The sequence below is a fragment of the Macaca nemestrina genome, chromosome 5 (assembly GCF_043159975.1).
Source record: "Macaca nemestrina isolate mMacNem1 chromosome 5, mMacNem.hap1, whole genome shotgun sequence".
Lineage (NCBI taxonomy): Eukaryota > Metazoa > Chordata > Mammalia > Primates > Cercopithecidae > Macaca > Macaca nemestrina.
Genome location: NC_092129.1, coordinates 98,996,461 through 99,225,168, shown reverse-complemented (window position 1 = coordinate 99,225,168; position 228,708 = coordinate 98,996,461). Strand labels below are relative to the sequence as shown.

The 228,708-nt window shown below is 38.5% G+C and overlaps 4 protein-coding genes and 3 pseudogenes across 6 annotated transcripts in view; 3 read left to right on the top strand and 4 right to left on the bottom strand.

Moving 5' to 3' along the window:
• The window catches only part of LOC105496166 (glycoprotein hormones, alpha polypeptide), a 16,446-nt gene extending 1,744 nt beyond the window's left edge, over positions 1-14,702 (bottom strand). Inside the window, exons 1-2 of the mRNA XM_011766311.3 lie at positions 14,544-14,702; positions 947-1,053 (exon numbers count right to left, since the gene is read on the bottom strand). Of these exons, the coding sequence (XP_011764613.1) occupies positions 947-1,046 (100 nt within the window). The 5' untranslated portion in view covers positions 1,047-1,053; positions 14,544-14,702. The remainder of the gene's footprint in view (positions 1-946; positions 1,054-14,543) is intronic.
• Positions 14,703-47,610: 32,908 nt separating this feature from the next.
• Positions 47,611-48,652, bottom strand: LOC105496172 (reticulocalbin-1 pseudogene; annotated as a pseudogene).
• Positions 48,653-74,705: 26,053 nt separating this feature from the next.
• Positions 74,706-83,318, top strand: LOC139363232 (uncharacterized). Its single transcript, XM_071096118.1, has 3 exons — positions 74,706-74,738; positions 79,940-80,773; positions 81,007-83,318. Exons 1-3 carry the CDS (start codon positions 74,706-74,708, stop codon positions 81,040-81,042), a joined length of 903 nt encoding a protein of 300 aa, XP_070952219.1. The 3' UTR covers positions 81,043-83,318.
• Positions 83,319-83,345: 27 nt separating this feature from the next.
• Positions 83,346-188,243, top strand: LOC105496185 (zinc finger protein 292). 3 transcript variants are annotated; one of them, XM_011766347.3, is made up of 9 exons: positions 83,346-83,485; positions 83,686-83,882; positions 142,140-142,294; positions 142,489-142,567; positions 144,761-144,896; positions 159,704-159,906; positions 168,125-168,261; positions 170,124-170,265; positions 179,396-188,243. In XM_011766347.3, the coding sequence occupies exons 2-9, from the start codon at positions 83,715-83,717 to the stop codon at positions 186,548-186,550; spliced, it is 8,175 nt and encodes a 2,724-aa protein (XP_011764649.2). In that variant the 5' UTR covers positions 83,346-83,485; positions 83,686-83,714; the 3' UTR covers positions 186,551-188,243. The 3 variants fall into 3 exon arrangements, with proteins under 3 accessions (XP_011764649.2, XP_070952859.1, XP_070952860.1); XM_071096758.1 differs by lacking the exons at positions 83,346-83,485; positions 83,686-83,882; positions 142,140-142,294; positions 144,761-144,896; XM_071096759.1 differs by lacking the exons at positions 83,346-83,485; positions 83,686-83,882; positions 142,140-142,294; positions 142,489-142,567; positions 144,761-144,896 and adding an exon at positions 149,190-149,305.
• Positions 101,692-102,680, bottom strand: LOC105496180 (DNA-directed RNA polymerase I subunit RPA43 pseudogene; annotated as a pseudogene).
• Positions 188,244-191,922: 3,679 nt separating the features above from the next.
• On the top strand, positions 191,923-226,960 carry LOC105496199 (60 kDa heat shock protein, mitochondrial pseudogene; annotated as a pseudogene).
• LOC105496194 (gap junction protein beta 7) lies at positions 209,302-211,221 on the bottom strand. Its single transcript, XM_011766375.3, has one exon. It carries the CDS (start codon positions 211,164-211,166, stop codon positions 210,417-210,419), a length of 750 nt encoding a protein of 249 aa, XP_011764677.1. The 5' UTR covers positions 211,167-211,221; the 3' UTR covers positions 209,302-210,416.
• Positions 226,961-228,708: the final 1,748 nt, after the last annotated feature.

Sequence of the window (228,708 nt, the reverse complement as noted above, 5' to 3'; positions counted from 1 at the left end):
TTTCCATCAAAAATGAAAGGAAACTAAGTAAGTGCTTTTTGGTTATATGTTAATCTTCATCTATAATATTTAATATTTATACTGATTAATGTTCATGAGAAATAAAATTTAAAAACAAACATTTTCACAGATATGCATAGAAAATCTCAGTTGTAGTCTTTCTTCAAGCATAGATTCTCTATCTCAATGCTAACAGTATGCCTAGAGGAAACACAAAACTTGACAGATGAAAACATCACATTCATCTGAAAAGAGAATTTTGCGCAGAGGAAAAATATTTTTCCCCTTAGAATCTGCTATTGTTTTTCCCACACTAACTCCAAATATTGACAGAGAGAAATATGTCAGAATTAAGAAAGTCTGGTGAGTGCAGAGAGACTGATATTAGATGAGATGCCTGCACTTGGGACCTGGATTAAAATATTACCACTTATCTAGAGAAAAACCATAACCAATAGTAGCTCACAAATTTCAAAGCAGAAGGAATTATATCAGCTACTATATGAGATTTTTCAGACAATACAGCAAAACAAATTTACTGTATAAAATGGTTTTGCTTTTCTCACTTAACTGATGTGAAAATTCATCTACAAAGGCAATGTCAAAATCTCAAATCTTCTGGCAGAAATGTAAAAAATAACTGAGCTAACTGAATAAGGAGGGTTTTCTTCTTGTAAGACTCAAATAAAGAATAAAAAGGAATCTATTTCAGATGAAAATGCATAGGCTGCTACATAAATGGTTGTGTAAGATATCGTTTTCACTGCACATTTTCTGAACCTAATTTAATTTTATGTTCACAATCTACAAGAGCCTAGATATGAATCCAGCAGCAAAGGTTTATTACTTTTGAAAAGGAGGTAGAAATGTAATTAATGGAGTTATTGATGTACATCTAGAAATGTGTGTTGTCCTTATTACTCAAACCACAAGCTTGGTCACACACCCTGCATTGTAAACTCTCCATCAGGAAAGGAATGGAGAATATGCAGAAACACCGACAATGTGACCAGAATGACAGCTGCATATTTTCTGTAGTAATCCATGGCGCTCCTACAAACAGACATGGAAGAAAAAAAAAAAAAAACAGTTAATTTAAAATTGGCTTCCCAGCCACAACAACAACCAGTAGTTTCAACATTACTACTAATAATAATCATCAGTGTCTTGACCTCTCTGCTTTTAGCTCCCAACATATACTAAAACCATGTAAATTTTTTTTAATTTCTCCTTAAGAAAGATATAGATAACTGAATCTTCCCATTTCTCACATTAACTTCTAGAAATTGGTTTAATAATAATTACAATAAATTCTCTTCTTAAATTCTTTAAAATTTAAATTTCAGAATTTAAATTTTAAATTCTCTGTCATCCTGTTACAAAGCCTCAGGGTCCTTATTTGAAAAACATGGAACTTAAACTAGATAATACCTAAGAAAATATTTATAAACTTATATATGAGATATAAAATATACAATCATTTGATGGAGGATAAACACAAAGTATTCAACATTATCAGCCATTAAGGAAATGCGAATTAAAACTACAATGACATATTACACATCTATCAGAATGGCTAAAATAAAAAATAACACCAAATACTGGCGTGGATGCAGAGAACCAAGATAACTCAGGCATTGCTGGTGGGAATATAAAATGGTACAGCCACTCTGGGAAATAGTTTGGCGGTTTCTGATAAAACAAAACATGTACTCACCACATGCCCCAACAGTTGCACTTTTGGGCATTTATCTCAGAGAACAGAAGACTATGTTCACACAAAACTTATATATAAATATTCATAGAAACTTTGTTTAAAGTAGCCAAAAAACTGGAAATATTTCAAATGCCCATCAGCAGGTGAATGGTTATACAAATGATGGTATAGTCATACCATGGAATACTGTCCAGCAACAAAAAAAAATGAACACACTATTGATACACACAGCAACTTGAATGGATCTCGAGAGAATTATGCTGAATGAAGGCTGAATACTATATGATTCCATCTATATAACACTGTGGAAATAAAATTATAGAGATAGAGAATGATTAATGGTTTCAAGGAGTGAGCACTGGGAAGGAAGTGTATAAGGGTGAGTGTGGCTCTAAAGGGATATAGCACAAGGGAGCTGTGGTGATGGGACAGCTGCATGTTGATAGGGATGTTAGTCACAGTAATCTACACATGGGATAAAACTGCATGACAGGGCACTAGTATTGTGTGTGTGTGTGTGTGTGTGTGTGTGTGTGTGTGTGTGTGTGTGTGTGTCTTAAATCTGAATAAGCTGTATAGGTGGCAGCAATGTCAGTTCTCTAGTATTCACATTGCACTATAGTTCTACGAGATAATTATCAATGAGGGAACAAGCTGAAGGGTATACAGGACTTCTCTGTACATTTTTTTGCAACTTCATCTAAATCTGCAATTATTCAAAATAAAAGTTTTTTTAAAAAAAAATTCAGAATGAGGCTTAAAGGTACATATGAGTCAAAACTTTTGGTTATTTTTCATGTAGACTGACATAATAGGGCTGAGTTTCTGCTAGATGTTTATATTAATCCATAACCCTTCTTAGGAATAATTTGTCAGACAGCAGAACTAAGTTTATAATACATGTTGAGTATTTCTATTCTGAACATTTGAAATCCGAAATGGCCCACAATCTGAAACATTTTGAGCACCAACATGATAACACAAGTGGAAAGTTCCACATATAAGTACTTAACAGAAACTTTGTTTATGCACAAAATATTCAAAATAGTGTATGAAATTACCTTCGGGCTATGTATATACAAAACAAATGATTTTTATGTTTAGACATGGGTCTCATCCCCAAGATATCTCACTATGTATATGCAAATATTCCAAAATCCAAAAAAATTTAAAATCTAAAACACCTTTCATCCTCAGCATTTCAGATAAAGGACACTCAACCTGTATAGAAATTCAGACTGTGTAAGTACGAAGGCTAAAACAAATGTATGTCATTATTTCTACCTGAGATATATATAGATAGATAGATAGATATAGGTATATATATGTAAGTAATTTTGACTTCTATTTATCTTCATACATAATTAACACTGAATAAATATTGTTCTAAGTTAGTGGCTCTCAAAGTGTGATCTGGGAACCCCAAAGATTTTCAGTGGATCTGTGAGGTTAAAACGATTTTCATAATAATACTAAAATGTTGTTTGTCTTTTTTTCCTCTTCATCCTCTTGGGTGTTCAGAGAAATTTTCTAGAGGCTACATGACATGTAATTTTACAACAGATTGAATGAAGAAGCACATGAGAATTTAGCTGTGTTCTGTTAGGCTAGACAACGAAGAGCTTTGCAAAAGGGTAAAACAATGCCACTCTTATCACTAATTTTTTTTCTTGAAAATTGTCATTTAAAAAAATAAATACATGTTATTTTTGTTAACATATGATGGATTTTTCTAAATGAATAAATATTTTTAAACTTTAACATAATCACTAAGCTATTAAATATTAATGGATATAACCTCATGAATAGAAGCTCTTTGGGCTCTTCAATAATTTTTTTGTTTTGTTTTGTTTTTTGAGATGGAGTCTCCCTCTATTGCCCAGGATGGAATGCAGTCATGCAATCTCGGCTCACTGCAACCTCCGCCTCCTGGGTTCAAACAATTCTCCTGCCTCAGCATCCCAAGTAGCTGGGACTACAGGCACGCGCCACGACACCCGAATACTTTTTTGTTTTTGTTTTTGTTTTGTATTTTTAGTAGAGATGGGATTTCATCATATTGGCCAGACTGGTCTTGAACTCCTGACTTTGTGATCCACCTGCCTTGGCCTCCCAACGTGCTGGGATTACAGGCTTGAGCCACCACGCTCGGCCTGGGCTCTTCAATAATTTTTAAGAGTGTAAACAGGTTCTGAAGTCACAGAGTTTGAGAATACACAAAGCCATAAGGAAATTTTCAGGATTAAAACTAATTTCCTTTTTAAACTAGTATCATCTTTGTGCCTTAATATTGCAGCTCATATATTATGAAAATTCAGCCATTATGCAGTGAACAATTATATCAGAATTAATTCAGAGGAGAAACATTTACAGTAAGATTGCAGAATGTGAAAGCATGAAGTCAATGCGCATTTTAGAATTGCCTTTAAAATAAAGAGAAGATTGAAAAAGTGAAACAAAAATCACTATTGTTGTAGCAGAAACTGTTATCTTTCTTTGCCCTTATTTTGAAAAGAGATGACAATAACCAAGTAAAAACAGAATAACCTTCAAAGTCTAGGTGATTTTGAAAGCATTTTAATAAATCTTTTTATCATCCTAATCACCCTCAGGTTTTTCTGTCTTAAAATTCGAAAGAAAATATTAAGAATCAGAGGAAAAAATTAAATTCTGCTGGGATTTATGCTATTTTGCAAAAATATGCTCACTCTAAAGTCAGATTTGCTAATCTCAGCCTCTTTTGATATTCCGCATGAGTATTTTCCAAACTTCATAGGCCCTGTAAATGAAACCTCAGACTAATCTGCAATACACATCAGCATACCCTTAACTTATATCCCATCACCCACCACATCAAGATAATATGAGTCCAAGAAAATGTGAGTTTTCTCAACTTGGCCTTCTCTCTCTCCCTTTGCAGTTCATCTACTTCAGAGTCTTTTAAGGAGCTGCTCAACTGCCAGAATCACTGCGAAGTTTTCACCCAACCCCAAAGACAAAATAAATATCTTCCTCCACTGCACTCACCTGTCACTTAGCTTATAATTCTTAGATGATGCCCCACAGTCTAGCCGGTTATGTACACGTCTATCTCTTCATCCACAAAGAAAGCTTCTTTCTTTTTATTTAAATTAGAAATGGAGTCTCGAGAAGCGGAAGCTGCAGTGAGCAGAGATTGTTCCACTGCACTGTACCCTGGGCAACAGAGAGAGACCCCGTCTCAAAAAAAAAAGAAAGAAAGAAAGAAAGAAAGAAAGAAAGAAAGAAAGAAAGAAAGAAAGAAAGAAAGAAAGAAAGAAAGAAAGAAAGAAAGAAAGAAAGAAAGAAAGAAAGAAAGAAAGAAAGAAAGAAAGAAAGAAAGAAAGAAAGAAAGAAAGAAAGAAAGAAAGAAAAGAAATGGGCATCTCACTATGCTGTCTAGGCCAATCTGGAACTCCCGAGCTCAAGCAATCCTCCTGCCTCACCCTCCCAAAGTGCTGAAATTGCAGGTGTGAGCCACCGTGCTTGGCCTGAGAAAGCTTCTTCAAGATAGAAACTATGCCCCTTTAATCAACCATTACCCTAGCACAAGGCCTTGTACAAAGTAAATGATCAATACAGTTATGTGGAATTGGGACTTTAGAACAGTAACAATCGTATTAACCAAAAACTGCTAATATAGAGTTGTCATTCACACTAAAGAACAAGATAATCTTGAATGACAACTTAGAATAGATGTTCAGTAAAATAAAATATTTTCATATAATTTCATGAGAGAGAGTATGTTCAGCTATAAAATTGTAGCTGGCTAATAGGTGAATCTATAAATGTTACATACGTCACAGGGAGCAACCATTTTATGCTAAGACATGAAAGTCATAAAAATTCAAAAGAACCCATTAATAAAAAACACATAATAGCTTCAGGGTTTAAACTGGTGTCTCTTAGTTCATGTTAAACAATTTAGATTCTTGAAATAACATGACTCTGTGAGGAAAAGATAGTGAAGGAGTGAGGGATGCGCTATTCCAAAATACACCGGATTGGTATATTGATTATTTTGAGTGGAAAACATTGCTGAAATGTTAGTTGCAGAAAGAATGAGCTGAACCTGTTGCTTTCTGCATGCAGCAAGCACTGAGAATTCCTCTGGGAGGGGCACCCTCTCCGTGCCAGGGTGAGAAAATAGCCCTTATCACCAGAGACTTGGAAATAGAGGCTACAATGACCCAGAATAAAAATACTCAATGAAGTAACCCTTATCTTCCACGTGTTTTACACCTCCTCCTCACATATCTCTTAGTGACTCCCCTAGGAATTCACTGCCCCAGCCAGATTTTCTTTCTTTCTTTTTTTGAGATGGAATCTCGCTGTCACCCAGGCTGAAGTGCAGTGACACAATCTCGACTCACTGCAACCTCTACCTCCCAGGTTCAAGCAAGTCTCCTGCCTCAGCCTCCAGAGTAGCTGGGATTGCAGGTGCGAGCCACCATGCCCAGCTAATTTTTGTATTTTTAGTACAGAGGGGGTTTCACCATGTTGGCCAGGCTGATCTCAAACTCCTGACCTCAAGTGATCTGCCCATCTTGGCTTCCCACAGTGCTGGGATTACAAGCCTGAATCACCATGTCCAGCTGCCAGATTTTCTTTGTGTTGTCATTTCTCCTCAAATTTGTCACTTGTCTAAAAAGTATAAAAGCATCTTGCTTTGGCCACTTCCTCAGACTTCACTCTCTTGTGAAGATCTCCATGTACAGGTAAAATGAATAAAATTTGTGTATTTCTCTCTTATTAATGTAAGAGACAATTTGGCTCCCAGATCCAGCTGAAGAGCCAACTAAGAGCTAAAAGGGGGTTAGAGGTGATCTCTGGCTCCCCTACAATACCTTTTGTTTTGGTTTTCGTTTTTTTTGTTGTTGTTATTGTTTGAGGGTTTTTTTGGTTTTTGTTTTGTTTTGTTTTGCTTCGTTTTGTTTTTTTCTTTGAGACAGGGTCTCTCTCTGTCTCCCAGGCTGAAGGACATTGATGCAGTCATGGCTCACTGCAACCTTGACCTCCCGGGATCAAGCGATCCTCCCATCTCAGCCTCCCAAGTAGCTGGAACTACAGGCACCCATCACCACATCCTGCTAATTTTTTTGTATTTTTTTATAGAGACAGGGTTTTACCATGTTGCCCAGGCTGGTCTCAAACTCCTGGGCTTCAGTGATCTGCCCACCTCAGCCTTTCAAAGTGCTGGGATTACAGGTGTGAGCCCTCTTACCCGGCCCAATAGCATTCTTAAAAGTATAAAAGGATATTATTACCATAACTTACCATTATTATTTAACATATGTTTGTACAATATTATTCATTGTGATTATATATAATTAATGTATTAAGTGATTTATGAAATAGGTAAACACTCTACCAGTGTGCCATACAAGCCATATACATACATTAAATCCATACATACACCAATATATATCTTGACACACCAAGTATCACACACATACACATACATACACATCCCTATGTATACATTAATAATTGTTGCAAGAAGGTTACAAGTGCTTGAAACAATGTAACACCCTGGCCTTTTGCTTGCAAACATGTTGCCATTGCTCCCCACTCCCAGAGAGTGGTGAGGTTTGTGGTTTTTCTAATGGTGACTAATCTACACTCTCTACACCAGGAAGCTCAAATGACTCATAACACATTCTTGAGATGACTAGGCTAGGATTAGAGGCATAATTTTGTGTTAGTCAAACAGATTAAATCTAACTGACTTCTAGAGGGTTAACCTAAGGTTTCACCTCTTTAGCCCCATCTAATCCTGCTAACTACCAAGCAGAGGCAACATAGCCTGCCTTCAGTGAATGATAACTAATGAAAGGAAGCCCAAAGAAGGTAAAGCTCTGAAGCCCCAGTGCATTGCCTAGCATGAGACAGGGGTTCAGCCATTGTTTATTAAACAGAGGATAAGCCTTTAAGTGTAGCATCTGGCGTGGTCCAGAGAAGATAACAATAGTTTAGCTTTAACGAAAGATTTGAAGGTGGAACGTCTCAAAGGAAAATGGATGTTTAGATTGCATGCCACCGACTTCCACAGAGCAGTCCCTGGAGCTCTGCATGCTCACCTCTACCTTCTGCCAAATGACTACCTCTGTCTCTAAAGAACCTCAGGTCAGTGGTTAGGAAACTCAGCCTGGAGTGAAACTGGCTACCTGGCTACAGATTTTCTTTCCTCATATGCCCTGGCTCCAGGAAGTGGGTTTTTATCTTATTCTTATAACATCTTGTGAGCCCCAAGGCAGCAGTGAGTGTCTTTCATGATACATGCATCACACCCCCAACCTCAATGATCCGCCAGCTTCCCACTTCCTCTCAAAAAATGCCCAAACAGTGCTCCCAGACACTAGCGTGATCTTGAGACCTATTAACATGTTAGCTGATAATTTTCTCCAACGGTGGTGGCAAGGAATGGCTGAAAGATTGAAGGGAAGAGGAGAGACTGGTTAATACCCCTACAGTCTGATTCATACATTCTTTGATACAGATAATTACTGTGTATCTTATTAAAAGATGAGTTTTAGATAATTTGGTAGGAGTTCAAATGTCATAAAGTGCAAAATGTAAGCTCCAAATTGAATGCTTGGAAGATTTTAAAACTTTAAATAAGTACCTGCTGTGTGCCAGGAACTGTGTCAAGAATTGTATCACCAGGAACTGGTGATACAAGTCAGGCATGGTCACTAGCACTTTGGGAAGCCGAGGTGAGTGGATCACTTGAGGTCAGGAGTTCGAGACCAGCCTGACCAACATGGTGAAAACCCATCTCTACTAAAAATACAAAAATTAGCTAGGCAGGGCACATGCCTGTAGTCCCAGCTACTCAGGAGGCTGAGGCAGCAGAATGGTTTGAACCCAGTAGGCAGAGATTGCAGTGAGCCTAGATCATGCCACTGCACTCCAACCTGGGTGACAAAGCAAGACTCTGTCAAAAAAAAAAAAAAAAAAAAAGAATGGGTGGTACAAATATGACTAAATGTCCTGCCATCTGAGGAGCTCAGGGTACAACGAGGGCTCCAGTACAAAAGCAAATGAGCTGAAGTGACACTGCTATAATAAAAGTATTTGTAGACATGGAGCCTTGTGGTAGGCCAGGGACAAGAAAATAGACAGAGGAAAAATTAATGGGAATAAAAACATGTACTTGATGAAAAAAAAATCAGAGTAGTTAAGGTATATTTTATTATTTCGACATTCATGCAGGAGCTTCATGTATTCAGTCCATGTAATTTCCCCAGCAGGTAGCAAAGAGAGGATCCACAAAGTGCCCTAGTATTCAGAGGAAAATAAGGCCAAGTGAAGGCACACAGCATAGTTATATTATTTTACACATTTCTATTTATCAGTCACTCAATAATGTTTGTGCTTCTCAAAAATTTTAAAGGGAGCCAACTTATTTTCCAGATAAAAGGGAGAGAAAAGAAGTGAAAAGGCCAGGTGAGGTGGCTCATGCCTGTAATCCCAGTACTTTGGGAGGCCGAGGCAGGTGGATTACCTGAAGTTGGGAGTTCGAGACCAGCCAGATCAACATGGAGAAACCCTGTCTCTACTAAAATACAAAATTAGCTGGACGTGGTGGTACATGCCTGTAATCCCAGCTGAGGTTTGCAAGGAGGCTGAGGTAGGGGAATCGCTTGAACCCAGGAAGGTGGAGATTGTGGTGAGCCAAGATGGTGCCATTGCACTCCAGCCTGGGCAACAAGAGCGAAACTCCATCTCAAAAAAAAAATAATAATAATAGAAAAAATGATGACCTTTACGATATTTATTTTAAAGGTAAATACAAGGATTGAGCAGTATTTAGAAGAAAGTTGAAGGGCTCATAGAATTGTGAAAACAATATCAATTATTTTATGTCCATTCTTAAAATAATCACATTTTGAGAAGCTTCTTAATTGACTAAATTTAAGGGACTTATAATAGATGTACTTATTCTATTTTAACTGTTATTTAAATATGCTTTACAATGCTAACACAATTATGGAATTAAAATCTCGCTTTTTTCATTACCCTTCTGTTTTTTCTAGCACATCAGCATTTTTTAAATCCTCTGCATGCTAAATCTACATTGCAAAAATCAATGAGAAGTTTTGACAGGATAAACTCCACGCACCATAAATTATTGTTTTAAATGAGAATTACATGTATTTGTCGTTTAAAAGTACCTAATTTTAAAAGTCAACATTATTGTAATAATAAATACTACTAGGAATAAAACGATGGGTAGCGTCAATTTATCATTCAAAAAAGTAAAACACCCAAAGCCCAGAAAAGTTTTATTTGGTGCATCATTATAGAAATATAAGAATGTTTCCAACTTTAAAAATTTGTGGATTACATTTTGTTATGTTTATTTGAGCTATTTTCATGCCATCTTTTTACACACCAAGCAGAATTCTCATTTAAGTGCACTATAGCATAGAACCATATTTAATTTGCCTGAAGTTTTTCAATAATAAGGTCGACAGGACTGGGTTATTGATTTATCAATCTTGACATCTTACTTTAAAAGGATTTTTTTTCTTTGTAATAAAACAGATCAGAGGAGCTGCAAAGCGAAGCCCCTTGTTCATTGCCCCTGTGTTTACTGCTATGGCAGATTGTACTTTCCAAAAATGGCCACAAAAATACCCCTCAGCCTACATTTATCTGCAGTGTGACCTTGTCACTCTCACATCAAACAGTGGTATGTCTATCTTTGTACCCCATTTCACCTAACTAGGCCCTATGACTGCTTAGATCAGGAATATAGCAGTAGTGACACTGGACAAGTAGTAGGTATATCCCTTAACTGACCTGGCAGTTCCTGCTTTCCATCTCTTAGAAACCAGTTGCCATGGAAGAAATGCTCCTACACTGAGACCACCACAGGATGGGAAGGCCAAGCCACATGAAGATAGTAAAAGTGTCACATGGAGAGGGAGAAAGAGGCCAAGAAGTATTGAGGCACCAGACATCTGAGGGAAGAAACTGCCCTGGATGACTAGCCCCGCTGAGCTTTCAGATGACCCCAGCCGCAGCCTCCATCTGACTGCACTGAACCAGAAACTCGAGTTAAGAACTACACAGTTGAACTCAGTCCACCAGCGGAACTTTGAAAGATAATAATTTGTTATTTTACTCACTAAGTTTTCAGGTAACTTGATGCATCACAATAAATAACTGATACAACTGCACTCTCTTATAACAAACATTGCTCCAAAGTCTGAGATACAGAACCACAATCTTGCCTCTACTTTCTCCTCTGTGCATATGGCAGGTTGGGTGGGGAGGGTCTTTATATTAAGGGTCACATATTAAGTTAACTGATTACAGGAAATGTAACAAAGTATACAAAATTGGATTAGCATTCAACACAGTATCTGTAATACTGGATATGGTAACAATAGTATCTTATATTTTAAAAAATAACACCTACCATTAATTGAGCACTTGTGTGCCAGACATTCATTTGGGCACCTTGAACTCACAAATACATTCAGTCATCATGACAATCCTGTGTAGTATCATTCTCATTTTTGTAAAGAAATTATAGAGATGAAGTAATCTATACAAGGTCACATAATTAGTTACTGGCAGAGCCAAGATTTTAAAATGTCTCTTTACAATTCCAAACTCCTAGCTCTGAACCACTTCATTGTACTGCTTTTAAATCTTTACATTTTACAATGAGCTTCCTAAATGATGTTTTCAGATGGCATATCCCTAAATAAGATGCTGACATCTTTTTTTAGAGCAACGTTATTGTGTGCCAGTTTAATATAACTTACTGATGTATTTTTTATTTTACATATTTATTTGACTTCACCTTCTACAGAACTGTCTTTAAAAAGCCATTTCTGCCATACCCGTTGGCTCAGGCCAGTAATCCCAGCGCTTTGGGAGACCAACGCACGTGGATCACTTGAGCCCAGGAGTTCAAGACCAGCCTGGAGAACATTGTGAAACTCCGTATCTGGGCCTGTAGTCCCAGCTACTTGGGAAGCTGAGGTGGGAGGATCGCTGGAGCCTGGGAGGATGAGGCTGCAGTGAGCTGAGATTGAGCCACTGTACTCCAGCCTGGGAGACAGTGAGAAACCCTGTCTCGAAAAGAGAGAGGAGAGGAGAGGAGAGGAGAGGAGAGGAGAGGAGAGGAGAGGAGAGGAGAGGAGAGGAGAGGAGAGGAGAGGAGAGGAGAGGGGAGGGGAGGGGAGGGGAGGGGAGGAGAGGGGAGGAGAGGGGAGGAGAGGGGAGGAGAGGGGAGGAGAGGGGAGGAGAGGGGAGGAGAGGGGAGGGGAGGGGAGGGGAGGGGAGGGGAGGGGAGGGGAAAAGAAAGAAAGAGAGAGAGAGAGAGAGAGAGAAAGGAAAAGAAAAGAAGAAATGAAAAGAAAAGAGAGCAAGTTCAGGTATAACTGATCAAGCTATGAGGACTGTCTGCAGTGGGGAACAGCAGGGGATCAGGGAAAGGGGAAAAAGCATTGGCTTTCTTTCTTTTCTTTCTCTTTTGTTTTTTTTTGTTTGTTTGTTTGTTTTTGTTTTTTGTTTTGTTTTGTTTTGTTTTTTAATGAGACATGGTCTCACTCTGTCGATCAGACTGGAGTGCAGTGCCACAATCACTGCTCATTACAGTCTCAACTTCCCAAGCTCGGGTGATCCTCCCATCTTAGCCTCCCAGGTAATTAGGACAACAGGAGTGTGCCAGCAAGCCCAGCTAATTTGAGCGTGGTTTTTGTTTTTGTGTTTTTGTTTTGTTTTGTTTGTAGGGACAGGGTTTCTCTATGTTGCCCAGGCTGATCTTCAACTCTTGGGCTCAAGCGATATCCCCGGCTTTGCCTCCCAAAGTGCTAGAATTTCAGGCGAGAGCCCCTCTGCCTAGCCAGCATTAGCTTTCACATACATTCACTTGCTTTATTTTCTTCACACCTGTGTCATATATTAGAAAACTACACATTAGAGAATTTAAACGATTTGCCAAAGTTGCTCAGAAAGTAATCTGATCCTAAGATAGTGTCCTTCCACTTGTACTACTACCCCTATAGCCTGAAAGTATACCATTAATCCATGTCCTCCTTTATAACTTGGAGTCACACATGAATCATGCTGTTTCAGTTATGTTGTCTAATTTGATTTCTAATATTGTCATTGATTCTACCCCTAGTTCAGCCTAAGTGCCCCACCTTAAATCACAGAGTATTAAAGATGCTGGATCATTTCTACAATGTTATCTCTAAGCCTGATGAACCGAGAAATTGCTAGACTACTTTGTGCAACATTACAATGGCGCTGCTGTAGCATTATACACCAAATCCAGAATTTGCAGAGATCAAAAGTTGATAGCAAACTAGGAATCACAATCTGGAAAAATGAAATTTAGTGCTATGAACCATGCTGTTCTCAATAGAAATATAAGTTCACTCCTGTAAATTTTCTCTTTGTGAAAGTAGATTACTTTGATCTGTTTTTAAGCAAGATGTACATTACCTTCTAAGTTAGCCATTTCTGTTACCCAGCTCTTACTTTGAGTTTTCATGTAAATCTGGGTCTCACATTAAAAAGAAATGTACACTGAAACTGAAAATCTGCTCTGGAACATAATTAATTGCTTTTCTAACATTTTTCTCACATGCTACCCTTTTCAACAGGAAATGGTAAGAAATATGACTCACTTAAAATTTCAATGACTCTTACTGCAAAAAAAAAATAATAAACTTAAGAAAACCAGAGTTAAAATTAAAATGAAAAACCATGAACCCTTTATAAATGAGGACCACTCTTGTCTTTCTTAAATAATTCAAGAATATAGCAATGTATTACATGCAATTTGGTTGACCAATATTATGAATAATTGAATTGGTATTAAGTCAAGTAATTATTTAAAAGATATTTTCAGAAACTTTAAATGATTCCTTTTCTAAGGCAAAATATCTGACTTTTGACTGGGAAAAAGATTGAAGAGCTTAGGAAACAAAATTCCTGTGGGATGAAAGGCAGCTTCTGCATTGCTAAGGGACCCATAGGGTGTCAGCCCATAGTTCTTTACACGTGCCCATATCCTGTTCTTCGACGCTAATAAGGAGGGACAAAAAACTTTTATTTTCTAGTTTCTGTTTCCCAATCAGCCACCAATTCGTGTTAATGCAAAGATAGCCAAGGTTAGGTGCAAAAAAGTTTCCAGAAACTCATTGGAACTACTCAATGAGACTTGGGCAAGTGACTTATCATCGCAAATTCATGAATAATAGCTAGAGAAATACTACCAACTCTGATTTTTGCAGCATTGTATTAAAGAAGAAAATGAAAACAATGACGTTCAAGAAATTCCCTGCTACTATTCAAGTCTGCATGAGAACATCTATTCAAAAGATAATGAGAAGCTATGGTCATTTAGCCAAACAAGTGAGCCACTTTATCATGGGCCAGGTTGAAGATATAGTTATACATCACTTAAAAATGGATAATAAAACAATATCATAATGTCTGCTTGCCCTCTGTCTGGCTCCTGGAAGCTATTTGAAAGAATATCTTTCCAATGACATCCAATAATTCTTGAGGAAAATTTTTAGATCCTGACAGGCGCTCAAGTATCCCAGCAGGAGACATTGGGTTTCTGGTTTCTGTTAGATAGCATCTTACCCTATGATCACAGCCAAATTTTACAGACTTCCTCCCAATTCAATCATGACTGCTGAAAAGAGAATGAGTAAAAGTGTATCTCTCTTCTTATTAAGGTGTATGCAGAGACTCTGGAATCTCCCTCATATTCTCAAATATTTTACTCCTCAATTAAAATCCCCCAAAATTATTTTCTTCATATTACCTTTCTCTGGGCTTTTTGCAGGATGTGTTCAGCGCAGTTGACTGCAGCTCTGAAGAGGGGTTTTAGCTTCGTCTTGTGAGTTCTCAGTAACTGCAGTTAATGAAGTCCTCACCTGCTTTTTATACCAGCGGAGTGTTTCCACCAGCATCTAAGCCCTGGGATCAACAAGAAATTCCATCCAATGATTGAAGGGTACTTGGTGTAATTACCATGACGTCAATTTGATCTTATCTTGTTTCAACCTTTAGGTCATTTTTGTGTTGAGCCATTTTCAGGTGATGGTGACCACAAGGTCAGCCTATGAAAAGAGAGTACACTGTCATTTTGTACGTAATTTTACTGAGCCTTACACATAACATCCTGAAATTTGACACTTTCACATAAACAAGAGACATTTAATTAGCTAAGTACCTGATATTTACCTAAACAAGAGCTACAGATTTCAGAAAATAGATATAGAGCATTTCCAGGCTTATACCACTATTTCACTAGGAAACAGAAAAATAAAACACACGCCTATTTAGACTTTTCTAAAATTAATGTGCATCTGAATTTAATAAAGATGCATGAGAAAGGTATGAGGCAATTCTAAGAAGGACTGAATGGTTTTCAATATACATGCCTTTTTTTTGTTTGGTTATTTGTTTGTTTTGTTTTGTCATTTCACTTTTAAAGCTCAGTTTCTGCCTGAACAGAAAATGTGTATGTCATGCCTTGCCAGGTGTGGGACACTTAGTTCCAAGGTTCCCAACCCAGTGTCATCCTGAAACTTGCACAGCTCTTCAGACTACTGTGGCTTCTTTTTTGCACACAAAGATTATAACCCTTCAAAAGTTCCCATCTTTATCTACTCTGCTCAGTGCCACTTCTGCAAGGAACTGGCTTACATACAAATTACCAAGGACCTCTTCAGCGAAGAGTTTAGAAGGTCTGTGTGATGCAAAAATTAACTCTTATTTAACATAAAGAAACTTACCAGAGAAAGAAAAGTTGTTTTGTGATTTATTTTCTGTGATAAACAAATTTGTTTAGGTTCTTACACCTTTTCAGATTTTCGTTGTTTCCTTCCAGTATGCCCCCCAACCATTCATGTTTTCTTAGTGATGTTTCTTCTTGGGGGGCAGGTGGGGGAGACGGAATCTTGCTCTGTTGCCCAAGCTGGAGTGCAGTGGCACAATCTCACTGCAGTCTACACCTCTCAGGTTCAAGCGCTTCTCCTGCCTCAGCCTCTGAGTAGTGGGGACTACAGGTGTGCACCACCACGCCTGGCTAATTTTTGTATTTTTAGTAGAGACGGGGGTTTCACTATGTTGACCAGACTGGTTTAACCCCTGACCTCAAGTGATCCACCCACCTCCACTTCCAAAAGTGCTGGGATTACAGGCGTGAGCCACCATGCCAGGCCTTTCTAGTGATGATTGATGTCAGCATTATTCAAGAATTTCTATCATTTAAATATCAACCAACTGGCAGTATATTTTCAATGTAGCAGACTTATTTTGGCAATCTTTCCATTTAGGCATTTCACTCTTCTTTGTTCTATTATTTCTCTTTCATTCGTGCCTTCTTTCCATCCTTTTATTTCTTTTTTATCTGAATGACTATGTAGAAACAATGTTTCTAGGATGCTCTTATTAAATTATTTTGTTTGACTTATGATTTCGTAGTGGATTTTATTTTTATTTCACATTTCTATATAAGAATTGTGAATATTATGGAATTCTTATGAAAATTTTTATAATTTTTGCAGTTTAGTGTTTTTTAATTTTTTAATGATGTGGCTACATAAATAATAGAAAAGTCAGTTCCTTTCACACCTGACTTATCTTCCCCACACCCTCAATTCTTCTACTCAGAAGCAATGTTTCCAGTTTCTTTCTTATGTTTCTACACTCTAAGTATGTATAAACAAATTATATTTAAGTCCCCATCCCTGTTGAAATTCTCCTTAAAATAACAAACAGAACATAAAAATTAGAGGAACCCCTGCCTTTGTGCTTAGAGAATCTCTGTTAGTATGGTATAAATTAGACTTCTCTGTACTTCTACAACAAACATATATTACTTTCATAATTGGGGAAAGTAAAAACAAAAACATGTTTTTAAGTTTCACTATTTCATGTGGCTGCTTCCATTTATTATTGACAGTTTTATCCCATATCTGATAGCTCTATTTTCTTTACTCTGGATAAGAGCAGGTTTGGTGGGTGAAGGATACAAATACCACTCCTGTCATTGACAGTTGCCTCCCAGCAGCTAAAGTTTGAAGTGTCTGTCACCAAAACGATAGACTGGCTGAAAAACTGGGATTACACAGGGCAACTCACCACCTTTACTAGGCAAAGTCCTGAGAGCCCTGTAGAGTATAGAGGTCAGGGACTTCTTGCAAAGCAGTATGACACAGTTAAGTATGTACACGCTACACTAAATACATGAATTTTTTTCCTAATGAAGTTTTGTCATTTACACGCTGAATTTTTTTAAGTAACCATCTCTGTAAATGTTTCATATGCTTACTTGGTTTGTTTTATTCAACATAATTTGAACTTTCTAATAGCAAAATATGATTATCACAGACATTATGCTGTAATCAGAACAGCTCAGGTATGTAAAATCCTTGCATTTCCAAGTGGCTTTTTCTTTGGTAATTTTAATGACACATTACACAATTTTAAATTTTCAAGTAGTAGAAAAGTATATACAATGAAAAATAAGTCATCCTCTTACTCCAAAATCTTTAATTCCATTCCCAAAGGGATTTATTTTTAAAAATTTCTTAATGTTTCCAGAAATTTACTATGTATATACATACCTTTTCTGGAGGTTTGCTGTAAACAAATAGAAGCACAAGATACACAGTGTTTAGTGCCTTGCCTTCTTTCTTTTTTAAAAAATATAACAATGTATCTTGGTGGTTTCTTTCATATCCAAATGTGCGGATCTAACCCACACTTTTGAATATTACAAAATATAAGAGGCCATTAATTATTTAACTAGCACTCTAGTAATGATCATTTGCATCATTTCTAATTTTTAAATATTATAAACAATATTATAATTATCATCTTGCTCTGGTTACATATATAATTATAGTTCTAGAATAAGTTTTTAGAAGTGGAATTGTTGGATCAAAGAATATGAGTATTTTAAACTTAAGTAGAAGTTGCTCAGGTACTCACTCTTCTCCACCCCTCCTCAAAGTTAATGCTATGAAATATGTTAATTTTTGTTGAACTAACAGATGAAAAACAATACCTTATTTTTATTTGCACATAAATAATTTTGAGCAGGACTGAACATCATTTCATAAGTTGTGGTCATTTGTGAATTTTTTTTCTGTGAACTGCCTGTTCAAAAATCTTTCTCAAGTTCTTAATTCTGTCTTTAATTTTAAGTTTGACTTTTGACTCTTTTATGGTAGTTGTACAATAGTTTTTATGTAGTCAAATTTATGTATCTTTTACTCTTAGACTTGCAGAGTTTATGTAATGCCACGATACTAAAAAGAAGTGCCCATACTTTATTCTAGACTGTACACAGTTTTATTTATTTTAGGGTTAGCCCTTTAATTCATCTGTAATTTATTTTGGAAATGAAGTAGAAATCTAGCTTCTTTTTAAACCTAAATGACAAGCCAGTTGTTGTAATAACATATATGGTATAATCAACTCTTTCTCCACTAATTTGGAATGCTACTTACTTCCTAAATATTTTGAGGTCTATTTTTGGATTCTCTATTGTTGTGATCTATATTAATAAAAATGTTCAATCAATGATAATTAAATATTTCAAATTTGCTTAGATTATTATTAGCTGTAATTATCTAGTGTCTCTTTATTAAGTGTATCAACCAAAGTTGAGAAATTAGACATAAATCATATCATTCACTTGCTAACAGTCTGGTTACTATAAATTAGAAGCACTGAAATTTTCCCTCAACATTTTCTTTGACTTGTCCTGAGGCTCATAACACCCTAACTTTCTAATCTTTACTTGACTCTTTAATGGTGTGTAACTGTGTTTCCTGAAGTACATCTCATGTTTCGTCTAAAATCAGAACTACTAGGGTGTGGTTTAAAATACAGATTCCTGGGTCCCATCCTACCCTGGTCCTTCTGGACCAAAACCTCTCTCAGTTGATCCCAGAAATTTGCATTTCATCGGTCATAGCTTGAGAACCGTGACTGCATAACATTGTTTTATTAAATAATACAGGAATTAAGTAAGGAAGAATATGGTTTGTTTTCATCTTCAACTGTCCCCTGTAGCACAACTAAATCGAAAATGGTAAAGTTATTTGTTTAGTTCTGTGAGCCTCCCCTCTGTACAAACAGCTGAAACATCCTGCTCTAAGAATCTATGAGAAACAGCTCAAAGCACCAAAACAACTATCCCCTGGTCACAAACACCAAAACAGGCAACAGAAAATTTCTTGATTGAGATTAGGTTTTTAATCAACAGCAACAGATAAGGTGACTGACAGTCAGAAAGAATCACCTGAGATGTGACGTCTAACACAGTGGCAGCAACAAAAGCTCCCTACAACTGATGGACAAGAAGCAAACTGACTTGACACATGTAAAGCAGCCAAGAATATTCTCTGCTATTTCAGTCAAAACAGTGTGGTCTAATCAATAATGCAAACATCCTGTTTCTCAAGCTAACAACCTCTGTCACTGGAACCCTCAGAGAGATAAAGAAATGCTGGTACAATTATAGTTAATCTTTCTCTAGTCTGAAATGTCAATAGACTAGGCAAATAATACTGCCAAGAAAGGGAGAAAAATCTCACAGGCAAAAAGTAATTTGTTTAACATTTTTTCATTTCTTTTTGCTTTGCACATGTCTCCTCCCACTTCCATTTCAGAAAGCTTTCAGTAATGAACTATGAAAGGATTCATGGGAGAAACAGGTTGTGTACAAGAAGGAAAGAGAAGCAATTGTATTGATAGAATTGTTCAGTTTTATGTATATTGCAGGATGGGAAGGTGAAAGAGTAGATGATGAAATAACTTCCTACCCTAATTTTGCAGGGGAAGTCTCATGAGATCTTTCATGTTGGATGGGTTTACCTAAAGATATTCATCCTTAAAAAGCTGGCCTATTTTGCCATGAGAGGTAAGGGTACTACATTCAGAACCTCTGGGTATTCTTTCTGAGTATCTGTATAAATGGCCATGTGGAGCTTTACAGATAGTGGAAGAACTTGGTGGGAGAGAATCAAAGCCACTTTTATTAAGCGAAGGAGATTTCCTTTGGATGATGCTTTTGGTGTTGTTAAAAGAAAGCTTCAGATAAATCAGATTTGATGGAGTTTAACTGAGCAAAAAGAAGCAATGATTCACAAGTCGGGCAGCCTCCAGAATCACAGCAGATTTGGAGAGACTCCGGGGTGCCTCGTGGTCAGAACAAATTTATGGACAAAAAAAAGTAAAGTGACGTCCAGGAATCAGAAGTGAGGTACAGAAATAGCTGGATTGCTTGCAGGTTGGCGTTTGCCTTATTTGAACACAGTTTGAACACTCAACAGTCTATGAGTGGTTGAAGTGTGGCCACTGGGAATGGCCAAGACTCACTTATTGTTACAGGTGCGTATTCCCAAGTTAGGTTTTCTATCTTGTCTTTTAAGCTAGGTTACGGTTAGTTCACAGACTCAAATACAGAAGTACAGAGTCCTTCTTAGGCCATATTTAGTTCACTCTAACAGTGTGGATAACAGGAGTCCCGTGGTTCCTTCTAGGAGTGGGCAGTAGTGCCACTTGCCCTCATCTAAAATCTTGGCTGCTATTCAATGGAAAATACGTTTAAGGGGAAAGAGTGAAACCTAATCACAAACATTATCTCAACACCCCTTCTCCACTAATATCATCCCTATCCCTGGGCTCTGGCTGAAATGGAGTGTGGGAGAATTTTGTCCATCCTTATCCTCTAAGTACAGCCCAGGCCTCAGTGGGACTGCAGCAAGTCCCAGTCACTGTTCAGACAGTGGGAAGCTCTCTGTCACCAAGGTAACTCCCTATTTCTTCAGCATTTTTAGATGCAGTCTGAATGAGCCATTAGCCAGCAGTCCTTCTGCTATGGTTTGGATATGCTTTGTTTGGCCCTGCCAAATCTTATGTTGAAATTCAATCCCCAGTGCTGGAGATGGGGCCTAATGGGAGGTGTTTGGATCATGGGGGTGGATCCCTCATGACAGGCTTGGTGCCATCCTCATGGGAATGAGTGAGTTCTTGCTCTGTTAGTTCCCATGGGAGTTCTTCCCAGAGCTGGTTGTTAAAAAGAACCTGGTACCTCCTCCCTCCCCTTTCTCTACCTCCTTTTTCTCCAGATGACCTCTGCACAATGTCTCCCCTCTCTTTTGCCATGAATGGAAACAACTTGAAGCTCTCACCAAAAGCAGATGCAGCCACCATGCTTCTTGTACAGTCTGCAGAACTGTGAACCAAATAAACTTCTTTTCTTTATAAATTATCCAGCCTCTGGTATTCCCTTATAACAACACAAATAGACAAATGGACTCAGACACTTTCTCCATACCCGTACATTCCCCACACTCACATCTCCAGGATAAATGTACTTTCTGAGAGTTGGGGGCCAAATGGGAGAAAGGAATAAAGGCTTCCCACTTTTTCTTTATGCCTGATCAGTTTCAAAGGCCACCATGCCGTATCAGTCTGTTTAAATCCATTCTCCCTGGGAGTGGTTTTAACTTGGGTCATTCTTTGAAATGCTAAGGCTGGATTCCAGAAGAAAAAAAAAGAAGAAAGAGAAGAAAGAGTGGGAGGTAAATAATTTGTATATATCTGAAAATTTCCAAAGGAATAGAATACATAAAATACAGAATAAGAGTTGCCAATAAAGAGATGGAGAGAAATCATACAGAGACTGATTCCTAGATTTTAGAGAATTGAGACAACATTATCATTATTTAACTATATGACCCCCTCTCCCTACCCCAGAAATATTGTATTTCTATTGTGAATTTTGTTTTGAGAATTGTTTATATTCTTTGAGAAAATCAGAGACATTCTGGATGCAGAAATTGGGTTGGAAGCTCTGGCCTAAAGCACAAAACATGCAGAACTTATCCTGTCTCATGGCTTCACATGAAATCTCTATTCCAGACCTGACATCTCCCTTGAGCTTCACGCCAGTGTCTTCATTCAGTGCATTAACTATCTGTTGCTATGCAACCAATTACTCCAAACATAGCAACTTAAATCAACAAGCATTTATTGTCTCACATAGATTCTGAGGGTCAGAAATCTGGGAGCCCCTTATCTGGGTGGTTCTGAATCAAGGTCACTCAAAAGGTTGCAGCCAAGCTGTCATATGGGGCTACAGTTATCATAAAGCTCAAGTGGGGCTGGAGAATGCACTTCTAAACTCATTCACATGGTTGCTGACAAGCCTCAGTTCCTCACTGGTTATTGGCCAGAGACTTCAGTTCCTCACCTCATCAGCCTCTCCATAGGGCTGCTAACAACACATTATCTGACTTCCCCTAGAGCAATAAATGAGAGGGAGAGAGTAGACACCCAAAACGGTCACTACTGGCAAGGATACAGCGTAACTGGAACTTTCATACATTATTGGTGGGAATGCAAATTGTACAATCACTTCAGAAAACAGTTTGGCAGTTTTTTGTTTTGTTTTGTTTTGTTTTTTTTGAGACAATATCTCACTCTGTTGCCCAGACCTGGAGTGCAGCCGCACTATCTCGGCTCACCGCAACCTCTGCCTCTCAGGCTCAAGTAATCCTCCCACCTCAGCCTCCCGAGCAGCAGGGACTACAGGCATGCACCACCATGCCTGGCTAGATATTTTTTTGTATTTTTTGTAGAGATGGGGTTTCGCCATGTTGCCCAGGCTGGTCTGGAACTCCTGAGCTCAGGTGATCTGCCCGCCTCGGCCTCCCAAAGTGCTGGAATTACAGGCATGGGCCAGCGAACCTGGCCTGACAGTTTCTTATAAAGTTAAATATACATGTATATAAACATAAGTTCCTGTTATGATCTGGCAATCTCTCTCCTAGGTAATTATCCAAGAGAAATTAAAATATATGTTCACACAAAGACTTGCACATGAAGGTTTACAGTAATTCTATGCATAATAACCAAAAACTGAAAATACATTTGACCCTTGAATAACATAAGGGTTAGGGGTGCTGACCCCTGCACATTTGAAAATATTTTTAATGTGAAAAAAATATTTTTAACTCCCCAAAAACTTAACTACTAATAGCTTACACTTGACTTAAAGCCTTACCTATAACATAAAGAGTTGATGAACAGATATTTTGTATGTTACATGCATTACATACTTTATTCTAACAATAAAGCAAGCTAGAGAGAAGAAGATGTTATTAAGAAAATAATAGGGAAGAGAAAATATATTTACTATTCATTAAATGGCACTGGATCATCATAAAGGTCTTCATCTTTATTATCTTCACATTGAGTAGGTTGGGAAAGATGGGAAAGAGGAGGGGTTGGTCTTGCTATCTCAGGGTGACAGAGGTGGAATAAAACCCATGTATAAGTGGACTCATGTAGTTCAAATCTGTGTTTTTCAAGGGCCAACTATAATTCAATTGTTCTTCAACTAATGAAAGTGGATATAAAGTATAGCACATTCATACAAAGGAATGCTATTCAGCATAAAAAGAAACAGACTACTGATACATTCATCACCATGGATGAATCTCAAAATAATTATGCTGTGAACAAAGCTAAACACAAAAAGCTAACCCTATGATTCCATTTATATGGCATTCTGGAAGAGGCAAAACTATAGAAAGAAACCAATTAATGGTTTGGGAATAGGGTGAGAAGATTGATTACAAAGGTGCACAACGGAAGTTTTCTATACCTTGAGTAAGTGGCAGTTACCTGCTTGTGTATTTTTGTTGATACTCAAAACCTATGTCTGTGTCTAGAAATGATAGATTTTACTGTATGTAGATTATGTGTCAGTAGGCCTGACTTTAAAAAAATAAAAATGAAGATGAGAGGGTATTCTAATTAGTGGTAACAGCAAGATAAAAAGGCATGGAAGTATGAGAGTGTGGTTGGCACAAGAGACTGCAAGCAGTTCAATAATACAAAGGAATAACATTCAAAGAGAGAAGTGGCAAGCCATGGAGTCCTGAACTTTTCACTTGCATCTATAGCCTCCACCTTAAATTCATCACATCCAACACTAAAGCCTGCATCCCTCTCTTCCCCAAGAGTACCATAATGGTTGTTGATGTCATTTTCCTAGTCACCAAAACTCTAAAGCTTGAAGACTTTCTTGACTGCTCCCCTTACCTGTCCCACCAAATCCACGATGCTCTCTTGCGATGTGATGCATGGTTTTTGTGGTTTTGATGGTAGCAGCAGTAGATGATGATGATAATAGTGGTGTTTTACTTCTCTTTCATATCATTCCTTCTTAATTCTTTGTTCTCATATGGTGTAAGCTTTTATTTATTTATTTTTTTTCTCGCCAAGATTGGCATGCCATCCCTCTCACTGGTCTTAGTGCCTCTGGTCACTCTCCTTTCTTGCCAGATGAGTCTTCTGAAAATATCAACCTCATCCCATTGTGTTCTAATCAAAAACAAACTTGAGGTCCCTACCAATAAAAAGACTTCCTCTGCTGATCCTAATCTACTTTCTAAGTTTATTCCTCAATATACTCAGGTTAACAAATTGCTTCAGAGACAACCAGCTTGATTTGTTCATCCCCTCGTGTGCATTTCCTTCAGGACATGTCATATAGCTCTGTCTGAGGCGCCCTCTCTTTTCCTCTCCACATATTTAAATCCCCCTCTTACATCATGAGCCAGGAAAGTTCTGCCGCCACCACTCTGATTTCTCACCCCAGTAAGATTCTTTGAGTCATATTCTCCTCCTTCTCCAAACTTTATAGTATCTATTCTACCTATTTAGGTTATTGGTGGTTATATTGATAATGGTAGCTTATATTTCTAGAGCCTTTGAAAGATTCGAAAGCACTCTACTATTCGTCATCTGGTTTGAGGCCTTCTCAGCAAATCTATGAGACTACTCCTATATCACAGATAAGACTCTACAGTGGACAGGGATTTGCTTAAGATCACACAGACAAGTAGTAAGTTTTCAATACATTTTTAAAATAAGGGCATGAAGACAGAGCCAGAAAACTGATTTAGCAATCAAGAGGAAAAGGAAGGACTCTTTTTAATGCAAAAATAAAACTAAAGTCAGAAAAAGACTAGTTAAAGTCAGAATTTGACCAGGATTACATTCATACAGACCACACTATCTGCTTTGCCTTTGTGATACTAGTAGGATACATGAAAGGGCAGAATTTGTTCTATACAATTCAAAAAAATACATTTTTTTAGAAAGCTTAAAACTAGGAAACTATACCTTCAGCTACCACTTATTTCTGTTTTTGCAACTATTGGAGCTGACTGTGTGGGTGAGTTAACTACTGCATAAAAAGTGGAATTAAAATTAAAAAGCTCTTATGTATATTTTTATAGAACAGAAATAATTAAAATTAACTGTAACTCAAAATCCAGTTAGTAGCGTTGGCATTTAAATTGGCTGTTTAATTAGCAAAATTCTATATGATTAAAGTAGTCACTTGAAAATGTCTTTCAAAAGTAAAGCATTTTAATAAGCTCTAGTTCTTAGATGATCTACATAACTTGATCTTTGTGTTCCCCTCTGGAATTGACTTGTTCTGCAGTTTGAGTTAACGAGTTCCTGGATTAATACTTCAGAAGGAAGCTAATCAGAATAAAAGTGGAAAGAGAATCTCATTTGACAATAAAATGTGCTAGGCCTCGAAAGACTGCTGGGTATCTTCAGTGTATAAAGGAATATAAGGGAGAAATCTTTTTCTTCATGTTAAAGTCTCAGAGCCCTATCTTAAGTTCTATCTGAGTTATTGGTTGGATGACTATTTTTGAGGCTGTTGATGAATCAGAGAATTCTTAAAGTTGTGCTCTTGACCTAATACATTTTTTAAGCAAAGGACACATTTTTCAAAACCCCTTACACACAACCATAGGAAGATCTTTGATAGAGGATATCTAGTTCAATCTCTCTTTTCCATTTAGAACTAGACCAAAACCATAACCAGCAGATAAGAATTCAAGCAGTTTTTCAAATTCCCCATGACAGAGGCTAGCTAGATATTCACCAAATACACTTCCTCTTCTTGTGCATCTAAATAAACTACATTTTACATCTCCCTTACACCTAGAAGTGGGACCATATGATCAGTTCTTGTGAATGGAATGTGAAAAGGGAAGTGCCATTGCCCCATCAAGGCATTTTAAAGGAATATAACCTTCCCCACCTGCTCTCCCTTTTCCCCTGGATGCTACCTGGAGGATGCCAGCATGCCTTTGAGGTGTAATGTCGAAGATGGCAGAGCCACAGGATGGAAGGAGGCCTATCTTTAAAGGGCTATGCACATCAGACCCTCCTACACACTATGATACACAGCCCCACACCTCCCCACCTGTCCTCCAACACTCACTGCATTAATCTTTAAATTGAGTAAGAAATCAGGTGCTATTATCATAAGCCACTTCATTTGGAGGATTGTTTACTTTAGCATTGAATGTTGTTCTACCTGCTAACTCTATGTTCCCCAAAAAGAAATTCCTACATGACTATCTACCATGCAATGTCTAAACAACATTGCCTCTTTGTCCTTTTGTTCTAGTTGTATATGCTAGAGCCCAGTGGATTTTGATCTTTTGGGGGCCAAGAACTCTATTAAACCTAGGCAAAGTTCCAAACCCCTCTCCCCAGGAAAATAAGTAAACATACATGTGCTCAAAATTTTGCCTAGAATTTCAAGATGTTTTCAGAACCTCAAAAAGATCAATATAACCCAGGTTAAGAACCCTGCTACTAGCAGTTAGTTTACTATGAATGCAGAAGAACCCTAAGTAAGTAATAAGTGTGTGTTACTTCCAAGCTTTCCAATTTTTCTCATCTTTTCTTTTATATACAACTGCCCAGTCATATTTATATCTTTGATCTTTGAATTTTAAAAACACAGAAAATTTAGGGCTTCAATATTGACTTTTCCTTCCCAAAGCAAAGATGTCAGTGTTACAGGCAACCATCAATTCCATGACTGTGCCTTTTGATTTCTGTATCGACTGTGAGCGGTCTCTGCCTCAAAACGATCAACGATGCAATGGTCAATATTCTATGACAGGCACTTCACAATCAGTGTTGGAAATGGAATCTTCACTTTCTAGCATAACCCTTTAAGATTTTTTCAATTTTTCCCTTATCATTCTCTCTAACCTCATCTCTCATCTTGCCCCAACATAAACTTTTTGTTTCAATAATATCACGCTGTTCATAGTGCACTGAATCTACCATGTTCTCTCTTGACTCTGTGACCTTGCCTGGAATGTTCTTTCTCTTGTCTGTCCAAGAACTCCTATTAACCTCTAAGATTCACCTTAAGCATCACCTTTCTGATGCATCCCTGGCCTGCCCACTCCTTCTAAGTGAAGTGACTCCATAAATGCTCCTGCTGTATTTCCCACACCCCTGACATAGTCCTCATCACACACTGCTGGAATTTACTGCTGTGCCTCTCATTGGACTGTTAGCTCCTTTGGAGTAAGGAATTTTTTTGTTTCTGGTATTTGTTTTTGTGTTGTTTGTTTGTTTGTTTGTTTGAGACGGAGTCTCACTCTGTCGCCCACACTGGAGTGCAATGGTGCGAACTTGGCTCACTGCAACCTCGCATCCCTGGTTCAAGTGATTCTCCTGCCTTTGGCCTCCTGAGTAGCTGAGATTACAGGTGCATGCTACCATGCCCACCTAATCTTAGTGTTTTTATTAGAGATGGGGTTTCGCCATGTTGGCCAGGATGGTCTCAAACTCCTGACCTCAAGCGATCTGCCCACCTCGGCCTCCCAAAAGGTTGGAATTACCTGGTAAGCCACCGCGCCCAGCCTCATTGCATATTCTTTACCTAGCATAGTACATAACACAGTTTGAAGCATGTCACGTTCTCAAGGAATTCATCTTCAAGGCAGGTAGTTAAGCATACATGAAAAAAAAACAACCAAATAGAACATATCATGTTTTAATGACACTAAGGGAAGAATGCTTAAAGGATTATGGGAACACACAGGAGACAACAATTAAGTTCTGAAAAAGTGGAAGGTGATAGAGAAGAAAGTGGGTAAAGGAGACACTCAGAGAAGACTTCACAGGAGAGGGAACTTCTGAGTTGGACCTGGAGAAATGAGTTGGAGTTTGCTAGAGAGAAGTGAGAAAGGATTTGTACAAGATCTCTCACTGAGACCCACATAAAGGGGAAGATCTCTACCTCAGTATCATATAACCTGACTGGCTGAGGCCTCAGGTCTTTCCTAGGCTTTCCTGGCTGAGAGACTGACTGTCAGTCATCTCTTTCCTTGGTCTACTCCAGTCTCACCAGGGCTTGGTCTTGAGTATCCTCCTGGTTTATCCAAATAATTGGAGACCCTGGTCCAGGAATGTGGCTCAGGAAGCTTGTCTATGAACTTGTCAGACATGTGCAAATGTGATTTCCATGACCTTGGTTTAGAAGAACTGGAGTAAGCAAGAGCTTAACTGAATGCTAAGTATATAAAATATATTTTACTATTATATTAGTTTTATTTTATTACAGATATAATATGTAATATTATATATTGTACTAGTATATTAGTTCGTTCTTTAGTTGTCAGTATTGGAAACTCATCTCAAATTAGTTTAGGTAAAAGAGGGAAATTTTAGGGGAAACTGTGGTGCTTCATATAACCAAAGTATAAGATGCAAAAGTACACCTGGACCTCAGTCTCTCTATTTTTTCATCTTAACCTGTCTCTCCCATGGATATGTCTCTGATGTTTTATTTACAAAATAAGCATATAGGGGACTAGATTCTTTTTCTTTTATATTACCTTTTCCATGCCTCAAGAAATATGACTGCTGTTGGATCCTAAACTCCATATGTCAGAGCTTCCATCATTACAGGAGATTTTTCTCAAGTTCCAGGGCAAAAAATAATAATAATAATTAGGAGAAGGACTCTGACCTCAGTTAGGTCAGATTCTTACCCCTAGACCAATTGTAGTAGGCTGAATAATGCCCCTCCCCCTGTATTAGTCTGTTCTCACATTGCTAATAAAGACAGACCTCAGACTGGGTAATTTATAAAGGAAAGAGGTTTAATTGACTCACAGTTCTCCATGGCTGGGGAGGCCTCACAATCATGGCAGAAGGCAAATGAGGACCAAAGTCACATCTTACATGGTGGCAGGCAAGAGAGAGCTTGTGCAGGGGAACTCCCCTTTATAAAACCATCAGATCTTGTGAAACTTACTATCACAAGAATAGCGTGGGAAAGACCTGTCCCCATGATTCAATTACCTCCCACCAGGTCCCTCCCATGACACGTGGGGATTATTACAATTCAAGTTGAGATTTGGCTGGGGACACAGAGCCAAACCATACCACTCCCCAACAAAGATGACCACATCCTTATTGCCAGAACATAGTAAAAGGGACTGTGAAGGTGTAATTAAGAATTTTCAGGTGGAGAGATTATCCTGGATTATCTGGGTGGGTCCACTGTAATCCTTATAATAGGGAGGCAGAAGGATAAAAGAGAGAGAGAAGATGTAAGGATGGAAACATAAGACAGAAAGGGGAGAATATGCTACATTGGTGGCTTTAAAGATGGAGGAAAGAGTCATCAGCCAAAAATGTGGGTAGACTCTAGAAGCTAGAAAAGACAAGGAAATGCATTTTCCCCTAGAGACTCCCAAAGTAATGCAGGACTATTGGCACCAACTTTATCCCAGTGAAACTGATTTCAGAATTTTGACCTCCTGAACCATAAGATAATAAATTTGTGTTCTTTTAAACCAGTATGTTTGTGGCAATATGTTACAGCAGCAATAGAAAACTAGTACACCAATCAAATACAACCAGGACACATGGCTAAGATTTGTCCAATTTGGATCAGATTCTGCTCCAGATTGAATTTCTATTGCCAACACCACCAGTAAATAGTGTCTGTGTTCTAAGCTATCAACAGCTGTTGAGTATTTTTTAAACTTCTTGAGTACAATTTGCAATATCTTAGATTTTTTTTTTTTTTTTTGAGACGGTGTCTCCCTCTGTCAGCCAAGGTGGAGTGCAATGGCGTGGTCTCAGCTCACTGCAACCTCCACCTCCTGGGTTCAAGCGATTCTTCCTGCCTCAGCCTCACAAGTAGCTGAGACTACAGGCGCGTGCAACCACACCTGGCTAATTTTTGTGTTTTTAGTAGAGACAGGGTTTCACTATGTTGGCAAGCCTGGTCTCGAACTCCTGACCTCGTGATCCACCCGCCTTGACTTCCCAAAGTGCTGAGATTACAGGCATGAGCCACGGTGCCCGGCCAATATCTTAGATGTCTTTGTTGTAACTTGATCAATTGGTAAATTAAAGGAAAGAACTATAATATATTGATTTTTCAGACAATTTTAATATATATGCTATGAAAAGAATTACGTTTTATAACATATATGCTATATGATAATATAACATTATAGCCTATAAATCCGTATTTAATCACTTTTGTTGAATGTCTCCCATGTACCAGACACTGTTCATGCAGACACTAATGACAGAGGAACCAAAATTTATATGTGAACAAAATGTATATGATTCTGCCTTCCCAGTTCTGATGGTTGACTAGGTGAGATGAATGCTAAACAAACACAAAAAAATACATATAATTACAAATCATAATGATGTTCTAAAAGAAAAGAGAAGACAAAATATGAAGCAAAATTTAGAAGGAACAAAAATTACCTGAGAAACAGGTCAGAAAACCTTTAGAATATTTAATCTCTTTGGATTTCAAGGGAAAAAAATCAATCAGATTGTTGCTGTTGTTTTGTTTTGTTTTTTGAGATCGAGTCTCGTTGAGACACCCAGGCTGGAGTGCAAAGCGTGATCTCAGCTCACAGCAACCTCCATCTCCCAGGCTCAAGTGATTCTCCTGCCTCAGCCTCCTGAGTAGCTGGGATTACAGGCATGCACCGTCGTGCCTGGCTAATTTTTGTATTTTTAGTAGAGATGGGGTTTCACCATGTTGGCCAGGCTGGTCTTGAACTCCTGACCTCAGGTGATCCCCCTGCCTCAGCCTCCCAAAGTGCTGGGATTACAGGCATGAGCCACCATGCCTGGCCAATCAAATAGTTCTTTTATCCCTAGGTAAATTAACACTTAATTTCCCTAATAAGTGTCACTCTGATTTTTGAACATATAGCTTCTCTTTTACATCCTTCTATCTTTTATTTATTTATTGTTTAGTATTTATCTCACCTACTCAACTATAAGCAATGTGAAGGCAGAATCATATATATTTTGTTCACATATAAAATTTTGTTTCTCTATCATCAGTGTCTACATTAACAGTGTCTGGTACATTAAAGACATTCAATAAAAGTGATTCAATATAGAGTTATATTATATTGATATATAACATATGTGTTATAAAAGTTAGTTCTTTTTATAACATATATATTAAAATTGCCTGAAAATTCAATATATTATAATCCTTTTCTTTAATTAACCAACTGATCATGTTACAATAAAGAAATCTTAAATATTGAGGACTATACTTAAGAAAGTTTAATAAAAAGTCAACAACTGTTGACTTTCTATCTTTTATTTATTCTAACAGACCATGAAGGATTAGTGGTCACTTCTGGTGGAGCCCTATCTTAAGCATTCTGGTGAGCCAGTCTTTAAGATAGAAACATACTTATCTAAAAGGAAATATTCTCACTAAATGTATTTAACCACAGAACGTGGGTGTGCTGAAAGGCAGCTAAGGTATATAAATCTAGAAAAAAACTTTAGCTACGTTTCTACCTTGGATATAGATATAGATGATATCATGTTTATTTCTTTCTCATTCTCTCAAATTGAATATTTAGACTAGGATAAAGTAATTATTTTTCCCTTTTTTCATTCCTTTGCAAACTTTACCCAGAGCCAATTTATACTTAGATTAGATGGTTAAAAAATTAAAGCCTTGAAAAAGGTAAATATTCCTGGAATATTTGGAATATTACTGGAATATTACTGATTTTGTGGGTAGCTTCTTGCTATACAATGACTTCTAAAATTCAGTATTTCTGTTTCAGAGGCAAAGTTTCTCCACTCACCTCTTATCAATGGACTGCTGACTGCATGCATGTTGCTTTCACTCAGCAAACTGTACCCTCTCCCAGCAAGTAATCTGATAAAGATTGCAGGAATCCAAAATGCTTAATTATTTTTTTCAAGATCTAAAGCAAAATTGGAAGATTATATTGGCTTGTTATTCCCTACTAATAGTTTAGTCTTCATAATTTTATTTTCTAAAAGAGAGAGAGAGAAGAATGACACACATTAAAAAAATCAAAAATCCATTTTAGATTACAAGATCTGATTTAACTATCACATCTCATAATAAGGACAAGTTCTAGGGCCAAATTATTCAAGGTATGAATTTTTGGATGAAGTTCTGGAATCTCAGATCTTGGTTGATGAAACCATTGTCAAAATCATCATAGTTATAAGTGATTTCTGAGGGCCAGGAATCAGACTGTGGAATCATAAGAAATATATTTGGTCTTTGTACTCAGTTTTTATCACACCTAAAACCTTTGGAATTTCCAAAGTGATAGGAACAGCTTTTGTTATTCATAATGAGCACCTTTGATAACACCTGAGTTTATGCTAATGAGGTGAGTGGGGTGGCATACACAGCCTCAGGATGGGACATGTTCACCAGAAAGACCAAGTGATTAGAAGATTAGAGAGTTGGAACTTTTGGCATCATCTACCAAGCTCTGGGAAAGGTGAGGATGAGTGCTGGGAAGGCTGAACATCAAGCTCTATAAAAATTCCTTTTTTTTTTTTTTTTTTTTGAGACAGGGTCTCACTCTATCGTAATTCACTGTAGTCTTGACCTCTTGGACTCGAGTGATCCTCTTGCCTCAGCTTTTCAAGTAGCTAAGACTACACGCCACCATACCTGGCTTAAAAACTTTCAAATAGTAAGATTTGATGAGTTTCCAGGTTGCCGAATATGTAGAGGTGCTAGAAGGGTGGCATGTCCAGAGAGGTCACAGATGCTCCATGCCATCCCCTCCAATACTTTGCTCTATCCATCTCTTCTGGCTGTTCATCTATATCCATTGCAAATATCCTTTATAATTAACTAGTAAACATAAGTAAGCATTTTCCTGAGTTCTGTGAATCATCTGTGAAAGTTATCAGAATCAAAATAGAAATGAAGTCACTAATAATAAATATAGCCCTGGAGCTAGGAGGATCACTTGGGCCCAGAAGTTCAAGTCTGGCCTGGGCAACATAGCAAGATCCCATATGAAAAAAACAAAACCTGAGGGAGGCAGTATAAAAATATAGTAAAATAAAATAAAAAAACAAACCTGACAAATAGAGTCAGAGAAGGCCATGAAGAGAGGATTCTCATGCTTCTATGTCTGGTAACAAAAACTATCATCACAGAAGACTCTACAAAAACCACAACCTTATACAAAAAATACTTCTATAAGGACATCTGCCTAGCAGATACCTGTGCAACCTTTGATAGGAGTAATCCTTATTGATCTTTGTAGCCAAGTGCAATTATTTCAAAATAATTATGTAATCCTTCTCATTTTTTTCCTTTAAAATATGAACATAGTTTACTATGGCACATATATTCCCATCTCAATGCTCTATTCCCCAATGAATATCTTTTTCATTTAGAGAGCATCTCTTTGTTTGTTACTTAGGTTGACATACATGGTGTCAGAAGTGGGATCTGAAAAAGATCACTATTGGAAGGAATCAGCAATTCTTGGAACCAGTGTGCATGCTCGCTTGAGCCCTTTGAGCTCTCTACCTCCATGGTTCATCTTTCCTGCACTGTTGAATCTTTTCTGAAGCTAAACCTCCTTCCCCCTTTTTTTTTTTTTTTTTTTTTTTTTGACAGATTCTAGTCTGTCACCCAGGCTGGAGTGCAGTAGCACAATCACGACTCACTGAAGCTTCAAAGTCCTGGGCTCAAGCAATCTTCCTACCTCTGCCACCCAAACAGCTGGGATTATAGGTATGTGCCACCACGCCAGGCTAATTTTTTTTTTTTAATTTTTGTCGAGACAGGGTCTCGCTATGTTACCCAGGCCGGTCTTCAACTCCTAGCCTCGAGCAATCCTCCCACCTTGGCTTCCCAAAGTGCTGGGATTACAGGCATGACCCACCAAGCCTGGCTCTCCCCATTTTTGGCATAGGTTTTTTAATATTATTTGGAATCTGCTTTGGATAAGGCCACCTTAATAAAGAACCATACCTTCCTCCTGGGATGATAAAAGACTTTTTGACTTTTTTGGTAAGTCCTTTCTGGTATAAAGACATGTATGTCTTTCTGGGTTGAGTGCTCTGGTTTCTAAATGATGCATTGCCTATGAGACATGTCTTTTCTGGTGAATTCACTTCTGGTTTTGTCTGCATGTCTAGCTTAATATTTTGTTTGAACTGCATACCCGGGTTACAATTGTGATCACTCTTCTCTTGATTTCTTTTAATCTGGTTTGACTCTTTTCCTTTGCTTGTTTCTGGAAATCTTATAAGAGCAAAAATAAACATTCTGATGGTGGGCCCAGGATGGCTAATTAAAAGCCACTGAGGTGATCACCACCATCTAAAATACTGGTCTAATTTCTAACCTGTGGTCCTAATTATGAGATTTTTTTTTTGCCTTGACAGATTAATAAGAGATAAAATGAGATTTTCAAACATTGAGACATACCAGTGTTTCTGGGACTCCAGCTGGCTATGTATTATGGCCTGTTCTTATGCACATTTTTAAACTATTAGGAAAAATTACATCAAGAAAAATTCAAAGCTCAAATGGTCATTATTTAAAATACTTGCAACTATAGACTTAACATGTAGAGTCTTCTAAGTTCTCTATTTCTCTATTTTTTTCTGCCTACTTTGAATCTGCTGACTTTTCTACTAGTTTTGAGATAAAACTCACTCTTTATGGCAAGATTTTATACATTTAAAAAAAGTCTTAAAGGGCCTTAAAATTAATGACTTTACAAATCACAACAATTTCATGATAACCAACAGCTTAGATACCTCTTAGAAATATAAGTTTAGGTTGCCTGACTAATAATTGCATATGACGATAGAACACTTAATTGAAAAATTAGTAATATAAAAGAGAAATAACTAGATAAATGTTTATAAAAGTTAGACTCTCAGATCAAGCAAGTCAAAATCTTCAGCTCAGCACAATAATATAAGATATCTCTAACAAAAACATTTGCTTTTTCTGTCACACAGAGGCCAAAATAAAAATCTGGAGGAAACAATGCTAAAATTTCTTCCCACTCACGATTCTAATCAAGCAAACCAGGTCAACAAACAAAAGATAGATTTCTTCATAGTTCAAAGCTACTTGGAGATTTTGTTATTCTTATACAATTAAGCCAGTCCTGCCTAAATTGTAGACATTGAAAATTTAACCCTAAATTCAGGTGAAACTGAAAAAAAAATGGGTGAAATAGGTTTCTTAAAAATCAAACTGCCTTGGAAACTGCTTTACCCAAAATTTTGGTCCACAGTCTTTATTAGATTATCTACTGGGGCAAATAAAGTTTAGTCATGTGACTAGGTCCCAATTTTGTCAGAAATATAATTGAGATCCAACTGTCTTTTATAAACCAGTGAGTCTGTACTGCTATCTCATGACTAGAATTCTACAAAGAAAGTTATAAGATTCTTATGTGTGTATATGTGTTTAAGTGTGTTTACATGTATGTCCATATGTTATGTTATATGTTGTATCTACATGATAAAAATCTGGCATATTCAACCAGAAATCCCTTAAGGACTTCTATTCAGATTGGCTTAGATAAATAAGCACTCATATAAAATATGTAATAATTAACCCTCATGCTTTTTAGTTCACGTGACTTAAGTAAATCTTCAATAAATAAGCCGGTTTTAAAATTATTAGTAAAATAAAGATAGAAATGTCTTCAAAATTGTCAACATATATTTTTGATGGATTTACAGGTCACATTGTTTTACATTTGTCACCAAATAGACGTTTTAAGGTGTTAGGGTTTGACAACAAAGATTATAGAACTATAAACCCAGCTGAAAACAGAATGATCTCTGTTTATGAGATTTTTTTGCTGAGTAAGACTACATTGATTTTGTTGGTCATATGGTTTGGCTCTGTGTCCCACCCAAATGTCATCTTGTAGCTCCCATAATTCCGAGGTGTTGTGGGAGGCACCCGGCAGGAGATAATTGAATCATGAGGGCGAGTCTTTCCCATGCTGTTCTCATGATAGTGAATAAGTCTTATGAGATCCGATGGTTTTAAAAATGGGAGTTTCCCTGCACAAGCTCTCTTCTCTTGTCTGCTGCCATGGGAGACGAGGCTTTCACCTTCTGCTATGATTGTGAGGCCTCCTCCGCCATGTGGAACTGTGAGTCCAGTAAACCTCTTTCTTTTGTAAATTGGATAAATACTAGGATAAAGTAATTATTTTCCCTTTTTTCATTCCTTTGCAAACTTTACCCAGAGCCAATTTATACTCAGATCAGATGGTTAAAAAATTAAAGCCTTGAAAAAGGTAAATATTCCTGGAATATTAGGAATATTCCTGGAATATTACTGATTTTGTGGGTAGCTTCTTGCTATACAATGACTTCTAAAATTCAGTATTTCTGTTTCAGAGGCAAAGTTTCTCCACTCACCTCTTATCAATGGACTGCTGACTGCAGGTATGTCTATCAGCAGTGTGAAATGGACAAACACAGTTGGTTTAATGAAAACAGCTGTAATCTTCTGAGTTATCAGCAAAGCATCCATATATTTTATTTTAAGTTTCTTACTTAGATGAACACTTAATATTCACATACTATAAAAATGGTTAGCGGGTCAGGCATGGTGGTGCACACTTATAATCTCAGCACTGAGAGGCCGAGGCAGGTGGGTTGCTTGAGCCCAGGAGTTTGAGACCAGCCTGGGTAACATGGTGAAACTTCATCTCTACAAAAAATACAAAAATCAGTCAGACATGGTGGCACATGCCTGTAGTCCCAGCTACCCAGGAGGCTGAGGTGGGAAGATCACTTGAGCCCAGAATGCAAAGGTTACAGTGAGCCTTGATCGTACCGCTGCACTCCAGCCTGGGCAACAGAGTGAGACACTGTCAAAAAAAAAAAAATGTTTAACAGGGAAAAAGCTTGAAATGATGACCAGCTTTGTCTAATATCTCAGTTTTCATAAGTAATCTAGGAAAACTGTTAAAAACTAAATTAGATAAATGTAAATGGAATAAACATCAAAAATAATTAGTCAGGCATGATGGCATGTGCCTGTAGTCTCAGCTACTCAGGAGAACTTTTATGTAATTTGAAATCTTAAAGTTGGTAAATTAAGAAATAGATAGTCACTAAATGTCTGAGTCATTTCCAAATAAGATTTTTAAAAACTGAAACAAATTGCTGAACATGAATAAGTTTATTCTTAGCTTCTTAAATTTTATTGAAATATTAAATATATTTGGGTCTATTATACCTAGAAAATTATGTTATGGGGAGAGAGAGATTTCTAAAAATTATAAGATAATTCTTATCTCAAAAATACTGATGTGACAGATAGTTCAAAATTGGTTGCTAAAAACTAAAGTTACTAAGTTAAAATTCTATTTAATGTATACAGTTCTGTATGTAAAGTGTGCCCAAAAAGTAAAATGTATTTTTAATAAGAAAAAGTATTAAAAAGGCATAAAATATGTTCTTTATTGAGGGGAAAAAAGAATAATTTTGTCTAATTCACAGGCTATTTAAATAGTCTCCTATATCCAAACTCTGGATATAGGAAAGAAATAGAAACAAGATAGAGAGGAGTCAATAAGTAGGAGAGAGATGTGAAGAAAGTTGTGGATATGAAGATGTATTTTTGGTAATAAAAGTTAAAAAGAAGAGAGAATCATTTTGTACAAGGAAGATTTTCGTGTAGTAAATGTTTGTCCTAAAATAAAATGACTGGTCATCTATAGAACAAAGCAGAAAATCCAAGCATGTCATCAGTCATCTGAGTAAGTCATAATAAGGTTCATGCAGGGGGAATTAATTAATTTATTTATTTATTTTTGAGCCAGAGTCTTGCTCTGTCACCAGGCTGGAGTGTAGTGGCATGATCTTGGCTCACTGTAATCTCCGACTCCCAGGTTCAAGGGATTCCCCTGCCTCAGCCTTCCGAATAGCTGGGACAACAGGTGCGCACCACCATGCCCAGCTAATTTTTTGTACTTTAGTAGAGACAGGGTGTCACCATGTTGGACAGGATGGTTTCAGTCTCCAGACCTTTTGATCCATCCATCTCAGCCTCCCAAAGTGCTGGGATTACAGGCGTGAGCCACTGCGCCTTATTTTTTAAATCTGTGTGTGATCAAGTTGGCTATAATTAATTAGAAAGGAATTATTTAGAAGTCTTTCTGTAGATTGAGCTTTGATGGTAACCATACACTAATAGAAAACAAAACATTTAGTCCCCCTATGTTAGAACAACAAGGTTTTCTCCAAGTATTGACTTGCTCTTAGTAAAATTAAAAGAGGTTTTGATTAATTCTGAAATCTGTTTCTTTAACAGGCATCTTCTAAACTATAGACAGTTTCTATTTCTGCCAGATTTCTTTCCGAGATGTTTTAATTTCTCTAGCTTCAGTGGAAAATACTGTCTTTGTTATTCGGAATGCTTATTTTATCTATTCAGGTAAAAAAATTTTGGAAGCATCTCAGATTTATATCTCAGAAGTTTAACTTTTCCTGTACCTTGCTGCATGTGATTTGCAGGTCATACATCATTACCTTCAGTTTTTTCCCCTTCAATAGGTATATTGTTTTGCTTGGCTGAGGTGATAACTCTCTCCTTCAACTTTCTTCTTAACTCTCATTAACTTTTTATGTTTTCCCCTCTGGTTATCATTCTGCTGTTAGAGCCCAACACTAAAATGCTTACCCTGAAGTCCTGGAAAAGCAATATTTTCCTCCAGTATAACTTGATTCTGCACTCTTGGCTTTTCTTGATGTGTTTGAATTGTTCCATATAACTAGGAAACTTCCTGTGTTGTTACTCTGTTTGCCTCCTTAAGGTATTAGTTTTTTGTTTACATTACTCCATAATGTAGTGTATACACATAATTCTGGACACATTCTTCCTGTGTCTGATTAAAGTCAAGTACACTTTTCATCAGGTTTGATTTCCAGGTTAGCTAAATGGGCTTCCCATAAGTAGAAGCAATCACACCACAGGAGGTTTTTCTTTACCTTTTTGGTAAGTGACCTAAAAAAAACAAAAAACAAAAAACAAAACAAAACAAAAAAAACAAATATTTTAAGCTTTATGAAGATATTTTCCTGTATTGTCTTTGTCTTTATTCGGTTTTTTGTTTTTTATGTTTCTGAGACAGAATCTCATTCTTTCACCCAGGCTGCCGTGCAGTGGCATGATTATGGCTCACAGCAGCCTTGATCTCCTGGGCTCAAGTGATTCTCCCACCTTAGCCTCCTAAATAGCTGGGACTACAGGCAAACAGCATCACACCTGGCTGTTTTTTTGTTTGTTTGTTTGTCTGTTTTTGCTTTTGTTTTGGTATGTTTTCAGAGATGAAGTCTCACTCTGTTGCCCAGGCTGGTCTCCAACTCCAGAGCTCAAGCAATTCTCCTGCTTTGGCCTTCCAGATTACAGGTATAAGCTACCATGCCTAGCTAAGGTTTGTGAGTTCTTGGGAAAACAGAACTTTAAAAGGGTAAAGTTTTTATATCCATGCAACTTTCTGTATTACTTTTGAATTCTTTTGGTTATTACTCTAGTTAAATGAATAAATATTATTTTACAGTGACCTGTGACTGCTTTGATCAAGTGTTGTGAACATTTTGACATCTCTGGCAAGGTTTCCCAGGATCAGAATCCTAAATTAAGTCTTTTTGGCCTATAATTAACTTTGAGATTTTCCAGTTGGGTCCCTGGAAAGCATCAAAGAATGCATCTGTCATTTGTAGAGATAGTAAATGATTAGGCTTATTTGGTAAATTGAATGGGAGGCATTGTCAAACGATAAGTGATACTAGATCCTCTTTCACTTACATTTATGGTTATGTTTCAAAAATTATGTAAATTCAGGCTGGGCACGGTGACTCATGCCTGTAATCCCAGCACTTCGGGAGGCCAAGGTGGGCATATTTTGAGTTTGAGGTCAGGAGTTTGAGACCAGCCTGGCCAACGTGGTGAAACTCCATCTGTAGTAAAAAACACAAAAGTTAGTCACGCATGGTGGCACACCTGTAATCCCAGCTACTTGGGAGGCTGAGGCAGGAGAATCACTTGAACCCAGGAGGCAGAAGTTACAGTGAGCCAAGATTGCGCCATTGTACTCCAGCCTGGGTGACAGAGCAAGACTCTGCCTCAAAAAAAAAAAAATAAATAAAATAAATTCATAAGAATCTAGTATGTTATCAGTAATAATTTGGTTACGTTAAATCTTTTTAAAGTTTTATTTGTATGGATATGTTATTAATTTGAGTATTCTAAAGATTACATGAAATTTATAAAAGTCTGATGTTCCTGATGTGACTGTCAGTCATGATTCTGGTTATCATCTTAAAATGCTACATGTAATTGGAATGTCTAAATTTCCTCATTATTGGGAATTTTTATGAAATTTTAACTGTGGATATTCTAAATATTTGTCATCCATGGTTATTGTTTTGGATTATTCTCTAAAAGCATTTGCAATCAATGATAGTCCAAACTTGCTTTTTATGGAAAAGACTCTAACAAGCACTCTTGAGCACAGATTTCTGATAACTTTAAAGTTGATGGACTGAAAATATGTTTCCAGAACTCTAATAAAGAGATTGATGGGTTCATAAAACTGCTAATCGAGATCAAGCGAAACAAAAAATTAATTACATAAAGTTAATCAATTAACTGATCAAAATAATGTTTTTATGACTTTTTTTTAAAACATTTTTAGTTCTTCACTTAAATATTTTGTTTTCAAATTTAAGGAAACTTTTTTTCATGAGATATCTATAGTTTACAATAATTTGATGAAGTAGACTTTTGTGAACAAAGATGGAAGCACTTGCTTTCTCTCCCATCTAATTACTCCAAAATTCAGAAACTATTCATAAGTGTTCTTATTTTTTATCATATAATTGTTTCCATAAGTTCAATTAAAAAAAGAACTGTCCTCTCCTTATAAGCAGGATACAATTGGAAACATTGGTTCTACTACCAAGACCTTGGCTAAAATGTCACATTTAGGAAGGTGCATAAAACGTCTGGCTTCCAGAGTTCACAATTTTACGGTAGTTAAGATTATCACTTCATGGAAGGCCAAATAATCTTAAGACTGTGAGTAAAATCTAAAGTCTGCTTTGGTTTGGCTTCCTAGCATCAAGAAGTTTTTAAGTCTAAAACTCCTACATGATCAAAGTAGAGAGAAAAAGGTATGTTTCTAAAGAAAAACTATAATAAACCTGTTATTAGATTGTAGCTCTGTGCATTGTTTTCAGGTTCTTTTCATCTACCTGTAGACTTGACTAGATCCTGAATTCTCCTCATTTCCTTCAATATTAGCCTACAACTTTCCAACTGAAAACAAACACAGAAAACTTTTCTGTTCCTAAATCCCTATAAGCTGAAACTAGATGAATTTTAGAAAACAAGCCTCATGTCTGATCGATGGGCCACACCAAAGTTCAACATATCACCCAAAGTTATGATTAGACACATTCAAACTGCAAAGCCAGAGAAGCTGACATTTTCATACTGTAGACAGATTTCCCCCAAGATGTTGGAATAAGACTTTATATCACAATGAGAGTCTTATCCCGCTTAATGCCTACCTTTTTACTTGGCAGAATAATAGCATAATTGAAATTTTACAATCAATACTTTCTGCTAGTAACTTAACAGAAACTATTCTAAGAAATTTTTTGGTATTCGTTGGTTAAATAAGAAAATGTCTGTGCTATTGCCGATACTACAGGCTGTACCTGGATAAATTCCTCTGGAAAAATTGAGACCCATGTACACAAAATAAGAAAACAGGCCACATGGTTACAACAGATCTCACTTAATTCTCTATGGTAATTTGATGTATTCAATTGGTTATCTTTAAACCTAGGTTCATGGCTCAAAACCATTACACAAACTAAAACTGTCATATTACTATTAATTTTGTTTTGTATGTTCCCTTTTTAAACTTTGTGTATGTTACTTGTTACATTTTTGCAGAAGTACAACTCCTAACAAAAAAAGAAGGCCCAGCACTTTGAGATGACAACAAAATACTACAGAAAAGACAAAATTAAACTTAATAATGGATTCCTGGTAGACTTAACCTGAGAGCCACTCCCTTCAAACCTTCTTTATTGCTAAAACGTGGCTAAAAGGGTTTTGACACTGACTCCTAGTCACCAATCTCTCCCCACAACCAGGATGGGTTTATCCCAGCACCAAGGGACATTAAGACCTACCTACAGGATGATTGATCCGTGATGCTTTTGGACAAAGATCTTAACCGAAAGGAGGAAACATGAAAGTTATCAGAATCAAAATGAAGTCACTAACGTTTAAACAAGCAAAATATCTGACAAATAGAGCCATGAAGAGAGGTTTTCATGCTTTTATATCTGATAACAAAAGCTATCACAAAAGACTCTGCAAAAACTACCTCTTTACATAAAGACCATCACAACCATACACAAAAAAAGGCTTCGCAAGGACATCTGCCCAGCAACTGCTTGTTTAACCTCAGACTAGTGTCACCCTTGTCATTGATCCTTCTAGCTAAGTATAATTATTTCAAAACTACAAGGTAATCCTCCTCATTTTTTTCCTTTAAAAACCTTTGTCTTCCTTTACTTCCTTGAGTATGCACATAATTTACTATGACTTGCATATTCCCATGACAGTTCTCTATCCCCACATAAATATCTTTTTCTCTTAGAGAGCCTCTTTTTGTGTGTTATTTAGGTTGACACATCCAAGCGAATTAATCAAACCCAAGGAGGAGAAGCTTGGGAACCTTAGTTTATACAAAGTTGGTCAGAAGTGTACATGATAACCTATTACTTGTAATTGACATCTGAAGTGTGGGCTGAGTTCTTAGCCTGTGAGATCTCCAGATAGTGTCAGAATTGAATTGAATCATAGGACACCCAGTTGGTGTCTCTTTGATATGTTGCGGGGTAAACCCCTCACACATCTGGTCACATAAATGTTCAGTGTTGAGTGTGAGAGTGAGAGTATAGCAGAAAGAAAAAAAGAAAAAGCTTGTTTTTCCTTCAGATAGACTAAGCAGTTAGAATGTATCATGTTGATATAATTATTTCTCATAAACTACCCTGAAAGATTGAAAATGTTATCCTCATTTTACAAAGGTTTAAACCTAAACTGAGACTTTTCCCTTCCCAGGATGCTCTCTGACTGGATACCAACATTGTTCCCATATGTAGTATATCCACTTTAATAGCACAACCTAAATGAATTAAAGAATAGTGCAATGTTTTCTGACCTAGAATTGGCATGCCTTAAGCATTGCTTTGAATGCATGCTACCTTGTTTACCTTTATTAACTTTACACACATAAACCTGTGAGTTTAGATCCCAGAAATGCTTTATTCCCATTTTTTAAAGGGCAATTTTTTTAACCTACTAGCTTATTATATCTTTCTCCCAATGTGTATTCTAGCTCCATGTTTTTTAAACTAACGCTAGGATTCTCAAACCAAGGTTCACCATGAGGATCAGGCATTCTTTAGATAAAGCTCTTTCCTTATTAATATTATTAACCTCTCCTATTATCTTGTGGAGAAATCTATTACAAAAAATGTATTAGTTGGAATAGACTGGGTTATATTGTAGTAACAAATTAATCCTGAATTCTCAATGACTTAACATAGTAAAGTTTTTTTTTTTGTTTGTTTGTTTTATTTTATTTTGTTTGAGACTAGGTCTTGCTCTGTAGCCCGGGCTGGAGTGCAGTGGCATGATCATATCACTGCAGCCTCAAACTCCCAGGCTCAAGCAATCCTCTCACCTCAGCCTCGTAAGTAGCTAGGACTACAGCATTTGCCACCATGCCAAGCTAACTTTTTAATTTTTTTGTAGAGACAGAATCTCACTGTGTTGGCCAGGCTGGTCTTGAACTCCCAGACTCAAGCAGTCCTTCTACCTCAGTTTCCCAAAGTGCTGGGATTGCAGGCATGAGACACCACACCTGGCCAATAGTGAAAATGTATTTCTTGCTCATTATACCTGTCTATCACAGGTCAGTAAAAGTCTCTGCTCCACATAGTCACTCAGAGACCCAGGTTAGCCAATGCCCACCAACTTATAGATGCCCCATAGGGAATACACAATTTCCTCAATCAGGAGAAAAAAAAAAAACTAGAAAATTATACATAGACTTTTTACTACCTCTGCCCGAAGATCAATTTTGCTTTCATTTTATTGGCCAAAGCTAGTCATACCAGCTCACTAACTACAAGGGGGCTGGAAAACGCAGGAGGATCAAATGAAACAATTGATAAGTGTTACTGGCTCTGTTACAAATCATATAATAATTTTCTAGGCTTTCATTTATCTTCTAGTCCTTTGACTTAGAGGGAAAAATGAATTATTGGTCACAGTGAATAAACTCACTATAAAATTTTGTTTTGTTTTGCTTTTGATGCCCATTTGGAATCTGTATATATTTGCATTTGCTTAAGCATTATTCTGGAGGTGGGGAAGTGGTTTTTTGATGTATCAGCTAACAATTTCCATTGAGGCAAAATAGGAATCTGTAATATTCACTCTTTAAATTTTTATCTTTATGATTTGACACTATGATTTAGATGTATGACCCTCCTCTGAAAATAAGAAAGATACTCTTTTATATGTAGATAACATGCCTCTATTTCAGGTACTCCAAGATTGGCTTTAAGAGAGAATCAACCTTCCTACACCATTACTTCCCAAAATAGAGCTAGAGACCAAGTACTCTAAAATTAAAGTCATTATTTTTGTTCAATATCATCCAACATTAAATGGGTTCATAATTTACAACTGCATAAGTCCATTATCAATATTTTACAGTTTAACTTAATATGTTCACCAGGAAATTATATTTCTTAAAGTTACATACTCTGTGGTTCCTTTTCTGAAATAGTTTTATGGCTAAGGCCAATGTTCAATTATAGTTGCTCAAAAGTTTTTCCAGGATAAAATAATTCTGGACATGATTAGAGTGAAGGAATTTGACCTTCTGAGAGCTCATTTGTCTGTGTTTTAGAACTCACCACATATTACTTTTGGAGAAGAATCTTGCCCTCTGCAAAGGTGTTGCCACAGGCATCTCTGTGCAGAGGTGAGGTGGGTGCTTTATTAGGATCCTGAATTATGCTCCCAGTCATTCCTAACTGATACCTGAGTGGGCCACTAAACGACTAATGATGGGGTAGCATATACAGGTTGTTTATGCTGGACAAAGGGATGATTCACATCCCAGGCAGGACAGAGTGCAATGGCAGGAGATTTCACCATGCTGCTCAGAACAGCCTACAATTTAAAATGTATGAATTATTTCTGGAATTTTCCATTGAGTATTTTCAAATCATGACTGACTATAGTAAATGAAATCATGGAAAATGAAATCGTGGATAAAGAGGGACTACTGTACTCACAGTTATGGCCTGATCTTAACAAGAAAATGAAGGTCTCTCACTATGTTCTGTGCTCCAATCTTGCTCTTAGCTTTACGTTACTTCTTTTTTTTTTCTTTTTTTACTTTAAGTTCTGGGATGCATGTCCAGAACGTGCAGGTTTGTTACATAGGTATACATGTGCCATGGTGGTTTGCTGCACCTATCAACCCGTCATCTAGGTTTTAAGCCCTGCATGCATTAGGTATTTGTCCTAATGCTCTCCCTCCCCTTTCCCCCAACTCCCTGACAGGCCCCAGTGTATGATGATGTTCCCCTCCCCGTGTCCATGTGTTCTCACTGTTCAACTCCCACTTACGAGTGAGAACACGCAGTGTTTGGTTTTCTGCTCCTGTGTTAGTTTGCTGAGAATTATGTCTTCCAGTTTCATCAGTGTCCATGCAAAGGACATGAACTCATTCTTTTTTGCGGCTGCATAATAGTCCATGATAAATATGTGCCACATTTTCTTTATCCAGTCTATCACTGATGGGCATTTGGGCTGGTTCCAAGTCTTTGCTATTGTGAACAGTGCTGCAATAAACACACATGTGCATGTGTCTTTATAGTAGAATGATTTATAATCCTTTGAGAAATGGGATTGCTGGATCAAATGGTATTTCCGGCTCTGGATCCTTGAGGAATCATCACACTGTCTTCCACAATGGTTGAACTCATTTACATTCCCACCAACAGTGTAAAAGCGTTCCTAAACCCTGATGTTCCATTTACTCTGGTTCCCTCATTTTATTTTGCTTTATTATTCGTAGCTTTTTAAGCTGTTGAAACCTTTTTGGAACCACACAAGGTATCAACTGACCTTTCAAAGTTTACTAATAAAAGGCCCGATGTGGTGGCTCATGCCTGTAATGCCAGCACTTTGGGAGGCTGAGGCAGGCAGATCCATTGAGGCCAAGAGTTCAAGACCAGCCTGGCCAATGTGGTAAAACGTCATCTCTACTAAAAATACAAAAATTAGCTGGGCTGGTGGTGCACACCTGTAGTCCCAGCTACTTAGGAGGATGAGATAGGAGAATCGCTTGAACCTGGGAGGCGGAGGTGGCAGCGAGCCAAGATGGCACCACTGCACTCCAGCTTGGGCAAGACTCTATCTTAAAAACAAGCAAACAAACAAACAAAAAGTTCACTAATAAGAAAGCATACATTAGTTATAGAAAACTTGACCTAGTATATTCCCTTCATAATACGGAATCTAAACATTTTTTAGTGATAGTCACTTACCGATGAAAGCTATTAAAATTATCCACTTGCCAAAATGTATTAGGACACAAAAATTTTAGTACAAGTTTAGAGGGCTTGTGCCCCACACTGGAGTGCACCCACAAAATCCCAGGTTGAGAACCCATTCTCTGTAGGGTTTCTCTGATGTTTACTTCAGCGGATTCACCTTCCCCAAACCTTAAATAACTAAAGCACAGTTTTCAAATGGGACCGACATGCCCCTGGAGGTACTCTACGACTTTTCAAGGGATAAAGGGGCATGAATAGTTTTAAGATTATCAATTTCCAAATCCTCAAATTCCATAACTATTCTTTTCCAAACTTGATCTTCTTGACAACACATCATGGTCAAGATATCATGCCTGTTCTTTCTTGCTATCTCTCCTCACCTTTCACAGCTGCATTTCAATTATTACAAAAGAAAGACGTGTCTTTCATGCATTCCAAAACTGTATTGAATCACCCTGAGAGTGAAAATTCTAGAGTGAAAACACAGTGAAAACCCAGGCTGGAGTGCAGTGGCGCGATCTTGGATCACTGCAATCTCTGACTCCCAGGTTCAAGAGATTCTCCTGCCTTAGCTTCCCAAGTAGCTGGGACTACAGGTGCCTGCCACCAAGCCTGGCCTTTTTTTTTTTTTTTTTTTTTTGGTATTTTTTTAGTAGAGACGGGGTTTCACTATGTTGGCCAGGCTGGTCTTGAACTCCTAACCTCGTGATCTGCCCGCCTTGGCCTCCTAAAGTGCTGGGATTACAGGCTTGAGCCAGGGCGCCCAGCTGGGGGGGGAAAAAAAAACTTTTAAAAAGTCGTGTTGTACGAATATATCCCCAGAGAGAACTGTAATTTACCAAGGTTTTCAAGTGTTTTGGGAGAAATCTTACTGAAAGAATAGTGATGTCCATGTTCCAGTAAATACTGAGTGAAAAACAATTTTTATACCCCAATCTGAGGTATAAACTTGCTTTTTGTAGGAACACAACTGCTGTAAATTAGACAATTGAAGCAACCATCCAAGACAATAACAACGCCTATGACAGTCTGCTATATTCTGGTGTCTATCAAAGCTCATGATGATTCTTTGTGAGATCTTCCCCCATAATTGGTAGCTTGGCTTCCAACAAACATGTTCCAGTTCTCCAGTATTTCCTCTTTAGCCTCTCATCCTTGTTTTTGTCTGACTCATATACCAGATGCCTGGCCTCAGCCTGTGCGTGATCATAATCTTGAGGGAGGATCCAGTGACGAATCTCGTCTTTGTGCAACTTCCGATCCTTGTTCGATCTCAGAATTTGTAAAATTGCTCCCGTTCTGATAAAACCCAGTCTGGCTCAGGGTCATTCTCCTCATGGGAAAACATACCCGCAATATATTCATCCTGATCCACAAACCCATCCCTGTTCTTGTCGATGTCCTCCAGGGTTTTCAAAACCACAATTTCCTTCATATGCTCAAACTCTTCAGGATGCAGAAAGGCAGTGAACTCCTCCCGAGTGGCTGTCAGGGCACCATCAAGGTCTGCAGCTTTGAATCTTCTCTTGTCACGTGGCAGCATCTTTTTAAAGGTGTGATGATCTGAAGAATCATGAAACTCCGCGGGGTTTCCTAGGTAGTAACCATAGGTGGCTTGTTTGTATTCTTCCTAGGAAATTTTGTCATCCTTGTCCCTATCATAATCCTGCCAGACTTTGGCGACATTATCGAAGATGTGTCTTTTCTGCATCCGTTTGATCCAGGTTTTCAGCTCCTCAGTAGTGACAAAACCGTCTCCATCATTGTCGATTCGATCAACAATCTTCCCCAGCCTCTCCTTGCTCTTGTCCGGGGTGAGCTGGTCCAAGGTCTTGGAGTCCTCCTTGCCCAGGAAGGCCTCCTGGCCGTACTGGAAGCTCTGGTTGTCCCCTAGAGGCCGCTCGCCCAGCTCCGAGTCGGGCCGCACCACGCGCTCCTTGCGCAAGGTGGGATTGGCCCGCAGCGCCCGCGGGCCAGCAGCAGCGCCAGCAGCAGCCCCAGGACGAGCCCCAGGCGGCGGCCGCCGCGCGCCATCGTCCCGAGGAGAGGGCGTCCGGGAGAGAGGCGCCGAGTGAGCGACGACAGCGGCAGCTCGGGAATGCGGGCTCGGAGCGCGGCGGCAGCCGCGCGGCTGGGGCCGGCGCGGAGGAAGGGACCGGCCAGTCCCTCCGCCACGGCCTGACCCGCCCCGGAGCAGAGGTGCGCGTCCCCCGGTCCTGGGACTGGGAAGCTGCGGGAGGCCAATCTATTTCTATTCATAGTGAACCATAGATGTATGCTTGGGTAGGGCAGCAAAAATCATGGCAGTTTCGGTCAACAACCTCATCTCTTCCAACTTCTACACATGATCACAAAATGCATTATCCCTGACAATAGATTCTTCTCGAAGGAAAACAAAAGAGACTCAGACAAGTGGCAGTCCCTTATTTCATTCTGTAACAAACTCCTGCCAAAGCTTCACGACTTACCTAAATATTTATCTTAGCCTTAGAATTGGGAAGGAAGATTATAATGATTGGGATGTATATTAACCCAAAAATGAAGTCTTTTTTTTTTTTATTCTGATGGAAAGTAAGCGTGAATCTCCACACAGTGACTCATACCTGTAATCCAGCACTTTGGGAGGCTGAGGTGGAAGGATTGCTTCAGTCCAGGAGTTCAAGACCAGTCTAGGCAACATTTCTAAAATGAATGAATGAATGAATGAATGAATAAATAAATAAATGTAGTCCCAGCTACTCAGAAGCCTGAGATGGGAGGATCGCTTGAGCCTGAGAGATAAGGCTACAGTGAATTGTGATCGCACCACTTCATTCCAGCCTGGGCAACACAGCGATACCCATTCTCAAAAAAAAAAAAAAGAAAGAAAAAAGAAAGTATGATTTGGCTTATTAGTTTGACAAAACGAGGGTTTGGCCAATTATTTTACACGTTGGACGTTATCCATACATTGAATGAACTAATCTTGAAGCTCCAAGAATTTTTTTAAAATAAATAAATCACGTATCAGGTGAAATATTATATTTGCAAAGGTGAACTAACAACTTTTAGATTTTCCTAGCATTTTCTGTGTATATTGAGATGCCTCCAAGTGAAAGAGTAAGAGTAACTAATAATCATCTGATAACTCTTAGTGAAGCCTCTTTGGGAGACTTCCCAGAAATGAAATTACTCTTACCGAGCAACAAATATACTTGCAAGTTAGGTAGTTTCTAATTCCACGATTTCAACAGAATTGAAGGAGCACCTAATTGTGTTGTCAATGAGATAATTTAAAATAAAAATGTGGCCTGGTTCAGTGGCTCACGACTATAATCCCAACACTCTGGGAGGCCGAGGTGGACAGATTGCTTGGGCCCAGGAGTCTGAGACAAGCTTGGGCAGCATGGTGAAACCCTGATCTCTAAAAAAAAATAAAATAAAAATTAGCCGGGCATGGTGGCAGGTACCTTGAGTCCCAGCTATTCAGGAAGCTGAGGTGGGAGTATCGCTTGAGCCTGAGAGTTTGAGACTGCAGTGAGCTGTGATTGTGCCACTGCACCACAGCCTGAGTAATAGAGTGAGACCCTGTCTCAAAAAAAAAAAAATTAAAAAATTAAAACTAAACAATAAATAAAATAAAAATACAATTTTTTAGCATGTAACTTGAACGAAGTTTTAAATATTGAGTAATACTGCCACAATAAAACCTTCTATTCCCATTAGTTACTTATGGGAGTAAAGATTTCTCAGATTGTACATCATTAAAATTAAAAAGTAGAATCGATACTAAAAATCCCATTTTCTTCTAGTGATAAGTAATCGTAAGTAATAGTAATCCAGAGACAAACTTAAAATGTGGGTAGTAAGAGTCGCCACATCATAGTGTTGCTGCGAAGAGTAAGTAAACTAAAAGGAAAAGGATTTAGACAATGCCTGGCACATAATAAAATTCAATATATGTTAACTACTACTATTATTATTCCTATTATCATTATTACCACCGCAGGTGGCATAGAGGTGGCAATGATATAACTAACAGCTATTTCCACATGCATTTCCAAAATGGTTTACATTAATAATTAGTTACCAAATCGTAACATATATACCTTGTTTTGGTATGTTGGTACTGAAAATCATTTTAATACCTCAATCTAGAAAAGCATTTTTAGCATACAGCCCTGTAATCACAGAAAATAAAAGTCCCTTAGGTTCAGTTTTTATACATATTTTTTATGGAGAGAAGTATAAAATGATTTATTAAATATTTCTAAGCATTAAAATATATTACTTTAGGGTAAAATACTTTAGGGAAATATAATTGAAATGAGTTCAAGAAAAAAGCTGACAATGTGCATTTCTATGTTAAAGAAGAGTTTGTGCATGTATTTTTTAATGGTTTATGATAAATATTAAATTGGTACAGCTTTTGGAATTCATATGATATATTTAAAAGAGTGACATAACCATTTTACTTTAAAATGTCAGAATATGCAGAAAAGTATACACTTTGCAACCACTTAAGCCTACATTGGAAAATTTTCTTAAAAATTTTATTGACCGGGCACATGTATTTTGAAAATATTAAGAACACCACTTCCCTGGAGCTCCGTCTTTGATTTTCCACTCAACTGTACAACCACCTGAGTTGTAGAGTTAACTCACACTCATTGTTCAATTAGTCTCTTTATAATCAACTCTAACTGCTGAAGGAGTCTCTGAACAGGCATCTCTGCATGTGACCTTTCATTTAGTTTATATTCCCAAGTATCTATGGAACATCTCCAGTTATTGTTTTACTGACAACCTCAAGCATGAGTTGTTGAAACCAACCTTATTTCTCTTCCAAACTCTTACTCTGTATTTGCTAGTACATTTTTTAATGACAAAGAACCCGATACAAATGAGGTTTGTTAAAGAGAATCTATTGCCTCACACAACTAAAACCTTGAGTAAGAGAGAGAGTTTGGACATGGCTGGATTCAAGGCTCAAGTCTTATTTTCAGAGTTTGGCCTCTCTCCACACCCTGACTTTTTCTTCTATTGTGGTGGTAGCAGGCAAAGTGTCCATGTGATAGCAAGTGGCTGCCACAACTCCAGATTTAACAGTCTCTGAGCTCTAAACTCAGCAGGCAAGAATATCAACCTCCATCTTTCATCAAAAGGGACCAGGTGCAGTGGCTTGTGCGTGAAATCCCAGCACTTTGGGAGGCCGAGGCGGGTGGATCACTTGAGACCAGGAGTTCGAGACCAGGCTGGCCAACATGGTGAAACCCCATCTCTACTAAAAATACAAAAATTAGCCAAGCGTGGTGCACGTGCCTGTAATCCCAGCTACCTGGGAGGCTGAGGTGGGAGAATCACTGGAACCTGGGAGGTGGATGTTGCAGTGAGCCAAGATGGTGCCACTGCACTCCAGCCTGGGCAACAGAGCAAGACTCCATCTTAAAAAAAAAAAAATCCACTAGACATTCTCACTTCCGCTCCAATCTAGTTCTACAATGACTTTTTTTTTTTTTTTTTTTTTTTTTTTTTTTGAGACGGAGTCTCGCTCTGTCACCCAGGCTGGAGTGCAGTGGCCGGATCTCAGCTCACTGCAAGCTCCGCCTCCCGGGTTCACGCCATTCTCCTGCCTCAGCCTCCCGAGTAGCTGGGACTACAGGCGCCTGCCACCTCGCCCGGCTAAGTTTTTGTATTTTTAGTAGAGACGGGATTTCACTGTGTTACCCAGGATGGTCTCGATCTCCTGACCTCGTGATCCGCCCCAAAGTGCTGGGATTACAGGCTTGAGCCACCGCGCCCGGCCTACAATGACTCTTTCTCTAGTTGGTCCCCATACTTATTTTGTCACTGGAATATGATGGTTGTTAACAGTGAAGACAGAAGAAGCTATCTGGGCTTAAATTCCACCTCCATGCTTTCCTAGCTCTGCAAAATTTGGGCTGGTTTACTGAACTACTCTGTGCTTTTGTCCCTTCGCCTATAAAATGAGAGTAGTAGTAGTACCCTCTTCATAAGGTTGCTGTAGGAAGTAAATAAGCTAATTTATATAAAATACCCGGATAATATCCGGCACATAAAAACTGCCGTATGTACATTAGCTATTGCTATAAAAAAAATTATTCCCCCTCCATTTATCACAGAGGTGACAAAGATTAGCAATGGGAGCATTTTAGCCCATGCACATCAGTTCATGCCTGGTCTCACACTGCTTTTCCATCTTTATTTTCTGTTATTAGCCAATATTCAGTTACTCTAGGAGGCTGTCATCCATTTTTCCTCACATTCCCTGTATTTACTATTTTCTGTTTCTCTGTTTTGTTCAGTCTATTGATTTTTTCTGAAATGCTTCTGCTTTGTATATCTAGGATGCCGTGGTTTGGTATCAGTGTTTATGTTTCTTTTGATTTGGTTTGTGCTAAAATAATTGCAGGCTGAGTTGCAATTTTCGAACTAATAAAGGGCGAAATAGTCAAAAGCATACCTGTTCCTAGTCTGACGCTTGGTAATAGCCAATGCAACCTTTTTTCTAGCAGCAAAATTGGGAAATCGTTGAGAAAGAGAGAGAGATTGAGAAAGAGATATTGAGAGACATTGAGAGAAAGGGAGCAATACTGAAAGAGAGAGAGAAATTGAGAGAATGCTACTGGTAAACAGATACACACGCTCGCGTGCATGCGCACACACACACACACACACACTTCATTATGAAACCTGAGCAGAACACGCTGTTAACTGTTCAGGAGCAAACTGGAGTTTGATGGAGTGAGTTAGTATCCTGGAATGAATAGGCTAAACATCCCATAATTGAACTACTCTGATCTCCTGACAATCTGTGGGACCAAAAGTGTGTGCTAAATAGGATTACTTACTTCTTCTACTTTGTCAAAAACAAGGACACTTGAAAAAGTTGTGGAAATTTTGAGTGTGTTCCTATGACCAGCTTCACAAGACAAGATTGTCCCAATGGTTCTGTGCCTAGAGTTACTCTGGGGGAATGTCTACATAACTCCTTTCGGAGATACCATAACTGTTCCTTTGTACTCTATACTTTGTGCAAAACAGATTCTATGACCTCAATTATAGTTGAAAAAGTATTACTTGGCACAACTCTATAATTCTTAGCCAAAACTGAGTTTTGGCATTTAAAAAAAAAGTAATATAGGTTTGCAATCCCACGATTCTACATCTGAAGTCTAAAACTCTCCTAAAACTGAAAATGCATTCATAACTCACTTGGCAGCAAAACCTGTCCTGACCTGGACTCATTTAGCAGTAAATCCTGTCTGAAATTGAGATCATTTATAATGTTTATCCCACTTTGTATCAATATGTTTAGGTAAACTTGTCTAACTTTTATATATATATCATATATACATTTTATGTATATATATCTTATATCCATATATAGTGAAACTGAACAGATGTAAAAACGTCTGTCAAATACAGTCTTCCTTTCACTGTGCATTTGATCTATTAGATAGGGGCTGAGGTTAAAGCTGGATTTTAAAACATTTCAAATGGATAATGATGAGCACCATAAATTAATTTACATTTACGTTTCCAGATTATGAGAAACTTTTTAGAATCTGCTGTTCTTGTAGTTTCAAGGAAATGCTGGTAAACTTGTTTAACTTTTCTATAGGTTAATAGACATCCTAAAAGTTATTCTTTTTGTGTGCCTTCTTCTTCATTCAAATATTTAAAGCTTTTCTGCGTTTGTGACCCAATACTGTTTACTATTGGCCCCCAGAATCCCACCATAGGCCTAGAAGCAGCCCCCAGTTCACCTGCCCTTTCAGAGGTGTCTCAGTTCCTTGTTTCTAACAGATGTAGCAGGGTGATTCCCATAGCTGGATTTGTTTTCATCTTTCTTTCTCTAGCTTAATTTCTAAACTTTTGTTCTCCTAATATGCCATCAATATTTTTATCATTTTCCTATTTTCTATTTCTAATTCTCTTTTTATTTTTAATTAAATGTAATTAATTAATTAATTTTTGAGATGGAGTTTCACTCTTGTCCCCCATGCTGGAGTGCAATGGCATGATATCGGCTCACTGCAACCTCTGCCTCCCAAGTTCAAGCCATTCTCCTGCCACAGCCTCCCAAGCAGCAGGAATTACAGGCATACACCACAACTCCCTGCTAATTTTTATACTTTTAGTAGAGACGGGGTTTCACTACGTTGGCCAGGCTGGTCTCAAGCTCCTGACTCCAAGTGATCTGCTTGCCTCGGCCTCCCAAAGTGCTGAGATTACAGGTGTGAGCCCCTGTGCCCAGACTATTTATTTATTTATTTATTTTGAGACTCCATCTCCATCTGTCACTTGGTTTGGAGTGCAGTGGTGCAATTATGGCTCACTGAACCCTCAACCACCCTGGGCTCAAGTGATCCTCCTGCCTCAGTCTCCTGAGTAGCTGGGACTACAGGCATGTGCCAACATGCCCGGCTAAATTTTGTTGTTTTTTTTTTTTTTTTTTTTGAGACGGAGTCTCACGCTGTTGCCCAGGCTGGAGTGCAGTGGCGCGATCTCGGCTCACTGCAAGCTCCGCCTCCTCGGTTCACGCCATTCTCCTGCCTCAGCCTCCTGAGTAGCTAGGACTACAGGCGCCCGCCACCGCGCCCGGCTAATTTTTTGTATTTTTAGTAGAGACGGGGTTTCACCGTGGTCTCGATCTCCTGACCTTGTGATCCGCCCGCCTCGGCCTCCCAAAGTGCTGGGATTACAGGCTTGAGCCACCGCGCCCGGCCAATTTTGTATTTTTTTGTAGAGACAGGATTTTGCCATGTTGCCCAAGCTGGTCTCGAGCTCCTGGGCTCAAGTCATCTGCCTGTCTTGACCTCCCAAAGTGCTGGGATTATAGGCCTGAGCCACCACACCAGCACTCTTTTCTTAATTGCCCCCCAAAATAGTAACCTATTTTAGAAATAAAATTTTCATGCTTACCAAAACACGAATAGAAATGAGGTTAAGTATACCAGAATTTCATATAAAGGGAACTTGCACTTGAGGAAAAATTACTGTTCTTACAAGTCTTCAAAAGTAGCTTCTAGTCATTACTTTCATGCAGACATCCCCTGATTCTGTGTATATAGCACAGTCACCATAATTTATGAGATAATGTGACTCTCCCCAAAAGGTGGGGCTGATAATTTATGTTCCTGGCTTAGGAATGGCTTAGATAACTCAAGCAGTTTCTCTCCTACACATGCCCTCATACCTGATTCAAGCCATTGAACCAACCTGGGATTCATTGAGTCATTCAGTCTGAACATCCTGAAGGTTCTCTACACCACACTTTCAAAGAAGGCATTGCTATAGAGTCTGCTATTGCAGCTCAAATCATAAGCATTAGAGTGCTTTTCGGGTTTATACTTGTTCAACTAGACATACATATCAAGCAAAAACATCTTGAGCTCTGTATAGATGGTAATAAGTAAAGGTTATCATAAACAGAAAGTTTGTGATATATCCAAATTGTAAAAGCATGGCCCTTACACAGGAAGATGTGAGGCTTCCTAATCTCTGAGCTAACATTAAAGGCTTCTTTTTCATTTGTGCCTAGTTCTGCTGTCTAGTAGTATAACTACTCTCTTAAACAGTAACAGTTGGTGTCTCTTTGCCACTGGCATTTTGTAATTAGACTCAGCTCCAGCACTGACATGATGACATATAAGTGGTAAGCGGCAGTAGTTTATGTTCATGATAATGCATTCCAGTAGACTAAAAGTCAATAACCACTTGACATTCAGAAAGCATCCTCATGCTGGCAAATGCAATGCTTCTTAGTCAGTTTGGGTTGCCATGACAAAATACTGTTGTTGTGGCTTAAACAACAGAAATTCATTTTCTTGAAGTTCTGGAGGCTGGAAGTCCAAGATCAGGATGCTGGTATGATCAAGTTCCGGCAAGAACCTTTTTTCCGGCTTGCAGAAGATGCCTTCTTGCTGTATCCTCACATGGCAGGGAGAGAAAGAGGGCAAGTTATCTGGCATCTCTTCTTTAAGGGCACTAATCCCATCATGGGGCCCCCAGCCCTATGACCTCATCTAAACCTAATTACTGTCCAAAGCTCCATTCCAAATACTATCATACTGAGGGTTAGGGCTTCACATAAGAATTTCAAAGGGACACAATTTATTCCACAGCAGCTTCACAATACCCTTTCAGAGTAAGTAATGAAATAGTTATGTCTTCTGGGAAAAGCATCTGCAGGAAGTAATGAAGCAACAGGCTTAGCCAAGAGGTACAGGTGAAAGAGTTTTCTCAAGAAACTCTCTCTCTCTCTCTCACACACACACACACACACACAGACACACACACACAGACACACACACACAGACACACACACACAATGATTTCACAATTTAGCACCCGAGAAATTCCCTCAAACTGCAGCACTTGGTCCTTAACATAAGGACTTGATTCTTTAGGGAAATTTACTTTTCAGAATAATTTTGGTGTTTTTTAACATTGCTGCCTGAAGACTAACCAGGGAACAAAAACAAAAAGCTGTAATTCCCTTTTGCCTGCTGAAGTGAAGTCGTTTAGTATATCTACATCCACAATTAATCCTTAACAAAGAGCATTTCTTTTTTTTTTTTTTTTTTTTTTTTTTGAGACGGAGTCTCACTCTGTCGCCCAGGCTGGAGTGCAGTGGCTGGATCTCAGCTCACTGCAAGCTCCACCTCCCAGGTTTATGCCATTCTCCTGCCTCAGCCTCCCGAGTAGCTGGGACTACAGGCGCCCGCCACCTCGCCCGGCTAGTTTTTTGTATTTTTTAGTAGAGACAGGGTTTCACCGTGTTAGCCAGGATGGTCTCGATCTCCTGACTTCGTGATCCGCCCGTCTCGGCCTCCCAAAGTGCTGGGATTACAGGCTTGAGCCACCGCGCCAGGCCACAAACAGCATTTCTTTACTCATTGCTGGACTGAACAATTTCAGAGGAACAGGAATTATCATTTATTATTGGTTTTCAATTCTTTTGCAGTTTTATATTTTCATGCTTTAGTGATTGAGTTTAGCCTAGAGGGGATTCCAGAAATAAAAGATCATCCTTTTGAAGACCTATTCTTTCCTTGACTGCTTTTTTTTTCTTTTTTCTGGAGGGAGTTGTTTTATTTTTACTAAATAGGTTGCCACCTCCCACCCAAGACCTGCTTTCTCCATGAGTCTTACTTCACTCCACTCTGAATTTTTCCTTTCTATGACTCTTAAAACATTGACTGTATGGGCTGCATATTACTCCCTCTTTAGTTCTCTAAAATGATCACACATAACATTCAATAAATATTTGTTTAAATCATTGATTTTTTTTTTTTTTTTTGAGATAGAGTTTTGCTCTTGTTGTCCAGACTGGCACGATCTCGGCTCACTGCAACCTCCATCTCCCAGGTTCAAGGGGGATTCTCCTGTCTCAGCCTCCCAAGTTGCTGGGATTACAGGTGCCTGCCACTAGGCCTGGGCTAATTTTTATATTTTTAGTAGAGGCAGGGTTTCACCATGTTGACCAGGCTGGTCTCAAACTCCTGACCTCAAGTAATCCACCTGCCTTGGCCTCCTGAAGCACTGGGATTACAGGTGTGAGCCACCATGCCCGGCCTCATTGATATTTTTATAAATAGCTCTAGTTCATTAATTATGTATCTGCTATGTACAGTTTTTAAAAGAGTTAAGGATGAAAGAGAGAACAAGTTGTGTGCAACTGAACTTCTTCCTGGAAGTCTCAGAAGTCTCTTTATTGTTTAGGCTACCCCAAACATCTCATCTGATCCATAGGGCCACCTGGCAAAAAGCAGGACACTAGACACACACACTCTTGGATACCTAAATTTATCTCAATAGTCTATCAGATCATCCCTCTCCCTATCCAGGGATTGGTTTGGACAGGTGCAGGCCTCTTTTCTAGGGGTCTCTTTTGTTTTATTTCCAATGTTCTCTCCCTCTTCCAGCACAGGAAGAGGATTTTTGGTTTTTTAATTTGCTCTCAGGTAGGAATTGACAAAGATTTCTTGCTTTAGCCAGGCTCCTGAACCTTCTCTTAGGCCCATCTGTGTACTTCCTTCCAAAATCCAGTTTTAGCAAAGAACCCTAAGTCAGCTGAGCAAGAACCCTCCACTGTTGACATGTGATCACCCTTGTTATCCTATCAGTTCCTCATCTCCTACCATCCCCCAGGTGATGTTGAGTCACCCTGGCCTATCTTCAGCAAGAATCTTGTTTAGGTCTATTTAGTCAGAATCCCTCTCACCACCCTAATATTTCCTCTTACAGTAATTTTTGATCCACTGACCCCATCCTGCTCTTTGGCTATAAATTCTGACTTGTCCATGCTATCTTTAGAGTTAAGACCAATCTGTCTCCAGTGCAAAATCACAGTGCCATGGTCCCAATACCTATCATCATGATCCTGAATAACATCTTTAACATGCTTTAACAAGTGTCATTGAATAGTTTATTTCTTTAACAAAATGAAGGAAGATGGGGGCAGAGTGGAACTCACTTAGGTATTTTGTCAAATGTTATACCACCTATATTTTCTGTATTATACTTGGACTTGAACATTTGAACTTAAAAAGCAAGCAAGCAAGCAAGCAAACTGTATTAGACAGGGTTCTCTAGAGGGGCAGAACTGATACAATAGATGTATATATAAAGGAGAGTTTATTAAGGAGTATTGACTTGGCTGGGCATGTGGCTCACACCTGTATACCCAGCACTCTGGGAGGCCGAGGCAGGCGGATCACAAGGTCAGGAGATCGAGACCATCCTGGCTAACATGGTGAAACCCCATCTCTACTAAAAATACAAAAAAATTAGCTGGGTGTTGTGGCAGGCACCTGTAGTCCCAGCTACTCGGGAGGTTGAGGCAGGAGAATGGTGTGAACCCAGGAGGCAGAGCTTGCAGTGAGCCGAGATCCAGCCACTGCACCCCAGCCTGGGTGACAGAGCGAGATTCCATCTCAAAAAAAAAGGGAGTATTGACTCACACGATTACAAGGTGAGGTCCCACAGTAGGCCATCTATAAACTGAGGAGCAAAGAAGCCAATCTGAGTCTTAAAGCTGAAGAACTTGGAGTCCAGTGTTCAAGAGCAGGAAGCATCCAGCACATGAGAAAGATGTAGGCTGGGAGGCTAAGCCAGTCTAGTCTTTCACGTTCTTCTGTCTGCTTTTATGCTGACCATGCTGGCAGCTGATTATATTGTGCCCACCCAGATTAAGGGTGGGTCTGCCTTTCCCAGTCCACTTACTCAAATGTTAATCTCCATGGCAACACCTTCACCGACACACCCAGGATCGCTATTTTGCATCCTTCAATCCAATCAAGTAGACACCCAGTATTAATACTCACACAAACAAAAACAGGAAGTCGCTACCTTGGTTCTTTGGTTCTATTGTGATGAACTTTGGGGCAATGGTGGCCTAACTACTGGGAAGGGTTATGGGAACAAAAGAAAATGGAGAAGGACCACATCCATCAATATGGTCATGTCTCAGTATCCATGGGGTATTGGGTTCAGGAAAACCCCCACCTCTGAGGATACCAAAATCCACAGATGCTTGTCCATTATATAAAATGGTGTATGCACATGGACCACTGTTCTAATAAAAATTTTTAAAATATATTTTTAATTAAAAAATAAAATAGTGTTGTATTTCCATATAACCTATGCACATCCTCCAGGATATTTTAAACTATCTCTAGATTAATTGTAATACCTAATACAATGTAAATGCTGTATAAATGGTTGTGTTGTTACAGGAATGATAACAAGAAAAAATGTCTGCACATATTCAGTACAGACACAACCATTCCTTTTTTAAAAAATTTTTTCAATCCATGGTTGGTTGAATCTACAGATGTGGGATTCACAGATGCAGAGGGCTGACTGTATTTGGAAACATCATGCAGTCACAGATTATGGCAATTTGGTTCAACGTTGAAGGTAGTCTAAAAATTATTGAAGGAATTATTCAAATAATACTTCTGAGAAACAAGATTTAGCAATACATTTAAATCCTTATTTTTGAATGAGTCACAAAATTGTTTGTCCTAGATTCCTTCAGTTTTCCCTCATTCATAACTCACAACTTTTTTCTACAAAAATCCATTAACAATTTATATCTGTAAAGTGAAATTTTGATCATTTGATTGCTGTCAGAGCAGTGGTTTGCTTTCAGCAAAAGTGATATTTTGTCCCTGATCAAGTAGGAGGATAGCTGTGTAAGGAGCCTATCTTGTTGTTAAAAAATGGAGACTGCATCTCTGACAAAGAATCCATTTGCAAGTCGTTAATCTCAGGGGAGATTTAGAGAAGTAAGTTAATATTTTCTTGCTAAATTCTCTATCGTCATAATACCATGAATTAGTTGTAAATAATACAAAGGTTCGTGTGAATGAAAAGTATCTATACATGAAGAGCTGGAGGAAAGTAAATTTAGCTGCTGAAGATACATGTTATAAGGCTTTGTATTAGCAGGCAGTTAATGTTACATTCTTCTCCTAATATTTCCTACATTTTTCTTATTGCTAATCAACTATGTTACAAGAGGAATTTATTACATTGATTGTATTCTTATTAATATTTTTTAAAAGAAATATTATATTTGTTTTTCATTTTACCATTTAACACCTATTATTTTTCCACTAAGCAATGATTCTTAACATAAGGCTGAAATCAATAGACATTTAACAAAGAATATATATACGTTTATCATCAATCGAAAACCCCGAGGACCTAATACAGCACGTACTAAAATTGAGTTTCAGTTTATCCTTGATTTTGTATTTTTGGGAAATTCTTTTTAGAGGCTTTGGTTTATTTCACTGAGAAAATAGCACAATTCTCAATATCAATTGACTAAAATATTTAAAATATTTAAGGAAATATAATAGAGAAAAAGTTATTTATTGCATATTGCTAGAATATGAACATTTAGAACACTTTCTCACATGTTCACTCTGCCTCTGGTATTACAGTACAGCAAGCTAATTTGGATTTTGTGTGATTTTTACACAGAAAACCTTCACTTTAAAAAGGAGTTCGAAGTAGAGAGTTTTCTTTCCTGGAAAGCAGTACCAAACTAATATCTTTAGAAAAAGCTGCATGAAGCATGAAGTTGCATTTGGTTATCTGATTACAATTGCCTGCATCCAAGTCAAGAAACCAAAATGAGAAAAGGTAAAAACTTGAATGTCAAGTTATTAAATCAATTATAACACCAGAATTAGATTATGCTACTAATTGATATTAGGAGTGCAAGGGAAAATGTATAGCTAAAATTAAGAAAAATTGAAAATATGGCTATAGATGGGCCCAAGCATTAAAAGAATCTGACTATTAATTACAGATCCTGTTATGAAAATCAGGCAACTCCATGTACAGGGAATATGCAGAGATGTTAGAAATGAGCCATTGCCATACCAGGACCTCAAACTTTTTACAAATCAGCTTCTTTATTTGCAGAGTGCCTGGGAATTCCTGCTTTTTCTATATGGCATAATCCTCTTTAATATGGGTACTTATTCTGTCATCATCCCATCATAGTCCAAACTGCACTACTTCTTTGGGTTCTGGAACCCATCTGACAGGAAGAATTTCATGGTTGAGTTTTAAACAAAGAATTATGCTTGCATATATTGACATGGTACCATATCAACATTGCTAGAAGCACTCTCTCTGACTTTAAAGAAACATGCAGCAATTATTTTTATACATTATCCTTGTTGAATTGAACTCAGTATTATTTGAAATTCTAGCGCTGCATATATATGCATATATGAGGTCATAAAGGAAACATTCCAGGGAATGTTTTAATAATAGGGTAAAGGAAAAGAAAAGAAGGGACTAAACAATTTGCATAGAATGAAATTTTACAGTTTAGAAAGAAATCTCTGCAAGAAATTGAAAATTCTGTAGGACTAACAATAAACTTTATGGGCTCATAAAATCTGTAATTATTTTAACCTTTCCATAAAAGTTCTTGGAGAGCTATCCTCCCCACCCAACCCTGCTTCTCCTGTCCTTTGGTATGTAAATTAGAGTTAGAGGTAACTTGTTGAAAGACCAACAAACCAAAGGGGATAAGGCCCACTTGAAATCTGCAGTTTATAAAAAGTCAGGGCCTCTGTTCATGGCCAAGGATTACTTCTTCTTTCTTCTTCTTCTTCATCTTCATCTTCATCTTCTTTCTTCTCCCCCTTCTTCTTCTTTCTTCTTCCTTCTTCCTTCTTCTTTCTCTTTCTTCTTTCCTGCTCCTACTCCTCCTTCCTCTTCTTCTTCTGCTTCTTCTTCCTCTCCTCCTCCTTTTCCTCCTCCACCTCCTTTTGCTTCTTTCCTCCTCCTCCTCCTCCTCTTCCTCCTCCTTCTCCTTTCCCCTCCTTCCCCCTTCCTCTCCTTCCCCCCTTCCCCTCCTTCCCCCTTCCCTTCCTTCCCCCTCCTCCTCCCCCTCCTCCTCCTCCCCCTCCTCCTCCTCCCCCTCCTCCCCCTCCTCCTCCTCCCCCTCCTCCTCCTCCCCCCTCCTCCTCCTCCCCCCTCCTCCTCCTCCCCCCTCCTCCTCCCCCCTCCTCCTCCCCCCTCCTCCTCCCCCTCCTCCTCCCCCCTCCTCCTCCTCCTCTTCTTCTTCTTCTCCTTCTTCTCCTTCTTCTTCCTCTTCTTCTTCTTCCTCTTCTTCTTCTCCTCCTCCTCCACCTCCTTTTGCTTCTTTCCTCCTCCTCCTCTTTCTCTTCCTCCTTCTTCTTCCCCTTTCCCCTCCTTCCTCCTTCCTCTCCTTCCCCCCTTCCCCCCTTCCCCCCTTCCCCTCCTTCCCCCCTCCTCCTCCTCCCCTCCTCCTCCCTCCTCCTCCTCCCTCCTCCTCCTTCTCCTCCTCCTTCTCCTCCTCCTCCTTCTCCTCCTCCTCCTTCTCCTCCTCCTCCTTCTCCTCCTCCTCCTCCCTCCTCCTCCTCCCTCCTCCTCCTTCTCCTCCTCCTCCCTCCTCCTCCTCCCTCCTCCTCCTTCTCCTCCTCCTCCCTCCTCCTCCTCCCTCATCCTCCTCCTCTTCTTCTTCTTCTCCTTCTTCTCCTTCTTCTTCCTCTTCTTCTTCTTCCTCTTCTTCTCCTCCTCCTCCACCTCCTTTTGCTTCTTTCCTCCTCCTCCTCCTCCTCCTTCTCTTCCTCCTTCTCCTTCCCCTTTCCCCTCCTTCCTCCTTCCCCTCCTTCCCCCCTTCCCCCTTCCCCTCCTTCCCCCCTCCTCCTCCTCCCCTCCTCCTCCCCCTCCTCCTCCTCCTCCTCCTTCTCCTCCTCCTCCTTCTCCTCCTCCTCCCTCCTCCTCCTCCCTCCTCCTCCTCCCTCCTCCTCCTCCCTCCTCCTCCTCCGTCCTCCTCCTCCCTCCTCCTCCTCCTCTTCTTCTTCTTCTTCTTCTTCTTCTTCTTCTTCTTCTTCTTCTTTTCTTCTTCTTCTCCTCCTTCTCCTTCCTCCTCCTCCTCCTCCTCCTCCTCCTCCTCCTCCTCCTCCTCCTTTTTTGAGACAGGATCTCACTCTGTTCCCCAGGCCGGAGTGCTATGGCTTAATCTCAACTCACTGCAGCTGCTACTTCCTGGGATAAAACAATCCACCCACCTCAGCCTCCCAAGTACGTGATGGACCAGAACTTCTTGACCTCTCTGTGGCTAATATGACTTTTGCAGAATATGACACAACTTGAATATATGGCAATCTATAAAAAGTTAGATGCCAAATTAGGTTAAAAATCATCACTCCAAACCTTAGTTAATAGTCCCTTAAAATAGGGTGATTTTTCAGAACCTTACATGCTTACAACTAAAAACAGCTTTCATGAATAAGAATAAGGTAGATTCTTACCAGATCAATACCTTGTTTTCAAGAGGCCAGGTTCTCATTCTATGTAACTATGGCAATCAAATTACATAGGAAGGCAGTATTCCCCAGGGGAAGCCGGTTATACAGGTGAACTTTCTGATACAGCTAGTGATATTCAAATTCTAAATACAGCTATGTTGATTGAATTTCACACACTCTGATGGGCATATACATCATTCCAGTAAGTTTTGTTTTAGTAAGGGAAACAAAGCACAAATAATTTGATACAAAAGCTTATTTGCCTTCCAACTATATGACACTCAACAAATTTGGAAATATTCTCTGAATCAAGGATCTCTTGTGTATTTCATATGGCATCCTTTAATTACCTTCAGCAGTAACATATTAGCAGCTAATTTTGATAAATTATTATATGAATCAAATTATTCTTATTTTTTTCTTTTTTTTTTTTTCTTTTGAGACAGAGTTTTGCTCTTGTTGCCCAGGCTGGAGTGCGATAGCACAATCTCAGCTCACTGCAACTTCTGCCTCCCGCGTTCAAGTGATCCTCTTGCCTCAGCTTCCCAAGTACCTAGGATTACAGGCATGCACCACCATGCCCAGCTAATTTTGCATTTTTAGTAGAGACAGGGTTTCACCATGTTGGCCAGGCTGGTCTCGAACTCCTCACCTCAGGTGATCCACCCGCTTCATGCTCCCAAAAGTGCTGGGATTACAGATGTAAGCCACCATGCCCAGTCCAAATTATTCTTATTTTTCTAACATCTGCCTTGAATATGTCCATTTTAAAGTTTCCTAATTTTACTAAAATTAACCAGTTTAGAGAATATCTTCCTTCCTTTTATGACACTAGCACTTACATTACTTTCCTATGACTGCTGTAACAAATTTCTCCAAACTTAGTGGCTTAAAACAATACAAGTTTATCCTATAGCTTAGGAGATCAGAAGTCCTAAATGGGTCTTACTGTGCTAAAATCAAGGTTTTGGCAGACTTGCATTCCTTCTGGAGGCTCTAGGAGAAAATTTTCTTGCATTTTCCAGTTTCTAGAGGTTGCAGTATTCCTTAACGTATGGCCACACTTTATGTGCAAAGCCAGCAATGATTGGTCTAGTCCTTCTGATATGGAATGATTCTGACCTCCTCTACTACCTACCTCTGCCATATTTAAAGGATACTTGTGATTACATTATACACACACAGATATTCTGGAATAATCACCTTAATTCCACTGCAACACTAATTCTCCCTTGCCATATAAGCTAATCCCTAGGTTCTAGGGATTAGGATATAGACATCTATGGGGACCATTAATCCGACTTCCACATAACTCCAGTATTTAGTGTAATTTATCATATCCTCCCAGACTAATTTTTGGACTAAAATATATTTCAACTTTAAAAGATGTCATAGTAGGAAAAGTCAGAGGATAAAGACAAACATGAAGAAAACTTTCCTTAGGAGAGAGCCAGAGAACCACATGGGGTTGACACTGGGAATGGGGAAGAGAAGTAACACAAAGATTTCATTGGCAAATCTGAACAACTGATGGCATATGAAGAAAAGGAAAAGGAGTCAAAGCTGGACTTAAGACTTGGTACCTAAAACTTGGAAAGATAGCAGTGCCCTGAACAGAAACAGGAAAGTCAGGAGAAAGCTTAACTTGAGTGAGGGCAAGGGTAAGAAGGGACTTTGATAAATTCACTGGCAAAACATCTAGGTGGAGCTGTCCAACAGGTGATTAGATATGTGAAGTTGCAGATCAGGCAAAAGTTCAGATTGGAGATCTGGGATTGAGATGTGATTTGGAGTCACAGTCATAGGAATAAAACCAAAGCCATAAAGATGGATGAAACTGCCAAAGTAGAAAGTAAAATGAGAAGATTGACAGCAGAAACTTAGAAAAACATTAACAGCCTGAAGGAGTTTCTAGTGAAATCAAAGATCCAATATAATATAACCATACTGATTCCATTCCAAGATGGCCAAATAGGAACAGCTCTGGTCTACAGCTCCCAGCATGATGGATGCAGAAGATGGTGATTTCTGCATTTCCAACTGAGGTACCTGGTTTGTCTCATTGGGACTGGTTGGACAGTGGGTGTGGCCCACGGAGGGTGAGCCAAAGCAGGGTGAGGCATCCCCTCACCCTGGAAGTGCAAGGGGTGGGGGGATTTCCCTTTCCTAGCCAAGGGAAGCTGTACCTGGAAAATCAGGACAATTCTGCCCAAATACTGTGCTTTTCCAACGGTCTTAGCAAATGGCACACCAGGAGATTATATCCCGCACCTGGCTTGGTGGGTCCCCCACCCATAGACCCTTACTTACTGCTAGCACAGCAGTCTGAGATCGACCTGCGAGGCAGCAGCTTGGCAAGGGGAGGGGTGTCCACCATTGCTGAGGCTTGAGTAGGTAAACAAAGTGGCCAGGGAAGCTCAAACTGGGTGGAGCCCACTGCAAGTCTGCAAGGCCTGCTGCCTCTGTAGACCCCACCTCTGGGGGCAGGGCATAGCTGAACAAAAGGCGGCAGAAACTTCTGCAGACTTAAACGTCCCTGTCTGACAGCTCTGAAGAGAGCAGTGGTTCTCCCAGCATGGTGTTTGAGCTCTGAGAACGGACAGACTGCCTCCTCAAGTGGGTCCCTGACCCCCATGTAGACTAACTGGGCAACACCTCTCAGTACGGGCCAACTGACACCTCATACAGGTGGGTGCCTCTCTGGGATGAAGATGCCAGAGGAAAGATCAGGCAGCAATATTTCCTGTTCTGCAATATTTGTTATTCTGCAGCCTCCGCTGGTGATACCCAGACAAACAGGGTCTGGAGTGGACCTCCGGCAAACTCCAACAGACCTGCAGCTGAGGGACCTGACTCTTAGAAAGAAAACTAACAAACAGAAAGGAATAGCATCAACATCAACAAAAGGGACATCCACAACAAAACCCCATTTTAGGTCACCAGCACCAAAGACCAAAGGTAGATAAAACCACAAAAAAGGGGAGAAACCAGAGCAGGAAAGCTGAAAATTCTAAAAACCAGAGCATCTCTTCTCCTCCAAAGGATCACAGCTCCTCGCCAGCAATGGAACAAAGCTGGACGGAGAATGAGTTTGACAAGCTGACAGAAGTAGGCTTCAGAAGGTTGGTAATAACAAACTTCTCTGAGTTAAAGGAGGATGTTCGAACCCATCGCAATGAAGCTAAAAACCTTGAAAAAAGATTAGACGAATGGTTAACTAGAATAAACACTGTAGAAAAGACATTAAATTACCTAATGGAGCTGAAAACCATGGCACAAGAACTATGTGACACATGCACCAGCTTCAATAACTGATTTGATCAACTGGAAGAAAGGATATCAGTGATTGAAGATCAAATTAATGAAATAAAGTGAGAGGAGAAGTTTAGAGAAAAAAAAGGAAAAAGAAATGAACAAAGCCTCCAAGAAATATGGGACTACGTGAAAAAGACCAAATCTACATTTGATTAGTGTACCTGAAAGTGACGGGGAGAATGGAACCAAGTTGGAAAACACTCTTCAGGATATTACACAGGAGAACTTCCCCAATCTAGCAAGACAGGCCAACATTCAAATTCAGGAAATACAGAGGACACCACAAAGATACTCCTCGAGAAGAGCAACCCCAAGACACATAGTTGTCAGATTCACTAAGGTTGAAATGAAGGAATAAATGTTAAGGGCAGCCAGAGAGAATGGTTGGGCTACCCACAAAGGGAAGAACATCAGACTAACAGTGGATCTCTTGGCAGAAACTCAACAAGTCAAAAGAGAGTGGGGGCCAATATTCAACATTCTTAAAGAAAAGAATTTTCAACCCAGAATTTCGTATCCAGCCAAACTAAGCTTCATAAGTGAAGGAGAAATAAAATCCTTTACAGACAAGCAAATGCTGAGAGATTTTGTCACCAACAGGCCTGCCTTACAAGAGCTCCTGAAGGAAGCACTAAACATGGAAAGGAACAGCTAGTACCAGCCACTGCAAAAACATGCCAAAGTGTAAAGACCATCAATGCTACAAAGAAACTGCATCAACTAATGGGCAAATAACCAGCTACCATCATAATGACAGGATCAAATTCGCACATAACAATATTAACCTTAAATGTAAATGGGCTAAATGCCCCAATTAAAAGACACAGACTGGCAAATCGGATAGAATCAAGACCCATCAGTGTGCTGTGTTCAGGAGACCCATCTCACATGCAGAGACCCACATAGGCTCAAAATAAAGGGATGGAGGAAGATCTACCTAGCAAATAGAAAATAAAAAAAAATCAGAGGTTGCAATCCTAGTCTCTGATAAAACAGACTTTAAACCAACAAACATCAAAAGAGACAACAAAGGCCATTATATAATGATAAAGGGATCAATTCAACAACAAGAGATAACTATCCTAAATATATATGCACCCAATACAGGATCACCCAGATTCATAAAGCAAATTCTTAGAGACCTAGAAAGAGACTTAAACTCCCACACAATAACAATGGGAGACTTTAACACCCCAATGTCAATATTAGACAAATCAATGAGACAGAAGGTTAACAAGCATATCCAGGACTTGAACTCAGCTCTGCACCAAGTGGCCCTAACAGACATTTACAGAACTCTTCATCCCAAATCAACAGAATATATATTCTTCCCAGCACCACATCGCACTTATTCCAAAACTGACCACATAGTTGGAAGTAAAGCACTCCTCAGCAAATGCAAAAGAAAAGAAATCACAACAAACTTTCTCTCAGACCACAGTGCAATCAAATTAGAACTCAGGATTAAGAAACTCACTCAAAACTGCACAACTACATGGAAACTGAACAACCTGATCCTGAATGACTACTGGGTAAATATGAAATGAAGGCAGAAATAAAGATGTTCTTTGAAACCAAAGAGAACAAAGACAACATACCAGAATCTCTGGGATACATTTAAAGCAGTGTGTAGAGGGAAATTTACAGCACTAAATGTTCACAACAGAAAGCAGGAAAGATCTAAAATCGACACCCTAACATTTCAACTAAGAGAACTAGAGAAGCAAGAGCAAACAAATTCAAAACCTAGCAAAAAGCAAGAAATAACCAAGATCAGAGCAGAACTGAAAGAGATAGAGACACGAAACACCCTTCAGAAAAAAAAAAAAAAAACAGTGAATCCAGGAGCTTTTTGAAAAGATCAACAAAATTGATAGGCTGCTAGCAAGATTAATAAAGAAGAAAAGAGGAAGAATCAAATAGACACAATAAAAAATGATAAAAGGGATATCACCACCAATCCCACAAAAATACAAACTACCATCAGAAAGTACTATAAACACCCCTATGCAAATAAACTAGAACATCCAGAAGAAATGGATAAATTCCTGGACACATACACCCTCCCAAGACTAAACCAGGAAAAAGTTGAATCTCTGAATAGACCAACAACAGGTTCTGAAATTCAGGCAATAATTAATAGCCTACCAACTAAAAAAAGTCCAGGACCAGACAGATTCACAGCCGAATTATATCAGAGGTACAAAGAGGAGTTGGTACCATTCCTTCTGAAACTATTCCAAACAATAGAAAAAGAGGGAATCCTCCCTAACTCATTTTATGAGCCCAGCATCATCCTGATACAAAAGCCTGGCAGACAGACAACAAAAAAAAGATAATTTTAGATGAATATCCCTGATAAACATCGATGCAAAAATCCTCAGTAAAATACCTGCAAACCAAATCCAGCAGCACATCAAAAAGCTTATCCACCATGATCAAGTTGGCTCCATCCCTGGAACGCAGGGCTGGTTCAACATACAAAAATCAATAAAGATAATCTGTCACACAAACAAACAATGACAAAAATCACATGATTATTTCAATAGATGCAGAAAAGGCCTTCGACAAAATTCAACAGTGCTTCATACTAAAAACTCTCGATAAACTAAGTATTCATGGAATGTATCTCAAAGTAGTAAGAGCTATTTATGACAAACCCACAGCCAATATCATACTGAATGGGCAAAAACTGGAAGCATTCCCTTTCAAAACTGGCACAAGACAGGGATGTCCTCTCCCACCACTCTAATTCAACATATTGTTGGAAGTTCTGGCCAGGGCAATCAGGCAAGAGAAAGAAATAAAGGGTATTCAATTAGGAAAAGAGAAAATCAGATTGTCCCTGTTAGCAGATGACATGATTGTATATTTAGAAAACCCCACCGTCTCAGCCCAAAATCTCCTTAAGCTGAGAAGCAACTTCAGCAAAGTCTCAGGATACAAAATCAATGTGCAAAAATCACAGCATTCCTTATACACCAATAAGAGAGCCAAATCATGAGTGAACGCCCATTCATAATTGCTACAAAGAGAATAAAATACCTACGAATCCAACTTACAAGGGATGTGAAGGACCTCTTCAAGGAGAACTACAAACCACTGCTCAATGAAATAAAAGAGGACACAAACAAATGGAAGAATACTCCATGCTCATGCATAGGAAGAATCAATATCATGAAAATGGCTGAACTGCCCAAGGTAACTTATAGATTCAATGCCATCCCCATCAAGCTACCAATGACTTTCTTCACAGAATTGGAAAAAACTACTTTAAAGTTCATATGGAACCAAAAAAGAGCCCACATTGCCAAGACAATCCTAAGCAAAAAGAACAAAGCTGGAGGCATCACGCTACCTGAGTTCAAACTACACTACAAGGCTACAGTAACCAAAACAGCATGGTACTGGTACCAAAACAGATATATAGACCAATGGAACAGAACAGAGCCCTCAGAAATAACACCACACATCTACAACCATCTGATCTTTGACAAACCTGACAAAAACAAGAAATGGAGAAAGGATTCCCTATTTAATAAATGGTACTGGGAAAACCGGCTAGCCATATGTAGAAAGGTGAAACTGGACGCCTTCCTTACAGCTTATACAAAAATTAATTCAAGATGGATTAAAGACTTAAATGTTAGACCTAAAACCATAAAAACCCTAGAAGAAAACCTAGGCAATACCATTCAGGACATAGGCATGGGCAAGGACTTCATGACTAAAACACCAAAAGCCACAGCAACAAAAGTCAAAATAGACAAGTGGAATCTAATTAAACTAAAGCGCTTCTGCACAGCAAAAGAAACTACCATCAGAGTGAACAGGCAACCTACAGAATGGGAGAAAATATTTGCAATCTACCCATCTGACAAAGGGCTAATATCTAGAATCTACAAAGAACTTAAACAAATTTACAAGAAAAAAACAAACAACCCCAACAAAAAGTGGGCAAAGGATATGAATAGACACTTCTCAAAAGAAGACATTTATGCAGCCAACAGACACACGAAAACATGCTCATCATCACTGGCCATCAGACAAATGCAAGTCAAAACCACAATGAGATACCATCTCACACCAGTTAGAATGGCAATCATTAAGAAGTCAGGAAACAACAGGTGCTGGAGAGAATGTGGAGAAATAGGAACGCTTTTACACTGTTGGGGGGACTGTAAACTAGTTCAACCATTGGGGAAGACAGTGTAGTAATTCCTCAAGGATCTAGAACTAGAAATACCATTTGACCCAGTGACTGCATTACTGAGTATATACCCAAAGGATTGTAAATCATGCTGCTATAAAGACACATGCACATGTATGTTTATTGTGGCACTATTCACAGCAGGAAAAACTTGGAACCAATCCAAATGTCCATCAATGATACACTGAATTAAGAAAATGCAGCACCTACACACCATGGAACACTACGCAGCCATAAAAAAGGATGAGTTGATGTCTATTGCAAGAACATGGATGCAGCTGGAAACCATCATTCTGAGCAAAGTATCACAAGGACAGAAAGCCAAACACAGCATGTTCTCACTCTTACGTGGGAATTGAACAATGAGAACACTTGGACACAGGGCACGGAACTTCACACGCAGAGCCTGTGTGGGGTAGGGGGCAGGGAGAGGGATAGCTTTAGGAGAAATTTCAAATGTAAATGACAAGTTAATGGGTGCAGCAAACCAACATGGCACATGTATACCTATGTAACAAACCTGCACGTTGTGCGCACATACACCAGAACTTAAAAGTATAATAAAAAATAGAACCATATTATGCTACTACAGACAAAAACAAGGAAAAAAATCACTCAGTATCTTTAGCTACCAAGACACAAAGTCAGGTCTTACAAGATACATCCCCCAAAGAGAAACTTAACCGTTCTACAACACAACAGTAAATATTTCACCAGGAAGTTATTTTCCAAAGTAATTGTACAGAAAACGGTCTTATGAAATCAGAGGTACAAATGACGAGCCTGGGCTTCAATTCATGAAAGCACTCACTGCAAACTTTCAGCCATCCTGCACGGCACACCCCAAAGCCAAGTATATTAACACACAGACCTCTTTAACACAATGATGTGCTTTGTTTTTATTATGCTTTGCAGGCAGCGTTATTTGGAGTAATTGTGAAAGTTCACAGTGCAAAAAACATACACGGAAGTAACGGTGGTCAGTTACTCTTTTTAAAAAGTCTTTTGCTTTCCATAAAAATAGTTTAAATGAAAGACGCAAAATTCTCCAAAAGGCTGAGTTCATCATAAAACTAATTTTGACAGTCATGTCTCTGGATTAGTGGGTTCTTGGTCGCGCTGACTTCAAGAACGAAGCCGTGGACCCTTGCCGTGAACACTACAGCTCTTAAAGATCATGCGTCTGGAGTTGTTCTTTTTTCCCGGTGGATTCGTGATGTCACCGGCTGTAGAAATGAAGCTGCAGACCTTCACAGTGAGTGTTACAGCTCTTAAAGGTGACATCAACCCACATAGCGACCACCAGCAAAAAAAAACCTGTTGTAAAGAAACAAAAAACAAAACGTCCTCTGCATGGAACTGGACGCGACTGGGTGGTTGCTGTGTAGCTCAGGCAGCCTGCTTTTATTTCCTTATCTGGCCCCACCCACCTCCTGCTGATTGGTCCCTTTTACAGAGAGCTGATTGGTCTATTTTACAGAGCGCTCATTGGTCCATTTTACAGAGAGCTGATTGGTCCGTTTTGACAGAGTGCTGATTGGTGCGTTTACAATCCTTGAGCGACACAGACTGCTAGACAGTAAAGTTCTCCAAGTCCACACTAGGTTAGCTAGATACAAAGTACCAATTGGTGTATTTACAAACGTTGAGCTAGACACAGAGTACTGGTGTATTTTACAAACCCTGAGCTAGACACAGAATGCTGATTGGTGTATTTACAATCCCTTAGCTAGATATAAAGGGTCTCTAAGTGCCCACTAGACTCCCAAGCCCAGCTGGCTTGACCTAGTAGATCCTGCACCAGGGCTGCAGGCAGAGCTGCCCGCCAGTCCCGAGCTGCGCCTGCACTCCACAGCCCTTGGGCGGTGGATGGGACGCTGTCCTCGGGCCACACAGGAGCCCACCATGGAGTGGGGGCTCCAACATGGCGGGCTGCAGGTCTGGAGCCCTGTCCCACGGGGAGGCGGCTGAGGCCTGGTGAGAATTCGAGCGTGGTGCATGCTGGTCGTCAGTGCTGGGGTATCCTGCGCAACCTCCGCAGCTGCTGGCCTAGGTGCTAAGCCCCTCACTGCCCTGGGCTGGCAGCGCCGGCCGGCCGCTCCCTGTGCGGGGCCGCCAAGCCCGCGCCTGCGCCTGCGGGAACTTGCGCTGGCCCTCCAGCGCCAGGCGCAGCCTTGGTTCCCGCCAGGGCCTCTCCCTCCACACCTCCCCTCAAGCAGAGGGAGGCGGCTCCGGCCTCAGCCAGCCCAGAGACGGGCTCACACAGTGCGTGGCGGGCTGAAAGGCTCCTCAAGCGCCACCAAAGTGGATGCCAGGTCGAGGAGGCGCCAAGAGTGAGGGCTGCTATCACGTTGTCTCTTTTGTTATAGCCTTACAACTTCAAATAAATATGTACAGAGCAGTTTCTAATCATTCTGTGCGGAGCAACATATACTGATCTTTGCAAGTTACAAAAAGTTTTGATTTTAATCTTGAAAATTCATTTGAAGCACATGTGGTTCATTTCGAAGTCCTAGTTTTATGCATTTCACAGAAAAGGGAAACATAAATTTCTCATGGCTTCTCCGTTCAGCTTTACACCTCTGCTGTGTGGTGCCAGTCAGTGCTTGGCGAAAAATGATTTTTGCTTTTTAAATGACATACCAGTGCTACAGACAGTTGAGTGCTTTTAAATGTTCTGCTCCTTTCTACGACTTGAAATAGTGCAAAGCACCAAAGAAAGAAATCTTACAGTAGAATGAAAATGACAGCAAGATATGGGCATCCTAAAGCAGAAGTAAAAGAAATTGCCTCCTTGTTTCACTGTTTATTTTCTGTATAAAATAAGTACCCCATTTTACCTTTTGTCACTAATTTATATGGAGAAAAATATACCCAAAGGCTATTTTATTGGTGGAAATATTTAAAAAGGAAAGAAACATTAGCCCTATTTTCATATTCCTCTATTGACTTAGGTAAGTAAGTTATCTAGGCCAGACATAGTGTCTCATGCCTGTAATCCCAGCACTTTGGGAGGCTAAGGCGGGAGAATCACCTGAGGTCAGCAGTTTGAGGCCAGCCTGGCCAACATGGCGAAACCCTGTCTCTACTTTTTAAAAAGGAACACAGAAATTAGCCAGGCATGGTAGTACACGTCTGTAATCCCAGCTACTCAGGAAGCTGAGGCACAAGAATCGCTTGGACCCAGAAGGTGGAGGTTGTGATGAGCTGCGATTCTGCCACTGCACTGCAACCTGGGCAACAGAGTGAAACTGTGTTTCAGAAAGAAGGAGGAGAAGGAGGAGAAGGAAGAGAGGGAGAAAGAAAAAGGAGGAGGAGGAGAGGACGAAGTTAAAGATACATTTTAAAGATACATTTTATCCTTTTAAAGATACATTTTAAAGATACATTTTAACATCAAAGTTAATAATTTCAAGCACAGTATATTCATGTAATTTTATATTAATGTTAACAGTTACTTAAAATAGTATCTGATTTTAATTATGTATACCTTTCAAAAATTGGTAGTAGCAGTGAACAAGTCAAAAGATGCTCAATTTGGTCCAAAATTTGAGAAACATTCATCAAAATGTGATATTTTAAAACTATGAAATTATTTTTAAAGTTGATAAATCACAGTTTTATTAAGGGTTTCTGGAAAAATCAGCTGTCTTAACATAGGTTGGTGCAACATTTTGGAAGGGCAATTTGGCCATCTAACAATTAAAATCACACCTTGCAACTGGGAGAGGTGGCTCACACCTATAAACCCAGCACACTGGGAGACCAAGGAGGGAAGATCCTTGAGCACAGGAGTTCAGACCAGTCTGGGCAACATAGTGAGACCCTGCCTTTACAAAAAAATAAACAAAATTAGCCAGGCATGGTGACACACATGTGTAGACCCAGCTACTCAGGAGGCTGAGATGGAGGATTGCTTGAGCCCGGCAGATCCAGACTGTAGAGAGCTGTGATCATGACATTGCACTCCAGCCTGGGTGACAGAGCAGGATCTTGTCTCAAAAAAAAAAAAAAAAAAAAAAAAAAAAAAAAATTACACACTGCTCTTGATCTAACAACTCCTCTTTAGGGAATTTGTTCCATGGATATAATCACATACGTGCACAAGGAAGGTCACTGCATCTACATCCTTTTTAATAGTTAAAAAAATGAAATTAACCTAATTGCTCACCAATAAAATAATTAAATTATCTTGCGTTATACTGTGGAATTCTACACAGCCATTAGAAAGAATACTGACATGAAAAGATTTCTAAATTAACTATTAAGGGAAAAAGAAAGGTGAAGAACTGCCCAAGGGGAGGTATGAGCTGATTTGTTTCTGAAAGTAAGAAGCTGATATAACCATAAATGTTTATATATGAAGAAAAAAATTATTAAACGACAAGCAAGCAACTGTTAATATTCCTGAGTGTAGTGAATGGGATGGAACTAGAGGTCAGAAATGGAGGAAGAAAATCTTTACTTTTTATTTTATGTCTTCCTTTGCTGCTTGAAATTTTTACCACAAATAGAGATTATGTTTATAATTTAAAAAGTAATAACACCTGATTCTCAATCATAGGGACTATTGAAACCATGGACATTTGAAACTCACAGATGAACATTTTAAATGGCTCTCTTCCCTCTCCATTTACCCTTACATGTATAAAACGAAAAATGCCTTTTGTCATAGCAGATAAATACAGGAAAAGTTTTGAATTGTCTTCCTTCTATCTCTACATACCTCTTCTGATACAGCTGTTAATAAGTAATTATCCTCAGCAAGTAATCATTATCCTCAGCAAGTAATCTTGCTAAAGAATGCACAAGGAAGGGATTGGAAAATGTACATTTATTGAAAACATAACCACTATGTGCCAGGCATTGAACTAGGGTTTAGGGTCCAAATGATTCACAAAACAAATGCTTGGGATAATTAGGATGATCTGAAGAAATTATGAAGAGTTAGCTCTAATTGTTTTAAAGTTGTGTATGCCCATTGCTGGATGGAGCCAGAAGGAAGCTATTCAGGCATTTTTTATGAAGTTGGTGAAAGAGACATAAGTTGAAGAAAAAAAAGAGAAGACAGAATTAGACAACCACAGGTCTAGAACTGTATAATCTGAAAGGCCCTGGAGTGATAGTTAGAAATGCAGGTTTCCAATGCCCAACCTCAGTCTACTGAATAAGACTTTCTAGAGGTGTGTCCTGAGAATCTGCATTGAAGTCAAATTGTCTAAGTACACTTTATAAAACTAAGTTTGAGAAGCTCTGCTCTAAGGTTATTTCCACTCTGAAGAATAAGTCCTATCTGGAGATACTCTCCTTATGTTTATTTTCTCCTTAGATTTCTAGGAAGGTGTTAGGGCCCATATTAGGGAGTGAGCTAGATGTTAGGGAAAAAACTCAATCTGTGCTTTTTAAAATTTTGCCATCTCTCTTACATTTTGTCACAATATAGATTTTTAAAATCATCTCAAAGGATTCTAAATTTCCATCCAATTGTTTCCTTAACATGATTATTTTCTCAGTAGCTTCATCATGAGTTTTTCCCTTAAGTTTGTGAAAGAGAAAGCTAGAGACCATGTATTTGCAGTTCATCTGTTATAATGTAATAACTGAGCATACATCTTGTCTTCTTTTGATTTTACTTGTGTTATAAATTTGATTATAGATAATTTTGTTGATAAATCACAGGTCTCCTAAAATATTTGAAAGACTATTATGAATAAGGTCCTAAAGTTTAGAAGGCATCTGATCTCTCTGTAGAGTCTAGATTATTTTAGATAACAATGAGGATAAGTATAAATCAATATATGACTGCCAAGTATAAACAGAATTGAATCTAGTTTAATGTGCATTTATCAATTACTTATTATACTGCAATTTGCCAAAGGATATTAGAGGAGGTAAGCTGGTTATAAGATACAGTTCTACCCTCGAAGGGCTTACAGGATGTTGAACAAGGCTCATCCATAGACTAACTTTAACAAAAGGCAAAATGACAGATTCCAAATAAAAATGCAGTAAGTAGTAAATCTAAACAATAGGAACTTTGGAGAGTGACTATTTGTGGTAACCTAAGGAAAAGCAGAACAAATAAGTCAAATCTACTCTGTTTAGAGGTGTTGCATCCAGATTATACTCCACCAGAGCACACCAGAGAAGACTTCACAGAGGAGCCTGGTTACAGAGAAATTCACAAGGATGAGGATTTGACGAGAGGAACAATGAGTAAGATAATATTTTTGTAAGGCTGGGGGCAGTGGCTCACACCTGTAATCCCAGCACTTTGGGAGGCCGAGTGGGGTGGATCACCTGAGTTCAAGAGTTTCAGGCCAGCCTGGTCAACATGGTGAAACCTGATCTCTACTAAAAATACAAAAATTAGCCCGGCTTGGTGGTGGGCGCCTGTAGTCCCAGTTGCTCGGGAGGCTGGGGCAGGAGAATCGCTTGAACCTGGGAGGCAGAGATTGCAGTGAGCCGAGATGGAGCCACTGCACTCCAGCCTGGGTGACAGAGCGAGACTCCGTGTCAAAAAAAAAAAAAAAACGAAAGAAAGAAAGAAAGAAAGAAAGAAAGAAAGAAAGAAAGAAAGAAAGAAAGAAAGAAAGAAAAGGATATTTTTGTAAAGATGTGATAATGTGATAGAGGGTAAGCACTTGGTGGGAACAACAATTCTGGCCCGATACATGAGTAGAATACTACTCAAAATGATATTATTTACATTATTATTATTGTTGTTACATTGAAGAACATGCCTATAAGAATCACAGAAACCAGCAAAACTAAGAAGGTGATGTCCTAAACTGGGAAGAGACCTGGGAATTTCCAAGTTTGTCACATCTGCACAGTATTATTTCTTTAAAAAGCCAAATGCCACAAAAGTCGTATCCTCTAATTTTTTTAATAACCTTGAATTTCTGATGAGGTAAATGAGACACAGTGATTAAAGTTTAGAAATATAGGAAAAGAAAGGCACTTTAAAATATTTCTCTTTGAATCTTCGGAGAAATGCTGTGAACCAACTCCAGGATTCTCTACAGAAACAGGGTGGGCATAGTGGCTCATGCCTGTAATCCCAACACTTTGGGAGGCCGAGGCAGGCTGATCATTTGAGATCAGGAGTTTGAAACTAGCCTGGTCAACATGGTGAAACCCTGTCTCTACTAAAAATACAAAAATTAGCCTGGTATGATGGTGGGTGCCTGTAATCCCAGCTACTTGGGAGGCTGAGGCAGGAGAATCGCTTGAGCCCGGGAGATAGAAGTTGCAGTGAGCAGAGATCGGGCCACTGCACTCCAGCCTAGGGAGACAGAGTGAGACTCCATCTCAAAGAAGAAAAAAAAAAAAAAGGAAAAAAAATGTATACCACATTTATGCTTCCAAGATTTTATTTTGCTTTATTTCACAATTATTTTCATCTTGGTTAAATTAGAAGTTAGGATAATTGAGGCTCTATTAAAAGCATTTTCTTTAAATGTTATTCTCCTTATTTGCATTTGGCTTTTCCTCAAATAGAAAGGAAAAAGATATCCAAATAGACAATTTTTAAAAATCCTTCCTTATTTAATTAACTGTTCATATAAATATATATAAATATATATGCTATCCTTTTTTGTTTTCTGGGAAAAACTCAAGGGCTACAACTAATCCTCTTAAATGTGAGTCCCATGTTTTCTCTGCTTTTGGAATCACTTCAACACGTGGCACAGCACCTGCCTTAATGTTTTTAACATTATATTGACTCCTTTTGCTGTTCCTCTGGAAGAAAATGTCTTCCATGGAAAAGTGTGGTGTCTAACCTATCCCAATAGCGCTTTAACCATGCTCTTTCTCTTTGCATCTGTGGGCACAGCACTGGTTCCCAGACTCTGGGGATGGGGGTGGGGGGTTTCCACTGGACCAAACCCAGGATAGACTCCGTCCCCCACTTCTGAGATCCAGAGGCTGCTTGTCTGTGGCTGGGCTGCCCAGCCCTTTGGAAGAGAGTAGGCTGATGGAGCCTCCTCGAAATCAGGCAGCAGTGCCCGTGCCACGGCCTCTGCAGAACAGACTCCACCATCCCCGGGGTGGGTTTCCGGAGCCCCGCGCCCCGCCGCGCCCGGGAAAGGCTCCAAAATCTCTCGGCCCGGAGGCCCCACGCGGCCTCTGCTCACAAGCGGGGAGTCGCAGCCACGCTACAGCTGGCTTGATCCTCAGTGCTGGGTGGAGAAACCGCGGCGGCAAACGCCGGGCCTGCAGCTGCTGCGTGTCGGCGTTGCTGGCTCGCGGGCGGCGACGGCTCCCGGACAACAGAGGACGCGAGCAACCCGCGCAGCGCCCAGCAGGGCCTTGGCAGGGTGGAGAGGCGCAGGCTGGGTTAGCGGAGCAGAGCGGACCGATCTGGTGCCCTTCGTGGCCCCAGGCCTGCGGACCTTCTGTGCTCCCCGGCCCAGGGCGAGAGCGGGGGAAGAGACAAACAGTGCCCCGATAGTGGCGCGCGCTCTCCGCCATCCCCGGGCCTCACGCTTTCACCTCGCGTGCTGGGGCGAGGGCGGGGCTGCGTGGTGTACTGGGTCGGGGGTAGGGAGGACCTGCCAGGCCTTAGCCCTGAGCTATCGGTCATCCGCTAACGCCGCGCTTCCTGAATCCCTGGCTTGGACCCGAGGCTCTGCGCCGCTTGTCTGTAGCAGACACAACCCAGCTCCCTTACTGTTCTCAGGCCCTGCTATTTCAAGAATTCCAGAAAAAGAGTGCACCGGCGTGTGCGGGCCGGTGCTGCCCGGAAAACCCGTGAAGCAGGCACGCACGGCCCGGATGCAAGCACATCTGTCCCCTCCCCCAAAGGTCTCCCCAGCTTTATTGATCGCGTGGGTGGGGGGTAGGGATCTAAATTTGTCTCCCAGATTTTCTCTGAAATCGAGTCTCTTGGGAGTGAAGGTCCATATGATTATACCACGTCCATAGCAGTCGCGTTGTGTTCAAAATGGGCATGGGTGCTCGCGGCGCGGATACTGAGTTCCCCAGAGACGCGGAGTCTTTTGCCCCAGGGGCTTATTCTTGTTTTCTCAATGGAACAGGTCTTCGAATTTCCCCAGGAACATCTCAGTAAGTAGGGGTGTGCGTGTTTGTGTGTGTCAGTGTGTGTGTGTAAATGGTTCCTATGAGCTGACAGTTTGGTATTTAAAGAACAAATGGACATAGGCACAGAAGTCATGCCTTTTCCATGGATAAGATTGAGATTTTCTGAGATTTCCAAGACAAGGTTGACCTGTCACGGGATAGTATTTTCAATCCTTCTCATTTAATTTAAAAAAAAAAAAAAAAAAAAAAAAGCCTGCACTTCTGTAGATTTTTGTTGGACATTCTTGTTAGTATCTTAGATTACTATGATGTTCTAAGTTGAATATAGGCATGAATTTTCATAATAGAACACTTGTTATATCATATGTATTCCCATTGCAGGTCATTTTCCCACCAAACTGTAAGCTTCTTCAAGGCAGGAAGACCTTTTATTCGCCTCTGACTTGTCCCAAACCAAGTAATGCCTGCAAATATCAAGTACCCAATAAATGAGTGTTAATTACACCACTGACCCCCAATCCTTTCATTTCCTGTAGGCTCTAAATATTTCTGTGTGTGCAAAGGAGTAGCAATGGAGGAATGTGGAGATAGGGTTCACAGATACCAAATAAAAGTAAAAGACATGGCCATCAATGCTGATGGATATTTACCAGATAGTAATGGTGCTCAGAATCAGTTTGCTAATCAAGTCTCCTTAGTTTTAGGGTTGTTATGTGGAAGAGGTAGGAATGACCTACAGTATCAGGCAATTCTCTTAAAAATCAATATCTGGATATATATCTCTCCCACCCCTCAACCACCATTTTTTCTTCCTTTCTATAGATTAGGTGTGGTGTAAACCATTATACTTACAGTGGAAATGAGCTTGCTAACCTGTGATACCTTACCAGTCCTTGGATTTACTGGTACATTTGGCTAATCTCATATTTCCCTTTTTACATTTTTCACTGGAATCCTAAGATAACATATTTTAGGTATCTAAAATACTTAACTTGGGAAAGTGAGCTGCAAATATTAAAAATCATTAGCTGCCTTAATTGTTGCTTTTTCAACTCAGTGATACCATTATATTCTCTCTCCTCAGCCTTTGAATGTACTTCCTAGTCTCTTCCATGAGTAAACATTTGAAGATTAAACATTTGAAGATTCTACCTTGTTAATATGTAATATTAACTGATACTGTTTTTCATAAGGGGTTTAGCTGTGCCTGGTCACCTTATATAATGCTGCTTTAAAAACATCACCATCACTGATGCGTTATAAAACATTTATTCTGGACAACATAGTATGCAGAACACTTTCCATTAATTACTAGAAATCTCTTGAAGAGGACACTGCCCACAATGGGAATTATTTTTATTTTAGATGCTTGTACTAGAAAAATATACTTCACTCAGAGTAAATGATAAGACTGGGTGCCTCATCAATATCATGGTTTCTAAATTTCTGTAGACCATTCAGTTGTGACAGGTCTAATGCTCTAACGGTAACAAAATATTAGTTTTATTAAGAACTTTAGGGTTAAGCTCTTGGATTTTTGTAGCACCTCTTCTACTCTTTTGTTCAAGTGCCAAGTATTAATTCCTTTCAGCTTGTAAGTAAAATGTGGTTCAGAATGCTACCTCTATTTGTAGCATTAGGAAAAAATGCTGTATTTATAATAATTCTCCACAACATTGGTTTATTTTAGCATCAATTTCCTCTCCTCCGTTATGATTTTTAATGGAGTCCTTATTGGTGTTTTTTTTCTTGACCTACTTTCTTTTCAATAGCTTTCATATATAGCCTGTTTTCATTGTTGGTGATTTCTGTAGAGTCTAAATCACGGTGAAAGAGTAGTTAGTTATTACTTATTGTAGAAATGTTTTCGTGGTTTAAAAATCATCTGGTCTGTTCATATTCTGACTTCTTTTAAACTATGCTTTTCATGAATTTGCTTCATTCTCCAGACTGAGGATTGAACCTCATTCTGCTCTGACCCAATTGTTCTTTTCCTTTGTTGCCTCCACCCCCTAGAGAATGTGTTTCCAGGGGACAGGCGTTCTTGGGGCTGAAGAGGAGGAGAGTCAAGTGAGACGAGATCTGGTACCTCACGCACTAGATCCCTCCTCTCCGGCCTGGTGAGAAGTCAGAGACAATTTTGACAGTTCATAGTCCTGCCTCGGCTCTCACGCTTGCGGTCCATGGGCGGGTTTTACCTTCTCTCTCTTCCTCTGCTTCTGGCCTGCTTACAGGCCAACAGCAAATGCAGCCATTGCCCGAGGCCACTCAGAACTCTCCCTGTGCCATCCTCTTGGGGAACAGGAGGATATGTCCGTAGAAGACTTCGGGGACTGGGGAAAGCCACGCCAGGATCGGGACGCCGGAGAGGGTCGCCCCTCCCTAGGCTTTTTCCCGTCGCGGCGCCCACGTGACCGAGAGCAGGCCTTCACCAGCCCGCCCCTTTCGGCCGCTACTGCCCACTTCCCGCTCGGGGTAAGTAACCGCGGTTTTCCGCACCGCCCCAACCCCGCCCTTCTCCTTTCCCCTTGCCTTCACCTCCCTCGGGCTCTCTCGCGCCACTCTCCCCACCCCCCTATCTTCCCCATCGGGCCCTTTGTACGTGCTCGGCGGCGTGCAAGCGCGCCTGGCACGTGACCCCGCCGAACGTGGCATTGTGTTATCACGTGACCCAGGTGCGTACGCGACGGAGCGGGGTGTGAAGATGGCGGACGAAGAGGCCGAGCAGGAGAGGTTGAGTCGCGGCGAAGGCGGCTGCGTCGCGGAGCTGCAGCGCCTGGGCGAGCAGCTCCAGGAGCTAGAGCGACAGCTGCGGGAGAGCCGGGTACCGGCCGTGGAAGCGGCCACCGACTACTGTCAGCAGCTGTGCCAGGTGAGGGCGCCCGGTGGTCCCCTCCCCCTTTACCCAGCTAGAAGGGGAAGAGGGCGAGCGAGCGCCAGGCGGCCGAGAGGTGGTCGCCGCTTCCTTGGCATCATCGGCGCCTCCGCCCGGGTGGGAGCGGTAGTAGAAGGAAGGCGCCTTTGTGTGGCTGCAGTTGTGGCGGTTGTTGTCGTCTGCAGCTCCTGGCTGGGGGAAGGGAGTTGTGGTCAAGGCGGAAAATCCCCCCTCCCCTTTCCTTCCCTGAACTCGGGACTGCGCGGTCCTCGCGGCTGAGGAAATGTAGACGGTGCGGATTGGAGAGAGTAGGAGGAGAATGGAGGCCAGGTTCTCTTCCTCCTCCTCTTATTGTGCACTGGGGATTACCGCGCCTCCCGCCTCTGCGCCTCTCTGCTTCCCACTCCGACGGGCCTCCGCCCCCACTGGTTTGATTCCTTTGCCTTCGCCTGCTTTCATCCGTCCCGCCCCCAGCCCCGGCCCTGTCCTGGCTGTCTCCGGGCCTTTGTTGTTCGAATTTCGCCTTAGGACTGAAGGGGCCTTTGTTGATGTTCGGAGGAGCAGTCCCCGCCGACCCCTTCTAGTTGAGCTAGACGTTCCGGAGGGGGTGCTTGGCGGAGGTTGTCCCCTCCTGCCCATACTTGCTTGCTTGGTGCACCCATGGTAAAGCTTGATCTCCTTAGTGTGGAGGAGCTGTCCCTGTACATCTGTCTCAGATTGAGTGGCCCTTTGGGACGGCTTTTCCAGAGTCCGTTTCTCATTTGCTTCCACCCTTCGAGGAGTATGATTTCCACTATCCTTTCTCTACCGATCACCCCTTCACCCCTGTTTCTTGGAGTTCTCCCTGTTTGGCTTCCTGATGAAGTGGGAGAAGACAGGTTCATGTGGATCTGTGCTTTGGGTAGTTTCAAATCTTTTCTTTGCTTGCCCAAGGACGCTTCTCACCAGTGACTGCATTCTAATCAGGATTTGGAATGTTAATAACACTGTTTGCTAGTGATGAAAATAATTTCATCCTTGATGAAAATCGGAGAGTTTGGGACTACATTTGGACTTCATTACGAGCCTTGCACTTAGGTTTGAAATTTCAAGGTAGTGTTGCTGGCTCTGGTGAAGACTTTGATTGGATTGTCTTGAGGAGGAAAAAGAAGACACAATTTACACAGGTCATATTTAGAGTTAACTTGTGAATGTATCTTTACAGAGAATTCGTTTTGGAAAAGTATTGATCTTAACGTAGAACAATGGTTGACCATTTTAGCTGAGTAGATTACATTTTCACTTATTTTTTAGCCTCCAAATATTGAAATCTTTCCATTATAATGTCGGGGATACGTGATCATATACAAAAGAATCTCCGCCGCTGTATGCACTTTATTGTCACAAATTATTTGATGGCTGTTCAAAATCTTAAAAACAGAAACTGTGAGATCAAGTGGTGACTTGTCTAGGAGGATGTGCAATTTGAAAGCTCCCTACTTAGGTAAATAGGTCTGGTGAATACCTGTGGCAAAATTAGAGGCTCATTCCTTTGAATTCTAATATTAAAAAATTGTTGAAATTTCTCAGTTTCTTTACCTTGCAGTACCCACTCATTCTTAATTGGTCTTTAAAGATTTATTTTAGAGAGAAAAAGATTTCTCTAAGATACCTATAATAGGAAGTATTTTATTAGTAAGTCGAGTCAGTTTTTATATAATAATCAGTGAGAACTATTAAAGTCTAGCTTTGCTGAAAGACATTTTTCCCCTAATAGTGTCCACTGATAGTTTTAAGGCTAATTACTGTAAATTCTCTTTTGTCAGCAGTATTTTTAAGCAGGATTAATAATTCTGGGAAAATAGAATTTCATGCAAGCTAGACCCCCCCCCCCCTTTTTGTGGGTGTGTGAGGTTGTAAAGTTATCACTTAAAGATTATTTATTTATTTATTTTTGAGAGACGGAGTCTTGCACTGTCACCCGGGCTGGAGTGCAGTGGTGCGATCTCAGCTCACTGCAACCTCCGTCTCCCGGGTTCAAGGGATTCTCCTGCCTCAGCTTCCCAAGTAGCTGGGACTACAGGTGTGCGCCACCATGCCCAGCTAATTTTTGTATTTTTATTAGAGATGGGGTTTGGGGTTTCACTATATGTTGGTCAGGTTGGTCTTGAACTTCTGACCTCAAGTGATCCACCTGCCTCCATCTCCGAAAGTGCTGGGATTTCAGGTGTGAGCCATCTCACCCCGCCAGACTTACAAGAGTTTTTTAAATGAGTGAAACAGCATTTTAAAAATCAGAATGAAAATAATTTCCTACATTAGTTTCATTAAATGATTAGTCTTACACATAAATTGTTATTGATGCTACTGACAAAAAACATCAAACAGTAATGAAACGAAGGCTGGATTTGTGGATTTCAAAAATTATAAAATGTTTCATACACTGTAATCTCAGAATAATTTAAGTACACTTAAAAGCAATCTCCATTTGAAACGATACGGAGTGTGTCTAATTTCCTCTGGAACGTTTTCTGGGGTGGGGTTTTTTGTTTTGTTTTTCAGGTAACCTATTTATGTTAGTGATCTTGTCAAATGGAGGTAACTTGAAACCATTGTTTTATTTATGTTTATTTACAGGGGTGGAGGTGGCTCACGCCTTGAATCCCAGCAGTTTGGGAGGCCAAGTTGGGCGGATTGCTTGAGGCTGGGCAACATGGTGTGGCCCCTTCTCTACAAAAAATAGAGAAAACAAAACAAAACAATTAGCCAGGCTCCGTGGTGAGTGCCTGTAGTCCCAGCTACTCGGGAGGCTGAGGTGGGAGGATCATTTGAACCAGGGAGGCAGAGGTTGCAGTGTGCAGAGATTGTGCACTGTGCACCTCCAGCCCAGGTGACAGAGCAAAATTCTGGCTCAGAAAAATAAAAAATAAAAATAAAATTGTATCTTAGCAATTACTACCTAGCATTTTGATACGAAGTTGAGTGAAGCAGTGTTTAACAGTTGTAGAATTTATTGGCACAATCTAAATATAGTGAGTGCCAGGGATACTAGGAGCTAGAAATTATCTGTTAGTTTCTAATCTTGAGATTATTGTTTAACTTTTTCTATTTAAGCTTTTCCTGTAAAACTGGGATAGTCACATGCTTCAAGAAGGCAAAGATGAATAAACGTTTGTCAAAGTTAATGGGCTTCAGAATTAATATTCTGCCAGTGTTGATGCTTAGTGCTTGTGTAACCCTTATTTTTGCATTTACTTTAAAAAATGAATTAGTTTACTTTCTATGTAATGTTTATTAACAAAAGTTAAGTTTCTGGAGAATGTGGTGAAACCCACAGAAATAGGAGTTGCTTATGATCCCTAGTTTATAGAGTTTTATTTTTGAGTGAGGTAGGAGATTAATAGATTTTTTAAAATTCTGAGTAGCAGAATAGAAACGAAAGGCATTAAATGCTTTTCTTAACAGTGTTGTTTTGCTCTTTCTGGAAATAAGCCCCCCTCTTTGCTTATTTAAATGAGAATTTGCTTAAAGCTTAAGTGAGAGGAGGGAAGAGTAAGTGGAGGATGGGCATGGTAGAGCGCCTGTCATAAATCTTAAATTTTCCTTATTTTATTTTATTTTTTGAGAAATGGGGTCTTGCTACATTGCCCAGGTATGAACTCAACCTCAAACTCTTAGGCTCAAGTGATCCTCCTGTCTCAGCCTTCTTTTTTTTTTTTTTTTTTTTTTTTGAGTTGGAGTTTAACTCTGTCACCCAGGCTGGTGTACAATGGCGCAATTTGGGCTCACCACAACCTCTGCCTCTTGGGTTCAAGCAATTCTCCTGCCTCAGCCTCCCGAGTAGTTGGGATTACAGGCATGTGCCATCATGCCCGACTAATTTTGTATTTTTACTAGAGACAGGGTTTCTCCTTCTTGGTCAGGCTGGTTCCGCCCCCCTCAGCCTCCCAAAGTGTGGGATTACAGACATGAACCACCACGCCTGGCCCTTTCTCAGCCTTCTAAGTAGCTGAGACCTCATACACCACCACGCCCAGCTCTTAAATTTCCTTGTATCTTTTCAAAGTTAGCTTTAATATGGGCAATATAACCAACTCAATTTCTTAAAATTGACTTAGAATAAGTATATAGAATAACCAGAAGTAATTTCTTGCATTTACTTGTTTTAGGATTATTACTGTATTTATTATATAAAAAACTGGTTATAATTGGAATCTTTTGGACTAGTTAATTGTATTAGACTGGGCCAGTAGTCAGTCATTCAACATTTCTACTGTATACAGGCTAGGCAAGCATGATCATGGTCCCTGGCTTCAAAGAGTTTATAGTCTCTGGAGGAAGGTAGACAGATAATCGTAAACTGTGATTTATATATTTTATTGCAGAGATGAGTACAGTAAAGAGGAAGGTTATTTGGGAGTTTTAAAAGAAGCATTCCAACAGAGGAGTTGTTCTAAAGAGATTTTAAAATAATGGTTGGAAAAATTGGCCATTGTAATAGTTGATTTGTTGGAGTATGATATTTACTGACAGCACTATATACTGGACTGACTGACTGGTTGATTGTAACTGTTATTGACCATTGATCAGTAGTGATCTGGTGGCTGACAGTTGTTTTAAAGGGTTGAATTGCAGTCGTGTGTGTGTGTGTGTGTATAATACACACACACACATACACATACATGTGTGTGTATATGTATGTGCAAGGACCTAGGTTTAGATGTTGCAGAGGATATAAGATACAAGAGACTCTAATAAAAAAAAGTATGTGTGTGTGGGGGTGTGTGTGTATATACATATGTACCATGTGTGTGTGTATATACATATATATGAAGTGTGTGTATATATATAAAATTTTCTTAGTTCATATAAGCAGTGCTTCTCAACTGGGCATAGTACTTTCCCTACCTCCAGTTATCTCTTCAAGGGCACTTAGAAATATGTGGGATCAGGCTTTTGGATGTTGCTATGACTAGGGATGTGGTACTGGCATTTAGTGCCCATGACCCTGAATGCTAAATTTTCTGAAGTGATCAGGACAGTCCCAACAAATGGAAACATAATCCCTCTGTCTAAATACCTGCAGTGCCCTTTTCAGAAACATTGAATAGAAAGAAAAATAATATATTTAGAAGGGTTTTTTTTGTTTTTTGTTTTTTGTTTTGTTTTGTTTTTAGTCCTTATACTCTTTTCATATTGAGATAGTTAAGCTCCAGATATATGGTTAATTTGGAACAGGTTCAGGTAAATTATATTCAACTATATTTAAGTATAATTTGTACTGACCATGAGAGGTCAAGAAGCTTTCTACTTTCTTAGCAGAAATTACAAGCAATTACTTAAACAGTTAGTAAAACAACTCTTACTAGGTTAAAGAAGGCAGCAACTTCAGCATAATTATCCTGATTAAAGCAAAGGTTTGACATTTTGGTGTAACAAATTCCGTACTTTTAAGCATTTATATGCAAGGACCTAGATTTAGATGTTACAGGAAATAAAAGATATGGGCGACTAGTGGGATATAAATTAGTAAGATAATATTTAAATATCACTTCAAAATGACAGCTGAAAAGATGTCAAAAGGCAGTGTATTAACTAACAAATTCGTTTTGCTTTATTTTTATTTTATTTATTTATTTTTTCTGAGACAGGGTCTCCACTCTGTCACCCAGGCAGGAGTGCAGTGACACAGTCACGGCTCACTACATCCTTAACCAGCTGGGCTTAAGTGATCCTCCTGCCTCAGCGTGCCGGGTAGCTGGGACTACAGGTGCACATCAACATGCCTGACTGACTTTAACATTTTTTGTGGAGACAAGATCTCCCTACGTTGCCCAGGTTGATCTCAGACTCCTGGGCTCAGGCAATCCTCCCACCTTGGTCTCCCAAAGTGCTGGGACTATAGGCATGAGCCTCTGCTCCCAGCCTGGTTTTGCTTTTTTGTTGTTTGTTTTGTTTTGTTTTAAATTGAAAATGTACTAATTGAAATGGTTTTTAAAAATTCACCCTGAGAAAGGGCATACAATGAAAACTTGATCTTTTTCCCATTCTAGAGTTCTGGTCTCATTTCCATGAAGACAAATCCCTTAATAGTTTCCAGAACTAGTTTGCTCTTTTTAAGAAAATAAAGATAACTACACTGCATCTTGCTTTCCCTCCCCCCAGAGGCATCTTCTAGCTCATTCCATAGCTGCTCATGTAAGTTTATGGCTTTCTGTTGTATAGTGTATAGTAATTCTAGTCTATGACTGTGTCTGATTAATCAGTTCATTATCAGTGGATATTTGGGAGAGTAAGTTAATTTTATGTATAGTAACTTAAAGAGTTCAAAGTAGGTAGTAAGCACTTCAGGCTGGGGTATCAGGGAAGGCTTTACCAAGAAGGTACTATTTGAGCTAGTCTTCATTACCTTTATTAGCCATTAGTGGTGCCTGATTGGTATAAGAAATAAAAACCAAATTAAAACTGTTAGAGCTACAGAATGTGTAGTTTACATATTTAGACATTTCTTTGTATATTTTATGTCTCATCAGTTTGATACAAGTTGATTCTTTTGTTTATATACATGTTTTGCTTAGCTTTAATTATAACTGCAAGAGCTTTGAAACTAAGCATTTTCCTTAAAAATTAGACTCTTATTTTTTTTTTTTTTTTTTGAGACGGAGTCTCGCTCTGTCGCCCAGGCTGGAGTGTAGTGGCCAGATCTCAGCTCACTGCAAGCTCCGCCTCCCGGGTTTACGCCATTCTCCTGCCTCAGCCTCCCGAGTAGCTGGGACTACAGGCGCCCGCCACCTCGCCCGGCTAAGTTTTTGTATTTTTTAGTAGAGATGGGGTTTCACCGTGTCAGCCAGGATGGTCTCGATCTCCTGACCTCGTGATCCGCCCGTCTCGGCCTCCCAAAGTGCTGGGATTACAGGCTTGAGCCACCGCGCCCGGAGGCTATCTTAATTTGTAGGACACTTCAAATCAGAAGAAAAGATAGCTTGCTTGTTAATTAGTGATAATTACTTCAGGTATTGAGGGAGCAATAAGTCATTTAAACTTTTAGAAGTTTAGATAATGCTCAGGGGAAATAATGTTTTAAATGTTCATAATTAGTGTGATTGCATGTTAGAGATAATAAATTCTACTTTGCAGAATATGCTTATATCAATTTTAGCAAAGGGGAAAACTTTACTAAGCTGTGCTTGTCCCCTTCTTATCCTTTTTGGTCCTAAATTAAAATGAGGGAAGAGAACATTCATTCTGCAGATGTACTTCATAACATATAATAACCTGCCAAACAGGATTTTCATAGGTTTTTATCTGTAAAACTGCTGCTGTACTTATTTTCTTGAGCTTCTGTCAAAGATGAGAGGTTACATTATTTTTCCCAACTCCTACAGATAAATTCAGTTTATAAAATTAACCAATCAATGTGAGTATCCTCTTATAGTTGTAAAATGGAAAGTTTGCTTTCATTAGTATGTTTGTCAGCATGCTGCAACTTTTAACAATGTATTGTTTTCCAGGAGACCCTCTTGATTCATTGTTTTTGTTTTGGCATTGGCAGTTGCACAATGTATCTCAAAAGAAAAATGTTACCTTTTCCCCCTTGACTTACATTTTAAAAAGAAAGACTAAAGGTCTCTAAGTAAGTATGTTCAGCTAAGAAGATTTGTTAAAATTCAGTTACATACATAAGGCCTGGCACAGTGGCTCACGCCTGTAATCCCAGCACTTTGGGAGGCCGAGGTGGGCGGATCAGGAGGTCAGGAGATCTAGACCATCCTGGCTAACACGGTGAAACCCCGTCTCAACTAAAAATACAAAAAATTAGCCGGGTGTGGTAGTGGGCACCTGTAGTACCAGCTACTCCAGAGGCTGAGGCAGGAGAATGATGTGAACATGGGAGGCAGAGCTTGCAGTGAGCCTAAATCATGCCACTGCACTCCAGCCTGGGCGACAGATCAAGACTCCGCCTTAAAAAAAAAACAAAAAAACAAAAAAACCCACACATACATTTCAGTTATATATATCTTTTCTTGATTTATTCTAATCAGATGTTTAAATTGCTCTTATGTGGGAACACTAAGGTAGCTATGGAGAATTATGGAGTGGACCTCTACCTTAAAGAGCTTACAAAATCAACAGTGTGTATTAACTGTTAAGTGACAGTATTAGATAGTAAGGCATCTAGCGGTGTAATAAGTATGGATTCAAAGAAGTGTAGAGCATCTTGAAATTATTGTAGCCAAAAATTGAGCAGGAAAGGAAAACACTATTTACATTGGATCTTGAAGGATTTTGGATAACCAAAGAGAAGTGGGAGGGTTGAGAATAAAAGCTTAGATAAATGGACCAACTATTCAAACTGGTGTTTTTGGAGAAAAATGTCAAGTGATAGGATTGAAAGGATAGATTAAAACCAGACTAAGAGTTTAGGATGCCAAGCCAAGAAGTTTTGATAAATCTTGTAAGCATAGATTTATGGTTACATGGCCTAAAGACTCATCCTTCTGTGTTTGAGGCATTGAAATAAAAGTTAAATTCAGAATGTTACAACCATTGTTTCCCCCACCCCGCCCCCCCCAAGTATCCTGTATCAGTTACTGTCATGTTACAGACTATCCAAAAACTTACTGCCTTTAAAAAAACAGCCGTTTTTATTATTGTTCGCAAGTCAGTGGGTCGGCTGAGTGGTTCTGCTGTCAGCTGTCAGGTTATCTGGGGCTGAATGGTCCCAGATGGTTTCATTCATATGTCTGGTGGTTGTCAGGCTAGTCTAAAGGCTTCACTTGGGCTGGCTTATTTCTCTCTTCTTAGCCTTCTCTAGTAAGGTAGCCTGGATTTCTTTACATGGTATCAAGAGAGTAAGTTCTTTTCCACACATGCTTTACTTTGTATGCCCCTCCTGGTGTCATATTTATACTGATGTCCTGTTGGCTACTGCCAATTAAGTGGTCAAACTCAGCCTCTTTGTGGGAAGGAGACCACACATGCTATGAGTACAGGGAGATGTGATTCTTTAGGGACCATTTCTGTAACACTCTACTACATGTCCCATTTCCCTTTATTCCCTACTGCAGTGTGAGGCACTTTTATAGGACAAATTTAATTTTTTACTCTCAATTGCTATTGCCTCTGCTTTCTTTCTTGTCACTCATCTTCTCTAACCACATCTGTGTCCATCTGATTGGCAAAAGTCATTCCCATTCCTGCTTTCTGATCTCAGTCTCTAAATAGAAGAGAGGCATCCTCACCCCATCACTGAGACTTTAGAATATTTGTGGAATGACCTCGTTTTTGTTTTTGTTTTGTTTTTGATATGGAGTCTCACTCTGTCGCCCAGGCTGGAGTGCAATGGGGTGATCTCGACTCACTGCAACCTCCGCCTCCCAGGTTCAAGTGATTCTTTTGCCTCCACCTCCCAAGTAGCTGGGACTACAGGCATGTGCCACCATGCCCGTCTAATTTTTTTTTTTTTTTTTTTTTTGGTATTATTAGAGATGGGGTTTCACCATGTTAGCCAGGCTGGTCTCGATCTCCTGACCTCTTGATCCGCCCTACTCAGCCTCCCAAAGTGCTGGGATTACAGGCGTGAGCCACCTTGCGTGGCTAGAATGACCTCTTTATTTACCATGGTTCTTTACCTTGATATTAAACCTGGTCTGAATTTGTTGTGTTGCATTATCTCTACCTTGTATAGTCTGATAATGACATCCTAGTTCTTGTCCCAATGAACTTGCTTTTAACATTCCTTTCAGTTTGTGAAATTCTCCAAAGTCCTGCTTTTGTCTTTCTCAGTGGCAGACTACTTCTTGTAACAGTGTTTCTCAAACTTCAGTTTGCAGAAATCAAAGAGAGTGAGTCTGTAGATCTCAGAGTTACAAATTATTCACCTCAGCTTATCCAGGTTCAACATTCCAAATCTGAAATGGTAAACACTCTGGTCCCAAGCATTTTCAGATTAGGGATACTCAACCTGGAGTAAGATGTAACTTTATTTTACTTCACTATTTAGTTGTCACACTGAAACAAAATGACCACAAAACAATACTTATCCTTACTATGTGTGACACATTCTGTTTTTACTTATTTTAAAATGTTACTCTTGATTTTATAATCCACCAATAGGTCATAACCCACAGTTTGAAAAATACTCTTTTAGAGGGTTACTGGGATTCAATTCAGTAGTAAATAAAAAAGTAGGCAGTCCCTATGTTTAAGCTCGTCTTTTAGTCTAGTTGGCCCAGAACATTCTTTTATTTAGAAGCATCAAAATTAAAATACAGTTTCACATTTCTTTTCTTTTCTTTTTTCTTTTTTTTGAGATAGAGTTTCCCTCTTGTCTGCCAGGCTGGAGTGCAATGGCATGATCTCAGCTCACTGCAACCTCTGCCTCCCTGTTTAAGCGAGTCTCCTGCCTCAGCTTCCCGAGTAGCTGGGACTACAGGCAGGCACCACCAAGTCCGGCTAGTTTTTGTATTTTTAGTAGAGACGGGGTTTTGCCATGTTGCCCAGGCTGGTCTCAAACTCCTGACCTCAGGTGATCTGCCTGCCTTGGCCTCCCAAACTGTTGGGATTACAGGCGTGAGCCCCGTCACCTGGCCAGTTTTACATTTCTTAAAGTGAATGCTAGAAACCCAACATTATGTTCACAGAACCCAATTTGAGAAATACTGATGCGTAGGAAAAAACCTACATTTAAGCATGAACCCAGTGCTCTCCCTCCTACTTTTTTCAGCATTACTTTTTATTATTCTACAGGAACTTTCTGCTCCAAGTTTATTAATTCCTCACAAGCATACCTGTTCATTTTACTGCCTTTGTGACTGCTTAGATAACTTTGCAATGTTACAATAGTGGAAAGCCAAATGGCTTTGAGTTCAACTAACAGCTCCCCCACAATCTGGGAGAAATATTCAGCTCCGTAAGTCATGCTTTCTTTGAAAAAATAAGGCTGAGGTAAGGGATGATAAATGCCCACCCATAGAGGGTAGGAGACACTGGTGAAGGCTCCCAGCACAGTGTCTGGCATAAGGAAGACATCATGAACAAGTAGTTTTTGAGTCATTCTCAACTCTACTTGTACCTTAAAGCCCAGGATGATTACGTGTTTTCCGAGTATACCCTTCTCTGGTCTGCACTTGCTCTGAGAGTTACTTCTGACTTCTGTCATTGACTATGTTATGTTGCTTGTATAGCATGGATTTTTCAGTATGATTTAACTTTATTTTCAATGTTTGAAAATTTGTTTTAACTTTTTCAGTTTTGGTTAGGAAAATATACATGAGTCATAAATATGTGTGCATTTGTTGCCTTTTGTTTCTTTGTTGCATGCTCTATGTCCTCAGTAGATTTTGGATTCCTTCATTGGACACACAATGCTTTGATGTAGTAAGTTCTCCGTAAGTATTTCTTTGAGATTTTTTCTCAGAGCTTTACTTGTCCTCAAATATTAACACTTTTGAGTTTTGATTTGCCCAAGGTGCCAGAGTTAGGATATGGTTAGCCCCCAGGTCCAAATTAAATATATTTTGCTGCCTGTGCCTCCCGTGTTCTTTTGTTAAAAGAGTTACTTGACTCTTCCTGAAATAGGTTATACTGTTTTATTGTAGTAGTGTTAAAAAACTACTTTAATAGTAAAAATACTACTATTTATTTCCATAAACTAGGAAATGAACTGCAGGAAGAATCATTTATTTATTCCATTAGCAGTTACTTGGTGCTTAATTCGTGGCAGACACTGTACTATTGGTATAGGAAAAATTTGCTGTCACTTTAGCAAAAAACTTGCAAAAGTTAAACTTCTGAAGTCAATCCTGAAATCTTTTTTCCCTCAGTACATTTCGTTTTCAGTTAAAGTAAAACTGACTCTTGAATCTTCTGTTTTAGGCCGGGTGCAGTGGCTCATGCCTGTAATCCCAGCACTTTGGGAGGATGAGATGGGTGGATCACCTCAAGTCAGGAGTTTTAGACCAGCCTGACCAACATGGTGTAACCTTGTCTCTACTAAAACTACACAAATTAGCTGGGCTTGGTGGCACATGCCTGTAATCCCAGCTACTTGGGAGGCTGAGCCGGGAGAATCGCTTGAACTAGGGAGGCAGTGGTTGCAGTGAGCCAAGATCGCACCATTGCATTCCTGCCTGGTCAACAAGAGTGAAGTGAAACGCCATCTCAGAAACAAAAAACAAAAAACTTCTGTTTCAATGACAACCTTGCTGTTTGTACATTTAGTTTTCCTGAAATACTTTTGAGATTATGAGATTGAGGAGAGCTATGTTTGTTAGATATATTTTGCTGCTCTTTATGTGGTTGAGAAAGTAATTTGAACTAAGATTGTGTAGGAATTCTTGGCTAATTCAGAAAATACCACCTAACTGGCATTCAAAGTTAAACCAAATGTGATTATCCAGAGTGTAGTCCTTTCTTTACCTGTAAAGGCAGAACCAAAAGGACTCTTAGTGAAGCTTCTCCATTGTCTTGGACTGAAGGCACCCATCCTCACTCAGACTGTCATTGTCCAAAATCAGTAACGTTGTTTTACTTACAAGTTAGGAAATTCAATTACCTAATTTCCATAATCTGCAAATGGGTGGAACCTTGGAGTTAGAGGCAAGACCAACCAGATTGAAGAGACAGGGAATCAGTATTCGGAACAGGCACTGTTAGATGCTTTACTAACGATTAATTGTTTAATCTGAAGGCCTATGAGATCATAGGATTCAAGAACCATTTAGTTTGTTTTAGTATCCAAGTTAATTTAAATTGCCTCCTACGACCTCACCATTACTACTATATAATACTTGCTCAGTGTGACCCAGCGTCATCAAAAATTAAGTGATTATTTAGGAAGACTGAGGCATAGGGTTAAATGGCTAAAACTAAGCAGTGCTTTAAAAAATAAAATTTCAAATACCTGGAAAATGTCTTCATGTGGAACATTTGGCATCCTTATTGATGCCTGATATAGGAGGTGATATATTAGCTTCATAATAGTTTTTTTTTTTTTTTTTTTTAGGTAGAGTTTTGCTCTTGTCACCCAGGCTAGAGTGCAGTGGCACGATCTCAGCTCACTACAACCTCTGCCTCCTGGGTTCAAGTGATTCTCCTGCCTCAGCCTCCCGAGTAACTGGGATTACAGGCACGCACCACCATACCTGGCTAATTTTTCTATCTTTATTAGAGACGGGGTTTCACCATGTTGGCCAGGGTGGTCCCGAACTCCTGACCTCAGGTGATCCGCCCATCTCAGCCTCCCAAATTGCTGGGATTACAGGTGTGAGCCACCGTGCCCGGCTGATTACAGGTTTTATATTTAGAAAGAGGTTATTAAGTTTAAAGATAGTACAATAATCCCTCGGTATTCATAGACAATTGGCTCCAAGACCCCCCTTGGATTCCAAAATCCCCAGATGCTCAAGTCCCTTAAATGAAATGGCATAGTATTTGCATATAACCTAGCATATCCTCCCAAATGCTTTCTCTGTAGATGTATGTACGTAAATAGTTGTTATACGGATTTGGTTTTTTATTTGTATTTTTATTGTTGTATTGTTAACTTTTTATTGCTTTTTTTAATTTTTATTTTTTTGAGACAAAATCTTGCTCTATCACCCAGGCTGCAGTGCGGTGGCACTATCTCCATTCACTGCAGCCTCCACCTCCTGGGTTCAAGTGATTCTCGTGACTCAGCCTGCCGAGTAGCTGCAGTTACAGGCGTGCCACCATGCCCGGCTAATTTTTGTATTTTTAGTAAAGACAGGGTTTCACCACGTTGGCCGGGCTAGTCTCGAACTCCTGACCCTGAAGTGATTCGCTCACCTCAGCCTCCCAAATTGCTGGGATTACAGATGTGAGCCACTGTGCCCGGTCTGCTTTTTTTTCTTGTTTTTTTTTTAAATGTATTTTCCAACAAAGATTGTTGAATCTGTGGATATGGAACCCACGGATACTGAGGGCCCCCTGTAATTAACCGTTGGCTCGGCTCCTCATTGCAGACAGTGTTATACAGATATCAGAAAACTATTTGATATAAATAATTAAATTAAGTCTAGCACTAATTTTGATTTACTAAAGTTAATTGAAGTAGTTATTTGTGATATTGAGAAAATTATTTCCAGTAAATAGGAATGATTATGCTACTTTTAAAAGACGAGCCATTAGCATTTAGTTGTTTTTTGTTTGTTTGTTTGGTTTTTTGAGACAGGGTCTCACTGTCACCCAGGCTGGAATGCAGTGACGCCATCAGATCTCACTTCAGCGTCCACCTCCCAGGCTCAAGCGATCCTCCCACCTCAGCCGTCTTGGATAGCTGGGACTACAGATGTGCACTACCATGCCCAGCTAATTTTTGGTATTTTTAGTGGAGACAGTGTTTTGCCATGTTGCCCAGGTTTGTCTTGATCTCCTGGGCTCAAGCAGTTTGCCCATCTCAGACTCCCAGAGTGCTGGGGTTACAGGCATGAGCCACCATGCCCAGGCTAGAATTTGTATATACTCAAAATAGTTTACATTTTGCATTTTTCTATATGAACATGTGCATGTATTGCTGATCTTTCCCTACTTTTTGCAAATGTGATAGATTTCACTATATATAAAACTTAAAACATCACTATACGTTAACTCAAAAGCATTAACATTATATTATGGAATAATGCAAATTTTTAGTTTTTAAAAAACAACTTCTACAAGATTATTATATTATTTTAAAAGACTAAAACATAAAAGACTGATACTTAAGTAGTTTGAATCTGGTGATTTATTCCATGACTTAACCTATTCATATTTGTATAATCTTATTTTAAACCTTGGTTTGGGATTTTTTTTAATTGCCTCCCTAAAATAGGATAGTGCACATTGCATAAAATGACATTGTCAATAAAATTTATATCCTCAAACTGACTATGAAGTTCATCAGCATGAAGATATTTTATAGAAAGCATTTCTGAATGCATGTATTATAAAACTGCTTCTTTAGCAATTAAGAATTAACCCTAGTAAGTGAAGTTGAATATGTTGGCAATAAATTGATCAGTATATCCAGTGTTGTGACTCATTTATGAAGTATTTTTGAAAAGGTTACCTGATGTTGCACATTCTGCCTAAGGAGAAATTATCTTCAACACCAAAAGACCTTTGAGGATTTACCTATAATTCAATGAAAATATTTGTGGTGTGAATTTTTTCCTCCATGAAAACCATCCTCTATAGATCTTGTTTCATTTGACCAAAAGAAACTATATCCTAGATTTTGTCTTCCATGTATAGTTTGCTTGACAGCCCATTAGATACTGTGAATTAAAATCTTGGGATTCTAAGGATGTTGGTTTTATACATACTGTTTATTGTGAGCTTGGCATGCCACTTACAGCATTTCTTTGTTTCTTTATCCTTGAAATGGGGACCTTTTGTGATTGTTATTAGAACTGATGAAAGCCATAAATATTTTAAATGATCGTTGTAATATAAAGTAACATTTTCATTTACACTTAGACTACTTTGGAAACACTTTGGATGTTTTATGTATGATATGACCTAGCATAATTTTAAAACATTAATAATTCCACTGTTTTCAAAGTTATCCATGATTATCAGTTTTAAAAATAATGTTAAATTACTGATTTATTAATTTGTTTAAAGCCTGCATTTTGAAGAGGGTAGGATTAGACTTTATAGTACTTTATAAAAGATCCTTTTGCGTGTGTGTGGTGGAGGGTTTGGAGTTAGTTGATGGGAGTGAAGGTACTGGGAGAAGATTAGTGGCTTTATAGTTGAAACCTTTCCTTTGTCCAAAATTTTAAACTAGAATTTGAGAGGCTGGAGATGAGAGAGAAGCTGGGATTATACAGTAACTAAAAGAATACATTTTGAACTATGATTTGAATTCCAACTCTGGCACTTCCTGAAGGACTTCAGGGTTGTGTGTGTGTGTATGTTTAAATCTCTGTTCTTACTTATAGACTGGAGGTAATAATAATAATACCTGCTTAAAGCTGTTGTGATTAAGGCATAACGTTTGCTGAGTGCTTTGCTTATTATGGTGCTAGAATTACAGAGTAATTGTTAGCTATTAATACATTTAAGAGGAGTAGATCCAAAATGTTCCCTCATAAAAGGATATTAGTTTTAAAAAATTATTTAACCCACTATATCAAAAATGTTGTAATTTCACCAACATAAAAATTGACATAGTTTACAGTCTTTTTTTGTACATCTTCAAAGTCTGGTATGTATTTTATACTGATGACATATGTCAGCTTGGACTAGTTACATTTCAAGGGCTGTATGTATACTCACATGAATCTCAATTGTAATGAAATATACTGGTTTGCACCCTTTCGTTGTCGGCACATCTACTTGTAAACCAGTGTGAATGTCTGCCACTCTCCAACCTCTATATCCTATCATCTAGATTTAAATAAAGATATACCACTAGCGGACCATACTTATTGTTGAACATTAAACTATGAGATTAGCACTATGTCTGGTACTAGTTAAATGGCAACAAATATGCCTGACATGGAGAGTTCAATTCAACCATTTATGTGTTTGCAAATACTAACAAAGGTAACTGTGAATGGGTAATTTCTTTTTCTTCATAGCACCTAGCACAGTTACTAATTTTCTGTAATCTTTTATACTGTGTACTATTTCCCCTATGACACCCGATGAGGAAAGGAACTGCATCCACCTTGTTTGCTACATTTTCTCAGTAAAAGCAGTGAACAGCTGTTTTCTCTTTAGAACAATTTATGATAGCCTACCCCAATCATTAAAAAGTAATCAGGAAATTTCCCAGTAGTCAGAATCACATTTATCCTGCCTTCATCCAACTCCTCCTCCAAGACACAGCGGAATCCGAATGGTTGAGGCACAAATGGACAAGTAACAAGAGAACAGCTCTTTTCATCAACCTCTTAGACTTAAAGAAAAAAGAAAACAATGTATATGCACCTGGTGGGAAAGAATAGTGAGTATTGTTCCCCAGGAGTCAGTCAGAGGCATGGTTCATTAGCACCCTGGAGACTAATTAAGCATTCTTTAGAATGTTTAACCATTCTAAGTTAAACAATAGAAGTACCATAGTAGTCATGATAAAGGAAAACCTAATACCAATAAATGCCCTGAGTTTTTCAAAATGCAGACTAAAATAGGACCAGGCATGGTGGCTTATACCTGTAATCGCAGCACTTTGGGAGACCAAGGCGGGTGGCTTACTTGAGCCCAGGTGTTTGAGACCAGCCTGGGCAACATGGCAAAACCTCATCTCTATAAAAAATACAAAATATTAGCTGGGCATGGTGGTACACACCTGTAGTCCCGGCTACTCAGGAGGCTGAGATGAGAGGATCACCTGAGCCTGGGAAGTCAAGGTCTCAGTGATCCAAGATTGCACCACTGCATTCTAGCCTGAGTGACAGAATGAGACTCTGTCTCAAAAAAAAAAAAAAGAAAAATTTAAATTAAAAAATGAAATGGCATGTAATGATTAAAGGTGAAATCTGTTACAAATAAAATTAAAAATCTATATTTAACTCATTCTTTAATATGAATAATATCGTATTATAATGTCCTTTTGGTAGTCTTAAGCTTATAGAAATAACTTTATGTAGCATAAAACCTGGAAAGATGGAAGACTTGAGAGTCACAGCAGCTCTTTTTCTATATACAATAAAATGGCACTTTAATAATATTGGAATTCTCCAGATTAATTTATTGTCAGTTTTGTAATTTTGGTCCCCCCCAAAAAAATCCAACTCCTTATCAGGCGTTCCGTTTCGTAAACTGCTGATGTACACTGGCATTCCATGTCATTCAAAACATTCATCTATTGTGTAAGTCAAACTGAATCATATTTAAAATTCCCTAAAGAAGATAACTTTTTTCTTTTCTGTTTAGGCGAGCATTCCAAAAGTGGGGTAAATTTAGCTTCTTCACTGTGTTTTTTTCTTTTTTTTTCTTCTTTTTATGGTCACTTTGATAACCGCTGGAGTCACTACCTTGGAAAACAGGGTCCTAGTTCTGATGCTTTTTCTTTTTCTTCTTCTTTGGCTCATCTTGCCAGAGGTTATTCTCATTAGCAATCATCCTGTAAGTCTAACTCTTCCTTTGGGGTGACATCTGCAAAATTTGCTAGCTTGTGGTACCATCATCCACTTCATTAATCTCTAGGTGTTTCTGGTTTCTCTTTTTCTTCTTTGGAAGTTTTTCAAAAGCTTCTTCAGTGCTGGTTTATCAGAAACTTCAGAGTTCTTGGATTGTCAACTAGTGGTGGTTTTCCCTAAATGCAGAATATTTCAGCAGCATCTTAATCTAGATGAAACACTTCATATTCTGATTCATCACCCACACATATCTCCAGGGCCTGCCACTGGTCAGCTAACATCTCAGGTTTAGGGATGGACATACTAAAATATTTTTGTACAAAATAGCCAGTTTGACTATAAGACACTTTGTTAACTGTACCTTTTGCCCTGGTTCAGGGCAGAAAATAACAAAATCTACTTCAATGTTAAGATTAATGTGTTCTTGATCATCATAAATATCTCCCAGTTCACCACAACTTTGATGTTATATGCAATGGGGACACCCAAAAGGCTCTCAGAATAGTGCAGGAGCTTCACATTGACCTTCTCTGCAATGCCAGTGTATTTCCTGTTAAGGTAGCAGAGTGATGTGCTTTTGGCTGGGCCACCAGGCAGGCATAGCGACTATTCAATTCACCAGCATCCAAGCAGCAGGATAGGTCGGCAGCTCTAGGAGAGGAAGGACATCTTCAGCCACAGCGCCTCTGAGCAGCCTGCAGCCATGTGGCTTGTCCAAGAACATTAATCTTAGTGTTAATAAAATACTGTTTAGTTTCTTGTCATCTAGATAGTGGTTTTACAGTCGGAAAAAAAAAAATAGGGAAACTCCCTTTTCTCCCCAGTCTTACCTGATACCTTGATGTATAAAATAGAAAAGTTACTGCTGCAGAACAGTTTGACAAGTAGTACTCTAGAATATAACAGCATTATTGGCAGGGGTCGTGAAGGGAGTTAAAAAGTGTAGTTCTCTTCTGACAGTATTTTCTTCCTAAACTGGTGTTTTTCCCTCCTATTTCCTCTTTCTACTGCTTTCTTCTCTGTACTAACATAGTGAATGTTCTTAGAAACATAAAAAAGCCATTTCTGAAGAGTTTCATACCTTTGATTTAGTTTTTAAAGACTTATGCTGCTTATTCTTGTCTTACCTACTAAGGCACATTAAACTCATTTTTTTAGTACCTAAGATTTTAAATATATTTCTCTGGAATCACGGCACTGATGTGTATATAGTATGAATAGGGGAATTGTACTTTATCAGAGGAACAATAATATCAAACAGTGAAATTTATACAACTATACTCAGTGCTAATGTTTCTAAAAATTTATTGAGAAGACTGAGGTTATCTTACATGTTTCCCCAAGTCGTCGTCTTAAATTTTCTCTGGACTTTTCATTTCCTTCCTTGGAAACCTAAGGAAGAAGTGGCTGTTCCCTTTCCAAAGTACATCTTTTCATATGTGTACTTGATCCCCACCGCTTCAGAGAACCATCCCACTCTTTTGAATCTTAATCACTTTTCACGCTTCTGTCTTTTAGCGTATAGACGTATACATATCTTTCTCATCTTCTTGTTTCACTGGTCATCTCTCTTCAGATTTTGCCCCTTCCTCTGACTTCTTCTCTCCTTATGTGAAACTTCTTCTTCCTAAAAAAGGTTTTCCTTAATTCTTTTTTTCATCTCATCATTATTGCCAGACTTCTTGGAAAGGTATTGTTTTTATTGCCTTCATTTCTTTACCTTTCGTTGCAGTTTGGATTTTACTCCTCACCACACAAAAGGAAATGTTCTCTTTTTTTGAGTTGAGGTCTCACTCTTGCCCAGAAGTGCAGTGGTGCAATCATGGCTCCCTGCAGCCTTGAACTCCTGGGCTCAAGTGATTCTCCTGTCTCAGCTTCCTGAGTAGCTAGGACTACGGGCCCACACTACCATGCCTGGCTAATTTTTAATAACTTTTTTGTAGAGACAGTGTCTCACTATGTTGCCCAGGCTGCTGGCCTCAGGTGATCCTTGGATCCTGGCTTCCCGGAGTGCTAGAAGTACAGATGTATTCCCGGAGTGCTAGAAGTACAGATGTGAGCCACCACTCTTGGCCAAGAAAATGTTCTTTTAATGGTCACTCGGCTTGGCATATCTGCAGTACTTGTAGACCTGCATAGCAACCTAGCAGCTCAAAGACTATGTCATATGCCTGTACATGTTTTAAAGAAATTTTGTCAGGATTTAAAAAATCATAAACTCATATTGAAATGAGGGTTTAGGGCTTTTGGAAAATCAGAAGATCTGGCAATATTGAACTAATGCCTGGCTCTGGACTGAAATGGCTTGCTGGCCAACCCCTCTTGGCTGTTTAAAATGTTTGTGACACCACCTAGACTTACCTTCAGTTTATTTACACTAGGCTCCTGGTTCTACATTTGTGACTGTTTATTGTCTTTACTCACTCTTCCTTTCACCTTCTGGAAGGTAAATGGTAACTATTATTAATATATTTAAGAGGACTAGATCCAAAAGTTTATAGTATGTGTGTGGTGGGGGGGCTTTCCCTCATAGGGAAGAAAAAGTATTTTTTCCTATCTGTCACTAGGTTCATGGCTGAGTCACCTTTAACAGAATACAGATTAACAAGAGAAAAGAACGCACATTTATTTAATAAAAGTTTTACGTGACATGGAAGTTTTCAGAAATGAAGACCCAAAGATACAGGGAAACCTGTGTATTTCAATGCTTAGATTTGATGAAGAATAGACAGTGGTGGGGAAATATGATTGGACAAAGCAGGTAGGATCTAATGGTAATAAACTGGAGGAGAACTTAGCAAGGCCTGTTTGTGCAGATCCTTAATGTTCCTGTGTTTTCAGAGATAAGGACATTCCTTTCCTCAGGGAATAGTGAGGACACCTCTGAAATGAGGGTCTTATGACCTAGTTTAGAGGAAGGTCAGAAAATTGTTTTATGGCCTGTTTCAGGGGAGAAGGGTGGGAGGAGATCAGAAACCTTCCTGTTTCTGCTACTTTCTCAAATGCCAAGGTGCCATATTTTGGAGTAGCATTTCCTGAACCCTATCACCCTCAATGTTTTCTTCTTTCACTCTTCACTGGCAACAGTCAAGCATTTTTTCCCAACTTATCATTATGTCTGAGGCAGGACTTTCTCCTCAGAAAGTGGTTCCTGATGGCCCGGTTGATAATCCATGCTTTACATAATCGTCTTCAGTAGTCATCCACTCTGACAGTATCTCTCATCGCTCACTCTGGATGGGATTTCCAGGTGTCCATTATTTTTATAGACTTTTAGCTCTTGGCTTCCATTTTCAGTCACCTGTGGAACTCCTCCTCGTGGATGTTCAGTAAGTACTTCTAATTAAATATGTCTGAAATGGAACTCATCCACTTTCCCCTCCATCCTCCCACCAATAAGAAAGCCTGTTGCTGCTATTCCTAATGCACCGCCTCCCCGCCCTGCACTCCCTCCCTGCCCCACACACACACTTATGTTTTTAATGGCCTGTTTAATCCTGGCCAGGCACGGTGGCTCACGCCTGCAATCCTAGCACTTTGGGAGGCTGAGGCTGGTGGATCACTTGAGGTCAGGAGTTCGAGACCAGCCTGCCCAACATGGTGAAACCCTGCCTTTACTAAAAATACAGAATTATCAGCACATGCTTATAATCCCAGCTACTCAGGAGGCTGAGACAGGAGAATCTCTTGAACCTGGGAGGCCGAGGTTGGTGTGAGTTGAGATTGCGCCACTGTACTCCTGGGCGACAAGAGCGAAACTCCATCTCAAAAAAAAAAAAGTTTTGAATCCTTGAGTCATTTTTAGCTCCTCCTCTCATTTCCACAGGCCAGTTAACCAAGTTTTGTCAATTTTATTCCTGTACTATTTCCTGTATCCCTTGCTGCTTAAATTTGATAAGTCATTACTGGCTACGTAGTTTCTTGCCATAGGAAAGTGTAACAAATATTTATTTTTTCATGAAGGTACTTTTCTGTCCTCCATTCACTTCTTTTTAAATCTGTCTTCTATACTGTCACTAAGATTATTAGTTATCTTTCCAAAGCACAGATACCATATTTGTTCCTTAAAGATTTTAAAAGACTACATTATGTTGAAGAATTCAAATTCTGGGTTGAACACCATGAGTTAAAATCCCAACTTCACCATTTACTAGTTGTGGGCTCATTTGCTTAATTTCTTTAATAAGGATAATAGTCATGTCTACTTCATAGGTTTGTAAGGATTAAGTGAGGCATCAGTACAGTGCACATCACATTAACAAGCACCATGTAAAATGCTGTTGTTCCATGAAAACGAAAATTCAAGCTCATTAACCTTACATTCAGGAATCTTTCATGCTTCCAGTGCCCCATCCTGACTGATTGGCACCATATCTCTAATTTTTTTGTAGTCTTAGGCCTTTGTAGTCTATTCTTATGCTACAGCTTATGTATTCTCCCTCACTTCTGTGCATTTGCCTTAGCTTTCCCCTTTAGTGTTTTCTTTTTTTAATTGACTTGGTTTTTCCACATCTCTTTGCTTTAGTCTATGGTAAGGCTATTCAAATTCTACATTTTTCATTAGGCCTTCCTATGCTACTAAATGGATTTAATTATGTATTCCTCATTCTTTTTATTGAACTGTGTATGTTTTTCATAGTTTCTTTGTATTATGATTGTGTTTCTTTCTTCTACCTCCCAAGTTGGTGTTCCTTAAAAAGAGGGACCTTGCCTAGTTTGCTGAATTGTAAGTAAGTAAATCTTGTTGAATGGTTTTCTCCTTGGATAGGTGGTTTCAGTTTTTGGAAGAAAGGTGAATTTTGTGCCTTTAAGAAGCTGTTCTTTACTGAAATTATGTTACTTTTGACTATTCTTATTTCATTTCATTTCTGAATTGGATATCTATATTCAGGGCAAGGATTCAGTGTGATCAAACAGTTCTTATAAAGCAAATGTGAGTGTATGAAAAGTAGTAGTACTCTTACTGGCTTACATTTATTAAAGTTATGTGCCAGGAACTGTTACATTTGTGTGTTGTGTATGTCTGCCTGTGTTTATAAGAGAGAGGGAAATAATTCATTTAGTCCTCAGCACCTCTCTGAAATAGGTGATACTATCCCTATTTATTGATGAGACCACTAAGGCACAGAGATGTAAAATAACTTGCCCAAGTCAAGTAACTAGGAGTTTTTAACAATGCAAGAAAATCAGAACTCAAACTAAATAAAACATTTTATTTGTTTTTTTAGGGACAGTGTGTAGGTGTGATTGTTGAATTTTGCTTTAGGGTACTAAAGGAATTTATAAAAGAAAACTTTAATCTTTTGAAACTAAGTTTCAGGAAAGCAGAATGTGAGCATTTTACCCTTGTGGAGTCTGAGTAATACCCTTATTTAACAATGTGCAAATTAGGGTTCTTTGTTCTATAGTAGTGGGAATTTCATTAGTTTTGAATTTGAGTGATGTGTAGGTCCTTGAAGGGTGAACAATACGTATTTATGAACTATAGTGATAGCAATTTGTTGAAGACATTTTTTCCCAATCTTTACATATTAATATACGATTATTTGTTTTATTGGATTAAACAAAAACAAATCTGTATTTGTGATATATGTGGCTTTGTTTTTTTTTGTTTGTTTGTTTGTTTTTTGGAGATGGAGTCTCTGTTGCCCGGGCTGGAGTGCCCTGGCGCCATCTTGGCTCACTGCATCCTCCGCCTCCCAGGTTCAAGAGATTTTCCTGCCTGAGCTTCCCGAGTAGCTGGGATTACAGGTGTGCGCCATCATGCCCAGCTAATTTTTGTATTTTTAGTGGAGACAGGGTTTTACCATGTTAGCCAGGTGGGTCTCGAACTCTCAGTTTTAGGTGATCTGCCCACATCAACCTCCCAAAGTGCTGGGATTACAGGAATGAGCCACCATGCCTGGCCAATGTGGACTCTATATGGTGTAAAGGAGTATGTAAAATCTGTAGAGAGAAATAGGGCTATTTTCTACAGTAGTGGTCTTTAAATTTTTTAATTGGGTACCTTACCAGCAAACATTTGAATAGGAAACTTCAATATAAGTATGTCTAATTATAAATTATAAGTATAAATATATATACTATTTCGGCTTATATAGTTTTTCAAGTCTGTTTATAATATAATTTTATGATTTAGAAGAATTTAATAGAATTTTTTTCCTACTGTACTTCAGTGTACGTCCTCTGTTTGTAAATCCCTAGTTTATAGTGCTATGATTAATGAAGTTTTCTAATAATACATTATTAAATAAGTGCCTGATTTATTTGCCGTTTCCTCCATGTACAGAGAAGTTACAGCAACAGCCCATTCAGATTTTTTTATACTATCTTTTAGTCAAATTTAATTTACTGTGTATTTCTAGTTTATTGCTTCTGCCATGTTTTATTCTTTATGAAGATCCCCGAGTATTGAGTGTGCGAGTTATCAGATTCTCTCCCAGCTCTAAATTACCTCTTCATTACTTGATCTGCAATATTGAAGCCTAACCCTTTAGGCCAGGGGTGTCCAATGTCTTGGCTTCCCTGGGCCACATTGAAAGAATTGTCTTGGGCCACACATAACATACACCAACAATAGCTTATGAACTGAATCGCAAAAAAAAAAAAAAAAAAAAAAAAAAAACAAGAAAAAAACCAGAAACCTCATAATGTTTTAAGAAAGTTTTGACAAATTTGCATTGGCCCACATTCACAGCCATCCAGGGCCACATTTTGAACAAGCTTGCCTTAAGCATTTCTTCTTTGTATGTTAATTTTGTGAGTAGAGAGTCCTGGAAGGACAGTGCACAAAGGTGGGCTTATGGTTTTGTTTCTTACTGTGAATGCACGGCTGCCGGTAGTGTGGCTGTGGATATCCAGGGGTCCTCTGCCCCAGGTCTGTGTCAAGAGCATACAGACCCTTGTCTAGCTCACAGCCCCAGCCTCAGCTTAGTGACCTCCTCTCTGTAGTTTTCCCAGCATGAGGCTGCACACCCCAGACCTCATGCCTGCCTTCTGGAGAACCAGCTGCCAATATTCCAACTTCCCCTGCATGTCTGCTTACACTCAGGAGAGCTTTCCTTTTGCAGGCCCTGCTGGTAATCAGATTCTCAGTGTCCCAACTGACTGTGTGTGCTCAACGCCCAGCCCCTTAAGCCTAGCAACCATACTTCCAATAAGGCCTGAACCCTAGTTTTGGGGAGGGGACCCTCTTCTAAGTTTGTTCCTCCCGTGGATACCCTCACTCAGCCCTTGGGTATTCTTCAGAGTTTTCATTACACATTGATAGTTATTTTCCTATTACAGTTAATAGTTGTAACGAGTTCCCTGATTTCCCTTGCAGGATGTGTGACGGGTGTGGCTTACCTGCTTGGTTCCCCACAGCTCAGGCCCCTAGGGGGAGCATGCAGACTGGTAGGTGCAGAGACCAGGATGAATGCTTTGGGCTCTTGGCCCTATGGTAGTGTCTAGGGGTGAGTGCCTGCACCCACACTGTTCCAAAGCTCTTTGTTTCAGCTTTGCCATCTGCAGATGGCTTTGAGTGTTAATCAGCTCAATGGACCCTCTGCCTTATTGCAAGGAAGAAGGCCATTGTGACAGCCTTCTGTATCCCAAGCTCTTCCCCAGTGTCCCAGATCACACGCAGGCTCGAAGGATGAGTGCAAGGTTTTACTGAATGGTGAAGGTGGCTCTCAGCGAAATGGATGGGGAGCCAGAAGATGGAGGGATGGGGGATATAGTCTTCCCCTGGAGTTCAGCTGTGGTCAGCCGAACTCCTTTCAGCATTCAGGTGCTTCTTCCCTCCTTTTCTGCCGTGCCGCCCTGCTGCTCTCTGCCGCTCTCCACTATTCCTGTTGACATTCAGCAGTTTGTGTGTGTGCCCTCTAAGGTCTTGGGTTAAGTGGGGGCAAGATGGGGGAAGTGGTGGGCCAAAAGGCAACTTTCTGGGCGCAAAAACAGGAATGCCTGCCCTGTTTTAGCGCCACTGGTGTTCAGACTTGAGGGTAGGGCATTTGCTGGGGATCTGTTCTCTTCTACCCAGTATTTCCCTGTCTCCTGTTCATATCATGTGTATTAAACTTTCCCTGTTCAAATTAGGGGGTGGTTCTCTTTTTTTTTTTTTTTTTTTTTTTTTTTGAGATGAAGTCTCACTCTGTACCCCAGACTGGAGTGCAGTGGCACTGTCTGGGCTCACTGCAACCTCTGTCTCCTGGGTTCAAGCGATTCTCCTGCCTCAGCCTCCCAAGTGGCTGGGATTACAGGCACGCACCACCACACCCAGCTAGTTTTTTGGTATTTTTAGTAGAGATGGGGTTTCACCATGTTGGCCAGGCTGGTCTTGAACTCCTTACCTCAGGTGATCCTCCCGTCTCGGCATCCCCAAGTGCTGAGATTACAGGTGCCCGGTGGTTCTCATTTTTTTAATTGGATCCTACCAGATGCAGTGGGCTAAAGTGAGTTAAATTACATATTATCTTTGTGCTTGAAAACTGAAGATTAGTACGAATGCTTCCTCCTCCCCCACTGCTCATATACAGGGCATATTTGGGTCACTGCTCGTCCATGGTGACTAGCTTTGTTATTAAAAAATACCATGGTTGTAAATGCAGTTATTCACTCTAGTGGGATATTACTATACAGGAGTAGCCCTTAAAAGTCATTTTGATCCCCAAAATGGTTGAGTTGAGAGAATGGAATAATTGTGTGAGTGTGTTGCCATAGTTAAAAGTCTATTATATTTTAATTTAAACAATTAAGAAACGTCAAATGAGAACTTTTCAATTCTATTACTTTATTGTCATGCTTGGTAGCTTAAAAAATTTCCACCTGGTTATTTCCTTTTGAGTAAATTAGCAAATGGCAGTCATGTAAATTATCTTTTAAAAATTTCCCCAAGTAGAAGGCTGGGTTAAAAGAAAAGCACTTCTACACTTTCAGAGGATGTGGGGTTGGTGAGGCAGAGAGACAGAAGATGAGCTATTGTGACTAATTTATTAGTGCTAACTTGTTACTAATAGATGGTTCATTTGTAGACATCTAAATATGATTGTGTTCGTTTTCGTATTTGACTTTTCCTTTGAAGTTATATGTGTAAAAATAGTTGGTGATATGTTTCTAGAAATTGAAAGAAGAATAAAAGCAAATTAACAATCATATTATTGATTCCATAGCATCATGTTAAATTTGCTATATCCAGTAGCCTTTACATTAGTATAGAAGTAATGAGCCTGCATTTTATATTAAGTAAATTACATTATTTTTAATAAATGAGTAAAACAGCAGGACACCAGAATCTTTTTGAGAGATTTTCTACTTCCTAGTCCTACTGCTTTAACTTCACTGTTTGTGACAACTTTGTGTAGAGAGATATTATTGAAGATAAAACTGATGGCCCTGACTCTGTAGGTGATCTTCCCAATGAAACACTCATGGAGATAGTATTTTACATAAATTTTTAAAAGCAGTGATGACTTCTGTGTAGGAGTCAGTTTTTTTAAACTTAGATTATAAATGACTTTGTTTACAGTGAAGGTTGCTGAAAAAGAAAAAATGCTTGCAATAAAGTTACAAATAGTCATTTCCCCCTGCAAGTGAAAGAATGATGCCTCATTCCAGTCTTTGACACCTTAGAGTCAGTAAGGGTGTTAAGTACTAGAGGAAGTTTATAATTACAAAGGGCTGCATCTAATAATATTAAAGGCAAACAGAGTGCTTTGCAACAGTTACAGTAACAGGGAGTAAAATAATTTAAAATACATATTGCTATCAAATACTTTCCTCTTGCAGGCTGGCCCCTGCAGGAAAATGTAACATGAAATTCAAGCATGTTGTATCTAAGAAGTTACTGTTTAAAAAAATAAAATGGTCCCTTCAGTTGGGGTTGGATCATAATTCTAAAAGACATAATCCCGAACACCATAATCCCAAATGTTGAAATCCTGAAAGATTGAAATCCCTAATGTCTAAAATCCCAGAGGATTGAAATTCCATTAATTCTGGAAAAAATAATTTTTAAAAACATTTAAAAAGAGTTTATTTACATTTTAAAGGGGATTTGAGAATCATAAATTACCACAGAACATAAACCACTTTACACCATAAAATAGGCAGTAATGACATACATATTTTTGCAAGTTTAAATAGATATACTAAGGATAGTCACATGGGTATAACAGTTATGAGCAGATAAGCCATATTCGTAAAGAAATAGGTCACAAAGTGAAATGTGTAAATACATATCACTATTGTTGGCAACTGTATACACCCAGTATTATAACTTATATAGTATATAAAGTATATAACTTATAATTTAGATGATCACAGTCATCTAAAATACCGTGATGGACAGCTAAGTCTTTTGATGAGGTCAGCAAAAAACCATAATGATTCACCTCCACATATGCAGTTGCCCAGAGAGCCAAGATCTCAAGAGATTTTGTCTTTCACAAATACAGATGTAAAAAAAAGGACATCTCTATTTGTTGAGGAAATTTCAACGTTTTCACGTATACACACGGTGCTTACACACAAAGTTAATGTTGTGATAATACACTTTTGTACAAGAGTCATATTTACTAAAATGCATATGACAAATTAAAACTCTCTAAACCTTTATACAATTTATACCTCCAGTATTGGAAATGATATGAAGATGAAAGATAGCATAGCTAATTGGCACAATGTGTGAAGGGGCAGAAGTAATTCATGATTGAATAATGTGGCATGAGAGATTTCTCCTACTTTTTGCCTGCATTTTCACTTCTGTGAACTTTTGGAGAGTGGTGTATTCTACACATTTTGTAGGTATATGTTGTCCATTTGGAAGTCTGGTTATTGTTTGGCCATTGCAATTAAGCATTTTTCTGCTTTCACATCACCAATAATAATTAGCTTTTAAACTTCTGTCTTTCACCAGTAAGGAGCTTAGTGTGCTCAACTTACCATAGCTTTTCTTTTTTTTTGGTGGGGGGGGGGGAGCAATTCCGTAGGTGTCTTCCATTGTGTTGTAAGAAATACCATAAGAAGGAGGCCAGGCACGGTGGCTCAAGCCTGTAATCCCAGCACTTTGGGAGGCCGAGACGGGCGGATCACAAGGTCAGGAGATCGAGCCCATCCTGGCTAACACAGTGAAACCCCGTCTCTACTAAAAAAATGCAAAAAAACTAGCCGGGTGGGTTGGCGGGCGCCTGTAGTCCCAGCTACTCGGGAGGCTGAGGTAGGAGAATGGCGTAAACCTGGGAAGCGGAGCTTGCAGTGAGCTGAGATCCAGCCGCTGCACCCCAGCCTGGGCGACAGAGCAAGACTCCGTCTCAAAAAAAAAAAAAAAAGAAGGAATGGTTGGCTTCTCCAATACTAGGTAGTGTTCTCCAGAGGGAGAACCAATAGGATATGTATATAGATATGTGAGATTTATTAGGAGAATTGATTTAAGAGATTCTGATGGCTGAAGAGTTCCACAATAGGACATCTGCAAGCCAGAGACTCTGGGGTTGCAGTAGCAAAGCTCAGTCCAGTTCCTTAGACCTCAACCAAGGAAGCTGGTGGTGTGACCCAGTGGGAGGTTGAAAGCTTCAAGGACCCTGAGGGGCTACTAGTGTATGTCCTGGAGTACAAAGGCCAGTGAGCCTGAAGTTCTCATATCCAAGGAAGCAGAAGAAAAGTCTTTTCCTAACTCTCAGAGACCAATCCATTTTCTGTATTTGCTCTCTTGGCTTTTGGCCAATTGATGGTCCTCATCCACAGTGAGGTCAGATCTTCCCTACCTAGCCCACCCAGACTCACACACTAATGTCCTCTGAAAACATCCTCCCAGACACACCCAAAATAGTGCTTTAACAGGTTTTTAGGTATTCCTTAATCCAGTCAAGTTGACACCTAAAATTAAGTCCATAAGTCTACCCCTTGACCATGTGCCCATATGCATTTCCTTGAACTAATACTTAGTTTCCAAATAAAGACATTAACAAAGTAATAGTTCCACCTAACATGATGCAACTTACATGATGCAAATATCCTGTGTACAACCGAAAAATGCACTAAACTTTTCCCCAGAATTCGACTTTCAGGATTTTGACATTTCAAGATTTTAATCTTTCAGAATTACGATTTTCAGGATTTTAGATTTCTGGGATTTTGATGTTTTGGATTTCAACATTTAGGGTTGTGTGTTTTGGGATTCTGATGAGCACTGCTTTAGTTACCAGCGTCACAATTTAATTAATATAGTAATTTAATTCTGTTGGTTTACCATTTGTATTCTAGAACTTTAAGCATACTTTTTTCTTTCTTTGAGATGAGGTCTCGCTCTGTAACCCAGGCTGGAGTGCAGTGGCACAATCTCACTTACTGCAACCTCCACCTCCTGGGCTCAAGTGATTCCTCCTATTTCAGCGGGGACTACAGGTGCATGCCACCACACCCAGCTAATTTCTTGTATTTTTGATAGAGACAGGGTTTCACCATGTTGCCCAGGCTGGTCTTGAACTCCTGAGCTCAAGCGATCTACCCACCCAAGGGTAGATTACAAAGGTGGTGGGATTACAGGCATGAGCCACCACGCCCAGCCCTCTGTATTTTTCTTATGTTAAAAAAATTTTTTTAAACATTTGCTAGTTTATTATAAAGGATTTTACAAAGGATTGACAGGAACAGACATATAGGACAAGATATGGGGGAAAGGGGCTCAGGGACCTTCCACACCCTGCCCGGGTGCACCTCCCTCCAGAAACCTCATGCACATTTGGCTATCCAGAAATTCCTGAACCCAGTCCTTTTGGGTTTTTATGGAGGTTTCATTACCTAGGCATGATCTATTAAATAATTGGCCATTGGTGATCAACTTAGTCTTCAGCCCCTCTCCCCTCTCCCCTCTCCAAAGGTTGGGGGGCAGGTGGGGATAAAAGTCTCAACCCTCTAGTCATGCTTTGGCCTTTCTGGTGTCCAACCCCTGTCCTGAAGTTACCTATGGGCTGCCAGCCATCAGTCAACTCATTAATATACAAGGAAGCCTTCAGGCATATTTTTCTAGGTTATTAATGGAGGTGAAATTCCCAGACTAGTTACAAAAAGTATTTTTAAAATTCACAGTAAAATTGTAATGTTACTTTATATTCTAGGAACAGGATACTGTGCAGGAAAGACCACTGTCAAATTCAGAGTTTTGTTTTGGGAATGCCTTATCACTTCATTTTCATTCCCTGTTCCTTCCCCAGTCCTCTTTCTCAAGTAGCCGATGTTCTCATATTTCTGTGAGTACACTTTGCATCTTCACTCAAACCTATTCCTTCAATATAGGAGAGCTCAGTTAGCTGCTAAAGAAAATAATATGAACTAATTTATGATACTGTATGAACGTGCCTTAAATAAATACGATTTCAGATAGATAATAAGTATGGGAAAATGGCCAGGTACAGTGGCTCATGCCTGTAATCCCGGCATTTTGGAAGACTGAGGTGGGAGGATCACTTGAGCCCAGGAGATTGAGGCTGCAGTGACCCGTAATTATGCCACGGCATTACAGCCTGGGTGACAGAACAAGACCTGGTCTCAAAAAACAGGCAGAGAAGTACAGGTGATTTGGAGGAAGGATAATTTGGAGTGGAAGGATTTCCAAAGAGGGAAGCCTCCTAGTTGCTCCTGTGTCCAGTCTTTTGTTATAGTTGTTCCTGTATTCCAGAACTTAAAGTTTCTCAACGCATGAACTGAAAATTTTTCTTCCAACTACTTATATTACATTAGCAGCAAAGGTTCATGGGATAAATGAGGAGGGTAAGACTAGAGCCTTTGGTGCGTATGATTTTCTCAGTTCAGGACTATAGTTGTATATCATCATTCTAGTCTTTTTTAGTTATTAATATGTGAGCTAGTAAATTAATTTTTTCCTCACTTCAGTGACATTATGTTTAATTTCTAATTTTAAGACAAATAGTAATCCAAATTTTTAGAAAAAAGAAATTTCTGCAGTAATTAGAAAATATTGTCAGTCTTCTCTGATTTAAATGTATATCAAGTACTACTACTTATGGGTCCAGGTCAGTCATGATAAACATCAGTAACGTTTAAAAGAAAATCTTGTTCAGTAACTCACTTTACTACATCTCTGTACTCATGATAAATATCAGTAAAGTTTAAAAGAAAATCTTGTTCAGTAACTCACTTTACTAAATGTTAAGGCTTGAAAACATACATATTTACAGCCAGATCTTAAACTGAAGAGTGGCTGGATGAACCCATTCTGTGGTCAAATGTTTGATATTTGGCCAGGTACAGTGGCCCACAACTGTAATCCTAGCACTTTGGGAGGCCAAGGTGGGCGGATCACCTGAGGTCAGGAGTTCGAGACCAGCCTGGCCAACATAGTGAAACCCATCTCTACCAAAAATACAAAAATTAGCCAGGTATGGTGGCGCATGCCTGTAGTCCCAGTTACTAAGGAGACTGAGGTGGGAGGATCACTTGAACCCAAGTGTCGGAGGTTGCAGTGAGCCAAGATTGTGCCATTGCATTCCACCTGGGCAACAGAGTGAGACTCTGTCTCAAAAAAAAAAAAAGTTTGATATTTACTGTTGACTTAATGTAGTTTGATGCTCTTAGATTAAAAGCTGTGTTTACTACTTAGCTGTTTCACTATATGAGTAGTTGCAACATTAAATGCCTATCGACACCAGGCATGCAAATTAATGACTTGGATAGAGAAAGGACAGTGGGGAACAAGAGAGCTCTCACCGTAATTCACCAACTGCTACCTATCTGCTTATTACTGCTCTATAGGAATGCTGGCCGGTGTTTGCTGAGTCTTTTGATTTTTCAGTGAGAACTAGGTCCAGTTGCTTGTGTATAATGTCTCAATTATGAAATATTGGCAATTATTTCAAAATATCTGGGGGAAAAAGACCCCAAAAGACTGAGCCAAATAAAACATGCCTGGGGAATTTATTCTTAGAGATTTTGAGCATTCTGTAGTTTGCCAGTTGTACATGAAAAACAACTCTCCCATAGTGAGTTTTGATTCTTTAATTCTACCGTGGTCTCTGTGCTTTCATCATTATTCACGTACCTGGAAACTGTACAGCTCTGAATGCATTTGGAAATAAGTGTACAAATGGTCAGCATGGCTAGGGAAGGGAAACAACTCAGACTGTTTTGATACCTTTAGCAAAGAGAAATCACTAAGGTAAAGATACCCAACTGACAGATAATATAGAAATCCCTTACTGTCTTCCTGGCCTTATATTTCTATTAGAGGCCTCTATGCTTTGTTTAATTTATCCTGAGATCTCAGATTTTTAACCAGTATTCTAAGCTTCCAGAACTATATAAACATTGTATATATCCAAGAGTGATTTTATGAGTATTTCAGTGGAAGGATAGAGGAGAGCAAATCAGATAACACTAGCTTGTAACCATGTTAACTTGAAAATTGCATGATTATTTAAAGTTCTTACAAGATGCTTATGTTAAAATTAGTTTTAGAATGTCAGTTTTCTTATTTAATTTTCTGCATTGTATTAATTGTACTTTTTATTATAATTTTCTATTGTAATTTTTTTATTAAACAGTTTAATTCACTGTTGTTTTGGCTATTTTTACTTGAAAAACAACAGTGAATTAAGCTTTAATAAAAAAATTACTATGGCTGGCTATATATTAATCTAAATAAGACTTTTAAAATACAATGCAGATAAATTATTAGAGGTTTGAAAATGAACATCATAATGAAGGCTTTTAAAAAGTCTTTTTCAGGCCGGGCGCTGTGGCTCATGCCTGTAGTCCTAGCACTTTGGGAGGCCAAGGCGGGCCAGTCACCTAAGGTCTGGAATTTGGGACCAGCCTGGACAACATGGTAAAACCCCGTCTCTACTAAAAATACTAAAATTAGCCAGGTGTGGTGGTGGGCACTTGTAATCGCAGCTACTGGGGAGGCTAAGGCATGAGAATTGTTTGAACCTGGGAGACAGAGGTTGCTGAGCTGCGATCTCACCACTGCACTCCAGCCTGGGCAACAGAGTGAAACTCTGACTCAAAAATAAGTAAATATAAATAAAATAAAAAATAAGTCTTTTTCAAAATAAATTTTTTATTAGAATAGTTTTAAATTTGTAGAAGCATGGGGACGATAGTATAGTGAGTTCACATATAGCCACAGTTTCCAATTAGTCAGATCCTATATTCACATAGTGTGTGTCACAATTAATGATCCAATATTCATAATATATTATTATTGTTAACTAGGTCCATACTTGGTTCAGATCTCATTAGGTTTTTCTTAATTTTTTTTTTTTCTGTTTCAGGATCCCATCTAGGATATACATTACATTTGTAATGTCTACTTAGGCTGCTCTGAGCATGATTATTTTCCAAACTTTACTTTTAGGAGTAATGGCCATGTAGTATGTAGAATATATTGAATTTGTCTAATGTTTTTCTCATTATTAGACTGGGATTATGTTTTTTTTTATAGGGGTGGGGAGAGGGGAAGAAGACCACAGAGATAAAGTGCCATCATCAAAGATGTATATTCGCAACATGACTTAGCACAGTTGATGGGCTGGTTTAATACTGTTTGTCAGAGTCTACACTGTAAAGTTATTCTTCACCCTTCCCCTTCCATACTGCACTTGGAAGGAAGGAAGCCACTATTTGTAGCCCACACTTAAGAGGTTAGGCTCTGTCTCCTCGAGGGCAGAATCTAGGTAAACTATTTGGGATTCTTCTACATGGGAAATTTTTCTTCTACCACATTATATTTATTCAGTCATTTATATATGTCAGTATAGACTCATGGATATTTGTTTTATACTTTGGTTAATAATCCAACACCACTTTATTTTGTTGCTCAAATTGTTCCAACTTTGGCCACAGGAACTCTTTTACTTGTATATCCCTTTGATATATTCCCTAACCTTTGTGTGTGTATGCATGTATGCATATGTGTGTATTAGAGGGATATTCTAGTCTTTTGATTGAGAAGAAAATTTATAAGACGTAAGTCTGATATACAGACAACCTTCCATTTTTATATCCTTGCTGACCATAATACCATATAACTAACAAAATGTATTATGTTTATGCTTTACTGCTAGCTTTCTTCATTCAAGTACTTCAGAAGCATTAGGGAACGTTGTCTTAGAAGTGAACCTCGTTAAGAAAGATCCTAGGAGATTTTTAAGTTATTAGAGCAGTGAAGATTACCTATGCTTGCTTACAGGGAAATGTATCAGGAAATGGAGTTCTTAGGCCAGTGAATATGTATTTTCATTTTCATTTTTAATTTTATATTTATATTTATTTATTTATTTTTGAGATGCAGTCTTGCTGTGTCACCCAGGCTGGAGTGCAGTGGTGCAACCGTGGCTCACTGCAACCTCTGCCTCCTGGGTTTAAGTGATTCTCCTGCCTCAGCCTCTTGAGTAGCTGGTACAGATGCATGCCACCATGCCCAGCTAAGTTTTGTATTTTTAGTAGAGATGAGGTTTCATCATGTTGGCCAGGCTGGTCTGGAACTTTTGACCTCAGGTGATTTGTCCGCCTTAGCCTCCCAGAATATGTATTTTCAAGAAGACTGGAGAAAAATTTCTCCAAAGGAATTAAATAGTTAATAAACATCTTTGAAGCTACCTCTCTGGTACAGAGTATTAATAGTCTTTTTCCATTTTTTTCTTTACTATTTCTTCTTTAGTTATGAATGTAACATTCTTCTTTAAAAATGAAGCAATACAAATATTATCTTCCTTAAATTGTTCCACTCTTCAGAGGTAACTATACAAAACCTGAGTATTCTTTCTAGACAGTTTCCTTTGCATTCACACAGATATAATTCATTTGTATTTATATGTTTATATTTAAATAGTGGGATCATATAATACATAATATTCTATACCATACTTTTTTTTTAACCTAATGATAAATCTTGGTCATGATTCCATGTCAGTGTATTCAAAGCTACTACATTCTTAAATATAATGTTTCATAATATGGACATTCCATAATGCATTAAACCAGGAGTGTTCAATGTTTTGACTTCTTAGGCCCACACTGGAAGAAGAATTGTCTTGGACCACACATAAAATCCACTAACAGTAACGATAGCTGATGAGGTTTAAAAAAAAAAAAAAATCACAAAAAAACTCATAATTTTAAGAAAATTTACAAATTTCTGTTGGGCCACATTCAAAGTCATCCTAGGCCACGGGTTGGACAAGCTTTTATTAAACAGTCTTCTGTTAGTGACACTTAGATTGTTAACAGTGTTTTGGTTAGAGTTTGTGTCAAGATACCCTTATATTAATATCAATATCTTTACATGTATGTGGCAATACTTGGTTAGAATTGTTTTCTGGAACTAGTATTTTGCATTCCCAAATTGACCTCCAAGAGTCTGCACTGATGAACATTCTACAATACTTGTTTTTGAAGCTATATAATTTTTACCATTTTCTAGGGTGAAATCATGTCTCCTTGTTGCTTTTATTTTATTTATTTATTTTGAGACGGAGTCTCGCTTTGTCGCCCAGGCTGGAGTACAGTGGCGCTATCTCGACTCACTGCAACATCTGCCTCCCGGGTTAAGCGATTCTGGCACAACCTCCCAAGTAGCTGGGGTTACAGGAGTGCCCCCCACGCCCAGCTGATTTTTTTATTTTAGTACAGATGGAGTTTAACCATGTTGGCCAGGCTGGTCTCAAACTCCTGACCTCAAATGATTCACCCCTCCTTGGCCTCCCAAAGTGGTGGGATTACAGGTGTGAGCCACCATGCCTGGCACTTTTAATCTTTATGTGCCTGATACTGGGGAGGTTTGAGAATTTGTTTCTCATAGACGTCTGCTTTGTGATGGAAAAGCCTTTCTAAGGGTAACACAAACTTAGAAATGATTGAAGATTCACTGACAGATTTGACTACAAAAACGTTTATAACCTCTTTTTGGTGGGAACCACAAAAGGCAAACAACAGACGGGGAGAAAATGCTTTTAACAGAGAACTTTGTTTTTATGGTTCACGGGTTAATTTATCAGAGATTGAGTTGCAATTTCTCATTGGAACTTTTGTTATGTGTAAGAAGGTCCAATAAAATATCTCAACAGTCTTTCTAGAGCTACTGGAACAATTCTATTATTTTAAAAAGTGAATATAAATCTAGATGCACTGTTTAGGGTGAGGGTGGATTTTTATTTTAACCCTAGTGAAAATAACTTTTTTGGTAAGTTTCTTAGAATTCGACCATTATTTGATAAGTCAGTTATTGTGCTTTCATGCATGTTGCACATTCCAATATACACGTTAATTTTGCACAGGAAGGATGATTTTACATGTTTTTTTTTTTTTTTTTAATCATGGACACTCTTCCACATACGCAAACCCCTCTAGGAAACCCTTATTCACTTAGGTTTGTGCCCTTCCATAATGTTTTAAGGCTCTTGTAATTCTGTACACACACATAGATACATGCACACACATAGAAAATGCCTTTGTCAGTCCTGATTTTTCAAAAATGGAATTATATACTTCATTGCATTTAATTATTAAATAATGGCTCATGTGAATGTTTCCATGAGAATCACAGAGTAACTATCACAGTTTATTCATTAATTCTCTACTGATGAATGTTCACTTTTTTGTGAGATCTTGACCATCAGGAACAGTATTGCATTGCACGTCCCTGTATTTTAAGTTCATACATACTGGTACTTTTATTTCAGTGGGCTGGATTTCCAGGGATCTTAATGGATAAGGAATAGATTTGACCAGGAATGAGTTCAGTTACTGTTATATAAAGACTCTTGGCCGGGCGCGGTGGCTCACGCCTGTAATCCCAGCACTTTGGGAGGCCGAGGCGGGTGGATCACAAGGTCAGGAGATCGAGACCACGGTGAAACCCCGTCTCTACTAAAAATACAAAAAATTAGCCGGGCGCGGTGGCGGGCGCCTGTAGTCCCAGCTACTCAGGAGGCTGAGGCAGGAGAATGGCGTAAACCCAGGAGGCGGAGCTTGCAGTGAGCCGAGATCGCGCCACTGCACTCCAGCCTGGGCGACAGAGCGAGACTCTGTCTCAAAAAAAAAAAAAAAAAAGACTCTTGAAGCAAAAAACATTAAATATAAGGAAATTATTTTCTAAAGAAAGGATTTCATTCCTGTTGCCCCAGCTGGAGTGCGATGGCAACGTGGCTTACTGCAGCCTCCACCTTTGGGCTCAAGCAATTCTCCTGCCCTAGTCTCCAAGTATCGGGGATGAGGGTAATTTTAAGTACAGGTTGAGCTTGCCTAATCTGAGAACCCTAAATTAGAAATGCTCCAAAATCTTAAAATTTTTTAACACCGACATCATGCCACAAGTGGAAAACATACCTGAGCTTATGTGACAGGTCTCAGTTAAAATGCGGCCACACAGCAGGGTGTGGTGGTATGCCTGCAATCCTAGCACTTTGGGAGGCAGAGGCAGACAGATCGCTTGAGCTCAGGAGTTTGAGACCAGCCTGGGAAATATAGCGAAAAATATTTCTATCAAAAATGCAAAAGTTAGCCAGACGGTGGCACGCCTGTAGTTCCAGCTACTCGGGAGGCTGAGATGGGAGGATTATTTGAGCCTGAGAAATTGAGGCTAGAGTGAACCAAGATCGCACCACTGCACTTCAGCCTGAATGACAAAGTGAGAGAGACCCTCCCTCCAAAAAAAAAAAAAAATGCAGGCACAACACAGTTTATTCAGTGTCCCCAAGGTAAAAAACAACCTGCGCCCTTCAACTGTGATGTATCTTTTCTGCACATACATGCTCAGATTCTCACACAAGTGCGCCCTCCAAGAGTAATAAGACAGCTCAGTGTGCACCTTTGTTTCATGCACAAAGTTATTTAAAAACATTATATAAAATTACCTTCAGGCTAAGTGTAGAGTTTACATGGAACATAAATGAATTTCATGTTTAGACTTGGGTCTCATACTGAAGATATCTCGTTAATGTGTATGTAGATATTCCAGAATTTGAAAAAATCTGAAACACTTCTGATCTCAAGCATTTTATATAAAGGATACTCAGCCTGTAGTAATTTAACAAAATCTAGGAACTAAGATGAGGAGAGATAGAGGAGGGAGATAAAACATCTTAAAGGTCGAATAGAGGAAAAGGAAAAACAAGAACAGGGGAAATAGAAGTATTCTAACCCTAGAACCTAAAGGTCTCATCCTTTAGATGGGTAACTAGGGAGAATTGGAGCATGGGAAATTCAGTGTGGAAACTTATTCATGTCATATGTCTAGAAAAGGCACAGCATTCATTATCAGAATGAATTTAGAACTTCTAAATAAGTGTGGAAAACAGAATAAAAACAAATTTGGTAGAACAAATAGGGAAAAGGAAAGGGGAGATTAAATGATAAATATGGAAGGAACAAAATTAAATGTGAATAATTTGAGTTCACTCTTAGACATAAAAATGCTGTTTACAAGGACTTTTTAGTTTAAAAGCGTGAAAAATGAAATTAAACATTTATGTTAAATCAGAAAAAAGAAAAAAGTTGAAATTAATGAAGCAAAAAAATAGAATTAAAAATAAATGAATTCTTTGAAAAAGATTACTCTTTTTCACATCTAAGTGAAAAAAAAGACAGCAGAAGTAGACAAAATCAGGAATAAGGAGACAACTGTGGATCTAGGGGGCAAGAACTAAGTTTGCTGCTCTATAGCACCAAATTTGAAAACAAGAAGAAATGGTGGACTTCCATTTAAAATTCAAACTACTGAAACTGAATCAAGAAAAGTCTGAATGAATACAAGTTCTATTGTTAAAACTGTTATAGGCCATAAATTACTCTTTTCCAGTTTAACTGAAAAGAGTAATTTATGGCCTATAAATCGAAAGCTTCCGAATTTATTTTACAAAGTACTTTAATATCAAAACCTAATAAATAATATTTAAAAAGAAAACTGTAGGCCAGTTTCACATATGAAAGAATATATATGCAAAAGTTTAAATAAAATATTAGGAAATAGAATCCAGCAATATATACAAAAAATCCTTTTAACAAAACAGATGGTATTGCAGGAATTCAGTGCTGGTTCTGTACCTGAAAATATCTATATACTATATTAAATTGAAAAGCTCATTTGAGAAAAAAAAAAAAAAAACCTGTATTCAGTAGATGCTACAAATGACCTTCATTAAAATCACCATTCCCAATAAAAACTCCGTAAAATGGGAATACACGGAAATTGTTTAATGTAATAGGGACTAAGTTTTAGAAACTAATGACATAATTTTAAGTGATAAAAACAAAAAAATCTTCTCCATTGTAAACAGGTTACAGATAGGAATCCCTTTTAGTACTATTTTTATTTAACATAGTGTTAGTAGTTTAAGAAAAGTAAAATGTTGAAGAATAGATTAAAATAACTGTGCAAAAGATAGTGAAAGGAAGATTTGCCTTTTCACATTTAGATTATAGCAATACGTAAACATTTAAGGAATAGAAAAGTATATTACTAGAACAAGTAGAGAGTGAAAAAATTCTGGTACAAATTGTGAAGTTAGTGTATAACAACACAGTGTTGAATTTAATGAGAAAAGTTTAATATGAGGATTTTGGTATCAACTGGCTGTCCAAAGATAAAAATGGACCCTCACATCACATACAAAATTGTTTTTTAGATAAAGATTTAAATACAGGTACTCCTTCATTTGCATTGTGCACTTTGAGGTGTTGCAGAAGTGATGATGAGAGCTGAAACTGCAAAGCAATTTTATTTAATACTTTATCAGTTGGAAATTTTATAGTTTTCCTGTAACTGTTAAAATTTTCATTAAACTATTAAAAATACCCATCACTGGTCATAAATGTATTGGGAAATGGAGGAAAAGAATTAAAATAATACACTAAAAATACAAAAAATAGAAAATAATTATTTAAAATTATCTAAAAATTTGAAACATTAGAAAAATCGAGAACTAGGCAGGATGTGGTGGCTCACGCCTGTAATTTCAGCACTTTTGGGAGGCCAAAGCAGGTGGATTGCCTGAGGTCAGGAGTTTGAGACCAGCCTGGCCAACATGGGGAAACCCCGTCTCTACTAAAAATACAAAAATTAACTGGGCATGGTGGCACATGCCTGTAATCCTTGCTACTCGGGAGGCTGAGGCAGGAGAATCGCTTGAACCTGGGAGGTAGAGGTTGCAGTGAGCCAGTATAGCACCACTGCACTCCAGCCTGGGCAACAGAATGAGACTCCGTCTTGGGGAAAAAAAAAGAAAAGAAAAAAAAAAATTGAGAGGATGTTCTATTTGTAAAAAGCTTATCGAGAATAGTTTCAATGGTGCTTGCCTTCTAATTGTATAACTTAAGATATGGAGCAAGCATCTCTTCTGTGCCTTGCTGAATTATCATTTTCTTTTCTAAATTTGTATTAATTTTCAACATTTTATATAGTACTTGGCATTTCCAAAGTCATGAAATATTTCAGAGACTTCTTTTAATGTGAAGTTTTTTTCCTCTGGGATAGCTTCATCTTTTGGTCATAACCAGTTTCTAGTTCCACTTTCAGCATTGCCACTTTTTGTTTCCTTGCTGCACTTCCATTTTTGTTGGTCAGTCCCCTCTTTTGACTGTTTCCTTTTGTAAAATGTCAAGTCAGTGTATCACTGGGAGACAGGAAGACAACACAGTTACACACTTTGCTGTTTGTGCATATACTGAGTATACAAACAGGTACCCAGTAACCAGTTGCTGTCAAATTTTGGGAAAAGTTATGTGATTGCTTACTGATCATGATGCACATCTCTTATTTACTTAGTGATTTGTGGACCAGACATCTAGAAACTGTGCACTTACTCAAAGTTGATACACTGTGGTAACTAAGAGTTGAACCAGGTTGTTGGGGACTATTTAAACTGTGATGACTGGTACCTGTGTATTTCAGAACTGTGCAAAAGCAAAGACTGCTTGTGTACATGACACACAGACACAAAAAAAACTTGAAATATAATCTGAGAGACTACGTATTTAGTCCTTCCTAATGAAGACTTTCTAGTCTTTATATTATTCCCAGAAAGTGTAAAAAGATGGACATATTTCATAACATAAAAATGAATTTAAAATAACAAAGCCAACAGGGAAAACAGTAGATCCAGAAAATTATTTCTAAAACTGGTGATGAACAAAAGGTGAATTTCTGTAATATATAAAATTCTTGCGGTGTGACAAGAAAAGAGACCATCAGTGTGATAGAGCAACAGACAAAACAAATCCAAATGGACAACAGATGAGAAAGGAGGTCAGATTCATTATTATTTAAATAAGTGCAGATTAGAGAAACTGTAGAATTTAATGGGTTGTATATGATTTCTTGCTAGAGGTAATATAGAGAAAGGCACTCTCAAACTTCGGTGGAAATGAGAAAACAACCTTTTGGGAAAGCAATCTGGCCAGTAAATCTGTCAGTAAAACAGCATATCTGTTTGCTTTATCCTAGCAGTTGCTCTTCTGGAAATCCATCCCATAGTAGAAAATTTAGTATTTCATTTAATTGCAGTAGGTTAGATAGTACCATAAATGTTTTTGAAACCAGAGTACAATTTTAGAATATCAGATTTTTAACATTTGGGTTTTTTTTTTTAAAAAAAGCATTAAGACTGGGCACAGTGGCTCACGCCTATAGTCCCAGCACTCTGGGAGGCCAAGACGGGTGGATTACCTGAGGTCAGGAGTTCGAGACTAGCCTGGCCAACAGGGTGAAACCCCATCTCTACTAAAAATACAAAAAAATTAACCGAGCCTGGTGGTGGACACCTGTAATCCCAGCTACTCAGAAGACTGAGGCAGGAGAATTGCTTGAACCCCAGAGGCGGAGGTCATGCCACTGCACTCCAGCCTGGGGAACAGAGTGAGACTGTTTCAAAAAAATAAGCATTAAGTAGAGCTAGAGTTAGTTTCAGTTTTTTATCTAAGATGTATCCATTTTAGTTGAAAGATGTACCTTCATTTCTAGCTTTCAACAGTATGTGTTTTCAATCTTTGATTCTGGGTTATGAGGGTGCTACAGTTAAAGGGATTTTTAGATCATTTCTGTTTCAAGAGTATTTATGTATCTTAAGAACAGGTCCCTCTGAAATATAGTTAACTTTTCCTGAAGATAAAAGTAATATGATTTGAATCATTGCTGTTTTAAGCAATGTTTAATAGATACTGATTGGTATTTTCTTTTTTATCAGTTTCAAATTGATTCTATAAATTTGATAAGTTGGAGAGAATATGCGGATAGCTAGAGGTCTGTGTAACAATGACACCAATTAGCTTAAAATTTAAATCCTGACATAACCAAGTCACCATTGCATGTTTATGTATTCCATGTTAGTCATTTTAGAAAATATTAACATTAGAACTACTTTGTAGTTGGGAAATGGATGAGACTTCAAATAGGTTTTATAAGATATGAAGTACTTAAATATATTAGACTTGGGGAAGTTATTAATTCTCTGTGAACTTTGCGATCTTTATCTGAAACTTTGAGCCAGATGTGAATCAGAATTCAGAAATGTTCTGCATTCAAAAAAGAATATGGTGCATATACTGTATTACATAATAACTTCAGAGGTCCTTGGGTTGCATCTCATAAACACAGCAGAATACATAAATATTCTCACTAAATGGGACAAAACCTATCAAACATTTCATTCCTTTTTATTGTTGAAAAATATTCAGCCATATGGATTTATTACATTTTGCTCATCCATTCAAACTATTGATGGACATTTGGCTTGTTCCTAGTTTTAGGCTCTTTTGGCCAACATGCTTATATTTGTTTTGGGTGGATTGCTAGGAGTTGAATTGCTGGTTTGAATAGTAAATTTATGTTTAACTTTTTAAGAAACTGACTATCCAAAGTGACTACCATTTTACAGTCTCCTTAGCAATGTATGAGAGTTCCAGTTTCTCTGTATACTCACCAACACTTGGTATTGTCTTTTTAAAATTATAGCCATTCTAGTGGATGTGGTATCTCATAGTTAAATTCGTATTTCCCTAATGGTTAGTAATATTGAACATCTTTTCATGTGCATTTTCAGCCATTTGTTATCTTCTCTGGTGAACTGTCCATTTAAGTCTTTTGCCCATTTTTAAAAACAAGGTTGTCTTTTTATTATAGAGTTGTAGTAGTTCTTTCTGTATTCTGGATATGAGCCCTTTGTTAGATATATCATTTGTAAACATTTTTTACTCAACCTATGGCTTGGCTCTTCATTTTTTAATGGAGTCTTTGGAAGTGCAGAAGTTTTTTATTTTGATGAGTTGAAGTCCAATTTATGAACTTTATAAAAATAGATCATGTTTGGTGTTCTAAGAACTCTTCAAGAAGTTTTATAGGGTTAGCTCTTCATTTAAGTATGGTCCATTTTGGGTTTTGTGTATGATGTAAGGTAAGCATCTCATTTCATTTTTATGCATGTGGATACTCAGTTGTTTCAGTACCATTTCCTGTGCTGAGAATGGATCACATGCCCTCTGGTTCAGCCTATATTAGCATTTGTTTCTAGGAAAATGTTTTTAATTTCTTTTTTATCAAAGTCACTTATACAATGAGTATAAATTACTAAGGGAAAACCTATTTCTGTTGAATTTTATTTCTATTCAGAGCAGTTACTAGAGAATATAGAAATTAAAGGAATCAATCACCTTTAAAGCTGGGTTTCCTACCATTGTATTTCATGTCCTAAAGTAAGGATGTATTGTATGTGCCAATTGGCCCATGATAGACATGCACAGTAGACTGTGGCACCCTTTCTGGCTTATCCCCAGCAAGTTGAGATTGAGACTCATGCTATAATTATTTATGGCAGCTAGACTCTCTTTCTTTGAATCTGATTGTGTACATACTGAGCTTGTAGGTCTCTGAAGTTACTAGGGGTTACATTCTATGTAAGGGGTTTACGCTTAAGGATTTTGGACCTCCCACATGATATTTAGCTGTATGTTGGGCTAAAGTCTTCACTTCAGATTTGAGCCATGTATTTACCTTCATTATGACTACTTGACTATGGGAGTCAAAATGTAAAGGTACAGATCAACCAGACATACTATGTTAGCATTTTTGGAAAGTAAGTTCAAAGCCAGAAATACTGTGGAGACTAAGCTGAAGTCAGAAGTATCCTTTTTAGAGTGTTTTTTACAGAGAAACAGTTACATAGCATTGTGAGAATTAATTCAGTGGATGAAACCTAAAAACATTCCATTTCTGTATTATGTACTAGACATTAAAAAAAAAAACCTCTTCTCCCATTAATGTCAGGTTTCTTAGGAATTAGGTTAGCATCAAACATGCTCATGTTTTTCCAAGATTGAAACCCTTTGTGCTAAGGCATCGATGTGTTTGCTTCTGTAAGCCTAGCTTATAGCAAAGAATATACAAGAACAGAGAAATTATGGGGCATGCCATGTCAGGCTAGGGAATAGGGAAGTTTTGGGATTATAATTGGTTCATGCCATCAAAATGCTACAAAGAGAGTAGGCCCTGGAGCCAGAAGTTTTAGAATTCTCAGAAAGTCTGGAGATTGTGTTACAGCATCCATATTGGAGATTATTTAGGGATTCAAAGCTATCAGAAACTCAGTTTTGTGAATGGTTATTTCATATCCTAGCACTGAGTATATGGGAATGTGAATCATGTTAAATTCATAATTGATTTTCTTTGAAAATGCTCAACTACTACTAAAATAACTACTGCAGTGAGCCATTTGCCAGGGATGGTATACTGAGATATGGGGAAACAAGTGTCTCAACCAGAACAATGGGGAAGTAAGATTATTGGATTTCATCACAAGTAAGTGAGAGTCTCCTGAATTCTTACAATTTGGGAGAGAGATGATATAAAGGCAACATACTCAGAAGAAAAAATAGTGGTGGACAAGCTCAACCCTGAGATTCCGAGGTAGACTTATTTTTATGTTATGAAATTTGTGTTATGCATATGGCACTATGTATTATTTGTGAATATGAGATACAAAATGTCTTCCCAGTTTGTAGCCTTTTATTTGATTTTCTATGGGGTTTTGGTGAAAACAAGTTTTTAATTCTGTTGTAGCTGCAGTTATTGTCTTCCGTTATGGTGTGTATTTTCTGTCTTGTTAAGAAAACCTTCTTTGCCCTAAGGTCTTAAGGTGTTCTCCTATGTTTTCATTCTGAAGTTTTTTTTTTGTTGTTGTTGTTGTTGTTGTTTTTCTCTTGTGATGGAGTTTCATTCTTGTTGCCCAGACTAGAATCCTATGGTGCGATCTCGGCTCACCACAACCTCTGCCTCCCGGGTTCAAGCGATTCTCCTGCCTCAGCTTCCCAAGTAGCTGGGATTACAGGCATGCACCATCACGCTCAGCTAATTTTTGTATTTTTAGTAGAGATGGATTTCTCCATGTTGGTCAGGCTGGTCTTGAACTCCCGACCTCAAGTGATCCGCCTACCTCAGCCTCCCAAAGTGCTGGGATTACAGGCGTGAGCCACTGTGCCCAGCCTCATCCTAAAGTTTTAAAGCATTGCTTTTCACATTCAATTACTTGTCCATATAGTATATAGTTTTGTTGTATGCTGGGAATAGTTATAATTTTTCTTTCCCGTTTAGATGGTGGTTTCAGGTTATTTATGGAATAGTCTGTACTTTCCTCACTGGTTTCTAATGGGACTTTTTTGTATACCATGCTCTCATATATATGTAGTTCTATTTTAAAGCTCTTTCGTTTAACATACATCTAATCAAGAGAAAATACTAAAGCCAAATTGAGGGACATTCTACAAAATGAGTGGCCTATAATAATCTCCAGTGGTGCCAGGGTCCTGAGTCTTTCAAGTCTTATTTAGGGTTTAAGGAGACTAGGACATGACAAACGCAAACTGTACTACTACTGTATCTTTTTCTATAAAAGACGTCATTGGGATAATTTGGCATACGTGAATGTCTGCAGATTAAATAGTAGTAATGTATCAGTGTTTATTGCCTGATTCTGATGGTCATACTGTGGTTATGTGGGAGAATGTACTTCTGTGTAGGAAATACATACTCTTTGAAGGTAATGAGGCATTAGGTTGGCCACTAACTATCAAATAGCTTAGGAAAAAAATTTCTTTGTACTGTATCTCCAACTTTTCTGTAACTTTGTGATTGTTTCAAAATATTTTTTTAAAAATTTAAAGTTTATTTATTGTAGGATTTGGTTGGTAACATTTAGGATTTTTTTTTTTTTTTTTTTTAAGACTAAATCTCAGTCTTATCGCCCAGGCTGGAGTGCAATGGCACAATCTTGGTTCACTGCAACCTCCACCTCCTGAGTTCAACCGATTCTCCTGCCTCAGCCTCCCGAATAGCTGGGATGATAGGCACCTTCCACCATGCCCAGCTAATTTTTGTATTTTTAGCAGAGACGGGATTTCGCCATGTTGACCAGGCTGCTCTCGAACTCCTGACCTCAGGCGATCTGCCTGCCTTGGCCTCCCAAAGTGTTGGGATTACAGGCGTGAGCCACTGCGCCTGGCCACATTTAGGATTTTTAAATTGCTGTTTATGTCTGAGATTGGCCTGTGATTATTCCTTTCTCATACCGTATGTACTGAGTTTTATTCTCAAGTTTATAGTAGCCTCAAACAATGAATTAGTGAATTTTCCCACTCTTCCTTTCATCCAAAAGCTTGTGTAATAAAGAGATTATCTGTTTCCTAAAGGATTGTTTGCTGGGGTTTTTCCCCCCTTCCCACTGGCCCCAGACACAATATATCTCTCTGTCTTCAGGCTGTAGTGCAGTAGCTCACTACAACCTCGAACTCCTGGGCTCGAGTGATCCTCCAGCTTTAGCCTCCCAAGTAGCTGGGATTACAGGCATGCACCACCATAACTGGCTAATTTTTAAAATCATTGGTAGAGATGAAGTCTCACTGTGTTGCTCTGGCTGGTCTCTAACTCCTGGCCTCATATTGCCCCCCCACCTTGGCTTCCCCAAGTGCTGGCATTACAGACAGGAGACACCATGCCCAGCCTGTTTGCTGGACTTTTCTATAAAAATTGTCTGATAATTCTTTTTTTTTTTTTTTCTTAACCTGGATTCAGTTTCTTAATAGGTAAAGGACTATTTTTTTCTATTTCTTTGTGAGATCATTTTAGTAATGTTCTAACCATTCCCATTTTATTCAGATTTTTAAGTTATTTTCAGATAACATGATTCTTACTCAATAATCTTATTTCAAATAAGATTATTCAATATATTTTGATTTTAAAACATCTTTATTGCTTCTCTAGTTATGACTCCTTTCTCATTTCCAGTACTGTTGATTTGTGCTCTTTTTTTCTTGACCAGCTTTGCCAGATGACTAGGTTTAGTTTTGTTGACCCTCTCTGTGTGTTTTCTTATTTTTTTCTTTTTTTAAACATCCTCACCACAATCTGTGCCTTTATTTTTTTTGTCATTTATTTCTCATCTTAGTTTTATTACTTTTACGTTTTTATACTCTTTGACTTTATCCTGTTCTTTTTCCAATTTAAGTTGGCTACTTAGTTATTTTCACCAAATTTTGCATAATAAACTGCAAAAACTTTAATAGCGTTTAACATAAGCATTATCGCTTACTCATCTGAGGTCTGGTTAAGTATCTGTTGATCTTGGCTGGACTGATAGATATGTTTCAGATTGGCTGTTACCTGATACGTGTTGGACTCAACTGGAGCAACAGGATGACATCTGCCTCTCATTACCCTGCTGGGAACAGCAGGCTAATCTGGATGTATCTTCTCATTGTGAGGGCAGAAGCATAAGAGAAAGCAAGATGCTTAAACTTACAGCCGTCCTAATATCGCTTCTGCCCCATTCTCTTGGTCAGAACAAGTCACATGGGTTAGGAAAATATTTTCTACCATTATGAGAAGTACTCCAAAGTCATGTGACGAACGACATGGAAATAAGGAGAGGTGCTAAGAATTCAATCTACCACACATCCCACCCTCAATACTTTGCTTTTCCAAACTCTTTATAACAGAAAAGTTACAAGAATAGTACCATGAATACCCCCATAGCTTTCACCAAGATTCCTCCTTCATTCACATTTTGCCGTATTTGCTTTATCTCACACTTTATTTTCTTGTCTGAATCTTTTAAGAGTTAGCCAGTGTTACGACATTGCCGCCCTTATGTACTTTAAGCATGTATTTCCTAAGGCCAAAGACATTTTTCTGTATACTCACAACACAATCATCACACTCAGGAAATGTAATATTGACACACCACTATTATCTAATTATGATATATATTTAAATTTCTCCATTTGTCCCAATAATATTCTCTTTGGCTATTCTTTATTTTCTCTTTTTTAAATGCAGCCATTTATCAAACAAATATCACAAAACAAATGTGATATTTGTTTTATCACAATATATGAATTCCTAACAATCTCCTTGACATATAAAATTGCACATTAAAGATCCCAGGGCTTATTGAAAAAATGTACTTAAGAGACACAGCATGCAAAAACGTCATCTCACACACACAGAACCTTATTGAAACAGTAGCGCAGTTTTATACCTATTAAGTAGTTAAAAAATGCATAGGTACTTTACCTTGAAAAAGATCTGAAGTTTCTTTGTGGAAGTGAGCACCAGAAGGAAAGTGGGTGTCAGAAGGGATGTAGTTTGTGAGTTAATGTGAATTAGCAGAAGGAGAGTTCTCTGAAATTGGATGGAAAGTTGTAACACCACGTGTGATTGGTTATCACTAATAACACTTATGGTGAACTGAGGTAGCTGGTACATGTTTGATTTGCGTGCGTGTGTGCATTTTGCGTATTCTAACAGCTCAGTTCATCTGGATACAATTCTCTGCTTTCACCTAATGTTTCACACCAAAAAATAGTATATAAGCAAATGAGAAATTCATGTTTTGCTAATGTTGTGTCGGAACAAATGTGTATATATGTATTTTTTAAAGCTGTAACAGAAGTGACAGTATAAACATTTGCATCTAAAACTGCCCCTCTTAAGATTGCTTTAGCTGCATCCTACGAATTTTGATAGGTTGTTTTTGCTATAATTCAAGTGTAAGTATTTTTTGATTTCTATTATGGTTTCTTTTACCCCAGACTGAGAAGTACACTTTGAAATTTCAAGTTTGTGGTTTTCTTTGTTAGGGTATTCTTTTGTTAAGTGTTTAACTTTATTGCATTATATTCAAAGAATGTGGAAAAATGTGGAAAAAATATAAAAAATGTGAACATATTCTTTATTTCATGTGACTGTCTATGTGGCCTAGTTTGTGTTCAATTTTTGTAACTGTTTTACTTGTGTTTGTGAAGAGTGTGCATTTTCTAATTGGAGAGTCCTGTTTCTCTAGACGTAAATTATCGTGTTTTTTTCTTAGCTTAATTTTCTGTGTGTTTATCACTAATTCAATCCAAATTCTCCCTCAATTGTTTAAATCTCCTCTTAAGCTTATTCAAGCACATTGGGTTCTCTGTCAATTTCATCTTGAAGAAATTTATCCACAATCCATCTAATATGCTATAATTATTTTCCAGGTCCATTGCACAACTGTCTTCTTGGACTCTTACTTCATTCATCTCTCTCATGTTAGAGCTCCCTTTCTTCTGTGTATCATTCTGACTCCTTTCCTGGTTTATTTTTCATTTTGGTGAAATTCCTTCTTCGGTAACATCCTGAAAAAATGTGCCTAGAAGGTAAAAAATTTTAGACCACATATGTCCAAAAATGACTTTTTTGTTTTAATAGTTACAATCGTTGGATATAAATAGTTTCCCCATAGCTTTCAATGCAGTGCTTCATTTTCTTTTTGCTTCAGTGTTGCTGTTGAGAAGTCTGCTGCCTCGTCCCCTTCCAATCTTATTTTGATCCTATCTTGTTTTTGAGTTCTGAAATTTCATGAGAAAGTACTTTGGTACAGTTCTATTTTCAGTAATTGTGCTGGACATTCAGTGGGCCTTTTCATTCTTAAAATTCATGTTCTTAGGTTCTAGAAAATTAATTTCAATTAAGTATTTTATTTATTCCCCTCAATTTCTCTATTCTGACTTCCTGGAACTCCTGTTGTTAATTATGGGACCTCTAGCATTATTCTTTAAATTTTAAAATCTTTTTTGTCCTATCCGTAATTTTTATTAGTCTTTTTTCCCATAACTATTTCTTATAACATGGTGTTTTTATTCATAGATGTAATGTGTTTTCTCATATATCCAAGAATATCAATGGTAGTTTCTTGAAATTTTATTTTCTCCCTGCATAGTTTCTATTTATTCAAACTTGCTTTTTTCCTCCTTGTTTTAATTTCTCTCAACGTTAGAAGCTTTTTAAAAATGTCTACTGGTCTTTAAATACCGTATTTAAGGGTATACTGCTAAAAACGTGATTGAGAGCTCCAAGTTCATGTATGACGTTTGTTGTGATTTTCACAAATAAGGGGTCTAGTTTGTTTCATTCCCTGATGAAGGCTTGGTGTCAGATTCTTGGATCTTTTCTTTTTGATTTCCCAGAAAAAGACTCAGCTAGGGACCTGGAAGTTCAGGCAGTGAGTTGGAAAAAAGGGGCTTGCTGTCTATAGGGAGTATGTAAAATTGACTTATTGCCCTGAAAAGTAAGATACTTCTTTTCAACTGTGTCCAAACACCTCTTTTTAAACTTCTTTACTGAGGAAGAGTGGCAGTACCTCGCTTGGATTTTCTAGCTGTGGAGAGTGAGGAGGAAATCAGGGAGGCTTAACTCCTAAAATAGACTTTTCAACCAGTTTTCTCTTTTTTAGCCCCACTTTCACCCCCCATTTTCAGAGGCATCTGGTGCTCCCAGTTCCTGAGCCCTTTGGTGATTATGCAGAGTTAGTAGGTTTTGCTTGTTTGTTTGTTTTTGTTGTTTTTACCTAAAGCCTATTTAGGAGTCACTTTTCTTGGAGTGTCAATCTTACATATGCTTTCCAGCTTTTAAGATTTTATTTCTGTTTGTTCCATTCCCATGTTCCTATTCCTATGGGTTTATGCCACTTTAAAAAAATTACTGTAGTTTCAGTGAGGTTTGGGGAGAAGAGAGTAAGGTGCAAAATAAATGTGTCCAGTCTACCATTTCTACACAAAACCTTAAAATACATTTTAATAACTTAGAAATTTTAAAGAGTATTTCACATTCATCAAAGGCTCTTCAGGGTAAAAGGTCAAAACTGTAAGACATTATTTGCTACCTTTCAGTCGTGTACAGGGAGTTTTCCAAAGATACCTAATGTGTGGTATTGCAGCAGATTAAGTGTATAAACCAATATGAGAAACCCACTCTTTTCTCTTGTCGGACTTTGAAGAGATTTGAAAAATGTGAAACAATGCCTCTTTTCACTTTTTTCAGGAAATGCATTTTTATTAAAAATATCTTATGTGATGGGTTTGTTATTTTAAACTTGTTTATAAATATGTAAAAGTTTCAGTTTTCATATTGAATATGGTAAATGTCAGTAGTTGTAACTCACATAAACAACTCTTTGGGTTCCTCAGTCATTTTTAAGAGGGTAAAGAGTCATGAGATCAAAATGTTTGACAACTTCTGTTCTGGAGAACCCTAGATGTAAATTGGAAGTGGAACATGAATGTAATAATATAAACATAACCAACACTCCACTAGTCTTATCTTTACATAGGACAGTAATGTAATTTAATCCCCATGTTTATTAAATGTAACACCCCTGTGGTTTTATTTCTCTTTTATTTTCCTTCCTAGTAATCCTTAGGGCAACTAAAGGAAGCTACCAGAAGTTAATCTATACTGTTTCTCCCTAGAGCATATATGTTCTAGACTCTGCTGATTTAAATAATGAGAAATCAACTTAAGAGCCAAATGTTAAAGTGTGCATTTTTGTTCTCAAGGGAGTAAAAATTGGCTCTTAAAGAAAAAAGTTGTTTTTTAAATTGTTTGTTACATGTAAACAAATATATAGTTTAATCTGTGGTATCAAAATTTCATTGGGGATGATGAACAATTAGGAAAAAAAGTCAAAGGTCTCCTTAAGAGGGGACAACAATGAAAACCACCGCAAGAAACACTGTGTTAGAGATCCTTTAACCTCTTGCTTATTTCTTCTATCCTAGGCTTGCCCCATAACACACACTATAGAGCAGATGCAGTAGCCACAAATAACTTTGTAGGGATCTAGTAGCTCCCTTAAAGGAGGTGAGGCATGTAGCAACCACAGAGCTTGTGTCTGATCTCAGTGGGAGACCTTAGGTCTCACTCAGCTCTAGCTAGTTGCCATGCTGGAATGTGGGCCCAAAGTTGCCAATTTTTTTTTTTTTTTAAAGAAAAGCCAGAAACCCAAGTTTTTATGTAAAATATATGACTTCTAAATATTAGAAACTAATTCAAATATTTTTTGAACAATGTGCACATCAAAACATCCATGAGCCACTAGTTTATGAACAGACACACATACTAGTGTAGTCTCTTCTGGTATGGTGGAGTGTGTCTTTAATGTATGACTCCTTTCAGCATCCTCAACTCTGAATCATCTTGCTCCTCTTTGACAAACTTCAGTTGATGGGCCACCACCTGTCTCAGGAGACCAACCTGTTCTGTTTTTGGTTTACTCTGATGGTTTGGTAGTTCTGTCTTATCAGAAACAGGAGTGTCTCTTTGAAACTTTAACCTAGTGGTCCTAGTATGACCTGTGAGACACACAGAATAAAATTAACTCCTCTCTTATGTGACAAGCCTCTAGATTTGTGAATTTGGCTAATTTAATGTAATTTAATCCAAATTTTAAAAATTGGATTTACAAGTTAATTTTTATTTCTCCAGAAATGTATCACATAGTAGTTAAGAATGAACACTCTGAAGTCAGACTATGAGGGTTTGAATACCTTCTCTGCCTTTTCCTAGCTCTGTGATCTTATGGCTTGTTATTTCACTACTTTATGCCTTGGTTTGTTAATTTTTAATATAAGCATATTACTATAATTTACCTAATTACTGAATAGGTAGTACATGTAAAGCTCTTAGAACAACACCTAGCCATGTGGTAAGTATTCAGTAAATATTATTTAGTATCCAGATTAAGCATCCCTAGTTCCATCAGTCATTCATCAAAAAACAGTTTTAAATTTTCTCACCCTATTTTGCGTACAGGTTACTCATTAATGGAAGCAATATGGTGCATTGCAGGAAGACGTTTAGGTTTTGTTCCCTGTCTTTTCCCCTCTGTGCCATCTCCCCCCAAACTCATCTTCAAACCAGATTACAGTGACTTTTATCTTTGTCTGTTCATATGTGTATAAATATAAATATATGTGTATAGACAAATTCATTCATTCTTGAAAGAGTGTGGGAACAAAAACCATTGGTTTAATGGGGGAAAAAGTGTAGGACTTTGGTCAGATGCCAGTCGCAAGTACCAGGTCCCCAAGTCTGTCCAACTTGGCTACAAAGTTAGGGGTTCTCACAACCCCCTCCTCAGGGTCAGTAATTTGCTGGAATAACTCACAGAATTCAGGAAAATGCTATACTTATTATTATAAGGTATTATAAAGGATACAAATGAACAGCCAGACGAAGAAGTACCTAGGGTGAGATCTGAAAGGGTTCCAAGCACCAAAGCCTGTCTCTGTGGAGTTGCAATGTGCCACCTTCCCAGCACATGGATGTGTTTTGCAACTCAAAACCTCTTAGACTACTGTTGTTTAGGAGGTCTTGTGGAGTACATAGACATGATTGATCAAATCATTGGCCATTGGCGATTGGGTTCAATCTCTATGACCTTTTATCACCTCCAAGACTGGGGGGTGGGGCTGCAAGCTCCGTCTCTCTAATCATGGCATGGTCTTTCTAGTGACCAGTCCCTATCTTAAAGCTATCTAGAAGCTCCTCAGCCTAATGTTATCTCATTAACATGAAAAAGACACGTATGTAGATTTCAAGGGTTTCAGGAGCTCTGTGCTAGGAACCTAGGACAAAGATCAGTTATTTTTATTATACCATACTTGTATGCCTGCCAGTGGCACAAACTGAATTCAAAGACTGATCATGAATCTTAACATCCCTTTTGATTGAATGGTTGCATCATCGAATTCCAAATTTTCTTTTTCATGTTGATTCCTAGTTCATGTTGGTTCAACCAGGAACTAATCCCAGGTTTTAATTGCTCTAATCAAAATCACGTGTAAGAGAATGTTTTCATTTCTAGTAGTCCATAGTTCTCTGTCATTGTCCTCTGAATCATCTAGCTGGTCAAAAGATTGGAGAGTATAACCATTTCAGATCTGTAAGAAATATAAGTTCTTCTTTATTTGATGGATATTTAGAAGAAAGTTAATTCTCCTGGGTAGGGGCCTAAAGAAAACTTCCCCTTCATCCTCTGAAGGTTCACTGAAAATCAACTGACGAACAGCAGATTTGAAATGGCATACAAATTTATTAATGAAAGGGAGGTGGAGAAATGTGGATGATTTTAGAGGAGGGTTGTAAATTATTTTTAGGGGAATTCAGTGGGCTTGAAGAAGATACAGTGGCCTGGGACAAAGTCTGTTGAGCCTGCAAAGCACTCAGTGGTTTGTGACAAAAGTTTCTGCCCTATGAGTTCAGTTAATAAAAACTCAGGGAGGGAACTGTTAGAAATGCTTGTTCCCAATGCCACAAAGAAATAGCACTCAAACATAAATTTAATTTTCACAGTGAGGCAATTTTTACTTTCTGCAGAAAAGGTGCTCCTCACAGATGGAACAATGGTGAGACCACACCTGGAAAGGGGAGGGGAAGGAGTTCTTGTTCCTGATGCAGGTAGCCCCTGCTGCTGTGTCGTTCCCGTATTGGCTAGGGTTGGCCCACACAGTCTGAGCTAATTCCGATTGGCTATTTTAAAAAGAGCAGGGAGTATGAGCCATAGTGGTAGGGTGAGTAGTTTGGTGGGAAGGATGGTTAGGAATAGGTAACTAAAGGTGACTTAGGTCAGAGCAGGTCACCAGGGGTGACTCAGATAAAGCAGGTGACCGGGATGAGTCAGGACCGACCAGGAGACCAGGGAACAAATGTGAACTACTGATGAGGACTGGCGAGAAAGTTGTTTACTGAAACTTAGAAGCAAGGGGGTGAAGAGAACCAGGGAGTTGAACTTTAAAATGGAGAATCAAAGAATAAGAGAGGTGAACATACTGACATACTGATTCTTTGAAGAGAAACTTGGGGTTCACTATATTTAACAGGATCAAAGTTAATTTGATTCTTCTTTGGTGGATCTGGACTTTAGACAGATAAGGAAACTTCACAGAACAACTTCAAACTGTGCTTTGGGAGAAAGAAGATCAAGAGATGGGAAGGAACAGGGGAAGGTCAGAGAGACTCTGAGGCTTCTTCCTCAGCATGTCAGAGTGCCGCAGTTTGGGGTATCAGTTTCTGAGCCCCGACACCTGCAAAAGTGAGTCTCTGATTGGGATTATATGTATAATAGTGACATGATTAGGCAAATAAAAGGCTTTAATTTCTGTGTTTACGTCGAAGCTGAATCATCTTGGGTATAATGTAGGCAGCTTCATCTCATGTTCCATGTTGACCAGCTACAATGTCATTTGTTCGTCATTACATTTAACAATGCCAAGAGGGTACAGAAACACGGATTCCCCTCTTCTCCAGCATCTCTATCCCTGCTTGAACTTAAAAGATCAGGAATAGCTTTACCTTTGGGCTTCATGTGGATTGAGCTAGGGAACTTATCTCTGATTGTTTTTATCCTCACATAGAATCTATTTTGTACCATGGAGGTTTGGGATATAATGGGATTGTGAGGTGAGGTGAAAGTGTGGATGAGAGCAGATTTGTTTCAGCGTTCATCTGGGAAAGATTGGGGTGTTTTTTTCCTGGATATCTGAGAAATAAGTTTTTCTACCTCAACTTTACTGGGAAATTTTGCTGTGGAGTTGGTTTTGAACCTAGTTGAGTATCCCCTGACACCCCACCCTACATCCTGCACTGTGGCTGCAGGTTTTCTGTCCTTTCTCTCCCTAGGAATTAGTATTTGCCCTCACTTCTTAGGGGGAAAGGAAAGGAAAGGATTAGTGAGAGCCAAGGTCTGTGAATATGTGGCTACTCAGTAGGTGAGTGGTTGTTTTGTTGCCTTTAGTTTACCAGCTTGCTTTTTCTATTGCTTTCGTCTGATCACTTACTAATTCTGTTAGTTGGAAGTTTAAGAGGACAAGGTAGTAAGTGCTTTGGTAGTAGAATACAATCCCCACCCTCTCCCTTCTCCCTCCTCCCTCTCTCCAGTTTTTAAATCTGCTTCTGTATGCCAGAGGATACAGGCCCTCAGGAAATTTTTTTTTCTTCAATGCCCTATTTTCTAGGAAAAGACACCTGAATTTCCATATGTTTGATTAAATGAGTCTTAAACCCTGAAATGTGGAGAGGACCAATTGTGGCTTCTGTGTTATAAAAACATTTATTTAGAATCTCTCTTCATTTAGCATAACTATAGAACCTTTTAGATAAGAGTCTTAACGTGTGTATTTCTGTGTAACTTCTCTTTCCATTATCTCCCATCTTTATTCAGTAAGATAAATAGCATCTTTTAAAGAAATTCTGATGAGGTAAATTTAAAATATTTACTTAATTAAAAGATGAGAAATATTTTTAATTTAAAAACTATTATAGAAATTACTTAATCTTATAATAATTATTTAATATCTTTAATGTTGATTTTATATGTTGAAAGTCTTTGGATGACTTTTTAAATGCTAGCGCTTGTCAAAAAATTATTAATTTGTATGTACTGTTATTTTTTTATGGACTGAAAAAGGACATGTCTTTGCTTACCATACATGATTCATTTTGTTTTTCAGTATTGAATTTTCTGCTGCTTTACGAAAAATAGAAGACAGATATTATTTGAAATTCTTCACTGCATGCCTGGTCAAGTATTACTTGCCCAGATGTCTTTTTAAAATAACTTTTAAAACTTACTAGGGAATAGAGGAGCTACTCTTGCACTATTTAAAACTAGCCTTGATGAAATGATGCTATTGCTGGATGAATTAATACTAATATTTTCTCCTACAGAGAGCTGCCAAAAATATGACTATATTTCATTTAATATTTTAATCAATATAAACTTTTTGTTTTTATAAATAAAAGTTTGTATTTTTCAAAATTTTTCAGAAACACAGCTGATGAGTCAATGTATATTTTGATTTACGTTTTGAATACTTTTTATTATTCCTTCCAAAACAGACACTCCTAGAATATGCAGAGAAATGGAAAACTTCAGAAGATCCTTTACCTTTATTGGAGGTATACACAGTGGCTATCCAAAGTTACGTTAAAGCCCGACCTTATCTTACCTCTGAATGTGAAAATGTAGCCTTGGTTCTGGAACGCTTGGCATTGTGAGTAGACCTTTGAGTAAATAAACTAGATTTAGCTTTAAAAAAGAACACAAAAACATTAAATCTCAAGTCTTATAGTTTAATTTTAAATAGATTAGTTATGGGGAGTCTGCTTATGATATTAGAATTACTGGTTCTGTTTTCCTTTGAATTTTAATAATTATTCCTCTCCTTACCAATTTTTTGTTTTTTAGAAGCTGTGTTGAACTTTTACTGTGTCTGCCTGTTGAGTTATCAGATAAACAGTGGGAACAATTTCAGTCACTGGTGCAGGTGAGAATCTTTAGATTTAATATAGGTATATCTTATGTCAGTTTTCCTTACTCTTAAAAAAATTATTCAGTTAAGTTTTAAGACATCTCAATAATGACAGACATTAATTACTGATCTTATTAACACTAGTGTCTTACATATAGTAGATCTCAACAAGTGTTTGCTAAATAAGATAGATTGAATAATCTTTATGATCAGATAATTAGGGCTTTGTAAGAGCAGCAAGGGAACACAAAAGGAAGTGCCCTCATTTGGATTTAGAAACACTTAAACTGGTTTCTGAAAGTCTTCAATGTGCTTTATAAGAATTTCACATATATCATTTAATCCTCATAAAAATTTCTGTGGGTAGGTATGGTTTCCCCATTTTAAAGGTGAGGAAACTGAGGCTCATACTCTAAAATAATTATCTGCCCAAACTTGTATAGCTAATATCACATAGTAGTTATTCAAACTAAGGTTCTTTATTCCAAAGCCCATGCTTTTTCTCCGGCCTGAAAACACATGCTTTGTCTCTTTTATTTAGTGTTGTTATTCTGCTTACATGCGATACTACACAATTTAGCAGTTAGTTGTCTTGGAGTATTTTCAAGAATGTTAAATTTTGTTTCAAGCACTAGAGCTGGATGTATTATGGCTTCAATTAAATTTTGATTAATTGGTTAGTTAAAAAGAATGCTCCTGCCAGCTAATTTCAAAGCTATAGCTCTCTTTCTCCCCATTTCTCTATCCAGAGTTCTTAAAATATCTTTAGGCCTTAAGATTTTCTGTAAGAAATTTGTTAAAGAGGTATAGCCTTAAATTTTAGAAGCATGTAGAATAAGCTATAGTTAAGCAGAGAAATAAACTTTCCTATTTTAATATTAAACGTTAAAATCTACATCAAGTGCAACAGGCCCTTGAAGGTGGAATTCATCTTATTTAATGTCATAGGATTCTGCATAATGTCTTACATATAACAAATGCTTCATAACTGTTTGTTGAAATGAAAGTGTCTTGTCCTGTTTGTCACATTGCAACTAACTTTTTGATCATGCATATTCTACTTCAGATATCCGTAACTTGTATCTTAGGTTTTTTTTTCCAGAAAGTATTTTTAGGTAAATTATTTTGAAACTTACCGTTTGCCATTCAGATACACCCTACTACAGACTTAATATGCTTAACCAGAATTCTAAATGCTACTGATTTTGTTTGCCAACATAAGATAAAATTTTACACTTTCCTTTTTGAAACAAAAGGACTAGTTAATACCTTTTTAGATGGATTATGAAGGAAATAACTCTTTACATCCCTCTACATTCAGTTACTTAAAACTTAATAAAGCACCTGAACTTGTTGGAATGGGAATATTTGTATGGCTTTGAGGATTAGAGTTTTTGTTTGAAAATAGCATGCAGCTTTGAGTTTCTACAACACTTTGTTCCCATTTCTGAGCTTCCTCAAGCTTAGTTTATGCCTAACAGCATTTATTTTCCCTGTGTTTTAACTATTTAAACATTTCTTTACCCCACTAGAGGACAAACGCCGTAAAGTCAGGGACTAGTTGCTCTCTTCTCTAGAACTTTGTTCATAGAAATTTTCAATATACAGTTTCTGAATTGAATAAAAACTGTTAGTCTTCTGTGGACTGAAGACTATGCCCCTTTCATGAACACTTGGAAACAACTAGCAGGCAAGGTTCATCGTCAGCTTTAATGTGAAACTGCCAGAACTATACAATGAATAAATGAAAAAAATCGTGCATTTAGTTATTTTCTTTTTGTAATTCCCTTTTATTGGAATATGCATAAGTTGTCACTTAGTTCGTTATGTGAATCTTTTTATTAATGGTAGACTTGGGGGAAAACTTTTTTAAACACAGAGGATATAAAATGTGTAAGTTCTTTTATGCGTATGGATATTCTGATTGCTTCCTTGAGGAATAACGTTACTCCTGGCTTAGATTTTGGGGAAAAGAAAATATAGACTTATTCTGTAAATACATTATATTTATTTAAGATTTGTAAATGATTTCTTATCCTTGAAATTCATCTTTAAATATTAGAAGTAAAGGAATTGAGTACTTTTTAATGTGATGTGAAAGTTTTAAGATAAAAGTCTTTTCAGAAGTTTAGTATTATATTTAAAGCCTGATAAGCTTGCTTTTAAAAATCTGTTGTAATTCTTTGGATGTTTATTTAATATTTATAGGTAGCTCATGAAAAGCTGATGGAGAATGGCAGCTGTGAATTGCATTTTTTAGCTACTCTAGCTCAAGAGACTGGGGTGTGGAAAAACCCGGTACTGTGCACTATTCTTTCCCAGGAACCATTGGATAAGGATAAAGGTAAATTTTCGAGAGAGAGAGAGAGAGAGAGAGAGAGAGAGAAAAGAATAATTAGACTAGAAAAAATAAGTGTTAAAGTTGTTTTGATATAATTTATCTCAAGATATTCCAAAGAAGGACCATTTAATTAAATATCTTCTGAGGTGTGCTTGAGGCCCTGCGCCTTTATTTTATTTTGGGGAAGATGTATTTATACGATTATAGAATCATAGAATAACAGATAAAGTAGAATTTTTTCCCAACATCTTTTTAACAGAGGAATTCCTTCTCTAACTTCTGACAGGTGGCAGTCCAGTTTATACTTGATAATTTATTTGATATTTGGAGAAACAGAAATAGGGTGATTAAATGCCCTTCCTCAAAATAGAATAAGAAATCAGTGCTAGAACTCTTTAAGTCTTTTGTCTCTGAGATTAATATGCTTTCTCAGTTTATTGCTCAGTCTTATTCTATCCCCTGTATTTTTCTTATATGAGCTCAGCCTGGTATCCTATTGAAAGTAGGTGGCTAAATTACTTATATGTATAGCGCTTAATGTTTTTTAGAGTTTAAAATTTGTATAGACCCTGAAGAAAAGTACAGTTGTCTTCTAGATACTTTTCTTGAGATTATTTAGGAAAGTGTGCCCAAATATCATCCTAACCTTTCCCAAGGTATTTTGGGAAGTAAATTTTTTAGAATAATTGTAATATATCTAATGGAAAAATCTTGTATTTACCACTGTAAGCTTCTTCCGTCATTTATTGCTGCTTTTCTTGTTGATCAGTGGCAAATTCTAGGAATTTTTGCTATGTGATAGCAAGTTATGAAGGCCATGAGAAAGGAGTGTTAAGTCTATTGCTTGTGAGCTCTTCTGGTACTTTGATATTTACCCAAAGCCTTCCCAGCCAATCTTCAAACTTCTCTTTAGGTTGGTTATTCCTACTTGATTTCCGTCTCCACCATTTTCTCCATGTTTTCTTGATTGTTCTAGTAGTGTACCTGTTTCTTAGCTTTCACAAGAGGTTTATCTTTATCCCCTGTCTTCATGGATATCCAAAAATTAGCTACAGTGTTCTCAAGACCTTGGAAGGAGATCCTTTCATTACTTAGTAATTCATTTATTTATTTACTTATTTATTGAGACAGGATCTTGCTCTGTGGCCCAGGCTAGAGTTGAGTGGTGTGATCATGGCTCACCGCAGACTCAACCTTCCAGGCTCAAGTGATCCTCTCAGCCTCCCGAGTAGCTGGGACTACAGGCATATGCCACCACACCCAGCTAATTTTTGTAGAGACATGGTCTCCCTGTGTTACCCAGGCTGGTCTCGAACTCCTGGGCTCAAGCCATCCTCCCACCTCAGCCTTTCAAAGTGTTGGGATTATAGGCATGACCGACCATACCCAGCCTAACAATACATTTAAAAGTTGAGAATCGGCGGGGCGCGGTGGCTCACGCCTGTAATCCCAGCACTTTGGGAGGCCGAGACGGGCAGATCACGAGGTTAGGAGATCGAGACCATCCTGGCTAACCTGGTGAAACCCCGTCTCTACTAAAATTACAAAAAAAATTAGCCGGGCGTAGTGGCGGGCGCCTGTAGTCCCAGCTACTTGGGAGGCTGAGGCAGGAGAATGGCGTGAACCCGGGAGGCGGAGCTTGCAGTGAGCCGAGATCGCGCCACCGCACTCCAGCCTGGGCGACTGAGCAAGACTCCGTCTCAAAAAAAAAAACAAAAGTTGAGAATCTTAGATTTTTTTTTTTTTTTGCCTTGCCATATTAACTTTATTCCCAATATATTAATACCAGCATGCTTTACTTCTGGCACCAACTTATACTTTCTGATCTTGTCAACTTTTAGAAATATTAGATGTGATATATTAGTAATAATATCAAATTACAAGTTCCTCACAGTTTGGAAAGTACTTTTATATGCATGGTTTCATTTAACCATCATAGTGAATGCTGTGAAAAAGGTAGGATCTTTATTGTCCCTATTTTTCAGATGAGAAAATAGAGGCTCAGAAAGATGAGTATTTTTTCCATACCACATTACCAGTGATGAGAGGCAGAGCCAGGAATTAAAATCAGACCTCAGCCTCTTCCCATTATGCCCTGTTGTCCCATTGTCAATTTCTGAACAGCATTTTGCTAAATTCACATATTATGCTAAAGTGGGAAAAAGGAACCTTTATCCTAGCAGAGATGTCAACTTTATTTGAAAAGATAATGTGCCTGATTTCTTTACTTGTTTAAATGTGCCTAACATTGTATCTGTTAACCAATGTCACTGCCCATCTCTGTGCTGCTTTATTTCTTGACCTTCATCTGTCATGCCACTGGAATAATTAGGACTATGCAGCCAGGAGGAGTTTCCACAAATTAGATGGATTGTAGGTAGCCAAACTAATACAATACAGCTCATGAAGCAACCAGAGAGATGTTACATGATTGAGAGATTTGCAGCCATAATCTAGCCTGCAGCAAGTTTGAAGAGAAGAATAAGAGCTCAGAAAATGAGTATACCTCTATAGGTTATACTCATTGGTTTGTTTATAGTGAAGCCTTTTGAAGTTTTGATGTAGTATTTGAACAGTGAATAATCTGATTAATTCTGAGTTATTTTAGTTTATTTTTTTCAATTGACTGATTTTGGAGCTACTAAAGCCCAGCTCAACCAAGAAATACTCTTTAATTTGGGAGAGTAAGGGTGGACAGGACTCAGAGATAGTGGTTTCACTTCAACGTTTGAGTATCCTAGAGTGAGGTAGCTCTAATAACTAAACCAATGCAAGTCAAGTAGATGGTTTTGAATATCAAAGGAACTTTAGGCATACTTAAATATTACTTATGCCTCTCTTTGGTCATAATCTTGGGATTGGAAAGGTACTTAATGCTCAATTATTTGTTACTCAATTTTAATTCCCCTCTAAAACATCACTGATAAATTAGCTTTTGCTCAAACACTTCTAGAGTATGGTACTTACGTAGTTCAGTCTATTCTTAGCCTGCAATTAGAAAATCTTCATTGTGAAAATTCTGAAAACTAATTTTTGGAGTTTCCTTCTTTTGGACCTGGTGCTGCCTCTAGCCATAGTAAAGTATAAATCTCTCTTTCACTTGGTAGCAATTGAGATTTTTAAAGATTGCCATCGTGTCTACACTTAGTCTTCTTTTCTTTAATTTTTAATTTTTGTGGATATATAGCAGGTGTATATATTTATGGGAGTCTTCTTTTGTAGACTAAAAACCTTGATGTGGCTTGATTATAAATCTACAATCGTGATTCCTCCTTTTTGAGTGCATTTTATGTTTTTGTAGTTCTCTTAAATGTGTAAATCTCAGCACTTCATCTGTACTCTAAATATGATCTGGCCAGTTTTGAGGTCACAGGTATCCTCTTTCTCTTCATGCTAACAATTTATACTTAAGTTAATGTAACCTAAGATGACATTACCTTTTTGGGCAGCCATGTAATTCTCACAACTCAATGAGGTTACTAAAATCATTTAAAATTTTAAAAAAATAAATGCTAACTTCTAATTATGTCTTCTCAATCTACATTTGTATACTTTTTCTTTTGGTGTACAAGTGTATTACCTTTTTCTTCCTTTTTAATTTTACTGTATTAGATCCATTCTGTCTCCCCAACTTGTCAAGATTCTTTTTAATCCTGATTTTGTTATTCAAGGATTTTGTCCTTCCCAATTTCCTCTCATTTTGTAGACTTCATTTTCGTATACCATATTGGCATCCAGGTTCTTCATCATAACCGTAAAAAGGTCATGTCCAGAAATCAAGCTTCTGGGATACTTACAAAAATCTTTCTGCTTGCCTTTAGTTCTTACATCCATATCCGTTGATTATTATTGTTTTATCAAATATACCTATTTTCCCATAATACTGGCCCATGATTCTCCTTTTCTATCTATAAGGATTTGGTGAAAGACCATAACAAGTGTTTGTGACTGTGAAAAACTGGCTGTGACAGGTTTTCAGACTTTCATTGTTTTTGACAAGTGTTTGCCTAAAGTTCTCTTATGTAAGATTATTCAATACTGAGGTTAGTCTGACCTAATTTGTTTTTTACATAAAATTTTTTATTTTAGAATAGTTTTAAATTTATAGAAAAATTGTGAAGTTTCCGTATACCCTACACCCAGTTTTCATTATCATTAATATCTTTCATTAGTTTGGTACGTTTGTCACAATTAATAAACTAGTATTTATACTTTGTTATTAATTAATTAATCCATACTTTACTCACACTTCCTTAGTTTTTACCTAATGTCCTTTTTCTATTCCAGGATCCCATCCAGGATACCACATTACATTTAGTCGTCATGTCTCCTTAGGCTCCTCTTGGCTGTGACAGTTTTTCAGACTTTCCTTGTTTTTGATGACCTTGACAGTTTTGAGGAGTACTGGTCAGGTATTTTGTAGAGTGTCCCTCATTTGAGATTTGTCTGATGTTGTTCTCATGATTAGACTGGGGTTGTGGGTTTTGAGAAGGAAGACCAGAAAGGTAAAGTACCATTGTCATCACATCATATAAAGCGTATATATTGTCAACATGACTTATTACTGTTTTGAGGTTTTTTGGGTTTTGGGGGGTTTTTTTGTTTTTTTAAGAAAGGGTCTCACTCCATCCCTCAGGCTGGAGTGCAGTGGCACAATCCCAGCTCACTGCAACCTCCAATTCCTGGGTTCAAGCGATTCTCACACCTCAGCCTCCCGAGTAGCTGGGACTACAAGCATGTGCCACCATGCCTAGCTAAACTTCTTTGTATTTTTTGGTAGATACGGGGTTTCACCTTGTTGGCCAGGCTGGTCTCAAGTCCCTGACCTCAAGTGATCCACCTGCCTCGGCCTCCCGAAATGCTGGGATTACAGGCATGAGCCACTACACCCAGCCGACTTATCACTGTTTGTGTGAACCTAGACCACCTAGCTATGGTAGCGTGTGTCAGGTTTCTCCACTATGAAGTTATTCTTTCCTCCCTTTCCATGCTGTATTCTTTAGAATGAAATCACTATGTGCAACCCATACTTGAAGTGGAAAGTTATGCTGCACCTCCTTGAGGAAGCAGTATCTACATGTTATTTGGAATTCTACACAGGAGATTTGTCTCCTCCCTATTTATTTTTTTAAAATCAGTCTTTTATATTAGTATGGCCTTATATATATTTATTTTATACTTTGGTCATAATCTGATGAACTTTATTTTGTTGCTCAATTTCTTCCAGCTTTGGCATGGGAGCTCTTTTCCTTTGACTCTTGTGTCCCTCGTCATGGGTTTTGTTTTTTGTTTGACCACTTCCTTGCTTTCTGGCACCATAATATGCTCCAGGTTCATCTGGTGTATTTCCTGCCTGAGTCCTGGAATCACCCATTTCTCTAGAGAGGACTTGCTCCTTTTATTGGAGAATGGTGTTAGAAACCAAGATCTATATTAAACTAAATATGAATTCTTACTAATGTCTCCAAGTCTAATTCATTAACACAAGGATCATTCTAGCCTCCTTCCCTTGCTAATCTGTAATCCCCCACTTCAACAAAATGTCATATAATTGGAATCATACGGTATGTAGCCTTTCAGACTAACTTCTTCCAGCATTGGCCATCCATTTACTTACTCCTGTTATACCCCTATAGGGAAAAGCTTTATTAATTACAGTACAGTGCTTTTGTACAGTTCTTTTTTACTTTATTCTTACATTCTCCACTCATTTCCAAAGTTAGTTAGGTCAGCACCTTATTTCTCCATTCCTTTCAAAGTGAGGTTGTTTTCATACATTTGTAATACAGTTATTTTGTTACATTCTGTATTCCATCTTGGGCTTCCTGAACCTCCTAAATAATTTTTTTTCAATTTGCATACCTTAAGATTCCCTTTTTGTGTTGTATAGCTTTATAGGTTTTGACAAATGAATAGTGTCATGTGTCCACCATTACAGTATTATACATAGTAGTTTCACTCCCTAAAAAAAAAAATCAACTGTGCTTCACCTATCCAGCTTTCTCCCAAACACCTGACAACTACTCATCTGTTTTCCACCTCTATAGTTTTGCCTTTTTCAGAATGTCATGTAATTAAAGCTTTTCATTTAAGCTTCTTTCACATAGCATTGTATATTTAACATTCATCCAGGGCTTTACGTGTCTGTTAAACCAATGAACTGTTAGCTCATTCCTTTTTATCACTAAATAATTCTCCATTATATGGCTGTACCACAGTATCCATTCACCTGTTAAAGGTGAATGGCTAACAATAACAAACTGTGGTACAGCCATGTAATGGATGCTAGTTTTTGATGTATGTGCTGCCAGTTTTTGGTGATTTGAATAAAGCCATTATAAACATTTGCATGCAGGTTTTTGTGTGAATGTCAGTTTTCAGATCAGTTGGGTGAAAATACCTAGGAGTATGATGGCTATGTCATATGGTAAGACTGTGTTTAACTTTGAAAAAATAACTGTCTTCTAAAGTGCCTGTACCATTTTGTATTCTCATCAGCAATGAATAATTCCTTTTGCCCCATACCCTTACCAGCAATTGGTATTGTCTGTTTTTGGAATTTTAGCCATTCTAATAGGCATGTGGTGATATCACATTGTTATTTTAATTTGCATTTCTGTAATGACAAATGATTCTGAACATCTTTTCATATGCATATTTGCCATCTGTATATCTTGGGTGAGGCATCTGTTCAGATCTCTTGCCTATTTCTTAATTGGGTTGTTTGTTTTCTTATTGTTGAGTTTTAACAGTTCTTTGTATATTTTGGGTACAAGTTCTTTTTCAGATATGTGTTTTGCAAATCTTTTCTTTCCCTCTTGTGAAAGAATTCTCTTGTGGCTTGTCCTTTCTCTTAAGAGCAACTTACAGAGCAGAAGTTTTACATTTTCATAAAGTCCAACTTCCCAGTTTTTTCTTCCATGGATCATGCTTTTGGTATTTTATCTAAAATCTCATCGCCAAATCCAAGGCCATATAGATTTTTCTATGGTCTTTTCTAGAAATTTTATAATTTCCCATTTTACATATGGGTATATGATCCATTTTGAGATGAATTTCTGTGAAAAGTGTAACTTAATTTATGTTTAGTGAATTCGTCTTGGCTCTTACTAGTCACACTTCTTTTTCTGAACAATCACAACCCATCTTTTTAATATAATTAATTTTTAAACTCTTATTCAGGATTACATCTGTTGCTGTTTCTACAGTTTTGCAAGAAGTACCATCAGCCCCGTTTTGAAAATTACATTTTGCCATCTGTTTTCACTTATTCTATGGTTGGTTCTACTCTTAAATCTTAAGCTTATCAAAGAAGGAGTAGAGTAAGAGTAGAGGAAATATGCTTTTCTTTGCTATCATAAATAGTACATAATCAGACCCAAGTAGCAGACTTTCCCAAGAAGGTCCCACCATGCTCGGTTGTATTGTTCTCAGCTTTTTTGGTGAGTTAGGTATCATCTTGGGTTTTAGCTTTATTAACATTTTGCATAGGTTGTTAGCACCAGGTGTCTGACACTCATGGTGCATCCTTGGTCTTAAACCTGTGTTTCCTTCTTTTGTATGTATTATTTTAAAATCTAAGCTCTGAGACAACTCCCTATTATAGTCACACTGAATTTTTTAGGCACTTTCCCTCTACTTCTATATTGGGTTAATTTGCAATTGCGTAAATTGCATTTTTGTCAGCTTGCCAGTCCTTTCTTGCATCTTGAGCACTGCAGTTCTCTCCCCCCCCCCCCCAGAACTCTTTTGTTTTCAAAGGAAATTTCTAAAGCTTAAGATTTTCCATGATACTCATAAATCATTCATGGTTTTGTCGGAAATAAGCCCTTATTTTAGTAATAAACTTTGCATTTTAAAGTGAACATGGAGAAATTGCTCTTTGCTAGATATTAGCATACCTAAGATGCAGTAATATTTTAGCAGGAGAGGGGATGGGAGGAGAGAGCTAACGATAACTAATGTTGCCCAGGTAAATAGGGTGAGGTCAGATCTGATTACATGCAGATTATACCCTACTATTTTATAATTAAATATAAGTAATTAATTATGTGACGCAAAGTTTTCATTTTTACTAAAAAGGAGTTTTAAACACATTCTTTGGTTTCTTAAACATCCCAGACTAGTACATTATTTTTTAAATACATATATATACATTTTTTTGAGCTAAGAGTCTCCCTCTGTTGCCCAGGCTGGAGTGCAGTGGTGTGATCTTGGCTCACTGCAACCTCCGCCTCCTGGGTTCAAGCGATTCTCCTCCCTCAGCCTCCCGAGTAGCTGGGACTACAGGCATGCGCCACCATGCCCAGCTAATTTTTTATATTTTTAGTAGAGACTGGGTTTCACCATGTTGGCCAGGCTAGTCTCGAACTCCTGACCTCAGGTGATCCACCTGCCTTGGCTTCCCAGAGTGCTGGGATTGCAGGCGTGTGCCACCATGCCCAGCCTTAATGGGTATATTTTATAATGTCATGTGGAAAAATCTGTCAGAATTTAGTTAAATCTGACACTCATAGTTAAATCTCATTTTGTGAAAAAATTGTGGCATACTGACTAGGTTCATCTATGATATTAAATACTTTCTAATCTTTAAAAGTTAATTCTGTTTCCTGAAAATGTGACATCCTTCTTCAGGAAAGGGGAAGAGGTGGGGTCAAGGTTGATTATCCCTAATTGGTCATTTGGAAGTTACCATGAGCAGTAGTTTCAATCCTGGCTATAATTAGAATTAACTGGGGAGGTTTTAGATAGACCAGTGCCAGGGCCCTACCTCATACAAATTAAATTAGACTCTGTGGGCAACCAGTATTGTAGAGCTTGAAGCATTGTGTTTTATTAAATGTCTTAATTTGGATTTTTTTGGATTAATTAAATGTCTTAATTTGGATTCCAACGATGCTGAATTGTGTTTTTTTAATATATTTTTAATTGTGGTAAAAAAAACACAAGGTAAAATGTACCATCTTAACTATTCTTAAGTTTGGTGATGTCAAATACATTCACGTTGCTGTAAACATATTTCAAAACTTTTTGATCTTGAACCCCAAGGTGAAAATTATACCCATTAAACAACAACTCCCCTTTTCCCTTACTCCTCAGTCCCTGGTAACCACTATTCTACTTTTTGTTTCTGTAATTTTGAGTACTTTAGATCCCATATATAAATGTTATACCATATTTTTCTCTTTATGACTGACTTTTTTCACTTAGCATAATGTCCTCAAGATTCATCCCTGTGGTAGCATGTGAAAGGATTTCCTTCCTTTTTAGGGCCAAATAATATTCCATTGTATGTTTATACCACATTTTGCTTATTCATTTATCTGCTGTATTTGGACATTTGGATTGCTTCCACCTCTTGGTTATTGTGAGTAGTGCTACTATAAACATGGGTGTACAAACACTTCTGCAAGACCCTGCTTTCAATTCTTTTGGGTTTCTACCCAGAAGTGGGATAGCTGGATCATATGGTAGCTGTATTTTAAATTTTTGGGGGAACTTCTGTACTGTTTTCCACAGAGGGTACGTCATTTTACAATCCTAACAGTATTGTATGAAGTTTCCAGTTAATTCACATCTTCACCAACACTTGTTTTCTGTTTTTTTCATAGTAGTCATCCTAATGGGTGTGAGGTGATATCTCATTGTGGTTTTCATTTGCAGTTCTCTGATGATTTGTGATGTTTCATACGCTTGTTGACAATTTGTATGTTATCTTTTGAGAAATATCTATTCAAGTTATTAGTCCATATTTTAATTGGATTGTTTGTTTTTTGTCATTGTTGAGTTAAAGGAGTTCTTTATATATTCTTGATATTAATCCCTCATCAGAGATATGATTTGCAGATATTTTCTCTCATTCCTTTTCATTCTGGTGAAAAGGTTGCCTTTTTACTCTGTTGATTGTGTCCTTTGCATAAAAGTTTTTTAAGTGTGATGTAGTTTTATTTTTGCTTTTGTTGCCTATGACATGTTTGGTGTCATAGCCAGGAAATCATTGCCAGTCCGTTGTCATGAAGCTTTTCCCTATGGTTTCTTCTGGGAGTTCTGTAATTTTGAATTTTCTCATTTAAGTCTTGAATCCATTTTGAGTTAATGTTTTTATATGGTGCAGGAATAGGGTCCAGCTACATTCTTTTGCATCTAGGTATCTAATTTTCCCAGTACCATTTGTTGAAGAGACTGTTCTTTCCCCATTGAGTCACCTTGGCACCCTTGTCAAAGATCATTTGACCATATATGATAGGGTTTATTTCTGGACTCTTTTCTATTGCATTGGTCCACATGTCTGTCTTTATGCCAGTTATCATCAGTGTTTGATTACTTGAGCTCTGTAATATATCTTGAATCAGGAAGTGTGAGACCTTCAACTTTGTTGTTCTTTGTCAGTTATTTTGACTTAAAGATTCTGTATGAATTTTAGGATGCATTTTTCTATTTCTGCCAAAAAAAAAAATGCCATTGAGATTTTTATAGAGATTGTGTTAAGTCTGTAGATTGCTTTGCCTAGTTTGGATATCTTAATATTAAGTCTCATCATTCATGAACACAAGATAACTTTCCAGTTATTTATGCATTTCATTTCTTTTAGCAGTGTTTTATAATCTTTAGTCTACAGGTCTTTTGCCTCCTCCTTGGTTAGCTTTATTCCTATTTTATTGTTTTTGTTGGAATTGTAAATGGAATTATTTTCTTAATTTCCTTTTTGAATTGTTCATTGTTAGTGTATAGATGCAGCTGATATTTATGTGAATTTTTACATCTTGCAACTTTGCCAAACTTATTAGTTGCAGTAGTTTTTAAATGGGATCTTTAGGACTTTCTACATATAAGATCATGTCATCTGCTAACAGATGATTTTACTTCTTTTCAATCTTGATGTCTTTTATTTTTCTTGCCTAATTGCTGAATTGTGTCTTTTTTTGAGACTGAGTTTTTGCACTTGTTGCCCAGGCTGGAGTGCAATGGCACAATCTCGGCTCACTGCAACCTCCGCTTCCCGGGTTCAAGCAATTCTCCTCCCTCAGCCTCCCAAGTAGCTAGGATTACAGGCATGCGCCTCCACGCCCAGCTAATTTTGTGTTTTTAGCAGAGGCGGGGTTTCTCCATGTTGGTCAGGCTGGTCTCGAACTCTCGACCTCAGGTGATCTGCCCACCTTGGCCTCCCAGAGTGCTGGGATTACAGGCGTGAGCCTCCGTGCCTGGCCTAATTGCTGAATTATTTCTAAGAGAGAATACAGATTAAGTGTTTTTAAAAGGGGTAAGTGATCCTTGCTTTGAAAGCAAGGGAAAGCCACTAGAAGGTTTTAAACAGGGAAGACAATCAAGTGTGTGCTTTAAAGTAGTGCCAAAAGCACCCTGGATTCTAGTGAAGTGATGGAGGTGGTAAGAGTAGATGGAGAAGACTAGCAGATTGCTAGGAAATAGTCTGATTAGTGATTTGGGCTGGGTTGCGTTGGGGGAACAGTGTGGAAGTGGAGATGGAGAAGAGTTAATGGAATTGAGTATTTAGGCATTGGAAGTGACAGAACTAGATGATAGATTGACATCTGGGTAGAAAGGAGGTAGGAGAGAGCATTTTTAAGATAGACTCAGGTTTCTGCCTTGAGCACAACTGAATAGATGGAAATGTGGAGATGACACAAACTCTGGTGTAGAGATTTCGTATGCTGAGTTTGAGATGCTTTTCAAATAGCTAAAGATGCTGCAGAGGAAATCCTGTGCAAATCTGAGCATGAGAATAGGAACCCAGTAAATGAGTTGACCCCACTTTAGGGGGAATCTAGGAGCTAGTGTAACCTGTTGTACATAGTACACAGTTAATTCTTGTGTAATTATTTCTCACAGAAAATCAACTCATATTTTGTATTTAATTATCTTTAATGTAGGAATTAGTAGTTTCCTTTTAATATTATGAAAGTGACATGGCCGGGTGCGGTGGCTCATGCCTGTAATCCCAGCACTTTGGGAGGCCAAGGTGGGCGGATCACGAGGTCAGGAGATCAAGACCATCCTGGCAAACACGCTGAAACCCTGTCTCTACTAAAAGTACAAAAAAATTAGCCGGGCGTGGTGGCGGGCGCCTGTAGTCCCAGCTACTTGGGAGGCTGAGGCAGAAGAATGGCATGAACCAGGGAGGCAGAGCTTGCAGTGAGCTGAGATCGTGCACTCCAACCTGGGTGACAGAGCGAGACTCCGTACCAAAAAAAAAAAAAAAAAGACAGTGGCATAAAGAAGGCTCTTTTACATTTTTAATCAAATTGGCTAAATATCATTTATTTACATTGCCATGTGAAGTAGCGTTATCTGTGTCACATAGCTCTCTTGATAGGCCCAAATATAGTAAAGCCTGCTTTTCTGTTGAAGTCTGTGAATATGGAGAAAACATGAAAAGGTGCCACATCAGTAAAATTACAAATATTTTATACTTTTGTGGGATGCCGGTGGGAAAAGCAGGCTAGGGAGCGAAATTTGATATGCTGGCTACTTAGAGATAAGTCTGAGAAGCATGAAAACAGTCTTTGTTGCAATATTGTAACATTATAAGGAAAAACATCTTGGATTGCAGAGAAATAGAGAAAGATGCAGGGAAGTGGGGGAAAAAGTAGTGAAGAAGTAGAGGGATAGAAGTGAGCTTTCAGTAGGACTGAATTGAGTGTAATCGCTTTCGATCCATTTGAATCATGAACTTCAGAATATATAATTATCTTCCTTTAAAGGCTGATGCTACTTCAGAGGTTTTTACTGCTGAAAGCTGCCATTCTAATGAGAAGTAGACCCAGTAGTCAAATAGAAAAAAAAAAATTCTTTTCGTATCTCACACTGTATAAAGCTAGAAGTTAGAAGACTCATTCTACTCCTAGTTATGTCATTAACTGGCTTTATGTCCCTAGGAAGTCACTTGCCTTCTCTGAGCCTCAGTTTACTCATCTGCCAAATGATGGAGCAGACAAAATGATCTGTAAATTTCCTTCTACTCAAATATTCTGTGTATTTTTGAAATCCATTTTGCCCTAAGTGTGGCAGTGGTTTCCCATCATTAAGAGACAAACAAAAGCCTATGGTTTTGAAATTTGCAATATTAATATTTTTCTACATTGATTTAATGCAGAAATTACACAATTTGTCATTCTAACTTAAATGCTGCTATTTGAGAATGTAGGGCCTATTTGAGATTGGGACCATCAGTTTTGTTAAATACTTCCCACCTTTAAGTTATTTATTCACCATGATCTTTTAGAGTCTGTTGATTATGACTTTTTTGTGGAAATATTTGCAGTAATTCCCATTGCAGTAATTCCCAGACTTTATATCTCTAGAGTTTCCTTTGGAGAAGATTGTTGAATTAGGAAACTAAAGGTGTTTATAGCCAGAATAACTTTATTATAACTTTGTTTTTTTAAATCTTATATTTAGCATCTTTTGATTTGTCAGTGAACTAAACTGTAACTGCAATATAATTGTCCTAATAGGATAATGCAACTTTAAAAAAGAAAAGTAATGCCCTTTATCTCATAAAGACATAATAGTCAGAGGCACCAGAAACATATGCTTTATTTATCTGTGCTTATGCTTTATGCCTTTTGATTTAGTGTAATGTAAAGAATAGAGGGTAGCTGGTAAAAAGGTGTAGACTTCAAGAAAAGGATTAGATTTGAGATCTTGTATTATATTGCTTATATGTTTATGGTTTTAATACTGAGGAGCCATGATCATAGCATTTTATAGAAGAATCTTTTCATAGTAGAGTGGAGTACAGTTAGATCTAAAAATAAAGTACTAGAGGGAAACAAAGGATATTACAAGAAGGAAAGAACATCTTTTCTCATTTTCTATCCTCTAACCTGCAAATTACTTACCAGACGTATCTTTCAGTATGTTAACAAGCAGAGAAGATAGTGTGTTTTATTCATAGGGCATTTTAAATTTTATTACTAAAAGCCTTCCCAAGGTTTCAGGCTAGCCATTGCCAAATAAATTTTTAAACATGATTTCTATTCTGGTAAAGAACACTTAGGGAAAAATTTAAACTTGCACTTGTTAAAACTTAAATTCTCCTTCATAAGTACGAAAAATAAAAATATTAATTCTTATTTGTAGATGACCAAACTAGCACTAGGGGATAGTCAGAGGTTTGAACAAAGTAGAATTGTTTTATAAATAAGTGACTGTTTTGAGTTTGTTCATTGACGTTTTAAAAATAACGACATAAAACCCACAGAAGTTTTATCCTTTGGCAAACTTTTCTCCCATCTTATTTATTTTTCTATAGATATTTTGGTTCATTCTAAAACATCTATTTTTAAAAGTTAGATTTCAGCTTTGTAAAATGGAAAATATACCATCAATATTGAACAAAATATTAGTTGAATCTCTTCTTCTGTAATGTTCCAATAGCTTTTTGTGGTTACTCATCATGTAAGGTTGTAATGCCCTAGTATTACAGATTTTAGGGATGCTAGCTGCTGGTGTTGAAGAATAACTGCTGTAGGAAAAAAATTGAGTGTAATTTTAATAACATTGACTATTAGAATTTAACACAGAATTATTTTCATCATCAAGTTTATTCAGCTCATTCTAAATGATCCCTTATGTAAGGGACCAAAAGTATTTAACTTTTCAAAGTTAGCAGTATAATCTCTTCTTGCTTATAAGGTCAAGTCTTTTGTGATAGCCTTACTAGCAATAATAGAAAATTGAAAAAAAGAAGCATTTTAGTTCCTATGTTTAAAAATATTTCTTATAAGTGTTTGTATTGCAAACGAGTTATTACCAAATGTTAATAATCTATTATGTCTTGTTTTTTAAAGTGAATGAATTTTTAGCTTTTGAGGGTCCCATCTTGTTGGATATGAGAATTAAACACCTAATCAAAATACATCAGTTAAGTCAAGCAACTGCTCTAGCAAAGCTGTGTTCTGACCATCCAGAGATTGGTACAAAAGGTAGTTTTAAGCAAACTTACCTTGTCTGTCTTTGTACATCATCACCAAATGAAAAGTTAATTGAAGAGGTGAGTATGTTTTCTTTCATTAGTAATTATTTTTTAAGTTGAGAAATTAATTTTTAATTAGAATGTCTTTGATTTCCTTTTCTCTTAGATAGTGAAGAGATCATTGTCAATCTTACATTTTTGGTATGTTCCTGAGTGGTGGCAACATGATTCTAAGCAACTTTTAGAATTATATGTAAACTGATTGCACCTAGTTTCTGTTTTAAATAATATACATCTGTTAAATGCTTTGGCTAAATTGTTGGGAAGATAGTGGTGGCTTAACAGTTTAGTAGAATATCTAGATTTGTCAGCTTTGGGCCTTAACTTCAATCTTGTCTGACTTCAAGATACTTGAAGATCTTTTAAACTGGCTAATTTAAGTAACTTTGTAGAAATTTTATGACTTATCTCTGGGAATACTTGGAGATAAGTCATATAAATTTTATATTGTATATGCACATCTATGCTATATATAATTTTGAGTACATATTTATTTGCATATTTAATGTAAAACCTTATTTTCTCTTAGACATTGTGTTCTCGCTTCTAGTTTGGTATAAAGCATAGTATTCACATATTTGTATAGTTTATGACTACAAAATTCTGAGAGTGGAATCATGATCCAAATGGGAATTTTGCATTTTGGGGGACTCACAATTTCAAAAGGAAGTTGGAGACAGGGTAGGAGAATTAAAAGTTGTTGATCAAGAAACAGGGTGTGTATATTTTAAAAATTTAGATAACACTATAGTAGATCGGCCGGGTGTTGTGGCATGCCTGTAATCCCAGCACTTTGGGAGGCCGAGGCAGGCGGATCACGAGGTCAGGAGTTTGAGACCAGCCTAGCCAACATAGTGAAACTCCATCTCTACTAAAAATACAAAAAATTATCTGGGCATGGTGGTGGGCACCTGTAATCCCAGCTATTTGGTAAGCTGAGGCAGGAAAATTGCTTGAACCTGGGAGGCGGAGGTTGCAGTGAGCCAAGATCACGCCACTGCACTGCAGCCTGGGCAACAATGTGAGACTCTGTCTGAAAAAAACAAAAACAAAAAACAAAAACACCTATAGTAGGTTGATCAGTGTTCAGTGGGCACTGATTGTGTACAAGTGTCTTATATCTCTAATATACATACCCTTTGACTCCAGAGCAATAGAGAGGAAAACAAAGCGATTATAGGCAAAACATAAGGATATGTTAAGGGAAAAGTTGAGATATAAGACAGAGGAGTAAACTAATAGAGCTTGCATGATCCTCTTAGACCGAGAGGTATTGTCATCAGTCTCAAAGCAGAATAGCTCATACAGAAAGCTCAGTGCCACATGAGGTTTGTAATGACGATTGTGTAATATTTTTTTCCTTGAGAATAGACAAGTAGGAAGGCAAGTGGTAGGCTTGGACCAAGATTAGAAATAAACCTGTTGGGTTTCTTATGTGAGGATATTGAGGGTACTGGGAAGAGTAATGTCAGACAGTTTGTAGGCTAGATGGAGTAGAATCATGGTCTGTAGCATAGGATATTATATCATTATTAGTTTGGACTTCGACTAGTCTATATATGTTTTTCTTTATTATTTATTTTATTACAGGTAATTGACCTTTTAATTGATATTATATACGAGAGCAAAATAGAAGACTGACATTTTCTTATTAGTTCAAAATAACTAGATAAGTTAATTTGCAGATGTATAAAATTTATTGAAATCACCTTTGACATGTGTGTAACTTTTTTTAAAAAAATCATTAGTTATTGTGCTGCTACATCTCATATTTTTCAATGCCATGAAAGCTTTTATTATGAGTTCAGTCCCTGCCCTTAAAGTCTATCTGTCCTCCCTTCCACTTCCACAGATTTGTATTAAGTGAATGATTTTTTCTGTATAAGCATTGGTGGGAAGTTGACGGGAGGTGGGATTTAAAGGTGAATAAGGCATAGGCCCTTCACTAAAGAAGCATATCTCCTATTAGGAAACTGACTGTGTAAACATAGAGTGGTTGGGTTAGCTTTGAAGTTGAAGACTATGAATTTGTGTCTCAAGTAAAAATCCAGTAAAAAAAAAAGAAAATCTGTATTTCCAGCTCTCTGAATAATCCAGTCTTGCAATACTGAGCCTAAGTTCCTTCTTGGTTTAATTATCCAGAGTTGAGTAACAACAGTCCTGTTGTTTCCTGATGTGATCAGGAAAATTCTCTGTGAAGACCCTGGGTACCTCTAATGTCATGTGTAACTATTTCCCTCCCCCCACTTCTCATGTTAAGCAGGTAGAATTAAGACTTTTCATGTTCATAAGCAGGGTTCACTAAGGCCTGTATACTCCATCCCAGGAAAAAACTAGATCATATACTGCAGAACAGGACAGATAGGTGTAAGTCTACACATATATAGTAACATTACTTTGTTTAAAGTCCCTTGTTACAAAGTAACAACATTACTTTGTTAAAAATCCTTTTTTGCTAGAGATTGCTTGCTCTTTTATGTTTCTGTTATAAACACATTAGAAACTTGTTCATTGTTCCATATGAGGTGAGTGAATTAAGATTTATTGATTTATTGTCCCCAACCCAGAGACATTGCCCCCTTTAGAAGAGGTATGCACTGTGTCCTGTCTCACTTGCCCAACCTACTCTTTGTCCACTTCATTAATGTACGTTACTTGCCTTACAAGTATTTGAGGTTTGGTTTTGTTTACGTGTTCCTTAAAGGATAGTGGGAATAGACTGTTAGAAGGAGTCAGCAATGGCCTGGATTGGTAGTGATCTTTCTGAGATCTTTGTCCAAGTGAGGCAAGGGATTGACTGTTCCCCAGGACCCTTTCAGTGTGATAGAAATAGCAGCTAGTTGATACCCCATAGGTTGTTTTAAAAAAAGAAAAGAAATAGCAGCCTAGCCTTGGTAGATGGCAGAGGAATGGGGCTGGGAGAGATGAGTGTTTATCTGGCCTTTCTGGAAGGAATGAACTGGATTCTTGGTATAGTAGTAAAAAATAAAGTTAGCAGTGTCTAGTTGAGATCCAATATTTCTATTCATTTTATCATTAAAATAAATATAGAAGTTTAAAAACTAAAACTTTCTATCTTGTATCTCTGTAGCTGTCTCATTTCCCCATTTAACACTCCACTAGGTAATTATTATTAAGATTAAAATTTGATATATAATCTTTCTGACATTTTTCTATGCAGATACATGCATTTTTAATACTTAAAATCACATACACACTCCCTGGTTGTTGGCCACTTTTCCCGCTATTATTGTGGACATGTTTCCATATCATTCCATATAGATCAACCTTATTTCTCATGGCTACATAATTCCATAGAATGGATTTGTAATATCTTTAACCAGATTGGTGGACACTTACTTATATTGTTGCTTTTTGCATACATCTGTGTATCCTTGTGGGGAGTGTACTGGTAGGGTAAATTTCTGGAAGTGAAATTGCTGGATCAAAGAATCAGCACATTTTAAATTGATAGGTTTAAACTATCCTCCAGAAACGATTATGGCAATTTATGTTTCCAAAAACAATATGTGAAATATCTTCTTAGAGATTATTAGTCTTAAATATTTGTTAGCCCAAAAGTTAATTTTGATTAACTCTTGATTTTATATTTTCTTAGTTATGACAGGTTTAACATTTATTTTCTATATGGAAAGCAATATTATTTTGATAAGCAAATCAGTTATTTTTTAAACCTTTTGTTTGTTTGTTTGTTTGTTTGGGGGGACAGAGTCTTGCTCTGTTGCCCAGGCTGGAGTGCAGTGGTGTGATCTCAGCTCATGGCATCCTCTGCCTCCTGGGTTCAATTAATTTTGCCTCAGCCTCCCAAGTAGCTGGGACTACAGGCACACGCTGCCATGCCTGGCTAATTTTTTGTATTTTAGTAGAGACAGGGTTTCACTGTGTTTCCCAGGCTGGTCTCAAACTCCTGGGTTCAGGCAATCCTCCCGCCTTGGCCTACCAAAGTTGCTAGGATTATACACATGAGCCACCACACCCAACTGAAACTGTTTTGAAATGTGATTACAGCCAATACTTTTTAAAAGCATGCTTTGTAAATTCATATAAAATGTTGATAGTGTTCTATGTTTTTTGAATGTTTGGCATAAAGAGCCATGTTAAAACATACAAATTATTATTTACATCTTTGAAATAATTGTTATGCTTTATAAAGGGACTTTATTCAGCATAATGTGTCTTTAGCAAACAGATCATCCTAATTGGTTTTAAGTATTTTATTAAGAGTTCTAAATTTTCTGGTATTTAAATTTTTGCTCATTTGTCAAAGCAATAGAGAATAGTCCCTCTATAGGTAATATACTGATAATCTCTGAACTTTGCTTCTTTGGATTTTTAAATAATTCTTGTTCATTGGTGGCTATGCTTCACTTTTCATAATTTTAATTCAGTCATTTACTACTTTATATATGACTTCCTTATTCCTACATTCTACTTAATGTCATATTTTTTCAAGACAGCCATCTAGTGGCAAATCAGAGAAATGAAGGATCCCAAGTACACCATAAAAATTGTTTCATTAGTATGCCTATGAAAAATGAAGTTTGCTGTGTTAGTAAATATAGCAAATGTTTCCATTGGTACGTTGCATGTATATGAAAAAATACACACAGGCAATCACACATTTATATTTTTAAATATTAAGAGTAAGCCGGGCGGGTGCAGTGGCTCACACCTGTAATCCCAGCACTTTGGGAGGCCGAAGCAGGTGTATCACCTGAGGTCAGGAGTTTGAGACCAGCCTGGGCAACATGGTGAAACCCCGTCTCTACCAAAATACAAAAATTAGCCAGGCGTGGTGGCACTTGCCTGTAATCCCAGCTACTCGGAAGGCTGAGGCATGAAAATCGCTTCAACCTGGGAGGCAGAGGTTGCAGTGAACCGAGATCACACCATTGCCCTCCAGCCTGGGTGATTGAGTGAGTCTCCGTCTCAAAAAAAAAAAAAGAGTAAGCTAATGATAGTAATAACATTGGGGAAGTAAATTTCTTTCCTTATACATAATAGATAAATTTGGTACCATATGAGCACTCAGCAAGAGTGGCTTAGGTTTTATTTTTTATTTGATTTGATTTGTTATTTTTTACTTTTCTTGAGACAGAGTTTTGCTCTTACTGCCCAGCCTGGAATGCAGTGGCACCATCTCAGCTCACTGCAACCTCCACCTCCCGGGTTCAGGCAATTCTCCTGCCTCAGCCTCCCAAGTAGCTGAGATTACAGGCACCTGCTACCACGCCTGGCTAATTTTACATTTTTAGTAGAGACAGGGTTTCACTATGTTGGTTAGGCTGGTCTCGAACTCCTGACCTCAGGTGATCCACACCCCTTGACCTCCCAAAGAGCTGGGATTTCAGGTGTGAGCCACCGGGCCCAGCCTAAGGGTGGCTTAGGTTTTAGAAGAACAACAAAAATGATAAGATTAAAAATAAATCAGACTTTCAAGAAATAAGGATTTTTATTAAACCTGAACAAGTGAAAATCCATATTTAGCAGCATACGAATATATGGCCTTAGTATGCCTGTGCCCGTGGAATTCTGGAAAGAGCACAGACTCTGAAGCTAAACTTAGGTTGACATCTTGACTTTGCCACTAAGTGCGTAACTTTGAGCAAGCAACTTAATGTCTTAGGCCTTCTTTCTTTAAAAGAAGTATTAGCATTGGCTGAGCATGGTGGCTCATGCCTGTAATCCCAGCACATTGGGAGGCTGAGGCAGGTGGATCAAGATCAGGAGATCGGGAGATCGAGACCATCCTGGCTAACACGGTGAAACCCCATCTCTACTAAAAATACAAAACGTTAGCTGGGCGTGGTGGCACGCACCTGTAGTCCCAGCTACTTGAGAGGCCGAGGCAGGAGAGTCGCTTGAACCTGGGAGGCAGAGGTTGCAGTGAGCCGAGATCACACCACTGCACCCCAGTCTGGACAACAGAGTAAGACTCCGTCTCACAAATAAATAAATAAATAATAAAGTAGTAGGTAGCATCTACCAGGCAAGCTGTTTGTCTAGAGGCAATGCAGTTTGTCTGCATGAGTGTGACAGGGTAATTGTTTAAAACTAACATAATTTTGAATAAAATATATTGTGATGAAGTGGAAAGAACTTTTTTTTTTTTTGGTTTTTTGGGGGTTTTTTTGTTGTTGTTTTTCTTGAGACCAAGTCTTGCTCTGTCACCCAGGCTGGAGTGCAGTGGTGCAATTTCAGCTTACTGCTGCCACCTCCGCCTCCCAGATTTAAGCGATTCTCCCACCTCAGCCTCTTGAGTAGCTGGGACTGCAGACATGCATCACCATGTCCAGGTAGTTTTGGTATGTTTTAGTAGAGATGGGATTTCACCATGTTGGCCAGGCTGGTCTCGTACTCCTGACCTCAGGTGATCCACCCACCTTGGCCTTCCAAAGTGCTTGGATTACAGGGGTGAGCCATCGTGTCTGGCCAGAGCTTGGATCTTTGATGTCAGCCAGACATGATTTGATTTGTGGCTCAACCACTCAACTAGCACATTCATCATACAGATAGTCCCCCAGTTTATGATGGTTCAACTTAGTATTTTTCAGCTCTACAATGGTGTGAAAGTGATACACATTCAGTAAGTTTCTGGACATATGATGGGGTTACATCTAGTTAAACTTACTCTGAATTGAAAATATCTTAAGTCAAAAATGCACTTTCAACTTAGGATAGGTGTATTGGGATGTAGCCCCATCGTAAGTCACAGAGCATCTGTATATAGAATGTTAGTGATAATACCTACCTAGTGGGAAAGTTATGGTTAATAATATACATAAAATGTCTGACCGTGTGTTTAACATATTGTAGATATTTTTAAATCTTTACTTTATAAATATATATCCTTCAGTCTTTTTTTAATTTGCTTAAATCAAGCTGCTTATAAAGATTTGTTGAAAAAGAGTCAGACAGAGGAGTAGTGGAAAGAGCACTGTACCGGGTAGTACAAGACTAGATTTCAGTCTTAACTCTTCCACTAACTTCATAATTGCTTTAGGTAGTCATTTATGTTTGAACACACGATTTTTTTTGTTTGTTTGTTTCTCCCTTAGTGTTTTCTAAAAAGGCCTGATTTAATGTGTAAAATAGAACCTGTGAATCTACTGCCCCACAGCGTTTATCCTCATTATCAAAGATTGACCTCAGGATTACCCCCATTCTCCATTTACATAATTATTGACTCCTAAACACATTACATTTTACACATATGCACATTTTTGCTTACTCAATATTATATGAAAGAGAGAAAATCAACTAGGAGAGGCATAGTCTCCTCTGTGGTACGTGAGTGCTAATGGTCTGTTTTGTCTTCAGTTCTTGTTGCCATCTGTCAGTTGTACCATGTTGGAATTAATCTTTCTATTCTTTGGAACACTGGTAATTTGTGATTGTATGCTGTTTGTCACATCCCTTGTCTTATAGCAGATGCTTGTAGCAATCACAGGTAAAGTCTCTTCGTTTTATATAGTACATCATTGTGATGAAGTAATAAATTTTAATTTTTAAAAAAAGAATCATAGGTGTAAGTGCATCATTAAATGAAGCAAGTTGCCTTCATCTAGGTTATATGTACACATGCATGACTTTTGGCAAGCTTTGAGATGGAGTATATTTATATGAAAAGAAAAATAGTGGAGATTTATAGAAAGTTGAGGTGAGCTAATTTTAAAAGTCGTAGTTACATAAAATGCTTAACACTATATTTTTCCCTCATGAATAGATACATATTTTATCAGTCTATACGCAGTGTACCTCTCTGTGTCTCTCTGTTGATTCTAATGCTTGTTTAAATCAGTGGATAAAAGGGGAAAAAATAAAAGTACTGTAGTTTTTTTTCATGATCAGATCTGATTGAATGGGTAGAGAGTGCTTATAGTTATCATCAGTTAGTTACATATAAATGCTTGTAAATTCTTAAATAGTGTTTCTTAATATTCCTAATATTTCTCAGGTGTTTCTTAATATTCTCAGAATTACTATGTAAATTTCTACTGGCTATAAAGAAAGGTGTTTTGTTTTGTTTTTTTTTAACTGCAGCCAGTCTTTGTCCCATAATGACAAATTATGACTGACTTGATAGTGTATGAAGTAATGGTATTTTATTCATGAAAACGATCTGTAAATATCTAATGAAAAAACCAAAGGTATATTGCTCTGTATCCTAATATAAAACCGTTTCGTGGAATATTTCTGTTGGCTTTTTCTTTAGATTTCAGAAGTTGATTGCAAAGATGCACTGGAAATGATCTGTAACTTAGAATCTGAGGGTGATGAAAAAAGCGCTCTTGTCTTATGTACTGCATTTTTGTCACGTCAGCTCCAACAAGGAGATATGTACTGCGCTTGGTGAGTTGATTTTATTTTTTAAGAAATCTTTGTTAAATAAGAATACAAAATAGGCTGTGAGAATTCATATGACTTAGGAACATAATTTAAAATCTTTTTAAGACAAAAGGCTTATATTTAGATATTACATGCTGGACAAACTTATTATCAAGTAGTTGTTACAACTCTAAAAACTTTGTGTATTAAAGGCCACACAATTCCTTAGCATGCATACCAGTAATTATCTTTGGTCAGGAAAATTTTAAGTGTTAGAAAGCGAAAGAAAGACTTGTTTTGTCCAATGCCACCATAACATTTTTTAGATATGTAAGCAGTACATTTCTTCTTATGGTACATTTTCAGCTGGGCATAGCTTGTTATATGTAATCCTTTGGAAGGCTACAAGAAACAGAGATGTTGGTTTCAGTTAATGAAAAAACTGAAGATCATCTGCCTTAAATTAGCTTTCGCTAACACTGACAATTTATCTGGTCAGTCAACAGCACTATAATTCTTCAGTGTTGTGTTCATATTATGGGAACACATAAGAAAACTTGGTTTATAAAATTCCAACATTTAAGAATATTTACCAAATGACAGCATACAAATGAATAATAGAACAGCAAGGTAAATCAATGATTGTGTAATCAATAAAGATTGAAGCTTATAAAAGATTTCTAAGCATTGAGCCTTGTTATGAAGGCAAAGTAGTATATGCAATACAGAGGATTGGTATGAAAGGCAGAAAGATTCTGAAGGGAGAATAAGATATATTTATCCAGGACAAGTGTAATAGGTTTTCTAGTTATACTACCAGAAAATCAGTGATGACTAAAAAATTAGTATGTTATGTTGGTTTTTACAAAGGCATCAAAAGCTAAGTTTCATATGCTAAGCAAAAGCAGTCCATTATAAGCTCTTGAAGGGCAACATAGAAGTTTATGTTCAAGAAACACTGTTTAAGATAAGCAGTTGTGAGTTGATTGACGACTCAATAGTGAGGGCAGAGTTGGACAAGGAAGTAGCAGTACAGAATTCAGACAGAAAATCAACTGGAAAGCCAGTAAATCAACTGGGAAATTACTGTGACATAGATTAGTGTCTTCTGGGTTTTTTGTCAGCATTGGTTTTTATATTCATCTAATAATAATAACCTTATTATCAATTTTAAATTTGTTAGGAGATAAAAGAGAAATGCTGTTTGAAAATCATGTCATTGATATGTTTTATATATATACACACACACGTACATACACACACGTATCTTGAGCTTTCTTATTACATAAAGTTCACACGTCGCTCAAAGTTATCATCTGTATAACTCGTTTAAATGTTAAATGCTGGCTGGGCACGGTGGCTCATGCCTGTAATCCCAGTACTTTGGAAGGCTGAGGTGGGCGGATCACCTGAGGTCAGGAGTTTGAGACCAGCCTGGCCAACATGGTGAAACCCCATCTCTACTAAAAATAAAAAATTGGCCAGGCATGGTGGTGCGCACCTGTAATCCCAGCTACTCAGGAGCCTGAGGCACAAGAATCGCTTGAACCTGGGAGGCAGAGGTTGCAGTGAGTGGAGATTGCGCCACTGCACTCCAGCCTGGGTGACAGTGAGACTGCCTCCAAAAAAAAAATGTTAGATGCTTTCCTAGTAAAAGGTAATGCTTCTCTGGGACTGAAAAATATTAATAAAATGATTAATCATATCCTGATTTTATTTGGTGTTTAGATAGTTGGGATCTATTTTCTTGCATTTAAACTTAAGCATGCATATAGGATTGGAATATAAAACCAGTTTTAATTTCAAATGTAATGACTGGACTAATGTGGTCCATGATTATTACATTACTGCTCCAACTTTTCTTACTGTAACTTTTTTTTTTTAAGGGAACTTACTCTCTTTTGGAGTAAATTACAACAAAGAGTAGAACCATCTATACAAGTGTACCTTGAGAGGTGTCGTCAACTTTCTTTGTTAACGAAAACAGTATATCACATTTTCTTCCTGATTAAAGTTATTAATTCAGAGGTAAGAATAATCAGAATATTTTTACGGTTAAAATGTATACATTATCATTAATAAAAGACTATAACTTTTATGATTTTGGCACCCTTTTCAGTGATTTTTAAAATGTTTCATTTAATCCTTTGAACATTTTCTTGTTAGTCCTTTAAGATACTTGATACAGAAAGACTTAAAAATGCAGTTGAGATCCAGGGGCTTGTTCTTACTTACCCAAAAGAAAAGTAATATATGTAATACTTAAATTATATCATTCTTTGTTTTGGTTCTAGGTGTTACACTACTTTAATAATTTGACTATAGAAATTTAAAAAGTAGGCTGGGCACAGTGGCTCACACCTGTAATCCCAACACTTTGGGAGGCCGAGGTGGGCAGATCACAAGGTCAGGAGTTCGAGACTAATCTGACCAATATGGTGAAACCCTGTCTCTACTAAAAATACAAAAATTAGCCAGGTGTGGTGGCGTGCACCTGTAATCCCAGCTACTCAGGAGGCTGAGGCAGTAGAATTGCTTGAACCCAGGAGGCGGAGGTTGCAGTGAGCCGAGATCACGCCACTGCACTCCAGCCTGGGCAACAGAGCGAGACTCCATCTCAAACAAACTAACAAAAAGAAACTTAAAAAGTATAAAGAAGAATATATAGTGCTAGGTTCCTTTGCTAGCAGAAGGGAAGATTACATTATCTAAAATTCTACAAACAGCCACAAATACGTGATAAAATAAAACAAACATCTCTTTTATTGTGTAGCAGCTGAGATTGCAGGAATATTTGGGCTCAAAAGGTGAAACCTAAAAACAGGAACAGAAAGCTTGAACTGATACTGAGCCTCACCTAACCTGGAGATTGGGATAAGTTGCTACTTGCAGTAACTAAGTAGTTGGAAGTTTGATATTTACACACGGACGGGAGATAGCTATATGGAGATAAGATCTTGGGCCAGGCCAGGGTGCTCATGCCCATAGTCCCAGTACTTTGGGAGGCCAAGGTGGGTGGATCACCTGAGGTCAGAAGTTTGAGGTCAGTCTGGCCAACATGATGAAACCCCATCTCTACTAAAGTAAGTGGCGCCTGCCTGTAGTCCCTGCTGAGGTGGGAGGATAGCTTGAGCCTGAGAGACAGAGGTTGCAGTGAGCCGAGATTGCACCACTGCACTCCAGCCTGGGCGACAAGCAAGACCCTGTCTCAAAAACAAAAAGTAGTCCGGACGTGGTGGCTCACGCCTGTAATCCCAGCATTTTGGGAGGCCAAGCTGGGTGGATCACTTAAGCCCAGAAGTTTAAGACCAGCCTGGCCAACATGGCAAAACCATGCTCTACTAAAATTACAGAAAATTAGCTGGGCATGGCGGCAGGTGCCTGTAGTCCCAGCTACTCTGGAAGTTGAGACACAAGAATCGCTTGAGCCTAGGAGGCGGAGGTTACAGTGAGCCGAGATGGCACCACTGCACTCCAGCCTGGGAGACAGAGTGAGACTTGGTCTTAAAAAAAAAAAAAAAAAAGATCTTGGGCCAGCTCTACTTGTCTGCTTGGGTAGGTAGATCTGAAACAACCACCCCCTCACCACATATACACACACGTGCACACGCATGCATACACGAGCACTACACAAAGCTGGAAACTGTGAAGTTCTATAATTTTATTGAAAAGGTAGACTAGAAAAATAATACTGTCTAACACAGATGGATGGTAGGGAATTTTAGGTATGTCCAACTGGACTCTGGGTCAGAGGAAGAAATTCTTTAGGAATTTATAACTACAAGTCTACCCTCGTACAGATTTGGGAGCCACATTTACCCTAGCTGTATAGTTCAGAAATCCCTATGCCAAGTAAGTTAATGTTTAAGAAGGTGAGGATGAATACCTAAGATTCCTGCAGAAGGAAATGCCGAACTGCTTTGGGAGGGACATATTGTCAACACAGGTGTTTCATAAAGCCCTGCTTAACATGAGTTCACCATTAAGATTTATAAAGATACAAAACTATCTGACCTGAGTGATTTTCAGCAAAGGAATAATAGGATTACTTGCCTAATACTTTAAATAATATAATTATGGAAAAATCTGGGAAGTGTATATATTTAAACACTTAAAATAAGGAATTAAAGTATGAGAAAGACAGTATCAAAATGACCAAGCATTGTAAAAAGAGTCAAAAGAACGTTTGGAAATAAACATATATAGTTATTGAAATGAAAATTTTAACAGGTGGATTATACAGATTAGACACAACTGAAGAGTGAGTTGATGAGTAGAGGTTGCATATGTGTTTCCATTTATTTATAACTATTAAATATTAATCAGAATTCCAGTTTCGTAAAGTTAGTGATTTTCTTATAGTAACCTTTGTAGAAATGCAGTTGGTTTCCATTTAAATGTACACAGAAAACACCTTCCAAAGGTGCTACCATTGTGTAGAATCTAAAAACTGAGATGCAGCATGATTAAGAAGTATTTTTAAATGAATGTATTAATTGTTTTTGAAAGGAAGGACCAAAAGATACTCTCCTATTCCTCTTTATAAGTACCTTTTAAAATCTGTCATTGGTCAGTAAGTCTTAGATGTATCTTCATTTTTCTCTCCTAAAAATAATTTCTCTTCATTTTCAGGAGGAAAGAATATGAATGAATCCTGCTTTCCAGTTTTTCCTCTGTCACCCTTGTTAACTTGTCCTGATTTTTCTTTTATATATTGTGGTGCTGCAGTTAAAAAATAAAGTAGCTGGGCATGATCACTTGAGCCCCAGATTTCAAGACCAGCCTGGGCAACATAGCAAGACCCTGTCTCCAAAACAAAACAAACAAAAACCTGAAAGGGATCAATAATAAATTTCTTATGAAACTACTATGCAGTTTTAAATTATAGATTGTGCCACTAACTTAAAAAACAGCACGACAGAGTAGAGTAGAAAGAAGTTGAAACTAGAATCCAAACTGGGTATAAATCTTGACTTGGAATTGACCTTAATCACTGTAGGTTTCATTACTACTAAATCAGATAAATTGAGGAGGTTAGGTAAAAGTGACCATCCTTCTTCAGTCTTACTCCCTACTCATAAAGAGACTATGGTGGGCCAGAGAATGGGGTGTAAAATACTAGACAAGAGCTGCGCTGTCCATTATGGTAGTCACATTTTAGTTGCTGAGTAGCTCCATGTTGCTAGTGGCTATGCCAGATATAGAACTGTGCTAGTGGACAGCACAGATATAGAACATTCCCGTTATCACTAATAGTTCTGTCGGGTAACACTATTGCAGAGAATTTGGGTTCAGAATTAGAGTATATAAAAAAGCAGTTAAAAGTATGAATAGCTTTGGAAGTTGGCAGTGGCAGCAGCTGCCTTTTCTGTTGTTGCTTTTGTTGGTTGGTTGGTTTTTGAGAGAGTCTTCCTCTGTCATCCAGACTGGAGTGCAGTGCTGCAAATCACAGCTCACTGCAGCCTCAACTTCCCAGGCTTGAGCAGTGCTCTCACCTAGCCCCCTAAGTAGCTGGGACTGCAGGTGTGTACCATCACACTTGGCTAATTTTTTTATTTTTTGTAGAGATAGGGTCTCACGATATTGCCCAGATTTATCTCCAACTCCTGGGCTCAAGCAATTCTCCCTGCCTTGGCCTTCCAAAGTGGTAGGATTACAGATACGAGCCACCACACGTGACCTTCGCAGCAGCCTTCTTGACAGGGATAGTATGCACCATGGTAATTGCTCTTTGCCCAAAAACCTTGCTGCTTGTTGCAAGAAATTTTTTTCCCTTTGTTTTTTTACTTTCTGAAATCTGATCAAGCAGAGGTTTTATCTTAAAACTAGAATCATAGATTATTATTATTTTAGGACTGAAGAGACCTTAAAGTTAAGCTATAGTGATTAGATTTTGGTGTAATAACTCTCTTCATTTTCCACATAGAGGTTAACCTCGATGTAGTGATTTGGATTAACTGGTAACCCCTTTTTTTCTCTTTTTGATATGGACCCTCCCTCTGTTGCCCAGGCTGGAGTGCAGTGGTGCAATCTCGGCTCACTGCAACCTCCATCTCCTAGGTTCAGGCGATTCTCGTGCCTCAGCCTCTTGAGTAGCCGGGATTACAGGTGGACACCACCATGCCCAGCTAATTTTTGTATTTTTAGTAAAGACCGGGTTTTACCATGTTGGCCAGGCTGGTCTCGAACTCCTGACCTCAGGTGATCTGCCCACCTCAGCCTCCCAAAGTGCTAGGATTACAGGCGTGAGCCGCTACACCCAGCCAACTGGTAACCCTAAAAAAAAAAAAAAAAATCCAGGAATTGAAGACTATCAGCCAGCTACTCATATGTTAATTTAAAATACAGTTGGCCCTCCACATTCATGGGTTCCACATCAGTGGATTCAACCACCTACAGATTGAAAATATTTAGGGGTCAGGTGTGATGGCTCACATGTAATCCCAGCACTTTGGAAGACTTAAACCCAGGAGTTTGAGGCCAGCCTGGGTAAAACAGTGAAACCTGATCTCTACCAAAAAAAAAAAAATTAGCCAAACATAGTGGTGTGCCTGTAATCCCAGCTACTCAGGAGGCTGAGATGGGAGGATCACGTGAGCCTGGGAGGCAGAAATTGCAGCGAGCCAAGATCATGCCACTGAACCAGGTTCACTCCACTGCACTCCAACCTGGGTGACAAAGTGAGACCCTGTGTCAAAAAAGAAAAGGAAACAAAAATTCTATAGAGTTCCAAAAAGCAAAACCTGAATTTGCCACAAGCGTACTATGTTGAATCTATGCAAATGAAGTAATATGTAGCCATTTATTAGGTATTATAAGTAATTCATAGATGATTTAAATTATGTGAGAGGATGTCCATAGTTTGTATGCAAATACTATGCCATTTTATATAAGGGACTTGAGCATTGTGGATTTTGGTATCCACAGGAATCCTGGAACCAGTGCCCCCAGATTCTGAAGGACAACTGTAATTAACATCTTAAATCCTAATTGAGATCTGCAAAGGAATTGGAGCAGATAGCTTGGGATCTTTTTATTCATATAGTATACTCTTCCCTAGACTCCTTGAGGTTTAAGAGTTAAAAAAATACATCCCTGCCTTTAAGGATTTTGTAGTCTGTTGATGGAAACTCAAAACCAATAGCAATATTATATGAGTCTTTCTACTAGAGTGGAATCTTGATCTGGTGAGGGTACATTACTTAGTGCAGTTCCTGGTATAAAAGTAGATTCTGAATGAATAAAAGAAGTGGGCCATAATAACCCACTTGTCTATTTTCGCTACTCAATTAGTAATGACTAAAGAGGGAGGAGAGAGTGTTCCTAGTCACAGAAAAAACACATAAAGTAGTATCAAGATAAATGAGAGAATTGAATATTTGGGTAACTACAGGTAGCTCAGTTGTTTGAGTGGAGGGAAAGATAAAAGAGGAAACTAGAACAGATGAGGCAGTGGTCAGACTGTGAAGTCCTTTTTGTATTCCACACTAAGGTTTGTATTTTATTCTGAAATATGTGGTAATTATTCAAAGAGTTTTAAAACCGGGTAAAACGTGATGTTAAGAGTGGGTAGGGAAGGACTGGATAGGATGTTGTGGGAAACTAAAAGCAACATGTAAGCCTTGGATAGCTTTAGGTCAAGGATACTAGGCAGCCAGAGGAAAGGAACAGAAAAGGCAATGGGAAGAAGGTACAAAAGACAAACCTTTCTGTTTTCCGGAACTTGTCTGGTGCTGTTCTTTTCCTGGAAAGGGGTTGAGTGTCTGTTCCTCCTCTGAATTCATGTCACTTAGCTTTCTGTGCTTGTGACTCATAAATTTAAGCTTGTGCTATTAGTATTTATGATTAACTTATGAATTAAGTAGATTTTTCTGGGCAAATCACTTAATTACATTGTCTTTATTGAAAATTATTGTGAATTCAAATTCAACTTTTAAAACTTACCTGCTGTATAGCCAGTTTATGATTTTAATGTTGCCTGTTCACTTATTTTCAAGTACACACATGAAAGGTCAGAAGAAAAAAAATTGTAAAATATAGTTTATTTTGTTTCTTTGACATTATGTAAAGGTTTCAGGTTTAATTACAACATGAAAATGTTTTTAAAGCAAATTTATTGAGGCGCCTCACCGTTAATGAATCGAAATGACCCTTCGAATTTAGTCGCAGACTGGATTAGAATAGAATGTCAGTGGAATTCCCCTTTTAAATAGTTTAGGTGTGTCTTGTGAGCAATAAGTAGAATTCTTTTTTGTTGTTTTTGTTTTTGTTTTTGTTTTGAGATGGAGTCTTGCTCTGTTGCCCAGGCTGGAGTGCAGTGGCGCAATCTCGGCTCACTGCAAGCTCCGCCTCCTGGGTTCACGCCATTCTCCTGCCTCAGCCTCCTGAGTAGCTGGGACTACAGGCGCCCACCACCATGCCCGGCTAATTTTTTTGTATTTTTAGTAGTCACCGGGTTTCACCGTGTTAGCCAGGATGGTCTCGATCTCCTGACCTCATGATCCGCCCGTCTCGGCCTCCCAAAGTGCTGGGATTACAGACGTGAGCCACTGCACCCGGCCAATAAGTAGAATTCTTATCAGCTTTTGCCATTCCTGGAGAAGAGGCTCAACATTCATATGATACAAATAGTTATCTTCTGCAAGACAGATACCCTTCATCCAGAAATCCTTCATTCTCTGAATCTTTTTTTTTTTTTGAGACCCAGTTTCGCTATTGTTGCCCAGGCTGGAGTGCAGTGGCGCAGTCTCAGCTCACAGCAGCCTCCACCTTCTGTGTTCAAGTGATTCTCCTGCCTTAGCCTCCTCAGTAGCTGGGATTACAGGTGCCCGCCACCACACCCAGCTAATTTTTTGTATTTTTAGTAGAGACTGGGTTTCATCATGTTGGCCAGGCTGGCCAGGCTGGTCTCGAACTTCTGACATCAGGTGATCCACCTGCCTCAGCCTCCCAAAGTGCAGGGATTACAGGCATGAGCCACAATGCCGGGCCTCTCTGAATCCTTTTTTAAATTCATTTATTTCTCCATCATTTCCTGAATTTCTGAAGAATCACACCCCTTCTCAGAACTTTCACCAGTAAGAACTTGTACCAGTTCTTCTGACATTATTATATGTGCCTTCAGTATTACTTTTAATCATCTTTATGGTTTACTTGGCCATTAAGTCCTCCCAGACTTATTTGTGCCTTTCCATGTGTAGAATGCAGCTTCACAGACCACCGGTAATTTTTTTCTTTCTTGCATATCGTAATAGAGGAGTGACCTAATTGTTCACCCTTAGCAGCCCCATAAGGCATGTAACAGAGATGCAGATGTTTTACTGTACAAGTTTTAAGGCACAGATCTATCTAGGAATAGTATAATATATACAAGTTTATATGAAATCTAGAGACACCCATATGGTCCCACTTCGTTCCCAGTTTTCATCTTCCCTGTCATTTTTTTAAAATTATTATTCTTTTTAAGAGACAGGGTCTTGCTCTGTTGCCCAGGCTGGAGTGCAGTGTGCAATCCTAGCTTACTGCAGCCTCAAATTCCCAATTTCAAACAATCCTCCTGCCTCAGCCTTCTGAGTAACTAGGATTACAGGCACATGCTACCATGCCCAGCTAATTTTTTGTTTGTTTGTTTTGGTAGAGATGGGGTCTTTCTGTATTGCCCAGGCTGATCTCAAACTCTTGGCCTCAATCAGTCCTTCCCACCTTGCCTTCCCAAAGCACTGGGATTACAGGCATAAGCCATGAGCCACCATGCCCAGCCTTTTTGTTTTTTTGGAGACAGGGTCTCACTTTGTCACCCAGGCTGGATTGCAGTGGTGCGATCTCTGCTCACTGCAGCCTCAGCCTTCCAGGTTCAAGTGATCCTCCTTTCTCACCCCCACAGGTAGCTGAGACTACAGCTGCATACCACCACACCTGGCTAATTTTTGTACTTTTTGTAGAGATGGGGTCTCCCTGTGTTGCCCAGGCTGGTCTCGAACTCCTGAGCTCAAGTGATCCTCCTGCCTCAAAGCCTTCCAAAGTGTTTGGATTATAAGCATGTGCCACCGCCCCCAGCCTAGCCTATCATTTTAAAAATAGGTCTCATCATGCTATTCTTTCTATTCATTTTCTTTTTGGTCATTGTGCTCTTGCTGTTTCTAAAATCAAGGCCAATTCAGTATCCCAGGCTCCTTTTCCTTTTAAGTAAAAATACGTTTGCCCTACAAGTTTAAGCTTGTTTTGGTATAATATTTACTTCTTAACTTATGATAATACAGGCCCTATCAGTTCTCTCTACCTATTTTCTTTGTTGCCTTTTGATCCTGTATCATACATATTTTATTCCAATGAATGTGGCCACATCCTGTGGCTATCTTATTTCTCATTTATCTTTGTTCCCTTCTTGTCTTTAAAACCTATTTTTATCTCTTTACCCTATGTGTCTTTCAAATGACTCTTACCTTTGTTATTGCTATCTAATAATAATAGTTTAAGATGCTAATTCAAAAGAAAAAGTATGTTGGGCTATGTCTACCCCTACTTCTAATTCTTAAGCTGGTCCCGCTATGAGGTAGGTAATTTGACATTCGCTTTTATGATAGCACTAGAATCTCCACTATTAGGGATTAGTACCTTATTTTATAGAAGCAAACTATTTCAGTACTGATAAGTTTGGAAATATGGGGATGTTCTCAGTTTTATAATTAGATTAGGAGGGTTTTGTTTCAGAAAGATTGCTTATGCAAACAGGAAGAGTTACAATAAGGATGACATTTATTGATCATTTACTATGTGCCAGACATTATACTAAACTATAACACATACTTAATCTCCTTTAATACAGCAATTTAATGAAGTTTAAGTGCTGTTTTGACCTCTGTTTTATAAGTGGGATATGAAAGGTCAAAAAAGTTAAATTAACTTCCAAGTTTGCCTAGACATTAAATAATTTCATACCCAGGTCTTAGCTTCTAATACTTATGCGTTTTCTGCCATTCTATGCAGTTCATTTTACATACACACATAACAGCCTAAGCTGCAGTGCTTTAGAAGGGGAATCCTTTCATAAGCTGCTATTGCAAGATTTGAGAAAAATCTCAATCTTAACTAAATTCTGAAATAAATTAGTGTTGATTAGTGTAGCTTAAATTAACATTTCCTGTTTGCTTTTTCACAGACTGAAGGGGCTGGACTTGCTACCTGTATAGAACTGTGTGTAAAAGCTCTTCGCTTGGAGTCTACAGAAAATACTGAAGTGAAAATATCTATTTGCAAGACCATTTCATGTTTGTTGCCTGATGATCTGGAAGTAAAACGTGCTTGTCAACTGAGTGAATTTCTTATTGAGCCTACAGTAGATGCGTATTATGCTGTGGAAATGTTGTATAATCAGCCAGACCAGAAATATGATGAAGAGAATCTTCCAATACCAAATTCTCTACGCTGTGAGCTGTTACTTGTATTGAAAACTCAGTGGCCCTTTGATCCAGAATTCTGGGATTGGAAAACCTTGAAACGACAATGCCTTGCATTAATGGGGGAAGAAGCATCCATTGTGTCTTCAATAGATGAACTGAATGACAGTGAAGTATATGAAAAAGTAGACTACCAAGAAGAGAGTAAAGAAACTTCTATGAATGGACTTTCTGGTGGAGTTGGTGCTAATTCTGGCCTTCTTAAAGACATTGGTGATGAAAAGCAGAAGAAGAGAGAGATAAAACAGTTAAGAGAGAGGGGATTTATATCTGCTAGGTTTAGGAATTGGCAAGCCTACATGCAGTATTGTGTGTTGTGTGACAAAGAATTCCTTGGTCACAGAATAGTACGACATGCTCAGAAACATTACAAAGATGGAATTTATAGTTGCCCCATATGTGCAAAGAACTTTAATTCTAAAGAAACTTTTGTCCCTCATGTCACACTGCATGTTAAACAATCTAGTAAAGAGAGACTAGCAGCTATGAAACCATTAAGAAGATTGGGAAGGCCTCCAAAGATCACAACTGCCAATGAAAATCAGAAGACTAATACTGTGGCTAAACAAGAGCAGCGACCTATAAAAAAGAATAGTCTCTATTCAACAGATTTTATAGTGTTTAATGACAATGATGGTTCAGACGATGAGAATGATGACAAAGATAAATCCTATGAGCCAGAAGTGATTCCAGTCCAGAAACCAGTACCTGTTAATGAATTTAATTGCCCTGTAACTTTTTGTAAAAAGGGCTTTAAGTACTTTAAAAATTTAATTGCTCATGTAAAGGGGCATAAAGATAATGAAGATGCTAAGCGCTTTCTTGAAATGCAGAGCAAAAAAGTTATTTGCCAGTACTGTAGGCGGCATTTTGTGAGTGTTACTCATCTCAATGATCACTTACAGATGCACTGTGGCAGTAAACCATATATCTGTATACAGATGAAATGTAAAGCTGGTTTTAATAGTTATGCCGAGCTTTTAACCCACCGAAAGGAGCATCAAGTCTTTAGAGCAAAATGTATGTTTCCTAAATGTGGAAGAATTTTTTCAGAAGCTTATTTACTGTATGATCATGAAGCACAACATTATAATACGTACACTTGCAAGTTCACAGGTTGTGGCAAAGTTTATCGTTCTCAGGGTGAGCTGGAAAAGCATCTGGATGATCACAGTACTCCTCCTGAAAAAGTGCTGCCTCCTGAAGCCCAACTTAATTCATCTGGAGATTCCATTCAGCCTTCTGAAGTGAATCAGAACACAGCAGAGAATACTGAGAAAGAAAGATCTGTGCTTCCTTCAGAAAATAACATTGAAAACAGCTTACTAGCAGATAGAAGTGATGCTTGGGATAAAAGCAAAGCAGAATCAACTGTGACCAAACAAGACCAGATTTCTGCCTCTGAGCTCAGGCAAGTTAATGGACCGTTGTCAAATGGTCTGGAAAACTCTGCTACTACTCCTCTGCTTCAATCCAGTGAAGTAGCTGTGTCCATTAAGGTGTCTCTCAATCAGGGGATTGAGGATAACTTTGGAAAGCAAGAAAACTCAACTGTGGAAGGCAATGGTGAATCTCTGGTTACAGACTTACATACACCAGTTGAAGATACTTGTAATGATTTATGTCATCCAGGTTTCCAGGAGAGAAAAGAACAAGATTGCTTTAATGAAGCCCAGGTTACTCAGAATTCTTTAGTAAATTCAGAAACTCTCAAAATAGGTGACCTTACCCCACAAAACTTAGAAAGACAAGTGAACAACTTGATGACCTTTTCTGTGCAAAATCAGGCAGGATTTCAAAACAATTTACCAACTTCCAAATTTGAATGTGGAGATAATGTTAAAACATCATCCAATCTTTATAATTTACCTCTTAAGACATTAGAAAGTATTGCATTTGTTCCGCCACAGCCCAATCTAAGTAATTCATTAGGAACCCCATCAGTGCCTCCAAAAGCTCCAGTTCAGAAATTCAGCTGCCAGGTCGAGGGATGTACTCGAACCTATAACTCTTCACAGAGTATTGGGAAACACATGAAGACAGCACACCCTGACCAATATGCTGCATTTAAAATGCAGCGCAAAAATAAAAAAGGTCAGAAAGCTAACAACTTAAATACACCAAATAATGGAAAGTTTGTTTATTTTTTGCCATCACCGGTGAACAGCTCAAATAATGCATTTTTTACATCACAGACCAAAGCCAATGGGAATCCTACTTGTTCGGCCCAGTTGCAGCATGTCTCTCCTCCCATTTTTCCAGCTCATTTAGCAAGTGTGTCAACTCCATTGTTGTCCTCAATGGAAAGTGTCATAAATCCAAATATAACTTCTCAGGATAAAAATGAACAAGGTGGTATGTTATGTTCCCAAATGGAAAATTTACCTAATACTGCCTTGCCAGCACAAATGGAAGATCTAACCAAAACAGTTCTGCCTTTGAATATTGACAGTGGCTCAGATCCTTTCCTTCCTTTACCTGCAGAAAGTAGTTCAATGTCTCTCTTCCCTTCACCAGCAGATAGTGGGACTAATTCTGTTTTTTCCCAACTGGAAAATAATACAAATCATTATTCCTCACAGATGGAAGGAAACACTAATTCCTCCTTTCTAAAGGGGGGTAATGGTGAAAATGCAGTTTTTCCTTCACAAGTGAATGTTGCAGATAACTTCAGTAGCACCAATGACCAACAGTCTGCACCTGAAAAAGTTAAAAAAGACCGTGGGCGGGGCCCAAATGGGAAGGAAAGAAAACCTAAGCACAACAAAAGGGCTAAATGGCCTGCAATTATCAGAGATGGGAAATTTATCTGTAGCAGATGTTACAGGGCTTTTACTAATCCCAGATCACTGGGTGGGCACTTATCCAAGCGATCTTACTGTAAACCACTGGATGGAGCCGAAATTGCTCAAGAACTTCTACAGAGTAATGGACAGCCTTCTCTTCTTGCCAGCATGATTCTCTCCACAAATGCAGTAAATTTGCAGCAGCCACAACAATCTACCTTCAATCCAGAAGCATGCTTTAAAGATCCATCATTTCTACAGCTGCTTGCTGCTGAAAATCGCTCGCCAACATTTTTACCAAATACATTTCCTCGACCTGGCGTGACTAACTTTAATACCAGTGTCAGTCAAGAAGGCAGTGAAATTATTAAACAGGCTTTGGAAACTGCTGGCATTCCCAGTACATTTGAGGGTGCCGAGATGCTTTCTCATGTTTCAACAGGTTGTGTCTCTGATACACCACAAGTAAATGCAACAGTGATGCCAAATCCAACTGTGCCACCCCTGTTGCAGACTGTATGCCATCCAAACACCTTGCTGACCAACCAGAATAGGACATCAAACTCCAAAACTTCCTCCATTGAGGAATGTAGCAGCTTGCCTGTTTTTCCAACGAATGACTTACTACTGAAGACTGTTGAAAATGGTTTGTGCTCTAGTTCATTTCCTAATTCTGGTGGGCCATCACAAAATTTTACCAGTAACAGTTCTCGTGTTTCTGTTATAAGTGGTCCTCAGAACACAAGATCCAGTCATTTAAATAAAAAGGGAAACAGTGCTTCTAAGAGAAGAAAGAAAGTTGCTCCTCCACTAATTGCACCTAATTCTTCCCAAAACTTGGTAACAAGTGACTTAACAACAATTGGACTCATAGCAAAGAGTGTTGAAATCCCAACTACTAACCTTCACTCAAATGTAATTCCAAGTTGTGAACCTCAGAGTTTGGTGGAAAATCTAACACAGAAGTTAAATAATGTTAACAATCAGTTATTTATGACTGATGTAAAAGAGAATTTTAAAACCAGTATTGAGTCCCATACAGTGTTAGCCCCTTTAACATTAAAAACTGAAAATGGTGATTCCCAAATGATGGCTTTGAATTCATGCACAACTTCAATAAATTCTGATTTGCAGATTTCTGAAGACAATGTTATACAAAACTTTGAGAAGACTCTTGAAATTATTAAAACTGCTATGAATTCTCAAATACTTGAGGTAAAAAGTGGATCTCAGGGTGCTGGTGAAACATCACAAAATGCTCAAATAAATTATAACATTCAGCTTCCTTCAGTAAACACTGTGCAAAATAACAAATTACCTGATTCTTCTCAGTTTTCCTCCTTTATAAGCGTCATACCAACAAAAAGTAACATTCCTCAGTCTGACGTATCACATAAGGAGGATCAAATACAGGAAATTTTAGAAGGCTTACAGAAACTAAAATTAGAAAATGACCTGTCCCCTCCAGCATCCCAGTGTGTACTGATAAATACATCAGTGACACTGACTCCCACGCCTGTTAAATCAACTGCAGATGTCACAGTTGTTCAGCCAGTTTCTGAAATGATAAACATTCAATTTAATGACAAAGTTAATAAACCCTTTGTGTGTCAAAACCAAGGCTGTAACTACAGTGCTATGACAAAGGATGCACTATTTAAGCACTATGGTAAAATTCATCAGTACACTCCAGAAATGATTCTTGAAATTAAGAAGAATCAATTGAAATTTGCTCCCTTTAAATGTGTAGTACCTACATGTACAAAAACATTTACAAGAAATTCTAACCTCCGGGCACACTGTCAATTGGTGCATCATTTTACAACTGAAGAAATGGTAAAGTTAAAAATTAAAAGGCCTTATGGAAGAAAATCTCAGAGTGAAAATTTGTCGGCCCCACGAAGTACACAAGTGAAAAAACAGCTAGCTATGACAGAGGAAAATAAAAAGGAATCTCAGCCTGCTTTAGAATTGAGAGCAGAGACCCAAACTACCCACAGTAATGTAGCAGTGATCCCAGAAAAACAACCTGTAGAAAAAAAAAGCCCTGACAAAACAGAAAGTTCTTTACAGGTGATTACAGTTACTTCAGAACAATGTAATACAAATGCACTCACAAACATACAAACCAAAGGACGGAAAATTAGGAGGCATAAAAAAGAAAAGGAGGAGAAAAAACGAAAGAAGCCAGTTTCCCAATCCCTTGAGTTTCCAACAAGATACAATCCTTACAGACCTTATCGATGTGTTCACCAGGGATGCTTTGCTGCCTTTACGATACAGCAAAACTTGATTCTCCATTACCAGGCTGTACACAAATCAGATCTACCTGCATTTTCAGCAGAGGTCGAAGAGGAAAGTGAAGCTGGTAAAGAAAGTGAAGAAACTGAAACTAAACAAACTTTGAAAGAATTTCGATGTCAGGTAAGTGACTGTTCTCGAATTTTCCAAGCAATTACTGGCCTAATACAACACTACATGAAACTTCATGAAATGACTCCTGAAGAAATTGAAAGTATGACTGCTTCAGTGGATGTTGGGAAATTTCCGTGTGACCAGTTAGAGTGTAAATCTTCATTTACTACATATTTGAACTATGTTGTTCATCTAGAGGCAGACCATGGAATTGGACTAAGGGCAAGTAAAACCGAAGAAGATGGTGTATACAAATGTGATTGTGAAGGCTGTGACCGTATATATGCAACCCGGTCAAATCTCCTCCGACACATTTTTAATAAGCATAATGACAAACATAAGGCTCATTTGATTCGCCCAAGAAGATTAACACCTGGTCAGGAAAATATGTCAAGCAAGGCAAACCAGGAAAAATCAAAGTCTAAACATCGGGGGACGAAACACAGCAGATGTGGAAAGGAAGGAATAAAAATGCCCAAGACCAAACGAAAGAAAAAAAATAATTTAGAAAACAAGAATGCAAAGATTGTGCAGATTGAAGAAAATAAGCCTTATTCTCTGAAACGTGGGAAGCATGTATATTCTATAAAGGCTAGAAATGATGCCCTGTCTGAGTGTACAAGCAGATTTGTAACCCAGTATCCATGTATGATAAAGGGATGTACTTCGGTTGTTACAAGTGAAAGCAATATAATTAGACATTATAAGTGCCATAAATTATCTAAGGCATTTACATCGCAACACCGAAATCTTCTTATTGTATTCAAACGGTGTTGCAACTCACAAGTAAAGGAAACGTCTGAGCAAGAAGGTGCTAAGAATGACGTGAAAGATTCTGACACGTGTGTGTCAGAGAGCAATGATAATTCAGGAACAACAGCTACAGTTTCACAAAAGGAAGTTGAAAAAAATGAAAAAGATGAAATGGATGAACTAACAGAATTGTTTATTACAAAATTAATAAATGAAGATAGCACAAGTGTAGAGACCCAGGCTATTACTTCTTCAAATGTGAGTAACGATTTTCAGGAAGATAACCCCTGCCAGTCAGAAAGACAAAAAGCAAGTAATTTGAAGAGAGTTAATAAAGAAAAAAATGTCTCACAAAATAAAAAAAGGAAAGTTGAAAAAGCTGAACCAGCATTGGCAGCTGAGTTAAGTAGCGTGCGTAAAGAAGAAGAAACTGCTGTTGCCATTCAAACCACTGAGGAGCGTCCTGCATCTTTTGACTGGAGCTCTTTTAAGCCAATGGGATTTGAAGTATCATTTCTGAAGTTTCTTGAGGAGTCTGCAGTGAAGCAGAAGAAAAATATTGACAAAGACCATCCAAATACTGGAAACAAAAAAGGATCCCATTCAAATTCAAGAAAAAATACTGATAAGACTGCTGTGACTAGTGGAAATCATGTATGTCCTTGTAAAGAAAGCGAAACGTTTGTACAGTTTGCCAATCCATCACAGCTTCAGTGCAGTGATAATGTAAAAATTGTTCTAGACAAGAATCTTAAAGATTGCACTGAGCTTGTCTTAAAGCAGCTTCAGGAAATGAAACCTACCGTCAGTCTGAAAAAACTTGAAGTACATTCAAATGATCCAGATATGTCTGTTGTGAAAGATATCAGTATAGGTAAAGCCACAGGCAGAGGTCAGTACTGATAATTAATGTAGTATAAATACATCATTTACCATTTTATTTTAAATAGGAAGCCATCAAGCATGCTAGAATTGTGGAACTTTCATTATATTTTTTGTTGTTGTCATGAATTAACCTGGCCAAAAAGAAAAAAAAAAAAAAAACATGACATTGTCATGTAAAACTTTTTTTTTTATCCCTATGGGACTTGAGGAACAGAATCAGTACTTCAGTTATTGTAAATAGCTAAACCTCAAATTTCTATCACCCAGTTGCCCTTTTCATGAACTAAACAATTATCTGTGTGATTGGTATGTTTCACCAGGTCACTGCTCATGTATAACAGTACTCTTTATTTGTAGATACCTTTTTTGTATATATTTATTATTGTAAATCATGTGCTGCCACCAGCAGTCTGTAAGTCTAAACTATTAAATGACACATTTATATTTGGAATTTTAATTTTTAACTAAGCGATCAAGTTTTTTAAATTGTTCTTTTATTGTTTTAAATTAAGAACTTTTTGAACTAAAACCAGAAACTCTGCCATAGTTCATTGATTTTTACATGAAACATTTATTTACAAGATGATATCAAGATTACTTTTCACAAAATAGGCACATTATATCAACACTTTGCTCTGCTTTGTGAATTTGCCATCCAGGATTTTGGGGTGGTATTCATGTGAAATTAAAGCAGATTCTTTAGCAGTTTCCTATAGCTACAGTTTTGGTTTTTTTTTTTTTTTTTTTTCCTCATTGCTTCTAATTGGATATAGTTACTATGAGTCCATGAAATATAATGGAAATGTGAATAAAGAATTTACTACATTGAAGATTTTAAACATTTGGTATTAAAAAAAAATCCTTTGTGAATGTGATAGAAAACTAGTAGTGTGGAGCAGTGTAAATATTTGAGGTGGTGATTTGTGAAGTAGCCCAGTATTGCCTTAAATAAAATCACATTTCATTTCTTGTTTTATACATGTGATCTTATAAAGATTTTTTGTTTTGTTTTCCATTTTCTGAGATTTATAGATTGGTGTATAGCTTTAAACTGTATAAAGTTTTGTGGAAAGATTTTTTTAAACATTTTTATAAATCTTAAAATTGATATCATCAAAGTGAGCCCATCTTGTGTTTATAAAATACAAGAGTCCTTAACATTTATAATTACATAGATAAAACACTTTCTATAAGGAAGTTGGATGTTTTGATTTTACTGTTTATAGATGTTAGATTGTACAGATTTGTCTGTATTTCTCACCATATCTAATGATACTTTTTTCATTAGATTGGTCTTCAAGAGCAGTATTAGTTACAATTATTTTGGTTATTCAGTATATAGTTAGCTCTTACAGTTTAGCTTTATTCACCATATTTATACTGTGGATTCACAGCCAGAGGTAGAGGTTATTCCAGGAGAGTTGATGACCTTCATTTAAAGTCCAACTAAAATCAGTACTAGAAACAAAAGAAAACATCCTTGCAATATTTACTTTTGTTTCTGTTTGCCATAAATAGTAACATTGGTTTTTTTATTTTGTGTTTGTTATAAAACAGTTGCATTCACAATATTATTGGCCTGAGATATTGATGATATTGTGATGGTATGAAAATGTGTACATTCCCTGTGCAACATCAGATTTGCAGGAAAAATGAAGCACTTACTGAAATCGCTGGTACTCTGAATAAATAAGCATGGTCAAGGAGTGAACTATTTTCTTTTGGAAATTTCTTTTTAATTTTTATTATTAAAGTATAATTTTATTTTTAGGGCCTTTTGGGTTTTATTGACTAGTTCATTTCACCTCTTTAAGACTTACTAGCAATAAGCATAAAACTTGACACGTTAAAATCCCTGCCCTTTGGTAAGCCCACTGTTATTTATTAAAATAAAAGTTATTTTATGGGTGATTAATACATGGGTTTTCTTTTTCCTAAATTAACAATAATTTAAATAACTGAGTAATTTTAATATTAAATTTTTGTTAACAACTGAATGTTTCCATACAGTTTTCTTAGAAGTTGACCTAGCTCTTAAAGGTGGGCACTTGGCAAAACTACTCATATAGCACAGTAGCAAGTAGGTTTATTTCTGATCATTGTAACTATGAGCCACTGTTAAGTGAAAATGCCAGTGTATTGGGGCTTTTCTTTTGCTCATTAGCTTAAGAAAATTTATAACTAGACATTTCTGTAATTGTTCTACATGTCATAGGGAAGAGTTTGCCAACATTTAATGAAATTTTTATATTCCAGGTAATGTATGCTAAAGGTAGTTATGAGAGAGTGGGCTTTTTAGCATGAAACAGAAAAATCAAATTATGGTTAAAAAAAAAAAAAGATATGAATTTAAAGAACAGCATGTTGGTAAATTTTGATATGGAATGTAATGTCTAAGTATTAAAAAAGAATCATAAAATATATTTTTTTCATGGTATACTTTCCCCCACCTATTGTCTTGAGATATCTTCTGCAGCCTAAATTTGCTAAAGTTTTGTCATTAAAAAAGTAGGAGTTTTTCCTCTTCTGAACCCCCAAAGTTTGCATATTACAGGTCAGAATTGTGTTATTCAAAATACATCGTCTTAAGTGAAATATAACGGTTTTTGAAATTTTCAACAGTGTTAAATTTAACATACATATGTTATTATTTTAAAGGGCTAGACAGATTTTTAAGGCAAATTTTTATCAAGCAGTCACAGTGGCTATAGATAATAAGATGAAAGGACAACAATACAATACCTAGGGACATCAGAAAGAATGCCCTATTTTTCTGGAAAAGGAGGTAGGTAGGTGTGAAAGTCTTTGTAAAAAATATGAGTTTTGAAAGATGAGTGAATGCTCATTGGTTCAGGGGGACAAGAGAATTTCAGGCTTGGAGGTAAAGCATAATTGCAGTATTGCCAGTGGGCCACTTGTTAAGATAGGAAGTTGAAGAAGGTGAAGCTGAGGAGGCAGATGGGTGGCGGGATCAGGAATGTTCTTGTGTGCTGTATGAAGTCTTTATTTTCGTTTTTGAAAATCGTTATTGGATGCATGCAGATTGAACAATTTAATCAGTATCAATTTTAGATAATTGTCATGGTATAGTGGATAAATTGAGTAACTTGGAGATTACTTAGGGGAACCTAAAATAGTCCAGGAAAACAATGATGGGAGCCAGAAGAAAGGCCAATGAAGTTGGGAAAGAGACTAATGGATAAGAGAAATACTAATAAGTAATGGCTAAGGCAGCCTGTTTCAGCATGTTTATTATAGTGAGAGTATTGCTGTGATGAAGTTTTCTAAATTGTGTTCTGTAGTTTTCTCTCTCTCTCTCTCTCTCTCTCTCTCTCTCTCTCTCTCTGTCTCTTTTCTTTTTTTGGAGACAGAGTCGCGCTCTGTTGCCCAGGCTTGGTGCAGTGTGGCGTGATCTCGGCTCACTGCAACCTCTGCCTCCCTGGTTCAAGTGATTCTCCTGCCTCAGCCTCCCCAGTAGCTGGGACTACAGATACATGCCACCACACCCAGCTAATTTTGTAGTTTGGGCACAATCTCTGCTCAGTGCAACTTCCACCTCCCAGGTTCAAGTGATTCTCCTACCTCAGCCACCCCCAAGTGGGTGCACACCACCACACCCGGCCAATTTTTGTATTTTTACTGGAGACGGTCTCACCATGTTGGCCAGGCTGGACTTGAACTCCTGACCTCAAGTGATCCACCTGCCCCCACCTCCCAAAGTGTGGGTATCACAAGCATGAGCCACCACACCTGGCCTCTCTTAAAGAATTTAATGCGTGTTTGCATATTAAAGACAAAAGTTCTGTAAATATGTAAAAAGTTAAAAGTCAGACTTAATTGACTGTGAGAGCATTTTTCTTCTTTTAATGTTAATACTTAGTTATATCCCACTGAACTGGCATTCTAAAGAACACACTTTGAGAAATGCTGATCTTAAACAGCGTTTATTCAACCAGAACTGATAAATCAACATGTCTACACCAATTCAATTGTATCAGCTGTTTGCAAATGGTGATTTTTCTGATTGTTAATTTATATGTCCCAATCGGTTGATTCCTTTGCTGTTTTGGTTGTTAATGTTTTGAATATTTCCCGGTATTCAAGTAATATTCATTGAGTTTCAAGTAATTGTGATTAAACGGGTATTCAAGTAATATTCATTGAATTTCAAGTAATTGTGATTAAACGTTGATTAAAATCCAGTTGTCATACTTACCAGAAGCCCCTGCCTCTAAACATTCTTATCCTACTTCCCATTTCCCACTCTTCTCATTTCATTGAACACAGTAACCTTCCTTCCTCACTTCAAAGCCTATCTGGAATGCTTATTCCTCTTAATTCTATGGCTGACTTCATATACATCAGTTCACAGCTTAAATGTCACCTCATCGGAGGGACACCCGGATCATAAAGTTTCACATGCCCATTCTTTACAACAGATTTTTAAAAAATACTTTGTATCGGCCGGGCGCGGTGGCTCAAGCCTGTAATCCCAGCACTTTGGGAGGCCGAGGCGGGCGGATCACAAGGTCAGGAGATCGAGACCACAGTGAAACCCCGTCTCTACTAAAAATACAAAAAATTAGCCGGGCGCGGTGGCGGGCGCCTGTAGTCCTAGCTACTCGGGAGGCTGAGGCAGGAGAATGGCGTGAACCCAGGAGGCGGAGCTTGCAGTGAGCCGAGATCGCGCCACTGCACTCCAGCCTGGGCAACAGCGTGAGACTCCGTCTCAAAAAAAAAAAAAAAAAATACTTTGTATCTTCAACACTACCAGTCAATGAAGAAAATAATACCTGTGTTCTTCAATGACTTTGCAACAATCAAACCCCATATTACTTCCAAATCTTGAATTCAATTAATTTTTCTAGCCACAAACTTGTAGCTCACCTGCTCAAGATATCTCCGCTAAAAAAATACTTCTACCTTTTACTACCACTTGCTGACTATTCATCAGCTCACTCCTGTCCTCAACTTGTTCAGCTTAGAAACTAGATCCCATTGTTACAAGCACTCCTTTGCAAATATCCTCAGACCATACACCTCTCCCTCTGTCATGATCTGGAAGAATCCCCAAACATTCTGTCTACTCTTGAGCAGTGGAATGGAAGAAAATTATTCCGGGAGATAGGTTGGTAATCTCAAAACTTAAGTAGACTCAGCACTACCTGGCAGTTTTTCTGTAGTTTTCTGGTAACTTGCTTCCACAAGCTTAAATGACATACAGCCCTCATTTTGTGATCATTTAACCACATTTTGCTGAGGAAAAAGAAAAATGACATGAACTTTTTCAACTTTTCACCACCAAATCAATAAACCTGCTTGTATTTGCACTCTTCTACTTAGCAAAAACCAGTTTCCTCTTCTGGATTCCACCCCCCGCCCTCCCCCCCCCCCCCCCATCTCCTTAAGAACTTTCTGTTGCTCTCTTGTTTGATCAGTATTTCTTTTACTTGGTCCTTTCCAACAGTTTATGAATAGACTCTAGTAACTACTATTCTTGAAAACATAGGCGGGAGACAGTTTATTTCATCCAGCTATAACCCTATTTGGTCCCAGTTACAGCCAGTGTGACTTGTCTGCTCATATATGCTCCATTTCCTCACTTCTCACTTAACTGCCACTTTCTGTGTTCCCACAACTCTCCTAAAATTTTTTCTTGTCAGGATCACCACTGTCTTCCATGCTGCTGTATGTATTGTTTGGTTTTCTGCCCCCACTCACTGCCTCAGGAGCATGCAGAAAGGTTGATGACTCCTTGAAATATTCTGTTGGTTTTCTCCTTACCTATTCTGGATGCTCCATTTCTGATTCCATCCCTAGCTCCACTTCGAGTACCTGACCTCTGGGTCACTGTTTCTCTCTACACTCTCTTTGCATTGTTCTGTGGAGTTCAGTATCATCAATGTATCTATCCTACCCGTATTTATACCTCTGAAGACCAGAGTTTTCATAATTCTCTGCTTGTATGTTCAACTGCCTACTTCATAGTTAAGTATATCATGTCCAAACCATTATGTCCTTCACCCTACTTTCAATCTGTTCCTCTCCCGATATTTCTTATCTTGATAAGGGAAGTCACTACCTGGTTTTCTGAAGCTAGGATTTTAGATGATGTCATCGTACTAATTCATGTTCTTTGTTTAGTCACAATTGTCATTTTTACCTTCTGATTTTTTTATTTTATTTTATTTTTTTATTTTTTTTTTAGACAGAGTCTTGCTCTGTCACCAGTCTGGAGTGCAGTGGCATGATCTTGACCCACTGCAACCTCTGCCTCCCGAGTTCAAGCGATTCTTCTGCCTCAGCCTCCTGTATAACTGGGACTACAGGTGCACACCACCACACCCAGCTAATTTTTGTATTTTTTAGTACAGATGGGGTTTCACCACTTTGGCCAGGATGGTCTTGATCTCCTGACCTCGTGATCCACCCGCCTTGGCCTCCCAAAATGCTGGGATTACAGACATGAGCCACCACACCCAGCCATCATTTCTACCTTCTAAGTAGGAAGGAACCTTTCTTGTCATCATAACTAATCCAAATCACCATCATACTTTGCCTAAATTGCTCTAACAGCCTCCCTACTGGCTTGCTTTCAGAATATTCCCCACCAAGCAGATAGATTGGTTTTTGGTTTTGTTTTTTTGTTTTTTGTTTTTTTTTCAAGTAATTTCAAAGGGAGGAAAACTCATGATTTTCCCACAGCACTTTGAATAAAATATGTTTATTTTTTACTAAGTTCTATAAAGGAATAAGGGTATTCTAAGGATATATAGGGTGAGAATATGATCCTATATACTCTGGTGAGGGACAGCAATAAAGACTTACCTATAAAAGTAATAATTAGCCAGGCACAGTGCCTCATGCCTGTAATCCCAGCGCTTGGGGAGGCTGAGGCAGGCAGATCGCCCAACGTCGGGAGTTCAAAACCAGCCTGACCAACGTGGTGAAACCCCGTATCTACTAAAAATGCAGAAATTAGCTGGACCTGTTGGCAGGTGCCTGTAATCCCAGCTACTCGGGAGGCTGAGGTAGTAGAATTGCTTGAACCCAGGAGACGGAGGTTGCAGTGAGCCGAGATCATGCCCCTGCACTCCAGCATGGGTGACACAGCAAGACTTCGTCTCAAATAAATAAATAAAAATTAGGGGAGAGAAGGCAGTGAAAACTCGGGCTAAGGGAAAAACGTGTAAAAAGCTCTGATAAGAATAGCTTTTGGGGAAATGATAGAAAGTTGCTAAGGATAAATTTAAAGTGAAGGAAGATAAGCAAGGGCCAGATCACTTAGTGTCTTAGACCTAATTGTATTGGACTTTATCCTAAGTAATGAGTTCACATTTCGTTTTTAAGTGGAGGAATGAGATTTCTTATACTTGAAGTTTTAAAAGTTTACTCTGGAGGGGAAGCATTCCAATGGGGAATTGAAGAAGACTGGTTAGGAAGCCTGTCCAAGTCATCCAGGAAAGAAGATACCGACTTAAAGTAGATTGGTGTTGGCAGAGAGGGGGAAAAGTTGATGGACTTGAGAGATCTAAAATATTGGACAGGACCTGACCATTAAGGATTATGGGAAAGGAGGGAGAGGAAAGAAATGTGAGGTTTTTCGTTTAAATAAATGGTTGAAGACATACCATTTCTTCAGGTAGCTAAGATGAAGAGGAGCAGTTTTATGAATGGATGGTTGCTTAGGGAAAGAATATAGAAAATGGCTGAATTCAGAAGAACTCAGTACTTAGAAGTAGATTAATAGCAAAATAGGAGAATCATGGCAACAGTAGGATGGAAGTATTTAAAGGAGGCATGTTCAGCTCTGTTACATTTTGTCAGTGTAAGAATTTAAAGTATCCTTTGGATTCAGTGGTAAGAAAATAACCAGTGACTTTGCAATTACTTAGTTTTAGTGGAAGCCAGAAGAAGGTTGAGACTTATAGGAAGCAAGTTTAAACACCTATTTTTGGAAAGTTTGTGAAGGGGAAGGAAAGATGGACTGGTGGCTGAAAGATGTCGTGGAATTTAATCAAAGTTCTTAAAATGATGGACAAAATAGAATAGATTGAAGTGCCAATGGAAAGGATTTGGTAGAGGTTATGATGTGAGGAATAGCATATCTTATAAAATTCATAAGTTTCTGTCTTTAGTATTTGTTAATGTTGATGCTGTTTACCAAGATAATAATAGAAGGAACTGGATTCGAAGAAAGGATAATGTTGAGTTTGAGATTCATGTAGGTCATCCATGCAGAGATATATAGTGATCAGTTTTGTTTTGCTTTAAGTTCAGAGGTACGTGTGCAGGTTTGTTACATAGGTAAACTTGTGTCATGGGGGTTTGTTTCACAGATTATTTAATAATCACCCAAATATTAAACCTAGTACCCATTAGTTATTATTACTGATCTGTTCCTCGTACCTTCCCCTTCAGTAGGCCACAGTGTCTGTTGTTCCCCTCCCCGCCCCCCGTGTCCATGTGTTCTCATAATTTAGCTCCCACTTATAAGTGAGAACATGCAGTATTTGGTTTTCTGTTCCTGTATTAATTTGCTAAGGCTCATGGCCTCCATCTCCATCTGTGTTCCTGTAAAGGACATGATCTCATTCTTTTTGTGGCTGCATAATATTCCATGGTGTGTATGTACCACATATTCTTTATCCAGTCTGCCATTGGTGGGCATTTAAGTTGATTCCATGTCTTTGCTATTGTGAATAGTGCTGTAGTGAACATACACATGCACGTATCTTTGTCACAGAATGATTTATACTCCTTTGGGTATATACCCAGTAATGGGATTGCTGGGTTGAATGGCATTTCTGTTTTTAGGTCTTTGAGGAATTGCCCCACTGTCTTCCACAATGGTTGAACTAATTTACACTTCCATCAACAGTGTATAAGTGTTCCTTTTTCTCAGCAACCTTGCCATCACCTATTATTTTTGACTTTTTGTAGCCATTCTGACTGGTGTGAGATGGTATTGCATTGTGGTTCGGTTTTCATTTCTCTAATGGTCAGTGATACTGAACTTTTTTTCATAGGTTTGTTGGCTGCATGTATGTCTTTTGAAAACTGTTCATATCCTTTGCCCATTTTTTTTAGGAGTTTTTTTTTTTTTTTCTTGTAAATTTGCTTAAGTTCCTTATAGATGCTGGACATTAGACCTTTGTTAGATGCAAAGTTTTTAAGAATTTTCTCCCCTTTTGTAGGTTGTCTGTTTACCCTGTTGATAGTTTCCTTTGCAATGCAGAAGCTCTTTAATTAGATCCCATTTGTCCATTTTTCCATTTTTGCTTTTGTTGCAATTGCTTTTGGAGTCTTTGTTACAAAATCTTTGCCCATGCCTATGTCCTGAATGATATTGTGTAAGTTGCCCTCCCAGAGTTTTTATAGTTTGGGGTTTGACGTTTAAGTCTTTAATCCATCTTGAGTTAAGGAAGGGGTCCCATTTTAATCTTCTGCATGTGGCCATCCACTTATCCCAGCACCATTTATTGAATGGTGTCCTTCCCCCATTAGCTTGTTTTTGTCAGCTTTGTCAAAGATCACATAGTTTTGGTGTGTGCCCTTATTTCTGGGCTCTCTATTCTATTCCATTGGTCTGTGTGCCTGTTTTTGTGCCAGTACCATGCTGTTTTGATTACTGTAGCCCTATTGTCTAGTTTGAAGTTGGGTCGCATGATGCCTCCAACTTTATTCTTTTTGCTTAGGATTGCCATGGCTATTTGGGCTCTTTTTTGTTTCCATATGAATTTTAAAATAGTTTTTTCAAGTACTGTGAAGAAAGTCATTGGTAGTTTAATAGGGATTGCATTGAATCTATAAATTGCTTTGGGCAGTATGGCCATTTCAACGATGTTGATTCTTCTTATCCGTGAACATGGACTATTTTTCCATTTGTATCATCTCTGATTTCTTTCCTTTTTTTTTCTTTTTTTTTTTTCTTTTTTGAGGTGGAGTTTCCCTTTCGTTGTCCAGGCTGGAGTGCAATGGCGCAATCTCAGTTCACGACAACCTCCGCCTCCCGGGTTCAAAGGATTCTCCTGTTTCAGCCTCCCGAGTAGCTGGGATTACAGGCATGCACCACCATGCCCAGCTAATTTTGTATTTTTAGTAGAGACGGGATTTCTCCATGTTGGTCAGGCTGGTCTCGAACTCCCAACCTCAGGTGATCTGCTTGCCTTGGCCTCCCAAAGTGCTGAGATTACAGTTGTGAGCCACTGCGCCCAGCCCAATCATCTCTTTGGGCAATCATTTCTTTGGGCAGTGTTTTGTAGTTCTCTTTGTAGCAATCTTTCACCTCCCTGGTTAGCTGTATTTCTAGATATTGTATTATTTTTGTGGCAGTTGTGAATGGGATTGTGTCCTGATTTGGCTTTCGGCTTGTTGATGTATAGGAATGCTAGTGACTCTTCTACATTGATTTTGTATCCTGAGAGTATGTCAAAGTTGTTTATCAGCTTAAGGAGCTTTTGGGCCCGGACTGTGGAGTTTTCTAGATATGGGATCATGTCTGCAACCAGGAATAGTTTGACTTCCTCTCTTCCTGTTTGGATGCCCTTTCTTTCTTTCTCTTGCCTGATTGCTCTGGCGAGGACTTCTAATACTATACTATCTAATACTCTAATACAGGAGTGGTGAGAGAGGAGATCCTTGTCTTGTGCCAGTTTTCAAGTGGAATGCTTCCGGCCTTTGACGATTGAGTATGATGTTGGCTGTGGGTTTATCATAGATGGTTCTTATTATTTTGTGGTATGTTCCTTCAATGCCTAGTTTATTGAGAGTTTTTTAACATGAAAGTGGTGTTAAATTTTATTGAATGCATTTTCTGCATCTGTTGAGATAATCATGTGGTTTTTGCCTTTAGTTCTGTTTATGTGATCAATCACATTTTTGGTTTTCAAATGTTGAAGCAACCTTGCATCCCAGGGCTAAAGCCTAATTAGTGATCAGTACTTTATGTGAGACTCTGAAACTACAGTTCTGGATTTTAAATTTCTTGAGGGCAAGTGGCCTGCCTTATCTCCAAAGCATTTAGCTCAGGATCTGGGGTATAGTTAGCGTTTATTACATTTTACTGGAACTGAAGGAAGAAGCAAAATCAGTCTTTAAATCTAATGTACAAGTCTGAGAGTTAGCCGTTTTTAACCTTAGTTTGAGGAAAAAGACAGCATGCCCAGAAAGGACGTGGGAAAATACAGCCAAGGCGAAAGTCTTGAGGAACACCAACAGTTAGTATGCAGAAGAAACCAGCAAAGATGACTTGGGAAGGAAGAGTCAAGTGAGAACTAGGAAGGGGGTGAGTGTACAGAGCATTATGGAAGCCAGAGGAGGGAGAATGGTAAAGTGTCAATGGTCATGCCAAATGCCATTGAGAGATCAATTAAGAGTAAGATAAAGACTCTACCAGAATTAACTGTTGGTGGTCATTGATCTTTAGAGAAGTTTTAAATAATGCCAAATACTGTTTATTTTCTGGTTTAATTGAATGAGCCAACTAAGGAAGTAAAAGCAGGTAGTTGTTACTTAGGTAGGTAGGTAAGTCGTGGATGGAACCTGTTCCCAAAAACACAGGTTGGGAGGATTAGCATTACAAAGTAGGAAGGATACCTCTTAGGCTAAGTCTGTTAAGTAGAAATGTTGAGCTCTTTGTCAGGAAGGAAAGAAACAACATTGCTGCTCAACAGCAAGCCTTAGGAAAGTAGAAAATGAAGGTTTGAATGGTGAAAATTTGAAACAAAAGATAGGAGGAAGAGCTGAGTAGGGGATATGAAAGGATTACTGATCAGCTAATATATGCTGTTTCTCACATTCAAGGCCCAGCTGATTTAGGAAAGCATAATATTTTAGTAGCACCCTCTGCATGATTACATGGTATATCTGATAGTGTTCCTCAGTTGGATGGAAGAGGGAGGTGGTTGTGTAGTCCTGGTAGAAGTAACATGTTGATGAATTGAGTCTGGATAGGGGAGGAAACAGCCAAGAGGACACATGAAAAGGGAGTGGTCAAGGAACTGGAGGTCTTAATGGTGACAAAGAGGGGATAGTGGGAATAAGGCTAAAAATTAGGTATGAAAGACTGGGACATTGAAATTTATGATTTTAGGAGTAATACAGCTCACAGTGTCTGGAAATGGCCATACAAATAGATTCCTGAATTCGATGTAGATTAACTTTGGTCCATTTTATTGGATGGACTGTACGCAGAAGATGCCCTTAGTAGAAACCAGTGTAAGAAGTACTGAAGTCCTAAATTTGTTTCAGCAGGGCTAGGCCTGATGGATCATCCCTGTAATTCCAATGACTTAGGATGCTGAGGTGGGAGAATTGCTTGAGCCCAGGGGTTCAGGCCTGCAGTGGATTGTGATCACACCACTGCACTCCAGGGTAGGTGGCAGAATGAGACCCTGTCTCAAAAAATAAAAATAAAAATAAAATAATTGATTAAGAGCATACCTATAGGCTGTGTGGTACAGGTAAGGAGTTTGGGAAAGCAGCTTCATGAGAGTATCATCTTGGTAGATCCAGGTTCAGTTAAGATGAAATTGCAGTATATAAGTCTGTGAAGCAGTAAAGAACAAGAGTTCTAGAGAGGATAGAGGGAACCCTAGGGAGCATAATGAACAATGTTGGCAGGCATATTTCGAGGAAGTCAGAGAAGAAGAATTGGAATAGTAGGAATGGGAGGATAGGTAACAAAAACTGTGGGTATTTGTGGCCAAAAGAAAAGATAAACTTTACAATTATTCAAGTCCAGGGAATCTGGCCTGCCTAGACCCTGTGCATTGGATCTGCTAGTGATAGTTAACATTTGTTGACTGCTACTATTTGCTAGGCACTGCACTAAGAACTTTTCTTGTATTTCTGCTTATTCTTATACCAACTCTTAAGAGTTAAGTGCTGTTATCCTATTTTAAGATGAGGAAATTGAGTAATATGAGGAAAGGCTACAGGTCTTACCTAAGGGTTATACAGATAGTATGTGGCAGAGCTGAGAGTTGAAACCAGGCAAAACAGTCCAGAGCTTAGCCAAATGAGATAATAGGTTGCTCAGTGTTTTTAGCTGTGAGGTTCCATAAAAATTATCCTAGTATCAGAAAAGAATTATCTCTAGGTGATTAGGAAGCAGTGTCAGGAGCTGATTAATAAGTGATTTTTATTTTTTTAAGACCCACAGTTTTTTTTATATATATATATAGAGAGAGAGAGAGATTATTTGAAAACTTCAAAACTATCCTTAATAACAAGTATTTACTAATATGTATGTGTGCATGTATATATATGTATACCTATTCACCTTCGCTTATGGTTTAGTTAACATTGGTTCCAAAGATAAAAAAGAATAAACTTCTGGAGCCATGAAGGAGGTGGCTGTGTTGATGAAGGTAGAGAGCATAAAACAAAGGGGCTGCACTACTGAAGATCTGCACTGCAGTGTGTACTCTTAAACCAGAGAAGCCAAGAGAGATATGGAAATGAGAAGCAAGTATGCAGGAGTTTAATGGATTCTGACTAGAGTAGAATTCTCTAGTCAGTTTGTATTTGGAGGGTTATAATTGAAACTTGTAGTCAGAGGTTTTGTTTGCTACCAGGTTGTTTTTTTCCCCAATATAGCTATGAACATGGCAAAAGAATGTTCACTGTGCAAGCTGCACTTACACTGTCTTTAGTGCTACCACCCATAGGTCTCCTGGATCCCCCTGTTCCTCTGGGTAAGTTGGAGAAAAGAAGTGGACACAAGGATGATAATGGCCCTCATGTCCCAAGGTCCCTTTGTAGCAGTGAGGTGTTCAAGAAGCCGCTGGGCTTTTAAAGACACAAGTGTGTTTCAAACTATTCAGGAGCAGATCACACCAGGCAGTTCTTCACTGGAAACAGATGTCTGTGAGTCATCCTCACAAGAGGAATGCCCCCTTCTTGCCAAGTCAGATTTGCTGCTTTTATATGGAAGCTTTAAGATGTTTTCTTTTTTGTTTTGTTTACAGAAAGAGTCTCGCTCTGTTGCCCAGGCTGGAGTGCAGTGGCGCGATCTTGGCTCACTGCAAGCTCTGCCTCCTAGGTTCATGCCATTCTCCTGCCTCAGCCTCCCGAGCAGCTGGGACTACAGGCAGCCGCCATCATGCCCGGCTGATTTTTTTGTGTGTTTTTAGTAGAGATGGGGTTTCACAGTGTTAGCCAGGATGGTCTCGATCTCCTGACCTCGTGATCCTCCCGCCTCGGCCTCCCAAAGTGTTGGGTGGCGTGAGCCACTGCACCCAGCCAGCTTTAAGATGTTAACCAACACCTTAACACTTAAGATTTGGATGGGAGAAGGATATACAGAGAATCTTTTATGTTTTTTCAGTACACTTTTACATTATCCAAATGCTTAAGTCATTCTTGGCAATCCTTGTTTGCTACTTCCAACCCTGTTAAAACTGATCAGCTCATTAGATTTACTTATTTGAAGATTTTAAAACCTCAGCTGCAGCGTTACAAAATTTTCTCTCAAGCGTGTATACTCTCAAAAGAGAATTTCTGATCAAGTATGGCAGGTGGGTGTTCATTTATGCAGTTTAAAATTTGATCGTCACAACCACCCCTGCCCCATAAGAAGAGGAAAATTAGCAACCCCATTTTATAAAGACAGTAACATGGCAAAATTTAAAGACTTTTAACAGCAAGCCTATAAAATAGGTCTCTGGCCCCTAGTTCAGAATGTTTTCTCCATTGTCCTGATTGATAACTGTATTGCCATTTATTTCAAGGCAGAAGAATAAAGCTTGAGATTGTCAGAAATATATAGAGAAGGTTCTTAGGTTTTCATTGTAAATACAGGAAGTAGTGCAATACAGTTCTCATTTCAGTAAATATGGCAAAATTAGAAGTTATGTCATGTCATACATTGATGTCTTCAGTTTAAAAAGTCTACCACTATAAAATGAGAAACTGAAGTAATTCTAGTTTCTTTCCACAAAATCTTGTTCCCATAGCAGCTCCCAGCCAAGGCAGACGAGACTGGTATGAAAGGCAACATCTGCTCTGCCAGAAGTGAAAAGACTAGAAACCTAGAATGCTCTGTGTGATAATGATGTGCCCTTAGCAGCACAAAATAGAGGCTGGTTGGTTCTGTGTAATCCTTGAGCTTTAGGTGTGTGTTGTTCGGCCTGCCTTTCTCTAAGCTGATACCCCTGACAATGAGAGAAAAACTGAATTTTGATTTTAAAACTATAACCTGGAACCCGGCATTCCTGTGGCCTAGCTACATTGTTTTTTTCTTCTTCTTCTTTTTATTTTTACTGACCAAGCTATAACCTCTAGGTAGGCAGCTTTCCTCAGAAATGCAACATTGAAGCAAAGGGCAGACATGCTCTCTCAGAGTTTTCAAGTCTCATACACAGAATTGGGCCCTCGATTACAAAGTGCTGAGCTCAAAGATCCTGGAAGAGAAGCTTGGGGAAGCCCAAGGCTGAGAACTGGCTCTATCTAGATAGAACAATAGGTAATATTTAATAAATCATTATGTGTCAGCAACTGTTCTGAGCTCTTTGTATGGCAATTCATTTCTCATAACTAAGAAAGGAATTAGCTACCACTGGAGGTAACTCAGTCTTATTTGTATTATCACCATCTGACTATTCCAAGAGACCAGTGTTTTCTTGCTGAGTCAGGTTAACAATCCTAGATACTGCTTGAAGGAAAATGTGTATAGTAGTCAATAGCGTGTGTGTGTATATACACACTATAAACACACACCTTCAACAAAGCAAACATTGTGGTAGATTTTACAATCCTGTCAGGTTAGTGAGAAAGACCATATCACCATTTGGCAAAATTTACATTCAAATCCTGTTATTACCTTGCTTTCTCTTCTTTATCAGAGGCCATGTTCGTATTGGCTTCGTCAAAAAAGTTAGATACACTCCTTTTCAGCAAACATGTATGCATAATCAATAAATATTCAGATGTTCTTTGAGCATTTTTCTCAGAATAATTTTTAATTAGGTGATTTGCTTCACTTGTAGCTGGAGTTGGTCTGGAGTGAAATTGGAAGTGCAGTAGCTTCCATGGCTGCATATGAAGTAGGTTTAAAAGTGGAGGTGTGGCCGGGCGCGGTGGCTCAAGCCTGTAATCCCAGCACTTTGGGAGGCCGAGACGGGCGGATCACGAGGTCAGGAGATCGAGACCATCCTGGCTAACACGGTGAAACCACGTCTCTACTAAAAAATACAAAAAACTAGCCGGGCGAGGTGGCGGGCGCCTGTAGTCCCAGCTACTCGGGAGGCTGAGGCAGGAGAATGGCGTAAACCCGGGAGGCGGAGCTTGCAGTGAGCCGAGATCGCGCCACTGCACTCCAGCCTGGGTGACAGAGCCAGACTCCGTCTCAAAAAAAAAAAAGTGGAGGTGTGTGATGAGCCTATAAAGCTCATCAGTTTCATAGGCTAACTTAGTTACTGAATTGCACAGGATTAAGAGGCCACAAGATGGCAAACTGACACTGGGAAGGAGTATGTACAGTTAAGGTCTGAAAATTGAACCAGAAATTACCGTCCCATTATTTTTTATTTATACTTTACAGGGGACACGGGCTAATATGTGGTAGTCATTTATATTTTTGGGTACTTATAAATTAAACAATTATAGTTTTTTTTAATTGGGAGATGACTATGACACATTAGCTATTGGTCCATTTTAGGATGAATAGATCAGCCTTCATAATGAAAACAGGCTAAATCCATCATGCTTTGATTATACATATTTAGTTATCTAATAAGGTTTAAAGAAAAGTAACACAGTTGGTCATTATGTGGATATGCCAGTATTCCAAAGATCTTTGAAAAAATGTTTTACAGGAAACTTCTGAAAGACTGAATTTGGAGCTTTTAAAAAACTGAATTCTTGCTCAGTGGCTTCAGGTAACTGGGCAAGTCACTGTATCACTCTAGGTTGTAGTCTGATTTGTAAGTATTTTTAAGATTTCTTCCAATTCCAGAATATTGTGATTTTTTTTACTTCATACAACACAGTTATGCTGAAAAATTCAGAAATGTGTTCATTGTTTTTGAGCAATTACTGTGGGTTAACCCCTGAAGGTAAAATGATGAAGGACATAGTTCTTCCCTGCATTCAAAATGCTCACCATTTAGAGGGAGATACAAATATATAAGCAAATAACATAGAGATAAGTGATATGATAAAGCCACGTATTGTTAATTACAATACCTAACATTTTAAAATAATCTCTACATGCCATGCTTGGCATGAGTCATATAATCTGTACAGTGGCCCTGTGAGATATGTATTTTACTTATCCTCATTTTACATCACATTTTGCTCTCTGATGAAATATTTGATCCAAGCCTTACAATTTCTCAAGGTGGAGAAAAGAAGAATTAAATTACACAAAATATTAAGTACCTCACAGTTACTAACTATAAAGCCATGATTTTAAAGATGAATGCTATTATAACCAGTTCTTTGGGACTACCTAAATTGTCTATTGTAATGAGCTGTCCTGTCATTACACGTGAAATTTGTTTTTTAAAGATGATTCTGTTCATCAGAGATCTTTCTGTGGACTCAGGTTTATATAGTGATACCGCCAATACAAAGTCTTATTTTGCCATTGCCCAATATTTAGTTACTAGAACCATAGGATCTTGAAGAGTTTAAAAGAACTTTGGAGATCATCTAGCTATACCTTCTATATAATCCAGAAATAATATTGAACACCTCGTTCAATGTTAGGGAATCTCACCACTTTATTTGGCAACCATTTTATTGAGGCAGTTCAAATTAATACAACTTTCCAATATTAGTTACAAATCTTTTTCTCTTATTTTCAGCCATTGGTCCTGGTTCTACAATTTGAAACACAAAATAAGCTATTTGTCTTTGAAGCATTGGGAAAATAATTCACTGTAGTCTGGACACAAACCTTTGTTAATACAGGTATAAATGAACTTTAAAAAAAAGTCTCATACTATACTTTGCTCATGTTAAGGTGGTGGACAGCTAAAATTCCAAGGTATTTAAGTTGTGAACTAATATCATCTCGGTCTCATATTAAAATCTTAAATCTTGGTGCAGAATGATTGCTTGTTCCATTTCACCTGACTTAAATTCTGCACAAAATTCTCCCCTGCTGAGGTTTTATAAATGTTTCAGTTTTAAATGTTTCAATTCAATTTTTTAAATGTTTCAAATACTAGGCATTTCTTTTGTCTTCAGTTGATACAGGCATGCCTTCTGTGTCTTCATCCTAGTCACTAATGTGAATGTACTCTGGAACTGTTTGGAGCAGTAAGTAAAAGAAATTAACGAGGCCGGGCGCGGTGGCTCAAGCCTGTAATCCCAGCACTTTGGGAGGCCGAGACGGGCGGATCACGAGGTCAGGAGATCGAGGCCATCCTGGCTAACACGGTGAAACCCCGTCTCTACTAAAAAATACAAAAAACTAGCCGGGCGAGGTGGCGGGCGCCTGTAGTCCCAGCTACTCGGGAGGCTGAGGCAGGAGAATGGCGTAAACCCGGGAGGCGGAGCTTGCAGTGAGCTGAGATCCGGCCACTGCACTCCAGCCTGGGCGACAGAGCGAGACTCCGTCTCAAAAAAAAAAAAAAAAAGAAAAAGAAATTAACGAGTTAGTGACTTACATCGGGTAGGAGTTAAGTTGTCTCTCACATAATAACAAGCAGACAGTAGGAGAATAGGCAGTTCGAGGCTGATAAGGCAATTTCATAATGGCATCAGTGGCCCAGAAGCCTGCCTGTCTTCTTCAGAAGGTCTCACATCCATCCTCAGAGTCACCTCATGGCAGAAAGATGTTCCCGGCAACATTAAGCTATGATGTTTCGGGCAGGAAGGGGTGGGCGTGGGGAAAAAGATGCGTGCAAACTAGGTCAGCACACTTTTTACGCAACTTTCCCCAAAGCACCCTGTTGCTTTGACAAGAAGATAGTCACACAGCTATCTCTACATGCAGAGGAGAATTTAAAATATACCTTTTTAGCTGGGCACATTGACATCCCCAACAAAATCAGGGTTAAGTGGAGAGGGAAGAGGAACACAACGTTTTTTTCCAAGAAACTTTTGAGTTCCTAAGCACAAAGGAACCTAACCTATGGGGATATAGGGGTATAAAGAGATGAATAAGACAAAGTCGATCGTAGTTACAGTCATTTTAAATATCAAATTAATGTAATTAGGAGCAATCTCTAAGAGGATTGGTTTATCAGGTTTGCTTATCTTCCACAGAAAGTCAGATCTCAAGTTACTGCACTTTTCTTTGAGATAAACATGAATGAAAACTCTTGGCTAACCTAGTGATTAATACCTCTTTTAATCACAGGAGATTACTTATCTATTTCGTTAACATTTTTATACCAACAATATGGTAGTTGTATTGCTTAATATTTGTCTGCTCTGGCCCCAATCCACAGCACGGAGTTTAATGGTGACCTTTTCCAAAAGAAGAGGAATCAAGTCCACTTTTTCAGTGTCCTGTGATTGATTCATCCCCAATTCTACACAACAACCATTCTCTCTCTTTACTTTGACAGGAGGCATTACTATCTGAAGGTTTTTTGAGATAAAGTATTAACAGAAATTACATATTTCTTCTGAACAACATTTTCCTTTTTTTTTTTTTTTCTTGCTCTGTCGCCCAGGCTGGAGTGCAGTGGCACAATCTTCGCTCACTGCAAGCTCCGCCTCCTGGGTTCACGCCATTCTCCTGCCTCAGCCTCCTGAGTAGCTGGGACTACAAGCGCCCGCCGCCACGCCCTGCTAATTTTTTGTATTTTTAGTAGAGACAGGGTTTTACTGTGTTAGCCAGGATGGTCTCAATCGCCTGACCTCGTGATCTGCCCGCCTCAGCCCCCCAGAGTGCTGGAATTACAAGCGTGAGCCACTGCGTCCAGCCCATTTTTCCTTTTTAATAGAAAAAAAATTAAAAATTCTTTGTAGCCGGGGAAGGATTTGATACTTCACCTTTAAATAGATGGGAATATTGACCTATGTCAGTAAAATCCAGAACTCATTTTACTTTGCTTTCAAACAATATTTGGGAACATTATAGAATTTTTAAAAGATATCTCAGAAAGTTGTTAGTTAGACTGTCTAACACTGGGGAAACAAGATGGGTCTGTGGAAAATTCTCAGAGCTCCTCACAGTCACCAATATCTTCAGCCAAAGGAAGATTTGCTTTGTGAAAAGAAGCCCGATTTATATTAGAGAAAGTGCTTCTGGCAGATATTTCTAGACCTAGAACACCTTCCTTGGGCTTTTGTCATAAAAATTGAATTGAATTCTGACACGTTTTGCCTCTACGTGCTCCACCACTGCTGCTTTCTTTCCTCATTAGTTTTTGTTTTGTTTAATACAGGGTCTTGTCCAGGCATGGTGGCTCAGGCCTATAATCCCAGTACTTTGGGAGGCTGAGGCAGGTGGATCAGGAGTTCGAGACCAGCCTGGCCAACATGGCAAACCCCGTCTCTACTAAAAATAAAAAAGTTAGCCGGGTATGTTGGTGGGTGCCTATAATCCTAGCTATTCGGGAGGCTAAGGCAGGAGAATCACTTGAACCTGGGAGACGGAGGTTGCAGTGAGCCAAGATCATACCACTGCACTCCACTCTGGGGGAGAAAGCAAGACTTCATCTCAAAAAAAAAAAAACAAAAAACAAAAACAAAAAAAAACAAAAAACGGGGTCTTGCTCTGTCACCCAGGCTGGATGCAGTAAGTGGCACGATCATAGCCCACCTCAAGTTTGAATTCCGAAGCTCAAGGGATCCTCCTGCCTTGGCCTCCCAAAGTGCTGGAAATACAGGCATGAGCCACTGCACTTGCCCTCTAATTAGTCTTTTAAAGAGCTATGAAGTGCTCCTCACTTTTGTGCTCTGTGCAGTGTTAAATATACAAACAAACTAGAAATAAATGGCATCAGTATTTAAGAAAAGCATTACATGTATGCGATGAGATATGAGCTAGAATAAGGAGAGGCAGGGTACTATAGGCTTTTAAATTATTAAAATTTTGTATTATACAGGAAATAAATTTATGAAGAATGTGGCTTTATTGGGACTCTCAGTTACAAGACACAGAAATCCAACTTGAACCAGCTTAAGGAAAAAGGAATTTATCTTTCATGTGACTAACCACAGAAAGGTTAGAAGTAGAGCCAGGCTCAGGGACAATGGTATTGAGGAGTTCAAACATCCTCAAGTCTTTGCCTTTTTCCCCCTCCTCTCTCATCTTCACAGTCTTGTTTTTAGATTGGCTTCATTCCACTGGGAAGACTGGAACTACAACCACTTAGAGCTCTGGGCATTCTTTTGTACAAGTGCTTGAAAACATTTCCTGCCAGCTCTAATGAGAACTCCTGTGGCCAGGAACAAGGTCTGTAACTAGAAAGAGTATGGGACAAGTGCGGAGCAGTCAGAATAATCACTGCAAGCTGGGAGTGGCTTAAATGAAATTAGGGAGACCTCTGTTTAGTGATCTGGGAAGACCTATGGTTGATTGCTCAGTCTGCCTGTACTAGTTGCATGTCCCTGAAGAAAAGTGATTGCTTTTTCCTTATCTCCAAGGTTACTGTCTGCTCTATGGGCACCAGAAGGTTTCAGGGTGAAACAGTTGAGGTGGGCCAATGAGACCAAGACACAGGTGTAAGATACTCCATCCTCCATGACCCTCAACAGAAGTGGACATTTTCTTGAGCAGGAATTATGCATTAAATCTTGGGAGGTACATAGCACAGTGTCTTGCTCCCAGGTGCTCAATAAATATTAATTTACCAACAAGAGAAACAATAAATATGATACAAATTAACTGCCAATTTCAATCAAATACTTTGGGTCCTCACTGACCCCAAGAAAGTCATCAGAATGTTCTCATAGGAAACTTACTTGTAAATTAAGGTACTACCAGCAAGACTCAAGGAACAAAAATCACTCACCTTCCTATTTAAACATCTACGCTGCCATTACCCTTGCTCACATTACCTTTCAGTTTCTTTTCTATACAAAGTGGAAATGCAAAGAATATATGGCCAAGCAGTTGGACTTTTTTGCTTAGGCAGAACTTGCCTTAACTGGTATGAAGAGACTGAGCTCCCCCAAAACATTTTTGGCATCAAACTCATCCTCAGACTGACAAAATCCCTTGTTTCCATTCCAGTTCTGCATTCTGAAACCCTGTTTTCTAGATTCTGTGCCACGATCAGGGTCTCAAAAACCTTAAATTTCTTCTAACCACCTATTATTGTCACACATACACACACAAAATTCATAATTACCTGCATTCGTGCAGGGTAGATGTTTTCATGTTCAATGATAAAGTACATGGTTGTAAGCTCAAGTCCAGCAGTGACCTGTCTTATAAATTGAAAAAAGGGGTAAACCACAAATTTCACCTTTCTTTCCATTGTCTAGAACACAGTCTTTAAGATAGAGATAATGACCACTGCTGCTGACATAGTCTGTAGACCACGTAATCACCCAAATAACCCTCATTGCGTATGACTTGTAATGAGATTATATTCTGAAGAGGGCAAGGCATGGAAGACATAATTGGTCTTTAGTTAAAATTACATTTTTATGCCCTGATTTTCTGTTAAATTCCCAAGGGAGAAGAAGAATTTCTGAGCTATCTTTACCAAGCAGTGTTGCAAATCCTGTTCTAAAGTTGTCAGAACATGTTTTATTTCACAGAGTAATCATACCCACTACAGTCTAGCAAAGATACCAATGACAGCCAAAGAGCATTGTGAAATACCTTTATTTTTATTCTGAAGAAGTGTATATATGTTAGAGTATTAAATCCAAAGAGAATGTATCTGTGAATTTCTAGAAAAATAAAGAAAAGTAAAGAAAGTTCTAGTCTTCAAAACAGGTGATAAACTTTTTAAACATTTTTGCACCACTGTAACAACATGGTACACATTTTACTGTTTGTCCTAGAGGGAGATATACTACTAAATTATAGGCAAACTGGGACATACATACTATATAGTACATAGGGAATTCCTGATTACGAAAGATTCAACAATATGAATATTTACAAAGTATTTCAATGTTCTTTTGGTTAAATAGAAATCTTAAGTAATTGTCAAGTGGGCACATTCTTTTTCTGTGGCCTCCATTTCCTATCAATGTGTTGCCTTCTGGGGGACCTGCCTTTCTGACTCTAGAGTGACCCTTTTGAACATCTGCTGGTTCAGGCTTAAGTGGGATACCTCCCAGTAATATTTGTACTTAATTTGGAGACCACTGAAATGATAGCTTTCCTCCCTCTCCTCTAGTCCTGTTACATCCAAGGATCCCTGAATCGGAAAAAGGCCTGGAGATCTTCCTGTTGAATGTTCCTCTGTGTGTCTCCATCTGGCTAATGTCCTATCCCACAGTTTTTCCCTACAGAGATTGAGTAGGACAGGGAGTGGGGCCTTGGCTGCCACTTTGGAAAGATTGCCAGTTCCTTCATTTCAGCTCGAAGGCCATCACATTTGTCTAAAGTGTCACTTTTTATGTTTTCCAGTTCATTGTGCACAAATTGTAATGAGATAGTTAGAAAAAACAGAAAACTGACACAGGGTTTCTTTTTTTGTTTTTTGTTGAAAAATCTAAGCTCTTAAAAGAATCCTGTTAGATTTCTTCAGACTAATTTGCAATTACCTATTCTAAAACAACTAATGTTATCCACATACTGGAGAACCCTACAACAAAACAATGAGACCTCTGTCTAGTGCTCATAACTGAAAGCATATTGACAATGTAAAAAAAATCCTCCCAAATGATACTAAGGCTGACATGCTTTGTCTTCCAACTCAGCTTAGGCCTTGCTGAGGAGGGATGCAGGTTTTCTTTGTGTAACCCTCTTGTATGTCACCAAGTAGCTTTGCTTCAGGTGGTGGGAGTATGTTTATGGCCAAGTATGAATGATGATTCTGGAGTAGGGTCCCTCTCCTACCACATTCAACATGTCTGAGGCTGTGGCACTCACACACTGAGGAATTGGGGGTTTTTTTGAATATTTTTGGAGACAGCACTTAATAAAGCACTTGAGAACCAGAAAACTCAGTTCAATGAAATTCAACACAATACACAAGCATGAGGTGATGACCAAGAAGAGGATGAAGATCGTCTTCTCAGTGGGTCTAGAGATGAAGCAGTCCACAGTGTTGGGACAAGGCTTCAAATCACACTTTATAAGATAGGGAACACTAAAGCCATCATATAGCTTATAAAATAGAACAAGGAAGCCAATTTCAAAACCGGTTTTAACAATGAGGCTGATAAGATAAGTGTACCATAGACCACCATCCATTGTACCTAGGCTGACATAGAGTTTCTTTCTGTGCCTTTTCTCTCTACTCTCACGATAGGCTACATGTAAAACCACCAGAAGCGAAGGTGTGGAGACCATGATCAGTTGTAAGGCCCAAAGTCTGACTTGGGAAATGGGGAAGAAGTCATCAAAACAAACATTTTCACAACCGGGCTGTCTACTGTTGCACTCAAACTCTTTCTGCTCATCTTTCCACACATGCTCTGTTGCCACCATGTAGACCAGCAAACGGAAGACAAACACGACAGCCAGCCAAATCTGTCCAATCCCAGTGGAGTATTTATTTACTCCACTCAGGAGATCTCTGAGGAACATCCAACTCATGACTTAGGCTCAAAAGAAGGCAAGACTCTGCAAAATAAAACAATTTCATCAGGATTCATTTACTTCTATTCTACAGATCATTTCTACTATTTGAGGGATTATGTAAGATAAATTACAATTTCTGCATTACAACAACTCTGGTGGTTTAGGGCTCTCCAAGAATCCCGAAGGATATGCTTACATATAAGGAGATGATACAACTGGTCCATGGACATAATTAATCCCATGTCCACTTTAATTTGAGATTTGGTTGGTCATCTACCCCACTGCCCACTACCCCATTTGCAAACAATTCTGTGGTTGGCAAAATCTTTCTGGTTTATTGCTTCCCTCTAAAGATGGATGGGTCATGTTACTCATATGAAGATAATTAGATATGAATATCAAGGTGATCCTGGTATCTTGAGATGTCCTTCACATGCCAGATTGTTGACGCTGTAGTCTCTACTCACTTTCTCTAATTCGTTAATGCCCCTCCCAATCCTTGAGGTTTATTACCTGCTCCTACTTCCTCTTGTTTCGCATATCCCATATCAGCAGCTCAGCTTGCCACCAATTTGATAATGAAAAGTAAAGCTCTCCAATACAAACTTCCTCTCCCTCACCCTCCAGACTGACATATTCACACCCAATTTACCTTCTTTACCCAGTTTGGAGGGAGAGTCTCCCTCTTCTTGCCCCAAAATAATCATTCACACTCTATATCCCATTCTTGATCTGTCAGTTTTCCCTGTTTTGTATTCTGTGGTCTTCAATCTCCCTTGTCTCCTTCCTCTCAGCCTACAAATATGCTTAAGTGTCCATTTTTAGTGGGGGAGAGGGAGAATCTTCATAGCTTATCTTGCTGACAGTCTTTCTTCCTTTATCCCTCATTTCTACTTCCTCAACTGTTATTTACTCCTCAACTCATTGAGTCTAGGTTTTCTGTTCATCATTGTACTTAACATTTATGCTAAAGTTAGTACCGTCATGCAACTGCCAAATCTTGTGGACACTTGAATTTTATGTAATTTTCCTGTGACATTTGACACTGTTGCCTGCACTTGTGTTCCTGAAACTTCTTCAGACTTGAGTTCTACACCACTCTACCCTCTCTTCTTGTTTCACTCCTCCTGATTCTTTCATCTTCGTTTTTGTTGTCCAGCTCTTAAGAATTCTGTCCTTTGCTCTTTTCTTACTCTTCATGCTCTCCCTAGAAAATTTCACTCATCCCCATGGATTCGACTTCTGCTTTCACCTTCCTGACTCTCCCTAAACCTACATAGTTCCCTGCCTCGTGGTGATCATCTAAATGTCCCACAAGAATTCTGAACTTGATACATCTACAACTGAATTTGTTCTTTTCCTTGCCCTTCGATTTCATTCTTATTGAATGGCATCACCAACATCAAAGCACCCATCAGAAATCTCATATTCATCCTAGACTCCTCTCTCATAACCCTTTTTTAATTGTCCACAAAGTTCTTCAGATTCCTCCTAAATGCATCTCAAATCCATCTCCAGGTCACTGCTGAAATCTCATCACTCCTACGACTCTGTCACTAGGTTCTATTTCCAGTCTCATCATCTCCTCCCCTCACCTTCTAGTACATCCTCGATGCTATTTAATTCTCTTAAACTTCTTTGCATCTCTTGCTCTTTTCCCAATAAAAGCTAATAAGGATCTGAAGAGCCTTCTTTTTCATTTCAGTGACATTTTCTTTCTGGCACTGACTGCTTCCATCTTATCATTGAACTCCGTGGGATGGGCCTGATTCATTGTTTGTTGGGTCCATGATATGCTCAGAACTCTGTTCTGTGCTTTTGAATTGATCTCTCAAAACCACTCCGAAAGGTGGTTTTTTGTTTTGTTTTGTTTTTTTGTCTTTGTTTGCCTTATGATGGTGGTGGTTTTGTTCTTGCAAATGAAAAGGCAGACTCAGAAATGAAGCCACTTTCTCGAGGTCACAAAGTAAGATGCAGAGCAGGGCTCAAGTCTAATTTCCATTATCTGACAGCAAGGTTTCTCAACATTCGCACCATACACATTTTGGGTTGATTAATTATTTGTTTCAGCAGCTGTCCTATGCATTGTAGGAAGTTTAGCAGCATCTCTGGCTGCTAGCAGCTAGAAACCAGCTCCCCTACCATCTGTGACAACCAAAAATGTCTCCATATATTTCCAAATGTTCCCAGGAGAGAGGAGACAAAATCTTCCCAGTCGAGAGCCACTTTTTAAACTTTCTACCATAACCAGTAGATATGGGCTAGAGCTCCAGGCCTGCCACTAATTTACTTTATAATTTCTCAGGTGAAAGCTTTGCCTTTTCAGCTCGTGTTTCCTATTACAATAATTAATACTACTTTTTTCTGCATAGACTCAGCCAAAAGAGAATCATGGAAATGGTGATGTGAGGGGAAACAGGGAGTTAAGAAAACTGAGATGTTCCAACAGCATGCATGTTGGGAGCATAATACATGTTCTCTTACAGAGGAAGCAATATAGAGCGAGCCCACATTCCAGAGCCCTGAGAAGGCACATGAAGGCTAAGAGGTATTTTCAGGGAAAACAAAGCTACATGTACACAATGCCCTATTCAGCAGGGAATAAATACTTCAATGTCCTTGTTTTCAGGACACAAACAAAATTGTATTAAATAAAAAGGATTCTTAAGCCTACCGGAAAGGTTAATGTCTTTATGAATTATTAAAACAAAGCCCCAAAGATTAAAAAGGAAAAAAATATTATGTTTCCCCATGACATGTATCACTGGGCGTTTGTCCATATTACTCAAGAGGATATTTATGTAATCTTACTGAACATTTTAAAGTACCTTGTTGGGCATTTTAGAGGTAGGAGGAAGGTAAGATACTGTGTTGCTAAAAGAAAGGCAACAAAAAAAAGTGACTGATCTTTGAATAGAATCAGAGGATGATGGCATCAAATGTCATAATTATGACTTATCTGATAAATGTCCATCCTATTTAAAAAAATTTTTTTTCAAATGGAGTCTCACTCTGTTGCCCAGGCTACAGTGCAGTGGTGCAATCTCAGCTCACTGCAACCTCCGCCTCCTGGGTTCAAGCGATTCTCCTGCCTCATCCTCCCAAGTAGCTGGGATTACAGGTGCCTGCCATCATGGCTGGCTAATTTTTGTATTTCTAGTAGAGACGGAGTTTCACCATATTGGTCAGGCTGGTCTCGAACTCCTGACCTTGAGATCTGCCCACCTCAGCCTCCCAAAGTGCTGGGATTACAGGCATGAGCCACCGTGCCTGGCCCCTATTTTCAGATATTTTGCTGATGGAAAGACAATGGCATTCTTATCCTTTACAATAAGAATATAAAAATTAAATCTGAAGAAAACCTAATAAGAAACACTATGAAATCAGAGACCTATCACTCTTTCATACGTATATATTTGGTTCTTGTAACAATTGGAGAAAGCTGTTTATAGAATAATGTTTACAAAGCAAGCCAATTAACAGACATCTGGAAGATTACCATGTAGAAAAATCATATAGTGAATCCTTTTAAATCTTTCTTGCCTCTACATATATGTCAATGTTCCCAAATCATGTATCTCCAGTGCAGACCTCTCATCTCTGACTTTCAGCTGCCTTCTTGTCATCTCCACTAGGATGTCATCTCATAAACTTAAAATATTCAGAAGTGAAATCTTGCCAGTACTTTCTTCACTTTCTGCCTCCCAGCCAAAGCAATGATCCTTCTCAGTGTTCTCTGCCTCAGTAAATTGCACCACCATCCACCCAAGTGTCGAACCCAGAAACTTGGAAGTCATTCTTCATCCTTCTCTCTGCCTCAAACCCCACATCTAATCTACATTCAAGGCCAAAGTTTTTACCTTTGAAATACATAGCAAAACTTTTCACTCTTTTCATCTGCACTTGCACCACTCTAATCCAAGCCACCTTCATCTCCTGCCTAGACACCATAGCAGCTTTCTAGCTGGCACTCGTTTTCTCATTCTTGCCCCTCCAACCCATTATCCATTCAGATTAACTTTTAAAATGGAGACTGTGTATTCTCATTTCTCTGCCCTACCATGGTTTTCTGTTGCATTGAGGGTAGGGGGAAAAAGGCCAAACTCTTATCTGGACAACAAAAGCCTGTGTAGTTGTGCCCATGCCTGCATCTCCAACCTTGTCTTGCATATCTCCAAAGGATACTGAATTCCAGACATGCTTTCCTTCTTCTGGTTTCTCCTTTACACAGTACATCCATTCTGTTCCTCCTTCCTACAATACTCTGGTCCCCTTAATCTGAGTCAGAGTGGCTTTCCCTGACCCCACTAATCTAAATTAGGTCTTCCTTGGTATTCTTGTTCATTATGTTGGTTTTTTTCCTTCATGCCACTTGTAAGTTGTAATCATGTACTTGTTTTGTGATTAATGTCTTTACAGGCCACATGTTCTTTAAGAGAAGGAACTAGAGTTGCCAGATGAAGCAAATAAAAGTGTAGAATGCACAGGAAATGTTGAATTTCAGATACTACACATAATAATTGATTCTCATTATGCCAATTTAGCAAGCAGCCTTCTGAGTAATAATTTTTTTCTTGCTGAAATGGTTTATGCTGTGCAAGGAAGTCCTCCTGAAATTAGACACAAGAGTTCCAGTTGCTGGAGATGCATTTTATAAATCAGGTCCCTGGGCTTGGCTCATGTGGATGAATCCCTTAGAATAGATTGAACTCTGAGTAAACAATATGCCTGACTTTCTGAACTTTTGGAACTGAGTGCCAGTTCTGATTGTGGTGACACTGTTGAGACCCCTGTTGAGCAACCCACTTTTCTTCTTTTATTGCAGTATGAGCTTTGCCACACCAGCAACTTCTCGCCCAACACTGGAGGCTTTACTTCCTGCGAGGTTCAGGCAATGTCAAGCTGGCCTCTGGGAGGAAGACAGGCAAGGCTACCTGCATAAATACTGTCCGAAAAGCCCTTGCACTGCTGGGAGCCAGAGAGCTGCTTCGTCATTCCCCAAAAGTGCTGGTTTGAAACTTGTGTTTGAGGAGCACTGGATTTCCAATTGCCTTGCAGATGCCAGCGACACTCCCTGAAAAATCCATCAGCCTTCATACCCAGCTCTTTTCACCTCTTAGTAACAATAATGCTCACCCTTGGGCACTTGACCATTTCTGCAGCATTTCACAGCATCTCATCCAATGCTTACCTTCATCTTCAGTAGTGAGCAGGATGTATGGTACAACCTTCAATTCAGTGATGGAAAAACTGAAAAACTCAGAGAGGTAGGAGACTCATCCAACACTCCCAATAAGTCACTAGCAAATCCAGCAGTAGAAGAACCCTAGTTCTACATGGCTAGTCTCTGCTCTCCCCTGAGTGCTGGATTATCTGGTCCATTCATAACTCTGTTCTGCCTTGCATACAAATCATCTAACCCCTGAAGAAAACTATTTCCTCCCACAGGCATCTTTCCATCTCTGAGTCCTGTTGTGTCAGCTGACGCTAGCAAACTCTAATTCCCTGTTTGAATGAGGCATTTTTATTTTTGAAGATGGCCTATTTGGAAAATCCCTAAAACATTGTTTCCCAATCTGTGGTCCCCTGAGGGTTTGTTGTTATATTCTCAAGTGTCTACAAGAAGTTTATATGTACGTTCATATTCCTAAGCTTTTAAAAAACAAACAGAAAAGCAAAAAAGCTGAATGACCAGCTCGTATTTCAGGACTGCCAGAGGATGTCAGCATTTCTGCACTCATATTTATGAGCATTCTGCAAACTACACAGCACTCAGGCCCAATCCAGTCCACCACCTGTTTTGTAAATAACACTTTTTGAGACTCAGCCATGCCTAAATGTTTACTGTTGTTGATGACTGCTTTCATGCTAGAACTGCAGTGTGGAGTAGTTGCGACAGAGACAGGATGGCCCTCAAAACCTAAAATATTTACTATCTGGCCCTTTGCATAAAACATTTACATAGTACTTAAAATCATACTGGAACCAAGTACCAGAACTTTAATTATTTCAGCCTATGAGAAACAACACATAATGGGTATGCTCAAGAGAAAGCCAAATAAATGAAGCACGATGGGTAGATGTACAGCAGGAATGAAGCCTGCTAGTAGTTTGATTGGAGACAAGTGGTAGACAACAGACAAGCCATCACCTGGTCCACAGAACAGGTGAGCCCAGCTTCAAAGAATCAGGCTTCTATAGTCAGTAGCTGGTTCTCTCAATGAGTAGTGATTTAGTTTCAGCAACATATCTTCTGTCTGCTAAACTTTATTTTAATTGTATTGGTTTTGTAATGTTCAATTTTTATTTTGTAAATGTAGATGCATAAGAGCCATAAATCTACATGCAGTTTTAGGTTTGATACATGTAAATAATTGTATATTTAAAAAAATAATTTTTGACACTGGGAATCCATGAAATACTGAGTAGAAAGAACAGTACCCACACAGGCTGACATATGTGTATACACACCACTTGCAAGGTTTTTAAATTTCCTGTATAAGCATTGTCATTTTTAGAGAATCCCCTATTAGAAACAGTGCTAAAGTTGCCCTCCATCCACACAGAAAATGTCCCTAGAGGGTCCTGGACTGCTCTTCTGTGCCCCCTCGTCCTGCTCATTCACATCAGCCCTCACACTTTTTGCTCAGGTCCGGCATTCTTTCTTAGCTACACTCTCTGAAAGCTTTAGAGTCAACCACACATTCTACATAGGCAACCTTACTTCGTGGCAGCTTATCCAGAAAGAGCACATGTGATGCGGCACAAAACTGAACGGCAGTATGATGAGATTTGCAATAATTTGGATAACTTCTGTCACTGAAACTTTTTAAAAAGAAGTAATGACTACCCAATTACAAGAAATGCAATTTTCCCTTTAAATAGACAAAATCTATCGTAAGAAAAATAAGCTTAACTTACCTCTTGACCCAGATGTGGAGATTAATAAGAGATCCAGTTAGTTACTCATTTGATTTAAAAAAGCATGAGTTGATTATATTGTTTCCCTGAAAGCAAACTAGTGCTTTAAGCCCGGTGGTTTCCAAGGTAGTATAAGCCAAACAGGTGTAACCTGATCATTTGTTTTGGCACATAACTTAGATAAGAATTCCTGGGTCTCTGCTGTTTTCAATATGTATTGAAAGAGAACTGAAACTGGAAAAAATCCAAAGTCACTCATATACACACAGTTCATTGAATATTCCTTTTTATAAAACCTTGCTATCATCTACACAAAGAAGCTGGAACAATGAGGGTGTGTTTCATCTCTTTAAATGATTTTCCAACATTTTATCAAAAACTACCTACAAAAATTCAATCAACAAAATAACAATTTAAGTTAATTTATCTTTGATGAGCTTAATTTAACTTCACTTCATATGTCCTATTCTTGGAAATCCAGAAAGTAAAAGGGCATAGTTTTCATTTTCATATTTTTAATAAATGTATGCTATTATTTAAAAAAAATCTAATAGCACAGCAGTAGAGAGAAAAGTAAAAATCACTTTCCCAACCCCAGAAATCACTGATAACAGACATTTTCTATGCATACAAAAAAACAGATGAGAGAGAGAGTGATTTCAAGTACTTTATCCTTTTATGGAACCATTTCTAGGCGTGAGATTATCTAAAATTAAAGATACGTAGAAATGAAAACAAAATGATTTCCTGCTGGAATGAGAATAGCTTAGAAAGAGAATTTTACAGTTGGAAATGTTTTAGATAGCATGAAATTTAACACCTTCATTCCTTCATTTTAGAGATGAGAAAACATAACCACAGAGAGTGACCTGCTTTAGGACTGAGAGCCAGCATGAAAAGTATAGAAAGAAGCTAGATGAAACCCACGTCTTAGGGCTCTTTTCTTCACATTGTGGTATCCACATCCACAAACCATGTGAGTTTCAGCGCAGGTTCTCTCTGGTTGCTCTTCATATTCACAGCCCTTGGAATTATTCCATATATCCATATACGCAATCCAAAATCCAAAGGAGAATGTAGTTTATTTTCTTTTATTCTATTTATTTATTTATTTATTTATTTATTTATGTTTTGAGACAGAGTCTCGCTCTGTCGCCAGGCTGGAATGCAGAGGTGCGATCTCGGCTCACTGAAACCTCCCCTTCCCAGGTTCAAGTGATTCTCTTGCCTCAGCCTCCCGAGTATCAGGGGCTACAGGCACATGCCACCATGCCCAGCTAATTTTTGTATTTTTAGTAGAGACAGGGTTTCACCATGTTGACCAGGATGGTCTCCATCTCTTGACCTCGTGATCTGCCTGCCTCAGCCTCCCAAAGTGCTGGGATTACAGGTGTGAGCCACTGTGCCTGGCCTGCAGTTTATTTTTTTAATCATCAATTTATATTATTAGTTATGTTACTAGGCAATTGCTAGATAAATTTTCTCCATATCCAGTAAAGCAGATATTGCTTTGTTTTCTGAGTTTTTGTTTTGTTTTTGTTTGTTTTGTTTTGTTTTACAGAGATCCCAGGATCCCAGAATATTGATCCAGTTCCCAGTTCCCAAAGGGTTACCATCGTGATAAGATCCCAAAGTCTTGTCTCTGGAATTGTTCGTCCCTTTCAGTTTCCACTCCTTTGTTCATTATTGGCACTCACCAAACTTTATCCGTGAACTTAAAGCATCACCTGTTTGTGCTAAGACACCTTCTGCTAGGAGCAGCGGGGCTAAGGACGTTTGTTGTTGCCACAGCCTTGAAGGTTACTGTACTGAAGCCCCAGGTGCTGATGATTCAGAGGATCCCAGCCTTCTAAAAATGTCAGCACTAACCCAAACAAAGGTAGCATGCAAGAATCCAGTATGACAGAGGTGTAATTTTCCAGACAAAGATCCCTCCAGTATCTCGCAGTATCGCACACAGAAGCTGGAAGAAGGAGAAATTACCAGGGGCTGGGGGCGATCAGAAGAGGTTCTATGGAGAGCAGGATACAAGTTGGATCTTTATGGAAAGAGAGGCATTAACATGGGCGTGTTATGGACACAGTGCCTCTGCTACACTTTTGACAAAGGGATTTAATTCTTCCACCTCCATCTTTGGTTTGGGAGAAACAAATATAATAATGACCACAGAAACAGTGGAGTATTGTAATAGAAAATAACACCATATTGAAGTCAAAAGGCTAAGGGTAAAGTGAAATAAGAACAGCAGAACTGGAGAAATGCGATGAATATTATGAGCCTCATTCTTCTCTGCCCCTTTTGGATTTCAATTTTAATAGCTGCCTCTTCAGTGTGAATAAGTGACCCTGCAAGATAATCAGAAAGTGCACAGCCCAGAGCAGACAAAGGTAGTGTAAGCCAGAGCCATTGAATGACTAGTGTGTCCCCCTCAATGAACTACACAAGGGTGGGGGCTGCAGGAAGACACATCTGAGTGATCACTCTATTGAGAAAGACCACAGAGTTGTGTTGAATGCAGCTGCCATATGAGAAGAACATGGTCAAGGTTCTAAGCATTAGCACCAGAGCTGGCTGCAGTGATGAAAGTACAAGCACTACTATGCATTGGGAACCATCACACATGTAGAACTGTGTTTTAAACTTGACCTTTATTTCTCAGCAGTATCCCTCCCAAGAGAAACCGGGGGTTCTGGTCTTTTTTGCACTGGTTAGAGGCAGTTGGAGCACTGTGTTTTGTTTTGGCCTGAATAGGGCCTTTGACAAACTCAAGTAGGTCTAAAAGACAGTGACCAGAGGGATGAGGACATCTCTAACTATGTCATAGAAAGAAGGATTGTAGCAATTTGAGATGTTTATCCCGGAGAGGCAAGGTACAGGGGAGTTACTTAATAGAATTTGGTGTCATTTCTAATTCCAGGTTCGTTTGTTTGTTTCCCCCACAATATATATCCATCTATCCATCCCATAGACTCTGAGTTCAAACAAACTGGGCTTGGAATCCTGGACTTATTTCTTACTTTGTAGCCTTGCTCAAGATGCTTGACTTCTCTGAACTTCCATTTCCTTGTCTCAAAATGGGAAAAGGATTCCTTGCTTCACAGTGTTTTTATAATGGTTAAACAAAACAATAGCTGCTCAATAGATGGCAGCTATCATTATCTTTGAAAGCAACACTGACCTTGGGTTGTATAATTTCCTGGCCAAAAAAAAATGGCATAAGAAATGAGAGAAGTATGCATAGATTTGGGGAAAAAAACCACAACTACCTTTTGTACTGGGCAGCAAAACACTTGTGGGGAGGGCTGCCTCCAAATGTCAGAACAATTACTTCTTGGTACAATTTGGAAACATAAGATACCTACATGAAGAAGGAAGTGACTGGCAATTCTCAGTTGTACCAGTAGTAACAGATGATTTGTAGCATCTAGAGCAACTCCAGGAATGCAATAAACATTACTTAGTAATGACTGACATTTGTGACATCAACTCTGTCAAATAACAAGTGTTTTTGAGGTTTCCTGTTCAGGGAAGAATGGGGTGAAGGGCTCTGTGCCTTCAGCTGCTGCCTTTTCTGGTGCCATAGGTGGTTCATCCATCTTCTGACTGATGTAGGAAAGAATGGAGGGAAAATACTCTGTGGGTACAGAATATCTGAGGGGCATAGAAATGGTCACATTTTAGCACCATTTCTATATCTGAAGTGAGTTTTCAGCCTTTTTCCAATGAAAATGTGAGTCCTGATTTCTTGATTTTAATCACAGTTCATTGCTGCCTGGCAACCTAGTGGTGCCAGGCATGGTGAAGGACCTTGCCGCACACCAGAGCTGACCATCAGCAGAGCCGCCACTCTGGTCCCAGCCAGATACCATGTCTCCTCCCCGGTAATAGAATTTCAATATTGCAACATTTTCAATATTTGCACTTAAAGCATTAAATATGTTCTAAGCAATTTCCATGTCCAATAAATGTTTTGAGATCTTATTTTTCCTAAGAAAGAAGAACTCACATATTCCTAACATCAATTTAGCTACCACTGCCTCAGACCTTTCAGGGTTTGACAGGGTTCTAAGTTGATGAATGCATGTGCCTCTAGCCCTAATTAGTTTTCTGGTTGTTGAGTCAACAAATGAAAAGCCGTATTTCACTCATCAGCATTTTGTGGATCTTAAGAAAACAAGTGTGCAGTATCAGAAAACATTTAGAGCCAACTTATGTATTTGCTGTATATACAGTACAATAGTTATTATAGTCATGTGATAGATAAATCTAGTATTTTATCTTGCTCCTTCCTTATTTGAATTTGCTTTAAAAAAAACTGTGTGCACATGGATGTTAATGCAGGTGTTGGGAAACAAACAACAAACTGATCTCCACCAACTTTTACCAAATAAACAATTCTTAATCACTTTCACACATACCTCCAAGAAGAATCCTATTTTAAGAGTTAAATTTTATATAAAGACATAAACACAGCCAATAGAATCCTATTCTAGAAAATTTATATAAATCCTTATACTTTAAACATAACCTGTAGATTAATATATGAAACATAAATATGTACATAAGTAATGACCTCCCGTCTACAGTGACTGGAATTGACTCATTGCAACTATACCTTCATTATGTCCTCAGGAATTGTTGCCCTAATTATCTGGCAATAATGTGAAGATATTGGGTAACAGCGTCTGACAGGTAATAGGTATTTGATGAATGTTAGTTCCATTTAAGGTTAAAGAAGCAAAGTATTAAATAATATTACAAGTGTATTGGACTGAAGCCTTGGAGGGAAAGAGAGAAAGGATTTGGGGAATAACTATTGCTCTTTTGTTCCTCCCCTTGGGAAGTCCTATTGATATAAGACTATTAGGGGAAGGGGGTTGATGTGGTACTGAATCTCTCTAAGACCTTATGTATGAATTTATATAAAGGGAAAAGACCTAGCCCTCTTTTCTTGGTCCATGATTATTTCAGAGCCCACATTCCAAATTAGTTAACTCTTTGCAGGGGGTGGTCTTTAATAATATTTAAATGCAAGGTAGATTTACCCTGAAGCTAATGAAGTTTAAGCTTCATGGCCCCCGTAAGGCCCTGGGAAGGGCTCGGGCAGTATGTTCTCATAGTAACATGTTTCTGTAACATCTGCAAATACATTTTAACCATAATCAGTCAAAACAGCTGTCTGTTTCTACTGTAATTTTTCCTTCATTGCACTTCCCCTCCTGTCAGATAGAGTTGGAGTGGCCACAGGACCTAGCTAAGGGTTTGGGTAAGCTAATTTGGGCTGTTTTGATTTAGTGAGGTGTACTTGTGTGGTTCACATTCATTTATGTTTACAGTTAATTTATGGCTATGTGTTATGGTATAGGGGTGGCTTCTAAGAATCATCCTACCTCCCATTGTGCTGACTCACCCAATGTTGTAACCAAAGGAGCAGAGATCAATGTCGTATTGCAGTTTGAATGTGTCCAGTGATACCCAGCATCAAAAGGATGTGAGCTTGGAAGAGAAATATATCAAGGCAGATATTAGTCTGTGGAAAAACCTTACAAATATGGAGAAACTTAATGGAAGTTTTCCCCAAATTGATCATTTCCAGTGTAAATACTATTAGTAAAAAGTAATCAGAAAAAAGAAATTAATACAAAATTAAAAATTGTTAATAATTAAAAGCACATTTTAAACAACTACAGTAGAGAAATGACTGAATTATCTTTGTTGATTCTCTAGAGAAAATTTAACAAAGTTACTGTCACATGAAAAGGCAATTGAATATACGACAATAAAAGTTCCTTAAGGAATTTAGTCTAGTAAATGATAGAAACATTTCTAGAGTTCCACAAATGATTACAGTGTCATGAGGCAGGAGCTTCTAGTAGGATGAGCACTGAGTTAGTGTTGCTCCTCACTCCACCTGGATGGGCAGGGTCAGGGCAAATGAGGAGACTGGGTTTGAGGACTTAAGGATTTTGTAGAAACAGTTCACTTGACCCTAGAATGCAGGGCCATCTTTCTCTTTGGTTTTCTTATGATGATCCTCCAGAGAAGGGCTTGCCTTGGACAAGGGGAGGAGATAAAGAGTGTTTGAACAACTCTGTCACCAGAATTAAAGAGGTTTTGATCAATCAAAAGTAAGTAAAAGTGTTCTGGTCCTTGAAGGCAGGTATTGGCTGGAGTCAGAGACAGAATCAAAGGGAATGGAGGGGTCTCCTCCTACTGGCTATGACAGATTTGTGGCCAATCAATCCTCTAGCTGAGAACAACTAGAATGGCTAATATAACACAAAAACAAAACAAAGTTAAATTGTCTGAAGGCATCAGAGAGCCACCAGTGTAACCAGGAATTGTGGAACCAAGATCACTGAGAGAAAGAAAATTCACTGAAGCCAACCCAACATTCCCCTTCTCTATTTCCCTTAGGTTTTCACTGATATAGAAGCAGCACAGGCCAAGAAGAGGAGAACCAAGAGGAAAGTGAATACTGTCAGGTTGAGAACTGAAGCTGAGCTATTGGCATCTCTTGGTGCTAGTGAGTTAAAATTAGTCTTCAGGATTTGCCAGCGTAAAGAATTCCTGGTATACACCCCAGAATTTCAGTAGGCAAATAAGAAATGAAAGGGCTGAAATCCAACTCTAAATCACACGGAGTCCTTACCAGATGAAGATGATATGTTCCTACTCTGTGTCTCACAAGCTAAAAACAAAACAAAACAAAAAAATACTTCTCAAGAGGAAAACAGCATTATCTAGAAAGAACTTCCATAGTGTAAAATGCATAATTTCAGCCATTTAATAAAAAACATGGAAATAAACTCATCCCTCACTCGCCACTGATGACCTGCCTCACCGCACCCACGCCCCACTGCCATCCCATAGAAATGCTTCAATTACCCACAGTCTTTTGCCAGATGAGACCGATGTCTAGGGTACTAGCCCCTTATCTCACTTGGGATTTTGCCAAAGATGTAAAATTTGGTGCAGATTCCCAAGCCTTATTTCTTCAAGGTGTAGACTTTTTAGCAGATGCTGTAGCTGTTACAGTAGGGCCAAAAACAATGATTGATCAACTGGGGAAGTTCTAAAGTAACAAAAGATGGTGTGACTGTTGCAAAGTCAATTGATGTAAAGGATAAACATAAAAATATTGGAGTTAAACTTGTTCAAGATGTTGCTAATAACACAAATGAGGAAGCTGGGGAGGCCACCACCAGAGCTATTGTACTGGCATGCTCTTTTGCCAAGGAAGGCTTTGAAAAGATTAGTGAAAGTGCTAATCCTGTGGAAATCAGAAGTGTGATGTTAGCTGTTGATGCTGTAATTGCTGAACTTAAGGTGTCTGAACTGTGACAACCCCTGAAGAAATTGCTCAGGTTGCTATGATTTCTGCAAATGGAGACAAAGAAATTGGCAACATCATTTCTGATGCAAATAAAAGGTTGGAAGAAAGGGTGTCATCACAGTAAAGGATGCAAAAACACTGAATGATGAATTAGAAATTATTAAAGGCATAAAGTTTCATTGAGGCTATATTTCTCCATACTTCATTAATACATCAAAAGATTAGAAATGTGAATTCCAGGATACCTATGTTGTATTGAATGAAATGAAAATTTCTAGTGTCCAGACCACTGTACGTGCTCTTGAAATTGCCAGTCCTCACTGTAAGTCCTTGGTCATAATTGCTAAAGATATTGATAGAGAAGTTCTAAGTACACTCATTTTTAATAGGCTAAAAGTTGGTCTTCAGATCATAGCAGTCAAAGCTCCAGATTTTGGTGACAACAGAAAGAACCAACATGAAGATATAGCTATTGCTACCGGTGGTCTAGTGGTTAGTGAAGAGGGGTTAGCCCTCAATCTTGAAGCTATTTAGCCTCGTAACTTAGAAAAAAATGGAGAGGTCATTTTGACCAAATATGATGCTATGCTTTTAAAAGGAAAAGGTTTTTTCTTTTAAGGCTCAAATTAAAAAATGTATTCAAGTAATCATTGAGCAGTTAGATGTTACAACTAGTGAATATGAAAAGGAAAAACTGAATGTATGTCTGGCAAAACTTTCAGATGGAGTAGCAATGCTGAAGGCTGGTGGGACAGGTGATGTCAAAGTAAATGAATGAAAGAGTTATGGATGCCCTTGATGCTGTAAGAGCTGCTGTTGAAGAAGGCATTGTTCTGGGAGGGGGTTGTGCCCTGCTCCAAGGCATTCGAGCCTTGGATTCATTAACTCCAGCTAATGAAGATTTAAAAATTGGTATAGAAGTTATTAAAAGAACACTCAAAAATCCTGAAGTTACTGTTGCTAAGCATGCAGGTGTTGAAGGATTTTTGATAGTTGAGAAAATTATGCAGTTGGTGATGATGCTATGTTATGAATATAGTGGAAAAAGGAAAAATTGACCCAACAAAGATTGTGAGAACTGCTTTACTGGGTGCTAATGGGGTGGACTCTCTGTTAACTACATCATAAGTTGTAGTTATAGAAATTTCTAAAGAAGAGAAGAACCCTGGAATGGGTGCAGTGGGTGGAACGGGAGGTGAGATGTTCTTATTCCTAGAATAGTGCTTTATTAATGAACTGCAACAGGAAGCTCAAGGCAGTGTTCCTCACCGATAACTTCGGAGAAGTCAGTTGGAGAAAATGACTGAAGGCTGATGTTTAAGAAAATCACTATAACCATCAGTTACTGGTTTCAGTTGACAATATATAATGGGTTACTGCTGCCATTGTCCATGCCTACAGATAATTTATTTTGTATTTTTGAATAAAAGGACATTTGTGCATTCCTGATATTGGGTGCAACCACCATGTACCAATGTACTTCTTTCAACTTAAATCACAGAGGTATTTTTACTATTCTATAAGTCAGAATTTTAGTGCTTACTATCACCAGATGAAAAGTTAAGCCGCCTTTCTGTAGAGAGTAAGAATTGTACACAAAGTAGGAAAATATCCAATTATGTGACAACTTTGTGTAATAAAAATTTGTTTAAACTAAAAAAATAAAACAGACTGACAAGCATCCAGATACTGATGTTAGTTGATACAGACTTTAAAATAGCTATTAATGTATTCAAGAAAACACATGACAAGATAGAAAATTTCATCAGAGGATGAAAATACATTTAAAAAATCAATTAGAGATTCTAATTAATGTCCCATAACTAAAATTAAGACTGCAAAAGATAGCTTTAACAGCAGATTAACTGAAAAAAGATTCATTAATCTGGAAAACAAATCAGTAGAAAATGTCTACTGAAGCACTGAGAGAAAATAAGATGAAGATGTATTTAACAAAAAAGAAAAAGACATTTGGGTCATAATGAAAAGTTTAAAATATAAATACTTAGAGTCCCAAAATGAGAGAAAAGAGAAAATAGGGAGAAATAATATTTGATTATTAGCCAAGAATTTTCTAAATCATGCGAAAGTTATCATGACATAAATTCAAGAATCTTTATGAATCCCAAGGAGGATTAATACAAAGGAAAACATACTGAGGTATATCATAATAAGACTACTAAAAACCAGAGACGGAGAAGACCTTAAAGGCAACCAGATAAAAAGATGCATGACTTTTAAAGAAACAAAATAAGACTAACTGCTGATTAAATTAATAAAAACAAAGGACTCCAGAAAACAATGTAATGACATATGTGACGTGCTGAAAGAAAAGAAGTGCAACCTAAAATTCTTTACCCAAATTAAACTAATCGTATAGGGAACACATCTCCATCTCCTTTTCCTGACAAAAAAGACAAAGATATTATGAATCATCTGTAACAAATACTGGAAATGTCCCTCTGGCTGGGCTGAATTCCCTTTCTTGCATGTTTCTGATTGGCATGGACAGTCAGGGAGAGATGTGGGAGGTTTGGAAGACAAGCCACAGCCTTGGCAGCTGACACGTGTTGTTGCTGTCATGCTAATTCACCTTGTTGGTGTGAAGCAGCAACTGGGCCTGCAATTGCTCTACGTTCTCCTGGATCCTCCTTCATCTTCCCTGACTCCTGGGTCAGGTACGTGTTTAGCTTTGTAATGAAGGGCACAAGCTTCGGCAGGATACCCTTGTCACCAAGGTCAGAGGCAACAAGACAAAGGTTTCAGTTCTTTGTGGATTTCCAGCTTGTGCTTTTGAGTTCCAGCGTTCCAGAGTCTTCCCTGCCTGACTGCCTGCCTCGTGGACTTTCCACTCCAGTATCACACGTGGAGACAACAGCCTCACAGAGACTGTTCAACCAGCTCCCGCCATTGCACAATCCAATTCTCTGAAAGCTCAGAAACAGACCCACACATATACAGTCCCTTCCGTGGTGAGCAGGTATATGCAAACCTACCCCCAAAGGCCAAGGGAGCTGAAAGGCTGAAGGAAGAGGCTGAAAAAACCAGTTTCTCAGAGAGAAAATATTGATTTTTTTTTCCTTCTGTTTTGAGATGTATTGATCAGAGAAGAAAAAAGAAAATATTTAATAGGGACTTACAACCAGAAACCATGTTTCTGGTGGCTGTAAGACAATAAATCCCTGCATCCACCCTCTAGAAAGTATCCTTTCTATGGAAGATTTTATGGTAAGACATACAGCTGGTCATACCTCAGACTTTCTTACTGAAACTTGTGACTACTGGAGAGGTCAGAGAAGC

Coding starts and splice junctions, on each gene's coding strand:
- LOC139363232 (XM_071096118.1), top strand. CDS start 74,706: ATGACAGCAAGATATGGGCATCCTAAAGCAGAA. Junction 74,739..79,939: donor ATGGGCATCCTAAAGCAGAA/GTAAAAGAAATT, acceptor GGAAGAGAGTAG/GCTGATGGAGCCTCCTCGAA. Junction 80,774..81,006: donor ATCTGTCCCCTCCCCCAAAG/GTCTCCCCAGCT, acceptor TCAATGGAACAG/GTCTTCGAATTTCCCCAGGA.
- LOC105496194 (XM_011766375.3), bottom strand. CDS start 211,166: ATGAGTTGGATGTTCCTCAGAGATCTCCTGAGTGGAGTAAATAAATAC.
- LOC105496185 (XM_011766347.3), top strand. CDS start 83,715: ATGGCGGACGAAGAGGCCGAGCAGGAGAGGTTGAGTCGCGGCGAAGGC. Junction 168,262..170,123: donor GGAGATATGTACTGCGCTTG/GTGAGTTGATTT, acceptor TTTTTTTTTAAG/GGAACTTACTCTCTTTTGGA. Junction 170,266..179,395: donor TTAAAGTTATTAATTCAGAG/GTAAGAATAATC, acceptor GCTTTTTCACAG/ACTGAAGGGGCTGGACTTGC.